This window comes from Hippopotamus amphibius, chromosome 13, assembly GCF_030028045.1.
Source record: "Hippopotamus amphibius kiboko isolate mHipAmp2 chromosome 13, mHipAmp2.hap2, whole genome shotgun sequence".
Lineage (NCBI taxonomy): Eukaryota > Metazoa > Chordata > Mammalia > Artiodactyla > Hippopotamidae > Hippopotamus > Hippopotamus amphibius.
In genome coordinates this window covers 48,104,796-48,393,153 of record NC_080198.1, presented here as the reverse complement: position 1 = coordinate 48,393,153, position 288,358 = coordinate 48,104,796, and the positions used below count along the sequence as shown (strand labels likewise).

Here is a 288,358-nt window from a genome sequence, read left to right as displayed (position 1 = left end):
CTTGGCAGGGAAGGCAGCTCCAGTCCCTGCCACAAGGTGAGGCAGATCCATCACCACCTCCAGAAAAACAGCACCTGCTCACGTGGCGGCCTCCACACAGCACCTTCGTACACTTACCCTTTCCATCTCTGTTGCTTTTAGAGACAGCTCAGGTTGGGTGGGGTCATGGGGGAAAAGAATAGGAATTGTTTGCATTTATGATTTTTAACTCTCAAGTTATAAGTGATGTTAAAAGTAAAATGTATTGAGTAAACTCAGCTTACTCAGCTGACTGTTGATGTGAGTGAAATGCATGTTCATTTGCTTACCAGTGTCTTCCTTCCACGCTGAACACAACATGATTTTCTAATTTGAAATTTGGATAATTACAGCAAATAGACTACTTTCGGAAGGTCACCTTTACAACATACTGCAGACAAAAAACAATGAGGGACTCTTGGTGATGACTGACCTCTGACCAAGCAGCAGAAATGGAGTGACCTGAAGTACCCTGATTTTACTGTACAGGTAAGCTTTTTTGAATCACGCTTCTGGTTTCTCTTTAACATTGTATTCTTTCGTTCCCCAGAGCGTCCTTCCCAGAATGGGATGTATTTGGCCTCCCCCTTCACAAGAATTCAGCTGTTACTAGTTTTCCACTTACACAATCTTTTTTTTTTTTTTTTGGCTGCACCATGAGGCTCGCAGGATCTTAGTTCGCTGACCAGCGACTGAACCCGTGCCCTCCGCAGTGAAAGCACAGCGTCCTAACCACTGAACAGCCAGGGAATGCCCACAAAATCTTTCTTTCAAGAAGTATAGTCTGTTTCACAAATCCACAAGAATAGTGACATTGTTTTTTTATAAGTCTAGGTATAGTAATAATTATAATAGTTAATTAATACTATTATTATACTGATAAGAACTCATAATAATTGTGCACTCTAAAATACAATAGCTATAATCCTTAAGAGATTGCTTTATCTTTACTTATATTACCACTTCATCGCAAAAAGAACATCAATAGTAAATGCGTAATAATATAGCTGTTGACCTAGAAGGCAACTATTGGTGTTTGATAATATAGTGAGAAGAGGATGGATTTTTTTTTTTTAATACAACCTAGGTGGGAACCCTGATTTAGTTCCTTCCTAGCTTGTGGCCTTGGACAAATTACTAGACCTTTCTGAGCCTCAAAGGTAATAACACGCACCTGGAAGAATTACGGAGCGAGTTAAAGGAGATATTTATATAAGAAGGTATCGTGTAGTGACTGGCACACAGGAGGCTCAACAGTATTTACTGTCGCCCCCCCAAGAGTGCTATCATCCTGTTAAGAGGCTATCGCCCCAATGTAACCTGTTGACTAAAAGGATTCTATTCTATTCTATGGTCAATATTTTCGGAATATCTTTGTTCAGTATGTGAACAGTTAATAGTTAATAAACTGGCCTAGTATATACTGATCTCTGATTCTCCACTTGTCTGGACACAGCTATAAACAGAACGTGCTAGGGATTGGCCCACACCCCTGTCGACTGACCGCAGCCTCCTTCAAGAGCTATGGGCAGAATTCTTTATGCTTATATGGTCCCTATGACTGAAACACTCAAAGCATTTTTCTGGAGATTAAATCAGCGCTTTCATAGGACCCTGGTTAATAAATATCAAGTCTCCAGTATGAAACCTCAGGATATCCTTTTTAGGAAGGTGTCTGACAACCTTATCTCCCATACAAATAAACTGAGGTATGGAGGGGATAAATCAGAGGCTTTTTACAGGTTCTTCACTGTTTACTTTCAGTTTATATGTGAAGACCATGCTTCCTGGGAATGCTCAGAGTGTCAGCAGGAACCCCCAGAGAGCATGACTGTGGTTCCTCGGAGCAAGCCCACCATTCTCCTAACCCGATCAGGGGTCTTACGGGACAGGGTGGGGAAGGGGCGGGTGTTGCTGAGGCAGAGGAGGTTCTGACGGGGTACAGAGCCTGGGTTGGTGACGCCACACAAGCAGATGAGCTGGAACCCCAAAGGCTGTGGCACCTGTTGTGCAAAACACAAAGTTCCCACTTTGAGCCGAGTTCCTGTGGTTACAGTCAGCCTCTTCTCAGAAGAGAAGGAGCCCAAGAGGGGTGAAGAAGGAAGGCCTTTGTGCATCAGGATGGGGAGAGTGCTCAGATCTGCTGTGAGAAGACGGAGGTCCAACCTGCCAGCTTGGGACAGTGTCAGCAACTGTGACCCCAAGAAGCAGAAAGATTTCCACCTCCCAGAGCAGCGCCCTCCACCTCAAACGTGCACCTCCAGTGGATCCCTGAGGGCCTCTACCCTTCTTCCTGGCCTTCTCAGACCAAAAACCCTCTGCCTCTCTCCTCTCATAATTCAGCCACACCAAGAGTTGACATTTATTATCATACTCCACAGCAGTCTGTAACACGCGGCGGGGACTCTGCAGGCTTTGCACTATGATCACATACCCAAGCTGGAACTACATCTCCCAGAGTTCCCTTCCCCGAGTGGTTCCAGCTCAGTGTAGGTTATGAGAGTAGTTCTGCATGAGGCTTGAAATGTGGAAGCGAAGCAGCCACCATATTTTTGTATGTCTCGAAGGTCAGCACGAGGCACCGGGCACTGTGGCAGCTGGCTTGCGTGGTCATTGTCAGTTCCTCCAACTCCTGCTCTGCTTCCTCCTGCAGCTTCCCCACGGGCATCCGCGACGTCTTGGTGAAGGGCACCAGCTTCTCCTGCATGTCAGCCACAGCACTGAGTGTGCAGGTGCGGAGAGACAGGCGTGGGTTCCAGTTTATTCTCACGGGTTCCAGTTTGTCTTTGTTCTCAGCCACACCTAGTTTTCCTGCCTTACTGACGACCTGCTTAACCTAAAGCTACTTTAGAAACTCATACAATGTTCTGTGTCAATTGAATCGCAATAAAACTTGGGAAAAAAATAAAGCTACTTTAAGCTTAACATTAGAGGGAGAGACAACAGCCTGGCATAGATTCCTCCACCAGTTTCTACAATTGCAGAGTCCAGTCCTTATAATGATTTTGTTTTCCATGTAACTGACAGCAGTTTGCTTCTCTAATGGAACCCTGAGTGATACACATGTATTGTCTCATTTAATTCTCACTAAAATCCTAGGAGTTAGGCACTATTATTATTATTCCTATTTCACAGCTGAAGAACTTGAGAAACAAAGAGAAGAGGAAGAGACTAAGATGTGGTTAGTCTGGCCTTGTCCTGATCTACAGAGGGGCTTCCTCTTAAAGTAAAGGATCTTATGCTTCCATATTAGCCACTTCCGTAGCTCTTCAGGCCAGGTATCTTCCCTCAGCCCAGGACAATTTTCCAGCTGTGAAACAAAAGCCAGTGTTCAGGGAAGCTGGGAAGTTGGGACACCAGCTCGATACAGGGGATCTAGGAGGGGCACCACAGTCCCTTTGCAGGGCCTCAATTTTGTCCACCAAAACTCTGTAAGCAACAATGCTGGCAAACCTTATTCCAACATCTTCAGACTTCTGTAAGGCCCTTTGGGAATAGTTAGCTCTCCTACGTGGAACTCGCCTCCAAAACCTCAGTTCTGAAGTGCATTCCAAAATAGAAACAACATCAGTAATACAGTAGTATAAATTATTGCTATTAGATCAGTCGGCAGTACACTAGAGGATCACAGTAGGACTTGTCACTGAGCACTGGGGATTATGGAAAGGGAATCCAAGGGAAAATGGGACAGGAGGACAGACCTTGGCAATTCCAAAATGAGTCAGACTGTTAGAAAAATCATGTCTTCTGGATGCAGACAGATCCAGTTACGTTCCAAAGCCTGCAAAGCTTCTGATGCTCTCAGACTCACAGTCTCCCAAATGGTTAAAATGCAATAATCACATGTGCCTTGCATATCTGTTGGAGGGGAAATGTTTCAAAAGGCCCCTAACGCAGTGCTCATTGCGCACATAGCTCAATACACGGTATTTTATCGCAAAGACATATATCTATGCTCCCCACTCTCACTCACTGAACTTCTTCATTCCCTAAATCCAAACAGATGGATTGGATTTAGGGAATGAACCCTAAATCCTGTCAGATTTGCAGAACCCAAATAAAAACCACAAACAGAGAATTCCCTGGTCGTCCAGTGGTTAGGACTTAGCGCTTTTTCTGTCGGGGGCCTGGGTTCGATCCCTGGTGGAAGAACTAAGATCCCGTGAGCCTTGTGGTGTGGGGAAAAAAAAAAAAAAACAACTCAAATACTAACCAAAAAAGCCATGGTCTGGAGCACAGTTAAGAAAGGTAGAGTTGCATTTTTATTGAGCAGTTTTCTCTGTCTGAAACAATATTACAAGACACCGAGCACTGGGGAAAGGGGCAGGAAGACAACCCGTATCCTCTGAGCTGTTTTGTAGATGCTGAACCCCACTCCCGCAGGTGGAAGAAGTTAAGTATTCAATACATGATAACCAGACTATAGCCATGACATAAGATGCCACAGTTCTAAGAACTGGCCTCAAAGAAATGGAAACAAACCGACCCTGGAACTAAAGACTAACTGTAGTTAAAACAATCAAGATGACGGTGGTCAGACCACTGCATGGCCAATTTCAAGGAGACTCTCAGAACTGACTGTGGTTTTCCTGCCTGTAGCCCCCGCCTTTCACCTATAAAAGCTCTTGCCCTACACCTCCCCGCCCCCCCCCCCCCAGTGTCTAGCCTCCAAAACAAAACAAACTTTCCTTTCCACCAACCTTGCCTCTTTATTGGCTTTTGAGCAGCGAGCACCTGGACCCACTTTCGCTAACAGATGTTGGCGCCCACGTGAGGCTGCGCTCTCGCGATACCTGGCTCCGGGGGGTTTTCCCGAGCAGAGCCGCCACCATGAGGACGCACCGGGATGGGTACCAGGAGCCCGCTGCTCGTGGCTCGCTGGCCCTGGGAGGGAACCTGGGGGGACATTCCTAGCAGCTGCCCAAACCATTTGTTTCAGGGCTCCTCCCTGTTTCTCCCCTGCTCAGCACTGGCTGCCAAAGGATGCTTTTCCTTGGTGGAACAGAGAGATGCCTCTGACCAAGCTGACGAGCTCCAAGACCGAGTAAGTCTACCGGTGGGCACCCAGCAAACTTCTCTTTTGATCATGAATTGCTGTTTGGGTATTTTGCCAGTTGGTTCTGACGTGTGTCGGAGGTTGAGGAGCGTTTGTGCTGGGAAGCGTTTGTTTGGGACTTCCTGTCGGTCACCCTCTTGGAGGAATTCTGACAGTTCTGTCTTCTGGTGTGTGAGTATGTATTCCATTTGTGTGATCGGTATTGTTGCCTTTTGCAAAATGGTAAATTCAGGTTCAATTCATTAAGAAAAATTTTAGCTACGAACCTGTGACTAAGAAAAAGGAAGATTTGTTTTAACTGTGTGGTCAACAGTATTCTTCAGACTTCAGAGAAGATTGGTGACAATGTGTATCACTGCTGGCTTTGTTTCCTGCTTGAAGCACGTGTACAATTTTTGTGTGACAACTGGGTATAATTGCTAAAATGTATAGGCTATAACGTATTTCCCTGTCAGCATACCTTTGTACTTGTTTGTTATGTCTGATTAGTTTTGCCCCAACGTGAGTGACTTGGCAAATATATAAAGCAAAAAGTAGGCCTAACACCGAGGGACATGGATGGACCCAGAGAAAGCAGGAATCAGCTCACCTTTGTAACATGAGTGCTGGAGAGTTTTGAGTAAACCAAGATGCTGCTAAGTTGTTGTCCTTTCCACTGTCTTCTGATAAGTATGAACTGCCAGTGGCCAACCCATTACTCCTTGCCATCTAGTGTGAAGTAATCCTGGAGAGTCTCCCCAGCCCCCATCCAAACAGTCCACATGGGCAACCACCATCTGATGACTAGGGTCCCTCATAATTCTTGTCCCCCCCAAGTCCCCAGCATGGACAGGGAGGATGGATACTAGGGACTAGGAAGGCATGAACACACGTCCCCCACATCTTCTGTCTTGCCGGTGCTTGTCCCTTTTGAATTTTACATTTACCCAACAAGACTCCAAGAAGCATCAGATGCTGTTTAAGCCTTCACAAGTCTACCACCCAGTGGGAACTTGGCCAAGGCAGCAATTCTACTCTGCCTGCAGAGTTGTTTGGGAGAAAAGCAGTGGGATGTAATGATTTACATTTGGATTTTTCTTTTATTTGTTTAGAATTTGGTGTCCCCTTCCATTCCTGCTCCCTCTCTTTTCATCCCAGCTCCAATTAGAAAACTCCATTGTACAAAATCCCACTCCACAGGGACTTATATCAAATTTAGGAAGCCATTGGTTTATAAAGAACCCTCATTTCAAGAGGGTAGGACAGAGTGTGCCGTGTAATCAGAGGCAATTAGAGACATTCACGCCGTTGTGAATATACATCCTTTGCATACACAATTATGAAGAATTGTTCAGAGAGCTTACTCACTGGGGTGCTGGATGGTTTCCAGAGGCACTTGAGGCGTAAAGCACTTATTTGGGGCTTGCAAACATGAGTTTTGTTTGTGTTCTTATGCATGTGTGGCAAATACAATGCAGGCTCTGCTTTCAGAACATTTGGCCCTAAATAAAAAGAAATGTGTCAGCAAATCCAACAAGAAGTACACTAAACCCAAAACTTCTGTTGGATCCAGAAAGAGGCTGAGGTAGACTCTGTTTGTTTTCCAGCTAAAGGCAACATCTGGATGCAATCGCCAACAGCTCTGGCTGCTTTGGCCACATCTAGCAGAGATGCAGAAAGCCTTACCAAAAGCCTGGAGCATTCCTTGTGAAGCTGCCCAATGCTCTGAGCACACCTGGAGTCAGTTAGGAAGGCAAAAGGTCCATGGGAGCAGGATGAGCTCACCCTGGGCCGCTCAATGATCCCAAATATTTGCCATCTACCCCAGGACATGCAAAGTACCACCTAGATGCATGTTGGATTTCTTCGGTGGGGTGGGAGAGGGGAGGAGAAGAACATGTTTCTACCATCTTTATTTAGTAAATAAGTAACAAGCCAAGACTACAGTCCATCTACTAGGGTGAAGTACAACTCCACTTACTCTGTAACTAAGCAAATTATGTAACATTGGCCTCACTCTCCTCCTTGGTAAAACAGAAATAATAATAGCACCTGCCTCATGAAGCTGTTGACGACTGATAAGATGACAAATGTAAAATGGCCACACCAAGTAACTGCTCAAAGCATGTAGGCTAAAATATTAAATTATTTTATCATATTCTGTCTTCTCCAACTTCTATGCAGAAAAGTCTCCTCCATTAAAAAACTTAAAACTTGATCTAAGATTCACCCTCACAACTGACCACATCTCCACTTCTTTCTTTATTTTATTTTACTTTTTTTTTTTGGTGTGGACCATTTTTAACATCTTTATTTTTTTTAAGCTCTTTATTGGAGTATAATTGCTTTATACTGTTGTGCCAGTTTCTGCTGTACAACCAAGTGAATCAGCTGTATTTATACATATATCCCCTACTGAATGTGTTACAGTATTGCTTCTGTTTTGTTTTTTGGCTGTGAGGCATGTGGGATCTTAGCTCCCCCACCAGGGATCTAACCCACACCCCCTGCATTGGAAGGCAAAGTCTTAACCACTGGACCGCCAGGGAAGTCCCAACATCTCCACTTCTTTAAACGCCATGTTCCTTGAAAGAGGAGCCTGCACGTGTGGTCCTGTCCTAACTCCCACTCACAGTCACCGCCTGCTCCCTCCCACACAATAAGTGATGAAGATCCTTCATCAACAGCCCTTGCCACCTGACTTTGAGTGTTTCCCAGGCTCCCCCACTGACATACTGGACACAGGACTGGAGTGGGTCACTAGGATGTGGACAAACATGATCTTTGGCACTTGTGAGCAGAAACTTTGAATGTGCTCACTTCCTTTGGCCTCTTGAACTCTTGTCTTCTTTCATGAGAACAGCATGGAAAAGAAAGGCTACTTCTTTAGCCTGAGTCCTGGAATGAGAAGATGCCTTGAGCCCAGAAAAGCCCTCCAGAATCACAGCCAACTCGCAGCCTTCATTTCATTTCAGAAGGCAATAAATGTTTTATTCTGTTGAGAACTGGGTCCTTTGTTACTACCACAAAAGCTGACGAATGCCTCGTATCTGTCCTCCTGCCAACCTAAGCATCCCTGCTATAATGGTCAATAAGGAATGATCTGCCCTTTCTTCATCAGAGTCCCCCACTTCACCCTCCTCTCTGTATACCTGAGTCCCCTGGATTTGTCATGTTTGTAACTGCTGGCTCCCCTGGCCACCAATCATTGGCGCCTAGGTGGGTATCTGATCCAGTCTGCAGTGGGAGAAAAGCACGAAGCGACCACACGCACAGAAGCAGAATGAGAGGGAACCTCCAAGCGGACTTGAGCCAATGGTTAAAGCTGTCATTTCTATTGCTAAATGTCCACATCCAGGAAAGACTTCCTGGCTTAAAGGGCCGAGGCCAGGAGGACCACACACACGGACAGGAAGGAGAAAGGTCCTCTGTTCGCACACGGCGATGTACCAGGAGCCGTCTGGTGGCACGTGGACAGCAGTGTCAAGAGTCAGACAGAACAGGTTGGTGCTGAAGTGGTTCCAAGCCAAGTCTTTCCATTCGGACGTGGTCTTGACCAAAACTTCGAGGAGCCATCCAGATTCCTCCACGTGGTGAAGCTAAATCTAAAGAAGGAGTTCCAGGGCCTGAGTAGAGCAGACGGGGAGGAGGGGCAGCGTGGGGAGGAGGGTGGTCACGCGGGCCTGGGACGTCAGGGGGGGGGATCAGGGCACCGGGTTTCTGACAAGTCATCCCAAGAGTGTGAATAAGAGACTCTTCCACCCCCGACAGCAGCTTCTTAGAGCCAGCCTGTGGCCCAGCCTTCAATTTGTTTCCGGCATAGCAAGTCTAATCACAATCCGATGTGCTGTAACCTCCCACACGCCACTCTGGGAGCTCACAGGAAGAGATTCCAGAACAAACAGGAGGGTTCTGGGCTTTAAGGGTAAAACAGCCCTTCACCCCACACCCCAGCTGTGTTTTAATTGTGGCAAGAAAGATCAGTTTGCACCCATGACGAAAAGGACTCCACAAACACACCAACTTTCTCCTTTTACACAGAGAGAGGTTAAACGGGGCAGGGCCGCCCCCCATACGTACCCTTCCCAGTGTATCACATCCAGAAACCTGTGAGTTATGGGGGTTGAGGACCGGGGTGTTCTCTTATTGGCGCAGTTCCTGCAGACTTATGTGAGGCTACGGGGCACTCACGGCGGTTACAACCCCAGATCCCCTCCTAAGGCTCCTAGAGACCTGGGCTCACTGGGACTTGCAGAGGGCAGGCCGTGCGTGTCATGCTGGGATGACCTGCTGGGATGAGCAGGGTGGGGAACCCTGACCAGCATGTGAGGAGCCAGCGAATGAAGGCAATGGTGACTACAGCTGGGTAGGTTACAAATTGTACAGTATGGCAGTAAAATAATAATAGCCAACAGCACTTGGGTGCTAAGTGCTCGGCAATGATCAAAACATGCACACAGAAGATTTATTTTATCCTCATGCAGAATCAAGATAGCAGAAGAGCAGGACATGGAACTCACCTCTTCCCACAAATACATCAAAAATACATCTACAGGGAATTCCCTGGCGGTCCAGTAGTTAGGACTCAGCGCTTTCACTACCAGGGCCTGGGTTCAATCCTTGGTTGGGAAACTAAGATGCTGTAAGCCACACGGCATGGCAAACAAACAAACAAACAAACAAACAAACACCTGCAAATGAAGCAATTCTCACAAAACACCTACTGAACACCAGCAGAAGACCTCAAACACCTGAAAGGACCATCGAGATCTCCAGGTAACTGGGTAAGATGAAAGAAAAAAAAAAGCAGGATGGGACCTGCACCCCTGGGAGAGAGCTGAAAAAGAGGAAGGTCCCTGCACCTTGGGAAGCGCCCTCACTGACAGGGAGATCAGCAGGGTCTCAGAGGAAAGTGCAACAACTGGTTTGTGGCAGGCAGAACAGAGACCTGCACAGACAGCCGTGCCGCCACCCTGCCCACCCCAGCCTGAGACGCGTGTCTGCTGGCGGTGGGGCGGGGGCTGGGTGCCGGTGTCTCGGGGGCCCTGGGAGCAGATACCAGCAGGTTGCCTACGTACAGAGGTAGGGCTGAAAACACAGCAGAGCCCCAGGGGCCTCACGACTTGGGAAGCAGGGCTGAAATCTCTCCCCACTGCTGCACGCGCCCACAAACTTACACCTCTGCTGCCTTTAGCTTTCAGAATAGACAGTGAGTGCTCCTGAAGCTGGACTGGGTCTGGCCTTAGCAGCTGTGGGCTTTTGTGAGCACGTGCACGCAGGGTTGGTTCAGGCCAGGGTCTGAGCTGCCCTCATCGTCCCCATAGCAGGTCCAGAGGCGAGGTGATCACGGTCATGGGACCTGACTTCAAAGAATCTGTGCTGGTGGCCTTGTAAAAGCAACGCCTGTGGGACACCAGGGCTGATTGCTGGCATTCCCACGGTTGAGGTGGGACCAGGACAGTGCCAACAACACTGCACTTTGTGAGCCAACACAATGGGTGAGAGGTGACACCACAGAGCAGACTCACCAGTGAACAGCTCCAGCGGAGGAACACTCAGTGGCTCCTCTCCCAGTGGGAGCACTCCAGTCCTGCCTGCCTCACACTGCAGACCAGAAACGCAGCTCAGAAACGGATCTAGGGGCTTCTACTCCAACAACTAGGAAGCAGACCCACCCCCAACAGTGCTGTGACAAGCACAGAGCAAAGAGGAGGCCCCACTCAACATCCAGTGCAGGCTCTGGTCACCACAACACCAGTCACACCTCCTGTCCAGGGATGAGGGCCAGCACACACTGAGGAAAGAGGCAGCAGGCATGCATAGTAAAAACAGCCCTCGCACCAAAAATCTTAAACCCACGCAGGCTACACAGGGGCACTCCCACATAACAACAGCCCTCCAAGACCACAGTAGATAATTGTTTCTCCTCAACTCCTAGAGCAAGAGAAATATAAGTAAAAGTGAAGAAGCAGAGGAAGCAGTCCCAGTTAAAAGATCAAGAGAATCCCCCTGAAAGAACAATGAAAAGGACCTCTTCAGTCAAATAGACACTGAGTTCAAAAAGGAGGTAATGAAAATCCTGAAGTAATTAAGAAAGGCTATGAATAGGAATGCAGATTACCATAAAAAGGAACCAGAAACTATAAGAAGGAACCAAGAAAAAATTAGAAAATTCATTTGCAGAGACGAAAGCTGAATTAAAGGCAATGAATAGCAAAATGAATAATGCAGAAGGACGAATAAGTGATCTGGAAGATAGAATAATGGAAATCACCCAGTCAGAACAGCAGACTAGAAAGCCAAATGAAAAAAAAAAAAAAGAGATCAACATCAGAGACCTATGGGATAATATAAAGTGAGCCAACCTACGCATAATGGGGATTCCAGAAGGAGAAGAAAGAGAAAAGGGGATGGAAAATGTACTTGAAGAAATTATGAAAAAAAAAATTATGGCTGAAAATGTCCCAAGCCTAAAGAAGGAAATAGATATCCAGGTACAGGAAGCACAGAGGGTCCCAAACAAGATGAACCCGAACAGACCTACACCAAGACATTATAATAAAAATGGCAAAAGTTAAAGAGAGAATTATATAGGCAACAAGAGAAAAACAAAGAGTTAATTACAAGGGGACCCCCATAACACTATCAGATGATTTCTCTACAGAAACACTGCAGGCCAGAAGGGAGTGGCAAGAGATATTCAAAGTCCTGAGAGGGAAAAACCTGCAGCCTAGGATACCCTACCCAAAACAATCATCACTTAGAATAGGAGAGAGAGAGAATTTCTCAGACAAGCAAAAACTAAATGAATACAGCAATACCAAACCCATCCTAAGGGAAATATTGAAAGGTCTTCTCTAAATAGAAAAGAAGTAAGCATCCATAGGAAAGAGAAAAATCACAATTGGAAAGTAAATCACTTAAATAAGCAAGTATACAGATTTTTTAAAAATCTAAAAATTTCTGTGAATGCAATGATAATCACAACAAAAAGCAAAAGGATGAACATGAAACGTGATGTGAAAGAGGACATCAAGATCGTAAGATGTGGGGGAGGAGAATAAGAAAAATGTAGATTTTCTTTTTCCTAGAATGTGTTTAATCCTATATGACCACCAGTCTAAGGCAAGTAGATATAGGAAGGGGTTAACATACTTGAAAACCAGAGCAACCACAAATCAAAACCTTACAACAGATTCACAAAAACCAAAAAGAAGAGAACATAAGTGATGCAAAAGAAAATCATCAAATCACAAAAGAAAAAACAGAAAGAGAAAGGAACAAAAGGAATATAAAAATGGGAAAACAAGGTTTAAAATGGCAATAAATACATATCTATCAATAATTACCTTAAATGTCAATGGACTAAATGCTCCAATCAAAAGACATGGAGTGGCAGATTGGGAAAAAAACCAGGAGCCTACAATATGCTGCCTACAAGAGACCCACTTTAGGGCAAATGATACATATAGATTGAAAGTGAGGGGATGGAAAAAGATATTTCATGCAAATGGAAATGAAAAGAAAGCAGGGGTTGCAAAATTCATATCAGACAAAATAGACTTTAAAACAATGGCTATAGGACTTTCTAGGTGGTGCAGTGGTTAAGAATCCGCCAGTTAATGCAGGGGACATGGGTTCGAGCCCTGCCCCAGAAAGATACCACATGCCGCAGAGCAACTAAGCCCATGCACCACAACTGTTGAGCCTGTGCTCTACAGCCCATGAGCCACAACTGTTGAGCCTGTGTGCCACAACTGCTGAAGCCCACGTGCCTAGAGCTGGTGCTCCGCAACAAGAGAAGCCACCACAATGAGAAGCCCGCACAACACAATAAAGAGTAGCCCCCACTCGCAGGAACTAGAGAAAGCCCATGTGCAGCAACAAAGACCCAACACAGCCAATAAGTAAATAAATAAATAAATAAATAAATAAATAAAATTTTATAAAATATATTTAAAAATATAAAAAATAAAACAACGGCTATAAAGAAAGATAAAGGACACTATATTTTATTCTCATAACATCCCCATGACATAGATGTTATTAAAATTCCCATTTTACAGATGAGAAAACTGAAGCATGAGACAATTAAATTACCTTCTCTAAGATTAAGGGAGATTTGTTAAGGGAGATTTAAATTAAGGGAGACTTGTAAGGGAGTATGTAAAGATTCAGGTGCAGGAATGTTCTTACAGCACTATTTTTAATAAGGGAAAGGTTTGCATACTAACACTGTAGACAAATTTAAAGGTCCATCAATAAGAAATGGATTGGGACTTCCCTGGTGGTCCGGTGGTTGAGACTCCGCGCTCCCAATGCAGGGGGCCTGGTTTCAATCCCTGGTCAGGGAACTAGATCCCGAATGCCACAACTAAGAGCCTGCATGCTGCAATTAAAAAGATCCCACATGCCACAACAAAGATCCCATGTGCCGCAAATAAGACCCAGTGCAGCCAAATAAATAAATAAATATTTTTAGAAAACAAGGGATAGACTAAATAAATTATAATGTACCCATACTACATTAAAAATGATCCTCTAGGTATATGGTTTGGAAATGCAAATCTGTTTATTGTGTATTATTCATTGAAAAATGAGGGCACAAAATAAATTAAGGCACAATCCTATATTTCAGTAACTATAAATTTATGCATTTTTTTAGGTTCTGAAAGAATATGCACTCAGGTCTTTTTTTTTTTTTTTTTTTTTTTTTGCACTTATGTCTTAACGATCTGCACATTGTAAGGTTGTGGATGCTTTTGTTCACTCCTTCATTTATGTAAATCTTCTAAGGACAATACACTGCTTTTCTCATAAGAGAAAAGTTATATTAATTTTTAAAATAATAAATAAGAAAGGAGGATTATCTGAGCATCGAGATTAGGTCTAGGGAGGGCACTTAATTCCATATACATCAACTGCAAGGCCCCCGGCCCTAATAGAATTAGTATAATCCAGCATTTCCCAAAAGCGCGTTGCTTAAAACAAACAAAAAAAAGAGCTTCATGGTCAAATAAATTAGAAAGCTCTGTCTACCTCTCTCAAAGATTCACAGTGCATAAATTCTGTTAACAAAGAAATGAAAGAAAGAAAAACCTATTTTACTTAGTGTAACCCAACATTTCCCAGTCTTACTTTGTCACAGAGCTCCTTTACACATGATTATTATTTTTGGCTCAGGAAATTCAAAAAAGAGGGGATATATGTATACATATAGCTGATTCACTTTGCTGTACAGCAGAAACTAACACAACATTGTAAAGCAGCTATACCCGAATAAAAGTTAATTAAAAAAAAAAAAAAGAAACGCTCACACATCTTGGAGGTGGTGCTATTATTTCTCCCTCTGCCCAATGCTAATACTCTCCCTTCTTTACAAGTGCTGTACCCAAGAAAATCCCCCAGAAAACCTCCTACTTTGAAATCACCACTTAAGAGTCTGTTCCAGACAATGACATTTGAAAGCATTAAATAAAAAGAAGAAAAGACAGGTATGGAAAGACAGAAAAAATAAGAATCATGCTCATTTACTATCTTCATGTGCTTTAAAACCCAAATTTTTAATTAATTTTTTAGCAAGATAGCTAACTTTTAAAATGCTATGAGAATAAAAAACAGAGACTGGTTATAGAAATAGATCAGAACTTTCTCAATTTTCCCATAACTGAGGCTTTAGGTAACCTTATTGGGATTCACTCTATTTCCTATATTTGTCTTATTTGTGGTTTTCTGGCACCTTTTGAACACCTTTGCAACACTTTTTTGATTTTCCACATTATGAGACCCACTAATGCAAGATGGAAATCAGGGAACTTGCTTTCCTGGCCTTCCTTGCAGTTAGGACACAGGAAGTGAAACAGACAGCCTCGCAGATTTCCATGAAGAAAACAAGATATGGAAGGATGCAGCACAGAGTCCATTTTATCGGAAAGGGAGAGGGAGCTTGGGAGAGAAATAATCTTTCAGAATCTGTAACCTCAGAGGATTTCACAGCAGGGTCTCAGGTAACTCTCCTTTTTTTCTTTTTTTTTAAGGCTAATTTCAATTACTATTTTTTTAATTTTATTGAAGTATAGGTGATTTACAATGTTGGGTTCATTCTGCTGAAAAGCAAAGTGGCTCAGTTATACATATATATGTTATTTTTCATATTCTTTTCCATTCTGGTTTATCACAGGATATTGAATATAGTTCCCTGTGCTATGCAGTAGGACCTTCTTGTTTATCCTATATATACTAGTTTGCATCTGCTAATCCCAAGCTCCCAATTCTTCACTCCCCACCCTCATCATCCTTGGCAACCACGTGTCTGTTCTCTTTGTCTTTGAGTCTGTTTCTGTCTCATAGATATGTTCACTTGCATCATATTTTAGATTTCATATATAAGTGATATCATATGGTATTTGTCTTTCTCTTTCTGACTTTACTTAGTATGATAATCTCTAGGTTCATCCATCTTGCTGCAAATGGCATTATTTCATTCTTTTTTATGGCAGAGTAATATTCCATTGTATATATGTACCACATCTTTATCCATTCATCTGTCGATGGACACTTAGGTTGCTTGCATGTCTTGGCTATTGTAAATAGCGCTGCTATAAACATAGGGGTGCAGATGTCTTTTCAAATTATAGTTTTGTCTGGGTATATGCCCAGGAGTGGAACTGCTGGATCCTTTGGCAACCCTGTTTTTAGTTTTTTAAGGAATTTTCATACTGTTTCCCATAGTGGCTGCGCTAATTTACATTCCCACCAACAATCAGGTCACTGTCCTTGATGAGACGTATGGGGTGAGTGTCCAGTCATCATGGGACTGTACCTGTGAGGAGTCCTGGAGAGTATAATTTTGGCTTTCTTCCTGACTTCAGAGCCTCCACACCTGATTCTCTGAGTATTCAATACCTTCCTTTTCTATTCAAGCTAGCTAGAATGGGTGAGCAATGCATGGTTTCAGAACCAGATGTCCAGGCACACTTTAAGTCTCTAAAACCGTTGTGCTACCCATCCTCGCAGGAGGAACGAAGGATGCTAGAGACTAGGCAGGTTATTTATTTCTGATATTCCTAGTGGTTGTTCACTTTATCCCATCCAGTTCATGTTCAACTTCATATTTGGCTGGGTGAAGTTCACTTTGACTAGCAAGCCTAGATTGTCTAAATGGCTAATTTCATGCAACACCAAAACCAATGAGTGGCCTTAAACACTTTCCTTTCTTGGATTCTGTAACATATCATCTCTTAGTTTTCCTCCTACATAATCGGTTCCTTTTCTGCTTCTTTATGACTCTTCCTCCTCTATCCAAAATCTAAATTTGGCATTCCTCAGGACTGGGTCTTTTCTTCTCTCTTTTTATCTTCATTTGATAAACTCAAGAGTCTTATAGTTTTAAATAAGACCCATACGTAAGTGACAAAACTCCAGTGAGGTGTTTTTTTTTTTTATTTAATTTAATTTAATTTACTTATTTTTGGCTGTGTTGGGGCTTTGTTGCTGTGTGCGGGCTTTCTCTAGTGGTGAATGGGGTCTACTCTTCGTTGCTGTGTGTGGGCTTCTTATCGCGGTGGCTTTTCTTGTTGCAGAGCACAGGCTCTAGGTCCACGGGCTCAGTAGTTGTGACTTGTGAGCTCAGTAGCTGTGGTGCACTGGTTTAGTTGCTTCACGGCATGTGGGATCTTCCCAGACCAGGGATTGAACCCATGTCCCATGCATTGGCAGGCGGAGTCTTAACCACTGCGCCACCAGGGAAGTCCCTCCAGTGAGTTTTAAACTTAATATACCACCAGAGAATTATCTAGGAGATCTCTCAAACTTCACCTATCCAAAATGGAATATCCAAATGGCATGTCATCCACCTGGTTGCTCACACCAAACTCCTGGGAGTCACCTTTCATTCACTTTCCCCCCTACTTCCTACATGATTCAGAGAAACAGCAAACATTGAAAGAAACTGCTATAAGATACAAAAGAAGTTTTTATAACAAATCTAATTTACACTCTCACTAAAATACAAGAACATAACAACTCTCTTTTTTAAATGTAAAATAAACTAGAAAAGTAACAGGCTAAAGTATGGACTCAGGATAGCAACTCACTGGAAAAAAAAGAAGAAATTGAGAAATTGTGACAAGGAACTAAACACACAGAAGTCGGAATTGAATTCTGTTTTGATGCTCATTAAAAAAACAGAATCAAAACTACAGATATGTAATATAAGGAAAAGTATTCAACAGTAATAATAGTCCAGATTCATAATTCCAAATTAAAGTATCAAAGATCAGGAAACCGTATGGTGAGGAGGGAAATATAATCAAATCTTAATCACAAGAATGACATAAGAAGAATTTTTAGTGATTTAATTTAAAAATTGGAGAAAGATTAATGTTTCAGAAAAGTTGAACAATAAGAGCAAAACTAAAGCTTGACATACATTTAACAAGCGACTGAGAAAATAAAAAGGAAAGAAAATATGCAGACAAGTAAGCAGAAAGGTAAGTTGTCAAAAGACTAAATATTTCTATTAGAAAACAAATGACCCCTATTGAAAGGGAAGAATTCTCAGATGCGGTGAAAGAGTAAACCCAACTGTATCCTGCATATACAGACTCCTTACCTAAAATGGGACAGAGTTTAAAAGTTAAACTATGGACAAGAAAAAAGTATTTAACAAAGAAAAAAAACCATGGCGGTAATATAAATATCAAAATAAACAGAATGAAAGGCATGAAAAGACTTCTTTTGTAGGGTACAATCCATAAGGAAACTTTTTTAAATTGTGAAACATTATTTGTTAATAGCCTCAAGATTTACAAAACCAAACTTCTGTGGCCGGTGGTGTGACAATCAGGGTGCTGTATCAGCCACCCACATAACTCTCTCTCACCCTCCTCGGGATCTTTCTTTGTACATCTGATTGTATCCTGCAACCCCAAGAAAACAATCCTGGAAGAATAGAGGGGCACCAGTAATCTGCTGGTCCCCCAAAAGGAAATCCCTGCGTGCTCTAGCAGCAGTAGATGATGGGCACTAGAGAGTGTCGCAAACTCCATTTATTTAAGAAAGAAAAAGGCAGTGGAGGGAATTCCCTGGTGGTCCAGTGGTTAGGACTCTGGCACTTTTACTGCTGAAAACACACATTCAGTCCCTCGTTGGGGAACTAAGACCCCGCAAGCCGCACTGCGTGCCCCCGCCCCCCCAAAAAAGACAGTGGAGACTTAAAAAAAAAAATTCCAACTCTCCTGCCAAGAGACCCAGAATGAACTTGGCCAGGAATTATTCACCACCGCCTCCAAAGGGAATTCAGGCAGAATCAGCATGAATTTAGAGCCAGTCCAAGGGCATCAAGTCCCACCCCTGACGAGTGGTAAAGACCAAATCAGAGACCCCTTATTCTAACAGAAAAAAGTGCACGATTTTTTAAAAAACTGGCATAAGTGAATGCCTACCAAAAAATAAAAACAAAATCCCATGATGTCCCCTGAAAAGGCAAAAGAAAGAAAAGCAGGTGTCTCTGTGTACATGTGTGTGTGTTGTTTATTTATCCTTAAAAAAATTAGGTTCCAACCTCATTCTGCCAACACTGAAGCTTATCCTCTTGGTATTCTTTAGATTCTGTGGGTGGAGCTAAATTAAAAAGACAGCCTGGGAACTGAAACTCTGCTCTCCAGCTGATCAGCAAAGGGCAGTGGGTTTGGTGATTTAAACACCATGATGCGGTCCCCCCGATTTTCCCCTGGAGGGGGTGCCTCTTGGGAGCAGGACGCAGGATTGGAAATGGAAGATGAAAGAGACAGTAAATGAATTAATAAACGAGAGACTTGCAGGGAATCAAGATAATCACGTGCTATAAACTGAGTAGTAGGTATGTTCAGTCCAAGTCTCCACACCAAAGAGGAAAGAAAATGCTTCACGGAAAGCCAGGTTGATGGCTCTTTTCATCTGTACAACACTCTGAAGTACACACACATTATCCTCATTTTACAAGGGGGCAAGACGGTGAACTTAAGCCAGGCACCCAATAGGATCCAAGTTCACTCCATGGACAAGAGGGATTGCAGCCCACCCCTGTTTAGCTCCACAGCTATGTCTCAACCGTGACACAATTTCTGTCTCTGACGTTTATGCTGGAATGTGTTCTGTTGACGTGATCTTGCTTTAGATGTGAAAGACCATGGTTATGCTCTAGTAAAGGGCTTTTCTCACAGGCTGTATACATTCCTGTATCTTAGTTAAATTCCCTTCATTTTAGAAGCAGACTGCATATATGTGTCTTTGGTTGAGACCTTTTTTGGTGGAGTCTGTGTAAACCTGCAGAAAAAAAATATAACTAAGACTCACATCCCTCAACAAGAATATCTAGATAATTTAAGTGACTGTATTAAAACTTTCACCTTCTACTTCACCTTGGTGTATAGAAACGGCTGCAGAAATCCTACATACAAAGTCTTTGTCAAAAATCTTTACCGTGTGTTCTTTCAACTCGCCATGATTCTTCCAAGACATTTGAACAGTCTTTGGGAGAAGCCACAGTGAGCAAACCCCACCTCTCTCATAAATCACACTATTGTTTAGTGATGCACCATCAGGACGGGCCCCATTTATCTCCCCAAAGCAAGCTTGGCAAGAATATGTTCAGAAAATATTGGTCATGTTATCTTTCCAAAAGGTTAAGAGAAGGATTTGCTTATCTGTAATGATTTATGGAACTGACAAGCGGGTGCGCAAATATGGCCAGGAAATGCAAAAGAATAGACAGAAAGGCTTAGAACAAAATTATGGTGTCAGGACATGAAGCTGATAGCTCCATTCTCTAATGGGACAAAAGAACTGTGATTCATAAATCACATTTGTCAGGAATAAATAAAAAGAGAACCAGACGAGGCCAGTGGCCCCTTGCTGTTCCTATCTATCTCCATCATAATTTGTTGGCCTGCCCTGCCCTGCCCTGCCTCTGTCAGAGATAAGGGCCTCTGTTGCTTTCTTGCTATCTCCAGATTAGGCCTAAACACCAATAAATAAGACACACTGGCTTCTGTTGGTGTGCCCCGTTCCTATCTGACTTGCCTGGTGACTGTTAAATGATTTTCTGTGATTCAGTGATTTAAGCAGTGAACGAGAGTACCTGAGCAAGACCCCGTGTCAACCCCATCCAGTGAACAAGCCTGAGTCCCAGCTCCAGCTCTGCCAGTCCCTATCTGGGTGACTGTGGACAAGTTTTCTGCTTTCACTTCATTCATTTGCGACATTATTAAAAAAAATACACTACCTATCAGTTTGAAAAGCTGAGGTAATAATCCAGGCGAACCAAAAGAAATCATATGAAGTCATCCCAGTGCCCCAGATCCCACAAGTATTTCGTTGCCAAGCATGTCGGGGGGTTGGGGGGCAGAAGACAAATGTTTATAAACTTGATTGAAAGACATCTCATATCTCTGAGTGAATAAATGCAATAGAAGTCTACAGGATTTGTCAGTCTTTTTCATTCTGAAATCATATCTTGCGAACTTGTAAAAAGGAATAGCTAACCATCTGCTGATTTAATTGACATTTTAGCACCAACTGAACCATGCTGGAATAAAAATACTTTTTAAGTTCCTAGTTTCTGCAAAACATTCCCTCCTTGTGTTTTATCGTGGCCCTAACTAGAATTCAAAGACAAACAGACTTAAGTACAATCCCCCTCCTGCCTCCAGTAGTTCCTTGTGCTGTTTCAAGCTCTGACTGCACCGTGGGTAGCAGTTGGCATAAGCATCTCGCCAGAAAACCTTTATTTTCATTCCCTAGAGAAGACAGCTAACCCCCAGGTGTTCTGTTCAATGGATAGTGGGGATGCTGGGATTCGTATGCACTTGTTTTTATCCATTTTGAAGCCTGAGTTTGGGACAAATATCATTCTTAGACTGTTTGAAGGATTAAAATACGGAAGGTATTTATTTCTAGACCAAGTTCTTATCCCCTGCTTCCTCTCCCCAACTCTCCTACGTTCTTCGTCTACACCCCAACAAGGAGGCAGCACTGAGTGCCCCACCCCTCACCCTCACACTTCCGTGGGTCCCTGCCCTCAGCCCCGCCCCTGGCTTCACCCCTCACGTCCAGATGTGTACTCGCCTCCTAGGCATTTGCTCTCCGAGATTGGCTTGACAGCACTATTCACAGGAAATACGGTATAGCTAAGTGACTTCTGTGTTTTGTCTTAATAAGACTCACAGACTCATAGTAGAAAAACCAATCCCAGAGAAGTACATCGACAGAAATGGAAGAAGAGAGTTTCAAGCAATTTCTGCAAGCTCAGGACATGCATCCCCAATTCTTCACGTGGCCCTGGCGGGCATGACAGGTTTGCGGCTCACACCCACATGCAACTCATCACGAAGTTCACCACCAGACTGGTCTACATCCCATTCAAAGACGAAGCCGCTGGTCAGCACTTGGACATGGAAGCAATGTCAAACTACCATCAAAACTCTAAACATGTGCTAACTATCTCCATACTCACGTCCTCATGGGCCAGGCACAGATAGTTGTGTGACTGGCGCGGCCCTCAGACCACACGATGAACAGCACTGGCCTGACCGGAAAACCTTGCCTGTTGGTACTCCATTCTGCAAAAACTCAAAGTAAAGCAGCAGAGCCTTGTTTAAACATCAGAGATTCACTCCAAGGCCTGTGAAACATTAGAATGTTGGGGGCAGCACATTTAACTGCCTAATGCCTCCAAAACCATGCAGATGGTAAGAGAGCGGACAGATGTCCTTGTCTTCAGTTTTAAAATTACGTCGTTTCCATACAATATTAACTTTACATTCATTTATAAGGAGTATGTTTTTGTTTGAAATTCTTGTAAATAATAATTGTCATTCTGCATTCATAATGACAGCAGAAAACAGTTTCAATCAGACAAATCCAATTAACATGAACACACTGTGCTTTTACCAACAAAGAAAAGAGAGAGAAACCATAGGAACGAACTCCCATGGCCCAGGGGAAGAACAGAGTGAATTCTAAAGATGCCTCTCAATTCACACCCGAACTACAGAAGCCGGACCCACGGCTAGAAAGCTCCAGCATCGTTGTGATGACCCAGACAATACACGGGTGCGTGGAGTCAGTCCACACGTGGGACACAGCTTCCCACCCCGTAAGGCATCAGAGAAGCAAGACATGGAGGCCTTAACTTGTCCTGGGAATTGTTTGCAGCCACTGACTCCTGTGAAAAAGGCGTTCATGGAAATATTTCGCTCTCGCCCTGCACTGAATGGTGCCCCATATGTCTCTGTCTAGTTCGACTCCCATTTTGGGGCTCTGCACTCTCTCCCCCCATCTTTCTGTGTCTGTGCCTATGGCTCTCAACCCCAGTGCCCCAGAAAAGAGCTGCTGCACAAACAGAGCCCCAGCCACGGGTCATGCATAAGATCTACGCTTCCTTCAACGGGTTCATTCCAAGCCGTCAGCTGGCACTCTGCCGCTGCAAAGCGATGTAGCGGGGAGCGCACTTGCTGGGAATACGAGGTGGGGGCACAGCAAGACGTCAAACAGGACTCCCAGGAAGAACTCGAGAATTGTGCCCCCCGGGGACACTGAGGAGTGTGGTCAGAGCCGTAACTGTCTTGCTCAAACAGAAGCATCATTCTGAGGCCCAAACCGGACACCACTGAGGGGACCGACACTTGGGAAGGCAGCGTGCGCCGTCGTGATAGAGTCACGGGATCACGCTGGGGAGGCTGCTGGCTTGCTGACGGCAGATCGAGTTCTATGACCCCTCCTACTGTGCTGCCCCAAATTCAAAGGGGTGCTGCAAGCGCAGAAAGCTGAGACCCCTGCTCCCTACATCTCTCTTCCCACCTCCCAGAACAGTGTTTCTGAGGGTGGGGACCAGAGGGGAAGGGACTCACGGGGAGGCTTTAAAATGTAGATTCTCAACTCTCACCCTAATCTAAAGGGTCAGAGTCTCCGAGAGAGACTCCCCCTCAAACATGGATGGTCTGGCTGGAATATGGAAGAAATCCCAGGCCTGCGTAAGGCGGGCCACCCCCGCTGGCCTGGACCCTGAAGCCCAGCTTTGCAGAGCTGCTCTGCTGAGCCCCCTGCCATGCAGGGAATGTGTTACCATCCAACACAGAGCTGCTGCAGGGGGTCAGGACCACACTTCATCCTCCCGGCAGCCCTGGAATGCTGGTGTAGTATGACCTGCACTGTCAGGTGAAGACACAGAGACTCTAAAAGGTGCAGTGACTTGTTCAAGATCATGCAGTTAGACCAAGGCCGGTGCAGATACAAACCCAAGTCTATCTGATCCCTGTCCCCGAGCTAATCCCTCTACGCCACTCTTGCCTTCTCCCAGTTATCACCCACGGCATGATCTGCACATCGCTGGCTGTTTGGGCTCATTTTCACACTTAGTTACTTAGTTGATTGTTTTGCCATAATACAGAAATGACTGAGTGCATTCATAACTGCTCCCAGCAGCTCCCCTCCCATGCCCGCAAGGAGCTCAGGCCGGGTTACAGGCAGGGGCACCTCACCCACATTAGAGGGAAAGCATGCAAAGCAGCGTTGCTCAGAAGAAAACAAAGAAAAAGATATTATTTATACCTTTTGCACAGGAAATTATCAATCATGACGTGGGAAATAAATGAATGAATCCCATGTAGCCTTTTAAACCTAAAACAAAATCACATATTTCAAACTGCCATGCAAAGAAGCTACACAAAAAAATTATTTAAACTCTGAAATTTGACCCTTTTTATCGTTCTGAATCAGGACGTTGGCAAACTGTGGAATGTGAGTCAAATCCGGCCCACAGCCTGTTTTCGTACAGCCAGCAAGTTAGGAAACATTTTTATATTTTTCAAGAGTCGTTCAGAAAGAAAGAAGATGTGACAGAGACCAGAGACCATATATAGCCTGCAAAGCCTTAAATGTTTACTATCTAGCTCTTCCTAGGAAAAAATTGCTGTGCCCCACTCTAGATGATATCAATCATTATGCTAAGACCATGCATTCTCAACAGAGGTGATATCACAATAAATTTGATTTGTAGGGGAGTGAAAAAACATTTATTCATTTATGTGTAAACAAAGATATACAAATAGTACATAAACAGAGACATGGCATATCTGTGGTTTGAAATTTCATGGATAGAAGCAATTAGGAATAGATGTCTAAACAGGCTCCTTTTTGCGGTGCATAGGCTCTTTTCTAGTTGTGGCGTTCGGGTTTCTGTTTTTGTGTTTCTTTCTCTCTCTCTAGTTAACGGTACACGGACTCCAGGGCACGTGGGCTCTGTAGATGTCGGCTTGCAGGCTTCTCTAGCTGAGGCTCACCGGCTCAATAGTTGTGGCGTGTGGCCTTAGTTGCCCTTTGGCATGTGGGATCTCAGTTCCCTGACCAGGGATCAAACCTGCATCTCCTGTACTGGAAGGCGGATTCTTTACCACTGGACAACCAGGGAAGTCCCTAAACAGGCTCCTTAAGGGACAGTGATGACGCAGAGTTTGGGAAACAGTGGGCTAAACAATAGCTAAGAGTGTGGAGGGTGTGGCTTCATGTGTGAGATGCACAGTGTTCTCAGCCTTCATCTTCATGGCTCAGTGGAGAGGCTTTCTTCCAAGATCAGACACACCTATTAGCATACATACCTATTCAGAGCTCTAACATCACTGCCCCAACCCTACCAGGCAGCCCATGTGTCTCATACATGGGCCATCTCTGTTATTAAAAATAAAGTCAAGAAATTTGTCTTTTGAACTGAGAAGCTCACATGCATCATCCCCCACCCCCTCCGTTTACAGAGTTGGAAACATCTCATACCAAAGGCAAGCAGCCTCGGGTCCTGTTGTAACAAGTCTAAGGAGATCTAATGCCAAGCCAGAGAAGTGACTAGCAGCCAGGGAGGTAAAGCCTCTGAGTCCCTGTATAGGAGACATTCACGAAAGTTGTTTTTGTTTTCTTTCGCATCGTTCCAATCTACATCCCTCCCGGAAAGCCGCTCTTGCTTTAGGAGAGCTCTATGCTGACAAATCTGGTGGATTTTTTCTTCTCACGTTAATTACTCTGTATTTCATAATCCTTTGACATAGCCTTGCATTCTCATTTAACTCCTTTCTTCTTTCAGTAACTCCAAATTTGTTTTCTTTTAATATTTATTTATTTAGTTGTGCCGAGTCTTAGTTGCAGCAAGAGGGCTCCTTAGTTGTGGCATGCGAACTCCTAGCTGCAGAATGCATGTGGGATCTAGTTCCCTGAACAGGAATCGAACCTGGGCCCCCAGCGTTGGAAGCAAGAGTCTTATCCACGGGGCAGGGTCAGGCGGTTTGAATGAGACGAAGACGGAACCGGAGCCAGGTACGGGCAGCGGACGTGGTCCAGCCGAGAGCCGAAGATGGCAGTGAACGTGTACTCAACGTCGGTCACCAGCGATAACCTCAGTCGACATGACATGCTGGCCTGGATCAATGAGTCTCTGCAGTTGAATCTGACAAAGATTGAACAGTTGTGCTCAGGGGCTGCCTATTGTCAGTTTATGGACATGCTGTTCCCTGGCTCCATTGCCTTGAAGAAAGTGAAATTCCAAGCTAAGCTAGAACATGAGTACATCCAGAACTTCAAAATACTACAAGCAGGTTTTAAGAGGATGGGTGTTGACAAAATAATTCCTGTGGACAAATTAGTAAAAGGAAAGTTTCAGGACAATTTTGAATTCATTCAGTGGTTCAAGAAGTTTTTTGATGCAAACTATGATGGGAAAGACGATGACCCCTGTAGCTGCCAGACAAGGTCAAGAAACTGCGGTGGCCCCCTCCCTTGTTGCTCCAGCTCTGAACAAACCGAAGAAACCTCTCAGCTCTAGCAGTGCAGCTCCACAGAGGCCCATTGCAACACCCAGAACTACTGCAACCCCTGAGGCTGGCCCAGGTGTGGTGCGGAAGAATCCTGGTGTGGGGAACGGGGATGATGAAGCAGCCAAATGGATGCAGCAGGTCAACGTATTGAAACGTACCGTTGAAGACTTGGAGAAAGAGAGAGATTTCTCCTTTGGAAAGCTAAGGAACATTGAATTGATCTGCCAGGAGAACGAGGGGGAAAACAGCCCCGTGTTGCAGAGGATTGTGGACATTCTCTATGCCACAGATGAAGGCTTTGTGACACCTGATGAAGGGGGCCCTCAGGAGGAACAAGAAGAGTATGAACAGCCTGGACCCGCCAAGCACCATCCGAATGCTTCACTCCAAATCATGTGCTTAACTTTAAAATATTCCCTTTTATTATTCTTAGAGGACTCACTGGTTTCTTTTCATAAGCAAAAAGTACCTCTTCTTAAAGTGCCCTTTGCAGAAGTTTCACTCCTTTTCCAATAAGTTTGAGTTAGGAGCTTTTACCTTGTAGCAGAGCAGTATTAACATCTAGTTGGTTCACCCAGGGAACAAAGAGGCTGACCATAGGGCTTACTTTGTGGATGCTGGTAGCACTGATGGCTGGAGAAGGTGGAGACCTCAGTAGAGAGATGTAAAGACGGAATCGAATTTTAAGCTAATGTGAAATCTTGGCAGAAAACGTTTTAATAAAGAAATAAATGCCTTAAGAGTATTTAAAAGATGCTTCATATTTCAAAACGTAAAATGTAACTTGCCAGGAGATTTTGTGTGTTTGACATTGTGTCTGGGAGGGAAGGGTCAGAACCTGGAACCTTTGGGACCTGATGTTCCCAACCCTCATAGGGCTACTTGATCCTCACAGGCCCAGACCTTGGCCCAAAAGGAAAGTTTGAAAAGTTGCTTTGTAAAGCCATTTAGTGTCCTTGACCAATTGCATCCCTGCTGAGAAGCAAGAGGCATTGTTGCCTGGATGAATAGAGGGTGTGTTTTAGCCCTGAGACGTTTTGAGTCAGAGAGCTTGATTTTCATTGAACATTTCTCTGGTGATTTTTCCAGTTATCCCTGATATTTCTGTGTACTGTGGGGTTTTTTTTTTTTTTTTTTTGGAAATGAGGTGTGTCCAGTTTTTAAATCTAACGGCTACTTTTGGGGACTTGCCCACATCTCTGGGATTTGAATGGGAGTTGTGTCCCATTTTACTGTCTTTTAAGTTTACATTTGACATGTTACTCTTCTCTGCTCCCCTTGCCCACTGGGGACTCCTCTTTGGCTCCTTAAAGTTTGCTGCTTAGAGTGGAAGTTCAGCAGGCAGGTGATCATGCTGCGAGTTCTTTCTGGACCTCTGGCAAAGGGAGTGATCATTGAAGGCCACCGCTACCTTGGGATCTGCAAGGCTGGGTGTTTTCGGTACCTGCTGTCCACAGCCCTCCACTGTTATCGGAATACTTTGCCAGTGCACTAATCTCTTTGGAGATAAAAATGTTAGCGTGTTACTAAATGTTAATTTTCTTTTGCAGAAAATACAGTACCATGTCTGAATTAATTATTAATATTTAAAATATTTCATTCCTAACTCCCTCATTTGCCTTGCCCACAGCCTATTCAGTTCCTTTGTTCGGCAGAATTCTGCAAAATGTGTGTCACCCACTACTGAGATTGTTCAGTCCCTGATGTATTTGTATTGATTTGTTTCTGGTGGTAGCTTGTCCTGAAATGTGTGTAGCAAGCAGGTATTTTATGATAAAATTGTTGTGTAGTGCATGCTCTGTGTGAAATTCAGAGGAAAACCCAGATTCAGTGATTAACAATGCCAAAAAATGCAAGTAACTAGCCATTGTTCAAATAACAGTGGTGCTATTTCTCTTTTGTGGCCTTTTAGACTTTTGTTGCCCTAAAATTCCATTTTATTGGGAACCCATTTTCCGCCTGGTCTTTCTTGACAGGGTTTTTTTCTACTTTAAACAGTTTCTAAATAAAATTCTGTATTTCAAGAGAAAAAAAAAAAAAAAGAGTCTTATCCACTGTGCCACCAGGGAAGTCCCCCAAATTTGTTGATTTTCCTCTAGACAAGTTTTTCATATTTTCTTTCTTTCTATTTATTTAACTTTTTGGCCGCAGCGCACAGCATGTGGGATCTTAGTTCACCAACTAGGGATCGAACCTGCATCCCCTGCATTGGAAGCTCGGAGTCTCAACCACTGGGCTGCCAGGAAATTCCCGAGTCTTTCATATTTTCTTTCACAGATCCCTTCTCTTCCATTTGAATTTCGAATGTCAAAATTCCCCAGGGCGGTCCTCGACCCTTCCCCTCTTTCCTGTGTTTTCTCCCTCGGTTACATAATCCATCCCTAGCTTTCAGTGCCATCTCTGTGCTGAAAAGCCCCAAACGGGCACCTCTCCACTTCTCCCCTGGATTCTGGATTCACGGCCAATCTCCTTCTTGACATGCCCACTTTTGTGTGAGTGTGGAGGTTAGCTGCGTTACATTTCTATAGTGTCAAGCTATAAACATGAACGTTTGGTTTGGGTTTTTTGTTTTGTATTGTTTTTGTTTTGTTTTGTTTTGTCGTTATAGTATATTTCTAACTAATATAACCAGTAAGTGGTAAAACAGGAAATGAACCTAAGTTTATCTGATTTCAATACTCATGTTGGCCTTGTATGTCCTGATGTTCCTGGACAGTTTCTGAATAGAACTGCTCAATATTCAACATTATAATATGGCTTCTTCCATCAAGGAGTCTCTCCTTGACATCTCCACTTTGATATCTAAAAGACGCCTCAAATTTCAGGAAACTCTTTATTTTCCCCTCTCTTTCCAACCAGAGCAGTTCTAACCCAGGTGTATCGGTTAGAGTTCAATCAGGAAAACAGAGTCTCTCTAGGTCTTTCCAACGAAGAGAATTGAATACCAGGAGTTGACAACACAAGTGAAGGAGGCAGGAGATGGTGTAGCAGCCATAGATTAGCCACAGTAGGAAATCACCATCACCTGATGAAGGGCTGGAAGGAAGCAGAGGTGGAGGTGTCATCAGAGTCCAGAAGCCAGTGCTGTCCAGGGAGAGATGGGACCATGAAGGCTGACAGAAGCTAGAGCCACAGAAGAGACAAAAGCTCTGCTAGAGATACTTGATGCAGACGGAGAGCGAGTACCCCTGGCTTCTCCCTTCCTCTTGCCAATCAGTCTTCTGCCATTTCCTCCATTGCCCAATCCAAAATCCATCTGACAATGAAACCTGGGCAGTAAGGAGTCTTATGACATAGAGCATAGCATGGGTAGAATGGGGAAAGGATGTGAGGGCAAACAGGAAGTAACCAATCTCACCTTTCTCGGTGAATGGCACAATCTCCACTGAGTTACTGAAGCCAAACTATAGAAGCAAACTACCCAATAAAGAGTTCAAGGTAATGATCACAAAGTTGCTTTGTGTACTTGGAAGAAGAATGGATGAACACAGTGAGAATTTGAACAATGGGCTAGAAAATAGAAAATAGAAACTATTTACAATAGCCGAGACATGGAAGCAACCTAAACGTGCATCAACGAATGGATAAAGAAGATGAGGCACATATATACAATGGGATATTACTCAGCCATAAAAAGGAATGAAATTGAGATATTTGTAGTGAGGTGAATGGACCTAAAGTCTGTCATACAAAGCGAAGTAAGCCAGAAAGAGAAAAACAAATACCGTACGTTAATGCATATACATGGAATCTAAAAAAATGGTACTGATGAACCCAGTGGCAGGGCAAGAATAAAGATACAGATGCAGAGAACAGACTTGAGGACACAGTGGGGGGATTGTCGAAAGGGAAGCTGAGACAAAGTGAGAGAGTAGCATTGACATATATACACTTTACCAAAAGTAAAATAGATAGCTAGTGGGAAGCTGCTGCATAACACAGGGAGATAAACTTGATGATGGGTGATGACTTAGAGGGCTGGAATAGGGAGGGTGGGAGGGAGTCGTGGGAGGGGATATGGGGATATATGTATAAATACAGATGATTCACTTTGTTGTACAGTAGAAACTGGCACAGCAGTATAAAGCAATTATATACCAATAAAGAGCTTAAAAAATATAAAAAGAAAAGAAAAGAAAATAGAGCTGAAGAATACAATAACTGAAATTTAAAAATACACTACAATAAATCAACAAGAGATCAACATATGTTATCAAACTAAAACACCTATTGAGGTCAAGATGTCAATCCTCCCCAAATTAATATATAAACTTAATACGATCAAATTAAAATTGCAACAAAGTATTTTGGAAAAATTAACCAAATAATTCCAAATTAATCTGGAGAATATTCAAGAACTTTTTTAAAAGTAGAATGAGGGATGTTAAAATATATATAAAACTACAAGAGTAGATAGACATAATCGCAACTCACATTTAAATACAGTTTGATGGTTTTCCAAATGCATTTGCATCGATTATCTCATTTGATCCATGTAATATACTTTACAAATCGAACAGGGATTATATAAAGGAAGAAACAGAAGCTCAAAAAGATTAACTTGTGCAAAGTTACTCAGTTTAAACTCATTCCTGGTGTGGCGCTCTGGTCCATCTCATTTTTAGGGATGGCTATAATCATTAATCATCTATACTTTTGAAATCTTGTCACAATTTTATATTTAACAGAACAGGTAAAATGGAGGTTGAAATGTGAGAGATGTCCCTGGTTAATTGAAAGATGGCTTTCCTTTGAGCATAGAAACAGCAAGATGTTGACATAATGACAATACAAGCAACAGTCTCACACAGAGTTCTCCCTTGGATGTCTAAAATTTGATATTAATCAACTACTTAGCACAGGCTTTTAAGAGTTGGTTTTCCCCCAGACAATACCATAATGCTGTAATCTTTCCTGCTTGTCTTAGAATCCCCAGGACTTTTGGTACATCTGTTGCTACTATGATTTTTGTTTGTTTGTTTACAGTGTCAGCTTATGTTTAGAAAGCATGTGAATCAGCTCAAAGCTTATTACCTTGTACCAGTCATGTTCTGCTTGGTGTACTTGCAGACTTGCCTGACTTTCATCTTCCCTGCAGTGATGGCAGCTACTTAAAGCTGACTCCGTGGCTATCCAATACCTAACACAGTACTACATCCATACATAAATATATGAGAAACGAATCTGTCAAGTCTTTAAAATTATGATGAGTGACGATGATGCTGATGAAGCCTCCATCCACAGCATCAGAGTATAGCAAATTATTTTGCCAGCTTCCTACAGAAGGGAAACATGGGAAACTCTATAATATGGACTTTCCTGGACAGTTCAGGAAGTTTGCTTCCTAGTCTCCAAATTTAAGGCAGCCCTGAAGAGCTGAGATGAGATGTCTGTATAGCCAGCAGATACCTCTTACAGAGGCTAGAGTGCTAGCTCTGCTTCAGGACCATCAAATATTTCTGCTCAATAAGACCCATAAAGCTTCCAGTGTTCAGCCTGGAATTAGTTGTTACATTTCCAGTGACTGGAAAATGAGAATTAATAAGAGAATCATTCATTTAGACATTCTCAGTGAGCATCAAGAAGCCTAATTACATACAAATATTTTTCTCATGCTTGTCTCAAAAATATCCCATTTTTAACTAAATGAATCCTGTAAAAGATTTCTGGGTGAAGAATATAGTCCTTTTTACATAGTATTAAACAAGATTCTTGAATGTGTATTTTATACCCCAAGAAAGGTACTTGTATGGTCAGTTTTATTATGTAAAATTGACAGATGCGGCTATGTGACTTCCAAGGAGTTTCACAAAGTCATAAATTCCTCAGCCTGTGCCTACCTATCTCATGCATCCCATTTTAGTTGTCTAACTATGTTTCATTTTTTAAATAATGACAGTGAGAGAAGGGAACCAGGCCTCCTGTATAAAAACAAACCCATATTTCTCTTCTCATAAAAAAATGAGGAATTGTCGATCTCCTTGGGAGACTAAGCCATCATAGTAACTTATGAAGCTCTGAAAAATCCTGGACCCCTTTTCAACCTCAAGCTGATCATCCGTGTGTGACTCATTCACAGTAAATCTATGCCTGAACATTTTTAGTCTTAAACCAAATGTTGCCTCATTATCCCCAAGCTGAAACTACACTGAAAGCTCAGCCAACCTCTCACTTTCCTTTGACAGCCTGCACTGCCAGGAATATAGTCATTTCTGAGTAATCCTTTCATTACTCTTTGGCTAGTGATTACGCTCAAACCCCTCTGCCTCTGAGACTGTGTTCTTTTAACATTTGCTCTCCTGTCCTCTTCTCCCCGTTCCTGCTGGCCCTCATTGGCCCTTGCAGCAGTCTGTTGTCTCAGTCCTAGTGTCATCCTTGATGCCTCCTCCTAAAACCAGACAGGTCCAAGGGCTGCCAATGGAGGTGGGAGACCATCTTTTCCAGCTCTTCGTTGTAAAGCAGGAAGCCCCTGATTTTAAGCAAAGCTGAATGAAATCCCCTCTCCCCTCAGAGGCAGCCTGCTCATCTGCCCCTTCACTCCACCCCCCAAGGGTCTATAAGTGCCTGAGTTTTTTTACCTTATCTAAGTGTCAGACACCGAGAGGGAAATTCTGCTCTGGCCCCAAGTGCCTGAAAGACTGTGCCCTGCTTTCCCATCTCCTCTAAGACAGCCCAGTATCTAGACTGGGTCCTGCTTCTCCTCATTCCAGCTGAGATTACAGCCAGAACAATGCACTGACGATCCTCACATTTTATGTGTGCTACCTCTGCCTCCCTGCCCAGAATCAGACCCTCTTCCTATGCGCATGCCCGGCTGCAAGGACAGTGGCCGTGTTCCTGCCGAGACAAAGCTGCACAGGCTGATCCCCTCCAGGACCAGGGTCATCTCCATGTCCAGGTTGTTGCCGTGCTTCTCCTGAGGGCTTCCCACCACCTGCCCTCTTCATCTGCTCTTGGGGACTCCCCTTTGTCCCTGCCACGCTCCACAGCCAGCGTTACTTCCTCGCCAAGTGTTACGACTGCCGTCAGAGCAGATATTTCTAAGATAGAATGTCAGAGACTATTTCTAATAAAGGCGACATTACACCCAACTTCAGGCTTGAAACTGGGGTAACTGACCCTTGACAGAAGGCCATGGGCTCCTCAAAGCCCAGGATAAACGTGGCACGGCTTCTTGGGGCATCAATTTTACTTAATAGCAATAATGTCCAAGTTCCTAAATATTAATACAAAGTATGGACGATTGTGGAATAAAATGCAGAATGTATGTTAATTTTTAAAGATGAAACCCAAGACTTCTAGGACATTTGGAAATTCAGGTGGAAATATCAGCATGGTTCCCAACCGCTCACACCACCCCCCTCGCCCCCCAGGTGTGGCTGTTCATTCTTGTCACTTGTTACTGAGGACATTGGAGAGACGTGGCTGTGTGATTGTTTCACATTGTTTAAAGTGGTTACTGGCAAGGAAAGGTTTTTATTTATTTTTTATTGAAGTGTAGTTGAATTTTTTTTTTTTGGCCGCATCATGCAGCTTGCGGGATCTTAGTTCCCCAACCAGGGATTGAACCCAGGTCCTCCGCAGTGAAAGCACAGAGTCATAACCACTGGACCGCCAGGGAATTCCCAGGAGTAAATTTTGTATTTTATAAATACGGCCATTTCCCCTCTGGCCCTGCCATTGACCATTTTCCTGAGGCCTTTCTAGATGTTGTGCTTGAGAAGAGTTTGCAGGACTCAAGTGGCTTTAGAGGGTTTTCTTCTCGACTGCCATTTGAAACGGAATTATTTTTTGTGAAGGTTACAAACAAACTAATGTCTCAATAGTTATGGATAATTACAATTTTCTTTTTTTTTTTTGCTGTTATAAACAGAGCTACAATGAACATTCTTATCAACATATTTCTGTGCATATCATTGATTGTTTTTCTGATGATAATGGAGGAGGTGACTCTTTCTAAAAATATAAATTAGCCTAATACTTGTATATTTTTATTTTTATAAACCCCAGGACTAGGTGGTGAATATGAGACAATTCTCTTGTGCCAGAAAGAGGTGTATCTATGAATACCAAAGTCATACCAAGGTTCAGAAATTGTTATCTTCAGGTCACCTGGCCACATCTGACCACAGACTAAATCACTCAAACATCCTAAATATGTGAGAAAAAAAATGTGGGGAGGAGACTGACATAGTAGAAAGCTAGACCTGGATTCCAGTGCCAAGCCACTCCCCATGTGGATTCTGGCTACTCACAGACAGCATTTTTAGCACATATATCTTAGCTCTAATACTAAAACCAAGCAGAATTGTACAGATAAAATGTTACTGCAGAGAGCAATGTACTTGAGAGCCATAAGACTAGCTGAAATTTAACAGGCAAAATTGTACCTTTCTTGTTCCAAATGTGGGCTTTAAAGAATATGGAATAGCAAGAAAAAAGTGTGTATAAAATCCATGCAACAATGCTATGCAGCCAATACTTAGATTCTCTTGATGTTCACCTACAAGCTGACACTCATGGTTTGATCAGCTCTGGGCATCACCCCACCCCCATTAAAGCTAAGACAGCATGTATTTACACCCCAGCACCCTTTCCCTGCCCTAGGAGAACCCTGTTGAATATCTAATACTAGTGGAAACAAGGCACCGAACTTGACACTGAGCGTCAGTGCTTCATACCTGGGACCATTTCATCCTCATGACCTGCGTAAATGTTAATATCATCACCTTCCAGATGAAGAACCAAAGGTCATGGTAGGCCCGGATTTGCTAAATGTGTATTAAGTTTGACCTGCGGTCCCAAACACAACACAGATACATGACTGTGGATGTTGACATATGGGGCCTTTCAAAGGTAGTCATAAAGGAATAAAATAGCTGTTAGCACAGTTAATGACCCATTGAAATATTGATCAGTGCAGCCGGTGTTCAGAGAAGGGTTGCATTGCACTATGGAAAATGATGAGAAACCTGAGGTCCGTAGAAATCTCACAGATGCTATCTGTAGCCTTATCTAGGGCCAAATTATGGCTCTCGATTTATCTGATGAACAGCAGCTCGAGTAATTTTTCAAGGTCAATACAAACAGCGCACTCAATGTCACAGCTCTGTTGCCCCTGAATTGCAGCCGAAAAGAATTGCACCACACCCGTAGCATCTTCGGAAAATAAAAAGTTTATGATCAGCAAAACTGAGAAGAATGTTACCCCCTCTGCTTCCCAAATCCCTCAGAAAATGCTAAGGCTCAGAGGAACACAGCATTGCACAGAACAGCAAAATAACTCAAAAGCTTGATTTTTATATTCAGGTTGATTAAAGACGTCACCCTTCCTCAACAAGCTTCAAGAACTGCCCAGATGGATCCTCTCATGACTCATAAATTACACAGGTTGCTGAATCTGTAATTCACAGAAACATAGCACAGTGTCGGCCTTGTAAATGCCAATGCCAGCCCCTTTCATTATATGCCATGATTATGGATTAAATGATTTCATAAACATATTGGTTGTTTCACATTTGGCATGAGGCTATCTTAGAGCTCCCACATTCTGTCATCGCTGTTAATGAGATATCGACCTCCTTGTAACCCAAGCAAAAAAAAAGTTCCCCTTTGAATGTCAGCCAAGAAGAAAATCCAGTAGAACTTCTGCAAGCTCTGCAAACATCTCCCAAACACTGTATCTGGAATGGCCTCAGGGGCAGGGCCAGCAGCGTGAACAGTTGACAAGGGCCACATCTGTACAATGTGAAACGCAGGAATTAATGATGCCTGGGGTCTTTTTTCTCCCATGGCAACAAGGACCACCAGAAACAGGTGGTCCTTAGAGCAGAAACCTTAGAGCAGGTTTCTCAAACATTCACTGAACCCTCCCTAATAGCAGAAAAATGGTGAACTCTACACCCAGTGGTCCTGGAGGCATAGCTGCTGGCTCCTACCACAATTTCAAACTTTCCTAGAAGTCTTGTGTGAGAGCTTTAAATTTTTATTGTATATCTTGCATCCTATTCCACAGTATGTCCAGGCTTAGTTTAGTATTTAAGTGAAGCTGATATTTCAGGAAGTGGAACCATGTCTCTCCCGGACGTTGAGTAGGCTGTGACCTTCACTCACACAAAAGCCCCAGGAATCCACTTGCCCCACTTAACAATCCTCAGTCTTAGGGAGTTTTCTAAATGGAGCTAGTCTTAGTTAATATTGAAAATGGGGAGATTGATAAGATAGAACACTGTCTGCAGTTACAGAATATTCTAAGTGTCTCTTTTCTTAGGCAGATTAAGCCATTCCTTTCTATTTGTGCCAGATTTCGTAAGAAATGTTGTCTTTGTGTTACTGTTAGTAGTTCATGAGGCAAAGATGTAGATAATTGGAACATACACATACAAGCTGAGTGAGACGTCATGAAGCAAGCCCAGAAAGCAGATCAGATGCACTGACCCTTATATGTAGAACAATGCTTGTACTTCAGACTTCAGGGTCTTCAAAGGTCTTTGTACTAAAGGATCTTCAAGACATCCTCCTGCTCTATCTAGCTATGGTATGGTCTTTAACCTTCTTATTTACATACACCCTAAGAGAAATTTGGAAAACAATGTACATCATCACACATTTTTCTTAGTAAATTTAAAGAATTGCAAAAGATATAGTATTCAGCAGGTAATAAGTATTGATATTTTTGAAATCAGACCATTATATCACTCATTTAAATATTTCTAAAGGAAATTATGTGTCATGTGATTTGATATCAACTATCATCTCTATTTTTTTAAAAATACGTGAACAAGCTCTTCTTGTACTTAGGTCCCTCCTTTTTTCCATAAATTTTTTAACCGAAGTATAGTTGATTTACAATGTTGTATTAATTTCAGATGTACAGCAAAGTGATTCAGTTATACACATACATATATATCTATTCTTTTTCAGATTCTTTTCCCTTATAGGTTATTATAAAATATTGAGTATAGTTTCCTGTGCTGACTGTCCGTGTTGGTTATCTATTTTATGTATAGTAGTATGTATAGATTAATCCCATATTCCTAATTTTTCCCTCCCCCTTTCCCCTTTGGTAACCATAAGTTTGTGTTCTGTGTCTGTGGGTTTATTTCTATTTTGTAAATAAGTTCATTTGTATCATTTTCAGATTCCACATATGAGCAATATCATATATCTGTCTTTGTCTGACTTACTTCATTTAGTATGATCATCTCTAGGTCCATCCATGGTGCTGCAGATGGCATTATTTCATTCTTTTTTATGGCTGAGTAATATTTCATTATATGTGTGTATACATATGTGTGTGTGTGTGTGTGTATACACCACATCTCCTTTATCCATTCCTTTGTCAATGGACATTTAGTTTGCTTCCATGTCTTGGCTATTGTAAATAGTACTGCTGTGAACACTGAGGTGCATGCATCTTTTTGAATTAGAGTTTTCTCCGGATATATGCCCAGGAGTGGGATTGCATGATCATATGGCAACTCTATTTTTAATTTTTTGAGGAACCTCCATACTGTTTTCCATAGTGTCTGTACCAATTTATATTCCACAAACAGTGTAGGAGGGTCCCCTATTCTCCACACCCTCTCCAGCATTTGTTATTTGTAGACTTTTTAATGATGGCCACACTGGTGTGAGGTGGTACCTCATTTTAGGAGCATGAGTCAAAAATTATCTGCACTCTGGCTGTAGAATTTATTTTAATTAACTTTTAGAAAAGACAAAAACATAATTTTTCAACATAATCTCCTTGCTTTTCAATACACTTTGTCCATCTGTCAACAAGCTTTCATATTCCCTCATTAAAAAATGTTTTAGGCTGAGCTGTGAGCCATGAATGCACTGGTGTCTTCACTTCTTCATAGAAGTAAATCTTTGTCCTCATAGGGCTGCTTTCAGGGGACCAGACAGGTGAAAGGAGGATGGAACAAGATCAGAACTGTAGGGAGGATGCTTTAACACTCAAAATGAACTTTTTGCAGAGTGTCGACAGTGTGGGCAGAAGTGTGAGGATGTGCACACCCTCATACCACAAAAAACGAATCACTGCACGCTGCTCGTCTTTTGTGTAAATCACAAATGGGGCATCCATTTTTGCTCCCACCGCAGTTACAAATGAACTGATGTAACATGTTCACATCTGCACAGCAGTGACTGGGGAGACATTAGCCTTGAATGGAAAGCGCTGATAAGACAGTGTGGCCAATAGACGTTTTAATATAACTGGAGTGCGGATAATTTTTGACTCACCCTCATAGTTTTGACTTGCATTTCTCTAATAATTAGTGATGTTGAGCATCTTTTCATGTACTCATTAGCCATCTGTATGTCTTGGTTGGAGAAATGACTATTTAGGTCTTCTGCCCATTTTTCAATTGGGTTGTTTGTTTTTTCTTATTGAGTTATAATGAGCTGTTTGTATATTTTAGAAATTAAGAGGAAAGGGGACATGAGTCAGAAATATTTAGAGATGTTTAGCTTTATTCATTCAATGTGTCACGATACGTTTTTGCTCTTTATGTGAACCAGATTCAAATGTGAAACGTTGTATAAGGACTCAGATCTCTGCTGGTAGTTTATAACTGGGTAGCTCTAGTAGAAGAAAATTAAGACCAATGAAGATTAGAATGAAGGTTTTGGAAGATTCACCAGTTCTGCTGATAAATATCCTCTTCTCCACCTCTTAGGCAGGCACAGCTGCGGTTGCCTACCTGTGAGCCAGCAACATCCTTATTGTTCTGTCTTTTCTGTATCTAGGAAGCTGGTGCAGGGCTCCTTCTTTTTTTAAAATTTATTTTATTGAAGTATAGTTGCTTTACAGTGTTCTCTTAATTTCTGGTGTACAACAGTGATTCAGTTATACATATATACATCTTTTTCGTATTCTTTTCCATTATGGTTTGTTGCGGGATATTGAATACAGTTTCCTGTGCTGTACAGTAGGACCTTGTTGTTTATCCATTCTATATGTAGTAGTTTGCATCCACTAACCACATTACAAGGAAGTACAGTAGTAAACGTAAGACAGAAATTTAATTGGATTAGACATTGAATGCAGATTTTAATAATGTGACATTGTTAACCTTATCTTCAAGGGAACAGGGACACTTACTACTTCTTAACAGACACTCATTTAAACTGCCTTTTGAGAAGTGCTTACTGGCAGAGTTTTGGCACAAGATCTAATTTTGTAAAGTAGCAAGAAAAAAAAAAAGAAAGAAAGAAAAGAAAAAAAGGGAAAAAACAACAAACCTCTTAAACTGCCGCTATTGTCCTAGACAAGTCCTTAAGAGAATAGTCATCCTCTGCATTAGAACTGTGGCAAGATAACACACACATATGTTAACTTGTGTTTGCTTTAGCTGCCGTAGGACACCTGAGGCATCCCGAATGAGGGGGACCAGGAAGCTGCAATACCACAAAGGAAGTGGCTACAAGCGCATCACTGACTAACTGTGCTGGCAAGTGTGAGGTCATCCCTCCCCGCCCCTCACTCCAGACAGGAAAGAGTCCCATGTCCGTTGCCTTCAGCTGCTAATTTTAGCCTCTAGAATCGATCGATAATACGCTTTTGCTCTCATTATTCAAAATCAATAAGAAACTTACCGATGACATCACTGCAAATTATGACTACTTTTAGGGAAATGTGTCCTGTTTAAATGTCACATTAATGCGAACACCATGTAGAAGGGGTCAATGTATAAAAATAACTCTCACTCACCAAGTTCATTTGAACGTTAGCTCATTTGAGTTTTAGCGTCTCTTTTCACCTCGCAGTCCCCTGAAGATGTGAAAATTAAAAGATGGTATCAAACTGCATGGATAATCAAAAAACTAAATCATCACCTTCCAGTAAAAATAGCTTTTCATAAATATATTTTGTATCTATTTCCAATAAATACATATATTTGGAAACAAGAAGTATGGTCCTCCGCTACAACCTTGGGCTCTGACACAGTAAGAGGTGAGACGGGCAGCCCTATATTTCCTTGTAAATAAAAGGAAGCAGTGGACTGGTGGTCTCTCTCCCGAGTAACCATGCAAACATAAAAGCGACATAAAGTAAATGTGTCTTTCTCATCCCAAGTGTGAGGAGGAGAGGGGCACAACCTCAGATCGGGAGACAGAGAAGAAAATGGAAAGGACTGTCACAGTGGTGAGCCCTGCTACAGCTGCCTCTGACAGCGTGCACTCTCAGTACAGGAGACTCCAAGGGCACATTTGCTGTCCATGCTCCATGCAGATCCCCTGGCTGGTTACACGTGCCCCTCCTCCAGCCTCTGCACTCTCCCTCCTAGAGGTTTACACCTGCACATCTCTTCAGAGAGCTTCTCCGGGGCTACTGGAGCAGCATTGCCACACGTAAGTAGACAACCAGAGGCTCCCGGGAGTTTACATCCCCTGTGTGGCCCACGGCCATCACTGATAGGTGCAGGCGTATAAGAGCCTAGTTCCCCGAAACTGGGTCACTTGTAGAGATGTGGTTGGACCTAGAGACGTCATACAGAGTGAAGTAAGTCAAACAGAGAAAAACAAATATTGTGTGTGAGTGCATATACGTGGAATCTAGAAAAATGGTACAGATGACCTTGTTTGTAAGGCAGAAATAGAGACACAGACATAGAGAACAAACATACGGACACCAAGGCGGGGAAGGAGGGATGGGATAAACTGGTCGATTGGGATTGACATATATACACTAATATGTATAAAATAGGTAACTAATGAGAAAACAAACAAAAAAAAAAGCCTAGTTCCCTGCCCTGAGGCTGGACAGTGATTAACACTGCAGAGACCCCCTCATGGTTAAGCTTAGGCAGCAACTTGCTCTGAACTCCCACCTTTGCTTGGCTCCCACACTCCTGCTCCAGCTTCCCCTCCAAGAGCTTCCCTCAAAAATCACTTGCACATGAATCCTTGTCTTGAAGTGTCTGTTTCTGGACATCTAAGACTCCATGCCAAAGTTCTTTGGAGACAGGAATCTAAAGTTAGATGTCATAAACCCACGTAAACCTCAGTGGCATTTCTGATGAAAAGCGGAACGGATTGAATTTTGTATGCGAAATGTAGGGCCTGAGAACCCAGACATAGCCAACAAGCCAGTGTAAATTGTTGAGGGCAAATTTACACTATGTTTTTTTAAAACCACAATAAAAAATTTATTATTTCAGTGGCAATAGGCATGGAGTGGTAAACAGACAGAGCTTCAAGAGTTTTAGATTCATGAATTATTTTTCTATAGATGTTTTAAATGAGTTTTTCTTTATAGTTGTTTTTGACTTTTTTTTAAATTGAAGTATAGTTAATTTTCAATGTTGTGTTAATTTCTGCTGTACAGCAAAGTGACTCAGCTATACACATATATACATTCTTTTTTTATATTCTTTTCTATTATGGTTTATCCCAGGACACTGAATATACTTCCCTGGGCTATACAGTAGGATCTTGTTATTTATTCATTCTGTATACAATAGTTTGCATCTACTAACTCCAGTCCATCCCCCCACACTCCCTCCCCTTTGACAACCATAAGAGTATTCTTTATGTCTGTGAGTCTGTTTCTGTTTCATAGATTCATTTGTGCCCTATTTTAGATTCCACATAGAAGTGATATCATGTGGTACTTGTCTTTCTCTGTCTGACTTACTTCGCTTAGTATGATCATCTCTAGTTTCATCCATATTGCTGCAAATGGCAGTATTTCATTCTTTTTTATGGCTGAGTAGAATTCCATTGTGTATGTCTGTATACATACATGCATATATACATACACACACACCACATCTCCTTTATCCATTCATCTGATGATGGACATTTAGGTGATTTCCACATCTTGGCTATTGTAAACAGTGCTGCTATGAACATAGGGGTGCATGTATCTTTTTGAATTAGAGTTGTGTCTGGATGTATGCCCAGGAGTGAGATTGCTGGATCATATGGCAATTCTATGTTTAGTTTTCTGAGGAACCTCCATACTGTTTTAGTTGCCATTGACTCTTGAACAGCACGGGTTTGCACTGCATGGGTCCACTTGTACGCGGATTCTCTTCAATGAGTATGCACTACAGTACTGCACTATCCATGGCTGGTTGAGGTCAAGGGCGCAGGAACTGCAGACATGGAGGGCTGACTGTAAAGTTGTCCTCGAATTTTTGACTGCATGCGGGTTGGCACTCCCAACTCCTGCTTTGTTCAAGAATCAACTCTCTACCCTGAAGTTGCAAAATCAGACATCGATGAGAACATGTAGGATTTTATTTCATGTGCAACTAATGCCAGTGTTTCCCTTTCACCAGCAGCTCCTCCATGCGCCCTGATCTCCTCACACATCTATCCCTCTTATCATACGAGTGTGCTCGGTATCCCCTACCTGCTGTTCCCCAGCTCTTGTCCACACTTACCCACCTGCCCGAGACCCCAGAAAGCTGCCCTTGGTGGAATGCATCATCCAGGCTCTTTTGGCCTTTGGCTTCTGGTTGGGTTTGGCAAATGGAGGTACCATCATGCAGCTGAAGGGCACGAGAGAAGTGAGGTATGCCTGGTTCCCTCCCTGCTAGACGGCACGTCGACAGCGTCTGCTTTATTCCACCCAAGGCCACAGCTCCTTTCAGACAGCCCCTCTCTGATCCCTATAGCTGCCACCAAGTCCCCACCTCTCGCCCATCGAGGGAGGCAACGGCTTCTCACTCCATCCTTTGTTGTGCTCTTCGCCCTGTCCACATCTTGGCAAACACCTTACTACCTTCTGCGACCCTACATTTGCGTGTGCTGTTTCCTGCATGACCCTGAGCAACCCCCTACTGATAAGCTAAACCAAGCACAGAGTCGCTCCAACCAATGTTTTGAGTTGTGAGCAACCACGTCTTCCTATGTTCATGGAGCCGGCGCCACGTTAGAACCCATATCTGTCTCCTCACTGTAAATCAAGCTTCCTAATTACGCTACGTCATTTCCAATCCACATGATGAAAGTTTGTGCTAGACAGAAATGTCTGTGTTGTGAAATCCTGCCGCAAAGGGCTGAATCTGCATCAGGGAAGAAGCATCCCCACGGCAGAGGAGAACTAGGAGGTGGGGGTACGGGGGCCTGCCGGAGGGAGCCAACCTTCAGCAGCTGGTGTCGGGGGGGGGGGGGTCAGAACCCATCGTGAGGGGTCAGTTTGGGTTGTTCTGCACGGCCGTCCTGAGGAGACAGTTCAGGACAGGTGACGCCCACAAGCCGTGGGGCCACAGGGGATCCTCGTGGTGATTAATGAGAGCCTTGGACTCTGACTTCCTTAAACTCACAGAGAAAATTAAATTTCCCACCGGATCTTTCCCCTGCCTGGGGCCAGAGAAGCGTGATGTTCATCCCCTGAGGATGCAGGCGGGGAAAAGAGGTATCTCAAGGAAATACAATTACCTGTATTCTCAGGGCAGCCTCCCCCTTCCCTCCTGCGGCCAAGGCTCAGCTAACCCACCACAGAGGCACGTGGGAGGGGGACCGCCTCCACGCAGCCCCTGACCATGTGCTGAGCGCTCTGTCCGCTCTGCCTCACTCCCGGTGGCTCTCCGCCTCCCCGCAGGGTGGCTGCAGACGGAGGAGCCCTCTGGCCTTCCGGACGACACAGAAGTCCAAAGGCAAAGCCACTCTAATATTCCAGGGTGGTAGAATAGCATCTTGCCCTTCCTCATCCATGTATCAAAACAGAACAAGGGGGGTTGGGGGAGGGAGGGGGAGGCATAAACAGGTGAAGCAGAGATGTTTAGGCTGGTGAAAACTTTCTGTGTGAAACGTCATGGTAAATGGCTCTATGCATTTGTCAAAACCCATAGAACCATACAGCACAAAGAGGGAAGCTTTGTAAACTATGGGTGTAGGGTAAATGCATTCCGGGGGAGGAAGCAACAGGGAAAAATCCACCTGAGGTGAGACCCACAAGATGGGACAACTCTATGAGAAGGTGGTTTTGCCACTCATAAATCTACATTTCACTACCCATCACCTAATCCGCGCTGAGGGAGCTAAAAGAGGGAGCTCAGTGAGGCTGAGACTCAGGCATTGAAACAGAAGACGAATTCATCTGAGGTACCCAGGGTGGTGCGAGGACTTGAAATGAGCCAGTGACTTGCTCTGTCTCAGCCTCATCCTAACTCCAGTGTGAGAACGGAGAGGAGAGGGGGCCCTGAAGGCTGACTGAGGCAGAAGCTCTGGCTCCCCTGACCCCCCAGCATTTGGAAGACTAACTTTTCTTTGCCTTTTTCATTCCCAGCTCCTGGCCAAAAACAATATATTTACCGAGCACACCTACCGCATCCTGGACACCATGCAGGCTGGGTGATGGGGCTGCAGAGGTGCAATAGATCTGTGCTCCAAGAGCTCTAAGCCCAGATCAGCAGCCAAGAAAGGTGAGCGATAATGTGATTTCAGAGAGGCGGTCTGCCGAGGGTGGAGCTGCTTGGAAGAGGCAGACCCTGAATTCCACTGTGAAACAAGGGTAAGGCTTAGAGGCAAACAAGAACTAGAGAGGGGCTACCCAGGCACTGGTGGACATGTTTAAAACGTGTTTTCTGGGAGGCAGTAGGGGAGGGCTGTAAGAAGTTAGAGAGGATGGCAAAGGAAAGCATCCCTTTAGACTCGAGTGTCAGGCTAAAGGTAACGCAGAGCATCCGTGTTGTCTGAGCATTGCCAAGAAATATCTCGTACACTGTAGTAGGTTACATCAGGGGGCCAACTTTTTACCCCTCACTATATCCACATCCCTTTCCAAATGACTTTACAGTTTTATTGTAAGATGCTTCGGCCAATGGGATCTTAGCAGATGTGACACAAAGCTGGTGTTTGCAGTAGGACCTTCTGTCTTGTACTTCTGCCACTGCCATAATAAAAACATGCCCTGGGTGTGTCGCTGGATGAGACACACTGCCCCAGAGACCCTCAGGCTTGCAAGGAGAAGTGGAGCTTCCCCAACATTGTAGTCAAAGCAGAAGGACTCAGCCACACCCCACTTAGATCAGTCAACCTGCAGCCAACTCAGGATGCATGAACTAGTCCAGCTGAGATTGAGAGGCATGTAGCTAACCTGCAGATGCAGGAGATAAATAAATGCTTTTTGTTGTATGCCACTGAGATGTGTTGTGTGCCTGCTTGTTACACAGTAGCAGCTGACTGATACACTCAGCACACTTCTCTTCCCAAGAAAAATTCAGGGAATTTTGTCAAGGAGACTGCTCAATTCATGGACAATCGTGGACACTGAGGAAACTAAAGTCGGGGAACATTTCTCTCTTCTCATGGAAGGAAGACCAGGACAGTGCTGGGAATAACTGTGGAAAAGTCATAGCTCTGAGTAAGATAATATGCACACATTCCTCCTATGTATTTGACCTGGCCTAACTCTCCCTAACCTTCTAGAAGAAACAATACATTTTCCTGGAAGTTAGCAGCATTCTAGAGGTTCTGAGAGGCTTTCAGCTAATCCTGGGGAGTTGGCAAGCAAACTGCTCTAGAAAAGTACACATTGAAAGAAGTCCTGAAACTTTAGACTCTTATACAAACACAGACACAGACACACACACACACACACACACACACACACACACACACACACCTCTTCCAAACCTAAAGATTTCTCAGGGTTTGCAGTATGCAGGGATAAAAACACATTTTCATTATATAAAGAGAATTTCTTTTATAACAAATTGACTTTCTTCAACATATGAAAAAAATTTCTGAAGCTATAACCAACAGTGTGTCTTGGGCATATTTAACACAGTTTAATTCTCTGATTTTAAAATGTTGGCTGACCTTAGCTCTTTTAGCAGGGTAAAATCGTATGGGCCTCACAACTGTCAGCAGCTCTGTTATTAGAAAAAAAATGTACAATTTGAACATTTCAATCTGAGACCTTATCTCCTTCTCATGACAGCGGGTTCCAGGCAAGCTTGGGCAAAGCTGTTGGAAGCATTTATTGCTTTTCTAAGTCAGGAATTGGGGCTGTGAGCTGTTGAGAAAGAGAGTTAGTTGTCCCCAGGACTGACATTCAAACCCTGACAAACATTCTTTTCCTCATAGACTGAGATTTGGGCAGAAATGAACCCAGACTGCTTTGCACCCTCAAGGGTGGCCACAGGCCCCCAGCTGGCTCCAGGCCCCACCCGCCATCCTTCAGAGATTCCTTTCCCGCAGGTGCCGCTCAGCTCCTGTCCTGGTTTATCCTGGGAGAGATGTTCCCCGAGGCTGAGGACGCCCATCGGAAGAATCAAGACGTCTCAAAGCAGCAATTCGACCAGGTTCTTCTAATTTTTAGGACATTTGTATCCAGTCTTTTATGGCATCTATAACAACATGCACCTGATCAAAGTGTCAAAGCACCTTTTCACACTTTGCAGCTTGTGTGCATAAGCGCCTCCCACAGCCTCGTTCCAGCCTTCAACCCTGCCCCCTGACCGCCCAACAGCCTCGGCTAGTCCCTGTCCCCAGCCCCTGTCCAAGCTCCGGCCCATCCCTGGGCCTGGGCCACCCACACTCCCTCCACCCTGATCTCTAGGACAGGATGAAGCTGAGGCAGGACACCAGGTGAGGACCGGGGGCAGGGATGCACACTTTAGAGCTTATCCATGAAGCTTTTCATTGCCATGAGCAAGAACATCTTGTTACAGTGACACAATTTTTATCTTGTCTGACAGAAATATCCCAATTTGAGAGACTAAACCTAGCAGGGCAGAAAATGAGAACGATACCAAACCCAGATTGCGAAGGAAAGCATTTATCAGAAGTCAATACAACTCTAATCCCTCGGGTACGGGGTCAGGAAGCAGGCGCCAGGCCCAGGCATTGCTGCATCTTGTGAAACTCAGGTCACTCCCTGATCAGAGCCAAGCTGGCTCCCCAGCCCGACCGCAGTGCCCTGGAGACAGGGACCGATTTCCCGATAATCCTGCCTCGCCCTGGAGAGTCTTGAACATGAGGTTGCTGGCAGCGCCACCTGGTGGCTCCTTGGTGATGTGCCAGCCTGCAGAGCCTAAAGACACGAGCAAAATCTCAGCCGGAAGGGTTCAAAAAAGTCAAAGCTTCGCTCTGCCTTTAATTCTTTCTCCCAACTGCTCACTCTTGTTTAATTGTCAAGATCTTTCTGGTCCTGGTAATGAGCATGATATGGAAAAACGCCACCAAACCTCAGTTCAATTTGAAGTAAAGCAATTGGCTCTTTTTGTTTGCTAGGGTGCGTAAAACATCAAATCAGCCAGAACCGGTGCCAGAATGGGCCAGCCCGTCGTGGAAGGCAGCATTGTGTGTGGTCGCCCCCCATCCTTCCTCCCTCCAGGGACTTTGCAAAGGCCAGGAAGTGAGGACGGCGGGGTCTGGGACTCGATGAGGATGTCCTCGATGAGGATGGGGAATGCCCCTGGGACTACAGCGTCACCTTACCCTTCAGATGTGATCTCTCAGGGCTGTCCTCAGCCCAGAACACATGTCTACAACTACCAAATTATTCCAGACACCTCTTCTTGCCTTTTCCAATCCTCTTTCCAGTACATTAGAGGAAACTTCTCCTTATAAACAATGCTCATCTCAGTGTTTAAACACCATAAAGAGACAGTATTCAAGCTCTCCCCAAAAATCTTACTGCAGACATGAGAATAAGTGTGGGTAACTAAGCAATAATGCCTCTGAGGACAGCTGCCCCACATACAATAAATGGTGCTGTGAGAATGTGGTCTTTCTGCCCAAACTGGTATAGGAAGTGGCTATTTCCAGGTAAAAATATTCACGAAGCCCCTGCCATGATCATCCTGATTATGCCAGAGAAATCACAGCATACAAGAGGGACACACAATGTTCTGGAAAGAGAACGAGAGAGAACTCTGAAACATCATAAGCAAAATAGGCCATTAGGGTATTGTAAAAATTGGGCAGAGTACTTTTTTTTTTTTTTTTTTGGAGATATTAACCCATGTTTTACTAGGTGCTGTTTGGGTTCATCTTGGGTTTCAGGCGAGTAGCCTTTGTAATTCTTTGCCTTGGGGTCTTTTCTTCGCAGAGCGGGATGCAGAAGCGACTTGAGATCCGAAGCTTGTCCTTCTCCTGTCCTCTGCAATGGCTCTGTGACGACGAAATACTAGGTGTCCCAGAGGCAGAGTCGAGAGAGGAGCAGCTGTGCTGACAAGGACAGAGTGCAGGACAGAGCTGGGAAGATCTGTGAGTCCATGAGTCTTGGGGACAGCTCTCCAGGGGGCTCACAAGACCCCAAGGGGACACTAGTGTTGGGGGGGGGCTAGACGAATGACCCAAAGCCCCCAGCCTCACCAAAGATTTTGGTGCTCCAAGCTGAACTTGAATAGACCTGATGGGCTGGGACAATGGGTGGTATCAGCATCGGCCAATGTACAGTAGACCCATGGCTCATGACTGGAGGGGCCTCCCCTTTGCTTTATCTCTACAAATGACCCCAGGACCTTTGTATGACCCCAGGGTGGAACAATGCCCACAGCAACACCCAAGGTAAAATTTCCTGTCAGCCCAGCAGAGTGGGGCTCCCGCATCAGAAAATAAAGGCGATCCTCCCTGCCCACCCTCAATAACAGATTCAAATTCACACCACCCCAAACATATTGGCAGAAACAGGCTTTGCAGAAACCTTCCACTAGAAAAAGCGGGAGCCAGGAGGAGACATAAAATGGAGACTGAAGACAAAGACTCAGAAGTAAGGAATTAAAATCCAAGCATTTCAAGTCCAGAGCCACAAGGAGTCCCTGCAGTGGACCTAGACAGGCCTGGTGTTTGCTACATTAGTGAAGGGTGACTCCCAGATCCTTAGTGAGGACCTTCAGAGTACAAATCAGAGCCTGCGACTCACAGCTACAACTCTTAAGTGTGGTCACTTTGTCTTTTGAGATCTCAGTAAAATTGGCCTGAGCATTTTCTCCCATGAGCTAGGGGAGGTCTGGGAGAATTCCCGGAGATATACAGTCAGGGGTCCTGCCTCTCAAGAAGCCCAGGAGAACTGACGGGGCTCTGGGATGTCAGTGTTTCTCCCTTCCCAGGCAGACCTGAAGAGAGCAGTTTTCTCTCTCTCAGATACAAATTGTGCTACTCCATCCTCCTTTAGACTTCAGTTGTGTTCTCAAAAAGCAATTACTCCATTGTCAAAACTCATCAAACTAAATACTTAAGATCAGTGCATTTTATTGCATGTTAAATAGCCCTCGACATAAAAAAAGAAAAAGCAGTACTTGCTATGAATGTACCTAAAATCTGGAAGCATAGATAAATATATGTCATCAAAGACATCTTCAAATTGTAAAATATAAATATACTTTTGGCTATATATACTTCCACACTTTAGGACACCCCACATTTGGGTTAGGTTAACGAAGACTGAATATATATACTATTCACTCTCTAGAGTGTGGCCTCAATTGTTCTTTTCTCTTTCAAATAAATTTATTTTATTGGCCACATTGGGTCTTTGTTGCTGCACACAGGCTTTCTCTAGTTGAGGTGAGCGGGGGCTACTCTTTGTTGTGGTGTGCGGGCTTCTCATTGCAGTGGCTTCTCTTGTTGTGGAGCACAGGCTCTAGGCGTGCGGGCTTCAGTAGTTGCAGCACATGGCCTCAGTAGTTGTAGCTTGCGGGCTCTAGAGCGCAGGTTCAGTAGTTGTGGCGCACGGGCTTAGTTGCTTCGCGGCATGTGGGATCATCCAGGACCAGGGCTCAAACCCGTGTCCCCTGCATTGGCAGGAGGATTCTTAACCACTGTGCCACCAGGAAAGTCCCCTCAATCATTCTTAACAGTAGGAATTACCTGGGCAGCACAGACCCAGGTGAGCAGCACTGACACAGTGCTGGCCCAGTGGCATGCATAGAGTTGGAACAATGTGGGAAAATATCCATTATGGATAGTTTTAAAAACTGTATTGGAAGAGAAAAGATCTGAGCTCTCTACTTACCCACTGTGCTCCCTTGAGCAAGTTTCTTTCTCCTCCCTGGGCATCAAATGTTCAGCTGAACAAGGTAATCACTGAAATTTTATGATTGATTCTGTATGTTGTCTATCCTGAAGAACTCAGAGTGATTTTTCTTATGTAAGTGAGGCATCTTGTAAGTGGCCAATCTTTATGAAGATGCTGCTATTCCAAGTTTCTGAATGAAAAACTAAGGCTTAGAGTGGTTGAGGCCACATACAAAGTTGAAGATAAAATATCTTATGATCTCTACACCATCGATGGGAATGCATGTTGCTAAGGTTTTAATCACCACAGATGCCGTTGTAGAGGCCCCTTAGACTGTTGGGAGGCCAGAGCAGGAAGGACTCACACCCCTGCAGGTGCAGGGCTCTGGAGGAGACCAGCTTGGAGAAGCTGCCTGCCTGTGTCTAAGGAGGATAGGAACTCTCTCAGCAAACCCACGTTGCTAGAAAAAAATACAACGTAGCCCCAAGACCAAATAGCAGCCCAGTCCCCAGCCTGTGGTGCATTGACCTCAACTTGGCTGACTCAGCCCAGTTAAAGTCGTGCAGAGAGGGTGTTTTAGAAAGATTTCAAAACAGCAAACTCATTGCAGCGCAACACCAGCAGAGTGTGTCCAAAGCAGACCAATGCTCCCAAAACTGAGGCCTTCGTGCGGTTCTAAATGTCATGAGCGCCACCTGCTGTCCAGACTATGAAAAGTCTGGTTTGTCTCTTCCTTTCTCTCGAGTAACATCAGCAGAAAGCTTTAATGCAGTGGGTCCCAAACTGGATGAGTAGGCTGAGGATCTGACAGTCTCCTCAAGATTTGTGAACTCTGTTTCTACGATAGCCTTAAAAAGTTAATAAATACATCTGCCGATCATCAGCCTGATAAAGGAAAGGAAAACCATCAAACTAAATTCCAGGCCTTTGTTTTACATTTGTGAGGATATTGGTTGTGTCCAGTACTGCTGTTTTAATTGTTGCCTGTTAGTGAAACAGAAGAGGTGGACTGACTTCTTAAGGAAGCATATATACTAAGAAATAAAAGCCAGAGGACTCAGGTGCAAACTCCATAGCGATTGTAGAAAAGGCCTATGGGAATTGCATCATTGCAAGGCTCTGACACACCTGACCCAGAAGAATCTGAGACAGAACAGCAAGGAGTATAGGTGCAGTGCAAAAACAATGTACTGGAAACATTGTCCCTCCCACTGAGTTGAAGGTTACTGATGTAGCTTTATTTGAAGTTAACTTGTGATTTTGTTTTGCCTTCATGGTTCCTTGTGAATTATAAGAATAAGAAATGTATGCCTAGTATTGTTTGCGATATTTGTTTCATTATATAAAATGATTTAGTTCTTCTAACTGGTCTCCCTGTTTCTATCCCTCCCCCCAATACACACATATATACAATATTATTTGTTGAACAAATTGTCAACACAGAGGGTTTGCTAGAATGTTCTTTCTCTAAAAAGGATCCAGGGACTTCCCTGGTAGCACAGTGGATAAGGCTCTGTGCTCCCAATGCAGGGGGCCCAGGTTTGATCCCTGGTCAGGGAACTAGATCCCACATGCATGCCACAACTGAGTCCACATGCCACAACTAAGGAGCCCCCAAGCTATAAGGAGCCTGCCTCCCGCACTAAGACCTGGTGCAACAAAATAAACAAATAAATAAATATTATTTTAAAAAAGGATCTATATATGACTCAGTATTAGTCAGGTTTTGGCTGCAATAGTGCTGTGCTGTGTAACAAACAACCCCCAGAGTCCAATGGCTTACAATAGTCACTTGCTTTTCTCACCCACCAGTCTGTAGGTCAGTTGAAGCCACTCTGCTGTGGCCTGCAGGCCAGGTTTTGGTCTGTTCCCGGTGTGTCTCATCTTCAAACCAGCTCATGCTCTTTTTGTGGCAGGTGGCAGAAGCATAAGAGGCCAAGCTGAACAGGTAAGCATGTTTAAAGCCTCTGCTCACATCATATTTGCTCACATCCTATTTTCCAAAGCAAATCACATGACCAACATCAATGGGGCAAGGACATACATTCCTCCCTTGGAGGTTGAGAGAAGCCAGGACAAGGACCAGGAGGGAAGGTAGAGTTGTGGACAGATCATGCAATCTGTCACAGACCCACATTTTGGAAATACTGGCTTTAAGGAAAGGGATTATTTTTATTCCCATTACTCCCTTTAAAAAATTATAGAATCTCCCATCCATGGGGTAATTAAGTCTATGCATTTAATTCTCTTCTCCCATTTCTGAAGTCTCCATCAAAGTAACAAAATGAATTTAGGATTAAAACTTCTAAATTGCAACAGGAAACCAGAAGAGGAGCAAACACATGCCTAAAACTTAAAAACTGGATAATTACAGACAAAGGGGACCCTAGAAGTAGTGCCAGCCTTTTCACTGTCTGCTAGAAGGGCTTCTAAGAAGAACCCAGCTGGAGATTAAGTGATGGGATCCCAGGAACCTGGCTTTCACCCCAGCTCTGAGCCAAAGTGGCTAGAGATGGGGAGAGAGGGAGGAATACATTCAGCAAAAGCAAATCCTAGAGGGACGTCCCCTTACCCCACTGCCACGGCCCGACGGAAGGGGGTTCTTGGCAGAGTGGCCTCACTCTCCCCAGAGCTCCCCCACGCACTGAGCCTGCGGGGAGCAAGCTCAGGTGCTCGGGCCCTGCCGAGAATGGCTCCTTTATGGGCCGCGGGGCTGGGTGGTAAGGGGACCCTGATCCTGGCAGCTTTGGTCAGCTGCAGGCACTCCCATGGCAAGGGGCCTCCCTCCGTGGAGAGAGGGACCTCCTCTGACTCTCACGGGACCTGTCCCAGGGCCCCGTCTCCTCTGTGAGGACCAGCAATGAGGATAATCACGGGATGTACAAAGCGACTCCACAGTGTAAAAGCAGCAGCCCACAGCAATTAAAATATGGTGGCTCTGACACGTGGGTTAACAGGTTAATGAGACAGAACACAGATGGTCACTGGCTTACAATGGTTCAACATGACTTTTCAATGTTATGGTGGCAAATAGAGATAGGCATTCAGTAGAAACTTACTGTTTTTACTTCAGATTTTGAATTGTGATCTTTTCCCGGGCTAGCGATATGGGATAGATCCCCTCTCGTGATGCTGGGCAGAGGCGGCTCTCCGTCAGCAACCTGATCGTGAGGGTGGATGCACCCATAACCATTCTGTACCCAGACAAGCATTCCGTGTTTCACTTTCCGTACAGTGTTCCATAAATTACATGGGATATTTGACATTTTATCATAAAATGGGCTTTATGTTGGATGATTTTGCCCAGCTGTAGGCTGAAGTAAGTGTTCTGAGTGCACGTAAGGTAGGCTTGATTAAGCTATGGTGTTCAGCAGGGTAGGTGTATTAAATGCAGTTTTGACTTAAGATACTTTCTCTTTTAAAGATTTCTTTAATTATTTATCTATTTATCTATTTTATTTTATTTTTGGCTGCGTTGGGTCTTCATTGCTGCGCACAGGCTTTCTCTAGTTGTGGTGAGCGGGGGCGACTCTTCGCTGTGGTGCACGAGCTTCTCAGTGCAGTGGCTTCTCTTGTTTTAGAGCATGGGCTCTAGGCGCATGGGCCTCCGTAGTTGTGGCGCACGGGCTTAGTTGCTCTGAGGCACGTGGGATCTTCCCGAACCCGTGTCCCCTGCATTGGCAGGCAGATTCTTAACCACTGCGTCACAAGGGAAGTCCGACAAGATATTTTCAACTTACAAAGGGTTTATTGGGACACAACCCCATCACAAATTGAGGAAGATCTGTATAGTCTAGATGCAGACGTAAACCATATGGAAATTTAGCATGTAACAAATAAGATATTCTTTAAAATGAAAAAAAAATGGATAAGTCAGAAAAGTGTGTCAGGACAGCTGGCTAGCCACCTGGGGGAGAAAATACATCTGAATTTCCTACTTAAATCTTTGCACGAAAATTAATTCTGGATAGATGAAATATTTACTGCTTAAATGTTTAATAAAGGTACACATAGGAAATTTTTTTATTTAATCATGGTATGGGAAAGGTCTCTCTAAGCAATACATCAGCCTCAGAACCCAAAACAGAGGAGACCGGGGAGTCAGACCAGCAGAAAAGGATCGTTTTTCCTTGCAAGGGGAGCTTACCAGGGGTGTTCCCCAGACCTGTGGACAGAAAGCAAGAAGCGGCATTTAGGGGTGGCACCAGAGAAACCCAGTATTTCCTGCCCAGCCCATACCCTCCTCTTCTTAGAAAATCCCACTGTCCTCCAAAAGGGGCAGCCCTGTACCCTGTGACCTTCCACCACCATCAGACGCAGTGGATGGGGCTGGAGGTGAGCCCCTGACCCACACTGAGCCAATCTGAAGTATTTCCCAGGAATGTGGAAAGGGACCCCTGACAGACTGGCCCTGCTGGCTCTGAGGAGACAAGCTACAGGGCAGTGGGGACCCAGGAGCCAGAGAGGGCACCTTGACACCCACGGATGCCAGGGAGGAAGGCCCAGGAAGCTGGGGTGAAGCAAGCTGTGTGCAGGGGAGGGGAGGGGAGGGGACACCCCGTTCAAGGCCACTGGGCCGGGGAGAGACAGCGAGGCGGGAGAGTCAGTGCCGTGACCCTGGACTTTCTCAGGAAAACGCTTTCCGTGAGCGCCCCCCCCCCCATGACCTGGCAGTCCGCCCCCTTCTACCTGCTCATCTTGCTCGCGGCTTCATGACGTCGGGCGAAGGTGCAGCTTCCGCGGATACTGGGTACTCGTGTTCAGAAAAGTGCCTTAAGAAGGAAGGGACGAATTAGAGGCCAGTGTGCAGGAGGAGAAGTCCCCTCAGGCTCGCACCTGTGTGAGAGTGACCTGAAGAAGCAACAGAAACACAACCTGGAAAAATAAAACGTGCAGAAACAGTGTTCAGTCCCTCAGAGCCCACAGGAGGGATGCTGTGCGGGAACGCTTGGCAAAAGAAAACACTTCGAAGCGGCAGCGGTGGGACAGAAGTTCCCTTGGCGCGTCTCTTATTTTCAAGGGAGTTCACAAAGGATAGAAAACAGTGATGTTCAAGCCTTGAAGCATCTTTATGAGGGCTGAACACTCCAAGCCGGGCAGCATGAAAGCGGCTGCCTCCGGGTCACAGAGGCCAGCCTCTCTGATCCCAGGCAGGGCAGCAGCTCTGCAGACTTTTCACAACCTCAGCATTGTTTCCCCGGTGCCAGTCTTCTCCCCTGAGGGCAGGTTTGAAGAAAGGAACACAATAAAAGGAAGCACCCTCAGATCTGAAGACTCAGCTCCCCGCCTTAATGAGAGGGCCCTGTGGGGGCCGCTGGGCAAAAGTTGGGCCTTTTACAAAAATGGAATCAAACTTCACTGATGGCATTTTGGGGAATGGAGACGCTTCAGGAAAATGCAGTTTTGATTTCGTTTTTTAATGAGTGCAAACGTGCAGAGCGGCCCAGGGCCACAACCAGACAGTCAACAGCTGAGCCTCAAAGAAATGAGGAAAGGGAAGCCAGGAGGCATCCGGCAGGTCAGAGACCACTGTCGTGTCTGCCGGGCTATTTCTGGCCAGCGAGGCTTCGTCCATTGGTCAAGAATCTGAGGCAGGGAGGGTGGGGGGGACTCGAGGGGGGGGAGTCAAGGAAGGGAGGGAATACGGGGATATGTGTATAAAAACAGATGATTGAACCTGGTGTACCCCCAAAAAAATAAAATAAATAAATAAATAAAAAATAATTTAACAAAAACAAAAACAAACAAAAAAAAAAAGAATCTGAGCTGAAGAGCAATTTTGATCACTGCTGATGACCGAGGTGGGTGAGGGAACAGGTATCTCCCTTTCTGTCCTTCTGTCTATGAGCCACCAACTGCCATCGCATCCTCTCCTCGGTGTTAGAGGCACCAGGCATGAGAGCTGGAAGGAGCCTTTTTGTTTACATTTCTATTGGATTATAATTGCTTTACAACGTTGGGTTAGTTTCTGCTGTACAATGAAGGGAATCAGCTCTATGTATACATATATCCGCTCCCTCTTGAGTTTCCCTCCCACCCCCCATCCCACCCCCTGGGCCATCACAGAGCGCCGAGCTGATCTCCCTGTGCTGTGCAGCAGCTTCCCACTAGCCATTTATTTCACACGGGGTGGCGTATGTGTGTCAGTGCTACTCTCTCAGCTCCTCCCACCCTCCCCTTCCCTCCCTGTGTCCACAAGGTCCGTTCTCTACATCTGTGTTTGAGACAGAGCCCAGCCCTCTACTTCTGTGTGGCCAGATCATGTCCTGAGATATTAATTCATGATTCATCCTCTCTGCATGTCCCCTCCCCCTTTCCCTGACTTCAAACTGGTTTCAGGGTACACGGCAAGAGAAAAAGAGATGCAAGCCATGGAATCTTCTTCTGCTTTTGTTTCCAAAATCCTGGGCCAGGAGTAAGGTGAGGCAAGGTGAGGCAGTCTCCTCGGCTGCAAAATTTAAGGACTCATCAAAAAACTTAATAATCAAGATAAAATAATATTTTAATGCAATAGTTTTAAAAAATCAAAATAAATACCCCCCAAAACACAATTTTTAAGGTTGTACTCTTAAACTTAATGGCTGAGGAGGACACCTCATTCCCCCCACCCTAATCTCAGCCCTATCTCAGGGAGAATTTACAAGATCGACAGAGGGTTGCAGGGAAGGAGAAAGGAGTTTTCAGAGATGCATGGAGGAAGGAAGGGTCTCCCTCAAGCCATACAAAGAGATTCTTCCTGGCTTGAGGAAATAGAGAATTCTATAGGCCTTGGGAGCCCCAGGCCTCCAAGTGAAGACCTGGTGAAAGATCAGGGCCCCAAAGAAGAATAATCGATTGACCATGGAGATAAGAATGTGGACAGCTATACAAAGGACTCCAGGCCCTAGAGTGGCAAAGGGACAACAGAGAAGTGGGCTGGGTTGGTAGATGTGTCAACAGGGACCCCATGGGACCTGGTCACTAAAGGATACTCCCCAGGACTTGACTTCTAAGACCCCAGAACAGTGGTTCAATGTTGAGTGGATGGCTGAGATCACTGCCCCAGCGAGCAGGGTGGGGGTACACAGTCAAAGCACAATTCAACTGACAGAAAACAAAAATACGCAATAATTGTTACACAACTGTGGTTCAGATGAACATTATTAATACCTGCCAGAGCCAGGTGGGCAATCCAAAGGCAAAAGGTTAATTAAGCAACTTGCATCAAGATTGGATTTTTTTTTTTTTAGAACTACAATCTGTCATACATAGTGAAGTAAGTCAGAAAGAGAAGGACAAATATTGTATGCTAACTCACATATACGGAATCTAAAAATGGTACTGATGAACTCAGTGACAAGAACAAGGAAGCAGATACAGAGAATGGACTGGAGAACTCGAGGTATGGGAGGGGGCGGGGGGTGAAGGGGAAACTGAGACGAAGCGAGAGAGTAACACAGACATATATATACTACCAACTGTAAAAGAGTCAGTGGGAAGTTGTTGTATAACAAAGGGAGTCCAACTCGAGGATGGAAGATGCCTTAGAGGACTGGGGCAGGGAGGGTGGGGGGGACTCGAGGGGGGGGTGTCAAGGAAGGGAGGGAATATGGGGATATGTGTATAAAAACAGTTGATTGAACCTGGTGTACCCCCCCAAAAAAAAATAATAATAATAAAAAAATAAAAATAAAAAAAATAAAAAATAAAAAAAAAAAGATGAGATGATGGGCTTCCTAGGTGGCGCAGTGGTTGAGAATCTGCCTGCCAATGCAAGGGACATGGGTTCGATCCCTGCTCCAGGAAGATCCCACATGCCGCCGAGCAACTAGGCCCGTGCGCCACAACTATTGAGCCTGCGCTTTAGAGCCCTTGAGCCACAACTATTGAGCACGTGTGCTGCAACTACTGAAGCCCACACGCCTAGAGCCCATGCTCCGCAACAAGAGAAGCCACGGCAATGAGGAGCCCAGGCACCACAACGAAGAGTAGCCCCCACTCACCACAACTAAAAAGAAAGACTGCGCACAGCAGAAAAGACCCAACACAGCCAATTAAATAAATAAATAAATAAATAAATAAATTTATTTATTTAAAAAAATTAACTGTACCTGTTTAAATCTTCCGATGAATAACTGAAAAAAACTAAAAAAAAAAAGATGAGATGAATCTACATTTGATGGAGAAACATCAATTTCAACATATCAACTTAAAATGACATCCTTAGTTTTATGAAGAATGTTTATTAAAATCATATTTTCTATTTCCAGTTACCTCCATGATGCTCCTGCATAAATCTTCTCCCACTGTCAAATGCCTGGCAGCCTTTGGTGACGGCTGATGAGAAATCAGAGCAATCTGAGAGCCATCTGTCTTCCCCTCCCCCCACCTCCCACCAAAAGCTTTTGGGAAGTTGGAACCGAGAATTTATACAGCGTGTTTCCTTCTATCAGATCAGGAGAGAGCCCAAGATCTTACAAGTGAAATTTATTTTCAGGTCATGATGAAGTTATTGGCTTTCTGTTGACATAAATTACACGGGTACCACAATAGACAAAGCATCATTTTCTGTGCTGCATGGTTTTTATAATAGCAGCTAGATTTCTCAGTGTAATTTTTCTTAAGGTCAAGTTTTCTCCTCCAAGTATATTCAGTGATATGAAACTTGTCAGAACAAATCTAGATATATTTTTATGTTCTTGTGTTATTCAATTTCCAGATTCTATCAGGAAGATAGACAAGGAGAAAAACAATATACCATTAACAACAAAATAAATATCTGATGCTACTCTGTACAGTATCTGTATAAAACAGAAAGAATACAACCCAAGGGAAAGAGAGAAATTTCCACTATTTATTCCAAGTACCACTGCTTTCTGGAAACCAATACAGAGTTTCCACTGCAGTTTACTTCCAGAGTCTAGGACACGGTTACTGCAAGATACATCCTACATTTGATAAGAGCTTTCAAGGGGAAAAAGAAACTATGTTAAGTACTCATCAATTGTAAAATGCATTCCAATTGGAGAAATGCTAAAATGTGAAAAAGTAGCCATCTTAGAATGAAGGAAAACAGCTAACTCAACCATTAGTATTTGCCCTAGAGGGATGGCCGTGGTGATCCCACATGGGAACCAAAGCCAAGGTCATAAAACTCAGGATCAAGTTACAGAAAAGGGGAGGGATGTGCTTTTCCGGGTTCCCTAGGCAAAGTGAGGTGGAGGGAGGAGCCATGCCTTTGGTAATTATGGGGTCAGATCCCAGCTGTGCCATTCACTACCTGTGTAACATGGGTCCTCGGTCTCCCCATTGCGGGAAATCAGGGACTTCTTCGTTCATGCAACAAATATTTATTATGAGCCTAAAATTTTCCAGGCACTGTTCTAGGCACTGATGATACCTAAAGGAACAAGTCTCTGCCGTCTGGGAACTTAGATTCCAGCAGTGGAAGCAGAACAGGCGGGACACAGAGAAGTAGACAGACAAAATAAGATCACTCCACACAGTGAGACGTGCACAGAAAGAGATTAAACAGGGATGGGACCGCATCTCAGGGCGGCAGCTTCTCTGAGGAGGCAGTGTCTGAGCTGAGACCTGGAAGAGCTGGAGGGAAGTCATTCCAGAGAAAGGAAACAGCCAGTACAGGCCCCTTAGAGGCTCAGCATCTCTCATTATAGAGACATGCAAATCAAAACCACAGTGAGGTATCACCTCACACCTCTCAGAGTGGCTATCATGAAAAAGACCACAAATTACAAATGTTGGTGAAGATGTGGAGAAAAGGGAACCCTCATACACTGTTGGTGAGAATGTTAACTTGGTGCAGCCACTATGGAAAACAGTATGGAAGGTCCTCAAAAAACTGAAAATAGAACTACCATAAGATCCAGCAATCCCACTCTTAGGCATGTATTCAGAAAAGACAAAAACTCAAATTCAAAAAGACACATGCACCCCAGTGTTCATAGCAGCCCTATTCACAATAGCCAAGACACGGAAGCAACCTAGTGTCCATCGACAGACGCATAGATAAAGATGTGGTACATACAGACAATGAAATATTAGCCATAAAAAAGAGAAATATTACCCTGAGCTGCAATATGGATGGACCTAGAGATTATCATACTAAGAGAAGTAAATCAGGCAAAGACAAATATATGATATCATTTAAATGTGGAATCTAAACAATAATACAAATGAAATTACTTATAAAACAGAAACAGACTCACAGGCATAGAAAACAAAGTTATGGTTACCAAAAGGGAAATGGGGGGAAGGATAAATTAGAACTTGGGGATTAACAGATACGTACCACTATAGATAGATAGATAGATAGATAGATAGATAGATAGATAGATAAACAAGGTTGTACATATAGCACAGGGAACTATATTCAATATCTTGTAATAATCTTTAATAGAAAATAATCATATATATAAAAGAATCATATATATATATATATATATATATGAATCACTTTGCTATATGCCTGAAACTAACACTATATTGTAAATCTACTGTAGTTCAATTTGAAAAAAAATAGTCTTGGAGACTTCCCTGGTGGTGCAATGGTTAAGAATCCACCTGCCAATGCAGGGGACATGAGTTCAAGCCCTTGTCCAGGAAGATCCCACATGTCTCGGAGTAACTAAGCCCGAGAGCCACAACTACTGAGCCCACACACCACAACTACTAAAGCCCACATGCTCTAGAGCCTGAGAGCCACAACTACTGAGCCTGCATGCTGCAACTACTGAAGCCCGCACACCTAGAGCCCATGCTCCACAACAAGAGAAGCCACTGCACTGAGAGGTCCGTGTACCACAACAAAGAGTAGCCACCGCTCGCTACAACTGGAGAAAAGCCCACATGCAGCAACAAAGACCCAACACGGCCCCCCAAATTTTTTTAAAAAGTCTTTCCTGTGGCTTCTAGGAAAACAGACTCTGGCTTATCTCTTAACTCTCTGTCCATTCTTCTTCTGGTAGAAACCTCTCCCTGACCCATTCACATTAATGGGCCCAGATGCTTCCGCCCTTGCTCCCGACAGTCTACTCCCAATACAGCGGCCAGAATGACTCTTGTAAAATATGAGTCGAATCATGTCACTCCTTTGCTTGGGACCCTCCGATGGCTTACTATTTCACTCAGGGTTTAAGCTCTTACAGTCACCTGTGAGGCCCTTTGCGATCTGCCTCCCTCATCTCTCTGACCTCAGCTCACCCTGCTGCAGTCACTGTCCTTGCTGTTCCTCACACACATTCGGAATGCTTCTGCCTCAGGGCCTTTGCACTGGCTCTGCTGTCTGCCTGGAATCCTCTTTGTCCTGATATCTTGAGGGTCAGTCTATGAACTTTAAGTCTTTGCTCAAATGTCACCTTTCAGAGAGACCTTCCCTGACCACTCCATTTTAAATTGTAATACTTCCTCCCATCCTGATTTTTTTTTCTTTTTTTTTAGTAGCCCTCACTACCTCTTAATAATACTATATTATCTATTATTTGTTTTTGTTTACTGTTTCTTTCTCCCACCAGAACATAAATTCCATAGATATGGGGCTCCTTCTGCTTTGTTCACTGATATAATCACTGATATAATCTTAGGATGATTCTAGATACATCCTGGGGTTCACCCTAAGGGCTCCCCTCTACCTGAAGGGGACTGTTTCCCAGACCCTAAGTACAGAAGGTCCCTCAGAGCCTGCATAACCTGGAGATGATAAGGCTGTCTGGGATATAACTCTGGATTTGAAGCAGACAAGGCGGATGTGGGGCTGAGTGGCCACTTCCCAGCTCTGTGATCTTGAGCAAGTCACTTCACCTCACTAAGATTCAGTTTCTTCATCTGTAAAATGAGGTTAATACCTGTCCCTCCTGCCACGTGGGAGTGTGGTGGGAAGTGTGACTTTACAGCTTAAATCCTTATGCCTCAGTGACCCAGGGAAATGGCCCACTCGTTAGCAGGTGATGACCCAAGGTCTATATCCATGTTTGCCAACTGAAAGCAGGGTTTGAGACAGTGAATCCCTTCCCAGAAGTCTGCAGAGACCCCCTGGGGACTCCAGGACTTCTAACTCCCAGACCAGCACTTTCTCTGTCACTCCATCTTCTTGAAGGGTGACAAATAGAATTATTTTCATAACACAGTTACATTTTCAGGTGCAGTTCTCAAGCTCACAGAGCACATCACAGATCGCCGTGCTCCTGTTCAAGCAGCATGGGCTGTATCTGTATCTAGTTTCCAAGAATCTTATCAGGACAGGAAGTAATCCCAGGTTATGGGCCCAACTCTTCCAGTCACCTGGGTCCCTGTCCATCCCACAGTTCTGTGTCTCAGACCGCATTTCCCTGTAAGTGGTACAAGTTTACGTCTATTGGATCTTTTATTTTATGATATCTTATTGGCTTTGTCTCGGGTTTATTAGTCTGTAATTTCAGGCTGGGGTATTTCTGAAATACAATTTTGTGTTTTGTGCGTGGGTGGGTGTGCAGGCATGGTCTGTGGCTTTGAATCTGAAGTTTAATTGGTCATAATAATAATTGATAATTGACCATTTGGATTAATAGAATAACATTTTAGTGATAAAAATAATAACACTAATCATCCTTTATTAGGTGCTTGGTTTTTGCCAGCCACTAAGTTAAATTGAGGTAGGGAGCATTTAAGTGTGAGAAACTTGATCACACAAAATCAGTGATAGAGCGTTCAAATGCAGGCAGACTGATTCAGGAGTCCATTCTATTCTTTTTTTTTAACTATTTATTATTTTATTAAAGTACTTGTTAAGATATTATTAAGTTACAAAATCTTCCTTAAAGTAATTGTTACAATTAGATTTACAAATAAAATAATAAATATATGGGGGGGGAAAGAACCTCTTAGGTTTTACATTTATTACTTTTTTTTTCAATTTTTTTTTTCAGATCTTTAGTCCATTCTATTCTTTACAAGCAATCACCGCATTCTAATATTCTCCCCTCCACCACTGCTCTTCCTTCTTTTCAATAACGGTTCCCAACTCTTTGCTGCCTCAGCTCACCTGGTGGATGAGGCTTCCTAGATAACCTGCTTCCTTGGGGCATCCCTGTTTCTAATGCATCCTGCCCCGGTCTCTGCTGCTCACCGATTACAGCTCAGCAGTGTCTCCAACAACATCATGGGAACCTCTGCTCTGGGAGAAAGGCCATCCTCTGCAAACAAGCAAGAAAGGATTCTTCCACTCTAACCCCTTCCCCATATCTTCCCCCACCCCAATTTCTCACACTTCCTCCCTTGAAGTTTCCCCTTGAGTCAGGCTGTGCAGAGCTCTTGAGAGGCTCTGCTGAGAATGTGCTCCTCACCAGGAATGAGCTGCTCTTGCCAGCTCACATCCCACACCCTCAGGAACCCTCTTGTACAAGGGAGGGTTCTCAGGTTACCAGCAACAGAAATGGACCTTAAAAGACCTTATTGGAATGATATGGGAAAGCTCAGAGGATTTACAGAATCTGACATGGTAGACCCCAGAAAGAGGAGGAATTAGGGTACCTGCGGAGTCCAAGAAACAGGAATGAATGGGCAGTTCCTTTAAGGAGCCTCCACCAGGATAGGTTTTCTACCCTTATGTTCCCGGGCTCGAGGTCCAAATTCCTGAGTGGGCTGGTTTGGGTCATTTGGTCACTCATAGTGCTTGGCCATGGCACTTTAACTGACATTCCCTGCAAGATTCTATGCAATGTTGTTTGTTTTTGTTTAATCTGTGGGCAAAGACTTACAGACAGGTGCAAAAATAAATCCTCTTTTGCAACCCACAACTCATTGTTCAGTATGAGTTTTGATACATATAAGAAGGAACATGACACCTAAACAGAATCAAGTTATGGGGGTATATTGATTAAGATTGCTTCTAGGATATAGAGCTGATAAATTCCCTCATATCTTAAGCTTTTAAATTATTAACTGTATTGATTTAGTACTCTTAATTTTAATGTTCACATGAAACAAAGATGGCTTCTTTTTTAGGCTTTTGTCTTGAACACAGTGTCTGGATTTTAAAAAGGAATTGGCCTATCCCAATGATCCGTACTGTTCTAGGGTGTGATGGCTTAGGAGTATGATTTGAACTTAATATAGAGGGTGTCAAATTCAGAACCAGGCAGATCAATCTCCTGACCCTAAACATGGTCCCAAAGTAAATTGCTTGAGAAAATTGGGTCCCAAAGATTAGAGGTGGGGAATTTTGAAGTGTGTTTGTATTTATTCTTTTGGAGATCAGAGAAGGCTAAAAGAATTGTGAGCTGACTCACATGACAGCTGTGGATTGAGCAAAACTTTTTGAAAGGGCTATCTTATCCTGAAGATTATGACTTTGAAGGAACTAAGGTGATTGGCAGTGCAAAGAATCAGAACATATGAAGTTCCTTAAAAATTTATTAACTTAAATAATTTTGCCTATGTTACAGATAATAATAATAAAAAAAAACCCTTTACACTTTGTGCAGAAAGTCAGCATAAAAAAAAAAAAAAGATTCTATGCAATGGATTGGGGCAGTTTGCCGTGGAGAATCAAGGTGCTCCAACCAGAAGGAGGAGGAAGGGTTGCTGAGCAGATGAGACCCTAGACCACAGCCGCCCCCCCCCGCCTCCAACTTAGACCCACGTTGCTCTCTTCCCTCACGATGGCCGCTTACCCATCAGTCTTGCTTAGGGTTGTTATTTACACTGAGTGCAGTGAAATCATGGTCATCACTGGGCCTTCCGCTGTGGCTTTCTCTCTTCTGGAGGGAAATTTCCTCTTAATCCTCCCATTTCTTCCTCAGAGAGCAGAATGTTTGCTTCTAGGGTACCAAACCTAATCTTCCTTAATTGTTTTGGGGTTGGGGTTCACAGATTCAAGCGTACACAGCAAGAAGCCAAGCAGGAAATGTCAATTGTGGCGGACAATAGAGAGTGATGGAGACTGTGATAAACTGGAGTCTGAGCCCTGTGTGGCCAAAATCAGACTTTTAAAAAGTACCATGTGGGCCAATCATCTGTGAGAGCTCAAAGATCCGTGGACCATCGGTTTATGACCTCTGCCAATCGTTAGGAGCAAGCCAGAGGACGTGTCAACTTTTCACCCTTCACCCTGCAGCATGGCTCCCCTGAGACCACAGGATGGTTTGCTTAAGTGGAGGAAGGGTAGAGGAGGAGATGCCCACTGGAAAACAGAATGTAGGTTAACATCTTCAAATATTATCCACCAAAAAGAAAAAATATCCAGCTCTATCCACATTTGGCTCGGGTAGAAACTTGTCTTGGGCTAGGCTATATAAAATTGCAATAGAGGCACAGTCACAGGCTCAAACAAAAGCCGCCTTTGACCATTGAGAGAGGAAAGGCTGGGTCAGAAGGATCAATTTTCTGATGAATCAGTGAACAGTTCTGAGTGGAACTAATCAGGCTTGTGTTGGGCCGCCCTTTCTTTATAACCCGTGGTTGAGTGATCTGAAATCCGACCACCCTCCTGCGATTTCCCCACCTCCTCTTTTTGCTTTCCTAACGTGTATGCAGACAGCCTGCATATGTATGAACACACAGAGCAAAGAAGAGGGTGTAGAAAAGTACATATTAGGGGTAAGAAGGCTCAGAGAGTTGCTAGAGGCTTCCTGGACAGGACTGGAAACAGAGAGAGGCAAGAGGATGACGACCCGTGGAAGGAATGTAGCTCCTGCCTCCAGGGAATCAAGACGTCTCGTCTTGGGGAAACATAGCCCTGGGTAACAAATTAGCTCCTCAGCAAGGCAAATTCCAGGAGGAGTCAAGGATGGGGCGCATTCCTAGCAACACTTATAGTTACTGAAGCCAAGGGAATAGGAACGGTGATCAAATAATTTTCCCTCAGGATGCCAACTGATGTTCTTCCACAAAGGACTGGGTCCTATCTCCAAAGCCATGTTAGGTCACGCCTGGATTACCCATCATACTAGTTAAGGTTCCGTTGGTTTCAGGGAAGAGAAATGGACTTTGACTAACTTGAACAGAAAGGGAGATTGTCAGAAAGCTCCCGGGGGCTTTTATGAAACCAAAGGGAAGCTGAACAACCAGAGCGCAGCAAGGGGAAGACAGTGAGCTCCAGGAGTTCATGGTTGCGTTGACATTGATGGGACTGTCTCAGTGTGCTTAGGCTCTCCGCTCTTTGGGGAAAGAGGAACTTATGGGCCCTATGACTTACCTCGGTTTCCCTAGAAGCAGAGAGATGCTGGTGTAAGTGATTTATTGGGGGAGAACTCTCAGCAGAAACCTGATAGGCAGTGGAGGAAGCAGGATGGAGCAGGAGACAGAGCTGCAAGTCTAGCCTCAGCCTGATGCCACCCTGGAAGCTGGAGAGTGTACAGCACTGCAGTTACCCCATCTCGAAGCATGGAGCCTACTTTTGTACCCCCATATCCATCAGTTTTTGACTGTGGGCTGCCTCCAGGGGGAGGGCATCGTTTCTCAAGCACTTTTGGTTCAAGAGAAGGGGCAGCTGTGAGCTGCTAGCAGACAACATTCACAGCTGCCGGGGAATGGTGCATCACCCAGGCAAGGGGATCCGGGCAGAGCACCAACGGCATCCACGGCACCTGGTGTGGGTCAGGTGTTCACCCACAAGCAGTCAGCCATTGAGAGAGAGAGGTGGAAGCTTGAGGTGTAGATGTGGTCAGGGGCTGTTCTCAGCAGAAAGCAAACAGAAGAGAGAAGGGCAGCTGTGCCAAAAGGTGTCTAGCGTGTCCACTTAAAAAATCACTTCCACTGATGAAACTAGTATATATCTTTTGTTATATTTATTCCTACATATTTAATGTTTTTTTTGATGCCATTGTAAATAGTACCATTTTTTAAGCCCTTTATTGGAATATAATTGCTTTACACTGTTGTGCCAGTTTTTGCTGTACAACAAAGCTGCATCTACACATATATCCCCATATCCCCTCCCTCCCGTGACTCCTTCCCACCCTCCCTATCTCACCTCTTTAGGTCATCACCAGTCACTGAGTTGATCTCCCTGTGTTATGCAGCAGCTTCCCTATTTTACATTTGGTAGTCTATGTTACTCTCTCACTTCGTCCCAGCTTCCCTCCACCCCCGCCCCCACCATCGCTCACTGCATCCTCAAGTCCAGTCTCTATATCAGCATCTTTATTCTTGCCTGACATTGCTCATTAGTACCTTTTTATTAGGTTCCATATATATGAGTTAGCATATGGTATTTGTTTTTCTCTTTCTGGCTTACTTCGCTCTGTATGACAGACTCTAGGTCCATCCACCTCACTACAAATAACTTAATTTCATTCCTTTTTATGGCTGAGTAATATTCCATTGTATATATGTGCCACATCTTTATCCATTCATCTGTTGATGGGCATTTAGGTTGCTTCCATGTGCTGGCTATTGTAAATAGTGCTGCAATGAACATTGTGGTACCTGTTTCTTTGGGGCTTATGGTTTTCTCTGGGTATATGCCCAGGCGTGGGATTGCTAGGTCATATGATAGTTCTATTTCTAGTTTTTTAAGGAAGCTCCAAACTGTTTTCCTTAGTGGCTGTACCATCTTACATTTCCACCAACAGTGCAGGAGGGTTCCCTTTTCTCTGCACCCTCTCCAGCATTTATTGTTTCTAGATGTTTTGATGATGGCCATTCTGACTGGTGTGAGGTGATACCTCATTGTGGCTTTGACTTGTGTTTCTCTAATGATTAGTGATGTTGAGCATCTTTTCATGTGTTTGTTAGCCATCTGCATGTCTTCTTTGGAGACATGTCTATTTAGGTCTTCCGCCAATTTGTGGATTGGGTTATTTGCTTTTTTTGGTATTAAGCTGCATGAGCTGCTTGTATATTTTGGAGATTGATCCTTTGTCAGTTGATTTATTGGCAAGTATTTTCTCCCATTCTGAGGGAAATCTTGTTTATGATTTCTTTTGCTGTGCAAAAGCTTTTGAGTTTCATTAGGTCCCATTTGTTTATTTTTTATTTTATTTCCATTATTCTAGGAGGATCTTGCTTTGATTTATGTCATAGAGTGTTGTTCTGCCTATGTTTTCCTCGAAGAGTTTTATAGTGTCTGGCCTTACATTTAGGTCTTTAATCCATTTTGAGTTTATTTTTGTGTATGGTGTTAGGAAGTGTTCTAATTTCATTCTTTTACATGTAACTATCCAATTTTCCCAGCACCACTTATTGAAGGGGCTGTCTTTTTTCCATTGTATATTCTTGCCTCCTTTATCAAAGATAAGATGCCATATGTGCATGGGTTTATCTCTGGGCTCTCTATTGTTTTCCATTGATCTATATTTCTGTTTTTGTGCCAGTACCATACTGTCTTGATCACTGTAGCCTTGTAGTATAGTGTGAAATCAGGGAGCCTGATTCCACCAGCTCCGTCTTTCCTTCTCAAGATTGCTTTGGCTATTCGGGATCTTTTGCGTTTCCATACAAATTGTAAGATTTCTTGTTCTAGTTCTGTGAAAAATGCCATTGGTAATTTGATAAATTGCATTGGTAATTTGATAAATTGTGTTGATTTGTAAATTGCTTTGGGTAGTATAGTCATTTTCACTATGTTGATTCTTCCAATCTAAGATTATGGTATGTCTCTCCATCTGTTTGTATAGTCTTTGATTGCTTTCATCAGTGTCTTATAGTTTTCTGCATACAGGTCTTTTGCCTCCTTAGACAGGTTTATTCCTAGGTATTTTATTCTTTTTGTTGCAATAGTAAATTGGAGTGTTTCCTTAATTTCTCTTTCTGCTCTTTCATTGGTAGTGTATAGGAATGCAAGAGATTTCTGCACATTCATTTTGTATCCTGCTACTTTACTAAATTCATTGATGAGAGCTAGCAGTTTTCTGGTAGCATCTTTAGGGTTTTCTATGTATGATATCATGTCATCTGCAAAGAGTGACAATTTTACTTCTTCTTTTCCAATTTGGATTCCTTTTATTTCATTTTCTTCTCTGAGTGCTGTGGCTAAAACTTCCAAAACTATGTTGAATAATAGTGGTGAGAGTGGGCACCCTTGTCTTGTTCCTGATCTTAGAGGGAATGCTTTCAGTTTTTCACCACTTAGAATGATGTCGCCTGTTGCTTTGTCATATATGGCTTTTATTATGTTGAGGTAATTTCCTTCTATGCCCATTTTCTGGAGAATTTTTATCATAAATGGATGTTGAATTTTGTCAAAAGCTTTTTCTGCATCTATTGAGATGATCATGTGGTTTTTATCCTTCACTTTGTTGATATGATGTATCACATTGATTGATTTGCGTATATTGAAGAATCCTTGCATTCCAGGGATAAATCCCACTTGATCATGCTGTATGATCTTTTTAATGTGCTGTTGGATTCTGTTAGCTAGTATTTTGTTGAGGATTTTTGCATCTATATTCATCAGTGATATTGGCCTATAATTTTCTTTTTTTGTGACAGCTTTGTCTGGTTTTGGTATCAGGGTGATGGTGGCCTCATAGAATGAGTTTGGGAGTGTTCCTCCTTCTGCAATATTTTGGAAGAGTTTGAGAAGGATAGGTGTTAGCTCTTCTCTAAATGTTTGATAGAATTTGCCTGTGAAGCCATCTGGCCCTGGGCTTTCATTTGTTGGGAGATTTTTATTCACAGTCTCAATTTCATTATTTGTGATTTGTCTGTTCATATTTTCTATTTCTTCCTGGTTCAGTCTTGGAAGATTGTACTTTTCTAAGAATTTATCCATTTCTTCCAGGTTATCCAATTTATTGGCATATAGTTGCTTGTAGTAGTCTCTCATGAGCTTTTGTATTTCTGCGGTGTCTGTTGTTACTTCTCCTATTTCATTTCTAATTCTGTTGATTTGCGTCTTCTCCCTTTTCTCCCTGATGGGTCTGGCTAATGGTTTATCAGTTTTGCTTATCTTCTCAAAGAACCAGCTTTTAGTTTTATTGATCTTTGCTATTGTTTCCTTCATTTCTTTTTTGTTTATTTCTGATCTGATCTTTATGATTTCTTTCCTTTTCCTCACTTTGGGGTGTTTTTGTTCTTCTTTCTCTAATTATTTTGGGTGTAAGGTTAGGTTGTTTATTTCAGATTTTTCTTGTTTCTTGAGGTAGGATTGTATTGGTATAAACTGCCCTCTTAGAACTGCATTTGCTGCATCCCATAGGTTTTGGATCATTATGTTTTCATTGTCATTTGTTTCTAGGTGTTTTTTGATTTCCTCTTTGATTTCTTCAGTGATTTCTTGGTTGTTTAATAGCGTATTATTTAGCCTCCATGTATTTGTATTTTTTACAGTTTTTTTTTCATGTAATTGATATCTAGTCTCATGGCGTTGTGGTCAGAGATGATTCTTTTTTTTTTTTTTTCAATTTATTTATTTATTATTTTTGGGGGGGTATACCAAGTTCAATCATCTGTTTTTATACACATATCCCCATATTCCCTCCCTCCCTCAACTCCCTCCCCACCCTCCCTCGAGTCCCCCCCACCCTCCCCATCCCAGTCCTCTAAGGCCTCTTCCATCCTCGAGTTGAACTCCCTTTGTTATACAACAACTTCCCACTGGCTATCTATTGAAACAGTTGGTACTATATATATGTCTGTGCTACTCTCTTGCTTCATCTCAGCTTCCCCTTCACCCCCTGCCCCCGCCAAACCTCAAGTTCTCCAGTCCATTCTCTGCATCTGCGTCCTTGTTCTTGTCACTGAGTTCATCAGTACCATTTTTAGATTCCGTATATGTGAGTTAGCATACAATATTTGTCTTTCTCTTTCTGACTTACTTCACTCTGTATGACAGACTCTAGGTCTATCCACCTCATGACATATAGCTCCATCTCATCACTTTTTATAGCTGAGTAATATTCCATTGTATATATATGCCACATCTGCTTTATCCATTCATTTGTTGATGGGCATTTAGGTTGCTTCCATGTCCTGGCTATTGTAAATAGTGCTGCAATAAACATTATGGTACATCAGAGATGATTCTTGATACAATTTCAATTTTCTTGAATTTACCAAGGCTTGATTTGTGACCCAAGATGTAATCTATGCTGGAGAATGTTCCATGTGCACTTGAGAAGAAAGTGTGGTTCGTAGTTTTTGGATGGAATGTCCTATAAATATCAATTAAGTTGAGATGGTCTAATGTGTCATTTAAAGCTTGTGTTTCCTTATTTATTTTCGGTTTGGATGATCTGTCCATTGGTGTGAGTGGGGTGTTAAAGTCTCCTACTATTATTGTGTTACTGTCAATGTCCCCTTTTATGGCTGTTAGCATTTGCCTTATGTATTGAGGTGCTCCTATGTCGGGTGCATAGATATTTACAACTGTTATATCTTCTTCTTGGATTGATCCCTTGATCATTATGGCGTGTCCTTCCTTGTATCTTGTCTTTAAGTCTGATTTGTCTGATATGAGTATTGCTACTTTGGCTTTCCTTTGAGTTCCATTTGCATGGAATATCTTTTCCATCCCCTTACTTTCAGTCTGTATGTGTCCCTAGGTCTGAAGTGGGTTTCTTGTAGACAGCATATATAAGGGTCTTGTTTTTGTATCCATTCAGCCAGTCTGCATCTTTTGGGTGGCACATTTAAGCCATTTACATTCAAGGTAATTATTGATATGTATGTTCCTATTACCATTTTCTTAATTGTTTTGGGTTTGTTTTTGTAGGTCTTTTCCTTCTCTTGTGTTTCCTGCCTAGAGAAGTTCCTTCAGCGATTGTTGTAAGGCTGGTTTGGTGTTGCTGAATTCTCTTAACTTTTGCTTGTCTGTAAATATCAAATCTGAATGATATTTTTGCTTGGTAGAGTATTCTTAGCTGTAGGTTTCTCTCTCTCAAGACTTTCAGTATATCCTGCCATTCCCTTCTAGCCTGCAGAGTTTCTGCAGAAAGATCAGCTGTTATCCTTATGGGTTTTCCCTTATATGTTATTTGTTGCTTTTCTCTTGCTGCTTTTAATGTTTTTTCTTTGTGTTTAATTGTCGTTCATTTGATTAATATGTGCCTTGGTGTATTTCTCCTTGGGTTTATTTTGTATGGGACTCTCTGTGCTTCTTGGACTTGATTAATTATTTCCTTTCCCAATGTTGGGGAAGTTTTCCACTATAACCTCTTCAAATATTTTCTCAGACCCTTTCTTTTTTTCTTCTTCTTCTGGGATGCCTATGATTAGATGTTGGTGCCCTTAATGTTGTCACTGAAGTCTCTGAGACTGTCTTTCATTCTTTTCATTCTTTTTTCTTTTTCCTGCTTTGTGGCAGTTATTTCCCCCATTCTGTCTTCCAACTCACTTATTCGTTCTTCTGCCTCAGTTATTCTGCTGTTTATACCATCTAGAGTATTTTTAATTTCAGTTATTGTGTTATTCTTTACTGTTTGTTTGCTCTTTAGTTCTTCCAGGTCCTTATTAACTGTTTCTTGTATTTTCTGTATTTTGTTATTGAGATTTTGTATCATCTTTAATATCATTACTCTGAATTCTTTTTCAGGCAATTTTCCTATTTCCTCTTCATTTATTTGCTCTTGTGGGTTTTTATTTTGTTCCTTTGCCTGCAAGGTGTTTCTTTGTTTTCTCATTTTGCCTAATTTATAGTATTTGCTGTCTCCTTTCCCTATGCTGCCTAGTAGTAATTCCTCTTGTTTCTGCCCTCTGCCCACTATGGTGGGGTTGGTCCAGTGTTTTGAGTAGGCTTCCTCATGTGAGGGTCTGGTGCCTGTTTTCTGGTGTGTGAATCTGAGTCTTTTCCCTCTGATGAGCAGGGCCAGGTCAGGTGGTGTGTTTTAGGGTATCTGTGAGCTTAATATGGCTTTAGGTAGTCTGTGTGCTGATGTGTGGGTTTGTGTTCCTGTCTTGTTTGTAGTTTGGTGTGAGGTGTCCAGCACTGGCAGTTGCAGGCGGCCAGGCGAAGCCAGGTCTTAGACTCTGATAGAGGCCTCCATGAGAATTCTCTGAGGTTAATCTTCCTTGTGGCTGAGGACTCTCTAGTGGTCTAGTGTACTGGACTTGGTGCTCCCTCCCCAGAGCCTCTGACTTGACTTCTGGTCGAGGAATCCAGACCCCAGAGGTTGCTCATCCCAGCAATAAGGGGGATTAAAAAAGACTATCCAAGCCCCACACTAATGGTAAAAAGTTAAGTCAAACAAACAAATACTGAATCAAGGAAACATGTACACACACAAGAAACACAAAAACAGAACCCAATAGAACATAAAGCACTAGAACAACCTGACAGAAGAACCCCAGTACGCAAACAGACCATTAAAGAGAAAACCAACAAAAATTCAAAACAAAACAACAACAACAAAAACTAAAAAAAAAAGCAAAAAACAAACAGGGAAATTGTGAAATAAGGACCAAATATAACAGGGACCAAATAGAAACAGGGAGCAAATATAACAAAGAGCAAGAGAACCACCAAATAGACTGAAGATCCCCAAAATGAAATAAAAAAATTGTAATTAAAAATAAGATCACAAAACCTAATAACAAAAACCAAAACAGTGTATCATCTGAAGAATAAAGCAAGGAAACAGAGCAGACCAAAAATATTGATTAAAAGTATAATAAGATAAAATAAAATAAGAAGGGGGTGGGGGGGACTCGAGGGGGGGGCATCAAGGAAGGGAGGGAATATGGGGATATGTGTATAAAAACAGTTGATTGAACCTGGTGTACCCCCCCAAAAAAAATAATAATAATAAAAATAAATAAATAAATAAAAAATAAAATAAAATAAGAAGGGATAGAACACAGAGCAACAGAAGAGCATAGTATGACTGGAAATATAAAAAGAAAAAGAAAAAAACAAAATAAAATAGAAATGTATTAAAGATAAAGAAGAAAAGAAGATAGGGGAGATAAACTCAGCACTACAAAAAAGCTAGCTAGAAATAGCAATATATAAAAAGGCAAAAAATTTAAAAAAGTTAATAGAATAAAAGATATGTTATAAAACGTGAAGATCCCTTCGGACTAAAATCGTAATAAAACAATTAAACAAACAAACAGAAAAGTAGAACTGACCACAGAATTGATCAGATCAATAGAATTAATAATAATAATTGTGTTTCCTTGGAGTCTCAGCTGAAAGTGTCCTTGTACATGCCTTGAGCCTCAGGCCACCTTCGCCTCCCCGGGAGGCCCTCTTCTGCCTCTGGGTTGGACTCTGCACCAGCTGTGGTTCCTATGGGGTCAACTTAGGCTCTGATCTGGCCCAATTCCTGTGTGTGCTTGCTCCCATAGTCCACAGCTGCCAGAGCTAGACCTTTTCCATTTGTGGGAACATTCATTGTCTACTCAGATATTCCAAAGTGATAGGGTCTGCCTAGCTGATCATGGGGATTTAGTCTGCAGCATGTATATCTGATGGAAAGATTTTAGAACATCTTCCTTAGGTCCCCTGTCCCTGGTGTTCAGCTTTGGTTTTGTCCCTGCTTCTGTGTGTGGTCTAACCACCAGAGTCTGGTCCTGAGGCTGCCTTGGAGCTCTTTGGGTCTGCCTCAGTGAGGGTTTCCTTTATTGTTCATCTGCAGATGGAGGTGTGTGGGGAGAGAGAGGCTTTGATACTGCCTCCTCTCCCTGCATGTGACTCAACAGTAGCATCCTGTTTGGATTGTTGGAACCCTGGGGATGACGCCGAATGTGCAGGGATGCCAGCGGCTGAGGGTATGGGAAATCTGGCCTTAGTGTGGTTTTTTACTGGTGCCTGGCACAAGGCACCTGATGGGCAGCCCTTGGGGGCTTTTTGTATTACTCTGTGACCAGCAGAGCTTCCTTTACTGTTTGTCTGTAGGCGCTGGTGTGTAGGGAGAGAGAGGGTACAATAGTGGCTCCTTCTCCTGTGTGTGAGTCAGCAGTAGGACCCTGCATGGCTCACGGGAGCCCTGGTGGTGGTGGTGCCAATTGTAGAGGGAAGCCAGTGGGCTCGGGTATAAGCAAAATATCTCCAGAGATGTTCTTCTCTGCAGACTTCTTCTGGCTCTCGGCTGCAGGCACACCAGGCCAGCCCCACCAGGGGTCTTTTTCTATCCCTTGTCAACTGCGACAGCCAGGCTCGGAGGGGGCCTCCCTTTGTTCATCACAGGCGCCGAGAGAGGCTACAACCATGGCTCCTCCCCCTTGCTTGTGACTCAGCAGTAGTGCCCCACCACCATGGCCGCCCAGCTTTCCACAGTAGGCATTCTCCACTGTGGATTCTTCCCTCCTGTCCCCTCAGTCTGTCACCCCACAGCCAACAATGTCTCTCACCCTGAACCAGTTCTCCAGTTCCCATGTTCCAGCTCCCAGACCCCCTGTTCAGCTATGAACCCACGTCTCAGTCTGGAACACACTGAGCTGTGGTGCGAAACCTCCATGTGTTTCTCACTCTTTCCCGACTGCCACAGATCGGCCGCTTCCCCCTCTTTGAACAGTCCCAAATGCCTCCCTTCTGACCCAATCAAATTCCCCATTGGAGTGGGGGTTTCCCTCTCAGATAAAGGACATTGCCCTGAATTTGGCAATCTCTCCTCTGTTTCAGCTCCCCCCACCCCAGGGTATGGGACCCATCCTTTTCCTTTCTCCTCCTCCTCTTTCTCCTTTTTTTTTTTTCCCTCTGTCCTACCCAGTTATGTCACTAGCTTTGCAGTCCTTTCTGGTGTCCAAGGTCTTCTGCTAGTGTTCAGGTGGTTTTCTGTGGGAATTATTCCATCTTTTGATGTATTCCTGATGCATCTGTGGAGAGAGATGCACTCCATGTCCTTCTACTTTGCTGCCATCTTTTTTCTCCCAATAGTACCATTTTTAAAATTTCATTTTATTTTTGTTGTTATTGTGTTGCCGATACAGAAATAAGATGAAATTTTGTATATTGACCCTCATTCAGTGACATTGCTGAATTCACTTATTAATTGTAATAGTTAATAGATATTTTGAACATGTATATAATCACACCTTCTATAAAAAATAACTTTTTAATTTCTTTACAACCTTTATGCTTTTTATTTCACTTTCTTGTCTTATTGTGCAATGTTGAATAGAAGTGGTGATAGTGATTACACAATTATCTTTTAATTTGATCGTCTGGAAGATACTGTTCTTTAACTTAAAAAAATTTTGTTCTGAGGGTGAGAATTTTATGTACTGTGGCCAAGGAATAGTTTTATGACAGGTGTGTCTAATTATGCCCCTCCTTTTATACTAACATAAAATGGAAATACCCCTAACTGCCCCCCAATGAGGTGACTTATTTACATTCACCCATTTGGTGCTGAAGTTGGGATTAAAGCCTGTGTTTCCTAAGAAGCTCCCTGTGAGCACTTCTGTAGGTTTTTGTTTGCCTAGCATCCCTTCCTCCTTCTTACCTACTCTTTCTTCCTTCTTCATTCCAACCATGGGATTCCAGTGAGTTCCCTTGCACATTACTCCATCCCCTGGGCCCATCAATTTATTTCTCCCCAGAATTCAAATAGAAGCCTCGCGAAGTCTTGTGGAAAGGCTGAGAGCAGGCCCAGGGGCTCTTGCTGCTGGTGACCTGGAGCTGACCAGTTTGCTGTCCTTCCAGAGGTCATGATCTCTAGCTCTTCCCTCAGTTCTGGAACTGCTCAAGAATCCTCTTTGCAATGAACTTCTCCTTTCCCTTACTAAAGTCAGTTTCTATTGTATGTTAGAGAATAAATATACTACTCCCAATTCTCTTTACTTTGCCACCAACATTGAGCAAAATGAGAACATATTTTTAAGGATTTAATTGTATTCCACTTATTTATATTTTACTTATTATATAATTTTTTTCTTAATTGACTTAAAACTGGTCATTGCATATTAAAACCATAACTATGGATTTCTTTTGTTGCATATACATAATTTGAGTCCATATATCCCAGGTTTATTTATTCTAAGAGAGAGCTAGCATCCCAGAAAAAAATTGTTTTTATTTCTGTCCCTTTGAATCCTCTGCTGGCAATAGGCAAACTTTTCTGTAATGAGCCAGGTAGTAAATATTTTAGGCTTTGTGGACCATATGGTCTCTCTCATAACTGCTCAACTGCTGTTGTAGCCACAGACAGTGCCTAAATGAATGGATGTGGCTGTGTTCCAATAAATGGACACTGAAATTTCAATTTCATGTAATTTTCATGTGTCATAAAACATTCTTGTTTTGAATTTTGTAAAAAGAATTTCAAAATGTCCAAACAGTTCTTAGTTTACAGGCCATACAAAAATAGGTGGTGGACAGATTTATTCCATGGACCATAGTTTGCCAACCCTGCTCTAGTTCCCTGGTTGATTATATACTATTGAATAGAAGAAATATTGATTTATGAAATTGAGATTATAAAATCATAAACATGATTTATGGAATACATAGCAACTTATTTGTCTCCTAAATCGATGGGCATGTATTCAAGGATATAACTATAAAATATTAACTGGGTAAGATTTTCTTATTTCCAGGAATTCCTATGTAACATAGGAGAATGCAGAGAGATCATACTATACACTAAATTTCTCTGCAGTTGTTTCTTGACTAGTTTTATAATGTACTAATTAAATGTTTATTATTGGACTTCCCTGGTAGCACTAGTTTTATAATGTACTAATCAAATGTTTATTATTGGACTTCCCTGGTGGCACAGTGGTTAAGAATCTGCCAATGCAGGGGACACAGTTTCGATCCCTGGTCTGGGAAGATCCCACATGCCGTGGAGCAACTAAGCCCATGTGCCACAACTACTGAAGCCTGTGCTCCACAAGAAGAGAAACCACTGCAATAAGAAGCCCCTGCTCACTGCAACTAGAGAAAGCCCATGTACAGCAACAAAGATCCAATGCAGCCCCCTCAAAAAAAATTATTAGCATAGAATCAAAGAAAATAAGGGGCCTTACGATATAAATCAGCTAGTCACTTAAGGTCATAATGATGTGTTATATTTGAATAGCATGTGATAGTTCACAAAAACTATAGTTCCATATATTATCTCTTAAGATCCTCACAACAACCCTGGAGGTAGAAAGGCAAAGTATTATTACCCTAATTTAAAGAAGGGTGACCAGCCCAAGATTACACAAGAGACAAGGGAATGGGAGGAGTCCTCTGGTCATGCCACCAAATCATGGTCAGAGTCATTTGCATATCATACAATGACAGGATCATGCAGTTCAGGAACTGGGTAATAAGTAAATCCTGCTTTACCACCTGACAAACACTCAGTGTCTCACCGTAGGGGTGTCTCTCGTTTATCAATGCAAGCCCCACACAACTAGATCAGTTGAGAAAGCCCCATCGCCCCTTCTCTCCTCCTGGCTCCCCCTCCTTCCCCTGTATCTAGGAATCACAGCCATCACAACCAGGGCTGATTGCTCAGGAAGTTGTTACCCTAGTGCTGTAGCAGCTGGGAGCCTGGTGTCATTGCTGACTCTGGAACATTCCAAAGCGATGACCTTGGAAAGCAATGGCCTTGTCAACATCCACTGCTGCCCACAGGATTTGAGCACACTGTCCTTATACCTTATACATATGCCCCAGTCTGAGATAATTATACCCCAACTCAGACCCCAGCCCTCCCCCAGCCCAGGGGAGGGCTTCAGCTGTCACTCCTCTGATCACCTGTGGATACAGAGGCCATCAAAAGAAGTGATTTGGGTTGAGCTTCTTGTCCTCACTGTGGCTGTTACTGGTGCTTTTCCCCTCAGGGGTTCCACAAAAAAGAAAGGAAGATGCTCCTTTCCTCAGGATTTCACATTTAGACCAGTGCACCCACACTAACTGGCTCAGGAATCCCAGTGTTTAGTTCTTTGGATTCCTTCACTCAGTCTCTTCCCCAGGTAACAAGTCAGGTGCAGAGATCAGCTGCCCAAAAGCCTGTATGTATGTATGTATGTATGTATTTAAATTGTAACTTTCTATTATGGCAAATTTGAAATACACACATAAAATAGAGAATATAGTATTATATCCCATCTCCAGCACATGCCCATTACTCAGCTTTAACACTTATCGACCCTCACCTAATCTTGTTTCATCTGTCCTGCCGTTTCCCCCACTTCCCTCTGGAGTATCTTAATGGCAGTCCTGGAGATCACAGAATTTCACCTTGAAATTATCCATTACATGTCTATAATAGACAAAAGACTGTCTTCAAAAACATAACCACTGTATGTTTGTGACACAATATCATTACGACACTGACAAAATTATTAACTTTTAAATTAAAAATAATTCTTTAATATTAATAGCATCTAATATCCAGTCTTTGGTCAGATTTCCTCATTGCCTCAAAATGTCTGTTTATAATTGATTGGTCAAATCAGGATCCACCTACTATATTCAGTTGTTAGGTGTCTTAAATCTCTTTTAATTTATTAAGGTAATTTCTTTGTTGAAGAAATCCTGTCATTTATCCTATAGAACCTTCCACATTCTGGGGTTGGTTGATTGCATCTTCTTGGTGCCCTTTGGCACTTTCCTGTATTGTTCATTCTCCCTTCTCTCCATAAATTGATAGTTACATTTATAGGGTTGATTGGATTCAAACTCAAAATATTTGGGGGAGTGGCAAAAATACCTCATAGGTGATTCAGTATATTTTCGACTGCACCACCTTAGGACGTGTATGATATATGGTTGTTCAACTCTTAGTGATGTTACAATTGATCAGTGGGTCCAGGTGTCATGAGCCCAATACATCCATTATAACTCTATCCATCAATCTTTCATTTAATGGTTTTAGCAGCCATTGATGATTGTCATTTAAATCTGATATTTTTTTTGAGTCTCTGAAATGATTTTTTTCATCATTCCTTTTACATTTATTAGTTGGAAATATTTCATACAAAAGGACTTTTCCTTAACTCTTTGGCTGCCCTAAAATACAATTTGTATAAGAAAGGCAGAATAAATGTTTTATTTACCAATTACCGTTAATGTATAATTTAGCAACTCACTGTAGCAACTTATAGGTGACTTGTAAGTTCTTTCTTTTCTTAATATCACTATAAACTTGTGAGTGTTAACATCACTGTGTGATAAATGATTTAGAAAAGTTCTATAGGCAATGGTGAACCACCAAAAGCAGCTCCCAACTTTCAAACATAAAGCACACCTGCAAATGGATCTAACAATCAAACAATAAACTTACTTGTTTAGGAGGAATCCTTTGCTACAGAGCTAATAAGTAAGAGCAAAATCTCTAAACATTCCTTAACTTTTAGCTACAACATTTAACAATGAATATTTCTAGGATTCTGCTTGTTCTCTGATTTTCTTCTCTCCTTCACTCTGTTTAACTGGTCTTCATTTCATGAATGTCTGATTGTCTGGTTGAGTCTAGACATTCACTGCTTCTGGCACACTTAAGGATTTCATCGTTATATCATTCAAATTACACTTTCATCTTTATAAAATAAGAGCAAGTAAACACTTCAATTATTTTTTCTTTTTTTTAAATTGAATTATAGTCGATTTACTATGTTGTGTTAGTTTCAGGTGTACAGCACAGTGATTCATATACATATGTATATATATATATACTTTTCTCCTATAAGTATTACAAAATAGTGAGTATAGTTCCCTGTGCTATACAGCAGGTCCTTGTTGGTTATCTGTTTTATACATGGGAGTCTGTATATGTTAATCCCAAACTCCTAATTTATCCCCCGTTTCCCTTTGGTAACCACAAGTTTGTTTTCTATGTGTGTGAATACTGGAACAATTGTACGCTGCTCTAATAATTGAAAACTACCATGTGGACAGCGATGGGGGTGAGGCAGAGACTGAAGCCTGCACCAGCAGTGAGTGCTACCCTGGGAGAGTTCAACATGCTTGTCAGCTGATGTGCTAAGGCCAGAATTGATTCTGTAAAAGGAGGGTTGAGTATTTTGGTGGGGAATGAATGAAACTGCTATCAAGTGTGACACGCTGGGTTTGCTGGCAGCTTACTGACACTGGACAGTTAGTTAGTTCTAGGAGGGCGGGAGCCATGATTGTATTGTTTATTTACTCCCAAGCATCCAGGACATGTTTTCTGTTTGTTTTTTGTTTTAAATGAAAGAACAAATGATGTATGCCAAGCAAGAGAAAAATCTACAATGGTTTTAAGCAGTGAGAATCATAATTAGATCTATTTTTCAGTTGTATCTGTTGCATACTTTTGACTCTGGGCTATTGGAATTATAAACTGTTTTTTCTTTAAAAATTAATTTACCGGAGACAGATGTAGTACATTTCATCTAGGACTATTTTGAAAAGTAAACAATCAGATCAAATCACTGATAATTCCATTCCTTAAGGTTAACATTTGGGTATCTCTTCCTGTAATTCTCTATGTGTAATATTAACAGTATTGGAATCATCCAGAATGTATTGTTTAGTGACTTACTTTTAACATTTAAATACATGGTTAACACTATCCTATGTTACCTTTTCCTACAATAGAAAATTTAAAAGTAACCAGACCCAAATGCAATTTCCAAACATGAAATTCTGATGAACAGGATCACGGAGCAGTGATTCTGATCAGAACTGTGCTTGTTAATAAAAGCAGGCTATTCCGTGGCACACACAGCTCCAGGATGTGAGATTAACTTCAACAACCATTCATTTAGATTTGGTTTAATTTTCTGCCAGCCCTCTGAACAACCTGAAGCGGGTCCTAGGGCAGAGAATGTTACGTTTGGTGTCTAGGGAAGCAGCAAAGTAGAGGAGCCACCCCAAATTCCAGACTGATAGAGTCAACATTCTCTTTATACCAAAGTTATCCATTTACTGTAGCAAAGTTTAAACTAAAATGTTAAAAATGCCACATAAATTAGGTCAAACATCTTGTGCGGAAAGAAACCTGTGAGTATAGAAAGGAATGGAAATGGTAAACTTGAAAAGAAGCTGAAAAGACATACCTGTAGATACAGTTTGCTTTCAAGATTCTACGCTTTGTAAATGTCCTTCTGGAAGATGAATTTAAGCTGATTCATTGTCACTTGCTTCTGCAGTGGTTTCCCAGGCACCTTAGCTAGCAGCCGCCCTGCCTTCAGGGTGTTGAGGGTAAATAAATATGTTTCAGGTAGACTGACAATAGGAAGGAACTGTAGGACAAGAAACTACCTGCAGTACCTAGGTGGGAGTATCCTGGAAAGTGACGAGCTGAAATACTGACCCTTCCAGCTGGTCGACTTTGAGCTTCACGCATTTACTTCTGGTGAGGTTCACTGAGCAATGACAAGTGAATATATGACAGCCTAATGATTCAGGGGGAAATGCAGTATTGCACACAGAGTCAGAAGAGATTCAACGTTAAGTGCATGGCGTTACTAACGTCTTTCAAAAGCTTAAGGAAGGAACAATGTTTAGGCATTTTGAGTTACTAGGGGTCGTATGCCTTGTTTTTCTTACATCACTATCCATTTCCTTATTTTGGTGACCGTGACCCATTTCTTTTCCCGGGGAATCACTCCTCTTCTATAGTCTGTGCTCTTTGGGTAAGGCAGAGGTGAAGCATATGACTCATGTTTGGCCAATCACAGCACAGAATTTCCCCCGCTCAGTCATTTGTTAAGGGATGAGCTGGTACCAGCTTGGTTCAATTAGTGAATCGAGGATGACCGGGAAGGATCTCTTTCTTGCCAGACTTGGCCTGGGGTGGATGTACCCTTGAAGTTGTTGGGAACTGTCTTGCTATCATGTGAAGTCTGAGTATAGGGCTCATATGGAGGAAAGCTGAGCCTTTATCCCCCCCTAAGAAGTCTCTCTTTTACTCATCCAACCTGATGTGGGCATAAGGGGCAATAGACTGAAAGTTCCAACTCTACCCTTCCCTTATTTTCGTAGGATAGCTACAAGTGTCCAAGTTAAATATTTTTAAGGAAATTGAGGCTTTATGGAAACAATAATAACAAACTCTACATTCCAATAATTTATTATATGAGCATTGTAAAATGTCTTTGCGATATGGCATTGTGGAGTGTGTAAAAGAAAACAGATCTTTTCTCAAGAAATGTATAATCTGTTTAGACAAGACCAACATTAAAAAACAAAACCCTTTAGAATGCAAGTGAATAGCAGATAGTAATGCATATAAATATTCTGAATGGTAATTAAGGAAGAAACAAAACTATCTACAAACAAAACTAGCCTAGAACAAGAGCATGACAGGACTTAGGCTAAACAGTATTTCCATTTAATTCTCAAGGCTTTGATCTTTACACCTTAATCTTTAGGTGGATTCATACTTTATATTTCCTACCTGGATGTTTCCTGTGAATTACTGACTTGTCTATTCAATTGCCTATTTGATATCTCCACTGAGATGTCCAGCAGGATCACTAACTCACCTTGTCCAAAAAGTCTTTTCCTCCAAACCTGTTGGAATAGATTGCCTTCCAGATTTCAGTAGATGGTAACCCCGTCCTTCCAGTGGCTCAGGTCTAAAACCTTAAGTGCTATCTTTTTTCTCACGTCTCACATCCACTCTTTTTGTTTGTTTGTTTGTTTTGGTACTTTTAAATTTAATTTAATTTAATTTTATTTTATTTTATTTATTTTTGGCTGTGTTGGGTCTTCGTTGCTGTGCACGGGTTTTCTCTAGTTGTGGCGAGTGGGGGCTACTCTTCGTTGTGGTACTTCTCATTGCGGTGGCTTCTCTTGTTGTGGAGCACGGGCTCTAGGCACTTGGGCTTCAATGGTTGTGGCTCGCAGGCTCTAGAGTGCAGTCAGTAGTTGTGGTGCACAAGCTTAGTTGCTCCGTGGCATGTGGGATCTTCCTGGACTAGGGATCAAACCCATGTCCCCTGCATTGGCAGGTGAATTCTTAACTACTGCGCCACCAGGGATGTCCTGGAATACTTTCTATAAGCAAAGCTTACTGGCTCTATCTTCAATATTTATTTGGAATCTAACCACTTCTTACTATCTCCACTTCTATTGCAATACTGGTCTTCCTGATCTCACCCTTCCCCTCTAAAGTCTATTTACAATCCAGCAGTTGAAAGTCTTCTCATTTTATTAGGAAAAATTTAAAACATATAGCAAAGTTGAAAGATTTTACAGTGATCCCTCTATATACTCGCTACCTGGAATCTACTAGTAACAGAATAGTCCTTTTCAAGATGACAGATTGTGTAGCTCTTCTGCTCAAAATTCCTCAACAGCTTACCTCATTCAAAGAGGAAAAGCCAATTTCTTACCATGGTCTACAGGACCCAGCATGCTGTGGTCCCTACTACCATTCTTCCATTACTCTTCAGCCATACTGGCCTCCTCTTTGCTCCTCAAACATGGTAAGTACATTCTTGCATTAGGGCCTTTGCACTTGCTGGCCCTTCTTTTGGGATGCTTTCCCCACCATGAATTTGCATGGCTTGCCTCTTTCTTTGGATCACCTCATTAGGTCTTCTCTGACTCTTCCAAATATTAGATTCAACAATATAACTCTTATGTCATTCTACCAGGTTGTACTGCATAAACTTAATATCATCCTGAGGTTAGAAAGAAAAAAGATGTAAAAAGATGCGTGATTTCATATAGCTCACACTAATAAAATAGCAACAGCACCCTATTCTCTAATTCTTACCTGGGTTCCAATATTCTTGATAGCACATCTCACCATCTTATGTACAATTGGGGCATTGTCTGTAAGCTCCTCAAAAACAGCAAGTCTGTGCATTTTGTCCACTCAGGGCGCAGACCAGTACTTGGTCCATAGTGTGCACCCAGGACATATTTATTTAAAGAATGAATTCTTTACCCTGAAGCCAGAGCGATCATTTAAAAACAGAAAGTCTGATCATTCCTACTAAAAACTCTTCAATTTGTTTGCACTGCTTTTAGAACAAAGATAAGAATCCTTAGGAAGCCTGTAAGGCCCTGCATGGTGGGCCTTTAGTTCTCTAGACTCATCTCACAATTTTGCCATTTCTTTTTAGTCCCTGGGACTCTGCTTGTCCCATCATGAGGTCTTTATGTTCTTCCTTTCTCTTCCCCAACTTCTGCAACAAGTTCACTTGGAGGCAGTTCTTTTTTTTTTTTTTCTAAAGCTTTTTATTGGAATATAATTGCTTTACTGTTGTGCCAGTTTTTGAGGTACACCAAAGTGAATCAGCTGTATTTATACGTGTATCCCCATATCCCCTCCCTCCTGCGACTCCCTTGCACCCTCCCTATCCTGGCCCTCTAAGACATCACCCATCATCGAGTTGATCTCCCTGTGTTATGCAGCAACTTCCCACTAGCTATCTGTTTTACATTTGGTAGTGTATATATGCCAATGCTACTCTCTCACTCTGTCCCAGCTTTCCCTTTGCCCCCCACTCCATCTCCTCAAGTCCGTTCTCTACATCTGCATCTTTATTCTTGTCCTGTCACTGGGTTCATCAGTACCATTTTTTTAGGTTCCATATATATGAGTTAGCATATGGTATTTGTTTTTCTCTTTCTGGCTTACTTCACTCTGTATGACAGACTCTAGGTCCATCCACCTCACTACAAATAACTTAATTTCATTCCTTTTTATGGCTGAGTAATATTCCATTGTATATATGTGCCACATCTTCTTTATCCATTCATCTGTTGATGGGCATTTAGGTTGCTTCCATTTGCTGGCTATTGTAAATAGTGCTGCAATGAACATTGTGGTACCTGTTTCTTTTGGGATTATGGTTTTCTCAGGGTATATGCCCAGTAGTGGAATTTCTGGGTCGTATGGTAGTTCTTTGTTTAGTTTTTTAAGGAACCTCCAAACTGTTTTCCATAGTGGCTGTACCAACTTATATTCCCACCAACAGTGCAGGAGGGTTCCCTTTTCTCTGCACCCTCTCCAGCATTTATTGTTTCTAGATGTTTTGATGATGGCCATTCTGACTGGTGTGAGGTGACACCTCAGAGGCAGTTTTAAATCTTGGCTCAGGGCATCTCTTGCTAGAAGTCATTTCTGATACCTCAGATTAGGGTGAGTTCTACTTTAATGCCCTTGATTCTGGCAGTGAAAAGCTGGAAGAAGGACTCTGGTTCTTATTTTCTTTGAAGAAAGAATGTAACAAAGAGACCAAGATTGTAAAAAAGATAAAAGCATTTATTAGAAACAAAGTATGTGTGGAAGATACAAAGTATGTATGAAAAAAACAAACTGTGTACAGCACACAGGCCCGCTCAGAGTGAGTTGCCCCCAATAGGGGCAGCTTAGATTGCTTACATAGGGGCAGTTTTCCAGGTTGTCTCTGGCCAGTCATCTCCATATCTGGTCCTGGTGTAGGCATGCATCTCTCAGCCAAGGTGGATTCCAGTGGATGTCTTCTCCCCCCTTTGGTCCTTCCCCTAGCCTGAGGGCCTTCTCTGCGCATGTGTCGGGCTGGGAAATCCACAAGAATGCACCCCATCAGGGCCCAGTGTTCCTGCTGGTATCCCATCTTGAGGCATCAGCAGGAGACCAGCTGCAGGTGCTCAGCCTAGGGAAACCAGTTACAGCTGCTCAGCCTGAGGCCTATCTGTCTCCTACCTCACCCTCATGTACCACCTACCTACCCTTAGTAATACCTTTTAGGATTATAAAGTTAATTTTGTGTGATTGTTTGTCTCCCTTAGCAGATGGTAAGTTTCATGAGAGAAGGAAAGACAGCTTCCTTTGTACTTCTTATTGAATCCCTAGCATCTAGGAAGTATCTGCCACATAGTGAGAGCTTAATACTCATTTAAAGAATAGATCCTCAGGATGGTTTATTGAAGACACTAGTCTGCCATCTTCTCGGTCTGCTGGCTTTCTGAATAAAGTCGTATTCCTTGCCTCTAAATAAATAAATAAATAAAATAAAAATAAAAAATAGATCCTGTTGTATTCCTATGTTACTAGTGGCTAACTGGGGGGCTGGTACAGTAGATGAATAAGTTTGCTAAATGAGCTGTAATATGAAGAATATTTGATTACTCATTTACAGTGAGTATACAATGCAGAAGAGCCATCACTTGCTTATCTGTGATTAGGCATTTGTACATAACTGATACCTACACGAATTTCCAAATTCTCCCCTGCCATCAACCTTTCCTCATCATTAAGACTGAAGAAAGTAAGTTACACTTCTCTCCATTTGCTCTCTGGTGGAGTAAAGGATGTGATGCTCTGGCTAGGGGAATCCATATGGAGCCAGAATTAGCCATAAGTGAAATCTGGCAACCTCAATTGGATAGTTAGATGTTTACAAACTTTTTTTTTCAGTCAAATAAGGACCTTTGCATTCATTCACTTTAATAGCAATCTCTTTGAAAACATTTCAGTGGTCAGAGGATATCTTAAAACATACACATACGCAGTTTGTATAAATTTATAGGTTTATTAGGGCAGGATGATGTGGAACAAAGTAAGCAGAAAAAGCAAAAATCTTACAAATAGATCACTTTTAAGTGTGTTGACCCACAGAATTTTGTAGTGAACTTGTAATTCCAGATGAGTACTGTGGCAAACTTATTGATATTGTTATTTGCTAATTAAGGAAAGGGAGAAGAGTCAAATATAACAAATGAATTGTTGCAAAATGGTAATTTTTTGATATGATGAAACTAAAAATCTAAAGATAGCAAGATGTTAATTTCTTAGTTTTAATAATGTATTATAGATTATATAAGATGCGGCCAACAGGGGAAACTGGGTAAAGAGTATGCAGGACCTTTCTGTACTATTTTTGTAACTTCCTGTGAGTCTGTAATTATTTCCCTCCCCCCAAAAAAAGAAAAGCAAGAAAAAACAGTAAATCTAGATAAGAAAGTATGTTTGGAAAGAGAATAAAGCAAATATACAAAGCCAAAGACTGTTGCTTTGCTAGGTTTCCATAGGTTTGTAAGGAGTTAACCAAAATTTTAAAAATGCTTCCAAAGTGTGCTACATACATACACTTTACTAATAAAAAGATCAGGCTCTAAAAAGTAGTGTCCTATTTTTAATGTTTGAACTAATGTTTTCCAGAGATGTGTGTAGAGTGAAATATAGTATTATTTGCAAAAGTCAATTTTGTGAAAACCACAAAAATGAGTGTTTGCTCTTGAGAAAGGAAAATTTGTATTTCTTGACATCATCAAAGAAAAATGTGAAGGATCTGATATGAAATGAACAAAAATGTACAAATTCCTGCCACCTCATTGCTGAAAACCCTATAAACAATTTCAAAATTTTCCTTCATCTATTAATGTGTCCCTAGAGCAGCCAGCCCACACAGACTTGGGGGCATTCACATGTCAGAATATTCCATAAAGATCTGGGAACACATATCTTTAGCAGAAAGAATGTGCAAGGAAAGACTGCTTGGGAAACAGTTCAGAGCGATGCATTTAGTCAGGATCCCTTTGCAATGACAAAATGTTAGCAACATACTTTGTAACACTCTTGGAGCCTTCAAAAGGCACATGCCATCATGAAGTCTTAAAACAAGTGGAATAGGGGGACTTCCCTGGTGGCACAGTGGTTAAGAATCTGCCTGCCAATGCAGGGGACACGGGGTTGCTCCTTTGGCCAGGAAGATCCCACATGCTGCAGAGCAAATAAGCCCATGTGCCACAACTACTGAGCCCGCATGCTGCAACTACTGAAGCCCATACGCCTGGAGTCTCTGCTCCACAACAAAAGAAGCCACCGCAATGAGAAGCTCACTCACTGCAACTAGAGAAAGCCTGCATGCAGCAATGAAGACCCAACACAGCCAAATAAATAAATAAATAAATAAATTTATTTAAAACAAACAAAAAAGCGGAATAGTTTTTTGGTAACAGATGGCAAATATCCTACAGTGGGAGAAGTAAAAATACAGTGAAGTTCCAAAATGGCCTCATACCACTCTACCTTAAAGTATAGTCTCATAATAAAATTATAAGAGCCACATAGAAATTTGCTTGGCTGGATGCTTCATTTATATTTCCCTCTTAAAGTACAGCAACATAGCATAAAGCAAAAGGGGAATTAGAGCCAGAAAGACTAGAGTTTCAAATTCTCTCTCAGCTACTAGCTTTGTTACCTTTGGCAAGTCATAATTTCTCTGAATATCAGTCTTTGTTACTAAAATGGGTATAATAATCTCCATACCTCAAAGTTGGTTCTAGAACTGAAAGGAATAATATATTTAACAGCTAGTACAATGCTGTGCAAATAGTAGGTACTCAATAAGTGTGTTTCCTCCCAGTTTTCCCAGAAGACATGGCAAAATCTTTCTTTCTCTGTTAGTCTGGTATGAGCCAAAACAAATAGGTAAGGAGTAAAATTTTATAAAGCAAGAGCATCTAATCCTACTATAATCCAATCTTTCCATTAATTATGCAGTTATATAGCCTAATACTCAATAAACATTATTGGATTTATGTGTATTATTCAGGTACCTGAATAGTTTCTCTCTTGCAAGTCTGCTTTTTATATTTTATTTTTAACTGATTTAGCCAAAATATGTCATTAATCCTTTTATTCAGATCATAACGTAGTATGATCTTTTGGGAAGATTAAGCCCCTCTTGATCCCAGGTGAAAACCATAGTTTCAATGTTTGCTCACGGATCTGAGAAAAATACTGGCATGGAAAGAATGCGAGGTTAGAAGATTTTGTCTTTCAAGGCTGATGGTATGATAATTCTCCTGCGATGAAGCCACCTGTTGATGTCTCACTGCCTAGGGACCAAAGTTCCGTAATTCATGCCTCTCTCGCAGCGCCATAGCCCAGCCCTCATGAACTGTTAAAGGGTGAGCAAGCCTTCTGAAAGCGCAGGGGTGGGCAGCACAGAAGCAGCCCTTAGAAGGCATTAGAGCGAGGTTCAGAACATGGAACTGTGGGCTTATTCAGGGGGTTCTGGAACCTACAGTCCCTGGATGTAAAGTTGTGTCAAAGTGTATTCCGTGCCTTCTTACCAGGAGGCAGCTCAACTGCCACTTCCCTCTAGAGGTCTCCAACGTCCTCCCGAGGACTCGCCCACATAAATCTCTATCACCCTTGCGTATTTCCTGCGGAGCCTCACCACAATCTGTCATTAACCTGTTTGCTTAAATCTGTCTACCCCACTGAGATGAGCTTCCCGAAGAGCAGGAGCCTGGTCCTTCTCCAGGGCCTTGAACCTGGTGGCTGTCGGGAGATACTTCCGGAATGAACGACAGGTCCGCGTCCATCAGATATTTAACGGAATCTATATTCATCCCCCCTCTCTCCCAGCATTCTTCTCCGGAAATCATTTCAAAATCATTCATTTTGGAAAGAGGCTTTCAGCATTTCGACCACACCCACCCACCTTCGTTCCTCCCGTGAGAACTGCCACCCGGCCCACTCACCCAAGCCCACTAGACGGGACAGTTTGGAGGTGACCAGGGCAGGGGCGGCCTCGAACAGGCACGCGCATCGATTCACATCCCCGGCCGCGGTCCTTGGGTGGGCCCCGTGGGCCGGGAGGAGCCACCTCGGGCGGCCACCCAGGCCTCCACCCCGCCCGCGGTCGCCAGCCTTTTTCCCACGGGCGGCGCGCAGCCGGCCGCGAAGGGCACAAGCTCGTCCCGCAGCGCGCGCCGCCGCGACCACAACTGCTTCCGGGTGAGCGGGTCGCCGACCCTGCGGCCCCGCCCCCCTCCGCCTCCGCCTCCGCAGCCCGCCGCTCGGGCTGCGGCTCCTCCCCGGGGCCGGTTCCCGCTGTCTCAGCTGCGGCGCCGAGGGGACACCGGCGTGACTGACGGACCGGCCGCCGGCGCCGGGAGCCGCCGCGTCCAGCCCGGCCCGCCCGGCCGGGGACCCGGGACCGAGTCCGCGCTCCGCGCCCCTCGCCCTTCGCCCCGGCGGGCTCCCGGCCGGCGAGCCTCGCGGCGGCCCTTCCCGGGCGGCGCCGCAGCCACCGCCCGCGCCCGGAGACAGGTAAGGGCCGCTCCTCCCGCCAGCCTCGGGGGAAGCGGGGAGCGGGGAGCGGGGAGCGGGGGCCCCTCCCCGGCCTCGGCCGCCGCGCGAGGGCTGCGCCGCCGTCGACCCCTGCTGGGGGCCGGGCCCCCCGGCGGGCCCCGGGGTGGAGGTCGCCCCCTGCCTGCGGCGTCCGCGGGCGTCCCGCCGGGTCTCGGACGCGCAGCCTCGCTCCGCGAGCGGGGACGGCGCGACTCCCACGGTGGGAGAGAGGAGCTCGCGCCGCTGTCTCGCCGCTTCGAGGGCTCGGGGCTCCTTCTGCTCCCCGGACTAGGCACTCCCTCGGTCGTGTCCCCGGCCGGCCATCCCGGGGAAAGGTTGTCAGGCCGGCGGAGGGCGTAGCGCTTTTGTGCGATTTTTTTTTTTTTCCCCTTCCTTCTTGACCCGAACTGAAGCACGGGCAGAACAGGCGCTTGGTAGGAGTGTCAGGGTTAATGCTTGACTAATGCGGGCAGTTATTCACGCCGAGATTGTTAAGTTATATAGCTCCAGCCAGGCCTGCTTCTCGTACCCGTGCATGTCCGGCAGGAAGCCCGAGGACCTGAGGAAACCCGTGTCTTTTTCTTTCTGCGGGGGGAGGGCGGAAGAGTTCAAGTGTTTGCTCTAATTTTTCCACCGTGGGAGATACAAATATCAGGCTGTGGAGATCTGGCCAGGGAAATATTGCAACCTAACCTTTAACTGTTTGTAGCTCATTTTCTTTGAGTTTCCATTTAATGACTCAGCATTTCTGCCCTGAAAAGAAAAACCGTCGAGTCGGTTCATTGATTAGAAGATATATGTAAGGTTAATAGTGCCCGTTACTTTTTTATGGCATCACAATGGGAAGAGATTGTGGATGTAGTAGTGGGACCAGAGAGATGGAGAGCCGGGTGTGGATGGATCCGTTCGTAATTAGTGTTTAAAATAACATTGTTTCAAAGTAAAATGTTTGGGGGAATGCTTCTGTATGGAGAGGTGCAATTGTTGGAAAAGGCAAAGCGTTGCAAGTTGGCAGGGACTTGAGGTTTGCTGTGGTTTGAAGGTCTTGCAGAATTAACCCTGTTTAACCAACATCGTGCTCTGTTTAACACATGTAGAGATGATGACCCAGTATTATATTCATATAGAATAAGAATTTCAGAAAGTGTGACTCATTTAGGAAGTTAGGTCATTCACTTTGTGAATCATTGATATGAATCTTAAACTTGGAATAGAGGAAAGCTAGAGGTTAGTTACTGCCTGTTTAATTAGATGCCTTCGCTCCTAGGAAGTGTGGTACTGATGCTTCCTTAGGTTTGTTACTGCATATTTATTGTCATGAAGTACGGTGTGGAAATAAAAAGTGAGCTTTTGCAGAAGCTCTGGGTTTAGAATAGTCTGTTAGCTCCTAAGTGGATTGTTGTGATTTTACCCACTTTCCCCCCCAAATGTGGGAGGATAAATGAAGGAAGATAAATGTCTAGAAACAAATGTCAGTGAAAAGAAGAGTTACCATCATTAAGGTAGGAAAAAGTTCACTGAAAGAATCTGCAGTACACAAAACAGTCTTCTGAGTGAAAGGCCTTACCCGTTTGGGGAAATCTGCCCTTAAAAATTTGGGATGAGGCTATACTGAGCTCGTATTTAAGTTCTGCTAGAGAAGAAAGTGCGTATTGAAGTAGTGATTCATTATTGGCGTGAATTCATTTTAAACTAGAAATAACTTTTTATTGCTGAAATGTATTTGGTCATTTTTGGCTTTTAAAGTGTTGCTAAGCAAAATGACTTTGAATCACAGAGTTCTTGATACTTTTAGCCTTGTTTTTTCTTCTTTTTGGAAATCAGCTTATTTTACCTTGATTTATAAAGAACTTATAGTTAGTTATCAGTTATAAAGGAATGGTAAGTTTACCCTGTTGGTCTTGCTTACTAAATTCCTTTAATTCTTTGACTAAATTTTGGCATCTGATTTCCTTGGATATCCATTCTTATATGCAGAGCGTTCCCTAATGTTGCTTTTGATTTTTGTCCAGCTAATAGTGACTGAAGAGTTTCAGTTTCCAGTGAACAGAGATTCCCTTTTGGAAAATCCCTTGTGGAAACCACCTGAACTGACAGTCCTGATAGGTAGATATACAAGAGGATTCTTCTTAGGTCAGGATTGAAGCATCTCCACAATGAAGGGAAAAAGTCATACGGAGAATATATTTGGCAAAACAGATTCTTTTTCTCTCAAAACAAAAACAGATCTTTACTAGAAATGAGAGGGAGCAGTTTCTTGCAGAGCTCTTTGTGAAATGTTTACCCTGCTCCTAGTGTGAAGAGGAACAGAATTGATGGTATATAGAAAAAAAAGAATTCTTCCTGCAGCGTGTTGGGAGTGCTAAGAGGATCATTTTAGAGGAAGTACAGTTCTTCTGTCCTCACCATAGAAGCACTTTTCATTGCACCTACAAAATAGAGGCCATTTCATAGCCTTTTCCTTTTAGGTAGTTCCTTTCTGTCTGGAGAATCTGAATGGAGAGATGGTCCTTTAACAGGAAAATTGTACCACCCTATCCAGTTTGCAAATAAAGACTTTCTGACCATCGTTCAAAACTCAACTTTTAAAACTTCAGAAGGAAGGAATTGAGCAAAATTTACCCTGTGAGTAAAATAACTTTGCCTTTTTTCTCTATTCCTCCCTTTAAGATGATAGATAGAATACCATTAGAAATGATTTTTTTTGTGTTGCACGTTGTACTTTTCACTTTAAAAGCTTTTTGGCCTACAATAAATTAAGCCAGACTTAAAAGGAATCAAATATGGCTAAAAACTGGGTTTACTGTATGCTAATACTTTTTCATTTGTTCTATTGTATCTTTGTTTTGGTTGGTGAATGGAGAGGGAATTCTGTTTCTTGTAGAAGCTCTGAGATTGCTGCATACATATGCTTTTGTTGGGATCTGGTGGCTGGGAGAGCAGTAGTATGATAAGAGTACCGTGGTTAAGAAGAGGGAAGACATGGCATCCATAGGAGGGGAGTACTTACTTCATGGGTTGAGTAGATGTTTGTGGGACTTTTTAAAACTGCTAAACATTTAAAAAGAAAATGTTATAAGGTGAAAAGGAAGTTTATTTTCTGTGATAAACTTCTAGCCTTCTTTCCCCACCCCCCCCCCATGCCGACTCCATAATCCAAGCAACCACTGTTAATGGTTTCCTGTGTATCTCTCTCCAGATTTTCTCTTACGTACCTAATCACCTATGTTTAGGAGAAATGTCCTGTACCTTTCATTCTTACCCTTGATATGTCTTAGAGGTCATTCTATATTAGCACATATGTCCATATAATTTTTTTAAAAGACTGGATGTCCTTCCTAGTGTAGATGACCCAGAACTGGTTCATTTTCCATGATTTGTTTTAACATTCCCTATTAACAGACATTTAGGTTGTTTTTAGCTTTCTGCTAACACTGCTGTAATGAGCAACTCGTATGTAAGTCTTTGCTCTAGTGCATAAGTGTGTATATGGAATTTATTTCTGACACTGAGTACAAGGTTGGGACTTAAATTGTGATATTTAAACATTTATTTCAAGCTTATATTGGGATTTATTTTATAATAGAAGTTACCTTTTTTCTTAACCTTGTAGGAGAAAAGAGCTCTTAATTACTTTGTGTTCTTTATCCTTACAAGTTAAAAATATACTGTAAATGTATTTTATGAGGCAATTTTAAACATTTTAGAGTGACAGCTGGGTAATTTTATTTGTACTGGTAAAGATAAAAGTACTGCACCTTAAAGACTGTGCCATAATAGATGAACTACTTTGTTTATATTTGGTAATACTAGTTAAATGAGTGCCTTGTGTAGTAGCTTGATTGTTTTAGGATTTTATGACCAATAGCAATTAAAAACATTGTATATAGTTTCACTTCTTGCCCTCAGAAGTCTGCTGCCATATTATTAGTCACGTGGGATATAAATGGCTTACCACCTCTCTTCCTTTATCTTCCACGTCTTAGTCTATTAAAATAACCCTCTGTGGGGGTTGGGATGCAGAAATCCTTTTGCAACCCAGAGTACTATTGGTGGATTAATTTCTCAAGGCAGAAGGTAGGTACAGATTTAGTCTTTATTCTGCAAAGTTTTTGTAAGCAGAATAAGGGAGGTTTACATTTTTAATTTCAGTGTTATACAGCTCATTCACGACCAGGAAGAGGTTCAGGAATCTTTGCCCTTTTAAAATGAGAGAGACTAGAGGGGAAAAAAAGTGCTGAGGGACTAACATATGAGGATGAAGTTGGAACTTGTGAGTGGCAGTTTCCCTGGCTGGTGCCCAGGGTCTATTTTGAGGCCTTGTCGAAGCTCGCCTGACAGAACCTACCTCCTAATCACAATCTGCCCTGGCCCCACTGCAAGTCAGGCAGGCCTATGGTTTAGGGAGAGTGGCAGCAACAGAAGTGGGGGCTTAGAAAGGACATTTGCTGTCAGAAGATTAAGGCTAAGTTTTGGGGTGAAAATGTGCTTAGCATGTCTGTCCGGGGCTCCAGTTTTTATTTTTATCTTCCCTTTTTAGGGAATGAACATGATTAAGGGAAGCTAACAAGGCCAGCATTTTGGAAGAATGTGCACAAGGAGTTGCACAGGATTGTACCAGTATTGATGTCATGTCTGGTTCTGAGAGTGTTTGGCAAGGATCGGTCAAATGTTTTACAACAGGGGAAAAACATTACTGTCACCCACACAGGGAGGCCAATACCCCACGTTGAAATGGTAGTCCAATTCAGAGACCTTCACATTTGTCCCTGGGATCAAAAAGACACTGGTAATGACGGGCTGTTTTACAGGATTACTTTGAGTTTATACAGAGAAATCAGCCTCTTCCCAAATTCTCATTCTCTTCTTCGCACAGCACTGTGCAGTAGCATGTGTGGTACCAGGACGCTCTCTCTCCAGGCTCTTGCTTGTTACCAGATCCTGTGTCTCCGCGTAGCTGCCTTTCTGCACCAGGCGCTTTCGCATGAATAAAGTGCTTGGGTTTGAAGTTCTTTAACTGATCTCACTTCTTTGGCTAGAAAGCTGTTAAAGAGCTTGGTGTACACTCTTTTGATCAAGGTTCATGTCACCATATTTATCTGCAGGCTTGGATTAGAGTGGAGATTGTTTGAAGAATTTGGCACACAGACTTAATTCATAGATGCAAAGCCTGCAGATGGTTTCCTTTCTTTTGCTTTCGATTAGGTTGGCACTCCAGGAAACTGAGTTTTTGTGCCCTCAGAAATTTGGATTGTTAGCATTTGATGATGATGGCGTATTTAGTATTCTGTGTGAGGAGAAAAAATAAATTGGAGTATTTTTCTCTTTTCTATTCCTATTATCTGGTTTATTCCTAGTATCTTATTATATCCCTTCCCTGTCTCAGCCTTCCCCTCCTCCTCCAAAAAAGAGTGAGATTAGAACAGAGCAGAGAGGAGAGAGCAGAAAAGAGGTTGGGAAAACCTTGGAGTGCAAGGGCTTATCAGGATGTTTTTATTTTCTCAGAAGTAGATTATTAAAAACCCTTCTATAAAAAGCATAGCCATCTTTTTCCATTGTTTTCAATGTGAACCCTATATATCTCAGTTTTCTTTCATTATGAATACCAAAATTTTAACTAGTTTTGATATAAAATGTCTTTACTGCTTTAGGAAACAAATTTAACTTCTCAGTTGCTTGTTCTGATCAGTTTGTTACTCTTTCTACATCTCCCGCTTTCCTCAATAGAAACATTTTAACAGCTAGGAGCAGTTTTTAGGCTCTCTGATTTCTAAGTTAAATAGAGTATGCTGTGTGCAGAGGATTAGGATGTTAAAATGTTTATTTCTTTGTTAAATGGTTTAATCATTTATGAAAACAAACAATATAATTATTGTATTCGTTGTAATTTATTGTGTTATTCTATAATTACAGTATAATTAGTAAGCATACATGTTCTTGCTATTTTTTTAAAAAAAGTATTCCAGTTAAGTGATCCATGGATTATAGGACTAAAAATAGAAAAAAAATGCATTTTGGGTTTAGATTCGGTGTTTTTCCCTATTATGGATATCACTGTGTCTGAGTGGATAGGCAAGGAAATGAGAGGGTTACCGTCTTCCTCTCTTGCTACGCTCATCCTTTGCTCTCTATCCTAAGTGGTTTTTTCTTGTGGTAAGATACACATAACATAAAACTGACCACTTTCAGCATTTTCAAGTATACAATTCAGCGGCATTGAGTACATGCACATTGTTGTCCACCATCCACCCCCAGAACCTTTTCATCCTCCCACATGGAAACTCTGTACCCATTCAACAGTAATCCTCATTCCCCCCAGCCCCTGGTAACCATTATTCTACCTTCTGTCCCTATGGATTTGACTACTCTAGGTACCTCATATAAGCAGACTCATGTAGTATTTGTCTTTTTAAAACTAGTTTATTTCCCTTAGCATAATGTCCTCAGAGCTTCATCCATGTTGTAGCATGTATGAGAATTTCACTCCTTTTCAAGGCTGAATGATATTTCATCATATAGATATATGGCATATTTTGTTTATCCATTCGTCTGTTGATGGACAGTTGGGTTGCTTCCACCTTTTGGCTGTTACAGAATAATGTTGCTGTGAACACAAGTGTATGTGTGTTTGAGTCCCTGGTTTCATTTCTTTTGGGTGTATACCCATAAGTGAAATTGCTGGGTTATACAGTAGTTCTCTGTTTAATTTTTTGAAGAATTGCCATACCATTTTTCACAGCAACTGCACCATTTTACAGAGTACAAGGGTTCTAATATCTCTCATCCTTGACACACTTATTATCCATCCATCCATCCATCCATCCATCCATCCATCCTTCCTTCCTTCCTTCCTTCCTTTCTTCCTTCCTTTCTCTCTCTCTCTTTCTTTTAAAAATAATAGCCATTCTAATGGGTGTGAGATGCTGTCTCATTGTGGTTTTGACTTGCATTTCCCTAATGATTAGTGATGTTGAGCATCTTTTCATGTGATTTTTGGCCATGTGTATATCTTCTTTGGAGAAATATGTATTCAGGTCCTTTGCCCATCTTTGAACTGGTTGTTTTTGTTGTTGTTGTTGTTGAGTTTTAGGAGTTCTTTATATATTCCGGATATTAATAAGGATATATTATCCCCTATCAGATATATGATTTGCAAATATTTTCTCCCATTCCATGGATTGATTTTTTACTCTGTTGATAGTGTACTTTGATGCACAAAAGTCTTAATTTTGAAGTGCACTTCATCTAACTTTTTCTTTTGTTTCCTGTGCTTTTGGTGTCCTGTCCAAGAAATCTTCACTACATCCAGTGTCATGAAGCTTTTGTGTAGACAGTTTAAGCTCTTACATTTATTTCTTGGACCTGCTAAGGGTTAATTTTTGTATATGGCATACGTGAAGGGTCCAGTTTCATTCTTCTGCAAATGGACCTCCAGTTTTACCAGCACCATTTGTTGAAAAGACTGTCCATGCCCCCTTGACTGATCTTGACACCCTTGTTGAAAAACATGTGACCATATATGCCAAGTTCATTTTTGTGCTATTATATAGTCTGTTGGTCTATATGGCTCTCTTTATGCCAGTAACATATTGTTTGGGTTACTGTGGCTTTCTAGTAAGTTTTGAAATCAGGAAGTGTGATACCTCCAACTTTGTTCTTCTTTTTCAAGATTGTTTTGGCTATTCAGAGTCTCTTGAGATTCCATAGGAGTTTTCATGTTAGGATGGGTTTTTCTAATTCTGCAAAAACTGTCATTGGGACTTAATAGAGATTGCATTGAATCTATAGATTTCTTTGGATAATTTGACATATTAACAATATTAAGTTTTCCAATCCATGAACCTGAGGTGGCTTTCCTTATTTATGTGTCCTTCAGTTTCTTTCAGCAATGATTTGTAGTTTTCAGTGAACAGATCTTTTGCCTTCTTGGTTAGGTTTATTCCTAGTATTTTGTTCTTTTTTATTATTGTAAATGGTATTGTTTTCTTAGAAATTTCCTTTTTGAATTGTTCATTGTTAGTGTATAGAAATGCAGCTGATCTTTTGTGTTGATTTTGTTTTGTTTAATTTGTTGGCTGCATTGGGTCTTCAGTGCTATGTGCAGGCTTTCTCCAGTTGCAGCGAGCAGGGGCTACTCTTCCTTGCAGTGCTTGGGCTTCTCATTGAGGTGGCTTCTCTTGTTGTGGAGCACAGGCTCTAGGTGCACGGGCTTCAGTAGTTGTGGCTTGCAGACACTAGAGTGCAGGCTCAGTAGTTGTGGCGCACAGGCTTAGTTTCTCCACAGCATGTGGGATCTTCTCAGACCAGAGATTGAACCTGTGTCCCCTGCATTGGCAGGTGGATACTTAACCCCTGCGCCACTAGGAAAGTGTCTTGTGTTGATTTTGTATGCCTACAACTTTGCTGAATTCATTCATCCACAGTTTTAAAAGCGGTTGTGTTTTTTTTCTAGGTTGTATAACAAAGTACACAAATTTAGCAACTTAAAACAACACATATTTATTATCTTGTAGTTTCTCTGGGGCAGGAGTCTGAGTGAGGTTGAACTGGGTCCTCTGCTTAGGGTCTCATAAGGCTGCAATCAGGTGGTGACTGGACTGAATTCTCACCTGAAGACTCAACTGGGGGAAAATTTGCTTCTATGTTCACTTAGATTTTTGGCAGAATTAATTTTCTTGTGGTTTTATGACTGCAGCTTCTAGCTTATGAGAAATTATTTGGTCATCTAGAAGCTATCTTCAAGCTCCTAAAGGCTGTTTTCCGATTTTAGGGGCAACCTAAAGTTCTTTTTTTTTTCTTTAATTTTTTTATTCATTTATTTATTGGCTGTGATGGATCTTCGTTGCTGCATGCAGGCTTTCTCTAGTTGCAGCGAGTGGGGGCTACTCTTCAGTTGCGGTGTGCTGGCTTCTCTTGTTGCAGAGCAGAGGCTCCAGGTGCATGGGCTTCAATAGTTGTGGCACGTGGTGGGCTCAGTAGTTGTGCCTCAAGGGATTAGTTGCTCTGCAGCATGTGGAATCTTCCTGGACCAGGGATCGAACCCGTGTCCCCTGCATTGGCAGGCGGATTCTTAACCACTGTGCCACTAGGGAAGTCCCAACCTGAAGTTCTTGACCGTCTGGTGTTTCCTAGTCTAACCACTTCATCAGACCATCAAGGAGAGCCCAGAGCAAGTCTGCAGGCTAAACAGTGTTATGTAATGTGACATAATCATGGGAATGACATCTCATAACCTTTGTCATACTCTGTTGGTAGAAGCAAGTCATAAGTTCTGCCCACATTCTTGGGGGAGGGGTTTACACAAAGATGTGAACAACAAGAGTGGGAGGTCATGGTGGGGTGGCCACCTTAGCATCTGTCTGCCATACCTGGTTACAAAATAGCACATATTTTATAAACTCATTTTTGTGTAAAAAAACATATCAATGTAAGAGTATCTTCAAATGGTGGAAAACTGGTGTTTTTTATCATTATTTTGTAGTATTTCTTCACTGTTTCCTCCTGCCTCCTCTCCCTGCAGCATTCCAGTTTTGCAATTTTAAATCAATAGTTGAGTTTTCATTATAACTAAATAAATGTTGTTTACTACTTCAGCCAAGAATTATATTGTGATTGTTTCCTTTATTGTTTAACTCTTTTTTTTCCCAGGGAGTTAAGGGTTTTTTTGTTTTTTTGTTTTGTTTTGTTTTTGGCTTAGTTTTTTATTCACCTTATTTTCCCAAATGCTCCAACAGATTTTTCAAGTGTCTACTCTTTCTTATTTATTTTGAGCAAAATAATTAGTGGCTTATTTGTGAAATCTGTGGAAAAGTAGAATACAAAAATACAGCCTCAGGAAGAATAATAAAATGAGCACCTGCAGTATTACTACCTAGGCCAAGAAGCTGAACATTACAGTATCCTAGAAGTTTCTTGTAAATATCCTTAAACGGCACCTTTTTCCCCTCCAGATAATCATAATCCCATTTCACATGTTAATCACTCTTTTGGGACCATTCCCTGCCTAGCCCTGCAGTTCCATCTTTCCCTCCAGATCTGTCTTCCTAATTGATACGTGGTTTAATCTTGAGAAACTGAATAGTTTGACCACCTTTTTATGTCTGTTAGTCAAGTTAGGCTAACCTACTGTAGCAAACTACCCCCCAGGTTTCTGTGGTTTAACACCTTAAAGCTTATTTCTCACTCACATCTCTGCTGTGAGTCGGGAAGCACTGGCAAAGGAGTAGCTGGTTCCACAAAGTTAGCCAGGGGCGCGGGCCCCTTTCTTCTTGTGACTCTACCATTCCCTGGGGCTCAGAGACTTTCACACTTTCACTAAGCTCTCTGCCTGTGGCTGGCAGATTCCAGGGCAAAGAGAGGGAGTGTGGTGGATTCCATGGGAAGTTTGATGGGCCTAGACTGATACATATGTCACTTTTGTCTGAATCCCATTGGCCAGAATTCAGTTAAGTGGTTGCACTTAATGCAAGGAAGGTTGTGAAAGGTAGCATAGCTGTGGGCAGAAAAGGGAAATGACTTGGTGAACAATCGGCTAATTTTTACCATAGTATGTATCCCTAAGCAGTATCTTCTTTGGACAGTTTTGAAAACCTGAATAGCGGGTAGAAAGCTAGCTATGAATAAAAAGGTCCATATTGCCAGTATTCAATGAAGGCTCACAGGAGAAGATAAGCTGAACAGTCTTCCTTGAGTCCTTTCTGTTAAGTCCTTGGGAAAGTTTGCTAATGAGTCCTGGGAAACCATAAGACTCATCACAATCAGGGCACCTGGTGGAGCTGAAGTTTTTACAAGGTACTAAATATCTAGAAGAAATACGGTTGGGGAAGCACACTGCTCTTTCTAAGCTCTTCCTGCTCCAGTCGTTAGGAATAGGTAAAAGCAAAATATGTCCATGGTGTGATATAGGACCTCAGCCAATCTAGGCACCTTGGGATGGGACAGTGGGAACTTCATCAGCATGGCATCAAGACAAACTAAATTCAGATTAAAAACCTGGGCCAGCTCAGCTCATATTAAAAAAGAAGTCTGAAGGGCTCTGGGGACTTGGGTGATGACAGCCCTCTGTTATGTCTCTTGAGTCTCATTGCTTCGATCTGTAGCTTTCTTCCTGGGATGTCCCACCCTCTCTGACGATGGATCCCCTGTGCCTCTTCTGCGTTGGGTTTATTTCCTACGTGTTAAATGTCCTCCCTTTTGATTTTCTCTTTTATTAGAAATGTATTGTCTAGTAACTTATTGACAAAGGGTGTAAAAGAGGTCAGTTTTTGAGAACTTGCATGTCTGAAATGTTTTTAATGATCAAGTATGAAAATAGAACAGTGTGACTGGGCATAGGTTGTCTGTAATTTTCTTTCAGGAATTTGAAAGCATCACTCTGTTGTCTTCTTGTTGCCAGAATTACTTTTGTTTCCAGAAGACTGAAACTGTTCTAATTGTTAATCCTTTGTATGTAACCTGATTTTCCACCCCTGGAAGCTTGTAAAACCATCCTTGTCCCCATGTTTGAAATTAACTTTCATAGTTCACTATGATTTACCTGTGGACTCAGGACTTGTGTTGCACCTTCTGTAGGCCCTTTGAATCTGGTGACATGTCTTTAATTTCTGGGAAGTTATTTTATTAATGATTTCTTTCTCTTTGTTTCTGCATGTATGTGTGTATGTGTGTTGGGGGGCTGGGGGTAGTGGGTGAACAGCTGTGGGAGGGTCAGTTTCTCTTTATTTTTATAAAAAGGGGCTACCAACTGTTGGTATTGAGTCTTTTCTGAGCAGAAGTGATGTGTCTAGAGGGGACCTCATTGCCTGTGTCTTTAGATTGGAGTGGCACTTGGATTAGCTACTCTCACAGCTGTTGTGTCAGCTCTGCTCTCTCCTCTAATCATTCCCTCACGAACATTGTACTTATATCACGTTATATCTTGTTGACTTCTTCCTTTTATGAGCCTGCCATTTCAGGTATCATGCCTACCATTTCAGGGCATTATTTTGTCTTTCTGTGTAAGACAGGTTTAAGTTACACAAACCTGACGAACGTGGCTCAAGAGAGGGAAAATGTTGTCATCTTCCTTTCTGCTATAAAATTACGTCATTTAAAAGTACATCATATCATCGCTAATTTTTTTCCCTAGTAGGTGAGCTACATGGTGGAAAGAGTCATACAGGTCTTCAGGGAAACCCAAAAATTTCGAAGAATTTTGCTCTGATAAACAAAACTTGTAGGCTTGAACATTGTTGTTTTCTCCAAGACTTTAGAGGACATTAATGATTGCTTCTTTTTTCTAATTTTGACCTGTTGATTTGAGTCAGAGTTTTAATTTTATTACATTTTTAAGGTTAATCTAATGGCATTTGTTCTTTTTAAAATCATCAGTGTTTTTCATTTACTTAGAATTTGATTATGTCCATAAGAGTGTTGGTTGATGTGAAATCTATTAGAAAATTATGGTTTTTCCGGAGATGACCAACATAAATTTTTATAGTCCTATTTTGCAGTTGCTCTGATGGGCTAAATGAATCTTTCCTCCTCATCAGCTTATTAATATAGTATCAAAGTTGGTTATTCTTACAAGTTTTCATATTATGAAATAGCCCCAGAATTGTCGCTTTTAACTTAAATCATTTTTTTGGTAAGGTGGTTATCAACATTATATAAAGCTTCAGAAAAAAGAAGAGTCTTTTTTTTTTACATTATTGCCTTTGCCATTTATCATTCATCTGTACAAAATTTTATGCATTTTCAGTCATACTTTACATGCCATCTTGTCATCTTTTTGTCATCCCTTATGGGAATGACATCAAACTTGTCCCTATCTTTGCTTGCTTCCGTGAATTTTCTAATGCCACAATTTATTGCACCATGTTGACTGGCCTTGACTTAAAACTGTTGTCAGTTTGGGTCATTTTCAGCTTAGTGTTTTGTTTTTACCATAGATTAAAAAGAAATTAAAATGATTGTCTTTATTTATATAATTTTTTTCTTTTGTTGTATTATGTTCTAAGGTTTATTTTTTTTAACTCTTTATTGGAATATAATTGCTTTACACTCTCGTACCAGCTTTTGAGGTACACCAAAGTGAATCAGCTGTATTTATACATATATCCCCATATCCCCTCCCTCCCACGACTCCCTCCCACCCTCCCTGTCCTGGCCCTCTAAGGCATCACCCATCATCGAGTTGATCTCCCTTTGTTGTACAGCAACTTCCCACTAGCTATCTATATTTTTTTATTGTGCATAGTGTATATATGTCTATGCTACTCTCTCACTTCGTCCCAGCTTCCCCTTCGCCCCCCACCCCCCCAGCCCCATGTCCTCCAGTCCATTCTCTGCGTCTGCATCCTTATTCTTGCCCTGTCACTGGGTTCATCAGTACCTTTTTTTTTTCTTTTTTAGATTCTGTATATATGAGTTAGCATACAGTATTTGTTTTTCTCTTTCTGGCTTACTTCACTCTGTATGACAGACTCTAGGTCTGTCTACCTCATTACATATAGCTCCATCTCATTCCTTTTTATGGCTGAGTAATACTCCATTGTATGTATGTGCCACATCTTCTTTATCCATTCATCTGTTGATGGGCATTTAGGTTGCTTGGATGTCCTGGCTATTGTAAATAGTGCTACAGTGAACATTATGGTACGTTTCTTTTTGGATTATGGTTTTCTCTGGGTATATGCCAGACTAGTGATGATTAGTGATGTTGAGCATCTTTTCATGTGTTTGTTAGCCATCCACATGTCTTCTGTGGAGAAATGTCTATTTAGGTCTTCCGCCCATTTGTGGATTGGGTTATTTGCTTTTTTGGTATTAAGCTGCATGAGCTGCTTGTATATTTTGGAGATTAATCCTTTGTTCGTTGCTTCATTGGCAAGTATTTTCTCCCATTCTGAGGGTTGTCTTCTTGTCTTGTTTATGGTTTCTTTCGCTGTGCAAAAGCTTTTAAGTTTCATGAGGTCCCATTTGTTTATTCTTGATTTTATTTCCGTTATTCTAGGAGGTGGGTCAAAAAGGATCTTGCTTTGAGGTATGCCATAGAATGTTCTGCCTATGGTTTCCTCTAGGAGTTTTATAGTGTCTGGCCTTACCTTTAGGTCTTTAATCCATTTTGAGTTTATTTTTGTGTATGGTGTTAGGAAATGTTCTAATTTCATTCTTTTACATGTAGCTGTCCAATTTTCTCAGCACCACTTATTGAAGAGGCTGTCTTTTTTCCATTGTATATTCTTGCCTCCTTTGTCAAAGATAAGGTGCCCATATGTGCTTGGGTTTACCTCTGGGTTCTCTATTCTGTTCCATTGATCTTCCTTTCTGTTTTTGTGCCAATACCATACTGTCTTGATCACTGTGGCCTTGTAGTATAGTGTGAAGTCAGGAAGCCTAATTCCACCAAGTCCGTCTTTCCTTCTCGAGATTGCTTTGGCTGTTTGGGGTCTTTTGCGTTTCCATACAAATTGAAAAGTTTATTTTTGTTGCTATTGGAATAGAGTTATTATGAGTATCATCAGTAGTATTCATTCCCAGTCAGGAAAGTCTAAGGTCCAAGGCTAATTTCTGCCCCCATGCCCCCCCCCCCCCCCCCGCTTTGGGATTTAATTCTGGTCCCTTCTATTTTTTTATTAGTGGCAGAGGTTACTTACATGCTTCTATTATATTTTGGTTTTCATTTCTTTTCATGGAGGAAGTATTTCAGTAATAATTCCACGTACCTCAGAAAGAAAACACACCCTGATACAGTTCAGTAAGAGGACTTATGGTTCTTTTTAATGTTGCTGCATATCTGGTTAATTGTAAATAGCTAAAAGTGCCTTCCCATGAAATCTGTAGGTCTGGTGTTGGATTAGATTCGTGTTTAAAAATGTAGTTCCCCACCCACCTACCCACCCACCTATGGCTCAACTAAGATTAACTTTAGCCAGGGGATTTACTTCTGAGTTTTGCTTTGTCACCTCTTTTGCTATTGTGATTTCAGGTCTTTTGTGGATTTTATTTTGTTTTGTTGGTATCAGTTATACCTTATATTTCTGACACATTTTACAGTTTATAGAAACTTTTGTATCCATTTGATCTTTAAAATGACCCTTGTGAGAAGAAATTTAATAAGAGAAGTTCAAGACGTTCATTGAAAATCACAAAACATTGTAGAAAGGAATTAAAGAAGATCTAAAATGGCAAGACATGCCATGTTCATGGTTTGAAATCTTAATATTGTTAAGATGGCAGTACTCCCCCAATTGATCTATGATTAAATGTAATCGTTATCAAAATCTCCCCCCCCCACGCCCCAGCTTTTTTTTCCCCTGCACAAATTTTTTGGTGCGGAAATAGTCATGCCCATCTTAAAATTTGTATGCAAAGATAAGAGACCCAGAATAGGAAATACAATCTTAAAGAAGCAGAACAAAGTTGGAGGGCTCATTCTTCCTAATTTTAAAACTTACATTAAAGCTACAGTAATCAAGACAGTGTAATACTGGCGTAAAGATATACATATCAATCAATGGAATGGAATTGACGGTCCAGAAAGAAACCCTTACTTTTATGGTCAGTTGATTTTTAACAAGGATGCCAAGACAATTCAATGAGGGAAAAATTGTCTTTTTAACAAATGGGAAAAGTAGATATCCACATGCAAAAGAATGAAGTTGGGTCCCTGCATCACACCATATAAAAAAATCTAACTCAGAACGGATCATATAGAAGCTAAAACTATGAAACTCTTAGAAGAAAACATAGGAGTAAATCTTTGTCACCTTGGGGTAGGCAGTGCTTTCTTAGCTATGCACCACCAAGGCCTTACATCGAAAAAAAAAAAAAGGTGAATTGACTTCCTCAACATAAAAACTTTTTTGCTTCAGAGAACACTGGTAAGAAAGGATAGGGAGAAATGCATTTCAAAATAAGTAGCAGGTATAAGTACACTTCAACCCTAAATATTTCAGCATGTGAATTGTTGACTAGAGTTCAGTATGCTTAGAGGACTTTTTCTTTTGAGATGGAATTTACATAGAAAGATATGCATAGATCTTAAATGTACCATTTAATGACCTCTATCTTTCTTTCTAAGTCAGTTGTGTTCTAATAAGTTCTCATAAGGAGACTAACATGCATTATAAGGCCATACTCCCCAAACTTGTGTATTCATTTGAATTTTCAAAAAAAGACTTTGAATACCACAAAGTACCTTAAAATTTTTTTTATTTTTGTTTTATTATGTAAATGTGCTACAGTATAATGATTATAAAGACATTTTCATTTTTTCCATATTGTTCCTTACTTCACCAAAAATTCTTAGTGTGGCCAGTGATACCACATGATGCATGCTGTAAGAAATAATTTGAGGATGCTTTTGTTTAGTTTAAAATATGAAATTTTAAAGAAAGGCTGGGCTTACCCTCTTGTCAACTTCATAAGCTAAATATGTAAAAGAGCTAGCCAATTCAAGACACTTTAAACATTGTGGAGTGATTAGTGGTCTGTTAAGTGCTTGCATTTATCTTAACTCACTTGAGCTTCACGTTAGCCACGTTAGATAGTTGGGACTGTGGTTATTTCTGCTCTCTGGATGAAGAAAGCAAGGCGTAGGCACTGGGAAGGGCAAAGCAGCATTTGGTCATGCAACCAACTGAACTCAGATCCTCTCACATTAAATCTTGTCCAATGGCAACAACTACAATCACATTAATTCTTTAGTTTGGGTGCCATTCCGGATCCTGGGATTTGCTTATGAATAACTACCAGCTGTCCTATTGTAGAGGCTAGCGTTAACTGTAACAACAACGCTGACACAGAGACTTATGCCAGTGTTTTGAGTTCTCTGTGGTGAAGTAGTTAGATGTGAGGGCACTGCAGCCGTCAGGATCCAGACAGAGCTATCTAAGTGTGCTATATTTAGAGGATGGCACACTGATACTCTGTTCTCACAAAAGTGAACAGTGTCATGATGGAAATGCCACTTAATATGGCAAAATGCCTATTCTTCAGGAATGTATTACATGAGAATCTTATTGGAGAAGAGAAAGCCTTATTGATATATCTGTTTTGGAAGGTTTATATTCCACAACATCCTTTCTTTCCTTTAGGTAGACAAATACTTAATGACAGAACCCTCTGGAGAAAATCAGCTTGACATTGGGTAAAGAACTTAACAAAAATTCAGTCAGTTTTGTTCTTGTCAGTGGATGTAAAGGTTTAGCTCTGGATTAATTGATAGCAGTAAGGAAAAGCTGGAAGAAATTAACATGGCTCTGGAAGAAAAGTGTTCTTGAGAAAAGAAACTTACTCCTTGGAATAGAAACTTACTGAAAATCCTTTAGAATCAGAAACTGGAAATAATTTATTCAAGATCACCTTTGAGTCTATGTCTTTAATTTTGTGATTTTGTTGAAAAGTAGTTTTCTATTGACTATGCCAGAAATCTTATTTCTTTTAAGGTTTCCCCCATCACCGATGTAGAATGTTCTGGCATTGTTAGAAGATAGTTGCATAGGAGCTGAAAATTGAATTTTTCTAATATTAGTAAGGGAGTCTGCTTACAGAATACAAAGTAATATAATTTTTTTCAAAAGCACTAGGTTGTTTTTTGAAATAGTTAATAGTTGATCTGACTCATGTGCAAATGAAAAAGGTGACAGGACCTGGCCAGTCATGCACGTAAACACCTGGGTACCCTTGTAGATAGGACACGGAGGATAAAGAAGACAGATAGGAAGTTCCCATTTCCTGCTCATTATCCTGTGCCTCCAGTGTCCCTTTCGCTGTCATCTTTCTCTCAGGGTGGATTAGCCTGGAGCTAGTTGAAACTTTTGTTTTTTAGGTATTTTTAAGAAAAGATAATTCTTTATGTAAATCTGTGTGCTGGGAATATCCTGGCAGCTCTAAGGTCTAAGACAGTGTTAGTTGAAAAAGAAGGAAAATGGATTATGAGGAAAGAGGAGAAAGAAATCCTACATTCAAAAGAATGCCACCAGCAGTGGCTTCAGATAGCGTCTCAGCTGTGCAGCATACTGGGCCTAATTTGGGTATGATCCACTTTGGGGCCAGTTTATTTTTTGATATGAATGTTTTTATTTATTTTTAAATACATCTCTTTTCCCCCTTTTCTTTAAAATGCTATTGAGATTTTAGAGAATCAAGAAGGAAAAAATGTGTCCATAATCTCATCCTCCTAACAAAACTACTGTTAAGCTTTTGCTACACTGCCAGCCAGATCTTTTTTTCTTCTGTAATTATTTTTGTGTGTCTGGAATTAGAAAATGCCTATGTTTTTGTATCCTGCTTCTGTGAAATGTCTTTCAGTGAGTCCTTGGAAAGTTGGCTGAAGGACAAATATTGGATAATACCACAGTGCATCAGCTAAATTGTCACTCCAGACTGAAAAGGAACTTTGTGTTGCATGCAGTTTTTTTTCTCAGTGGGTGACTAATATTCATACGGCATTACTATCAAATAAGTGAGTGATCTTTAAAATAATGCTGAGGTTGAGGATGATGGGAGGCTTCTGAAAAAACTCCTCTGTGCTTTCCAGAAATTGTCTTGATTTGTGGGTAGAATTTGTCAGCTGCTGCTTTTATATATACATTCTTTTTTTTCTTCCATTTCCATTTAAATGAATCCTTTTCTTATATGCAGATACATTTTCTATGGCAGAATAATAAACTGTCTTCAGTCTTCATTCTGATTGACAAATATAACAAGCAGTTATGTGGAATAAAAAATGGTGTCAGCTAAGATGGGGAATGGGCTGAATTTTCGTTGGAGAGAACTTTTTTGGAAGAATGGATTGATGAAGTAGTAATGTTTTATTTTTCTTGAATCAAGTTAATTCCAATACATTAAAGTCAGTTGTACTTTTAGGATAGTTCATTCTATTAGGATATAGTTACTTGAGATTTTCTTTGTGACTCACTGTGTAATGAAATTTCACCAGCTTAGTTTGTTAAAGCTAGGGGGAAAAGTTAAGTTAATGGATATTTCACTAAATGAACTGTACTTCTCAGGACTGTGTATCGGAGAGAAGGAGGTCATATAATTGGGGTGAATTCTCGCAGGATTTTCTTGAACTTCACAGACCATGTTTTAGGAAGCTTAATTGCTCTTCATAGATCCTTGTTATTTAATCCTGGAGGATGAATTTTTCTTCTCTCTTTTGTGAAAATATATCTATTTTATAATAATAACAATGATAGTAGACCCGTATATATATATACACTTAGTTGTTGGCCTATGTCATTGCTGTTTTGTTCATCACTGTATCTTTGTCATGTCCCATAGTACCTGCCTGGCAATAACAGGCACTCAGAATTTTTTACCTAGACAGTGTTGGTTATTGATAATTGCAGAATAATAAACCTTCATTTGTTTTTGCTTTTTTTTAAAATGTGGTAATGGTTTAAGTGGAATTGTTTCTTGAATTACGCTAAAAGCCAGCTTACCTTTGTAGATTTAAGGCTCTATATTCAAATTTGAATATGTGCTCTCAAAGTTTTAGGTTGAATGACTTTTCTGAAATGCTTTTCACTCTGGAATGGAAATAGATTTTAGAAATAGCCATAATAACTTTAAACTGTTAAGTAGAATTACTGCTGTTTGCAGTTTTCTTTTTTATTTACTTTATTTATTTATTTATTTATTATTTTTGACTGCGTTGGGTCTTTGTTGCTGCGCACAGGCTTTTCTCTAGCTGTGGTGAGTGGGGGGTTACTCTTCATTGCAGTGCGCAGGTTTCTCACTGTGGTGGCTTCTCTTGTTGCAGAGCACAGGCTCTAGGTGCACAGGCTTTAGTCGTTGTGGCTCGCAGGCTTCAGCAGTTGTGGTGCACGGGCTTAGTTGCTTTGCAGCATGTGGGATCTTCCCAGACCAGGGCTGGAACCCTTGTCCCCTGCATTGGCAGGCAGATTCTTAACTACTGCTCCACCTGGGAAGTCCTGGCTGCAGTTTTCTGAGGCTAATATGATAACACATTCTCATAGGTTGCTGTGGGTAGCATGGTAAAAAGAGTTAGGAGGTTTAGTAATTAGTATATATTTAAATATTCTAAAATTTATTGAAATAAATTGATAGTAGAGGACAAAGTTTTGGTGACTAATTAAATATAATTTCTCCTTGTTAAAAGTATAAATGAGCATTAAAACTGCATAAAGAGAAACATCCTAAATTACTCTGTTTCTTTTTATTTCAGGGCTGAAAACAGTGAAGTCACATTTCACAGTTAAAAGACTATTAAGAAGACAAGATGGGGACTCCTGGTTCTGGAAGGAAAAGGACACCTGTGAAAGACCGATTTTCTGCAGAAGATGAAGCTTTGAGTAGCATTGCCAGAGAGGTATGTCTGGAAAACCCCTTTCAACACTGAGTTGTACAGATGTGAATGTTGTAAAAATGCCGGAGCGGTGGAGATATATATAGACATTCATTCATTGAGCTAGTATCCGAATGTTTACTATAAATAAGGTATTAAATGTGGCCTCTTAAATACTGTATTAGAATCAAATACAGTTACTATCTCTTGGATATTTATTCACCTAATCTAAAATCAATTTTTCATTTTATTTTTGTGGATTAGTTGACTTGCAAGTATTTGTCCTAATGTTTTGAAATTTATAATTAATCTTCAGTATAGAAACAAGGTAATTAGAGTGTTAAAGATATGATAACTATATCATAGAATTGCTCATTGGGCTCTACAGTGGATATATTCCAGGAAGCACTGTGTAAATGTTGACAGAAATAATCCTTACTTGGTGTCTGCTCCGATTCAGTGTCTTAGCTATTTTTGAAATAACTGCAGTGGAATTTTTATGTTTAACTTTTAGCTAGCAATAGAGCTTCTGGAGCATTTTTGTTTTGGTTTGTTGACAACTCAGAAAAAAAGGAAAAAAAGGAAAGGGGTGTCACCTATCGAATCTCTGGCAGCATTTCCTGTTGCATATTGGAAATTTAAGATAACTCCCAGCTGTGATCTCTTAGTGAGGCGCCAACGTTGTTTCATACTCTATCTGCAGCTGCAGACCTTACCATATACTAACCTGGTACAAGAATTGCTTAGCGCATTTTAAAATTGTATACTTTGGGTGAGAATTATCCCCTCGTCACTTCCTCTTTGTTATTCTTAGTAAACACCTCATTTGGGACTGGTGTTGTTTCCTTCTGACATATCACACAGTCTTTTTTTGGATCCAGCTCATTGTACGTTTTTCCTTTTATAAGCTGCTCAGCTTTTGAATTAGAAGCCAAATTTTGTGGGAGGATATTTGAAGCAGAGGAAAGTTATCTGAAGACTGATGACATAACTGTGATAATACTTTAACAAAATTTCTTTTAAAAAATCAGTGAGATATTTTTAGATAAAAAGGTAAAAGATATTTTGAAATGAGGTAGTGGATAACACTTTACGATCTTAAGTATTTACCCAAATGAAGTATTTTGGAAGCCACATAGTTTTAGTTGAAAATTGAAACTACTCAAAATGTTTGCTTCCAAAATTGGAGGGATTTACGTACCTAGATTTCTATAAGGGGAGAAAATGCCAGTATGTTTTAGGCTCTTTTCGTACTGTCACCAGGTATTTGAACTCTTTTTTTGGATGTGATGCTTCATTTACAAAATTGGGTAGCATTCTAGCATCCAGCACTTGAGTGCTTACTGTGTGACAAATACTATTCTAAGCATCTCAAATGAATCAGTTCATTTACTCTCCACAAAATTCTGAAATTGGGTCTATTATATTCTCTGTTTTACAGATGAAGAAATCATTGCATAGAAAAGATAAGTAACTTCTCTAAGGTCACACAGCTAGGAAGTAGCAGAACTTGGATTCAAACATATGAAGTCTGACTCCAGAGTCTCTCTGTGCTACCCTGTTTTCAGTCTCCTCCATCTCCTTCATTAAGTTTGTTTTTCTGTAGCTTTTCATGATTTTAAAAGCACTTTCACATCTTGATTCTCACAGTAACCTTATGAGTTAGATAGGATGGGTATTGTTATTAGCCTCATTTACAGATAAGGAAACAGATGACAGATTAATGTCTGAAAGGTATCAGAACTGGGACTTGAATTCAGCTTTTAAAGCCATTGTTTATTCTTCTGTATCATACTACTTCCAGAAGAGCTGAGCTTTGGAGAGTTAACGTGGTTTTGAATCCTGGCTGCAGTAATTGCTGGTTGAGTAATCTCATTAAGTAACTACTCTGCACTTCAGTTTCCTCATCTGTAAAATGGAAATAATACAGGCCTCCTGTATTATAGGGCTGCTGTGACAATTAAAGTAGATAGTACATGTAAACTTTACCATAGTGTTAGGCTTGCAGTAGGCTATTTTGTTGCTTATTAGTAAATTGAAATAGTAAGAATAGAAGCAAAATATTCTCCTTTTGTTAAAAAACAAATTATTAAGTGTTCTAAAATATGGTTGACATCTGAATCTCCCAGGTTGCTTTTTCAATGTACAGATTCCCAGGCCTTACCCCCTACTTGCTAAATCTGAATCTATGAGGGTTGAACTCATAAATCTATGTTTAAATACACACACATACACACACATACTCCTTCCTAGGGGATTTTTTTAAAATTAATTAATTTATTTATTTTATTGGCTGTGTTGTCTTTTTTTGCTGTGCGCGGGCTTTCTTTCAGTTGCGGTGAGTGGGGGCTACTCTTTGTTGTGGTGCCCGGGCTCCTCATTGCCGTGGCTTCTCTTGTTGCGGAGCACGGGCTCTAGGCACGTGGGCTTCAGTAGTTGTGGCAAATGGGCTCAGTAGTTGTGGCTCATGGGCTCTAGAGCGCAGGCTCAATCGTTGTGGCGCACAGGCTTAGTTGCTCGGCGGCATGTGGGATCTTCCTGGAGCAGGGATCGAACCTGTGTCCCCTGCATTGGCAGGGGGATTCTTAACCACTGCACCACCTAGGAAGCCCCTTCCTAGGGAACCATGAACCAGAGTAAACAGAAGAGCCCATCCTGGATGGTCAGTTTTTTTATACTTACAGGTTGTTTTCTTCCCTGTACATTATTATTTTGCTATGAAATAACTAAGTTTAATCCACTTATTATAATATTTAAAGTTATAATAATTATTTTTATTATTATAAAAGGTTTTAAGAGGCCAATATTTCTAGTTTTTATTTCTATCTTCAGAACTGTGAATATGAATATTCCAACTTTAATAACCTGGTCAAAAGGCTCAGCTTAATCTGAAACATGAAAGGGCTTGTTTTTACTTTTAAAATTCAAGACTTTATTTGCAGGATGAGTGCCTAATATGTGGTACAATAGTTGTAAAACTTTAGAGGAAATTGGTTTAGCAGTCTTAATAATTCTTTCATATATTCCTTGTGATTTTTTTTCTCTTTCAAGTTTTCACAGCCACTTCTTAACTGTCCATTCATACATTAGATGGTTGACATCACAGATAATCCCTAATCCTTATTTTCTCTGATAGGATCATCCCTTTCTCCCTCTCTCTCTCTCTCTCTCTCTCTCACACACACACACACACACACACACACACTTGCCTTAAGTTAGGAATAAAAACTAACAGAACCCCCATAACAAGAAGGACAAATAGCTTAATCTTTTTTTTCTTTTTTCAAGTTAAATCTTGGGTTTAATTTGTCTTTCCTCACTTCAGATTGGTTTTGAGGTAGACAGGGCATACCATAAATAAAGAAGAATAGCCTCCTTATCCTCCTGCTTACTCTCTGCTCAAGTTTCCGTGCTTCTCCACTGGCCTCAAATCAGGCAACTAGAGGGAATGAGGAGCAAAAGAAACAAAAGGCATGAATGTGTCCTGCAGACTGGATAATTTGCGTGCTACAATGTGGAACTGAGTGCATTTAAAAACTTGCAAAATACTCATAACAGAATTTACCCCTTCAACCATTTTTTAAGTGTACAATTCTGTGGCCTTAAGTACAGTCACATTGTTGTGCAACCACCATCACCATCCATCTCCAGAATTCTTTTTATCTCGGAAAACCTGTTTGCATTTTTAAAAGATGTAAAGTTTGAAGATTGCTCCGTGAAGGCAGGAATGTGGATGGATCTAGACGTCCCGCCAAGTCTGTAAGAGGCATGCTGCTGCTTTGCTGGGGAGCGTGTCTGTCACAGCTGTCTGAAGAGCACATGAGAGCAGGTGCTGGAGGAGGTCAGCAGCAGGTTCTCTAGGGTATCAGAAGGCCAGTCTGGATGCTGAACTTTCTTGCTTGTTTGACTTTGACTGTCCCACAGGTTTGGGGGAAGTGCAGTTGGAGAGTTGACTTTCAGTGAAAATTACCCAGGAGCACAGAGTGTATCAAATTGGGGACCCTTAGGCAGCCAGCCTCGCAAAGCAGAAAGATAGGGAAGGATGAAAGCCAGTTGTGCCACCTTAACACAGTCAGTTTAGTGAGTGTTATGGTGAGTGTTCCTAGGAAAAGAAGTAGGAGCCTCTTAAAGGGTTTGCAGGCAGTCTTATTATGGTATCACTGAAGCCTGGAATATCACTCCTTTCCTTGTTGTAGAACTGAAATTATGAAGAAAACATGTTTTCTGCACATCTCTTCAAATGGAAGTCATCACAGTGTTGCATATTTTTGAACCTGATGATCTGAAGTTCCTTCCAGTTCTAAAATTCTGTGATTTCTTTTGAGATTCAGGACCCAAAGAAAATTCATAACTCATAATGCACAATTCTAATGAATCTAAAGAATCAGTGACAGGCATAGAAACTGATCATCTTTTACAGGAGTTAAAATCTAGTGAATGGAATCTTTGGAGACCTTTATGTTGAGCAGAATTTACATGTGTACATATTCTATGTGCCAACCTACTTGTAATGATAAGGAAGAAAGGAAACTACAGCTGTTTAACATTTGTAGCTGTTAGAACTTTTGGATGTTATTTTTTTAAATAGCTTTATTGAGATATAATTCACTCATTTGAAGCATACCATTCAGTGGTTTTTACATGATTAATTTTTAAGTTGTGGTTAAAATATATATAAGAAAGTTTGCCATTTTAACCATTTATAAGTCTACAATCCATTGGCATTAATTACATTAACAATGCTGTGTTACCAGCACCACTGTCTATTTCAAAAGTCTTTCATCACCCCAGACAGAAGTTTGGTAACGGTTAAGCAATAACTCCACTGCCCCCCCTTTTAGCCCTTGGTAACCTCTAATCTACTTTATGTCCCTATGAACTTGTCTAATTCTAGATATTTCATATAACTGGAATTATACAATATTTGTCTTTTTGGTGTCTGGCTTTTTTCACTTAGCATAATGTCTTCAAGATTCATCCATGTTGTAGCTGTGTCGGAACTTCATTCCCTTTTTTTTTTTCCCTTTTAAATAACTTGATTCTTTTATAGCTGAATGACATTCCATTGCATATATATATTACATTTTGTTTATCCATTTATCTGTTGGTGGACACTTGGCTGTATTTTATTATTTTGCTGCTTAAAGAGGTAGGTTCCCGGCATCTAGCAGTGAGAACCAGAAGCTTGTGGCTTTGCTTATGGACTCACAGCCTGAGAAGAAGGATGCAAAGAGAAGAACTACACTTAGTTTAAAAGATACCGTCCAGTGTTACTGTTTTATGGAATAATAATCATAATAACTTGATAGAACTAATGATTTTCTCATAGTTTTTTTGCTATTTTATTTGAGTAATTTATTCATTTTTAGGCCATGTTGAATTAAGGATAAAAAATTAAGGATAAAAACTTTTGGTAAGTTTTTTTTAAATGCAAAGTATTACCATAATCAACAATAATTATGTGTGTTAATACCATCTTCCATTTAGGTATAGTTTTTTTTTTTTTTAACAATTTTGAATGGCGTTTGTGGGAAGACATTCGGGAACCTTTTTGAAACCTTGAAAATGTTGAAGTATGTGGGCTGAGCGATGGGATTCAGAATGTCCTGCTTGAGCAGTGGAGGAGCTGAGGGTGCGGGGTGTGGAGACTAATATCACCCTGTTTGGTCCTGAAGGATGGCTGGTTAGCCAAAGAGGGGTAAGATTCCTCAGAGGAGGAACAACCTAAGACAGGCACAGCCACAGAGGGGCCAACAGGGGTGGTGCATAGAGCCTTCCTTATATCACCGTGTTTGGCCCTGGAGGATGACTGGTTAGCCAGAGACGGGTAAGATTCCTCAAGGGAGGAACAACCTAAGACAGGCACAGTCGCAGAGGGGCCAACACGGGTGGGGCACAGACCCCCAATATCTGAGAGAGGTCTCCTGCCCCCAGGGCTGTTTTGCTCTCCACCACCAGCTCAAATCCACACCTGCTCAACTCAGACCCAGGAAGTAAACAAAGATAATTGCCTCAGTCATGTGAGGCCTTTGATTGTTTATGGGTGTAACCTGAGAATGTTAGCCCACGAACTCAATAAAAGCAACCTGGGATGAGTCAGCAGGGCTCTTGATCCAAGAGGTCTTGAGCCCCCCGGTCCCACTTTTCTCTTCAGTCTGTGTCTGTGTCTTCTTCAAGCTTGCGGCACCCGTCACTCGCCTCGAGTCGCCGAGCTGGTCTCGGCAGGTGTTCATTTAGTAAATGTTTGTTGAGCATTTACTCTGTAGGTGCTGTGTTAGGTAAGGAAGGCATACAAATGGACAGGTCATTTCCCTTTATGGAGCTTAGATTCTAGAGGGGAAGATGACCCTAAAAAATAATTACATAATGGACCTGTTCTTTGATTTTTCAGCTTTTTTTTTCTTCAAATTTAGTGTCTGCATTTAATATTGTGATTTTTTTTCTGTCTCGAAAGCTGTGATTGTCAGTGTATGTCACAACCAGTGGCATTCTTAGAATTGAGCATATGTAATAATATATTTATTCACAACTGTGCTAAGTGCTTTGAGTGAACAGTAAATGATTTTATTAAAGAGTGTGTGACAGGGCTTCCCTGGTGGCGCAGTGGTTAAGAATCCGCCTGCCAAAGCAGCGGACATGGATTCGAGCCCTGGGCCAGGAAGATCCCACATGCCACTGAGCAGCTAAGTCCGTGCTCCATAACTATTGAGCCTGTACTCTAGAGCCTGTGAGCCACAACTGTTGAGCCTGTGTGCCACAACTACTGAAGCCCCCGTGCCTAGAGCCTGTGCTCCGCAACAAGCGAAGCCACAGCAATAAGTCTGAGCACCGCAACAAAGAGCAGCCCCCGCTCGCCGCAACTAGAGAAAGCCTGTGTGCAGCAACGAAGACCCAACGCAGCCAATAAATAAATAAAATAAAGAGTGTGAGACAGGGGAACTTGACATGTTTGAGGGCTTTGGGAAGGCTTCCCTGTGGAAGTGCCCTTTCAGTTGAGTTTTGGAGGAGGAGTGGAATGATTTAGGAGAAGGAGCTGTCAGATCTGGGGAGGAGCTTTACAGTCAGAGGGAGGAATGTGTAACAAGCTTTGAGGCTGAAAGAGTGTGGAGAATTCAAAGAATAACAACAGCAATAGCTCACATTTGCTGAGCTCTTATTATGTACCAGGCACTATTCTAAATTCTTTAAACAGATTTAATCCTCTTGATGACTCTGTGGGTGGTCTACTATTCTCATTTTATCTGATGAATCTAAGGCATGGAGAAGTGAGGTAAATTGCTCAAGGTCACATAGCTAGAAAGGAGTCAGACTGAAATGTGCACTTCAGCTCCTACACTCTTGATATTGTGCCTCCTGTGATACCACTGTTAACTCTGACACAGAAAGCAAGGAGGAGAGTGGCCAGAGAGGTAGGCAGGAGCCAGGTCATACAGGCCAGAGGTTCTCAACTGAGAGTGATTTCGTCCAGCAGGGGACAGGTGGCAATGTATGAAGTTATTTTTGCCTGTCACAACAGGGGGTGGGGTATGCTACTGGCAGGTGTGGGGAGAGGCCAGGGATGTTGCTAAAAATGCTACAGTGCACAGGACAGCCCCCCACAACAAAGAAGTCTCTGATCCAAATGTCAGTAGGGCTTAAGGGTGAGAACCCTGATAAAACATTTTGGTCTGTTTCCTAAGAGCAAAGGAAAAACATTGAAGGGTTTTGTGTAGGGGTATGACGTGATCAGATTTGTGCCTTCAGAGGATGACGTTCCTGTGGGTTGAAGATGATATCACAAAGAGACATTAGTGGATGCAGGGGGATGAGTCATGAGACTTGCAGAGGCAGTGGTGGCCTGGCCTAGAGTGATGACACTGGGGTTGGGGAGAGGTGGTTGGAATGCAGAGGTAGGAGGAGATGCTCAGTGAGTGGCAGTGGTTGGGTCGCAGAGAGGGAAGGTTTGGGGATTGTGCATCCGAGGGGATGGTAGGCAACGTTAGTGCAGAGAGGAGTTTTGGAGAGGGAAGACCATGAATTTATGTTAGGATGTGTGGTATTTAACATGCCTGTGAGGGATCTAAGTGGAGATCTTGAAGAAGCAGTTTGGTGATTTGAATCAAGAGCTCAAAGGAGAAGTCTGGGCTGTACATACACATTTGAGACTTGTGCACGTGTAGAAAGTAATTGAAATCAATAGTTGTGGGTGAGATTGTCTAGGGAGAAAGTGTAGAGTTGAGGATAATCATTCCTCAGGGTGAGCCCTAAAGAACTCCAGGATTTCAAGATCATGTCTTAAGTCTTTCTTAATTTTGACACTTTTTTGATCATCCGTTTGTGTTTGGTTCAGATCGTGCTGTGCAAATTGGATTTGTCTGAAAAGTTAATTCCACAAGAGGTGGAGTTACTCTCATTTAAAATACCTTTAATAAATGCCCATCAACAAACGAATGGATAAAGAAGATGTGGCATATATATACAATGGAATATTACTCAGCTATAAAAAGGGATGAGATGGAGCTATATGTCATGAGGTGGATAGACCTAGAGTCTGTCATACAGAGTGAAGTAAGTCAGAAGGAGAAAGACAAATATTGTATGCTAACTCACATATACGGAATCTAAAAATGGTACTGATGAACTCAGTGACAAGAACAAGGATGCAGGTGCAGAGAATGGACTGGAGAACTCGAGGTTTGGGAGGGGGCGGGGGGTGAAGGGGAAGCTGAGACGAAGTAAGAGAGTAGCACAGACATATATATACTACCAACTGTAAAGCAGATAGCCAGTGGGAAGTTGTATAACAAAGGGAGTTCAACTCAAGGATGGAAGATGCCTTAGAGGACTGGGACGGGGAGGGTGGGGGGGACTTGAGGGAGGGTGGGGGGGAGTCAAGGGAGGGAGGGAATATGGGGATGTGTGTATAAAAACAGATGATTGAACCTGGTGTACCCCCCCCAAAAAAATAAATAAATAAATAAATAAAAAACAGATGATTGAACTTGGTGTACCCCCCCAAAAATAATAAATAAATAAAATTAAAAAAAAAAAACAGATGATTGAATTTGGTGTACCCCCAAAAAATAATAAATAAATAAATAAAATTAAAAAAAAAAAGAGCCAAGAAATAGAAAAAAAATAAAATAAAATACCTTTAAGATGCCTTTAATACACTCAGTGGTGGTACACAAAAATTCATAAAAGATTATGAAATATGAGTTAATTTTTCAGGGTTATGAAAAATGAATTTTTCTTCCCATCTCTACCCAGTTAAAAGTTTTCTTAAAAAATTCTCCCCCATTGAAAGAGCAGAGCTAAGTTGTCATTTTTAGTCATTTAGTAATCTTACCAGTGGCATTAGTGCATGAATGCAGCCGATTCTTGTTGCGTGCAGACCTCTCTGTTTTTTCCCCATTTACCCACTGGAACTAAGGCAAAGGAGGGAGGGGGAAGTGGTTGGAGCACTACCCCCACCCCAGCCCACCCCCATCCAGAACCCTGGCTCTGTGATGGCCAGCCTTACTCTCAATATCTCACTGTTTCTTGGTGTGTCCCTCTAACCAGAATTAAGGGAGGATTATTGAGCCCTAAGACTTAGTTTTGTGTCAGTGTAACTAAAAAATATTTGGTATAAAGTTCATTGTCATAATCGTCACCATTCCCGTGACTTACAGGTATTTGGAGAAAAAATTCAGATAGCACAGTATCATTATCCTAAATGTAAAGACATTACTCGCAACTCCCAACCCCACCCCTCAACACACACACAAAGTATTTCTACTAGAACTATGAATCACATTTTCCCCTTTGGTTAGATATGTCATTGCTGAGCCAAAGTTTAGTTTTCCTGTGCTATCTATTTATTAGGTTGTGTTCAAACCTCAGTAATAAAGTCTGTAATCTTAAATTTCTTCTCTCATTCCAAAAGAATATTTTGCTGTCAGAGGTTTCTAAATAAAAGGAAGATATCGTTGTTTGACATCAGACGAAAATGAGTTAAAATCCCTGGATTTTATCTAATACATTTTGGTAGTTATGCTCAGAAAAACTTATATAGGTGGTTTTCAACTACCAAAAGGTTAAAAAAATGGTTAAACATAATTATATTGTAATATCTGATTAAGAAAAATGGTACCTAAGATTTTCTGCTAAAGGGAAGTTGCTAGGAAATTGAGTAAAGATTTTTATTTGTTAATTTGGAAACCATAGCAACACAGTAAATATTATCTCTTAATTTGTCTTTCAGTGTTCTTTCGGCATGAGTGTCATGGAAGAATAAGCGAAATTAAACAGTAAACTCGGAGTCTTAGCTACCTGAATTAGTCATTTTCCTTGAATGTTTCACTTTCTAGATTATTATATTTCATATTTCTTGAAATTAAAGCATAGTCTGTAAAGGTCCAAATTATACCTTATTTTTCTTTCTCATGTCAGTTGTGTGGATTTTATATTAGGAATGTATGTGCAGGCTGGCAATGCCGCATTTGGCTCAGTTCAGTGCATTTCTGTCAAATCATGAAATTTTAACTTGCCTCCCTTTAAAGCTGTTACATGATCACAGTAGGACAAAACTTTAAAAGCTAGAGGTTTCCCTTCTTTTAAAGTCATTTGAGTGTGTTTTCATGTTCAATTCTTTTTGAAAAATGTTAAATGCAGAAAGGTTTTGATAGTAATGTAAGTACCCATAAGTCTACATTAAATGATGCTAATATAAAAGTATCTTGATTTAGGGCCCTTTATTTCACCCCCAGGCCTATTTCCCCTTCTACTACCCCAACAGGAACCGTTGTAATACAATCATGAGATATCTTTCCTGTTGCTGTTCTGAAATTTCTAATACATATCACTATGAACAGTATTGTTTTATGGGTTTTTGCGTGTTGCTTTCTAAGAGTTCTCAGGCACAGGGATGTGAAACAACTAGAATATGTGGGAAACTGCCGGAATAACAGCGCAGTTTGGCTGGGGGTAGGGAGAAGGGAGATGATGCTAGAGAGAACAGAGGGGTCGATCAGGAAGGGATTTGTGTGCTGAGGAGTTTACATTTGATTTCGGCAGCTGTGGGGGAGCCACTGAAGAGTGAAACCTTTTTAAGATTTAGTCTCATGTGAAGAGTGACTGGTAGGGAGAAAACTAGTTAGGAAGCTTTGTTGTCATCTTGGTGACAGGTGATGAGAGCCTGAATTAAGGCAGTGATAGTGGGAATGGAGAGGGAAGTTTGGATTGAAGAAATAGTAGAGAAAGAGAACCTTGATGGGAGCTAGATAGCTGCGATTTGGTGACTGGGTATGGACGGACGATAAAAACGAGGGAGGAGCCTTACGGTGCTCCTTCATTTCAGTTTTGGGTAATGGGACAGCTGATGGGGATGTAAAGAGGAAGAGGAACTTTAAGGGAAAGATTACAAATTCTGTGTGTGATATATTAAATCTGAAGTTCCAGTGGGACAGCCCCAGTGTTTAATAATAAGTTGGATCAGGACTGTGAGAGAAAAGACTGGGTTGGATGCAAAGATTTGCAGACTCTCAGTATCACCCAGGGAGGGAACGTAGAGTGAAGACGGTGAGATGAAGTCTGGAAGCTTTGGTTATATTAAAGTTTAAGGAGCTAGCAGAGAAAAATGAGCCCATGAACGATTCTGAGGAAGAGAGATCAGGGAGTCAAGAGGAAAACCAGGAGAGACTAGCAATGTCGAAAGCTAAGAGAGGAGAGTTTTCAGCAGGAATTGGATGGCAGCGATATGGGAAGAACAGTGAGATAAGAGAAAAATTCTGTTGGGTTTGGTAGTCAGAGGTCATGAGTGACTTTGGCCTGAGCAATTTCACTGAAATGATTTGGGCAGAAGCCAGAATTCAGTCATTTGTGGGGAGTGGGGAGTGAGAAGGGAAGTGTGAGGAAAGTTGACTGTAAAGACAAGGCAAGGCAGAATTGAACCAGGATGGGACTGTTAGTTTGTTTTTTAAAGATAAGAGAGACTTTGAACCTACTTATGATAAGAACAACAAACAAGGGACTTCCCTGGTGGTGCAGTGGTTAAGAATCCGCCTGCCAATGCAGGGGACACGGGTTCGATCCCTAGGCCGGGAAGATCCCACATGCCGTGGAACAACTAAGCCCGTGCGCCACAACTACTGAGCCCGCACGCCTAGAGCCAGTGCTCCACAACAAGAGAAACCACCACAGTGAGAAGCCTGTGCACCGCAACAAAGAGTAGCCCCCACTCGCCACAACTAGAGAAAGCCCGCACGCAGCAACAAAGACCCAGTGCAGGCATAAATAAATAAATAAAATGAATAAGTAAATAAATTAAAAGAAGAAGAAGAACAACAACAACAAACCAGCAGAGTGAGAGAATGCAGACAGAGGAGAAAGATCAAATAGTTGAGGCAAGGTCCCTAGGGAGAGTGAAGTTTATATTGTAGCGCAGAGGCTGTGTGTGTCTATATATGTAGACACGTCCATATATGTTTTATATGTATATTGTTATGTGACTTTATATGTATATGTGTTTTATATATATGTGCGTAATTTTATATTTATATTATTATATAACTTTATAATGAACTCTCTTGCCATTGACTCTTAGGATGAGGGATTCAAACTATTAAAGTGAATGTAACTTTATTCCGCCCCCCCCCCGCCCACCAGAATAGTTCCAAATGAAACTTGACATGTGGGTTATATTCCAAGAAAACAGAGGGCACTGTCCAGTGGGTGGGATAGATCCAGCTTTACTTGTAGACCCACAGGACAGATAGTTCTAAGAGGATTGGCCTTAGGTGCATTTCTGATTTGGAATGCCACTGGGAGCCACAGTGAGTTTATTTTAGCCTGTTCTGTGTTTATTTGACCTAAGCAGTAACAGAATCCATATTTATAATTCTGAAAGTGTAAGGATGTTTTTGAGTATTGGACATCATAAAGTATTGGGTTGGACAAAAAGTGCCTTCATTTTTTAAGTAAAAATAAAAGACACAGTTTTTCACTTTCACCAAGAACTTTATTGAACAACATATTCACCCTTTTGTTCCACTAGCTTCTGCCATTTTTTCAGGCAACTTCGTAATCCCATCTTCCCAAAACTTATCTTTTTGAGCAAAGAACTGTTCCAGGTGCCTTTTACAGTCTTCCGGGGAATTGAAATTTTTTCCATTGAGAGAACTTTGTAAAGACCAAAATAAATGGAAATCTGAAGGTGCAATGTCTGGTGGATATGGTGGATGAATCAGAACTTCCCAGCCAAGCCGTACCAGTTTTTGCCTGGTCATCAAAGAAACATGTGGTCTTGCGTTACCCTGATGGAAGGTTATGCATTTTCTGTTGACTAATTCTGGATGCTTTTCGTTGAGTGCTGCTTTCAGTTGGTCTAACCAGGAGCAGTACTTGTTGGAATTAATCGTTTGGTTTTCCAGAAGGAGCTCATCACAATAGAGAACTCCCTTCCAATCCCACATCACCTTCTTTGGATGAAGATAGGCCTTTGATGTGGTTAGTGATGGTTCATTTCACTTGCCCCACGATCTCTTCCCTTCCACATTATTGTATAGTATCCATTTTTCATGGCCCTTCATAATCTGTTTTAAACACAGAACGTTTTCATTATGTTTAAGTAGAGAATTGCATGGGGAAATACGGTCAAGGTTTTTTTTGCTTAACTTATGTGGAACCCAAACATCAAAGTGATTCACATAACCAAGCTGGTACAAATGGTTTCCAGTGCTTGTCTGGGGTATTTTGAGAATGTCAGCTATCTCCCGCGTGGTATTATGTTGATTGTTCTCAATTAATGCCTCAATTTGATCACTATCAACTTCAACTGGTCTACCCAACCATGGAGCATCATCCAGCGAGAAATCTCCAGCACGAAACTTCAAAACCACTTTTGATCAGACATAGCACCTTCTCCATACGCTGCACAAATCTTTTTTTTTTGCAGTTTGGTTGCATTTTTACCTTTCTTGAAATAATAAAGCATAATATGCTGAAAGTGTTGCTTTTTTTCTTCCATCTTCAATATTAAAATGGCTCCACAAGAATTCATCAATTTTGATAAGTCTTAAAATGCACACTGATATGACAGCTGTCATATACAGTCTAACAAAATTGTTTCAAGTGAAGTTAAAGACAACTAAATGCTACTAGAGCCATCTTACAAAAAAAGCAAATGAGCCTTTCAGCCAACCCAATATATTATGGCTAATCAACTGCTTGTTCCTTGGTGCAGATTAATTTAACAATGTGGAATGTGGAGCAGCACGGATAGAGGAGAGTTGGAATGGAGAAAGTGAAGTTAGAATTAGGAAGTAAAGTATCCTAGGTGAAAGTGTAAAGGCCTGCTTGGAAGAGAGGGAGTCTGTAGGACTAGAAATTAAAGGTTGGTTTCAGGGGATACTGTCAAGAAGCTTTGGTTAGGAAGTAGGAGTCCCTGCGACTGAGTTTTCAACAAGGATTCCATTTCTGGAGATTGAAAAATAGGGAAGCAAAACATTCACTGGGGGAAGATGAGGTTGCTTTTCTTGACCCTTAGTGTATGACAGAAGATCCACTAGACCAGTGGTCCCCAACCTTTTTGGCAGCAGGGACTGGTTTCATGGAAGACAATTTTTCCACGGACAGGGGTGGGGATGGTTCAGGCGGTAATGTGAGTGATGGGGGGCGGGGGGTGGCGCGGGTTCAGGCCGATATGCCAGTGATGGCTAGTGGAAGATGAAGCTTTGCTTGCTCGCCCACTTCTCACCTCCTGCTCTGCAGCCCGGTTTCCAACAAGCCCATGGACCGGTACTGGTCTGCAGCCCAGCGGGTTGGGGAACCCTGCACTAAACAGAAATGTAGGCTTTGATTTTGGTCAGAGCTTGAGATGCTAGATTTGAATCATTCTCGTTGGCTGATAGTTGAAAATGTGGAATAAACCGATGATAGAAAAGGCTGTGTGTAGCAAAAGGAGAAGATTAACTACATTTGGGGTAAAGTCGTGGTCAAAGAAAAAAGAGAAGCAGAATGGTGCAGTTTCACATAAAAGAGAGAATCTATGCTAAATTGAAAAATCACAGGTTAATTCATCCAAAGTAAACTTGTATTAGTTGCCTAAGGATATGTTCTTATACTTGGGGTAAAAGATGTCAGCTGTGGCGACGTAGTTAAGAACGTTAACTGGAGTCTGGTTCTTAGCATATGGATCTCAGTTCCAATACTTGCTGCCCAGGGGATATTAGGCAAATTACTTAATCTTTCTATACCTCAAATTACCTAATCTTTTGTGGATTAAAGGAAAATAAGCACCTAGCTTTGCTGAGTGCTCAAATGATGGTGGTGATATTAATGTGAGGTCTCATCTTTTCTGTCATCTTTCAAGTTTGAGTTTTGATTCTATGAAGATCATTCGCAAAGCATTGTTTAATTTTATAAATATTAAGAGCAAAGGTAAGGTCCCCCCTTAACAGAATTAGTACAGCTTGAATTAAGTCCTGATAAAGTGCCAGAGCTTAATCATTGTTTCCCAGTGTGTTCCTTGGAGCATGATCTTTGAAGAATTACTTAGGGTTTATTTAGTAATGTGGTTAGGTAAGCCTGAGAAGTGCTTTTTTATTTTATCTTTTTCTTGGAGATTCATAATGTATATTAGACTAAATATCTGATTTTAAAAAACTGAACCTGGCATTTTCCAGACTCACTAGATCATAAGATTCCCTTTCTCCCATTTTATTTTATTTAATTTTATTTTATAAATTAATTCATTTATTTATTGGCTGCATTGGGTCTGTGTTGCTGTGCACAGGCTTTCTCTAGTTGTGGCGAGCGGGGGCTACTCTTTGTTGCAGTGTGTGGGGTTCTCATCGCGGTGGCTTCTCTCGTGGAGCACGGCCTCTAGGCACGTGGGCTCAGTAGCTGTGGCGCACGGGCTTAGTTGCTCCCTGGCACGTAGGATCTTCGCGGACCAGGGCTCAAACCTGTGCCCCCTACATTGGCAGGCGGATTCTTCACCACTGTGCCACCAGGGAAGTCCCTTCTCCCATTTTATATACTGAATTTTATGTGTTGGAGTTTTACATACTTCACTGTTTATTTTAGCATTGTATTTTTATGCACTCAGCCTCATTTATTTAAAAAATTTTTAATTGAGATATAATTCACATACCGTAAAACTCACCACCTTAAACTGTACAGTTTTACAAAGAGAGTATTTACAGAGAGAAGGTCCTAGCATTGCAAGGAGTTCTGGGATTCCATGATTTAACGGTCTGATCCCAGTGCCCAGTAAGCACCACATTCATTCTGGGCAGTATTCAGCACATCCAATAGGGGCATCATGATCAAGATTTTCTTGATCAGTGTTGGAATCATGCATTTTTAGTCGAGGGTTTAGTCCCCAACTCAAGGTATGTGTTGGATCATTGAACACACATTCAAGACAGCACTGGATGCTGGTACTTGAGCCAAATGGCCAGTGCTTTGTGGAGATGCACCCACGCATCTCAGGAGGAGACCAGCAGGAACTGGCGGTGTTGGGGCTGAACTTCACCAAGGAGACACTATCCTCAGTAGGTGGTTCAGCTCGCACTCCTTAGAACTGAATATATTGGGCTCCTCTCACAAGTAACTTTACTGCCACCTCCTCCTCACTTCCCTCAGATGTTACACTGTCTCACCTCTGTATATTTTAGTGTGCTTCTCTGAAAAGTAAACATCTATTTCCACATAATCACAGTAATTTCACACCTAACAAAATTTATAATAATCTCCTAATGTTACATAATACCTAGCCTATATTCAAATTTCCCAGTTATCCTACCCTCCAAAATACCTTTTATAAACTGCCAAAAATTGTTAACCTTGGAATATATAAGGTAGGCATACTCAGAGTTCCTCTTCACCTCCGCTTAGCCATTTTGTTTGCCTCTAAATGCCAACATACCTGGGTACTTCCAGATGGTTAAGAAAAATCAAGTTATGGAATTGACCATATTGATCCCATTCAGCAGCAAGAATTAACTCTAGACTCTTGAAGTCATTAATAAAAATTATCCTCTAGGAAAATTTCAACTTTCAGTATTACTGTAAAATAAGATGTTGTTTATTATGAATTATCCAAAGATTCTATTAATTAAGACCAATATGCGTTGATTTTTAAATACAGGCTCACTGTACCAAAAAACTTATTTATATTTGTAACTTTGAAATAAAGAGAAACGTCTCTATCAAAAAAAAGAAGTGTACAGATTTTAGTGGTGTTTAGTGTATTTAGAAGAATGCGCAAGCACTGCCTCTAATTACAAATTAGAGACATCAGCATGAAAAGAAGCCCCATACCAGTTAGCAGTCACTCTCCATCTCCCCCTTGCTCCAGCCCCTGGCAACCAGTGATCTACATTCTGTCTTTGGATTTGCCTATTCTGGACATTTCATATAAGTGGAGTTATGCGATATGTGGACTTTTGTCTGGCTTCTTTCACTCACATAATGGTTTTAGGGTTCATCCACGTTGTAACCTATATCAGTACTTCATCCCTTTTTATGACTGAATAGTATTCCATTCCATGGATATCACATTTTGTTTATCCATTTGTCAGTTGATGAACATTTGGATTGTTTCCATTTGGGAAGCTATTATGAATAATACTGCTACGAACACAACGTACAAGTTTTTGTGAGAACACGTGTGTTCATTTCCCTTAGGTATATATCTAGAGGTGGATGCTGGGCCTTACGGTCTATGTTTAATGTTTTGAGGAACTGCTAATCCATTTTCAGTAGCAGCTACCCCATTTTACATCTCCACCAACAATGTGTTTTGACTTCTCCGCATCCTTGCCAACACTAGTTATTTTCCATTAAAATTTTTTTTGTTATAGCCATCCTCGTGGGTGTGAAATGGTATCTCAGTGTGGTTTTGATTTGCATTTCCTTAATGACCAATGATGTTGAGCATCCTTTTTTTTGTGTGCTAATTGGCCACTTGTATATCTCCTTTAGAGAAATGTCTATTCAAATCCTTTGCTCATTCTAAAATGGAGTTACAGTTCACCCTTGAACAGTGTGGGGGTTGGGGGTGCTGACCCTCTCTGCAGTCAGAAGCCCCCTGTAACTTACAGTTGGCCCTTCACATCTGGGATTCCTCCGATCTGTGGATAATGTAGTTCTGCAGTATTTACTATTGAAAAAAATCCGTGTATAAATGAACCCACACAGTTCAAACCCATGTTGCTCAAGGGTCAGCTGTATTTGTCTTTTTACTCCATCTCATGTATTTTTTTTTAATTCCAAAACAACATAATACAAAATTCTGATGGTAGAGGAAAATTCCCTAACATAGAAGCACTCAAACCATAGTACATGTTTAGTTCTCATGTTTTCCATTGTACAGTTCCTAGTTATTAGCTGAATGATAAAGTGGACATTCAACGAATTTAGAAGGTTGATGATTTAACGTAATCTAAAATGTTTATTCCAGGGTTGATCAAGGCCTGTGATTTTTGCTGTCATTTTATTTTTCTACTTGTCTCAAACATTTAGTGAGAAATAGATTTAATTCTATCCAACTGTATCTTTTTTTTGTGTTTTCATTTTCACTGCTCTAGGAAGAGTACATTTCTATATCTATCCAGTTACGTATTATTTCCTTTTATCAGCTTTTGTGTGCCTAGTATTTGAGAGCATAATGATGAGAATAATGTTTAAAAACCTGGCCCAGTGCTTCCTAGATTTTACAGGTAATTTGTGAACCTGCATTTCCACTTCCTAATTTTTCCTATTAACTGTATTTAAAAGTTTGGATCATGTCAGCCTAAAGACCATACAAATACTTAAATGATTTAGGCTCTTGAATACTTGTGATTTCATTGATGTCTTACATTAACTCTGAAGTTAACTAACCCTTTTTTGTGTGTGTGGTAAAATAAACATAAAATAAAAGTTATCATTTTAATCATCTTTATACAGTTCGGTGGCATTAAGTACACTTAGATACTGTGCAGTCATCACAGCTATTCATCTTCAGAACCTTTTCATCATCCTTACTGAAGCTCTGTGCCCATTAAATGGTAACTCCCATTCCCTTGTCCTCACAGCCCCTGGAAACCACTGTTCCACTTTCTGTCCCCATGGTATTTGACTATTTTAGATACTTGAGATAAGCAGAATCATTTAATATTTGTCCTTTTGTGTCTGGCTTATTTCATTTAATAATGTCTTCAACAACATTGTAAAGCAATTGTATGCCAATAGAAATTAATTTAAAAAATAACGTCTTCATGTTGTAGCACGTGTCAAAATTGTCTACCTTTTAAAGGCTACGTGATATCGCATTGTATGTACATAACACGTTTTGTTTATCCATGCATCTGCTGATGGACATTTGGGTTGTTTCCACCTTTTGGCTATTGTGAATAATGCTGCTATGAACATTGGTGTACAAATATCTCTTTGGGTCTCTACTTTCAGTTCTTTGTTTTGTGTACCCAGAAGTGGAATTATTGGATCAAGTGGTGATCCTATGTTTAATTTTTTTTTAACCAACTTTGTTTTGAACTTAGTTAAATTCTCATGGTCCTTTATTGTTTTATCTTTTTTATTTTATATCCGTGAGGGTGGTTAAAACGAATCTACAGTAGCTCTTTCACACAGTTGTATTCTGAGGGGAAGATGCTAGTGTTGCTACTTAGAAGCATGCTTTATGTACCTATAATTTGACTATTTCAAATTATGCCACTGTAAGAAGAGAGTACACATCTTGTTTTATCAGATTGGAATTAGCTCCTTGCTACTCCTGCTATCAGGCACCTGGAAGCAATGTATAGAAAAAACAGATAAAGTAGTGTTAAATCCTCTTTATCTTTTTAAAACTAGCCTTATTTAATACCATCTTCAAGGAAGGCAATATCTGAATTTTGCATAAAGTTGACTAAGTAACAAAGAGAAGGATGTTTTCTTGGCTCTGAAGCCCATGTTCCTTCTGTTATACAACAGTTAGTTCCCTTCCCTTTTTAAAAAATTTTTTTTAATTTAATTTTTTATTTTATATTGGAGTATAGTTGATTTACAGTATTGTGTTAATTTCAGGAGTACAGCTAAGTGATTCAGTTATACATATATATATATATATATATATTCTTTTTCAGATTCTTTTCCCATATAGGTTGTTACAGAATATTGAGTAGAGTTCCGTGTGCTATATAGTAGGTCCTTTTGTTGTGCAGGAAGTTGTATTAGAGAATAGATTTTAAATACATATAATTTAGGTTTGATGAGAGAAGTCCCATTTTAGAATAGATTGTGCAGAATTGGACACAGATCTCAGAAGGAGGAAACTGGCATTCTCAATAAATTTCTAAGGGAAGCTGCAAGTGCAAAGCTAATATAAGTGGAAATGAAAATTCCTACACATTGCTATGGCTTTCTTAAATTAAAAAAAAGAGAGAGGTTTGAAAAAATTTCCCAGAAAAATGATACTTTGTAATTTAAAAATGTTTGTTATCTGCTGAAGCATAACTTAGCCTTGAAGTCTTTTTCTATAAATACAAACTCTGGTAAGAAAGTGGTGACCACTCATAGAGGGGAGTAAAGAAGGTGGGGAGTATAGGTTTTTTTAAAGATAGAGGCCAATGTAAAATTCATGTAAGAAGACTAATTGCTCTGGTGATGACAATGTGAGAGCTTGAGGTTGGTGGATTACAGTTAACTTTGCAGGGGTTTTGCTACTTAAAGGTCAGTTAAACAGACTGGGAAATTGCCAAAATTGGGATAGTGGAAGGAGTAGTAACTATTAAACTGTCTCCTCTTAGAACCCTGCTGCGACCTTGTCAGGCAAAACTAATTGCTTCTTCCTGCATGCTTCCTTCCCGTTAACCATTGTCTGTCTCCCTTGGCTAGATTGTGAACCTCTTTAGGGCAGAGATGGCGTGTCTTACTCTGTATTTCCAGTGCCCAGAATAATTGCTTACACATAGTAGACCCTTTTAAACACTGGCTGAGTCTCGTCCTAGTGTGAGACTTGGGCACAAATGTAACAGCATGAGAAGAGCTGCTACTGTCCTTATCAGAGGAGGGGATCTGACTCAGAGTTAGGATGTGGCCAAGAACCGAGGAAACCACCATAAGAGAAACCAAAGAGAAGATTTTTTTAGTTTTATGTGGTACATCAAGCTGTTTCGTTGCTTTATTTCCTTGATACTTTGGCCCATGACCTGAAAATCTTTTGTTTATTTAGCAGGCATTGCAGCATGAAAGTTATGGGGTGACAGAAGTATGTAATTTTAATACCACATAATACCATGTAATGCGTTTAATACAATGTAATAAGCCACAGTAGGTGCATGTGCATAGGGTATTACTCTGTGAAAGAGGGACTGGGGGAGCTTCATAGAAGATAGCACAGTAGCTGAATAAGGGAGAAGGGAGAATAACTCCTGCCAGCAAACAGTCTATGAAGAAAGGCTTAAGCACAGTAGATAGAGTCCAGGAGTGAAGGGAGGTGGATGCAGCTGGTGCAGGGGGGGGACATGTACTGGGAAATAAGGTGGAGAGCTGACTGGGAGAAACCCTATCGCTGTTTTTGCTTTTTGTCTCCTGTCTTCTCTTTGTGCTAGTCTATGAAATTTGGGGGCAGCCACTGGAGTATTTTATACAGCAGAATGATTGACACGATCAGAAATGTGTTTTGAAAGGCAGACTGGTAATCATGTAACCACATAGAGGATGAATAGTAGGGGAGAATCTGGAGTCAGCTAGGTGGATTTGGGGACCGTTGCAGTGTCCAGTCAAGAGATAAAGAGTTCCTATTGTATGATTTAATTTATATGCTGTGTCCAGAAGAGGCAGATTCATAGAGACAGGAAGTAGATTAGTGGTTGCCAGGGGCTGGGGTTGGGTAACTGGGGAGTGATGACTAATGGATACAGGTTTTCCTTTTGGGTGATGAAAGTATCCTGGAATTAGATAGTAGTGATAATTGTGCAACTTTGTGAATATACTTAAAAACCCACTGAATTGTGTGATTTTAAGTGGTGAATTTGTTGGTGTGTGAATTATATCTCAGTGGAGAGAGAGAGAGAGATCCTGAAACAAGCAGGAACAGTGAGCATAAAGAAACCGGAGATGTGTTGGAGAGAAACTCAGTGGTCGGGAATTGACAGGACTTGGAGAGCGAATATTGGCAATGTCCAAAGTGCAGTAGAGGCTGGCCCTGCAGTTTCTAATTTGTATGATTGAATTGATGGGGGAAAAACTCTTGCAAAAGCAGGTTTGGAGAAACATGTAATGAATTGTGTGAAATGTTTTGAATGTGTAATCAAAGCAAGCAGTTGAGGATTTCAGGAGAGACTCTGGGACTAGAAAAAGAAGTGAGTATGGACAGGATATTGATGGAGGAAGTCAGTCAGACTGCCGGTGGACAACATCTTGTCCCCCACCCTCTTTGGGAAGTCATGTCCCATCGGTTCCTTATCCTGCAAGCTGGTCTACAAGGTGGTGATGGTGGTGGTGGTTTTTAAATAAAGATGAATCTTTATGTTACTTTTCAGGCAGAGGCAAGACTGGCAGCAAAACGGGCTGCCCGGGCAGAAGCAAGAGATATCCGCATGAGAGAACTGGAACGGCAGCAGAAAGAGGTAATTTGGGGGAATAACCCTGATTTAGTGTCGGTCTCAAAAAAAAATCAGTACTTGGCTAATTTCCTTCTGAAGTAAATCTGGTTCCTTTTGAAACACTGGGAATAGAACAACCTGATGTATATATTTTAACAAGCCATTCTATGTTAGCAAGTTAAATGCACTATTTGTTTTACATCATAACAGCAAACACATAGGTCTTACTTGTTATACGTTGTTATTGTGCTATCAGTAATTGTAATAGCTAAAGTAGGCTTAGAGATGACAAAGTTATTTACTATAGTCCTAAATGTCCTAGAATTTTGACTAATTATATTATGACATCTACATAGTAAAACTGAGAAATCATACAACCTTATAGTTTGTAAGCATATTTAATAATAGAAGAAAATATTCGCATAAGAAAAATTTTTAAAAAGCACAGCTGTAAGACGGGTGGACTCCAGTTTTGTGATGCAAAAACTAGTATCTGTATATAGGTCAAAAACTACTGGAAAGAAGTGATTACTATCAACACTTTGGTTTATCTATGGTGGAATTATGATTGGTTTTATGTTCTTATGCTTTTCTGTAGTTAATACATTTCAGTATGTTTTAGTTATCAGAAAGAAAAGCAAAAAAATTTTCTTCTAAGTAGGCACGTAGAAATTGGATTGCTTTAAAATGAAACAAATACTCTTTTTTTACTCTTTCCTTCTCACATTGACCTAGCTCTGAAAACTTCTATTAAAAATATTTCTGATGTTGCATTAGTACGAAGAGGGGAGAAACCTGCAGGGCAGCATTAGACATCTTATTTTGAGGTTGGTGGTGAATCTTCTGTTAACAACTTAAAGAGATGTGTGTGGAGTCCATATTGTCACAGCTCAAAAACAAAACCAAAAGCAAGTAATATACTGCTAAATTTTTTAACCGCATAGCTTCAAATATTGGATGCAGTTCTTTGCTTGAAATGAAGATGTTACAATGCATTATCTTTCATACTCCTAAAATTATAGTGAACTATAAGGATACAGTTATTAAGTATAAGTTTTATTTATAGTTCTCTAAACTACAGAGGACCATATATCTCTATTATTGAGCATATCTAGCTTAGTATGTTCTGTATTTTTTAATGTGTAACTTTGAATTAATAATTGTTGCTCTTCAGGGCAAAGGTACGTGATTAATTTTAGACTTTTCATAGAATGTGGTATGCCGAAAGCTTTAGTTTATGAAACTTTTGCATTTGTAGCACTCTCATCATTCCTTTGATCGGAAGTGGGGACAGATTCACAAGTGGCTGGTAGGCCAGGATTGCCTGCCCTGCATGTTGTGATCAGTTGCTGAAATGCGCAGTCTCAGAGTAAAACATTGACTAATCGTTTGTCAAATAGGAGTGTTTGGCATGTTGGAAGCTAAAGGTCAGAGAGTATCTCTCTTGTCTGTAATAAACCAAGTATGTGCTTGGAGTCCAGCCACTTCTGTTGTAGCTGCAGCCTCACACTCGTCTCATGAATGCTCCTGACCAAGAAAGATTGAGTAGTTGAATGTATTTTCTTTCTGTGGGTTTGTCCTGCCCTCAGATTTGTCCCTCTCCCCCTCTCATTCCTCCCACCCCCTCTCCAGCCTACCTTCTCCTTCCCCGTTCCCTTCTTCCTTTCTCTCTTTTTTTAAAAAACTAAGTCAGCAGGGTTTTCATTGAGAGATGACCCAAGTCATTCTTTCATCTCCTCTGAAAATTACTTCTGTTTTTTCAGTTCTCTCAGTTCCTTTTCAAGTTCTACCATAAATCCCCAATTTGTTAGCTACCAGGGCAAATTGCAACCAGTAGAGTGTTAGTTACTGTGAATCACTCCTAAATTTGAACTCTCTTCAGTGTTGCTAGGTTTCCCAGCTGCCTCCTGTTGCGGGGCCCTTAGCTTGGTATGTGAATAGGTGTGGGGGATGGGGCACGAAGCCTTAAAATCTCAAGGTTTTCCATATATGTATGTTTTCATGTGAAATGCCCACAGGCATTTTATCTCAGATTCTCAAAGGAGTCTGTGATCCCTTTGAGGTTAAGAACCACTGTCAAATTGTTGCTAAACAAGCAACTTTCATAAACAGATCCCTTCTAGGATAGCATTTTAAGGTATAACCAGAAATAAAATATTTATGACTGTATTGACCTACACATTTAAAACTTCATCATACTTCTCATTGTGATATTTTAGAAAAGAGAGAAAAAAGATGTTTGGTTGCTTAAAATTAAGCGACTTCTCATGTATGTGTTTGTTATTTTGGAGTGGAACCTGTCCTTTCTTGTTACTAAAGCTAGCTTAATTATTTTTATTTAAAGTGACTTCTGCATGTAACTGGCTTGATATTAGTGGTGCTGTCTTAAGAATGTTTGGTGTGAATATAAGAAATCATTTTTACTTGCAAAAGTGGAAATATTAGTTTAATTTCTTCTTTTAATTATGTATTATAGTTCTCAAATTAAATTGCCTAGGATTTAAATATCTTAGGGCAGACCAAAACATTAAATAAGAAGAAAAGCCTATGTTAAAAGCCTGATATTTGATTCCTGTGTTTAAGTGCCATGAAGATAAACATATTTTTTTATCTCTGTGGAAGGTGTGCCGTCCAGTCAGTGAACATGCTAGATTTTCATGGAAGGGGGAACAACTTGGGTTAGAGGCTTAAAATGCAGGTGGCAACTCACCCAAGCCTTAAATAATAGGTAGGATTTGGACATGCAGGGAAGGTGAGGTTTAGTTTTAAATGGAAATGACACTAACCCCTTCTGACACTTGCTTTTACTCCTTTAAAACGGATTTTTCCTCTCACTTCTTATCCCTGTCTCTCTGGCTGCTTTCTGTCTAGGAGCTTGCAGAAGTTGGCATGTGATAGTCACAATATAAAATATAAATTACTAATAAATTATAATAAGTATTGCACATACAAACAACTGGATTATCAATTATTAGAAGGGAGAGTCTTCCTATATTAAAATTTCTCCTAATCTTATTCCTTTTTTGTCTGGGGTGAGATGTTGGGTTGTGAATAGGGAACCCGAGGCGGGAGGCTCAGGAATGAGGCTAATGCTGAGTGCCTGTCTGTGCGCCCGCACTGTGCTCACGCTTTTCACACGTGTGTTCACTCCGCGTTGTAAGCTAGGTACACTGTCTCCATTTTATAGCTGGGTGGTAAAGGATTGGTGAAGTGAACAGCTTGTTTAGTCGTTGGCAGAGCCAGAGTTCGAAGGGGTGAGAGGGTGCCCCATGTGCTGACAATGGTGTCGGAGGTCAAAGGACCGAGAAGAAGAGGGCCTGTGTCTCTCCCGGCCTCCAGGTAGTCTTAGGTTAGCCAGTGCCTCTGTTTATAAACTGGATGTCCGAAGCAGTGGCATGTTGGTGACCTGAAGAAGTAAATGCAGTTTTTGAAGGTTCCTAATTTAAAGCTGAGGGAATGGCTCCAGCCTTGAATGAAGTATTTGTTGTTAGAGAAAGATGGCCAGGTGTATTCACAGGGCTGTGGGCTTTTTTTTTTCTTTTTTCTTTTTTTAGTAAAACCACTTCATCCTCACTTCAAGTGAACTTTTAAAAACAGAATATGTTTCATTCCCATTAATTTAACTTAAATGTATCAAAACATAATTTTCCAGAAAGCCTTAGCAGATAGACATCCATCTTGTAAGGCATTGTCCTGCTTGTTCAGCTCTGGATCCTTTAACAAGAACTCCCGGGACAATGAAAATGTTTTGTTTTCCTGACTGTGGGAGAGAGGGATACTCTGCCTTGTAATTGGTACCTAAAAACACAGCTTGCTGAAACTTTTTTTGCCCACTGGCTTTCTGGCTCTATTAATTCAAGAAAAGCCAATTGACAGTTTTAATACTTACTCCAGAAATAACTGGGAAATGAAACGTGCATGCGTGTGTCTGTGTATGTGTTCCAGAGGAGGAGAAGGCTCTGCGTAAAAACCAGAATACCTTGCCATTTCCTTCATGTTCTTTCCATGTGATGAGTCTGGATTTAGCTGGTGTAGGATAGCATCTTTATTGGTTCAGTGGTCTGGTGAGTCAGAAGATCTGAATGCTGGTCCCAGCTTTCTGACTTTGTCAATTCCTCATCTTTCTGTGTTGCAGGTTTTCTGTACTGTAAAATGAAGGGATCAGACTAGATGATCTTTAAGAATCCTCTAGCTCTTAAAAATAATTCTAGAATTGGTACTGGGGTCTTTTATATGAGGGTTTCCTTCTGTTTCTTCCTATTTGCCACTGTGCAGAAGTATTCTAGGTGGAGGGAGTAATTAAAGACCACCTAAATACCTCCCTTTCTATAGAAGAGTAGTGCTGCATAGCAGACTCTTAGTAAAATATGTGCTTTGAGTCTATCTTGGTGTAATCATAAAAATTTGCTTGGAGCAGGCCTTACTGTTTGTACGGTTGCCACTAGCTATTTGTGGATAATCAGGTTTGGACTTAAGTTGATTAAAATAAAAAATTTCATTCCTCAGTTGCACTTCTAGGAGTTCCAGTGCTCAGTCGTCACGTGTGGCTAGTGGCTACCATGCTAGACAGCACAAACATAGAACATTTCCATTGTCACAGAAAGTTCTGCTGGATAGTGGTGGTTTAAGGGGTAGTTTATGATCATGGAATAAACTGTATTCTCTCAGTTTAAATTAACTGGCCTGTATGGGCTTACATTTTATTCTGTAGTTTTTCTGAGCTCTTTTTTGGCCATTTTTTCAAATGGGGCTAAAAAGAAAGCTGTGTAAATCTAGAGGTATATCAATACTTAATAAGGCATTGTTATTTAGAATTATTTTTTAATAGGCATCATTAAGAAAAAGTATGAATTCATCTGTCTTTGCTGCATCTTTAATGGGCTGTGCTCTTTATAGGCAGTTTTTTAAAAGTGCTCTTGTGTAGTAGGTGGAATGACAAGAAACGATAGAATAAAGAGAGGATTGAGCATTAAACCATATATGTCACCCTAGTACCCCATATAGTACTGAGACGGAGCATGTAGAATTAACTTGCCTGTGTAGCACAAGGCTCTTTAAACTAACCAAGCTAACTAGCCTAGAACTGGTTACCACTTAATAAGTTGTACCTAGCCTGCTGGGCTGACATGCCCTGCAAACTTCTGTAGTATATCACCTGATCATCAGAGAAAGGGAAGAAACTTGCTTAGTTCCTTACAGATTACATGTGTCTATTACATAGCAAAAGTGTGAATCAGTGATGAATTCCTAAAGATCCAAACACCATATTGGGTGTTGAATCATTGAATCACACTGGTGCTTATATACGACTTCTGAACAGATTTGATCAAATGCATCAGTGTGCACAGCACATGACAACCAAGAGGTTTTTGGACTTGCATTCAAAGACCATGAATAAAAAATAAAACATTAAATTGTGGTTTTTCGGTTGAATTACTGTTTTTGGATTTTATTTGTTCCACCTGCGTAATGATCGTGCTGTGTTGTCATGGGGTATTGAAGTATTGCTGCATTTTGGAAAAAGCGGTGTTGACTAGCTATGAACCCAGTTGGACAGTTGTGTGTAAATTCTTAGTCAATGGAAATTACTTTAACACTTCAGACTTTGAAATTCTGAAAGATCAGAAGTTTCTTACACTTGATTAGGTCCTAGGGACTAGTCTTTTAATTTCACATGACTCAGTACCTAATGCCCCAGTGCTAATAACTGAATATGGAAAAGTTTAGAATTACATTTAATTAGTCAGCTGTTTGGGGGTTCTTTTTTTTTTCCCCATCAATTTTTTTTTTTACAGTCTTCATAAGGCATAACTTTTGAGGTAACTTATCAACTCTGAAATATTTATTCAATTTCTTCTAATTTTAAGTAGTTTTTCATATTAACAACACAATCAGGGGCTATTTCATTTAGTTGTTTTTTCTTTTCCAGTTAGAGTGGTAAAAGAAAAAAGAAATTTTTTTGCAATAAGCACAAAATTATAACCCAAATATTTTTAAAGCAACACACTGTCACCTTAAACTACATCTGTAATAAACGTTTTTTCCTGTCTTGTATAAACTAACATCATAATGAAAAAATAGATCAAAGTCTACTTTTATTTTTTTAATAAATTTATTGATTTGTTTATTTATTGGCCGTGTTGGGTCTTCACTGCTGCACGCGGGCTTTCTCTAGTGGTGGTGAGTGGGGGCTACTCTTTGTTGTGGTGCCCAGGCTTCTCATTGCAGTGGCTTCTCTTGTTGCGGAGCATGGGCTCTAGGTGCACAGGCTTCAGTAGTTGTGGCACGCGGGCTCAATAGTTGTGGCTCACGGACTTGTTCAAATAAAAACATAGTCAAGATTATTTCTACTTTCTTTCCAACTGAGGGACGTGGCTGCCCCAAACTCAGCTTTTGAGGCTGAGTTGTCCGCACCTGCCTGCTGTGGGGAAGGTGCTGCTGTGCTCTTTGCTCAGTTGTTCTGATAGACAACCCTCTGTTGAGTGATTAACTCCCCATGTACTTTCTCCTTTCCCAGGAAGAGTCAGAAAGGGCCAGGTATTCCCACCGGTCCAGTCACCATCGTCCTTCTCTGGTTTGTAATAACCTACAGACTTGCCTCTAATACATTTCCTCATCAATTTACTGTAGTCTCTCACACATGTTTACTATGTTTGTTTTTATTTTTATCAGGGAGTTGAGGATGCATTGTCCATTCGAAGTCTTGGCAGTCACAGGGTTGGTATTTTAAGTTGTTTACACCCCAATAACAAAGCTATCCCTTTGCCTTTTTTCACAAAACAGAAAATATTGGCAAAGTTCTTCCATTGGAAAGTTATGCTTTTCTCTCAAATTATTGCTATAAGTAAATCAGTTCTAAAATCATGAATATTTTCATCTATTAACATATGTATTTACTCTTTTTCTATAAAAGGGCCTTTGATTTTGGAAAATCATTACAAAATAATGAGATTGATTTTATAGAATAACATCTGCATGGTTCTAACTTTCAGATTTTTCCTACTTTCATTTTTTTTAATGACAATTTATTAAATAAAATTTATTATTTTGGGGCTTGGGTGACTTAACTCTACTTTTGTTCAGTGCAAAAACTGAGCTGATTTTAAAAATGTCTGTCTTATATTTATAGAAATTATCATGCTTCAACGTTTTGATTAACATTTTGTAATTTGTCTCAGGTTTTTAGCATACATCATTATAAATCAAGATAAATGAGAAATCGCTCATTAAAGGTTTGCATAGTGTGCCAAGAAACTCTTCTTAAAGAATTGTGCTTTAAACCTTAGAGCAATGCTTTTAATTTGCACATTGATAATATTGTGTGTATACTTACATCTAAATTTTTCGTCAGTAAAATTATCTTTCTTGTTAAGGTCTGTTAATTTGTTAATTCTCCCCAGGTCTAGTTTTCTTCCTATCTTGTATAATGTATAAAAATACACTCTATTAAACTGAGTATGTTCTGGTATACTAATCATTGATGTGTTTGTATTCTTGAATAGTACTTTACTGTGGTTATATTTCTTATTGGTAAATGTAATCTACTGTCTTTTTAGAATAAGTTAGTAAACTAATTCTTGAATCATAAATATTTTGGTTAATTATAAAAGTTTAGATTTATAAGAATATTAAAAAGCTTTTATAGAAATCTAATCAGTAGTTTAAGAATGATTTTGTAGGAGAAAAACTTTGAGATAATAAGTTTGTCATGCTTCTCCCTGGAGATATTTTGTTTTCTTTCTCACAGGGAGTTAGTCAACAGAAGCTTAAAAGTTGAACCTTGAGGGCTTTGAAAATAATCCAATCTTTCCTCTTTTTAAAAAACGCATGACTTTACCCTTTACTTTTCATTGTAATGTTCATAGTGTGAAGTTTCAAGCTGGTTATTTGTAAATTTGTATGGAAAACTTGATTATATATTAGTTTAACCTATGGTAAAACCATCCAAGTTCAACCTAATTTAGGGGCCTTTAAAACATCTACAAACAAACAAAAAAAAAATCTGCAATTACATAAATAAGGCATTGTTTACCCAGAGTGTCTATAAAGTAATGAGATTGATTTTCATTTCATGGAAATTATATCATTAAATAAATTTAAGATATAACTAGAACTCTCACAGTATTTTGTTTCATTATGGTAATCATGAAAATTTACTGTTATGGGAAAAAGAGTAAACCTCCTAAAGTAAAAAAATCAGCATGTGAACTTAAAGATTAATAAAAAATTTTACGCTGTAGAGGAAAGTTGAGTACTTTACTTTGTGTGAGTGTGCATTTAGCACATTTAAAACATTTAGACTTTCCTGGAAATGTCTGATTTGAAATGAAAGCTCACTAATAACATAGTTTAAAAGAAATATAATTGAGGTAAGTTTTTTTTTCTTTTTTTTTAACTAGATAATATTGGGAGTTCTAAGTTTTTGTCAGATTATTTACTTTTTAAAGTAACTTTACCATCTACAGTAAACTGAATATGTAGACAAGTTTTGTTCTCTGTAAAAATAAATGTGATGACTTAAAACACTGACCTAAATTTTATTGGATTTGGCCTTATTATTTGGGAATTTTGCTATTTCTCTGCCAGTTATTTTTTTTTTTAATTTATGTGCTGTATATTTAAAAGTCTAAGACTTTTGGACCTTGTATTTGATATATGAACCTTAGCAGTACCTGGGTATGAGGCAGATATATTTATGGTTTTATGCCACCTTCTTAGTTAGGACTTTGATCTTTCCTTTTGTCCAGTTAACGTTCAGGTACTGCTTTCTTGAAAGGTGCCCTGCCAGTAGGTATTTGGGCTGGAGTTGGTATCAATGTTAAGGACATTCTGTATGAAAATAGAGCAAAGATAGTTCAAGACTGAATGAAAAAAAATAAAATAAAATAAAAATTAAATTAAATTAAATTATTTTAAAAAATGGTACTGATGAGCCCAATGACAAGACAAGAATAAGGATGCAGATGCAGAGAATGGATTGGAGGACACGGGGTTGGGGGAGCGGGGGGCGAAGGGGAAGCTGGGAGGAAGTGAGAGAGTAGCATAGACATATATATACTACCAAATGTAAAATAGATAGCCAGTGGTAAGTTGCTGTATAACAAAGGGAGATCAACTTGATGATGGGTGATGCCTTTGGAGGGCTGGGTTGGGGAGGGTGAGGGGGAGTCATGGGAGGGAGGGGATATGGGGATATGTGTCTAAATACAGCTGCTTGACTTTGGTGTACCGCATAAGCTGGTACAAGAGTGTAAAGCAATTATATTCCAATAAAGAGCTTAAAAAAAAAAAAGACTGAATGGTAGGTTTGGGGAAGGAAGATTAAATCAAAGCCCTGAGTTTAGAATTGAAACAATCTATTTCTTTAAAAAAGTTTGGGACACCCAATTGTACACTCTAAATATATGCTGTTTATTGTCTGTTAACTGTATCTCAATAAAAGTTCTTAAAAAAAATAAAAAATAAAAAAATAAAAAACAATCTACTTAAAAAAAAAACTTAAAAAATGTTTGGTCACTGCTATATATAATGGAATACAAGAAGACTGTAAGGAAGAGATACAAAATTAGAAAATGAGATAATCTTGAATCAGAGTGATAGGGATACATTGCAGTTTTCATTGGTGGAGAGTTTTACTGTTGTTTTTATTAGTTCCTATTTATATATCAGTGGTCTCAGTATAATTTTAATGAAGTTAATTTTATTTATTTTTTATTTTTATTTTTTGAAGTTAATTTTAATATGCTTGCAATTTGTATTTTGTCATTTACTCCTACACTGTTTAATTCCATGGAAGAACCTATTGAAGGACGTAACGGGGACACATTGGAGCAGAGCCAGTACACCCAAAAGGAAAGACATCATGGTGTGTAGCCCAGAGAAATGTGCAGTGTTAGTATTGTGCGTTCACTGTTGACTCACAAGAGTCCTGGAGCCTTGAGTAATAGGTCCATAATAACAGAAACAAACACTTGCTGAACTTTGTTTCTACAGTACAGCCTGCTTTTTGCACTTTTTAAAAATTTTATTTTCAAATGAAAACTTTGAGGTAACTTTTTCTGAGAGTTAAAAAAATTTTTTTTAGATTTTATAGATTATAACAGGAAATTTGGAAACATTTTATTTAGCTAGAGCCCTTAGTATTTTCAGTTCTCCCTCCTTTGATGAATCACTGGTTTTTAAATAACATAAGTACCAACTGGCACATATTGGAGGATTCTTTTTGTTTACTCAGTTGTTCTAGTAGCAATTGGGGTGTCCAATCTATGGATTTTCCTACCAGATTCAGCAGTTTTTAAAACTGAAGAAATTCCCTGGCGGTCCAGTGGTTAGGACTCTGCTCTTCCAATGCAGGGTCTGGGTTCAGTCCCTAGTCAGGGAACTAAGATCCTGCAAGTGGTGCAGCATGGCCAAATAAACAGAATAGAATAGAATAGAATAGAATACAATACAATAGACTACAATAGAATACAATACAATACAATACAATACAATAAAACTATCTGAGCTCTGCATTTTATTTTAGAAAAGGAAAATCAAAATAAGTCAATTTCAGTTCAACTTGTTAAATCTTATGCTTTTGCAAAAGGCGGTGAGTGTTACAGAAAGGATGAGAGAATGTGACTGATCCCTTCAGTGAACTTATCTGGTTGGGAGAACGGAATAGTTTATATGCAAGAACGTGTGGCTTGAGTTAATGCATGTTTTGGTCATGGGGTTTTGGTTTTTTTCTTTAAACAAAAAAGATACTTTGTTAACTGAGAAAAGATGTAAGTGAAACTTCTATAGAGAAATAACTTTATTATCCAGTGAAATGTCATTCACCATAGTGACATTTTACCATTAAACATCATTTACCACCAAATGCATGCTCGTAGGCATTTTAGAAAATTTTGGATAAACAAGATTACTTTACACATATAATAACACTTTATATTCTGTTTTCAGGACAGTACAAGAAAAGCATGCAGATGCAGATATTTTGCTCTAGTACTTTTTAGTATTTATTGCAATATCATTTTCACTGAATTTATACCAGTGGTAAAATTATATCACTTAGCCTTGTACTTATGAAGTATATTTTGGGGGTTTTCTGCAATATCTTTTGTAAATGACCGCCATTGGGCATAAAGTTACTCTTACTGTACATGATACACTCTAGTATTTTCTATTTTATTTTTTTGTATTGCCAGTTGAACCCGTAAATTGATTTATGAACTACTAATGAGTTGCAGTCCACACTTAGGAAAACATTACTTTAGATCAGGTTTTTGAATAGTGTTCCCTAAAATCTTAAATGGATATAAAAGTTGCAAAAGAAAGATATTTTTTACCAAACTACCAGAGAAACTTGTTCCTTGCTTTTGTTTTACATTGTTTTATTGTTTCATACATTGCTTTTCTGGGTAAGATTGCTTATAAAATCTGAGCTAGGAAGCTTAAAATAAAGTTAGGAAACCACAAATCTGAGTAGTTAGTTACTGTTTAATTCAGTTTCTTGGACTTGAAATGTGGTGTTACACATATTATTTTCTTAGAGACCCTACGTGAAATGTGTTTTTTCTGGTCTTGTCATAAATTTTATATATTTTTCTTTGATTTATATTTAATGCCGCTTTTATATGTATACTAAGTATTCCACACTTTGCTCTGGCCAAGTTTCTAGTTTTGTTCGCTGTTCTTCATAGGGGAAGTTCTTGAGGAAGGAAGTTTTTCCAGTGTGTGCACAAGCAGATCCAAGGGAACTCTCCCCATTTTGATGCTGCAATTGTTTTTTCGTTTGTTTGGTTGGTTTCTGTTTTTGTTTTTGTTTTGTAACATTTATTTTACTAGTTACGTGATCCTCCTTCCTTGCCTCTCCATGCCTTGCTTTTGCCATGTTTCAAATGATGGAAAATGATGATGACAGACACAATAAGAAAAAGTAAAACATCTTTTGACTTCAGAATGCTTAATTCCTGCTTTTAAAGTCTTCCTTGGGTGTTGTGTGCTATAGTGTACTGGGATGAATCATCTCAGCATTACTGATTATAAATTCTGTTTTTGAAAGAGAACATGCAGTTTTTCCTGTACACATAGTTTAGCAATAACCTATACTAGGAAAGAGTGAGGGGGAAGAATATTCTTTAATTCAAATGTCACAGCCTTTGTGTTGAATAATTTGGGGCTTTAAAAGTACTGCTGGATTTTTAATAACTGTACAAATGTTACTTTTTCCCCTCTTTATATTTCTGATTTTGGAAATACAACCAACTTTCACCTTTTCCTGAAATCCAGTATGATGCTTTCAAAGATAGATCGTCAAGACTGTCATCATTAGTATGTAGTGCATGACTTTGTGTTTTACTTTATAAACACCTGATGATGCTAATCATAGATTATGACTAACTTTTTCATAGGTTTGTTATGATGTTTGGGGGAAATGTATGACTAACAAAGCAAAATCTAGTGTTGTGCAATTGTGACATAATTTAGCACTTGAATAATTTTGTCTTTTAGAATATCAGGATCAGATAAAAATTATTTGCTTCCCTGTTCAGGACTAAGATTGTTAGTATCTTAAGATGATGAGCCACCCAGCTGACACACACTCACTGCTCTGGAAGACATGTTTCCAGCAGTGTTTTGATATGTAATGAACCATATCAGCACAGGCCCAACTGTGTTTCATGTCCTGTGTCACAAGCCAGCAGGTGTGAACGCATCCAGCAGGGACAGATGACACCTGAAACAGCACTTATGTCCACTCATTTTTTGCTTGATTTGGTTTGTTTTTTATGGTGTGTGATTTTGGCCAGGGGAGTTCAGTTAGTGCATGTTTTTCTTGGGTTAATGTGTCAATGGATTGCCTGAGTTGCTAGACTATATCGACAGCTCTTAAATATTCAGGGTAATCAAAGGAAAGATATGCATATTAGGAAGAGAAAAACAAGTGTGTAATCACTGATTCAGGATCTAGCTGTGCATGTTTCAGAGGATTTGCGTAGAGCAGACTGTTCACAGCTCGGACCCTTCCAGCTGCACCTCCTCATTTCAGGCCAGCGGTGCATACCTAGACTGGACTTCTTGTCTACCAGTTGACCTGTTTAGTAGTGTTGCTGTCCTCTGTCCCCTTACATGCACTTGGCCCTGTGCTTCTAGAAGTTATGTATTGAGACAGGCTATCTTCAAAGCACTTGGATGGCAGATTACCATCTAATGCTGCTGCTGCTACTCGAGACAGTCCATACCGTGTTGGCCGCTTTCCTGTGAGTGGCGCATGCTGTGGGACCCCGACTTTGGTTAAGAGGACTGTCTTGGGCAGTGCAGTGTGTTGTTTTCTGTTCTCAGTCTTGTTTTGTTTGGTGCACAGGATTGCTTTTTGGCCTTTAGCTAAGGAGGACTGTGGAAGGAAGTGGACTCGTCACTTATACCTTTTTAAAGAAGATAGAGGGACTCAAATGAGGTGTGGGGTGAAGGTCCCCGCAAATACCCTGCCTGGCTCTGAGTCCTAATTAAGTTTTTGGTTGGCTAGGCACTGAGCTGGATGGCCCAGGGAAGGTGAAGGGGAATGCACGTGTGTAGAGAGGCTGTGTGTCTTAGCCAGTCAAGGGCAGAGAATCATTTACTAACAGGTGGGAAATAGAGTGCATGTAAACTACGCTGTGTCCCATGTGGGTCTTTCTGTGTATGATTTTAAGATGAATTTTATTAAATTATTTTTAAACTTCACTATATGATCCTTATATTCAATATTTACTTCCAGAATCATTCTTACAGTCCCTCTTATGGAATGAAGAAGAGATCTTCTGCTTCTCATAAAGACCCGCTGGTTAGTTCTGTTGTGTCTCATATCACAGAATTTTGTGAGGCTATAAAATTCACTGATTACTTTTAGGGAACTTAATTATGACTGCATTGGTTTCATTATTGAAACTTGATAATATACTGAAACATGACTTATCAGAACTTATTTAAAAACCGTTTTGTTTTCATTTACAAGATTTAAGATCAGGTTAATATATGCTAACCCTAGTGGCTAGAGTGAGGAGAGTGTCACACAAAGTTCATTCACAGTGTGTTTTCATTTATGAACTGTCCTTTGGAGGACTATACCTTAAGAAGAGGTTTAGTGCGATTCTTATACTTAACTTTAGAAATTTGAATTGATTTAGTTGTGGTGTTATAGGCAGTACCAACGTCACATATAGGTTTCATTCTGAATGGTTGTTTTTGTAGATTTTAGAATTTTGGGAACTTGAAATTAATTTTCTGATAGAAACGATAAAGTGTGTGATGGCAGAGTTCCCATGCTGTCCTGCAGAAAACTCCTCAACCTATAATGTAATTAATTTGTAGGACTAATAGTGCTCTCCATTCCAGCCGACCTTGCTAAACAACATTTCTCTGGAGGAAAAAATGTCTAGAATGCCCATTTGGGGTGCTAGGAACACCTCTTTCTTGTCAGGTTGCTACAGCCCTGGCAGGGGAAATGCATCCCAAGCTCCCTGCTGACTCACGGTTCCCATGGGCAGGGCTCTTACCATGGGTGGGGTGGAGAGAGGGTTGGGAGGCTTTGGCTGAAATGAGGAAGGAGGAGAGGATGAAATGGAGAGGACTTTGGTGAGACGCCCTGGTGGGTGGAGTGCTGGGAGTTCTGGGGAGAGGTGAGTCCTGGTGCCGCAGGGAGGGTGTGGTGCAGGCAGGCAGGGTGGGGAGTGGCAGGGGGTGGGATGGGAGCCGGGCTGTCCCTGGCCGCAGTGTCAGCAGTGGAGGAACAGTCTTTCAGTCAGGGATTGCCTGGGTTTCCTTAACCGTGAGGGAAAAGGGTGGCTGCAATTTTACCGATGATTTTCCCCTCAAGCAATCACAGTAATGTCATTGTTTGGTGTAATGTACTGAAGATGAACGTGCTGTAGATGTTTTAGACCAAACCAGATGAGTGTTCCTACTCTCTCTTTGGTGATTTAATTTGATCAGCTTATTTTGACAAACAATGGAACTAGGAGGAGTTTTGAAAAAAATAACTTTCATGATTTCTGTGGCGTTGCCAGATAGATTATAAATGTAGTAATTATTCATTCAGCCTGGGTTTTTCAAGGACATTCCTAAGTATGACATGAGAATAAATCACTTATTTCCATTCCATTTTGTCTGAGGGTTTACATTCTTACTTTTAAAGTTAAAAAATAAACAGTAATGACTTGGTTTGAAAATAGTTAAATTTTAATATTAATCTTTTTTGAGAGACTTGAAATAGTGGTTATTTTCACTTTTACCTAATATGATTCAGTGCTTTAAAATCATTGTTGTGGAGGAGAAGGGGTTTGGCAACATCCGATTTTGCCTCTGTGTTGTTAGGTTAACATTAGCATTTAACCTTAGAAAAATGTGTTTAATTTTGCTTTTTGCAGAGTGGCCTCTACTTTGACCAGAGAAACTACAGCAGTCTTAGATATAGCAAACCCACCTCTGCCTACTATACTCGGGTTTGTCACAAGTTTTTTTTGGTTTCGTGTGTTTTATCCAACTTTAACACATTTCTAATCCCCTATTTTGCATTTTGACTCGTTAGAACTAATCTGTGAATGGCTGTGTATATACTAGTTTGTGGTAACTGAATTCTCATAGTCTTTGTGAGTGTATCTTTAAATAATAGGAACTATTGAATCAGCATGTTATTATCAATGAGTACCATTTTTTTTCCAGTTTCTTTAATGAAAACTAACATACAAAAAAGTTCAAAGAATTGTATAGTAACCACCTGCGTACCTACCACTCAGATTCTACAATTAATATTTTACTGTATTTCCTCTATCATGTAATTATCTGTCTAGCTGTCCCTCCATCCATCCGTCCATCTTTTCAGGGGGATGCATTTCAAAATAAGTTGTAGGCATCAGTACATATCACGGTGTATGCCCTTGTACTAAAAACATACATATGAAAATTTAAACTGTAAGTGGGATGAGAAGAATGTAATTACTTAATGTTAGATTCACGTTTTTTCGAGGCATTGGCACATCATGCATTTAAAACACGTTAAATATGTGGCACACAGTACATTTGAAATAATTCAGTTGTCAAAACCTGCATGCATAACTTAGATACTCTTATTTTCCATGTCTGATTGGGCTTGGTGAAAAAGAACTGAAAATTATGTCTTGAGATGACATCAGGAGACAGATTTAATGCCTTTTTTAAAAAAATGCTGTGCCTTGCTAGTGTGTGAATTCATTGTGACCAGTACCGTTTATCTAATTAAACTAAGGCACTGTGTCCAATGGCTTGTTGTGAAATATACGTTTTCTTTCTTTCTTTCTTTCTTTTTTTTTTTTTTTTTTGAAATATACGTTTTCTAGTCTATTGGGGTGAGCGTTTATAGCAGTAACTCAGAGCTCATTTACCTGGTTCCCCAATACTCAGGATAAACCCATTAGATGTCACAGGAACTGCTGGGGACTGGGATGTGGCCACAGTTTGCCACACTCCCTGTGCCGTGGCCCTCTTTTCCTGAGTGTTTTCTTAGGTGGCCATCCCATCGCCTAACACTGATGTGCAAAGACCAATAATAGGATTTACACATTTATAGAAAACTATTCCAAGTGTTTTGCCTTCTTATCCCTTAATTTTAAGGTATTCAAAGAGATTTCTAACAAGTTTTTCTCATTTTGTGTGTCACTTAGCTACTTTAAACACTCAGGAATTACTAATGAATTATGGGGAGTAAAATAAACATAAGTCGTCTGCTCTCATGATGGTGAGACCGTTTCTCTCTCTGTTTTTTTTTTTTTTTTTTTTTTTTGCTTGTTTTGTTTTTGTTTCTTAGCAGTCTTCTTCCCTGTACAGCGACCCTCTGGCGACATCTAAGAGCTACAGGGTTAGTACTTCCTGAGGAGTGTGGTGCCTTCAGAGCTACCAGTTGCTTTTCTTTGGGTTAAATCATGCACTTTCTCCGTAGGCCTCCCCTACTGCAAATTCTGGTCTGCTGAGAAGTGCCAGTCTGGTTTGTATTTTCCTCTTCCAACGTGTGTACTCCTAGTGGGGCCATTGTCATGGTGCTGACTCTGGCTTGACATCTTTCCTCCAAAATAGTCAAGGACACATGGCTTTAATGCTATGTGTACTGTAGAATGTGCTGCCCGTGCTTAAAATACAGAACTTTCGGGGAGCCAAAAATGAGCATATCCTCTTCACAGTGGTAGATGTTGCTGGCTGTTGGTAGGCCCTTGCTTAGAATTGGTTTCCTGTAGAGGAGGTAGATTTGCATGGGTTCCACTGTAGTTGCATACTTTTGTGAGATGGCTGCCCGTGCATGGGATGTCATATTTTTGGGGGGAACAGCTGTGGCCTTGGCCATGTTAATACTAGGCTCTAATGGAGCCAGCTGACTAGAAGGACAAAACAATAGCTCTGTGTAATGTGTGAGTGGTGAGTTTGTTGCTTTCAAGCTGTTGTTTGTTGTCTCGTGGCCTGTTCTCGTAGACTGGGAACCTGCGGCTTTGTACTTAACTTTATCGTGACAGTGGGCAAAATGCTTTCAGTGCCTCACTTTCTTCTCTGTTCCATTTCCTCTTTTGAGAGAATAAATTTGTAAATGTTCTCCAAATTTCATAAGATGATGATGAAAGGCAGTGCTGTAACCAGTGGTGCTTTTTAAACGAAGTGCGGGCCTGCAGTTTTCGTGCGGCTGACGCAGGAGTTTATGCACGTGTTAATGAATGTTGGCACCTCGGGAGGCTGTACACTTCAACACCATCCTTCAGAACGTTTTCGGAACTGAATGCTGCGAAGAAGTTATGTCATTTTCAAAATAACCTTGATGCCGAATGCATAAATGGTATTTCCTTTGTTCTTTAGGTGTCACTGTATGATGGTGGATTATATAACCCTTATGGTTCTCGAACTGTAAGTCTAACCAGGGGGAGGTAGTGAGGAGAGTGATGTGTAGGTGGGCACAGTTTATGTACAGAGTCATTTAATTTGACCTATAATTACTCTACAAGCTGTGATCCATCAGCCTGCCAATTGTGACTCTCACCCAAGCTGTGAGAAGGCACCTGCTGGAAACTGTGGCCTGAAGTGTGAAGGCAATACAAGTAGAGAAACCTCTTTTCTAGAGGATGGGGATAGCGCTTTTCAGGGCACCCCCTTCCTTTCTTCTCTCTCCTGCCGTGGGCTGCTGGGTGGCGAGGGTGGGAGTGAGGTAGAGTTCCAGGCCGGGAGGAACAGTTACCTTTACCTGGGAGCCAGGGGTGAGTTCGGTCCTGGGGCACTGATGTATTCCCAGCATGAAAAGGAGCTGACCGTTATTGTAAAACCTTTCTTCTTGGAAACTTTTTAGCCATCTGAGTACAGTTTTCACTCATCAAGAACAAGTTCAGCCCGCAGCAGTCCTGTGGTGAGCTGTCTAGTGTCTTTGCATGCTCTGTAGACACTTCTGATTGTTTCAGTAATCTGTACTCACAGTTCAGAATATCGAGAATGTGGTGTGTTTCACTCTTTTGTGCATAGATTGTTGTTTTTCTTCGGTACACAAACGCAAACACTAATTTGTCCTAATCAGCGGTTTCTGTGCAAATGTGACTTAAGCACGTAATGTCTTAAATGAGTCTGGAACCAGTGCCATTAGAATTTTTTAAGAATTTATATGTAACTGTCATTTGTGTGGAAATTCTTATATTTTCAGTGGGGATGATTCAGGCTATGAGTTGGCTGCCCTAGCCTTTTCCTTTCTCCTTTTTGTCTTTACTTCCTACATTGAATCATTTCACTTGCTTACCAGCCTTTCAGTCGGTGGAACGGGAGGAGAAGTCAAATAAGTCAACTTTTAAAAATTGCTACATAAAACACAAAACTGGGACAATTCTAATCACCCAGTCTTTCTGGACTTTTTTAAAATTTATAAACGTAATATTAGCTTAAGGGAAGAGCAAAGTAGAAGTCCTCTTGACCCTTTCCTCCTACATCCACTCCCCAGATACAACCTCTGCTCTCTTCTATATCCTTTCAGAGGTATTTTACATATATACAAGTGTCCTTTATTTGAACAGTATATAAATGATTCGTATACATACTGCTCTTCAGCCTTTCTTTACTCAAAGTATCTTTTCAAATCAAATTCTTTTTTTGTCAGTATTTTTTTTCTTTTTGATGTTTAAAAGATTTTAAAAAGTAAACCATGTCCCTTACTATTTCCACTGAGTGCCTCTTGGAGATAATTTTATGTCAGCACATTTTTAAAAATAATTTTTATTCATTAATTAATTAATTTGCTGCATTGGGTCTTCGTTGCTGCACAGGCTTTCTCTAGTTGCTGCGAGGGGGCTCACTCTTCGTTGCGGTACACGGGCTTCTCATTGCAGTGGCTTCTCTTGTTGCAGAGCACAGGCTCTAGGTGCGCAGGCTTCAGTAGTTGTGGCACATGGGCTCAATAATTGTGGCTTGCAGGCTCTAGAGCACAGGCTCAGTAGTTGTGGTACACGGGCTTAGTTTGCTCCACAGCATGTGGGATCTTCCTGGACCAGGGCTCGAACCCGTGTTCCCCTGCATTGGCAGGAGAATTCTTAACCACTGCGCCACCTGGGAAGCCCAGTCCTTTTTTTTTTAATGGCAGTGTATCATTCTATTAGTGCCTGGGCTGTACATTTGAAAAATTGCTCCCGTTTTCATGGACATTTAGGTTGTCAGATTTTTGCTATCACAGACACTTGTACAATGAACGTGCTTATACAAGTATATTTTTATGTATTTATATGAGTAGATCTGCATAGTAAATTGCTAATCATGAAATGATGGGAATCAAAGAGTATTTACATTTAAATTATATATGTTGCCATATTACCCACCAAAAAACCTGTGCTAATTAACATTTTCAATAGCAGATGATGACTTTAGGAACTACCTTGTTATTCTTGACAATGTCAAAGTTGGAGAAATTATTAAGCAGTTTCTTAATGGTCCACATAGGTTACTTTGTGGAGTGGAGTAGGTGAGTTATATGGACGTTCTTCTACATATATGTTTGGCTCATTTCTCCTGCTATTTCCAAGTGGCACTTATCAAGAACTCCACTCTTATAGTTAACAAAAAGTTATTACAGGGATGTTTAAGGAGATAAAGGCTTTTTCACATAAGGAGGAAGTTTACTTTTAACCCACCTGGTAATAAAATTCCACTTGACAGTTCTTGGGCCTGGTAGCATTTTTAGTGTGCCAACTGTGATGATCCCTTGCAAACAAAATTACGGTAATATTTTCAGTCAAGTGTAGAATCTTGTCCTTGTGTGCTGGCTAAATGCTATTTCATTTGCAAGTTGGGCTCAAAGTTATTATCCCAGTGATGCCAGAATGGTATCTTAGTGATGTCAGAATGGAGGCAGCCTATACATCCCGAAGGTGTGTCGTCCATTGCTGGTGAAACAGGAAGAAAACTGTGGGGTGATGTTAGAAATATCTCCACCTGCTGCATAGGAATGAGTAAAGGACAATAAGAATCATCATTTCAGTGTCCTTGCCGGTAGGAAATTCTGTCTTTGACTTATATTATTTCACTTAAGACGATTCTTTTATTTTCTCTCCCAAACTAAAACATTGAGTGTATTTATTGACCCCTGATAGGTTCCTAAAGGGCCTACGGGTTTAAAAAGCATGAAGTCCCTAGCAGGTTTTGGCTAGTAGAGTCATGCCCCCCTCCTTTCTTTCATTTAACTTAAAATAAAAGATAAAGTACTATTTTGTTCTTTGTGCTTTTTGGAAATATCTTTTGATTTTTAATGATCGTTCATTATGCCTTGAAACAGCTTTTTGGTTTAATGGTGCACAATAGATGGTGCTAATTATAAGGATCACAGAGAGTGTTTGTGTGCTTCCCAAAGCCTTACTGCATGCGCTTACAGCCACAAGACCTGTAGTGAGATTGCATCTTTTTCATATCTGCTTTTAATATCTATAGTTTATCGACGACGACACTGCGAGCATTGCGTCTTCTGGTCGTTCCGGCCGTGGGCGAAGGGAGAGTGTGGTGAGCGTGGTTTGCATGCAAACACATACTATAAGTTTTCAAATTGCAGCACTGTGTGGCCACATGAAAGCTATTGGAAAATGGAATTTGCACTTGACAAAATGAGCATTTTCTTCAAGTTTAGTTTGTATGAATAATTAGCCTTCAGAAATGTATTCCTGAGAATGCATTTTCTTAGTGGGCTATGTAAACTTTCCTAATGACACCTCTTACGTGCTAGTCATTGTGTACTTGACAGATTTTCACTTCTTATTCTTTGGTGCTATTTTATGCACGTGTATGTATGTGCACAATTCACTAAAACCATAACATTTCTTAAGCAAAATTAATGCCTCCACATTGTTTAAAACTCATTCCTATGGATTAGAACTCATACTGCCATTAATTAGTTGTTTTCTTTGCTGTGTATTTAAATTTAACCGTTGTTTATACATCTTTTAAGGCCCATGAATTTTTTGAGTTGCTGATGGCAAATTTTTAAAATTTTGGTCTTAGAATTCAACTAGAGTTACAGTTGTAGAGTTAACAGCTATATGTTACAATACAAATTACATGATTTCAGGTTATTCTTTTGATGAAGCAAGAAATGTTACAGAGAGCAGATGGCATTTTTGCTGTATTTAAAAATCAATTCAGAAATTACATTGGTGAGGATGGTGTGTCAGCTTAGAGCTAAAAAAAAAAAAAAAAAAGAGCCCAATAGCTAAGAGGCTGTAATTCGTTTAAGAAAATAGAAGGCCATTTAATACAAGCAATGTTTTGTGAAAGATTATAAACCCAAAGTTTTCATAGAAAAGGGGAACAGCATTTGAGAGCTTTGTTGCCAGAAATCCAGTGATCTATTTAAGACAGTTGTGGTCCATTGGCAAGGCAGTTAATGCTCATACTCACAGCTGCAGCAGAAAGAACAGTCCACGACACCTGAAAGCACCCTGGAAAGTGAGGAGTGGAAAGGGCAGGGGCTTTGAAATAATGATGCCTGGGCTTGAACCATTTCTCCAACCTGTTGTGTTAATAGCAATTTCTTTATTTGTACAATGGGCATGTAATGACTACCTTTGTAGGTAGGCTTAATGTATAGATTAAAGGAAATCCTGTATAGAAAATAACTATCAAAATTCTGAGACAGTGGGTCCCATTATTACATGTAAATCTAAGCTGTATCACTGTGAACAAGAGTACTGTTGCTTGATTGTCTCAGCTCTTAGCAAAACTTCATATTTGTAAGCCTTAAGGAAGGCATCTCTGTGGATGGGCTTCCAGATTCCTTTCTAGAAGAGAAGAGTTTTTGAGCAAAATAATCAGACAGTGCTGAGGTCGGGAATAGCTGATGAGCGAGGTAAAAAGTGTTCCTTATTTGTTAATTCAGCAAGTGTTTGTGGAGGGAACGCCTGTTACACGTGAGGCACCATGTTAAGTGCTGGGAATAATGTGGTAAGCTGCACAGAGCGGATTTCTGACGTCATGGAGCTTGTATCCTGGTGAAAGAAATAGAAAATACACTGATAAAGAACAAGAAGGGAGAGTAAACCCTGGGACTGTGAAGAGAAAAAGCAGAACACTGAGTGGTGGTGCGTGTGTGGGGCGGGGTGGGGGGAGAGGTCCTTTGCAAGGGATGATCAGAGAAGACTTCTTCCAGGGAGCTGACCTTTGAGCTGAGAGCTGAACTGCTTGAAGAGCTGGGAAGAGAGCTTCCTAAGCCAGTGCTAGCAGCTAAGGTGGGAAGAGACTGAGTGTGTTTGGGGAACCAGAGAGAGGTCAGTGCAGTTCTTTCGTTATTTTGTTCTACAGTTCTTGGTCCTGAGGCATATGAAAAAGAGGGAACTGTGAAAATTGGTAAAAGGTGCAGTAAATACTCTGCAGATAGTTCTTCACTCAGCATATATGTGCTTAACAGAGTCGATAGCTATAATGCATTATACATGTGTGAAATATAGTAGTGGCTTTAGGTAAATGCTGTCCTAGGATCCCTTGTGGGGATGCTGGCGCTGGTCCTCAGGCAGTACGTGGATGGTCTCTATAGCATAGAGATCTAGCTAAGATGAATAATAGGAGCTTATTTTAGGCAGCTGTGATGTCATTTGGGAACCCTTTTACATTTCTTTCTTCTTGAGTAGGTAAATTGCAGCAGTTTCCTCATTTCATTTCAATTCATGATACTTTATCTCTCTCTCACACACACACACACACACACACACACACACAGTTTCCTCCCTCTATGCCAATGTTTTTATCTTTTTCTTCTCTCTCTTCTTAACTTTTAAAGCATCTCATTTTTTTTCCTACTGAAAGGTTTCTGCTGCTGATTATTTTAGTCGCTCCAATCGAAGGGGGAGCGTGATCTCCGACGTGGATGATGTCAGCATCCCAGATCTGACCAGCGTGAGTGCTGCGCATGGGGGTTTGCTGTCTCAGGCTTGTGACTAACAGCTAACAATGTAGCTATTTTAAAATTAGGAGCTTAATTTACTGCCTAGGAAATCTTTATTTGAACACACTAGCATAAAATACAGTTATTTGTTTTGTTTTGAAATGTATATATTGATATGTACTGATTTTTTGAAGCATTTTTCCCGTGGAAGTTTTCCCCCATAGAACCCATCAGCAGCTCCAACAATTACCAATATTTTGCCAATTTTGTTTCATCTATTTCTTCCCCTTTCCCTCCTTTTTTTTTCTGAGTTACTTTAAAGCAAATCCCATACATCATACCATTTCCCAGTAAGTACTTCAGGATGCATCTTTAGTTGAGGACTTTTTTCTTATTTACGGTGCCATTATCATACCTAATGAAATAAAAAATAACTCCTTAAAGCCATCTAATACCTAGCACATATTTAGATATTTCTGATTGGTCTTAAAATTTTTCTTCCCTTTTCATTTTGGAGAATCTGTAAATTTTTAGGTAAATTTTGAAGGTTGAACAACAAAATATACTATTTAACAAAGAGTCACTAATCTATAGTAACTGGGAAGGATCTGAATAGATTTTGAACATTTGGGTTATGGCATTGTTTTGAAGAAATGCCTATCCATTGCTTTCACATTTATTGGGAACTGAATTTAGGAAAGAGTGTCCAGTAGAAATGCCTTGAGGCATTTGCCTTAATGAAGGAACCCAGATCAGCAGATGTCTACCTGCCTGATATATCTAACAGCCTGATTTTCTGTCCATGACATCTCTCCATTACTGGCATTAGTGTCGTTTTGCCCTTGGACCAATGCTGTCTTAATTATCAAGCGCTTTGAAGCAGATAAGGCTGGGTTTCTTAACAAAAAATTAGACAGTTTTTTAATGAGATAATTATTTATATTTAGCACATCACTGATAATATTTAAATAGCTATTTCTGAATGACTAATCCTAGAAGACAATTTTGAGTGTTGCCCTTAAGTATTCCAGATTGTTAGCTCTCAAAGCTGGCGAAGCAGCAGTCTCATCTTGCCCTTGCTCAGATCACCAATCTCTCTGCACACAAAGTTAGAAGGCTGGCTCCCAAGTCCTTCCCTTGAAATACTGCACATTTTATTAATTTGCTTAGTAACCTGTTTTTTCACAGATATAAACAATTTAATTTATTGTGTTCACCTTTTCTCTTAAAAACTTTGATTTCTTTTAGCATCTAATATGATGTCTGAATTACTGGTTATGTTAAGTCTTCCACTGCCTCTACTAATTAAATAAAACTCTTCTTTTCCCAGGTAGTTATCTTGATTTAGCTACATATTTTAATAAAAAGTATACATATTTAAGGTACAAGGGTGAGTCAAAAATTATCTGCACTCTGGCTGTAGAATTTACAGAAGTTTTAATATAACTGGAGTGCAGATAATTTTTGACTCACCCTTGTGTATAACATAATGCTTTGATATACATGTATGTAGGCTATGCATATGTATATCAAATCATGCTGTATGCCTTATAACATAAGCACAAGATTCTCTAGAGCAGTGGTTGGCAAATATGGCCAGCCTCCTGTTATTTTATACCCTACGAGCAAAAGGTATTTTTTGTTTTTTGTTTTTTAATGGTTATCTAAGTACCTATATAATATCCTTAATTTTGCCTTTCAGCAAAACCTAAAATATATGTTGATCCTCTCTCTAGAACAAAAAATTTTCTCTAATATTATTTCTTTTAAAGGGTGTACTGTAATTCAGCTCACTGTAGACAAATAAAAAGTGGACTTAACGTTGGTAAGATCTCTTCCCCCACCACACACACACTTTATTAAAGATAAGCTGGAAACCTGCGTTGTATGGGAAATAGCCCAATCTTAAAATGCTGGTGGTGAATTCATAGCTTTAAAAAACGCCTTCTGGCTTCACCATTATGGGTCACACATGTGTGCAGTGTGCTAGTTTATAACCTCTGAGCTAGAAGGAGCCGAAGAAGGTGCCAGGCCCTGCTTTGGCAAGATTCTGCTCACTGGCTTGGCAAGACTCTGCTCACAGTAAGGTTGCTCTAGCCTCTTGTCTTCTGCGTTGTTTTCCCTTCTGTCCCGTGGGTCAGGCTAGAGTAAAGGAAAAGAGTGTAAATGTGCTTAACTTTAGTTTTACTGATTATCAATAATGAAACCATTTTTGAATGGATTCCTCAGCCAATTTTGCTTTAGGAAATTACTAAAAGTAAAATTTCCCTTCCCTTCTGTGGTTGGGGAATCAGATCTTCTGTATTCTAGGGTTTTTTCCAAATAGAATTTTTGAATAACATTATCAAGTCAGTATATACATATAAATTAGAAGTTAACAAAGCATTAGAATCCAATGACTGCATTAAGCAAACTATACTGTAAATACTTCACTAGATTATAATTTTATACCTTTTTAAAAAAATAAGTAAAGTTTATTCAAATGCCTTAATATAATACTTTTATCTCCTTGTTCCACATCATATTTATGATATCGTTGACAAACTGGTTGCTATATGCTGAAAGATATGCATAGCTCAGTTATATCAAATCTCTAATATCCTTTTAAGAAAAAATGTAATTTTGAACAAAATACATCTTTATTTCTAAACAGCTCTTTCAAATGATGGAATTAAAGTGTATTCACAACTAAAATTCTCTATTTCCATTCCATTGTATGTTACCATTTTAGTAGGATAAAATTATTTGTCACAGTAGCCATATTACTGAAACGAAGGTCAAAGGGCCTCTTAATCATAGAATAAGAAATATCTTTGTTTTAAGAAGAAATCTTGTCAAATCTTTCAAAGAGTTTGAAAGATTTGACAAGATATATATTCTGAGAAATATTTCTTATGTGCTAATTTCAACAAATAATCAAGGAGTTTAGATTTAGAGAGAAACAACCTTTATAATGTCAAGAGCAAAGCATTTGCAGATTTCCCAGACATAAATAGGGCAAAGGCATTTATCACTGAAATATGGAAAAGGTGATATTTAAGATTTTGTTTACTAGTTGATAATTTGAAATTCTTAAAAGAAGCAGTAAAGTTTGCCATCATGTGCTCTTTGTGCATTAATATGATATGAAATATTATTGATACAAACCTGTTAGCTAACTTTCCATTTCCAACTCTCAGAGAAACCCTTTTCTTGATTAGAAAATTACCTATGTAATTATTGAGGAGTGTAATGGCATCATATTTACGTGAAAGTTTTTGAGAATAGTAGTCCGTACTCACTATTCATGGGCAAAGTCCTAAAGGCTTTACTAAAGAAAAAAACCTTGCTTTCTGTTTTGTTGTTGTTTTATATTTTAGTCTACCATTTTGTTTAGCCACTTTTTTAAAGCAATTTGATGATTTATTTTCAGTATTTTTTTCTATCTCAGTTTAATTTGCTTGTTATACAAAATTGTGACCATATAGCACATATAGCCTTTGTTTTCTGATTTTTCATATTATTGCATATTTATTTTTTCCATGTTATTCATACACAACAATTTAAAAAAATCAGCTATAGTCACCATGTTTTACATTAGATCCTCAGACAGTTAATCTTATAGCTGAAAGTTTGTACCCTTTTACCAGCATTTCCCTCTTTTATACCTTAGTGTATTAAACATGATTACATTTTATTCTACGTAAGAGCCTTTTCAGGATCTGGCAGAGTCTTTTTGGTCATCATTTTGAACACTAGTGCGTGGTTGCAATGCAGCTATCTGTGTAGACCTCCCAGGGCTTTTAGAATACCAGGTTTCAACTAGCTTTTTGTCTAAACAGAAGGCTGCACATAATGTAGCATGAGCCTGAGAAATGAGAACTGAAGTCTCTGGCCAAGTCCCTGCGGCCAAATAATTGGGCTGCAGTGGGGCTGCTCTCGGCATTTTTGCTGCCTCCACAGTCCCTGAAGTTTGGCGCATGATCAGCTTGGGTTGCGGCTGTTGGGATCTGTCAGAAGATAGCGAAAGCAATAGAATCAACCCTGCAGTGATGCAGCCTCTGAAATGTATGATTATTCTCAGGTGACTGTCTATTAAAAAATGGGTGGGTTTGGGGGTCATTTGTATGAGAGTGGGATTAGAGACAGGGTTTCAAATGGACATGGAAGAATGTTTCTGAATGCTGCTTGTTTTTCTCTTTAACTCATTCGTAGAAGAGAGTTGGAAGATACTCTAAGGAAAATATGGCAGTTTATTTAGATATGGTATTTCTTTCGCTCTGAGGAATAGCACATTAAATGTTAGACAACATATTTTACTAGTATAAATGTAAGGAAGGTAATTCCTTTTTATGGCAGTAACTGCCAATAAAAATTATTGTCATTGCCTGTTTGTTTTAAGACATTTCACATGTGGTTTAAAGAAGTCAAAATGAACTAAAATCAATTCCTTTTTAAGAAAAAGTAAGAAGTAGCAAAAAGAATTTGAAGTCTGAGATAGTATTTATATTCTGATTTAGTACTTGCAATAAAAGGTGTTTACTGAGACAGAAAATGAACATGATAATTGTGGGTAATGGGAAAAAAAAACAGAAAAACTTTAAAATATGAGGACGTTAGAGTGAAGTCATCTGAATTGAGCCAGAAATAATGACATTTTGTGTTTTCATAATTGACTAAGCAAAGTTTTCAAATCTCTTCTCTAGATTGGGCTGGGGGTGTTGGTCCAGGAGTTGGAGTCTGGGTATATTTTCATTTAGTTAAATTTCTCTGTGACTTTTTTCCCCCTGATGGTAATTGGGGCATTATATACAGGTAAGTAATAGGAAAAATTCACAAAACTGAGATCTGGATCCAGCTGTGACGTTTAAGTAGTTCATCCTTCAGCAAGATCTTTCACCTCTGAATTTCTTTTTCTTCAGCTATAAAGTCAGGGTTTTAGACTAGACCTTTAAGGTACTTCCCTTCTTGAAACACCAGTTAAAACAACTGTAAGGCCTGTCTGCGGAAGATAGGATAACTCAATTGTGGTATGTCCAGATAATAGGATACTATGCAGCTGTTAAAAATAAGTGAGGTAAGTCTGTAAGTATAGATGGGATATAATTCATTTATTCATTCATCCAACAAATTTTGAGTCCTTCTATATGGCAGGTGCTATTCTTGGTGTTAGGAATACAGAAAAGAACATACAGACATAGAGCTTACATTAAAGAGAGGGATCAGACAATAAATAAATTAATAAATATCATGGGGTCAGGGAGTGATAAATGCCATGAAGAAAAATAAAATACTTTCTCTAATCTCTGAAATATGGTAAGGGGGAAAAGAAGATATGGAATGTATTTAGGACACTACTGTTAGAATTTTTTAAAGACTTGGGAATAGGTTGCCCTTGAAGATCAGGGTATGATGTAGTAGAGAAAGAGACTTACTTTGCATACCCTTTATGCTGTTTTTTTTTCTTTCTTTCTTTCCTTTTTTTTTTTTTTTTTTGCAAACGTGCACTTGTATTACTTAAGAAGCAAAAACAAAAACCAGACAACCAAATCCTTAGTGCTGTGGGGAAATTTTTTTTTGATGATATATTTTACATGCTCTAGTCCAATCTGAACTTTTTTGGCTAAGTGTGCTAGTCTTATCTGTGTGTCCTGTGTCCTAATAATGTTAAGATAATGAAGTTTTTTGGCTTTTGGTTTTATCAGACTTTTTTTTTTTTTTAGTTCTTTATTGGATTATAATTGCTTTACACTGTTGTACCAGTTTTTGCTGTACAACAAAGTGAATCAGCTGTATTAGACTTTTCTTTTTGATGTGTATAAATTTTATGTGTGTGTATGTTAACTTTTGCAATGCTAAAATTTAAGTTTATATATGGTTTTCTTTAATATGTTTCAAATAGCATGAAAAGAAAATCTATATAAAAGTTCTATATTTTTTCATAAGAACAGCTTGCTTACTCCATGTCTTCCTTAGATAAGAACTAAAGTTCTTAACATCTTGTTTTATGTGTCCCAAATTTTATTTCAGTTTCAGTATGTTTACTTTTAGGTTCCAAATATCAGTTGAACTTGGAGAACTCAAATGAGGTCACTTCTTTTTTTTCCCCTAAAAAAAAAAATCAAAATACTAAGTATCTTTCTGGATTTTTATCTCTTTTTTTCTAGTTGGATGAAAAATCTGACAAACAGTATGCTGAAAATTACACGAGGGTGAGTATCTAAATTCCTGAGGAAATTAAGTTCTCAAGGTCAGTAACTTAATTTCTACCATTATTTTATTCTTGATTTTACAACAGTTTACTGATGGAGCTACTTGTCTTCGCTTCATCTACTTCCTGTCCTTGACCCCCAGATTCCTCTGTGGTTGAATCATGTGAAGCACTGGGAAGAGAAAAGACACTGCATTTTATTTCCTTAAATGTCACCTCTTAAACTTTTAGCTGCTCTTTTGATTTTAATTCCTCTGGAATTTAATCCTGAGAAGAAGCCATTAAACACTGAAAATGAAGAAGTATCTTTAGGAATGGTGGTGACAGACTCTGAGGGCTTATTTTTTTCCTATATAGATAAATTATTTCTTTGAAGTACAATAAAATAGCTCCTTTCTAGGAGTTGCTTTGTGTTTAAAAAGTCTCTGATTTTCTTCCGGAAATATTTTTAGCAAGTCATCTTAGGGAAATTATCAGGATTAATTTTGTTCTCTGCCCCCAAAAGGTGTACCAGTTCTATCTAATAGTAACACGGTGCAAGCCACTAAATGTAAGCCACATGTGTAAGTTTACATTTTCTAGCAGCCACACTAAAATAGTAAAAAGAAACAGATTAAATTAATTCGTGTAATATATTTTATTTAACCTAAATGTCCAAAATCTTTAAACAGACTCAATATGAAAACTTGTTAATGAGATATTTTAAGTTCTTTTTGCCACACTAAGCCTTTGAAATCCAGTGAGTATTTTACACATGAAAAAAAAATTCTCATTTTGGACCAACCACATTCCAAGTGTTCAGTCGCTGCATGTGGCTAGTTGGCTGCTGTACTGAGCAGCACAGATCTCTGCCTTCTTTTAATTCAGTAGCATAATCTCGCATTTAAACTCATTGTGGGAAGCGCAGTCTAAATTCATAGTGATACACAGTGTTGCTCCTTTCAGCTGCAGATAGTATCTCCAGCTTTTTCAACAAAGTATTAGGAAAAGAGAAGATGCTAAAGAAGCAGCTTCAGGAGCTAAATAGGCGGACTGCTAATTAGGACCAACTATAACATTCTAAAACTGTTTAAAATCAAGCTGATGTACTCACCCCAGTGCTGTTTACAATACAGCAAAGATAAGCTTAGAAAACAGACGACTCTCACACAGACTATTTCCTTCTTAGTTATTATGAATTCTAGATTCCAGTACAGTGAGCAAACGCAGTTGTGCTTAGTATGCCTGGGCCCGTCTTTGAGTACCCCTTCCCAAAGCCAGTCTAAATTGCCTGCGGATTGCACAGTGTAACTTCTCATCCACACTGTGTTAAATCTCTCCCCACCACCCTGCCCGACTTTTAGTTTCCACAGCAAACATATTTTTAAAGAAACAAGACTTAAAAGTGTCATATTTCTCTTTCTCTAGCCTTCATCTCGAAATTCTGCCTCAGCAACAACCCCTCTAAGTGGAAACTCATCCAGACGAGGAAGCGGGGACACCAGCAGCTTAGTAGATCCAGACACCTCATTAAGTGAATTGCGGGTAAACCGCGATTTTGGGTTTGCTTTTTATAAACAATTTTTTGGCTTCTTTGTAGTGTACTGGAACGAGTTAACATTTAAATTGACTTGGTAGGAAGGAAAGACGTATGAGTTCTTTTAAAAAAAATTGTGAATACAGTTCAAGAGTGTGACTAGGGTTTAAAGGGAAAGAGATTAGTTAATTCTTTTCCTGTTCTCTTCCCTGCACATTTGATGATATTGGAATGAGTTCTGCTAATTTACAAATGCCAAAAAAACTTTCTGATGTATATAAAAGTAGTTCTCTCAAATAATTGGCCATATTTTAAATGGAAAATATGTGGATGTGCAAGGAACCAGACTTTGGGAATTATTAGTCTTTTGAGCCATTATGGCGTTATTTGGCTGCTTGAATACAGTTATCTCTCAGTGTTTCATGATAAGACAAGTATGATAATATTTGGGATGACAGAAATACCTGAGTAACGAAAGCTCGTTTAACCCATTAGTTGAGTCTCCATTCTTATTAATAACCCTTTCAAAATGTATTTGAATGTCTATTTGCTGAAGATGCTGTTTTTGAGGACTGGGGGAAGGGTAGTAATAAAAATTGCATTTATTCATTCATTCAACCTTTACTGAGCACTTGGCCCCACAGATTCAGGCAGTAAAACACACTTTGGACTTAAAGAGTTCACTGTTTCATAGGGAAGACAAATGGATATAAACCAGGAAAACCAGGTAGTGTGATACCGTGGTAGTGGCAAGAATAGGGCTGTTAAGGGAATTCGGAGAAGCATCATCTAAATTAGACTAGAGGAAGAGATAACAAAAGGCTTTTCAGAGGAGAGGAGGGGTGAAGGAAGAACAGAAATTAACCAGGCAAAGAAGCTGAAGGGTGAAGGCTTTCTCAGACAGCTAAATTCAGAGAACCACAAGGTTATCTGTACAGCAGCATTGCCAGAGGGTGGGAGGAGAAGTGAGGCTTTGTGGTGGGTAAGAGGATTTGCACTGGGAAGTAGCGATGGGCCACATCAGGAACACCCGTGTGGCAGGAATCCAGGTTTACCCTGACAGCTATGGGATAGTAAGTAGGGGAGCAGTACTATCTGATTTGCATTCCTAATGGTTGACCACAGATTGGAAGAAGCATTGGAGGCAAGGAGAACAGTTACCCAGGGGTTGAGCAATGGGGATGAGATGAGCAAGTCAAAACTGTGATAGGAGAAAATGTAGGGAACTTGCTCTGAAGGGAATATTAGAGGATGGAAGTTGGTTGCTCAATAGAGAGAGAGAAAGTTAAGAGGTTTTTTATTTCTTTTAAAGGCAGCATTAGTTGTTGTTTTCATTGGTCACGTTGAGCCAGTAGGCAGAGACTATGAAGGCTGAGGAAGGAGAAGGGGTACCTGACTGAGAAATTGCCTGAGTAGGTGAGAGGAATGTCCAGGGATCAGATGGATGGAAGGTGCCTGCCCCTTCCCACTGACACAGAGGAGGGGGGGGGACGGGTGGTGGCTGAGTAAAATTGTGGGCGGGGCAGGAGCAGGAGTCTGGCTTGTGAAATGGGCAGCTTGGAAAAGTGGGCTGAGGGTTAGGAGAGGGTGGGGAGGTTTGAGACAGCAGCGGTGGCACTGCAGAAGGAGGCCCAGGTCAGCCTGGCTCTGGCTGTGAAGGGGTCAGTATTATCGAGCTCTTACTAAGTACCAGGCATAAGCACAGGAGTGCAGAGTTGAATAAGCTCAGTCTTGCCTTTAGGTTCTGTTTTGTGGTGGAACAAAAGACAGGAGGATGAGGGCATTCCAGCCTCAGACTTAGCTTGTGCTCTCTGTGTATTTGTTATTTCTTCTTTGAGAGAACAACCTCCTTTAAGGAAATGAGATTTTTGTATCCTAGCATTTGGCTCCTAATAGGCACTCGATAAATGTCTGTTGAATGAACCAGTGAGTAAAAGACAAGCTTACCAAGGAGGGAATGAAGGGGGCAGGGGAAGTATAACAGAAACTCTGTGTAATGGGCCTTTGATAATTGAGCCTGCCTGTAATCGTACAGTTCAGGGCCCTGGAACAGTTATTTCCCACTGAAATCAACCATCCAGAATACACCTCATGTAGAAGGTCAGGTACAAGGAAAACAATATTTTCCATTTAAAATTTGACCTGTTTCACTTTTCTTATAAAGATTATGGTAACATTTGGAGCAAAAGCTTTTCTCATCATTTAAGTGATGTCCTCAGGGTAGAGACTCTCATTTGACATTGTGTTTAAAATATTTGTATTTAATATCCCTCCCTTTACTTATCTTTCTCCCAAATTAATTGTGGTCAGTAACCAAGTCATTGAAAGACAGCTTTGTTCATATCTAGTTTTACATTTTTAAAAACTTCTGCATGACTCAGTAAAATTTTCAGCTTACAATTAATTTGCTACACATTTTGCTAGTTCTCGGGGAAGTGTTATGCTAAAAATTATTTGAGTGATTTATGCAATTTCTTCAATTGTATGTTGAAAAATGTTAAAACTTATATGGCTTTTGTCCATACACAGCCGCACTGCTGTCTGCTAATGTTTCCACAGGAGTTAATGCCAAGAAAGTATTTGTTATGTTAGGCTGATTACTCCAGACCATCACTGGCCCCACCGTCACCTGGCCTGTTTGTCCCTTTTAGTAGTTTGGGGTGACAATTTACATTTGTGTACTGCGATTTCTCTGCTTTTAGTCTGGAATATACAAAAGTAATTCACCTTTTCATCTGACTCCTTTGAGACTTTGTGTGTGGTTTTATGCAATGGTTCATTCCTATGTCCTGCAGGATATCTATGACCTTAAGGACCAGATACAGGATGTAGAAGGGAGATACATGCAGGGGCTTAAGGAGCTAAAGGTATCAGGGCCCATTCTGCAGCCCAAGCATGCTCTCTGTATGCAGAAGTGTTGGTAGTGGTGGTTTCACAAGTTCTTTTAACTCCACTGCACATAGCTTTACTAACAGTGTTTGTCTTTCGAGCATGTGCTTAACCTGCAATGCATAGGAAAGGCCAGCTTCCAGTCTCTGCTTATGTTTAAATGTGTAGTGTAGTTTTTGGAATATTCAGTAAAAGATATTATGCCTTACAGTTTTTAAACCTTATCAGATGCTTACATATCCCTTGTGTCTTAGCCTTACAAAATTGAGTTGGGCAAAAACCTAAAAATTGTTCTAAAAATTTTTTTTATTGAGAATTGGACCTTAAAATTCTTCCAAGCTAAATGAAAGAGCATTGCCTATTTCTGTCACCCAATTCAGTCAGTATTAGGAATAGAAAGAAGAATCATCTAAGAGAGAGAGCATTATTACACATATTCCCTCTGGAGGAAGGACCCTGAAGGATGAGGGCTGTGTTTTCTTTTTGTTTTGATTTTTTTACATATAGATCAAGAAAGTTTACACAGATTTGGTGCCTTAAAGAGTTTGGAGATAGATTTAAATGGGCTTTATTTTTTCCAAGCAAGGGGGGCTGCCAGTTTTCAGTAGAAGTGTCTGTGAGGCAGACGTTTTAGTTGTAAATGGCACTTGATTATCACGTTCTTCACTGTGTTTTCTTTTGAAGTTATAACTTAGTATTATGAGTTACTGTAAGTTTCTCTGAACACATGTCAGCCCCAGTTTGAAATACAAATACACCCCAGTCCTCTAAAAATGCATACGCAAGGCATTCAGAGAGGTGACTCAGGATATGCTCAAAGGACAAAGTGTGGGCCTGATGGTCAAGGCCTTACTCAGCCACCCAGCACGACTGGACTTAGCCCAGCTACCAGCCGAAAACTTCATGCAGGTGATTGCGGTCCAGAAGGCACGTGGTTAAGAGGCAGGACCAGAAGGGGTGGGGAGGCCTATGGCGCGTGCCTGCAGGAAGCCTGGACGCTGTTGACAGCAGTGTGTGGTCGCCATAAACGTCAGGAGGATCCCAGAGTTAGTGTGTGATGTGCTCAGTCACTCTCGCTGCTCTCATGTTCGGGATTCAATCCCGCTTTTAAGGTTTTAGAGATATGACTTGGAAATATCTTAGATCAAGGGAACAAATCCAGTAAATTCAATAAATACGTTCATTTTAAAGTCTCATACGTAACTTAGTGTATCAGGAAAGCAGGTGATTCAAAGGCATTCTTACTTTATTTTAAACAGTTTCCCCTTGTCTTTTAGAGCTACCATTTATTGCATTCTTTGAAGGATACAAAAAACAGATTACCCTTATTTGAGACTCTAAACAGATAAGATCCCCTTTCTTAATTCATGGTTAGTGTATAATTGAACTTGGCTTCAAATTATGTTTATCCTTGAAATGACTCTTTTAAATGAAAGAAAAAAATCATTTAAAAAATTATGTGGTTGGTGGTCAGAGCACGGTGCTGTGATGTATCCATATCCTATTAAAGGAGGATGCTGGGTCATTGCTTATTACAGTATTCTTAAGTATGTCTGCCTTTGAGGTGCTTTTCCCCACTCTACCCTCCATCCGTAGTCACCTGGGTCTTGTTAAAACACAGATTGCTGGACTCTACGCCCAGCTTTTCTCATTCAGTAGGTCTAGGATGGGGTCATTGCAAATTTGCATTTTTAGCCAGGTCCCTGATTATGCTGTTGCTGCTAGTCCGGAACCTATACTGAAAAGTCACTGCCTTGAACACATTTAGGTAAAACTAATTCCTTGTGGGTATCACTATGTGAGCTAGATTAGAATCATTAAAACTACCTTGAGGGAATTCCCTGGCGGTCCAGTGGTTAGAACTCCGAGCTTTCACTGCCGAGGGTTCAGTCCCTGGTTGGGGAACTAAGATTATGGAAGCCTCGCAGCCCCGCCCCCCCCCCCCCCCCCCAAAAAAAACAACGCACTTTAAATTTTAAATTTAAAATAGTTTTCTGTGGTCTCTTGTTTAAAGGAAAAGTACACTCCATACATTTTATGTCAGTTTTATTATGTTATATATTGTGTCCTTGCAGCTACTGCTTGAACTATGTTAGATTCTGGTGTTCATGCAGTCATGCCCCATTTTTTTTTTTGCTCTTAGCCACTAAGATGGGTCAGAATTATTCTAAATTCTGCGTTGTATTAAGATACTAGTATATTTGAACGATTATACAATTAACTTTGCTTATGTTCTTTATTTTGGGTATATTTATTCTCAGTTGTAATATAAATCTTGCCTGTTAATACAGTCCTGGTTTGTGAAGAATTATTAAGTGTATGCATATGTGTTTGTGTGTGTTTGCATCTTTATTGAGATGTAATTCACATACCATAAAATTTACCCATTTAAAGTGTACAGTTCAGTGGGGTTTTTTGGCATAGTCACAGAATTATGCAACCATCACCAATTTTAGAGCATTTTCATTACTCCAAAAAGAAACCCCACACTAATCAGCAGATGTTCCCCACTCCTCCACTCCCACTCCTGCACCTAACCCTGGGTAACCACTAGTCTGTGTTGTCTTTCATGATTGACTTTTTACTTAACATAATGTTTCAGAGTTCATCTGTGTTGTAACATGCATCTGTTTGTCATATATGAATGTGTGTATGTATATGTATATTTTAAAATGGCTGAGTAATATTCCAGTGTATGGATTTACTACATTTTGTTTATCTGTTTGTGAGTTGATAGGCATTTGGATTGTTTCAAGTTTTGGGCTATTATGAATAATGGTGCTGTAAACATTTGTGTACAGCTTTTTGTGTAGACATATCTTTTCATTTCTCTTGGGTAGATTACCTAGGAATAGAATTGTTGTGTCATACGGTAACTCATTGTTTAACATTTTGAAGTACTGCCAAACTGTTTTCCTAAGCAGCTACACTATTTTACCTTCTTACCAGCAGTGTATAAGGATTCTAGTTTTTCCATATCCTCACCAACACTTATCTTGTTTCTCGTTTTTTAGTTATAGATAATAACCATCCTAGTAGATCTGAAGTAGTATCTCGTTATGTTTTGATGTGCATTTCCTAACACTAATTATATTAAGAATGTTTTTGTATTCTTATCATCCATTTGTACACCATCTTTGGAGGAATATCTGGTCAAATCCTTGCCCATTTTAAAATTGAATTATATGTTTTTTAATTATTGATTTCTAAGTGTTCTTTATATATTCTGGATACAAGTTCCTTATCAGATATAAGATTTACAGATATTTTCTCCCATTCTGTGGGTTGTCTTTTTACTTTCTTGGTGGTATTGTTTGTAGCATAAAAGTTCTTAATTTTGATAAAGTTTATGTTTCTTTCATTGATAGTTTTTGGTATTCTATCTGAGAAACCATTGCCCACTCCAAAGTCATGAAGATTTACTCCTGTGTTTTTTGGGAAGAGTTTTATAGTTTTAGCTGTTAATTTAGGTGTTTGATCCATTTTGAGTTAATTTTTGTGTATGGTGTGAGGTAGGAGTCCAACTTTATTTGCTTGCATGTGGATCTCAGTTGTCCCAACACCATTTATTGAAAAAATTATTCTTTTCCCACTAAGTTGTCTGGGCACCCTTGTCAAATATCAGTTGATCATAAATGTAAGGATTCTGGACTCTCAGTTTTATATCAGTGACCTTTTGTTTGTTAAACATTTGCATTAGTATTTTAAAGATTTATTTCCAGGGAATTCCCTGGTGGTCCAGTAGTTAAAACTCTGTGCTTCCATTGCAGGGGGCACAGGTTCACTCCCTAGAACTAAGAAGATCCCACATGCCGCAGGGCCGAAAGTAAAAAAATTAAAATAAAAATTTATTTCCAGAAGTGATGACTTTTTCTATGTGAAACATTTTTCTGTTTAGCTTTAAAATACTGCTAGATAGTAGTAATCTACCAAAATAGATGTAGTTATTACAAAATAGACAGTAAGCTATTTTTGGCAGAAAACTTTGAAGTATATAAAACTTTAGCATTTAGTGGTAGCTCTTTTTCCTTAAATAATAGTTTCTGTACTGCTTACTTATTTAAAAATGGCTAATATATGAATAGTTGTTAGACAAAATATTTATACATTTATGTTAACGTCATGCAGACCAGGGAAGTACTGAAAACACAGGTCCAGAAAGTGGTGCAATTCAAATAAGTATGAAATTTACTTGAGTAAAGAGAGGCTGTATTCTGTTGTATCTGTATTCTCTTGCATTCAGAATACCAAATAGCTTGTTGTTAAAAACTACAGGAGTAACATTTCTGAAAACATTAATGATTCTTCTTTTATGACTTTTACACTATGACTCTTGTATGTTGTCTGCATACCTTTTCATCTTTCAGAGGCTACATTGCTGCTTGAATTTGTTTTCTTGGACAGCAGAGAGCCCATAAAGTGCTTATAATGGCATTCTTGGCTTATTGTCGTCCTCCTGTTCTATGTGCATGTTACTAAACAGAGAGTTCCCCAAACTGCTTTTATTTTGCAAAAATGCATCTTCATGTGTTTGTGCCAGTGTTATAGTTTGCTGTTATATGGCATATAGGCGATGAATGTACTTTAGATATTAGGCTGATGACTTTGACTTTCATTTAGGAGTCTTTGTCTGAAGTGGAAGAAAAATACAAGAAAGCCATGGTTTCCAATGCACAGTTAGACAATGAGAAGAACAATTTGATATACCAAGTAGATACCCTCAAGGATGTTATTGAAGAGCAGGAGGAACAGATGGCGGAATTTTATAGAGAAAATGAAGAAAAATCAAAGGTAATTGTTCATCTTACATCATGCCTTTCTCTGGGGTCAGAAAATTAAAACCTACCATTTAAAAAGTACTGGGTTTGATGGGAGAGCGCAGCATCCCTGGGAATGATATTTCCATCATAACTGATTGGTGCAAGGAAATTGACAGAACAGAAGATCGCAGGTCCTGAAATATTTTCCTTTTTAAATTTCTATAAGATTTAATTTATTTTCATAAGGGGAAGCTTATGACCTCCTTTAGTTTCTGAAAATAGAATAGAGCTCAAATTTTATCTTTATTTTCTGTCTCTTAATTGGGACAATTACAGTGAATTACTTCTTCCTGTTATAGCTGGCTGGAACGCCACAAAGCTCCAAAGGCCTTCAGTGAAATGGTTTATTTTTTCTCCTTTTCTTTTCTTTTCTTTTCTTTTCTTTTCTTTTCTTTTCTTTTCTTTTCTTTTCTTCCCTTCTCTTCTCTTCTCTTCTCTTCTCTTCTCTTCTCTTCTCTTCTCTTCTCTTCTCTTCTCTTCTCTCATTTTTCAAGAGAACCTGTTTTCTAAATGGTTGGAGAGAAGTCTTTAACCAGCTATTATTTTAAAACAGCAGTGTGGAGACATGGGTCAGAAATGGACAGATGTTTTCTTTAGAGGTTTGTAAGCTATATTGTTAAAATGTGCAGATGGAAGATAAAAGCCACTGCCCAAGGCCCGGATTTGCCTTTTGACAACTCCGGAAAACAAGTAGGGTTCTTTTAAAAGCTTATTGGTTTTTTAAAAGCGTTGAAGTTAGTCCAAGCAGAGGACAAATGGATATTACTATCAAGAAATGAGTTGCCAGTACATTGCAAAAATTAATAATAATTTAGGAAATGTGCTTTGGTGAATTGTTAGCAACAACAGTCTGTATCTGTACATAATAAAGGGAGAAAGCTGTAATATAATTTCTAAGGGACCAGCATTATCACTGTAGACTCTGTAGGGATTTCTTTCCTTGAGGACTGAAAATGCTCATTCCAATCTGTTTTGGACACTTTCAAAGAGTGTTAGGAAGTATTTGCAGTGGGTTTGGGGGAAGAAGGGATGAAGAGGCAGAGTGCAGGATATTTTTTAGGGCAGCAGCACTATGCCGTATCGTAGCATAATGGTAGATACACATTTATCAAAACCTGTAGAATGTATAACACTGAGAGTGAACCCTAATGTAAACTATGGACTTTGGATGACAGTGATGTGTCAGTGTAGGTTCATTGATTTTAGCAAATGTACCCACTCTGATTTGGGATGCTGATGGGTGGGGGAAGGCTCTTCCTGGGGGGGGTGGGGAGTGGGAGTATATGGGAATTCTATACTTCCTGCTCGATTTTGCTGTAAACCTAAAACTCCTCGAAAAAATAGTGTCTATTAACAAAAAAGTTAGTGTAAGAAGACTTGTGTCTAGATAAGGTGACAAAGAGGCTTCTGGGTATTTTCATATTGATGACAGTGGCTCATTGAAGATCTTAGTGACAATAGATGGTTTCTTCTTTGATTCTTCCTGTATCTCATAGGCCAGTTGTGGAGAGTCTGAGCCATCATACTTTTCTTAGTCCTTGGACTCCTTTTTTGCCTTCCCATGCATTTTCATATCTATTTCTGGCTCTTTGCTTCCAACAGATTAGAAGAAAATTTCATGCTAAGTATTTAATGATCAGTACTAAAATGAGTTCTTATCCTTCCATCTTCTCAAATATCCTTGAGCATTTTAAAACTTAAATCCCTATAAGCTATTTTAACCAACTTCTTTTTTCCCTCTTATCATTTTCTAAGATACAGAGATGTCTTAGGATACGTAGAGTTGTGGTTTTTCAGGTTGTTTTTGTTTTTAAATCTTGTGCTTGTGCTTTTTGAATTTGAAAAATCTGCCTGGGAACCTGCTTCAGGTACTGCGATGCAGAAGATTTTGTGGTCCTGTCTCTCTCTGATGTACCTTCACTCTGAGCTCTTGTCTCCTAAACAGATATTGCCTCGTGCAGTAGATGTTCCTGTTCAGAGACATACAGAGAGGTCAGGCACTCTGGTATGTTTCATTATAGCAGCAGATGGTGAGGGTAGAGAAGGACCTTTCAGTTACACAGTGATATTCATACCATTTTTCAAAATGTCTTTAGTGTTTTTTGCTGGGATTATGGTAACGGCATCTTAAATATTGTCTCTATACCTACTTAAGGGACAGAATGCCTGATTAGGAATGTCTCAGGTGTATTTTTCTTTTCTTAATAGCTATTCATTATAGTAGGGAATTTTTTTCCTTTTTTTTTTTTTAACTCATCTGAGATTTAATAAAATCTTTTTTGGTGGATTTTAAACATACCAAAAAAAAAAAAAAAAGAGTATAATGAACTCTCCTGAACCCATTATCTACCCCTAGCAAACCATCAATGTTGGCCAATTTTGCCATGTCCACTTCCCCCATTCACATTATTTGAAGCAAGTCCTAAATACACTATATTTTAATATGAATTTAATATGAATTTAAACATATACTCTTTTTTAAAATATAACCACAAGACCATTTCACATCTGAGAAATTAAGAATAATTCTTTCATACTACATATCCTGTCATTGTTAAAATTCCAGTTATCTCTAATGTCATAAATGATTTTTCTTTTTTGCACTTAAAAAAACAATCAGGATCTAGATAAGTTCCACACTTTGGAATTAGTTGTCGTGTCTTACAAATCTCTTTTTATTTATCAGTTTCCTTTCCTTTTTCTCCCTGCAGTTTATGTGTCGAAGAAACTGGAATTCTTGTCTTTTAACAGTTCCTGACAGTCTTGGGGATTTTGCTGTTTCATTACCATGGTTCTTTACCATGCTGCTTTTTCCTCTGTATTTCCTGTAAATAGTTAGTTAGGTTTAGAGGTTTAGTCTACTTCACAGGTCCTCTTCCTTCAGGAGGCCCAGGTGTGTGGCACCTCTCTCTGTGATGCTGCAGCTGGAGACTTCTATCCATTAGTTGATTAGAGGTGCAAAATGAGATATTCTGATTTTATCATTACTGCTTTCTTTTCTTTTATTGTTTTATTTTTTAAAATATTTATTTATTTATTTATTGGGTCTTCGTTTCTGCACACGGGCTTTCTCTACTTGCGGTGAGTGGGGGCTACTCTTTGTTGTGATTCGCCGGCTTCTCATTGCAGTGGCTTCTCTTGTTGTGGAGCACGGGCTCTAGGCACGCGAGCTTCAGTAGTTGTGGCATGTGGGCCCAGTAGTTGTGGCTCACAGGCTCTAGAGCATAGGCTCAGTAATTGTGGCACACGGGCTTAGTTGCTCCGCAGCATGTGGGATCTTCCCCAGAGCTTGAACCCGTGTGCCCTGCATTAGCAGGCAGATTTGTAACCACTGCACCACCAGGAAAACCCTCTTTTATTGTTTTAAAACAGCTTTATTGAGATATAATTCGCATACCAAAAACTTCATCCATTTTAAGTGTACAATTCTGTGGTTTTTTGTCTTCACAGACAAATGCATCCATTACCACAGTCAATTTTAGAATATTTCATCACATCAGAAAGCAGCCCTGTACCCTTTAGCTGTCTCTCACTCCCCTCAGCCCTAAGGAACCACTATTCTACTTTCTGTCTCTATAGGTTTCCCTTTTCTAGATTTTCATATCAATGGAATCGTATAATATGTAGTCTCTTATGATTGGCTTCTTTCACTTCGGTTAATATTCTCAAGTTCAGCTGTGTGGTACGTGCATCAGTACTTCATTCCTGTTTTTGGCCTGATAACATTCCATTGTATAGGTATACCACGTTTTGTTTATCCATTCGTGTGTTGATGAACATTTGGTATTTTTTCACTTTTTGTGTATGATGAATAGTGCTGCTGTAAACATTTGTGTACAAGTTTTTGTGTGGACATAAGTCTGTCTTTCTCTTAAATATACACCTAGGAGTGGATTTGCTGGGTCATATGGCAGCTCTATTCCATTAGAGGAATGACCAGACCCTTTTCCAAAGCAGCTGCACCATTTTATGTTCCCTCCAGCAGTGTATGCAAGTTCTGATTTTCCACACCCTCACCAACACTTGTATTATCTGTGTTGTTCCCTAGCCATTCTAGCAGGTGTGGTTTTGGTTTGCATTTCCCTGATAACTCATGATATAAGTATATTTTGATATACTTACTATTTGTAAATCTTCTTTGGAGAAATATCTGTTAAGATCCTTTGCCCATTTTTAATTTGGATTATCTCTGTGTTATTGCATTGTTAGAGTTTGTATATTTTTAGATAAAGTTCCTTATCAGGTACATGGTTGGTGAATATTTTCTCCCATTCCGTAGGTTGTCTTTTCACTTTCCTATGCTTTATTTATTAGTGCAAGTCCATCTTTAAGGAGAAATTTCCTCTTATCTCTTATTAGTCAATGAGACAGTTTACATAGAAAAGGCAAGATAAAAACTTGAATCTTTTCCTTTGTTTACAAGTTTTCAGAATAAGGAATTGAGTGTTTGGCATCTTCTCATAGTACCCAGTTATTTTTTAAAAGATCATTATGAAGGCAAGAATTCAAGCATTTGATTATTTCAATCCATTGTAGCTTTTATTCTTATTGATTTTCAAGTTGTTCCACCTTTAACTAATGTGAATGTCTTCTGGTTGATTCCCAAGTAATTTCGACCTGAGTCTTAGCTGGTTGTGATAGCTTCTTTGCTGTCTAGCACAAGAAAGTGTCCTGGACTCATCTGGTACCTTTCCTGCTCCAGACCTGGAATCAGCTTAGTCCAAGGAGCCTTGCTTCTCTTTTAGTGGAGCAGTGTGGGTGGTAGAGGTGCCTTTGCCACTAAGTTGGTAACTATTTACAGACCTTTTTAGTGGTTATATCAGGGAAGTATGTATATGAGGTATTTTTTGTTTTTAAAGTCAAAATATGTTATGCTTATAGTTCTCATTTGTATTCAGGATGTTTTTACTTGACCTCTTCCCTCTTACGTATGTGTATTTCCTTCTTTCCACACTACCACTACCACTCCCAGTTCTCAGAGTCACTAGCGATGGTAGTAATTATGTTATATTCTGTTTTCATTGCTTTATCCCGCAGTACCTAGAATAGCAATACCAACATTACCACCAACAGTATAATTACTGAAAACAGTTAAAAGTTTTTTTGTTTTTTGTTTTTCTGTTTGGTTGTTATTTTGCTGCTAGGCTATGTATAGTACAACCATTGGTTTTAAAAGAGATAGTTTCTTGAGATAGTTTCTCTGTGCTTACACTACTATCTGCATGTATATAGCTAGGTTCACTACATGTTATTTTCAATACTTAGGAATTGCTTTTTAAATTTTTATTATGAAATTATTTTTACTTTTAATTGTGGTTAAAAACATACAACAAAATGTACCATCTTAACCATTTTAAAGTGCACATTTCAGTAATGTTTATTCACATTGTTGTGTAACAGATCTCTAAAACTTTTCATCTTGCAAAACTGAAACTCTGTCTGTACCCATTAAACAACTCCCAATTCCTCCTCCTGTAGCTCCTGGCAACCACCATTCTGCTCTCTGTCTCTGTAAGTTTGACCCTTCTAGGTATCTGATATAAGTGGAATCATGTAATATTTGTCTTTTTATTACTGGTTTATGTCACTTAGCATAATGTCCTCAGGGTTCATTCATGTTGTAGCATGTATCAGAATTTACTTCCTGAAGAATATTCCACTGTATTTATGTACCACATTCTGTTTATCCATTCATCTGTCGATGGAAGCTTGGGTTGCTTCCATAATGAATTGCTTTTAAATTTACTTTTGTTTTACAATTTTGTGACTTATTTACACAGATCTGAATCAAATCAATAAAGAAAATATATTCAAAGTTGTCGGTCTTTTGTCTCTTTCTCTTCATCATGATTTCCTCCTTTGTTAAGGAAATTTTTTTCATTAAATGGTTTATCTTTCCTTTTTTTTAATCTTAAGAGGATTTTTTTTGCCATTCAAAAATATATACGCAAATTTTATATATATGTGTGTGTGTGTGTGTGTGTATGTATCCCTCCTTTCTTAGAAAATGGTAGCATACTATATACTGTTCTGCGTTTCATCACCTGATGACTGTAGTATAGAGAGCTATTCCTTGTTCTTTTTTTTAGATTTATTTTGTTATTTGTTTATTTAGTTGTTTATATTTGGCTGCATTGGGTCTTCGTTGCTGCGCACGGGCTTTCTCTAGCTGTGGCAAGCAGGGGCTACTCTTTGTTGTGGTGCGAGGATCTCTCATTGCGGTGGCTTGTCTTGTGGTGGAGCACGGGCTCTAGGCGTGCGGGCTTCAATAGTTGTGGCACGTGGGCTTAGTTGCTCTGCGGCATGTGGGATGTTCCCATCCCAGGAATCGAACCCGTGTCCCCTGCATTGGCAGGACGATTCTTAACCACTGTGCCACCAGGGAAGCCCTCGTTCTTTTTTAATCACTGTACATGTATTCCATTGTACTACAGTTTATTCCACCAGTTCCCTATTAATGGACATTTGCATCGTTTGCAGCTCCTTGCTGTTAAAAATAGTCCACAAAGATGAGTGTCCTGCATACATCTTTCTGTATTTTTGTTGGTATCTATGGGAGTCAGAAAAGTGAGTTTGCTGGGTCAAAAGGCCTGGTAATCCTGCTAGATATAACCAATTCTCCTTTGTAAGGGTTATACAGTTTTGCATTCCCACAAAATTGTATGAGAGGGCCTGTTTGCTTCTCCATACTACTGTCCTCTGAGTATATTGTCACGTTTTTTGGACTCTTACTGGAGTTTTCGTGAGAAATATAGTTTTAATTTACATCTCTCTTAGTTTGGGCATCTTTTCATATTCAGAGCAGTTTGTTTCTTTTTCTGTCAACTGTCCATTTTTTTAGCCTATTTCTCTACGTAATTATTCCTCTATTTCTAATTTTGGAGGCTCTCTATATGGAAAGATGATAACTTTTTGTCTCTGATATAAATTGTAAAAATTTTTTTTGGTCATCTGTCATTTGTCTTTCTGCTTTGCTTACAGTGTTTTTGCCATTCAAAAGTTTTAATTTTTATGTAGTCTAATTTGTTACCCCATTCCCCTTCTTGCTTGTCGATTTTTGAGTCATTTTTCAGTAATGTTTTACCCACTCCTTGGTGATAGCAATTCACTCATCTTTTCTCTAGTAACTGTATGTCCGTCCTTCCTTCCTTCCTTCCTTCCTTCCTTCCTTCCTTCCTTCCTTCCTTCCTTCTCTCTCTCTTTTCTTTCTGCGCATTTGTTCTGGTGTATGGTATGAAGTTTGGTTCCAATTTTCTTTTTCCATATGTATATCCAGTTATGCCAACATTACTAATTTAAAAGTCTCTTATTGATTTGAGCTGCTTTTATGTTTTGTTTTGTTGTTATTTAATGTATTTGTATGTGTAATTGGTTCTATTTCTGGATTTTCTGTTCTACTCCATTGGTCTGTATTCCTGAGCCATTACAACATTGTTTTAATTATATAAGCCTTATAATACGTTTAAATATCTAGTAAGGTTAGCTTTCTTCTTTTCATTTTGTGTTTTTCTAGCTATCTTTTCTTGTTTTTCTTTTAAATAAACTTTATAATCAACTTGTCTTACTCTGATGAGAAAAAAACCTGATGGTATTTTTATTTGGACTGCATTAAGTGTGTAGGTTAACTTGGAGGGGGGAACTGATATTTTTGTCCAAGAAGATGGTATGCCTTTCCATTTGTTCAGTCCTACTTCTCTGTCTTCCAGGAATGTTTTATATAATTTTCCTCATATATCAGTAGATTTGGGGTATATCTTGCAAGTTTACATGTATTTAGTTTTTTGATATTGTGTTTATTTATATCGTCTCTCTCGGTTTTATTTTGATCTGTGATAGTTATTGAATTTTGCATGTTTATTTTATAACCGATTACTTTACCAAGTCATTTCATTGTGTTCATAGTAATTTTGCCATTGATTAGTTTGAGTTTTCTAGATATGTAATCGTATGAGATGAAAACTGAGAATTTTCTGAGCCTTTCCAAAGAATACAGAGTTTTTCTAAGTTACAGTTGCTTGGGCAGTGCAGGTGTGTTTCTGGAGATCACACGTAGCTGCTTAATGTTGTATCGTAGATGTTCCCGTCTGTCATGTGCCGTGATCTGTGTTAACCGTACCATTTGTTTAATAACAGGAGTTAGAAAGGCAGAAGCATATGTGTAGTGTGCTACAGCACAAGATGGATGAACTTAAAGAAGGCCTCCGACAAAGAGATGAGCTAATTGAGGTATGTACGTGAGCTGTGCAAATACTTAATTTTGAAAAAAAAAAATGCAGTGAATGGGATGAGGGCATGTGTGTTGGGAGGGAAGGGAGTTAAAATACCACAAACAGTTTACTTGTCTCTTCACATTTGGCTGTACCCTAAAGTTTTACAAACGTGAAACATGAAGGCAGGCTTAAAAAATCAATACTGTGAACCCTATAAATATTTCCCCTTTTAATAGCAAGAAGCTTTTGTAATTGTCTTTTATTCCTAAGCACATTCTTTCCTAAAGATGCCTTAGGAAATGGGCAAAAGGAAACATTACAGTGTTCCATGATTCTTTGGAACGTAGTGAATGCTGTATGTAGGGACATGATTCTTGGGGAGTCAGAAGTTTGATCTTCACTCAGGTAGGTGCATTTCTGAGATGGCTGAATGAAAATAAGAAATTGTCGAGACGCCTGGTTGGCCGGGGCTGTGGCTCAGGTTCCTGGGGTGGAGGAGCTCTGAGGGCCACAGCAACGTCCTAGGGGGGAAGCAGTGTGGGCCTCCAGGAAATCTTTGAGAGCATTTAGCATTCTTTTGTGCCTGCTACCTTGCATGCATCTCAGTTTTTCTTTAAATGTGGTTTTCCTCTTGAGGTTGTCGTTTTTTATAAATATGGGGTTAAGTTTGTTGGGATGGGGTCCTGCTCCACTTTCTTGGTGTGGTTATCAAGCACGTCTAATGTTAACTTAGTGTTGATGCCATGGTGGTGTCAGGAAGGCCAGCTCTTGACCCCGGAGATGGCGCATGTATCACGCTCAACTCAGCCACGTCCCTGGTCGTTCAGAACCACCCCGCCTTTTCCCCTCCCTCTTTTTCTCTTCCCCTGTGGGTCTGCCTCAGTTAATCTCTCCCCCTGTAAATGACTTTAAAAACCATTTCATGGAGGAAAAGAAGTGACTCTGGATTTGTGTTACTTTTTTGTCATTCTTGAGAATAATTGAATTGAATGTAGCCTGCTGAAAGCAGATAGAATTTATGAATTCTAAATGCAAGCACAGATAACCCTTTGCAAATATGAGATTACATGCGAAGTTAGTTGTCTTAGTTTTTCCATATATGGTAAGAAGCATATTATCCAAACTCTGTATCCTGCTGGCATTTAAAAATCATGCGAATTCTCCCTTTTTGTCCTCTTTTTCGTGTGTCAGTATGGCAGCCACTTGTTATTTCTTTTTCTAATTAAAATATATACTTTTCCTCATTACAATTTCAAAAGAATAATAAAACTGCTTTGGGAGCTGCTTCTCAAATTCAATAATTGGTTAAGTGTTCTAGTTTTTAATTTGGTGATTGCATTTAAGAGCAATTTTAATGCTTGATTTTTACAATTTTGTCAGTATGGTTTCTAATTTAAAAGCTCAGGGTGCTGCGTATACAAACTTTAAAAACCTTAGTTTTAAGTATTTCTTAGTTAATTTATGCACATTTACTTATAACTGAAGAATCTTGACTATGCCACAATAATGCATTTTGGTCTTTAGAACTGAGAACCACATGGTAAAGTAATGAGAAATGTGTGAGGAGGGCAAGCGGGTGATGGTAACCTACCAATAATGCATAAAAGAAAACCTGCTAAACATGAGAGAGTATAAATTGAGCGTCACCGCTTAGTCAGAAGAGTTAAGAATTGCTAAATGCTGAAAGTCTCGTTTTTCTAAAAACTGATATGAAATTTGTAATTTATGATGTTCTTGCTATCATAGATTCTGCTAACAGGAGTTCAAAATGATTCAGCTAAGATATGCCCCTCTTGTATTTTTTTAGTTCTGCTTAAAAAAATAGAATTCAAAACTACAGCCTGTTGTCTGTGATAAGGATCATTTTGTTCATAAGAAAATCTGAATTTCCCACTCTGGAAGTGTAAGGTGTCCCCTGTTTGAGGGAAAGGCGGTTATGAGAGGGAGAGTACACGTGTGGAGCTGGGTGTACGCAGAAGGCCCGGCTGGCTTGCTGCCACGTAGCTGTGGTTGGAACAGCTGTCCCTAGTCCCCTCGCTTGCTGTCATAGCAACAGGCCAACGAGAGTCACGGCACCAAGACGCTGGATGTCATCTTTCCTTCTAAGAAGCAACCCTTGCTTTTCCTGATCACAGACTTTCTGCTTTTGTTAAGTTTCTTTATCAGCTTTATTTTTTTTCTGTTTTCCTCCCTCTCATCCCACCCTCTTTTTCTTTCTGCTCTTTTATTGCTTCTCTTCCCCTCTTCCTCTGCAGGAGAATCAGCGTGCGCAGCAGAAAATAGACACCATGACAAAAGAGGTGTTTGAACTCCAGGAGACGCTGCTTTGGAAAGATAAAAGCATTAGGGTATGAGATGAAATTGGGCTTTGGCCCGAAGCTCATTGATGAGGAATAGACCAATGTAAATTTAACTAAAGTTCTGTCCTTTGATTATTTTTTGAGCATTTATACAGAGTGAAATATGAATAAGCAGAAGACAGAAACTTCCATGGGAAAACCTGATCCTATGCCTGGAAAGAACTCTTCTCTCCAGCTGACTCTGAGCTTGTAAAACCTACAAATAGGAACTTTCTAAGGAAGTTGTTCTTTATTTCCCCAGGACCTTTATGCAGAAATAGCCACAGGCATTTAATTCAAACTCTGTGGGTAATTTGATAGCCTTACATTGTAAGAATTTGGATAAGAGGCAAGAGGATAGGGGGTGGGGGACAAGTTACTAGCATCCCATAAATCTTTGGTGAATAAAATAGGAAGAGATTAGAATCATTTTAATGATGGAAGTGGATAGGAATGTAAGATTTGCTGGAGCTGCCAAACTGTGATGTCATCTCTAATCATATCCTCATAACTCCCCAAAGCAGGGGCCCAGATAAGGAAAAAGTCTTCAGTGGCTTTTTGCTGAGCCCTTCAGGTATATTCCAAGTATGCTGGAGCTGAAAAAATTCCTGCCAGGTCATCCCTTGTGGCCTTTTGGCTGGCAGCCACCTACACCTCATGGCATATGAGCTCTCTGTTCCACAGAGGCTTACCTTGTCAGGGAAGGGCTACACGGAGGGAAAAGAGAGAAGGAAACACTTGGCCTGAGAACATAGTTAGGAAGTCTAGTCCTGAGGTTAGGTGGGCTAGGGAAAAGCTGGCCCAAATCCCTGAGAGCACCTGTGACGGACAGGCCCTCTGGATCACACCCTCCATGGTTAGAGGCATTCTGCTATCCAGGTCTTTTCACACCTCCAGGGACCCTATCCTGTCAGTAGATACTTGGGAAACAAAATTACTTGTTAAAGTGTGGTAGACCAAAAAGTTTTAAAGAAAGAAAGCTACCTTTTAGAGTTTCTGATGCTAAAATAGCAAGTTTCTAAAATTCCATCTAAAGCTAGAAAAACCTGACGTATTAACAACTCTTTTAAGAGCTTTGAATTTTGACTGAACTACTAATTTTATTTAAGTTTTTACTTGGAGAGTTTAAAATGAGATGTGAAAAACAGCACAAAGCAGGTAATTTGTAAAGTTAAGTTGAAATCTGGTCACTATCTAAAATGGGCTTCTTTTAGGGTTTTACATAATTTTCTTTAGCACAGATCTGCAGGTCCATGATTTCTATTTTGTATAATTATCTTAGCATATTAAACTGATTATTTTAGACTAGCCATAGAAAAACCCCAAATCTCTCAGTCCAATAAAATAACTATTCAAAAGAAAACAAAAATTTTTTTCTACCCAAAAGATGTGCTGATGGTTACAGTATAAATTGACTTTTAAATTTTCTTGGTATTATATTGAATGAATAGTGGGTGTCTTCTTTCTATGTAGTATATAATAACTTTTGGCCTTTTTTTTTAAATGAAACTTTTAAAAAATGTTTGAGGTCATTGTAGATTCACATACAACTGTAAGAAATAATACAAAGATCTTGTATGTCCTTTATCCGGTTTTCCCAAAATGTAACATCTTGTAAAACTATAGTAGAACCAGGGTATTGACCTTGATATAATCAAGGTGCAGAACATTTTCATCCTCATAAGAGGTCCCTCCTGTTGCCCTTTTTTTTTTTAATTTATTTATTATTTTTTTGGGGGTACACCAAGTTCAATCATCTGTTTTTTGTTGTTGTTTTTTGTTTTTTTTTTTGTTTTTATTTTTTATTTTTTTGGGGGTACACCAGGTTCAATCATCTGTTTTTATACACATATCCCCGTATTCCCTCCCTTCCTTGACTCCCCCCCTCCTCGAGTCCCCCCCACCCTCCCCGCCCCAGTCTACTGCGTCCCCTTCACCAGGCGCTGGCAACTGCTAGTCTGTTCTCCATTTCTATAATTTTATCTTAAGAATGTTATATAAATGGGATCATATAGTATACAACCTTTGGAATTGCATTCTTTCACTCAGAATAATTCCCCTTGGGATTCAACCAAGTTGTTTCATTCATCAATAGTTTTTCCTTCCTTTGACTTAAAAAAAATGTGGTACAGTACCAAAAAAAAAAAAACCCATAAAATTGACCATTTAAATCATTTTTAAGAGTACAGTTTGGTGGTATTAAGTCCACTGACATTGTTGTGCTACGTCACCATCACCCATCCACATACCTCTTTGTATCTTGCAGAACTGAAACTGTGCCCATTAAACAACAACTCCCCAGTTCCTCCTCCTCCTCTGGCCCCTGGCAGCCACCATTCTACTTTCTGTTTCTGTGAACGTGACTACTTTGGGTACCTCAGAAAGTGGAGTCATAAAGTATTTGTCTTTTTGTGACTAGCTTATTTCACTTAGCATATATCCTCAGGGTTCAGACATGTTGTAGCATGTGTCAAAAGTCCTTCCTTTTTAAGACTGGATGATATTCCAGTGTATGTTTGTACCACATTTTGTTTATCTGGCCATCTGTTGATGGAGACTAGGTTGCGTCCACCTTTTTGCTATTGAGAGTAATGCTGCTGTGAACATGAGTTTGCAAAACTCTCTTGGTGATTTCTTTTGGGTCTATACCCAGGAGGGGAATTGCTGTGTTAGATGGTAATTCGACATTTAATTTTTTGAGGAGCAGCTGTACTGTGTTCCACAGCAAGCTGTACCATGTTACCTTCCCGCCAGCTCTGTACAAGGGTTCCAGTTTCTCTGCATCCTTGCCAGCACTTGTTTTCTCTCTCTCGCTCGCTCTTTTTTTTTTTTATAGTAGCCATCCTAATGTGTGTGAGGTGGTCCTCCCTTGACTTTTAAAAGACACATTTGAAATATGACCTGTGACTACCTAACACATCACTTATCTCTAGCTTCATTATCAAGATTTAAATTTAGTAACTCCATGAAGGAACATGGCCTTTATTCTCATATTAAAGTTCCATTTTCTTTAGTTCTCTCATTGATCCTGGTGGTCATACCTCTAGCAGCAGTGTAGTTCTAAGCACCCAGTGGTCATGTGTAGAACCAGGGTATCCCCGTAGCCCAGCACAAGGCTCACTCCCATTCTGACTAAAGATACTCGTGTCTGTATGTAATTATAACCTGTTGTCCAAAAGTTCAGCCTTTCCGGCTTCTTGACACTAGAATTTGAGGTTAGGTCAGGGGTAAAGAATTATTTAGCTCTCCACAAGCATGTACTTTTTACCCTAAAAAAAAAATCTGTAGGAACAGTTATGGAATACAAACACAAGGGTAGTGATTATCTGGTCAGCTAATACGGAGGATTTCAGATCCAGTGTGAACACGTTTGGTCCAATTATAAGGTATTTCAGTAGTCTTCAGACTTTGTGGGGAAATGGGAGGGTTTGCAGGATGTATTTTGTTTTCCTGGCCATAATTATGGGAAGATGAGATTTAAAAGTCCAGAAGTAAAGATAAAAGCTGCTATAAGATTGGGAAGAGGAACAAATGGCACGTACTAGCATTTGATAGAATTGAGTTGCAAATTGGTCTGTTCCTAAGGGGTCTTTTTATCTCCAGTGGTGTTTCTATAGGGCATGTTGTGACAGTGGCTGCTGACTCAGTGACACGTGGTGGCGCGTGGCACGACTGTGCACACAGATCCCATAACCTGAAATAGCCAGCCCGGCGGAGATGAGAGTGGCTGTCAGCAGATGGGAGAGCATTGCTTGGGCTTTGTTGTCCTAATGTTACACTTGCTAGTGATGTAATGGAGTGTTAATTTTAGCTTGAAGTGCTAGAGTAACTGCTTTATGGTGCTAGAAAAGCAAATTATTAATTTACAGGCAGACTCTAGGTACATAGTATGAATGTAAGCTGTGGAAAGGAAGTTAGATGTTCATGTTGCAGTTTGGGCAGATAAGGAGTGGGACTTGCCCTGTGAACTACTTTTCCAGGGTATCTGGGATAACAATAAGAGGACATAATCGTGGCCTTCACGGGCGACGATATGTACAGTATGCAAGGGCTGTGGAACCGAAAAGAACTGGATCCATTTTCTGGCTTTGCCAGTTACTGCGACTTTGGGTAAAAAACGTAGGCTCTCTGAATCTCAATTTTCTGATCTGTGAAATGGGGATAAGAAAAGTACAGGGTGTGTAAGGAAGAAATTAAATATAATATATGAGAGAAATTATATGTATATATGACACCTTGGAGCTACTTACTTATTGCTTGGAAATAGGATTATAATTTTAAAAGTTGTTCAGCTATTCAGTAGTCAGTAACTAAGCAGTTAGCCCACTCCTAAACTGTAAACCAAGAGGAAAGTTACCTGTTGTAGTTTAACTTCTTGGATTAATGGGAATGCAGGTAGAAAACATTAAGTATAGGAACAAATGTGCAGAGAAAGGCTTTTTCAAATAGCCCAGCTATCAGATACTTGATAGACTGCTTATCCTGTGTGGGTTTTGAAGTCTGGAGTGTTTCATTACATAGAGTAACAACACGTCCTTGCTGAGCAAACGTGTGTTCCTGCTTCTGCACCGCTGTCCTGAGCTCTGGCAGTGGTGAGGTTTAGGCAATGGTGGGGAAAATGGAACCCAGGCTGGCTTCTCCTGAGCCTTCCCTGTGTCTTACGCACTGGCCACTGAGTACTCCTTTCAGCCTGTGCCCGCAGGATGCTGCTCTTTCTGTCCCTTTTTCCGGTGAGGAAACAACTGAGGCACAGCTCAGTTAACAGGTGCCAGGACTCAACGTCCTGACTCAAAACTCATGGTCTACTACCTGCCGTCGGTGGACTGTATTTAGTTTGTCAGGATTTTATTTTGGTTTTCCACATCTTGAAGGTATATCAGAAAACCAAATAACCTTAGTTGCATTTAATTAAATGAACAAAAACAGATCCTTGAGAATTTTGAGGGGGGAGATTAGCTATTTTTAATTAAGCAGTATCTGAGGAATATTTTACCATACTACTTGGAGAACAATTACTATGGCCAACATTTAATTAAAATACTTTATATATATACTGGTTATTTTCTTCCAGAACCAATTTTTATTTTTTTAAAAATCAAGTACTCACATGTTCTTGAATATAGCTTAACGAGAAATGTGGGGTTTTGGTCTACCAAATAAACACATACTTAGGAGGCTTGTAAGGAAGACTTTCTTTTAGTATTACTACTGTCTTCATCTTCCTTTTCTTGTTTTTTTTTTTCATTGACTGAAAAAGAAAGATTTGTTTTCTCGCCTGATGTGATAAGCGTGTTTTGCCAAATTTATGCACGATTAACCGCTTCCTATTAAAGCTTTCTTCTGGAGATAGATGCCCACATAACTGTGTATTTCCTCCCATATCTAACTGCTTGTTTCCAAAGCTTTTAATGCTTCCTTGTCTTCTATGCCTTTGCCTTTTTTGAATTTGAATTAGGTACTTCTCTGCTACCTTTCACTTGCTCTTTTTCTGTGCCATTCTTTCTCTTGCTACCCTGTCTAAACCAGGCCCTAGAGAAACAGAAAGAATACATTGGCTGCCTTAGGAGTGAGCGGGACTCGCTCAGAGAGGAGCTGGCCGAGCGGAAGGCGGCAGTGGAGACGGGAGAGGTACGTGAGCTCCACCGTGCGCCAGGCCCTCGCTGCTTTGTTCCTCCTTCTGTCCTGTCCTCTTTCCAGCCTGAATACAAGGCACCGTGTTCGCTCTCGAGTCCAGATTTGGTGGGTGTGAGACCTGACTCTGCAGAGCTAGATTCCGTGTAGCTAGTGCTGACCAGGTGTTCCCTGTGGCAGGCATGTGTTACCGCGGGGTCACCTCACTGCTGCGTCCTGCTTCCCTGGGGGGCATCTCTTGTGATGGTGGGTTTCTTCTTCCCTGCAGAAACATGGCTTAGTCATCATCCCCGACGGCACTCCCAACGGCGACATCCACCAGGAGCCAGTGGTCGGAGCCATCACTGTTGTGTCTCAGGAAGCCGCTCAGGTCTTGGAGTCGGCAGGAGAAGGGCCGCTGGGTAAGACACCGGCCGCCGTGTTGATTGGATTAATGCTGTCCTCTTGGACTTCCAGCTTGTTCACGTCCTCTCTTGGAAAACAAAAACACACCAGGGCTGTCTAAGCCTTATCTAGAGCCCTAACAGGAAGAAATCTGGGCACACTGTCTTCAGATGTCCTTGACCTTGGGAAACCAGCATTGGGGTCATTGACAGGCAGTAAGTGTAACTGTAAGGCCCCTGGTTGGAAGCACTGTGGGTGGATACATGTTGCTTTTTCACTTAAATACAACTTTCTCCAAAGAGAGAACCCAGCACATCAGTCCCGAGAACCAGGGGGCTGGTCGGCAGCTTCCCGAGTATGTTGTTAAGTTTCTTCTTCCTCGAGCATCTGGTTTTCTGTTCTGCTACTCACGCCGGGATCCTGTAGCTCTTTGCCACTGCGTTTCTTAAGGCAGTAGGCAGATGAGCAAGAAGATACCAGAGGACATATTTCAGAGCAGAGCTTCTGAGCCTCTTAAGGTCTGAGCCTCTTACATTTGACCCTTTGAGAACCTAATGACACCTCTCTCAGGAAACCACTCAGATGCCCATCTATTGCCTCCACTAAGATTCCTGTTCTAGAAAGAGGAGTGGCACAGGTAGATACTGTATCATCCACTCACTTTTATATTAAAAAGTGATCTTTTCTTCGTCTTATTTTCATATATATGTAGGTTTCCTAGAAGAATGGATATACTATAATATAAAGGGGGGCAGGCAGCCTAGAAGCGTTTTAAGGGCACATTCTCTAACGTGTAGCATTCTGGAAGTGTGACTGTCGAGCACTTTGATAAAGCAGAGGAGGCCGGCGAGGCGAGTGAGAGCTGCCGTGGGAAATGGATTGAGTGTATGTCCATGGGCAGCTCAGAGGGTTTCCTCCGCCTGATTGGGATGTGCTGAAACATTTGGCCGTGACCTTGGTTGATTGTGGGGAGTGCTGGCTGGGTGTCAGCTGCTTTTTTAAAAAAAAGCTCATCTGTAGGTGTCCCCTCAGTCCAAGGGGCTTATTTTAATGCATGTTGGGAAGAAGCAGCCCTCTCCTCAGGCCAGGAGCAAGCCCTAGGGATCCTGCTTCCCCTCCCCCACCCGGCTGTGTGGGCCTCTGCTGCTTCCATCGTTGTGTTCCTCTGTTTTCTTTGCTCTAACACCACTCTCAGTCCCATTCTTAGCCCGTCTTCTCCCCCATCGTTTGTTTTCTCCTGCTAAGGGCTTAAAAGCCTGTGGAAGTATCCTTGGCTTCGAGTTGTCTGTCTACTGGTAAAACTTGGAAATTTTTTTTTATAAGTTTATTTATTTACTGGCTGCGTTGGGTCTTCATTGCTGCGTGTGGGCTTTCTCTAGTTGCGGCAAGTGGGGGCTGCTCTTCGTTGCAGTGCGTGGCCTTCTCATTGCGGTGGCTTCTCTTGTTGTGGAGCATGGGCTTCTAGGCACATGGGCTTCAGTAGTTGTGGCACGTGGGCTCAATAGTTGTGGCTCGTGGGCTTAGTTGCTCCACGACACGTGGGATCCTCCCGGACCAGGGCTCGAACCTGTGTCCCTTGCATTGGCAGGTGGATTCTTAACCACTGCACCACCAGGGAAGTCCCAAACTTGCAAATTTTTGAAATAAGGAAATGACCTTTGTACATCAGTTTGTCTTCAAATGGAAAATCACTGCTCCTGGGAGCAAATGTTGTATTTAGTGCCATGATAAGTATCAGTTTTGTGGAAATATGTGTTGAATGATTAAGTACGTTTCCTTTCACCATTAGAACCTTCATGTCTTTTGATATTCAGAGCTATAAATTGTTTATCAGATGTTTGCTGTTTGTGAATTTGAAAAATTATTTTAAATTGTTTATATACTACATCATTACAAATTTTTCATTTGTTTTAGATGTAAGGCTACGAAAACTTGCTGGAGAAAAGGAAGAGCTACTATCACAGGTAAAGGCATTCTTCTCACTGGAAGGTGATGTTACTTGTAACTGCCTAAATCATATGATAAAATTTTAGCAAACTGAAATGTACACTGGAAAGAAATGTGCTTGTTTCAAGCACCACTACTCAAGTAAGAGCTGAAGGGTAAAAAGATCATTCATATCTCGCCTCTTTGTCGCTTCCTGTTCTTTAAAAAAATTATACGACACAAAGGTTAAGGAAGCAAAATAGTGCTAAAAGCCTGTTCTGAGGACAGAGGTTCCCGGCCTGGCCCGGCCCCCTCCCCTCCCCCCTTACCGTTCCTGTTTGGTTGCTTTAGCGGGTTCTTGTGGCGTGTACCGCCCTGTATGCTTCTACGTAACATGTTTGTGTTGCTTCTTGATTGTTCTGTTTAAGGCTGCTCTGTTGACATCCCTCTGGGGCACGTGAGGATGTAGCTTGCTTTCGTCCCCACTCCCCACCACACCATGTACACTTTCCATCCCCACATCCTCCTAGTAAAGGAGCAGTGCGACTCCTGTGTGTTTACATCATCGGGACTGCACGGCTCACAGTGGAGCCACAGGGCACTGCAGGACCCCTCCCATCTCCCTCACGACGCCTCAGTTCCCCTGGAGTCCATATTGTAGTTCCTCTTGTCGGTTCCTGGTCTCCTTTGTATCTGTTACTAACCTGGCTGCAGGCTCTCCAGCAGGAGTCTCAGCCGCCTCTCGGTGTTTTCCGATGCATCACATATTCCCTCGGTTCCATCTTTTTGGTTCCTGGTGCATGTGACTCGCACCCCTTGTGAACACAGTGTCGCTCCCCAGGAGGGACGTGACCACCGCTCACCGTCCTCTGGCTTCCTTTGCCTCTGCTCCCGCTGGACTCCCTTTCTGCAGCATCTTCTGCCTGCCTCCTTCTGTATCCATTCTCTTATTCTGGTACATACCCCAGTAGCTTCCTGGGAAAAGAGTTTTAGGGGCTGTACATTTTTCTTAACTTTGTAAGACTGAAATGTCTTCATTTTTACCCTCTTGATTTAACAGTTTGATGTGGGTATAGAATACATTGTAATCATTTTCATTCATTTTTTTTTTCTTTCAAATAAATGGCTTCATTGTCTTCTGGGCCTCCTGTGTGGCTGTTGAGAATTTCAAGGACGTTTTGATTTTTGATCTCTTGTCTATGACCCATCTTTCCCCTGTCTGGCAACTTCTGCTGTACTCTCCTCTCTCCCCAGTGTTCTGAAATTTCTCAGTCATGTGGTTCAGAGTTTTGTGTGAATGCATTTCTGTTTCTCCAGGCATGTGCAGCTGCATAGGTATAGGCGTGGAGTGGGGAGAGAGTTAGATTTTACCAGGGGAGCTAACAGGGCAGAGGAGGTGAGGGTGTGTGCGGAAGACTGATGATGATGGACCTGGAGATTAAACTGGGGAAGGAGGCTTAACGGAAATCCAGGAAGACATCAAGGCACAGCAGAGAGAAGATGCATACAGTGGATTATAGGTGCCAGGTGGGGCTGAAGGATTTTTGGAGTTGGGTCCAGAGAGAATAAGCTAGAAAGATCAAGAGTAGTGGTTAGAGAGGACCCATGGAACCGGATCTGGGAGGGACTGCTGTTGTCCAGGGGTGAGATCCAGTGTATGGGTGGAGCGAGTGGCTGAGGATGGACGCCAGGATCCTGCTACCAGAAACGGAGAGATCCCTTGTAGGAGAGATCCTACTTAGAGGCATTTTGACTTTGCCAACAATTAAGGCAGGAGTAACCTGGAGGGCGTGCGAGTTAGAAGCTAAAATGGTGAGGAAAGAGTGGGGAGATGGCTGTGATAGAAGGAGGGGGGCGGTTCGTTCTGATCATCTGAAGAGATGTGATGCGGAGCTGCATTAGGACTTCAGGGAGGCTGGGGGGAGAAGAGTGTAACAGCAAGGAAGGAAGAGGACACCTGATCCACTCTCAGCCGCAGGAGGAGGAGGGCCGAGAGGACAGCTGGGCTGCAGAGGAAGCAGGCCCCTCAGGGGAGAGCAGGTCTCTGTTCGAGCAGGGACAGGGTAACGGGGACGCGCAGAGAGGATGGAGGGGCTGCTGGTGACGGGAGGGTAAGCCAGAGGGTGCGGTGCAAGAGCGTCAGGCTTTGGGAGAGGTTGAGAGGAAGACAGGGAAGGGCTCGTACGGGGCCTTTGGGAAAAAGAGTGCAGCAAAGGGAGGACGAACCTTTTTGAGACGGACACGAACAGGAAGGGTGGTGATGATGAGTCCTGGTTGAACCGAGACAGATAGTCATGGCCCATGGTTGGAAAGGGCAGAGTTGTCTGGGAAGCACGGATTTAGTCGCAGTGCCCAGCTCGCCCTTTCTCCACTGCGGGAGGGGCAGGCCTGGTCCCAGTGCCGAGCCTTCCCTTTGACCCCTGAGGGTGGAGCTGAGGACAGTTGGGGAAGCCACCTGGAACTCTGAGTGCAGAGACTCACCTTTGACCCCTGATGATGAAGGATGCAGGAATCGTGGGGAGGCGTGGTCTTGGTCCAGAGGTGGCCCCTTGTAGCAGAGGGCAGACTTGCTCTGATTTGTGCTGCTTCCTGGATCTCTGATGATAAGAGTTGTAGGCATTTGGGGAAACATGGCTTTGATTTCTGATTTGGGGGGGGGGGGGGGGTTAGACCTCGGGACAGATACTCTTATTGTTTTGCTCCTGTTTTTCCATCCCCTTTCGTCTCATTTGTTCTGCTTTCTAAAAGATATTCTCCAACTTCATCTTCTCATTTCTATTGATTTTCTATTTCTGCAGTCATTCCAAGGATGCAGATATTTTCACTTACCTCAGAGAGTATTACAGGCTGGTTGGTTTGCTTCCTGATTCTTTTTTTTCCTATCTGCATAATTTGTTTTCTTCCAGATGTTCTTTTATGTGTATTTTTTTGGTTTTCAGCTTAAAAGTGCAGGACTGCAAAGATGGTGGGCAGCTCTGAGCTTGTGGGTGGGGTCATCCAAGTTTCTGTGAAGCTTGATATGGCTGGGTGTCTTGTTGGGAACCTTACATGTGGGTGTGCTGGTCTTTTGTTTCGGGCTGGTCAGGAGTCCTAGAGAGAGATCCCCGTCCTCTGCCTGCGCTGCAGGCCTAGCTGTGCGCAGTGTGGGCATGGAGGGTGGACCAGAGGCCTCGGCATGCAGTCCATCTGATCGTAGTTTCCACATGTGGGACTCTCATCTCCAACTGGGCCTTCTTTTTTCCCAACCCAGAGTCCCTCCTAATTTTATTTTTTAGTTTATTTTGTAAATTAAAAAAAAAAAACTTTATTAGGTTATAATTGGCATAAAGTAAGCTGCACATACTTAAAACGTACCGATGTACATACCTGTATTAATTTCGGAGGGCCGCCATAACAAAGCACCACAAACCAGGTGGCGTAGAACAGAATGTATTGTCTCACAGTCTGCAGGTGAGAAGCCTAAGGTCCTGTGTCAGCAGTGTGGGTTCCCTCTGAGGCCTGTGACGGGAAGTTGGTTCCAGGCCTCTCTTCTAGCTTTCTGGGCTTTTGCTGGCCATCTCTGGTGTCCCTTGGCTTGTAGATGGCATTCTCTATGTCTCAGCTCGCCTTCCCTGTGTGCCTGTCTGTCTCTTCACGTGGCATTCTTGTAAGGACACCAGTCATATGGGACTAGGGGCCCACCCTATTCCAGTGTAACTTCATCTCAAGTAAGTGCTTCTGCAGTGACTGTTTCCAAATAAGGTCACGTTCTGAGGTGCTGGGGGGTGAGGACTGCAACATAGGAATCTGGGGGGACAGTTGAATCCATAGCAATACCTGTGAAACCATCACCACAATCAAGATGGTGAAAATACCCATAACTCCTCAAAGTTCCTGTCTCTCTTTGTAAGCCTTCCATCCTCTCCCACCTCCCTCCCCCTCTCCAGGCAACCACTGATCTGCTTTTTGTCCCTCCAGTATGCATTTCCTGGAGTTTTTCTCGCAGCATATACTCAGTTTGAGATTCACCATGTTGCTTCATGTATTCATGTTCCCTTCTTTGGCTGAACAGTAATTCTGCTGTATAGATGGACCACAATTCACTTATCCTTCTGCTGATGGACATTTCGATTGTTTCTTGTTTTGGGCTATTAATGAATAAGCTGCTATGAATGGCCTTTCTTTTGGGTAAAATAAGGTAGATTATGTATCCAAACTCAAAAATATATTTCCAATTATTTCTGTATACAGACAGTTTTCTAAATAAGAGTATTTAACCTAACTCTAAAACTAAACAAAAAACATCTAACTGCCCATGGATTTTCCATTTTAAATGAAAATAGCAAAAAGATACCCCCCCACCGCATGAGCCCTAGAGCCTGCATGCCACAACTACTGAGCCCACACGCCACAACTACTGAAGCCCACACACCTAGAGCCCGTGCTCCCAACAAGAGAAGCTGCCACACTGAGAAGCCCACACACCGCAATGAAGAGTAGCCCACGAAACGAAGACCCGAAGCAACCAAAAGTAAAAAGATGATGTGGCCACTGGGCCAAGCATCTGTTTTGTTTGAGAGACTGGATGTCACTGATGAGCCTTTACTTCCTCTTCAGATTAGAAAACTAAAGCTGCAGTTGGAGGAGGAGCGGCAGAAGTGCCCCAGGAGCGACGGCACAGCCGGCGACCTGGCAGGCCTGCAGAATGGCTCAGACCTGCAGCTCATCGAGATGCAGAGTAAGGCTGGGGCTGGGCTGCTGCTGCCCGCGTGGGACTGTGTCTGGGGCGGGGGTGTGAGCAGGCTGCGAGAGCCTGTGGTGCTGAAGACTGGTTAGTTCTCAACTGGACCAGAAAAGCCACCCTGGTCAGTCATGGAACTGAAGAGGCTTCTGCTAGCCTGTGTGCTTCCTGGGGTGACAAGGCCTGAGAGGTAATGCTCTCTCCTATTTTTATGTTTTTTTTGATGTGGACCATTTTTAAAGTCTTTATTGAATTTGTTACAATACTGCTTCTGTTTTATGTTTTGGGTTTTTGGCCACAAGGCATGTGGGATCTTAGCTCCCCGACCAGGGATCAAACCCGCACCAGGGATCAAACCCCCTGCATTGGAAGGCGAAGTCTTAACCACTGGACCACCAGGGAGGTCCCTCTCCCCCGTTCTTGGCAAAGTGATTTCTAGAACATTTTGCCAGTAGTGACATCATGCCACTGTCCTTTTCCACATCCCTGTGTCATCTGTAAGCACCCTTCCTAATGACATGTTTTTCTGTGGAATTTATCTTAGATAATTGGAGGAATATATTTAGAACTAACTCACACTGATGTGGAATAGTTTCAAAATTTTTCCAGAAGTAGTCTTCACCCAAATTAATGTTTAATGGAGTTTAAAACAAGGCCACAAAGTTATGTAATCAGTTTACCCAAATTATTTCAGTTTTTCTGCCTTTCTCCTTTTGACCCCATAGTACTGTAAGATGCCTGCTGTGTCCGCAGTAACCCCCACAGTGGGGCGATGGCAGCAGCCATTCACATACAGTCAGATAATGTTTAATTCACACACGGGAGACTGTACTTTTCCGATGTGAATAAAGCTTTTCTGATAACTTATTTTAAAATATTGGTTATTCCATGGCCTTTTCATCTAAATATTCTGAGTTAGGCCAAGTAGACAAGCCTTTTTGGAACAAGGCTTATTAAAACTAACTTACTAATATTAACTTTTGAGGTTAGTATCATTTCCTCTATTGGATATCAGTCAGGACCCTTGTGGTTGTTCCTGATAAATATTTTGTTCTAGAAATACCAATTCGGTGTGGACGGTAGATGAAAAGAGGGGCATAACAAGAGGCAGGCTGACCAGTTAGGAGGCTGTGATAGTGGCCGAAACAGCCCAGTGGCCACCGGTAGCCTTAGAGAGGCGGCAGGGCATCGACGTACCAGAGTCTGGCTTAAACTAGCAAATTCAAAAGGAATCACATCGAGGGGGAAAGGGCGCGCACTGATGTGTGAAATCTTCCCAGAGCAGGCAGGCCCGACAGGGCTGGCATCTGTGGCAGGCAGGGCACGTGCCCGGGGAGGGGCTGTGACCCAGGCGAGCAGCGACAGAAGCAGGCAGCTCCCTACACCCGAGGCCTGTCAGGAACCTGGTGGCTCCCAGTTCTAGACGTAAGCTTGGTGTTTGGGAATGGAATTTCAAAACATGCACAAAATAAATGGCTGAGACCAGGGACTCACACGTCTGAAAAGAGGAAGGAATGAGCAGCTTGGTGAGGAGGAAGCAGCACACTCTGATGACAAGTTGCCGGGGTTAAGAATTAAACAACATCCTACAGCTTCAGGTTTAGGCCCAGAAATGGGAGTTGTTCTGTTTTGCTACCAGAAATGGCTTTTGGAGAGACGGTTTTTATAACCACATTACTTTTAGGGTAACAGTAACTATTCGATTAGAAAAACCTCTTGCATTAAAGATTATGTAGGTAGTTGTAAACTTAGTTGTAAGGAAAAGTAGAAAAGTTCTTAAGTAGCTTTATTTCCTGCAAGCCTTATGATTCCTGTTACAGTATAATAATTTCAGAGTCATATTTGTTAAATTTAGAGATTACTGGAAAGAATTTTTCTCCCCCAGCATTTCTAAACTTCTCAATTTAAATGGTTTGCTTCTTAGATCAGATATACAGCTGATTTATAGCTCTATGCGTAACACATTATCACAACATATTACTGAAAAGTATTTATTTCAGTAAATATTAAGCATCCATTATGTGCAAAAAGCACTTGGCTAGAAACAGCGGTAGATTCAAGAAGCTAAAACAGGGCCCTGTCCTTACGTACCTATATAATGTTAGGAAAGCATGATAAATGTCATAAAAGAGAGTCCAGAAAATGCAACAAAGGAACGAGAAGCTATAGTTAACTAAGAGTCACGAAGGAGGTGAAAATTGAGCAGGATCTTAAAGGTTGTTTAGACTTAGATCAGAGGTGGGGAGAATAGGGCACTTGGGGTGTGGGGGAGCCGGATACCCAGGGAGATGGGGAGGTGCAGGGCTGGGGGCAGGAAATCAGAGGGAGGGCCTGGTTCTGTGGGCGCAGAGGCTCCCTGGGCCACGGGGCTGCAGGCGAGGTTGGCAGGGGCCCTGCTGCACTGACAGGGCTCCTTGCTTAAAGCTCTACCTGCATGCATCATGGTGTGAAGAGAGAATTTTCTTCTAAAATGCTGTTGCAACACAAGTGCTAGAGTTCCTCGTAGCATAGACGTGCCAGAACCTGGGCTGCAGGAGATGCGACGGTTGCGTGTGTGCCTTTGTGCCTTGTCTTCTTCCACTGCACGTCCTCTCCTTGGTGCAGGGGGTCTCAGTGCCTCACGGTCACACCTGCACCTCTGCGAGGTGGTTTATTATTCTCTTCTGTTCTAGGAGATGCCAACAGACAAATTAGTGAATACAAGTTTAAGCTTTCAAAAGCAGAACAGGATATAACCACCCTGGAGCAAAGTGTAAGTCCTTCTTGTGTGTGGTACCACGTGATTTAAGTCCCCTTGACAACTCATCTGCTTCCTGCAGTCAGGAGTAACCCCATGAGTGCCTAGGTTTCTCTGAGCTGCCTTTGCAGTTGGGTCTCTGTAAAAGCTCTCTATTAAAGTAGAAAAGCCAGCAGAGAACACCTGACAGGACATTTCAGCCTTCTCTGTGAATGAAGAAGCCTGAAGCTGTAGTTCTGTTTCTTGTAGCTATTTCAAGAGCATTCAAGAAGACTGTAGTTTATCACGTAATCCCTGATTATACATTTCAGAAAGTCAAGCTTTTCCATTTGGGGAATCTCCTCCTGCAATATTCCTGTGGCTCTTAAACAATATGGTTGTCGTAAAACTTAACATGGGAAATTGGCCCTGTCATGACTCTGCAGCTGTCATCCCCTCTAGGGACAGTTCTTGATGTATAAATAGCAGTTGGGTTCTGAGAGGACCTCTGACTCACTCTGAGGGGACTTGTTAGTGTTAGATTACTTGGAATCTGTCATGACATTGTATTTCCATCTTGGTTGCAAAAAAGTGGTGGCTCCTAGTGCCAGCGCCTGTGTTCTCATATTTACAGATCAGCCGCCTGGAGGGGCAGGTGCTGAGATATAAAACCGCTGCTGAGAATGCGGAGAAAGTCGAGGATGAACTGAAAGCAGAAAAGAGAAAGCTACAGCGAGAGGTACTTGCTCGTATTATGCTTCTTGGAGAAAGAAAAATTCCTTTGGAGATAAATTCTTTGCTGCATAAGGGATTTAACCCTGGCTCCAATCATAGAGAAACGGCAGTGGAGTCACTTTTCTGGGTTGGTTTCTGACCTGCATAGTAGCTGCCATTTATGTCTATGTTTTGATCAGTTAGATAATAAGAAAAATAGTTTTTATTTTTGTTTTAGATGAGGTCTGTTTCTCCAGCTGCTCTGTGTTCTTTCTGTGATGAATGCTCAGCACCATTGGTTAACACCCCAGCTGCCTGATCGCGTGCAGTGCTTCCATTTCCCAGAAAGTGGAAAGGAAAGTAGTGCTGGGTTTTGTTTTTGACCATGTGAAGTGACCGAGCTCTTCCTGTCTCCAGTTACGAACGGCACTGGACAAGATCGAGGAGATGGAGATGACCAACAACCACCTGGCCAAGCGACTAGAGAAGATGAAGGCCAATAGGACAGCAATGCTGGCCCAGCAATAGGGAGGCCGCCCTGCCACTCGGGCCCCGCCCGGAGGGACTGACCTTTCGTCCACTGACTCAGACCCCTTTCAGGACTGTTTTGAGCTTTGTCAATAAAATAGCCACCTTTGTATTTTATAATTTATGAGAGAATGAAACAGGTTTGAATCTTCATAAATGAACACTCTGGATTTTGTTGGTAGTGTGATTCTAGACTAAGAACTGGTCCATGCCATTTTTATTTTTTATTTCCATCATTTTAGAATCAAGTTTACTCACCATTTTTCCCCAGCTGCCTCAGTGACTAGGCACTCGGAGGCTGTGGCACAGGTTCTGGAGGACAGCAGTTCAGCGCTGAGATACTGAGATACTTCCTGGAGACCTCAGAAAACACAAGTGCCTTTTCCACGGTGCAATTCAGACTTCAGTGATCTCCAGTGGTCAAAAGACATTTACCCTTAATATCAGGTAGCATTTATATTTTAGTGAAGAAACAAGTTCACAGGTGGGGAATATATGTTTCACTCAAATTTATATGTTTGGAGGAAAAAGCCTTTTTTGTAAAATATTTAAATTTATATAAGAAAATGTTAGAAAAAGACATGGGGAGTGTGTATAAAACTTGCTTTACTGCATGGGGCAGGGGAAGTCCAAGGCCTGTTACTCTTCAAGTAAGAGTAGGGTCCTTAGTCTTCACATCAACTGTGCTGTATCTTGTATTTCATCTGCTGCTTATTTGTGGAATGAAACCTCAGACCAGCCCAGTGGGAGAGGGAGAGCAGGCCAGGCAGGTGGGAAGTCAGCCTGAAGATTCTATTAAACGCCCTTTTGCTGACTACAGTTGGCTAAAGACATATGCATTTTCTCAGAGGAGCCTTTAAAACAAATCATGGCAATCACGCCCCTCCTAGCTCGCCCCGCTTCTTTTCTCTCCTTAAAACAAAATAACCTCCTTAAGGAAAAGTCATCTGGAATATAGAAGTTCTTTTAAAAACTTCAGTTTCATCTTTAAAGGTACCCAGTTCAAGAGGCTTTTATCATCCAGTGTAGCCATGTTACAGTATTTGTGATTCTCTTTTGCTCTCAGAATTGAGGTGGTTTTATGGAAATGATTATTGTATCTTCAATGTGTTTACACGGAAAAAAATGTGGGGGAAAGTCTAATGAATTAAGACCACATAAGGTAAAATTAGACTTGAAACTAGGTAATAAAATTAACTTAAATATGAATAAAATCTCTAATAATTATTCCCTTCTTTAGAATAATTAGCCCTTTGTGTTTAAAATGTGGAAACCAATTTCCTGAATTGAGATGATTTCCTGTAAGTTTTCTTTCTAGTTTTCTTTCAGTTGATGTGTGGGAGTGGGCAGTGGGGAGGCATGTTCTGAAGTGCAGATTTATCCTAGAATCCCATACACACCTGGAACCGAAACACTGTGTGGTCCAGCTCTTGAGGCCTTGGAAATCCCTCTTCCTCTCCAGCCATGGTCACGCAGGCTGTGCTCCTCCCGGAGCTGTTTTGTTGTTCTAGGCTTTTCCAAATGGAATAGCTCCACTTCTTATAGATTCTTCTGTTCTTTTCCACAGAACTTTCTTCATTAAGCCTTGTAATCTGGATTTGACTTTAAAACTACAGACGTTCTTCCTCCCTGTGCTGACTGCACACTTCTGTTAATTAAGGTCGCTTATTTTAATGGCACTTACAGTTTACGTTTGTATTTCTACAAAACCCTTCGAACAAGAACACCTAGAAATTCCTTTATCAGTACTACTTAATGGTAGTAGCGATAGCCATTAACAAGGTGAGCTAACAAAAAGTCACGCCTGGGGGCGTCCCTGGTGGCGCAGTGGTTAAGAACCCGGCTGCCAATGCAGGGGACACAGGTTTGGTCCCTGGTCCAGGAAGATCCCAAATGCCACGGAGCAACTAAGCCCATGCGCCACAACTACTGATCCCTCATGTCACAGCTACTGAAGCCCACATGCCTAGAGCCCATGCTCTGCCACAAAAAAAGCCACCGCAATGAGAAGTCCATGCACCACAAGGAAGGGTAGCCCCCACTCGCCGCAACTAGGAAAAGCCCGCACGCAGTAACGAAGACCCAACGCAGCCAATAAATAAAATAAATTAAAAAAAAAAACACCTCATACCTGTTTTGGACTGGATAAGGACTGTTTTCTTCAAGTTTTTAAATTAAGAATAAATTAATTAGCTTTGGTTATTGAAGGTACTAATTGATTACACAGAAAGCTGAATTGACAATGTCATCAGCACCTCTTACAGGTTCAGGACCTCTTTTAAAAGGTACCTGAACCAACATATTTATCACCTGAGAATAGACGTTCACTAAAATACAGAAAGATTCAAATCAGCACATGATCTGTAAATTCTTCAAGGTCCTCTTAGAATTCTTATCAGATGTCCAGGAGGCTTTCAAACTACTTTTGGGAATCTTCAACACAATCAGGTATACACTAGGTGAAAACAGATCTAGGAAAATGTCAAGTGTAATGAAATAAGAATCATGTTAGGACAAATGTGACTATTTATTTATAGTGAATCCACCACACATGAAGGAGTGCTGCTAGTTAGAAGGCAAACGTGAGAGTTCAACCTACCAACATCAAGATACAGAGGAAGAACGACCCATCCCAGAGTCCATAGGTGACCACAGTTAACACCTCTCAAAGACTTTATATAGATCGGGCAGATTAGCAAGCTGCAGGATGTTTCCATCTTCTGTGAAATGTTTCGGAGGCAGAAGGTGTGAGCGGAAGGCTTTATAGACGACGTGCTCCACAGTCCACTTCCAGGGGTTTGGAGTGGAGCCGGGCACTTCACTCTGGAAGAGACACATTAGATGTTCAGTCCCAGCAGACACAGGTTTCCTGACTGATGCCCACTGGGCTTGGAGTCTTGCTGGCTTATAATGGGCTGTGTGACCTAATGCTTGTGAAGTATCTTTTCTAGGCCAGCCTCTGGGGGATCCTATAGGCCTGAGCACAGAGATGAGATGGAGGAAAAGAATCAGCCATGGGTCTCGTGAAGCTGCCTCCCGTGGAAGCCGTTTCCGTTCAGGGACAGTGTTTACTGTGGCAGGATCTAACATAATGTCTGCTCCTGACTGGTGTTTGGATGGCAGTAGTAGGAAGTACATTCAAAATTACAACTAAATTTGGAGTCTTAATGTAGCTCTAGTTTCCAAAAAGCTCCACAGGTAAGAAATGAAAAAAATAAATGAGGATTATTTTGCTCCATCCTTCCCCTCCTATATCTAAGCCTTAGATGCCTCATGTACAAGAAAATGTTCTTCCTCATCCATTCTTCCTTACCTTGAAGTCAGCGTCTCCAATCAAATGAGGTGCTCTCAGCACAGTTTGTTAAGTGTGCTATCTTGCTGCCTCCGCTGGAATGAGACAGTTACAGGGCCTTTGGCCAGCAGGACCTAGGACTGGATCTCTGCTCCACCACCCACAGGCTCTGGGACCCCCCGAGTGCCCCCTGAAACTATCAGTTTCCTCATCCATGAAGGTGGAGCACAGCACATGATCTCAAAGGAGGACGTGGAGCAATCACCGAGATGCATATTGTGTACAGTGCCTACCCTTCCATTCTTACACTACAGGCAGACCTCATTTTAGTGCACCTTGTGCATTGCTGTGGGGGGGGGTTGTTTCTTTTTAAACACAAGGTTTGTGGCAACCCTGCACTGAGCAAGTCGATTGGTGCCATTTTTCCAACAGCATTTTTTAACTTAGGTATATACATTGGTTTTTTAGATACAATGCTATACTGCACACTTAACGGATTACAATATAGTGCAGAGTGTAAACATAACTTATATGCACTGGGAAACAAATTTGTGTGACTCGCTTTACTGCCGTGGTCTGAAACGGAACCAGCACAATGTCTGAGGTACGCCTGTACTTCATCCCCTCCCCCACCCAAGCAAACCCTCCGAAATAGTTGTGGATTGAAAGGCACTGTCATCTGCCATGAAAACAGGAGGAACCCAGGCTGACCTTCCGTAAGAAGAGCTGGGGACCTGACCCGAGCACAGCTGTGTCCTCCTGGCACAGACGTGGTCAGAGGCAGTGAGGCACAAGCCAATAGGGCCTGGGGAGACTGGCCCAGAACCTGAACGCTGTGGCTACACACTTCCGGGCTCTCGGTGGGAGACACAGACCACCCACCTGCCCCGAAACCTCCCATTTCTCACTGCGATGGCTTGTGTTCGCACATCTGACAGATCACTCTGGAGGTACCGTCTATATTTCAGAAGGAAATAAAACTCGTGAGCAAGAGCTGACCATTGTGTTGAAAGCTATGTGCAGTGGCTGCTAGGAATTCAGAGCCAGGCGAGCCTGTGTGAGGTCCATCCCAATCCCGGGGCGCCAATGCATACCCTCATACCTGCTGGCCGGAGAGGGTCGACTCCTCCGACATGTACTGCTTCCGGATGGAGTAAAACATCGCACATTCTTTACTGAGGCTTTCAAAACATTCCTTTTCTTCATCCCAGTTCACCTGCTCCAAAGAGAACATTCAATACCTCTACGTAGGTATGTGCTCTTAAACACATTTCGTCTCTAAATGGAGATAACAGACGACTCAAAAACTAAATGTGCCGTCTGAGGCATTAAAGCCGTAAACTGGCACTGCTGAGTATTGCTGGCGTGGATGGGGATGAGAGGGGCCTTAGTCATGTTACCCTTCTCCTCTTCATCATTACAGATGATGGCGAGGCTGCATGCCCTCACCCCCCCCACACACGCACCCCCACAGGACTGTCATCAGGACTGGCCCCATCACTTGCCTCAGTGGCCAGTCGGAGAATGAAGATAGGCAGACCCTCCAAGGGGGGCACGTAGTTGTCGATCAGAAGGGGTAATCCAACCAGGTTCCCTTCCTGCTTGTGGAAAAAGGCCAGGACAGGGGACAAGAAATCATGCCGTTACAGTTTAGTTTAAACAAATTCCATCTCCCTGGTGCTTCCTCCGGGTCTTGTCCTCAGACCTGCTGTGCTGGGCGACCATGCTAGGGACTGGGGGCAGCAAAGCTACGCGCTTAGAGCTTCTTGTCCTGACATGTAGCAGAGTCACCTTCTCTTTGAATCTGCTCACCAACCAAAGAACACATCAAGGAAAGCCCCAGAAATCAAGGAGTAAGAGGAAGAAACCAGGAGCACAAGTGGCAAATCACCATGTCCTTCACTGGGGCGTGCAGGGACCGTGGGATGCAGCTCTCCCCCGTGTCTGGGTCCTGCAGCCTGGGGACAGGGATGGGCACGAATGGATGATAGAACAGTTGTGGAACCTAGAAATGCAAATGGGGAGTGAAGATGTCACACAGGTCACAGGCTGCTTCTGAGAGGGGGCCCAGCCTTCTTGTCCTGATCTTGGACCAACTACAGAACTTGACTCTTCTCTGAACAATACAACGGAGGCATAAAAACGACCACCACCCACCTCATCAATCTCCAAAGAAAAGTAGTCTGCAAGCATCTCAGCCTTCTTTTTCAGGAACTCAACAATGTATTCGGCAAGTCCTTCTTTGGGACCATCTTCCTCTGTCCAGCCACTCTCAGGACTATCTAAGGCAAGCATGGCGAGGTCAAAGAGTGGTGCTGGCTCCTAGGAAGGAGCAAGGACATTAGGACATCCAAACACAGCCTGAATTCCCACAAACCATCATTACAGCAGCAGGTGAGAGGCCACAAATCTAACGCTCATTGCCCAGTTCTCCCAAAAAAAACACCTGAAAATCCACAACAGAAGCCCGTCCTCCTCCTCACCAATGGCCGTTTCAACAGAGGTGGTGTGACCCACAAAAAGCCCTGCTGAACAGGTGGGAGAGGCGAGACCGTGAGGAGGCACTTTCCTTCTGTGTAGCTTTAAGGACCCCGCTTTCGTATTTCTAGAAAATCACGAGGCAGACACTGAGCAGATCATTCATTTCTTCCTACTGCCTTACCCATAACTAAAGCAAGCAGGGGAGGGAGAGTAAGTTAAATCAAATGACATTTCAGGTAAATTATCTGATTAGGAAGAAGACTGAAATCTATTGTGAAAAATAAGATGCCTAAATTTCCTTCCATTTCTCTCCTTCAGACATTGTTACTGCTGTCATACATTTTACGTGTTATAAACCCACAGTACATGTTCTTACTTTTCCATAAATAAGAGTCAATTAACAAAAAGACCTAACAATCCTAAATGTTTATGCACTCAATACCAGAGCTTTAAAATATATGAAGGATGATAAGACAGAACTGTGAAGAGAAACAGACACAATTACATGGAGGCCTCAATAATCCTTTTCCCAATAACTGAAAGAACAAGTACACAGAAAATCAGGATATAGAAGATCTGAGCATCACCATCAACTTGATACACCTGCCATTTATAAAACATGACTCAACAAGCCCATTTTCAAGTGCACATGAAATACTTACCAACATAGACTATATTCTGGGCCATAAAACAAGTCTCAGTAAGTGTAAAAGGATTCAAATATGTTCTCTGCACAAACGGAATTAAAGTAGACATCAGTACCAGATCCCTGGAAAATCCCAACGTAATCAGAAACTAAGTAATATACTTCTAAATAATGTGAGGGTCAAAGGAGACATCAAAAGGTAATTTAGAAAGTATTTTGAACTGACTGAAAATGAAAACAACTTATCAAAACCTGTGGGAAGCTGCTAAAGCAGCACCTGAGGGAAATTTACATCACTTAACACCTACACTAGAAAAGAAAGATCTCAAATCAGTGACCTCAGCTTCTGAAACACAACAACAAAGTAAACTTACAGTAAGTAGAGGAAAGGAAATAAAGATCAGAGCAGGTAACAATGAAAAAGAAAATTAACAGAAAAATCAATGCAACCAAAAATCAGTTGAGATCAAACCTTCAGCCAGACTAAGTTAAAAAGAGAAGACATAGGGGCTTCCCCAGTGGTGCAGTGGTTATGAATCTGCCTGCCAATGCAGGGGACACAGGTTTGAGCCCTGGTCTGGGAAGATTCCACATTTTGTGGAGCAACTAAGCCTGTGCACCACAACTATCGAGCCCACATGCCACAACTACTGAAGCCTGTGCATCTAGACCCTGTGCTCTGCAAAATAAGAAGCCACCACAATGAGAAGCCTGTGCACCAAAATGAAGAGTAGCCCCCACTCTCCACACCTAGAGAAAGCCCACGTGCAGCAACAAAGACCCAGTGCAGCCAATAAATAAAAATAAAATAATTTAAAAGCGAGAACACATAAATTACCAATATTAGGAATGAGAGACATTAACATCAGTACAAATCTACAGACATTAAAAGAATAAAAAATATTATGAACCTCATGCCAATAAATTTGAAAACACAGACAAATTCCTTGAAAGAAACCAAATACTAAGGCTCACTCAAGAAAAAAGCTAACATGAATACCTCTCTATTTATGAAAGAAATTGAATTTTTAGTTAAAAACCTTCCTATGAGGAAATCTCCAGGCCCAGATGGCTTCACTGATGAATTCTACCAAACATTTAAGGCATAAACAATTCTACACAAACTCTTTTGGAGGATGGAAAAGGAAAAAATATTTCCCAACTCATTCTATGAGGCCAGCATTACCCTGATACCAAAAGCAGACAAAGACAATACAAAAAAACTACAAACCAATATCATTCACGAATACAGATGTTAAGAGTCGCAACAAGGGAATTCCCTGGTGGTCCAGTGGTTAGGACTCTGTGCTTTCACTGCCAGGGCCCCGGTTCAATCCCTGGTCGGGGAACTAAGATCCCACAAGCCGTGCAGCCCGGCCAAAAAAAAAGTTGTAAATGAAATTTTGACAAATCAACTCCAGTAATACATAAAAAGGAAAATACATCATGCACAAGCAGGGCTCATCCAGGAATGCAAGACTGATTTAAAATATGAAAATCAACCACTGTAATTCACTATATTAACAAACTAAAAAAGGAAAACCAGGACTTCCTAGGTGGTGCAGTGGGTAAGAATCTGCCTGCCAATGCAGGGGACATGGGTTCGATCCCTGCCCCAGGAAGATACCATATACCGCGGAGCAACTAAGCCTGTGCACCACAACTATTGAGCCTGTGCTCTAGAGCCCGTGAGCCACAACTATTGAGCCTGTGTGCCGCAACTACTGAAGCCCACACGCCTAGAGCCCATGCTCTACAACAAGAGAGGCCAATGCAATGAGAAGCCCGCGCACCACAACGAAGAGTACCCCCCCCCACTCGCCACAACTAGAGAAGCCCGTGTGCAGCAACAAAGACCCAACATAGCCAATAAAATAAATAAATAAGTAAATAAATAATTTATTAAAAAAAAAAAGGAAAACCATTCAATTATCTGAACAGATACAGAGGAAGCATCTGAAAAAATTCAGCATCCATTCCTGAATAAAAACTCTCAGCAAACAAAGAATAGAAGGGAACCCCCTCGACCACCTAAGGGACAGCTACAAAAAACCTACTGACAGCAGAAAGCATACTTCATAGTCGACAACTGTATGTTTCTTCGAACCCCAAGATCAGGAATAAGAGAAGGATTTCCATTCTCAACACTACTGTTCAACCTTGTACTAGGCTTCTTGCCAGTGCAATCAAGCAAGAGAAAGAAAAAGCATCCAGATTGGACCGGAAGGAATAAAACTGTCTTTACTCACAGATGCTATGATCACCTACATAAAAAATCTGCTGGAATCAATAAAAAAGCTACTAGAATAAGTGAGTTTAACAAGGTTGCAAGATAAGATTAATGTACCAAAACACTTGTATTTCTATATACTAGCAACAAACTATTGGCAATTTTTTAAATGCCATTTGTAATAGTAGCCAAACAATGTGAAAAATTAAGGGATAAAATTAACAAAGATTTTCTCCCCAAACTGATCTACAGATTCAACACAATCCCAATAAAAATTCTAGAGGGCTTTTTTGTAGAGTATGTCAAGTGTAAAAAGATATGAAACTACAAAGTATGATTTTGCACTCAATTAAAATTAGGCAATGACAAGGTCTTGAAAGAAATGGACTGAAATTGTTAGTTGGGGTTGTGTTTGGGTCATGGGCTTTAAAGAATGTTCATTTCTATTTTTATCTCTTTCCAAGTTTTAAGTAGATATGTATTAATTTCTATAATAATAAACATTTAAGTTGGCTACCAAATGACTGTTCTGCTTTGTATAAAACAAATATAAAGATACCTCCATATGCAAATCAAATCATATAAGAAACTATTCTAAACATATTTAGAAAAATTTAATATACCACAGATAATAAGATGGGGCTATTTTCAGAAATGACCAGTTGTTGAAGTTTCAGAAATGAGAAGCACGAAATAAACTTACCGATAACCTCAGAACACCAAAATTGGCAAAATCATAAATGAGAATCTGGTAGAACAGTTCTTCACTGAAAATAAAAATGAAATGACTTTAAGGAAAAGCTGAATCCATGCTTCAGAGCCAAGCAGTAGGGACAAATGGAAGAGAGAACCCGAGACAGGTGGGACAAAGAGATATGCTGCCTCGCAGTGGCCTTTCTAACAGTCCTGGGATCTCCTGCTCCACAGGGCTTTGGGAGCCGGCCTCCGCACACAGGTCACAGCACTGAGACCATCTGCCTTGCCCTCACCCGTGCTCTGTCCCCACCCTCTGGTGCTGTAAAAGGTTTCAACACCCAGTAGTGATAAAGCTAAGCAGTTTTGTTTGCTTACCTTTTCCCCACTTTCAAAGAATCCTATAAATAACTTCTTTTATAACTCGCCATTTAAAAAATATGGGCTGTACAGGGAGGGCAGGGAGACTTTCTATAGAGTCAGCAGTAGACAGTGAAGGCAGAATCAGACTACACTGTGTATGGTTTAGGCAACTGTAAAATATACAATATACTGAACTATTTGCAAAAACACAGCACTGAAATAAGTATACTCTATAGATCTTAAAGAAATCTCAACCACACAGGCCCTGCTTAAAGACTTCTTCTCATTATCAAAGTAAACAAAGCACCTGCTTTGCCTGCATAGCGGTGGGGACACTGAGGCACCCAGAGAGTAAATGACTTGCCCGGGGTCAGAGTTAGTAAAGTGGGAAGGAAGGAGCTGAGTCTAAATCCTGTGCTCTCGCCCTAATTCATCCTCTTGCTGGGAAACTGTTTGCATTTAATAGTAGCTGGCATTCTGGGACTGGCCTAGATTTGTATCCGTGCAATGAAAGAATCTGGACAACTGTACTTTGGAGCCTTGGAAATCATGCACCTAGATTTCCTGGGAAAGAAAAAGAAGGGGAGCAGAATCCCCAACAATCAGTAAGAGTCAGCTCACTGGGCAAGCCCGCAGGAAAAGACCCTGAGCCAAGCTGCACCAAGAAGGTTTCCCAGACTAGGAGGAAGGAGTCCCAAACATCCAAGGAGGTAGGTGTGCCGTCAGTAAATTTCCGGGCTGGGGCAGGTTCTAGGTTAGGGAGATCACATGGGTTTTTATCTTGTGTGCCAACTCTAAGCAACGTAGTGGCCACCCTGGTCACAGGGCCACGTAGCACTGCAAGGACACAGCAGGGCTTAGCAGGAAAGAGTCTCACCACGGACAAGTGACAACGTCTAGGGGATGCAGGGTGGCAGTACCCTCCCACCTATTCTACCGATTCGAGATCATATTTAATATAGGTTCTAGACTCAACAGAAGCTCATCCACCAAGGCGCCTGGAAACAATCAGAAATGTTGCTGGCTACATGCTGGGCAAGTGGCACTGCTGGGCTTGCCTGTCCTGTGCTCATGGACCTCACTGGCTCTTTGGGGCTAGAATGAGCCTCTGCTCCATCCCAAAGCTAAAAGGAAAGGAGGCATTAGGTCCTCCCAGACTTTCTCCTGCCGCCCTCCCCTGCCCTGGGGGCTGCACTGGCTACGGGCACAGGCCCACCTGATTTCCTTCCTCCTCTCCCTCTATGTGCAATGAAGTGCCCTACAGAGAGGGGTATTTCTCAAAGTCTCCCAGGTACTCACCCCTCTCTACCCCACCCCACTACTTTAATTTAATCAGCTCCTGAGTCATGCGACATGACTCCCAGTTTTGAATCCAATCAGCTGGACTTAAAGGGCTGCGAGTTGGGACGTCCTCCAGAGCATCTCCCACGGCACCCTGCTGTACCCAGCACATGCTGCACTCCTCCACCAGCACTAAGCCCTCAATACCTGCTTCACAGCTGCCAACTTTTATTAAGCGCCGGGCACCAAACCCAGGCATCTCATGTCATTTTACCTTCATAAAACCCTGCAAGTTAAGTAGTAATACCCCAGGGCTTCCTAGGTGGCGCAGTGGTTAAGAATCTGCCTGCCAATGCAGGGGACACAGGCTCGATCCCTGCTCCAGGAAGATCCCACATGCCATGGAGCAACTAAGCGTGTGTGCCAAAAAAAAAAAAAAAAGTAGTAATACCCCAAATTTACAGATGAGAAATCTAAGACGCAGGTTAGGAAAGTAACTTGTCCATGGTCACATAAATGGTATAGTGGAGCCCAGATGTGAAACCACATCTGATTCTAAAGCCAGGGACCTTTCCAACTATGTCATCCTGCTCCCCTGGCTTTTCCTGCCTCTGCCTCCAGGACCACTCTTCTAGCAGCTCTGCTTTTTTCACGTTCACACCGATTTACCTAAGTTTGGTGGTGTTGAGAAGGTATAACTTGGTCTGATGTTGTGCCAAGGCCCACTGAGGATTCACACAGCCCACAAATGAATGGTTATGCAGCATCTCCCGGAGAGCTGGAAAACAAGACACAGGTCAGTAACAGCACCCCAACACCTCTCTGCAGCCCAAAGCACCAAGCACCAGAACTAGAGACGAAAAACAAGCAAAGGTACCCGAATGGAACCTCTTGCTGAAAACACACACAAAAAAGGAATAAGATAGAACTAGTCTTTCAAAATGCAACAAGGAATTGCCAAAAGATTAAGGAATACTCAAAGGCCACAATCCAAGACAAAGCAGGAAGCCAGAGAAGCAACAAGAGCTCTGAAACCAGCTTTATCCAAGGACACTGAAGGCAAACTGCAGGAATCATGAACTTCAGTTTTTGCGGGCTCTCAGGTGTAGAGAAAGAAAAACAGAAGCCTAGGAATGGTGTGAAATGTGGACTGTAACAGGAGGCCATTTCCCTTCTTTTGCAGCCTAGCTTCACACTAAGCAGACTGCCTGACAACCTTAAGTGGAGATTTTAGTTCAAACTGATTCCAGGGCCGACTATTCCTCCAGGTTCCTGATAGAATCAAATGCAAATTCTCTCTGGAGAAATTCATCTTCAATCCAGACTTCAAAAATTCCTCACAGATGAAGTACCAGGACTTAGTGATCAAAAAATTACAAAATACACAAAGAAGGTAGGCACCAAGAATTAGAATCCAGAAGAAATCACAGAATCATATCTGCCAAGTTTGAGAGACTGGAAATATCCGCAAAGATGATAAAATAACAAGCATGTTCAGTATGCTTAAGAGGTATTAAAACATTGAATATCAGCGGCAGGAGACTATCAAAAGCGATCAAGGAAAGACAAATATCATATGATATCACTTATATGTGGAATCTAAAAACTGATACAAATGAACTTATTTACAAAACAGGAACAGACTCACAGACAGAGAAAACAAAGTTATGGGGACTTCCCTGGTGGTCCAGTGGTTAAGACTCAGCTCTTCTAATGCAGGGGATGTGGGTTCCATCCCTGATTGGGGAACTAAGATCCCACACGCTACACGGCACAGCCAAAAAAAAAAATTTTTTTTTAAAGAAAACAAATTTATGGTTACCAAAGGGGAAAGCAGGTGGGGAAGGATTAATTAGGATTATGGGATTAACATTTATACACTACTATATATAAAATAAACAACAAGGACCTACTGCACACCAACTATGCTCAATGTCTTGTAATAACCTAGAATGGAAAAGAAATCTGAAAAATATATATATGTGTGTGCGTGCATGTGTGCAAATGAATCACTTTCCTGTACAACTGAAATTAACTATTGTAAATCAACTACAGTTCAATTTTTAAAAAATAGAAAAAGAAAACAGAAATAACACCAATCTTACATTAACTCTTCCAAAAAATAAAGGAAGAGGGACTTCCTAGGTGGCACAGTGGTTGACAATCCACCTGCCAATGCAGGGGACACGGGTTCGATCCCTGCTCCAGGAAGATCCCACATGCTGTGGAGCAAACTAAGCCCGTGTGCCACAACCACTGAGCCAGCACTCTAGAGCCCGTGACCCACAACTATTGAGCCCATGTGCCACAACCACTGAAGCCTACGCACCTAGAGCCCATGCTCCGCAACAAGAGAGGCCACCACAATGAGGAGCCTGCACACCACAACAAAGAGTAGCCCCCACTCACCACAACTAGAGAAAGCCCGTGTGCAGCAACAAAGACCCAACACAACCAATAAAATAAATAAGTAAATAAATTTTTTAAAAAATTAAAAAATAAAGGAAGAATAGTTCCTACCTCACAAGGTTAGCATAACCCTAATATCAAACCTGAGAAAACATTGAAAAAAATGAAAATTTTAGACCAAAATCCTTCATGGTCATAGATGCAAAAATCCTTAACAAAACATCAGCAAATTAAATCCAGCAATATATTCTAAAAAAAGAATAATCAAGATAATCAAGAAGAGATTAGGCCAGGAATGCAAGATGAATGAGCATTTGGAAAATCTCAGCATATTAACAATAAATGAGAAATACATGATCATTTTAGATACAGAAAGGGTATTTGACAGCATTTACAATGAAAAACTCTCAGCAAACTAGGAATAGAAAATAACTTCCTTAATCTGAAAAGACCACCTCCGAAAAACCTCCAACTAACATCACATTTAATGGTGAAATACTGAATGCGTTCTTTCTGCCAAGGAGAATGAAGAACAAAATAATCAGTGCCCATGCTCACTTATCCTGTTTGACATTGTACTGGGGGTCCTCACCATTGCAGTGAGGCAAGGAAAGGAAACAGTATAAAAATATGAAATGAAGAAAGCAGAACTGTCTCTATCTGCACCTTTGGCAAGGTCACGTGGTACAACATCTTTTGTACTTTAACATGCTAATGGATGGGGGTGAAAACTTCATGGTAAACAATGGGGAAAATGATTTTTTTCTCAATCTTAAACATTAAAACCAAAGTTAATAAAAATAAGTTTATAATAAAAAACTGGAATCAAGGAGATTTCCAAAAGAACCAAATAAAATTTCTAAAAATAAAAAATATAATTGAAATTAAAAATCAAGATAGACTGAACAGAAGGGACAAAGCTGGCAAGGTAATGAATGGGAAGGTAGATCTAAGAAAATTATCCAGAGTGAAGCACAGAGAGACAAGAAAATGGAAAATATGAACGACAGCTTATGCAATATGGAGAAGAATAAATATGTAAGTCAAGTCCCGGAAGGGGTGGGGGACAAGGAGAGAAAGTAACTGGAGACTCTCAAGACCAAATATCAGAGAATATCCCAGAAGTGATGAAAGACACCAAGCCTTAGCTCCAGGAGGCCCAACAAAATCTACACCTGAGATAAGCAGGACACTAAAGAGATCTTAAAAGCACTTAGAAAAGAGAGATTACCCACAAAGTAATAAAATGTAAGGCTGACAACTGAATTTTCATCAGCAGCAACAGAAGCCAACCACTGATAAAATAACACCTTCACTGCACTGAGGGAAAAAAAATTGCCAATCTGGAATTTTAAACACAGCAAAGAAACTAATCAAGATAAAGATGGATCAGACAAAGCAAAACTCAGCTTGCCATCTGAGGCCCCACAGAAGGAGGTGCTTAGGGTAGACCATGAAAGGTCTGAGGAAAAGAATTATGAGCAAAAAATGTTGGCTAAATCCAAACAAACTGACAGTAACAATGTAATATGGAACAATGAGATATGGAAAGTGTGAATATAACATCATACACCACAAATGAATTCCAGGTGGACTAGAGACTTAAGTATAAGCATTTTAGGAGATAATAGAAGAGCACAGATTTAATTATCCCAGAGATAGAAAGAATTTCCTAAGATAAAAAGACCAATGTGTGATAGAGGAGCGATCAAGATGATGGAATACTAGGACATGAAGCTCACCTCCTCCCACAAATACATCAAAAATACATCTACATGTGGAATGTTCTCAGATAATATCTACTCAACACTGGCAGAAGACCTTAGACCTCTCAAAGGGCAAGAAAATCTCCACGTAACCAGGTGGGACCAAAAAAAAAAAAAACAATGAAAGTGAGAAAAGAATCAGGACAGGACTTGCATCCCTGGAACAGAGCTGTGAAAGAGGATAGGTTCCTTCCTGTACCCTGAGAAGTCCCATCACCGGCAAGGCAAGGAGATCAGCCGGGACAGAGGGGGAGCTTCAGAGCCTCAGAGAAGAGCAAACCAACCGGTCTGCAGCAGTCAGAACAGATAAAGACCTGCACAGATGGTCAGTGCCACAGCTCTGCACTCCCAAGTCAGAGACACCCACCCACCAATACAGACAAGGGCTGGGTGTGGAAGCTTGGGCTTCAGAGATCAGACCCAGACAGAGGACTGGGGTGGACTGCACAGAAACAGCCTGAAGGGGCTGGAGTCTGGTGCAACCACACCTGATGGTGCACACAGAGAAAGCCTGGGTTGCCTTAGCAACCAGGTGCCTCTGTGTGGGTAGCGCATGAAGGGAGGGGCGGGGCCCGCCATGACAGCCTTTCTCCCTGCTCTAGCTCTCAGGCAGCAGGACGCTGCCTACACCAGCCCCAGGAGCAGTCACGAGTTGCTGCTGCCCCCCGGGCTGTAGGAGCAGTCTCAAGCTGCCAACTTTGCCCTCCCAGACTCCAGAAGCAGTTGTGAGCCACCTCCACTCCCATCATGTGCTCCAGGGGCACACGTGAGCGGCCACGGCCGCTGAGAACCCCACGACCAGGTACCAGCCACAGCAACTGCACACCCACTATCAAGGGTAACGGCCAGCACACACTGAGGAAAGAGGCAGCAGGCATGCATACTAAAAACAGCCCTCGCACCAAAAACGTGAAAACCACACAGGCTACACAGGGGCACTCCCACATATAAATAGCCCTCCAAGACCACACTAGATAACTGTTTCTCCTAAACTCACAGAGCAAGAAAAATATAAGTAAAATGAAGAAGCAGAGAAACCACTCCCAGCTAAAAGATCAAGAGAATCCCCCTGAAAGAACAATGACATGGACCTCTTCAGTCTAACAGACACTGAATTCAAAAAGGAGACAATGAAAATACTGAAGGCATTTAGAAAGGCTATTGACAGAAATGCAGAGCACTGTCAAGAGGAACTAGAAACTATAAAGAGGAACCAAGAAACATTAGAAAGCTCCTTTGCTGAGATGAAAACTGAACTAAACATAAAGAACAGCAAAATAAATAATGCAGAAGAATGAATAAGTTACCTATAAGATAGAATAATGGAAATCATCCAATCAGGACAGCAGACAGAAAGCCTAATGGGAAAAAAAAAAAAAAAATGAAAGCAACATAAGAGACCTATGGGATAATATAAATTGTGTCAATCTATGCATAATAGGGATTCCAGAAGGGGAAGAAAGAGAAAAGGGGGTCAAAACTGTATTTGAAGAAATTATGGCTGAAAATTTCCCAAACCCAAGGAAGGAAACAGATATCAGTGCAGGGAGCACAGAGGATCCCAAACAAGGTAAACCCAAACAGACCCACACTGAGACATAATAAAAATGGCAAAAGTTAAAGAGAGGATTCTAAAGGCAGCAAGAGAAAAACAAAGGGAGCAAAGGCACCCCTATAAGGCTATCAGCTGATTTCTCTACAAAAACACAGCAGGCCAGAAGAGAGTGGCAAGATATTTCCAAAGTCCTAAAGGGAACAACCTGCAGCCTAGGATACCCTACCCAGCACAATCATCACTTAGGATAGGAGGAGAGAGAGAGCATTTCTCAGACAAGCAAAATCTAAAAGAAAACAGCAATACTAAACCTAAAGGAAATAGTGAAAGGTTTTCGCTAAATAGAAAAGAATCCACAGGAAAGAGAAAATCACAATCAAAAGCAAATTACCCAAATAACACAGTACAGGTTTAAAAAAAAATCAGAAACTTTCTGTGAAAGTGATGACAGCCACAAGGAACAGCGAAAGGATGACCATGAAGGTGCAAATGAGGACGTCAGGACCATAATATGTGGGGAGGAGAGTAAGACAATGTGTATTTTCTTTTTCATTTCCTAGAACGTGTTTCAGCCTATATGACCACCAGTCTAAGACAAGCAGATATAGGATGGGGTTAATATACTTGAAAAACAGGGTAAACACAAATGAAAAACATACAACAGATTCACAAAACCCAAGAAGAGAACATAAGCATAATACAAAAGAAAGTCATCAAACTACAAAAGGAAAAACAAAAAAAGAAAGGGACAAAGAAGAAATATAAAATCAATAGGAAAACAAGGTTTAAAATGGCAATAAATATGTATCTATCAATAATTACTTTAAATGTCAATGGGTTAAACACTCCAATCAAAAGACACAGAGTGGCAAAGTGGATAAAAACACAAGAGCCTACGATATGCTGCCTACAAAAGACCCACTTTAGAGGAAAGGACACACGCAGATTGAAAGTGAGGGGACGGAAATAGATATTTCATGCAAACAAAAATGAAAAGAAAGCAGGTGCCGTAATACTCATATCAGACAAGATAGACTTTAAAACAAAAGCCATAAAGAAAGATAAAGAAGGACACTATGTAATGATAAAAGGATTAATAAAAAAAAGAGGATTTTACACTCATATATGCACCTAATACAGGAGCACCCAAATACATAAGACAAATACTAAAAGACAAAGGGAGAAACTGACAAGAATACAATAATAGTAGGAGACTTTAACACCCCACTCATATCAATGGACAGATATTCTAGACAGAAAATCAATGAGGCAACAGAGATTCCTAAATGATACAACAGAACAGTTAGACTTGACTGATATTTTCAGGATGTTACATCCAAAAAAAAAAAAAAAATTCCAAGTGCACATAGAACATTCTCTGGGATTGACCACACACTAGGACACAAAACAACTCTCGACAAAATTAAGGGTATAGAAATTATCTCAAGCATCTTTTCTAACCACAACAGCATGAAACCAGAAATCAACCAAAGAAAAATAAATGAGAAAGAAATAGTTACATGGAGACTAAACAACATGCTACTAAAAAACCAACAGCTCAACAATGAAGTCAAAGAGGAAATTAAAAAATACCTTGAGACAAATGACAATAAAAACACAACCACACAAGATCTATGGGATGCAGCAAAAGCATTTCTTAGAGGGAAGTTCATAGCCATACAGGCTTTCCTCAGAAAGACAAGAAAAATCTCAAATAAACAACATAACACACCACTTAAAAGAATTAGAAAAAGAAGAACAAACAAAATCTAAAGTCAGCAGAGGGAAGCAAATAAGATCAGACAGGAAATAAATAAAATAGAGATTAAAAAACAGTAGAAGGGACTTCCCTGGTGGCACAGTGGTTAAGAACCCGCCTGCCAATGCAGGGGACACGGGATTGAGCCTTGGTCTGGGAGGATCCCACGTGCCACGAAGCAACTAAGCCCGTGAGCCACAACTACTAAGCCTGCATCTAGAGCCCGTGAGCCACAACTACTGCACCCACGTGCCACAACTACTGGAGCCCGTGCACCTAGAGCCCATGCTCTGCCCAAGAGAAGCCACCACACTGAGAAGCCCGTGCACTGCAATGAAGAGTGGCCCCTGCTCACTGCAACTAGAGAAAGCCCATGCACAGCAATGAAGACCCCAACACAGCCAAAAATAAATTAAATAAATTTTAAAAAGAAAAAAAAGTCAATAAAACCAAGAGCTGGCTCTTTGAAATAGTTAACAATACTGACAAACCTCTGGCCAGGCTCACCAAGAAGAAAAGAGAGAGAACCCAAATAAACAAAATAAGAAATGAAAAAGGAGAAATCTCAACTAATACCACAGAAATACAAAAAACTGTAACAGAATACTATGAACAATTATATGCCAGCAAATTCAACAACCTAGAAGAAATAGACAATTTTCTAGAAACATACAGCCCACCAAAACTGAATCAAGAAGAAAGAGATAATCTGAACAGACCAATCACTACTAACAAAAGTCCATGACCAGATGACTTCACAGGCAAATTCTAGCAAACATACAAAGAACTTATACTGATCCTTCTCAAACTCTTTCAAAAAACTGATGAGAAGGGAACCCTCCTGAAGACATTCTATGAAGCCACCATCACCCTGACATCAAAACCAAACATACCACCAAAGATGAAAATTACAGGCCAATATCACTGATGAATATAGATGTAAAAATTCTCAACAAAATATTAGCAAACCAAATCCAACAACATATAAAAAAGATCATACATCATGACCAAGAGGGATTCATCTGAAGTTCACAAGAATGATTCAACATGCACAAATCAATCAACATGAAACACCACAGAAACAAAAGGAAGGACAAAAACCACATGATGATCTCAATAGATGCAGAAAACCCATTTGACAAAATTCAACATCATGGTTAAAAAACAAAACAAAAACTCTTACCAAAGTGGGTATAGAGGAAACATATCTGAACATAATAAAAGCTATTTCTGACAAACCCACAGCCCATATAATACTCAACAGTGAAAATCTGAAAGCCTTCCCACTAAAATCTGCAGCAAGACAAGGATGCCCACTCTCGCTTCTTCTATTCAACTTACTATTGCAAGTCCTAGCCACTGTGATCAGACAAAAAATAAAATAAAATAAAATGCATCCAAATTGGAAGGGAAGAGGTAAAATTGTCATTATATGCAGATAACATGATTCTATACATAGAAAACCCTAAAGACTCCACACATAAAGACTCCATGCAAAAACTACTAAAACTGATAAATGAATTCAGCAAGGTTGCAGGATACAAGATTAACACACAGAAACTGGTTGCATACTAACAATGAAATATCAGAAAGAGAAAGTAAACAATCCCATTTAAAATTGCATAAAGGGACTTCCTAGGTGGCACAGTGAGTAAGAATCCGCCTGCCAATGCAGGGGACACGGGTTTGGGCCCTGCTCTGGAAAGATCTCACATGCCACAGAGCAGCTAAGCCCATGTGCCACAACTACTGAGCCTGTGCTCTAGAGCCCGTGAGCCACAACTATTGAGCTCATGTGCCACAACTACTGAAGCCCACGCACCTAGGGCCCATGTGCCACAACAAGAGAAGCCACTACAATGAGGAACCTGCACACTACAATGAAGAGTAGCCCCCGCTCGCAGCAACTAGAGAAAGCCCGTGTGCAGCAACGAAGACCCAATGCAGTCAATAAATAAATTTATTTTAAAAAAATAAATAAATAATATAAAACTGCATAAAAAACAGAACCTAGGAATAAATTTAACCAAGGAGTTAAAAGACCTATACACTGAAAACAATAAAACATTATTAAAGGAAACTGAAGATGATTCAAAGAAATGGAAAGGTATCCCATGCTCTTGGATTGGAAGAATTAATATTGTTAAAATAGGCACATTTCCCAAAGCAATCTACAGATTTAATGTGATCCCTATCAAATTACCCATGATATTTTTCACAAAACTAAAAAATAATTGTAAAATTCATATGGAACCATAAAAGACCCAGTATTGCCAAAGTAATCCTGAAGAAAAAGAACAAAGCAGGAGGCATAACCCTCCCAGACTTCAGACATACTACAAAGCGACAGTAATCAAAACAGCGTGGTATAGGACTTCCCTGGTGGTCCAGTGGTTAAGACTCCGAGCTCCCACTGCAGGGGGCCCAGGTTCAATCCCTGGTCAGGGAACTAGATCCCGCATGCCACAATTAAGAGCCCATATGTTGCAATGAAGATCTCACACATGCAACGAAGATCCTGCGTCCCACAACTAAGACCCAGTGCAGCCAAATAAATAAATAAAACAATGTGGTATTGGGACAAAAACAGATATATGGATCAATGGAACAGAAGAGAGCCCAGAAATAAACCCACACACCTACAATCAATTAGTCTGACAAAAGAGGCAAGCACATACTATGGGGAAAAGACCATCTCTTCAGCAAGTGGCACTGGGAAAATTGGACAGCTGCATGTAAACTGATGAAGTTAAAATACACCCTCTCACCATACACAAAAATAAACTCAAAATGGCTTAAAGGCTTAAACATAAGACATGATACCATAAAACTCCTAGAAGAGATCATAGGCAAAACATTCTCTGACATAAATTGTACCAATATTTTCTTAGGTCAGTCTCCCAAGGCAATAGAAATAAAGACAAAAATAAACAAATGGTATCTAATCAAATTTAAAAGCACAGCAAAGGAAACCATAAACAAAAGAAAAACAACCTACGAACAGGGAGAAAATATCTGCAAACAATACAACCAAAAGGGCTTAATTTCCAAAATATACAAACAGCTCACACAGTTCAATAACAAAAAAAACAAACAACCCAAGCAAAAAATGGGCAGAACACCTAAACAGACATTTCTCCAAAGAAGACATATTCAAAACGTATTAAAGATCTAAATGTAAGACCAACTACTATAAAACTCTTAGAGGAAAACATTGGCAGAACACTCTGACATAAAACCCAGCAATATCTTTTTCAACACATCTCCTAGAGTAATGTAAATAAAAACAAAAATAAACAAGTGGGACCTAATTAAATTCAAAAGCTTTTGCACAGCAAAGGAAACCATAAACAAAACGAAAAGACAACACACAGAATGGGAGAAAATATCTGCAAATGATGCAGCCAACAAGGGATTAATCTCCAAAATTTACAAAGAGCTCATGCAGCTCAATATCAAAAAATAAAAACCCAATCAAAAAACGGGCAGGGGGACTTCCCTGGTGGTGCAGCGGTTAAGAATCCGCCTGCCAATGCAGGGAACATGGGTTCAAGCCCGGGCCCAGGAAGATCCCACATGCCAAGGAGCAACTAAGTCCATGAGCCACAACTACTGAGCCTGCACTCTAGAACCAGTGAGCCACAACTGCTGAGTCCACGTGCCACAAACTACCGAAGCCCACACGCCTAGAGCCCATGCTGCTTCACAAGAGAAGCCACCACAATGAGACGCCTGTGCCCCGCAACAAAGAGTAGCCCCCACTCACCTCAACTAGAGAAAGCCCACGTGCAGCATTTAAGACCCAACACAGCCAATAAATAAATAAATACATAAATTATAAAAAAATAAAAATAAAAAAAATAAAGAAATGCAAATCAAAACTACAATGAGGTATCACCTCACACCAGTCAGAATGGCCATCATCAAAAAAAGTTTACAAACAATAAATGCTGGAGAGGGCGTGGAGAAAAGGGAACCCTCCTACACTGTTGGTGGGAATGTAAATTGGTACAACAGTATGGAGGTTCCTTAAGAAACTAAAAACAGATCTACCATACGATTCAGAAATCCCACTCTTGGGCATATATCCAGAGAAAAACATGGTTCAAAAGGATACACGCACCCCAATGTTTATAGCATCACTATGTACCATAGCCAAGACATGGAAGCAACCTAAATGTCCATGAAAAGATGAATGCATAATAGTATACACATACAGTGGAATATCAGCCACTAAAAAGAATGAAACAGGGCTTCCCTGGTGGCACAGTGGTTAAGAATCCGCCTGCCAATGCAGGGGACACAGGTTTGAGCCCTGGTCCAGGAAGATGCCACCTGCCTCGGAGCAACTAAGCCCATGCACCACAACTACTGAGCCTGCGCTCTAGAGCCCATGAGCCACAACTGCTGAGTCCATGTGCCACAACTACTGAGGCCTGCATGCCCAGAGCCTGTGTGCCCAAAGGCTGTGCCCCGCAACAAGAGAAGCCACTGCAATGAGAAGCCTGCACAGCACAATGAAGAGTAGCCCCCACTCTCCACAACTAGAGAAAGTCCAGCAATGAAGACCCAACGCAGCCAAAAATAAATAAATTAAAATAAATTTTTAAAAAATAGATAACTGATAAGAACCTACTGTATAGCACCGGGAACTCTGCTCAATACTCTGTAATAACCTAAATGGGAAAAGAATTTGAAACAGAATAGATACATGTATAACTGAATCACTTTGCTGTATACCTGACACTAACAGAACATTGTTAATCAACTATACTCCAATATAAAATAAAATGTTAAAAAATAATAAAATAAAATAATTTAAAAAAAAATATGTAGGGGGAAAAGAAGCATTCATAAAAAAATACCACATGAGCCCCAAATTGAGGGAAGATATTTTCATGTAACTGATTACTGTCTGGAACAAATACATTAAAAACTTCTAAAATCAGTTAGAAAAGACCAAAAACCCAAGAGAAAAGTGGGCAGAAAGCTAGAACAGGCACTTAAGAGGAGAGGAAATACACTTACTCGACTCTATCCGTGACTAGGGAAACACAAATGGAAACCACCATTAGACACCATTTCACAAACACCAAACTGGTAAAAAGTCTGACAATATCAAACTGGAGAAAAAGTGGAACAAAGCAACTCTCCACACTGCTGGTGGGACCACACACTTAGCAACCCGTTTGGAAGATACGCAGTCACTTTCTGAGCCAGCAGTAACTCTAAGTGTGAGTCTACCCTGCACCAAGCTTCCCAGCCAACGTGCCAAGCTCCTGATCTGCTCAGGTCCAGGGAAGAGGCTGGGGGCTGAGAGGCAGGGGTGAGGCCCCTGGAGTCTCCGCATGTCCCTCCACAGCAGAATGAATGACTAAACATGTGGCAGAGTCAGGAAGTGGAATCTATTACAAACAGAAAAAGTAAACCGGAGCGTAGCAAGATGGATGCATTTTAGGAACATGTGTGTGTGTTTATATACACTGCAGAAAAACACAGCATAATTCCCTTTGTATAAAGTTTAAAATTTGTACACGTGAACAATAAATTTTGTAGGGCTACAAATATGGGTAGTAAAACTATAATAAAAGAAAGGAAATAATAATCACAAACTGTAGGGTCACAGTTACCCTAAGGGAGGAGGGAAGGGGCTGGACAGGGAAACAGCAGGCAGGGTCGCACAGGTGATGGCGCCGTGCTGTTTCTCTCAGTTAGAGTTCATTTGTTTTCTCCTGTAGATCCTACTTATGTTTTATACGTGTGATTGTGCATCTACTAATTCACTCTGTGTATATGTACATACATATATATTTAATGGAAGAAACAAACACACTACCTCAAAGGGGGCCGGGGGAGGGGCTGGAGACAGCAGGGCAAGGGCCCCGGCGATGCCATAAGCCTGTACATCACCTTTTTATTCTACTTTTTTTTAAGCCTGGACACCACACGTGAGTTCTCACATGGTTACATAAGTTCTGCAACACTCTGCTCCCCCCAAAAAAGAGGCTTATTTTCCTCATTTTTGGAATAAGTGTTCTCCCCTGTTCCCACTGGAAACTCAACGTCTCTACAGGATGTTCTGTGTAGGTGGAAAATGATTATTTTAAAAGCTGGAGAACATCAAATAATCTTGAATAATGAGGCACTGGAGGAAAGAGAGGCAGTGTAATCCACTAAAAAAGGGTCAGAGATTTTTCCATACAGATTTGTCATCGAAGCCCTGACGCACCCACAGCTACCAAAGCCCAGCCTGGCCAGGGGGTGAGGAGGGGGGCGTTGGCTCCCCGCACGGGGCTCCATCCAGGCAGGAGGTCAACAAGCAAGACAGGCAGGACTTCTCCCTGGGCCCCGTGAGGCTACCTGCACCCGTCCTGGCCTCCTATCAGGACCTCAAGAACCCATGCTTCACTCCTCCCCTAGCACTGGAGGTCTGCGGGCATTTCCCTGCTATTCTGCCAGCAGCAAAATGGGACCAAATCCTCCGTGCTTCAAAGCCAAACCACACATTCGAGCTCACAGCGGCAGCCAAGGGTCTCAGCATGTTTCTCTGAGCAGCAGCAAGTAAAGCCACCTGAAGGAAGGGTGGGTGGTCCTTGGTACCTAAGGGCCGCGCGCGGAGCAGGAGCTAGCTTCCCGCAGCCCTCGGGAGCCAGGCCTCTGGCTGCTGCCTGCGCGGGTCAAGCAGCCCTCCCAGGCAGGTGTCAGCCTGTCACCCTGGCTGACATGGCCTCTGTCTCTGTTCTAGCATGTCCCTCATCCTACCTTACGTCGACAGTTTACCAAACACCCCGCAACAGCATGGACTCCTCTGAGACAGGGGTGTGAGGGCATTCAGTGCATTTTCTGCCTCAGGAGACATGCGACAAATGTCTGCTGAACTGACTTCTTGAACCAAAAGAAACTGTCACCTGGTGACAAACCATAGAAGAGTGTGTACACTTAAACCCAGGCCTGTCCACCAAAGACCCAGAAAACAACGCTGGGGATAAAATGTAAAGCACATTTTCAGATCCAAGGGGTAGCAAATAACTCGCTGTAGTCTTCACCCTCTTTAATGAACAGGTCAAAATTATGTGACTGGCAACAAGTAAGGTAGTCGTTATTAATCTGGGATAAGCCTAACTCCACAGAACACGTGAATGGATACTGGGCCGGAAATTCACCTCGTTTGTTGCTCCAACGTGTACCCATGAGGAATGGGTAAATCCACAGACTCAAGTGAGTTGTCTGATGGAGATTTCAGCTCTGACATCCCTCAAAAATAGATTCCAGGGACTTCCCTTCCAACACAGGGATGCGGGTTTGATCCCTGGTCGGGGAACTAAGATCCCACATGCCGCGGGACTAAGCCCATGTGCCACAACTACTGAGCTCACGCACCTCAATTAGAGAAGCTATGTGCCACAAACTACAGAGCCCACGTGCTCTGGAACCCGTGGGCTCTGGAGCCTGCGCACCACTACCAGAGAAGAGAAAACCCGTGCGCCACAACTAGAGAGAAGCCTGTGCACTGCAGCGAAAGATCCCATGTGCTACAACTAACACCCGATGCAGCCAATAAATAAATAAATAAATAAAATACTTAATAATTAAAAAAAATATGGATTCCAGGGCTTCCCCTCTAAGGCGGCTCCTCCCAATCCCTCCTTCAGCAAAAATCTCCTGAATCCCCAAGGCAGGCACTCTGCTGGGTACCATGATAAAACAATTACACAAATATGTGCAACTAAGAATGTCGTTGAAGGAAAGCATCTTATTTCTTTCCTGGGCCAGGGTCATAGCTCTGTGGGGGTACAGCCAGTCTCTGGCCTACCTCCCCAAATCTGAGCTGCAGAGAAACTCCTGTAGGCATTTAACTCACAGACAACCAGCTTCCCTGTTTGGGGCTGCATAAACAGATGTGGCAGGCAGCACTCGACACAGAGGGCCCACACCTCCCCCACCTTTGCACACGGTGTCTCAGGTGTTCATCACAACAGCCCAGTAAGGGCTGTAGCAGGAGCACCATTTCACAGAGCAGGGAAAGGATGCCCCACAGAGGTGAACAGATTTCCGACTGGCTATGGAATGGTGTAGCTGGTGGGGAATTCAGCAGAGTTCTCCCGGCTCCAAAGTGCTCACCCCACTCCCCATATCAGGACTGGAACTCCCTCTGTAAGATGCTACCCTGCACGTCTGAAAACAGCTTCAGTCTGAGGGATCAGGGATCACATGGTGTGCTCATCCCATCATGTGATCTAGAGCAGCTGATCTAATTTTGCATCTAAATACTGGGCTAGGGACTTCCCTGGTGGCACAGTGGTTAAGAATCCGCCTGCCAATGCAGGAGACACTGGTTCAATCCCTGGTCTGGGAAGATCCCACATGCAGTGGAGCAACTAAGCCCATGTGCCACAACTACTAAAGTCCATGCACTTAGAGCCCATGCTCCGCAACAAGAGAAGCCACCATAATGAGAAGCCAGTGCACCACAAGGAAGAGTAGCCCCTGCTCGCCACAACTAGACAAAAGCCCACGTGTACCAATGAAGACCCAAGGCAGCCAAATAAATAAATAAATTTTAAAATAAGTAAATAAATACTGGGCTGGCCTCTCTGCTGCAGGCCATACCAGGAACGACGCACCCTCCACAGGGCAGGCACCCGGGCCAGTTTTGCATTGTGGGAATGTCCCAACTAGTCTGTCCTCTCCATCTTCCATTTCCTTATCTTTAAAACAGAGATAACAGCATCTGCTCTGCCTCCCTAACAAGACTATTCTAGAATTAAATGAGGTAACATGCATGAACACAATATTTTAGAACATTTAGATTCATCCTTACTTCAGCAATGGACTCCAAACCTGACCAAACTTGGTGCAGGTTAGCTTTATATTGCACTGAGAATACGTTGCAACTGTTCAGAAATGTATTGAAATTATAACTTTAAATAGCCTGCTTTGCATGAGGAATACAAATCCTTAAAGAAAACCCAGTAAATTCCAAATCTGAGGGAGTCTGTCAATTACAACAACTGTGAGGAAGGCTGCTCAATAAATCGAGTCATGGCCCACCTTCCTTTAATTATTCAAAATGGTCTTAAAAGCTCCCAGCCTGAACGCCAGAGGGAAAGAGCAATGGGAGCAAATCTTCATGGAAACAGAAATCAGAAGCCAACTGGCAGCACCATCTACAACTGGCAAGGCCTCAGGCACAGGAAGAGTGTAGCCTTCCCAAGGGAACAGACCCCCTATGTCTTTCCCCACCTGCAGACGGATGAAGGCCCAGAGTGAGAAGAAAAGAAAGAACAGGCCAGGGAAGGCAAACTGAGGCCTTCCTGAATTCACTCGAACAAGCAGTGACTGAGAGCGAAGTAAGGGGCCTCTGAGCCAGAGCAGCTGCGTAGGAGGCTAAGGGTCGGTGGGAAAGGCAGCAAACTGCTCCACTGCTCCACTCTTTTTTTTTTTTTTTGGCCACGCTGCGCAGCTTTTGGGATCTTAGTTCCCTGACCAGGGATCAAACCTGGGCCCTCAGCAGTGAAAGCACAGAGTCGTCCTAACCACTGGACCACTGGGAGATTCCCCACTCAATTCTTTGAAAAGTCCAGGTTGTCATATTTTAAGATGCATTTTCTAGCAGTGCTGAAATTTAACTTGTTTAATCTAGAAATGAAATGGTATATGAAAAATGGCAAGGCCAGGGCTAATCTGCATAGACGAAAGTGCAGAGCCACCCTGTGGAGCCCGCAACGATGGCGCCACCTACAGCACGACTGTGACTCGCCAAGTGGGGTCAGGACTGCTATTAGGGCCAAGTCACTGTCACACACCCCAGTCCCTGCATCAGTTCATCCTTGGGAGGTGATGAGTCCCCTTTTCATTACTAAAACCATAAAGTTAGTTTGGGAGTAACAAGAACTCAAATAGAGTTCTACACTCAGGTGTTCTGAAAGCTACTTCTGAGGAAGATAATGATTTTTCACTTTATCTTTAGGATATAAAAACCTCTATTGACTCCTTACTCTGTACTAAGTGTTTTACTTACATTTTATCTCTAATCAGCACAATAATCAAGGGTAAAATTAATCCCATTTTACAGATGAGGAAAAACTGAGGCACAGAAAGATTAGGTCATGAGTCTAAGGTCACACAGCAGAAGCAGTAGTGCCCGGATACGAACTGAGGCCCCCCAGAGCCTATGCACTTTAAGCAACAGCACATCCGGGGCAGGCCATGCTGCTTTTAAGACAGAAACAAACTGAAGGTTATTTAAATGACCACTTCACTCTGACTCCTCTAGCTTAATGAGAGTACCAATTCATTCTAATTAAAACCAGAGACTACTTTTTCCCTTCTCTCCCAGTTGAAAATTATCTTTAAGCTGCTGCCACGTGGGTTAGTAAAGGAAGCAAGGTTTGCTCAGCAAACTGCAGAGGCTGTCCCAACACGAATGCTTCCTGCATTTCCCAAACCTTCACATTAGCAGTTCTGGCCCTGGGAGTTGCAGGCAGCCCTTGGCACTTAACGTACTCTCATGTCCCCGCTCGTTGATTTCTTCCTGGAGACTCAGAATGCTGGTGAGGTTAATGATCCTTCTCCGGGGGGTACAAGCTGCTGTCATTTCCTTTCGGGATGTATCTTCCACCATCTCCACATCAGAGCCTTCCCGATGTCTCTTTCTGCAAAGTAAATGAGGAACTAGCATCTCATAACTATCTTAAAACTGTCTCAAACTCGGTCAAACTTTGTGCCTTGCATTTTGGAGAAGGGAGCAGCTTCTCTGTGCTGGCTCTACACATCTGGGGAGGGCTCCCCGTGCTGGTGGCAGGCCCGCCAGATCAGGCTGTTCTCCTGGATGCTGCTTCTCTGACACCCCTCAGGCCCTAGCAGCGGCTGCTGCACGCGGCAGGGCTTTGGAGTCTGGCTCAGCCCGGAGACCTGCAGGGCCTCAAGCAAGTGCACTGACCTCATCACGTCTCTTTCACTCAGCCCTCCATCCATCCGTCCATCAGGCATTATTATAATACCAACCTCACACAGCCATGACAAGGTGCCTGCCCTCACCATGCTAGCTTTCTAGTGGAAGAGTCAAACAGCAACAAGAGAAAGGTCATTTTAAGTAGCTACAAATGCTGTGATGAAAATAAAACAAGGTAACAGAATGAGAGGGAAGCAAGAGAACTTTCGATTAAATGAACAAAGAAGGTCTCTGGTAAGAGGCCACATCTGAGTTGAGACCTGGGTGACAAGAAGCCAGAGCGTTCCTGGGCTGAGGGACCAGTGAGAGCAAAGGAGTGAGAGCTCAGTGAGGTCAGGGCAGCCGCTGGAGCAGTGAAGCCAAAGTGCCACAAAGGGGAGGAGAGTGATGGGCTGGGGGCAGGCAGGCTGGTTTCACCCCAAGCACAGTGGGAAGCACTGGTTTTCAGCAAGGAGTGAGACCCTCTGGTTCCTGGTTTAAAAAGATTTCTTTGCTGTGTGGTAAATAGCTTGTAGCATTAATTCCCCAAGTGACAAACAGAAAGGTCACACTTCCTGGCAGGGCTGTTAAGAGCATCAACTGAGACAATGCATGTAAAGTATCTCACACGTCGTGGATGTTCAATGAATGTTAGCATCCTTTATTATTCTCTGGAAACAAATCCTTAGAAGCCATCTCGCTAGACTGACTTGGAAATGAGCAAACTGGAGTTAAGTAACTCGCCCATGTTCCAATGGGTAATCAGAGCCAGGGTTTCAGTGGTCGGCCACCAGACGGATGTGCAACCTTGGACAAAGGCCTTCACCCTGAGCTCCAGGGTCAGTACCCGCACACAATGGGTAAGGAACACCCACCTTACAAATGCCAATGAGATGTCCTTGAAGCACCCACAGAGTGTACACTGAAGATGCTCAAAATTAACTGACAGTCATTAGTATGGCAGGTCCTGCCCCCTCTCTCTAGCTCTCGTTCACCACTAGCTCATGCGCTTCCAGGAGTTTCATAATTTGAATTAAGAAACCGTTCTTCTTCTGAAAGGAGTGAAAGCAGCTTCGAGTAGGATGGAAGAATCCTCCAAATATTTCAGGACCCCCTTTCCAGCCACCTTTGCTGTTGAGGCTTTATTAAAATTCATTACCAAAATTCAATAAATCTTCTGATTTTTTTCCCTTATGTGTTTTTAAATAATGTTTGGAATCGGAGACACTCAAGATATTTCAAAGGCCACTGCGATGGGTGACTCTCAAGCCATGGTCAAAGGCAGACAGTGGACCAGGCCAAAGCACCAACCCATCAGAGGGAGAGGGCAAATCAGGCAGAGAGAAGATGCTAGGGGTTTGTAACAGTATAAGTTAGAAAACAGTTTCATTAAAGAATGAAGGAGGCAAACGGTGCCTTCCCACAAGGCCATACCTGGGGTTCTCAGGGCTGGAAGGGGGCCCTCTCTTCTCTGACGAGTCTGCAGTCCTCTTTGCTGCATCCTCCTCCAAGCCCTGATTCTTGGCAGCCACTTCAGCAGGAGCTGGGAGCTCAAGCATTTCCTCATCCTGCTGACTGGCCCCACTACTAGAAGCGGCTGTCCTGTCCTCTGGGACAACAGCTTGGGGCTGACTGGACAGGGCCTTGCTCACAGGCTGCAGGAAAGCATCAAGCTTCTGTTCCCGGCAATCTGTGCGGACCATCTGGTGGGCATAGACCCTGTCACCACTTCCAGCAGCAGATGAGAGGGTCACACCCAGTGTGGATTTAACCGCTTCCCCAGATGGGCCAGTAAGACCTGGTAGTAAAGTCTGTGTCAAAAAAGAAGACAGTGGGAAGAGTCAGGGTATGAAGGAGAGAAGCACAGGTCCCAAAATGGAGCAGAAGCTAAAACCAGCTATAATTATCATTACAAAGTTATTATAGAAGCAATTCTGACCAAAATTTGAAGTACGAAATTAAAAGTATACAAATATAAAATTCAAAAATTCAGCAAAATCCTTATAATTTAAAAAGTTTTGATATAAGAATACTAGTGTAAAGCTCTCATATTTTTGTCTTTTTTTTTTTTTTTTTTTTTTTGCTGCCGTAAGAGATTTCCTTTCTTTATTGTGGTGCAGTATAACATCAAATTTATCATTTAACCATTTTCAAGTGCACAGTCCTGTGGCATTAAGTACATTCACACTGTTGTGCAACCATCACCACCATCCATCCTCCCAAACAGAAACTCTACCCATCAAACAGCACTCCCCGCTTTCCCTTCCCATCTAGCTGCTGGCAACCATCTTCCTACTGCTTGTTTTCAAATATACATATTTCCTAGCTCCGTCCACTGGAAAGGCCTGAAAGCAGTGACCAGCCAGCGGCAAGGAGGACACCCCCCATCCCAGATTATAGTGTCTAAATGCCATTCCCCCCTAAAACAAAGCAGAGTTCCTTGGAAAAGCGGCCAATTCCAGGGCCTGGGCTGGGAAAGTACAGAGTCTACAAACATCCTGTCTCACCAGACACAAGGAAACTATCAAAGATTCAGGGAATTGGGTCAAAAGGACAACAGCACCAGCCTGAAGGGGCTTCCACTGGCCAAAGATGGAATAATTTGACCACAACTGATTGAATTATGATGCTGGTTAACAGCTATGACAAAACAGTAAGAGAAAACTGGAGAGGAAGAAGCAAAAGAGGGAGGGAGAGAGAGAGAAAAAGTCATTAAATGTTACTGGACATTGATGAGACACCAACCCATTTCCCTGCAAACTGATCATCGAAGGCATAGAACTCAGCACTTATCCTTATTCTGGTATGAACTGTATTTCAGGATAACCTAACAGTTCTAACAAATGAATGAAAATTATTCTGCACAGAAAACCACAGGTTATTAATAAAGAAGAAATCGTAAAATCAGAAAATCAAAATCCTGCAATCCTAATGAAATAACTGATTCAGGCAATCATCATCAATGAATGGTGAAAGTTTAAGCTAACCACTAATGAACTTTATGGTGAAGGAATCAGGCTGTCACCAGCTGAGCCTACTGGTGAAGCTTAACACCGCGACAAAACAAGCCATCATGCGCCTCCTGCTGGGATTCCATAGAAAGCACATGCCATCATCTATCACAAATTCCTGCAAACATTTCTTTTCAATCTGAGTATAATCATACCTCTAGATCTAATTTTCAGTTTATAGGAAATATGTAGGATATAAACAAGTTAAAGAACACAAAGAAGAAGCAATCGGCCAACCCAAAATGTGCATTTTTCTACAGTACACCTTCAAAATAAACTAGTAAGAACTACAACCAAAAAAGGTAGCGTAATCCTTCTAGTTTCAAAGAGACATAATCGAATATGAGTGGAACTTGACTGGATACAGATTTGAACAAAGCTACTTTATTTTTTTTTTTTGGCCACATCACACGATTTGCAGGATCTTAGTTCCCCAACCAGGGACTGACCCAGGCCCTCAGCAGTAAAAACGCGGAGTCCTAACCACTGGACCACCAGGGAATTCCCTAACAAAGCTTTCATAAAAACATCTTTTTCTGAACAATTAGGGTATCTGAATACAGACTGAATATGAAATGATATTATTACTATTAACTGTATGAGGTATAAAGGAAAAAATGTTTTTAGATGCATAATGCAATACTAGGGGGAAAATAAATGCTTGGAATCTGCTTTAAAATACTCCCCATCCCATACCCTCAAGTGAGAGAGGGAGAGAAAACAAAGATGGCCATGTGTTGACGGTTTTTTGAAACTGGATGATAGGTACACGGAGATTTGCTGTATTATCTGCTTTTGTGTGTTTAGAAAGATTCAATAATAGTTAAATAATAATTAGAAGTTAAAGTAGCAACTCTGCTCAAAAAGGAAAAATCTTTCTTTTCAGACAGTTTAAAACCCTTGCAATGCACTTACTTCATTTGCCTGTGCAATTTCCACAGGTGGTTTTGGGAGGCAGAAATTAACATAAATACTCTGCAGATAGTAATTTTAAAGTCCTGAAAAGTGAAATACCTTGTTCAAAAGGACAGAGTTGGAACAAACTGCAAGAGCCACCAGGGTTCCCAATTTCCATACCCAGTGGCCTGACTGCAAACCCGGGCCCCTGCTGGACTGGCCCCTGGAGTGGAGGGCAAGGCACAAGCTGGGGAGCAGGATGAAGTGACCCACGGCCAAAACGTCAGGAGCCAGGGCAGCCTGCTGTTGGCAGGGCGAGAAGGTGTTCTGATGACCCCACAGGAGCAGCGACAATCTGAGTTTGGAGCCCTCCACCCAGAACAATGCACCAACAGACAGAGGCCGGCCCTCTGATCCAGAAACCCACCTTCCTTCTGAAGACACACTGGTCAGGACCACGCAGAGTTCTTCTGGGAAATAAAATGTCACCTAACTAAACGAATCTGCCTCACACAGGATAAGGCAAGGAATGAAGTTGAGAGGCTCTTCTCCCGGTGGAGTGACAGACTCCCCCTGGATCTCTGGGGAACCCCTTCCTCCAGGCCTTTCCCCCGACTCCCCACCAGCCAACCCGTGTCCAGGTGCTGGCAATTCCAGATTTTCAGCTACTAGTCACGTCCTCGGTTCAGAGCCCCTCTCCACTTCTGCCACGTCGCTGTGGGTTTCCATCCACTGTCCACGCCGCAGCCAGAGAGCACTTCGTAAAATGCAAACCAGATCCCATCAATTCCCATCAAGTCAAAGTCTAAACTCCGTAACTTGCTGATAAAAACCCCTCGATCTGGCCTGAACTCTGCAGTGAGTGCAGGCCTTCAACACGCAGGCCCAGCGCTGCTTAACCCCAGCTGCACACGCCAGCACCAGGCGGAGCTTTTAAAAAGTGATGCCCAGTCCCCACCTGCTGAGATTGAATTATTGGTTTGGGTCGGGCCCAGGTATTTTCTAAACGTTTCCCGGGTGATTCTAAGGCAGCCAGCGTAGAAAGCACTGACTCCACCTGCTGAGCACTCAGACCCTCAGACGCCTGTGCTCTTGCACCCGCGGGGCCTCTCTCCTCGCCCTTTCCTTTGCCAGAAAGCCCTGTGCCTGCCTAATTCCTTCTCAGCCTCGGGGGCCCAGGCTCCACGTCCCTTCTTTCACGCCTGAGGTGCAAGCCTGGGCCAGGAGCCCCTCCACCCTCCTCTGTTTTTCTCTCTTGTGGGATGCAGACTCGAGGAGATCACGGGCGCCTGAGTGAAGGCAGGAACTCGGCTATGCTGCAACCCCAGGCACCCAGCAGCACCCCACTCATCTAGGAGCCTCTGCGCATATTTGGGGAGGGAGCAGGAAAGGATGCTGAGGCTGAGTGAGCAACAATGGATAAAAACCACCTGCCAGGGACTTCCTTGGTGGCACAGTGGTTGAGAGTCCACCTGCCAATGCAGGGGACATGGGTTCAGGCCCTGGTCCAGGAGGATCCCACGTGCCATGGAGCAACTAAGCCCACGTGCCACTACTGAGCATGTACTCTAGAGCCTGCGAGCCACAAATACGGAGCCCACACACCACAACTACTGAAGCCCATGCACCTAGAGCCCGTGCTCTGCAACAAAAGAAGCCACTGCACTGAGAAGCCTATGCACCACAACAAGGAGTAGCCCCTGCTCGCAGCAATGAAAACCCAACGCAGCCAATAAATAAAAATAAATATTAAAAGAAAAATTTAAAAAACCACCTGCCAGTTATGGAGCCCTTCCCTGTATCAGCTCCTGCTCCGAGGGCTCATGTGTACCCCACCCTCGGCCCCAACAATCTCCAGGTGTGCGGGTCCCAGAGCTGGTGGGGCTGCCCCAAGCGCATTCACCTCACTGCTGGTGTCCCAACCAGGCGCTTTCCAGGTGGGTAACCGTGAATGCTCTTATGGGAAGCACTCATCAGCTTGGTCATTTTGAAAGTTTTTTGTTTGAGAAGCAGGGATCACAGAAGCCCGCTTCTTGCTTGCAGGACCTGGTGTAATTTAACAGAAAAAAATGTTTCCATTTCTGTAGTTTCGGGGTCTGCTGTGCTTCTGATGAACCCATCCTCACTATGAATACAGTCTAGGACTGCCCACAATGACATCATCTCAGAACCGAGATGGGACAATGGAGATCAAATTATCAACCCACTTATTTTACAGATGGGAAAACTGAGGCCCCAGAGAGGGGGAGTAGATTATAATCAAAGCACTTAGAACCTGGGTAATTGTAATAAGATGAATGGTGCCAGGTCCTGGATCAGACACTTTCCATTTGCTGTTCACCAACCACTTGTAACTTTCCTCGGATATGGGGGTGACCACTTCCATCTTTACTGGGGGAGACGTGGAGGCCCGGGAAGGTTACTCAAAGGGTGGTAACCCGGGTCTGCCTGACACTAAAGGCCTGGCTCTTTCCACTGCCTCCCCGGGGCCCTGCCCCTGCCCTCTATCCCAGGATGTGGGATCAGCCTCCTCTGAACATCTCCAGTGGAGAACACAGGGGAGGGGCATCCTATTCTGTTTCAGACAACTCGTTTCCCTAGGAAGGCAGTCTAAGACCCCCGAAAGAGGCAGAGAGAACTCAAGGCTTATGACTCCAAGCCCAGGGATAACAACACAAAAGCTTCACAGCTGGGTTCAAAGAAGGACATGCGGCTGAAAGAAAATCCTAAAGCAACAGTCAAAAACCTGGGCTCTCGTGTGACAGGGCACATTTAAGGTGGCAAAGGCACCAGAAAAAGAGCTGGGCGAAGCGCCCCCACCTGGGTGAAGTAGGTCCTGGAGGCATTGGAGCCCAGGAGCCTGCTCTCAATGTGCTGCTGCACACGCTCCAGGATGCTGTCCTCATGCAGGAAGTGAACTTCGTGCTTCGTGGGGTGCACATTGACATCCACATTCTGGGGGCTGATTTCTAAACTGGCAGCAAAAAAGAGAAGAGTTATCTCACACGGTGCAGCATGGGGGCGGGGGGAGTTCACGCATGGTGCATGTGGTAGGCGCAAGACTTGAGGAAGCCAAATGACACGGCGGTTAAGACTTCAAGGTCCAGTCTCAGTGACCTGGGTTCAAGTGTGGACTCTGCCACTTGAGAGCTGAGTAGCTGCGGGTAAGTTACAGCATCTTTCTATGCCTCGGTTTTCTCACTTATGAATTGGACATAATACACGGTGGGGACTGAACTCGTGTAAAGCACTTCACGTGTACCTGGCACGTTTATCATACGTCAGCTGTTATTATCACCGCTCTAGAACTAGTGGAATTTCTCAATGCACAACCCAGGGCCAAGGCACTTAAATTCTCCAGATTGGTTCTCCCACCTGTAACCATGAACCTGTCCCTACTTACTGTTCAGTATTACATGGTGATCAAAACAATATATGTGAGAGAATTTCCTAACATTAAAATGTAATACAAAAGTCAGTTTAGAGGCTGTGCCAGTTATCAACTTATTGCCTCAGGCCAAATCCATCATCTTTCACGGCTGGCTCTGATAAGGGAGCGTTGCAGTGTGAATCTTTGTCGGCAGAGGGCGCTGGATAGACCCTGGAGAAGGAAGGGTTTCTCTGTCAGGTTTGGGCAGAGAAAGGGTTTCTTGCCCCTGGTGCAGGGGCAAGACGTTATTTGCCTGCTTCACCAACACACTGCCTGGCACAAGGGAGTCTCTCAGTGGGATTCTGCAGCAGGAGTGAATAAATAAAGGAAAACTGTGCCCTTTACCTGTGAAAAGGAACAGAACACACTGTGCCATGGGATTCACTCTGAGAGGGCTAATTAGCAAGCCCATGTCTTTCAAAGAGGACAGCTGGACAGAATTACTCTTCCTCGTGCGTTTTCGCTAAGGAGTTCAGAGCTGCATTACCTGAGGTACAGGAACGGGTGTGTGTTTTTGGGCAAGTACGCTGCGTACACCGTCTCTATGGCTTTTCTTAAGGAAGACGACTCTACCAGACGATCTAGAAGATAAAAGTAATTAGCTCAAATCTGCCCTAAGGAGTGAGGGGACAGGTGCACACTGACACCATGCCCTGGCATCAGCTCAGGAAGAACACCACGAGGGTGACATCCACGTCAGCCCCCCATTACTGTTACCACTCCCGGCATCTCTCTGGGCTTGGGGCTCTCCTCCCAGTGAGTAGCAGGAACACGACAGGACAGTCAATTCTGCCTCCCAGCTCCCCTCCCCCCGGCAGGCCACGTGCTCTTAGAATTTCATCATGGGGACCCACCATGTGTGCCACCAGCCGGGAGACAAACGCTGGTGAATAAAACTAATTCCAACTCCCAGTGGTAAGGACCACTACAGAGACAAGTGTGCTGAATGGTGAGGGGCGGGAGCAGCTGCCTCTGCTCAAGGAGCTCCAACAGTGGGGAGCCAGAGTACTTAAGGGTCAGAGTGCATTTTCCAGGTGTTTCAGGTGGTACAGGTATCTGAATGCATGTTGAAGGTAATTTAGGAAATGAGGCACGCTTGAGGGAGTGGAAATCAATAAAAGCTGGGAGAGAGAAGACGAAAATCAGAGGAAGATTTTCATACAACACAGCTCCCCTTTCTCCCCAGACCGATGACCTGCTGATGACCTGCTGTCCTTCACTGGTGGAGCTGAGGATATGTCACGTCCTTTTATTTGCAATGAGAAGAGAAACGGTGATCTTATCAGTGAGGAGACTACTATTCTGAGTGCTCACTACATCACCCACAGCTGCCTCAATAATGTCGCTGTACTGTGTAACCGAACAAGGACAGCTGGGCCCCTCTGCTGAGATTTCTGAACTTGAGATATGTCGAAGGAGTGTTCTTTGTCCCTGCCACCTGAGTGAGCCTGCCTAGTGTGTAGATAAGTGAACAACACATGTAAGAGTCTGACCTAACCTCTAAAACGTCTACAAATAACAAATGCTGGAGACGGTGTGGAGAAAAGGGAGCCCTCCTACACTGTTGGCGGGAATGTAAACTGGTGCAGCCACTATGGAAAATAGTATGGAGGTTCCTTAAGAAACTAAAAACAGAACTACCATATGACCCAGCAATCCCACTCCTGGGCATATATCTGGAAAAGATGAAAAGTCTACTTCAAAAATGTACATGCACCCCAATACTCATAGCAGCACTATTTACAATAGCAAAGACATGGAAGCAACCTAAATGCCCATCAACAGATGAGTGGATAAAGAAAATGTGGTGTAGGAACTTCCCTGGTGGTCCAGTGGCTAAGACTCCATGCTCCCAACGTAGGGGGCCCGGATTCAATCCTCGGTCAGGGAACTAGATCCCACATGCTGCAACTAAGAGTTTGAATGCCACAACTAAAGATCCTGCATGCCACAACTAAGAGCTGGCACAGGCAAATAATAAATAAGTAAGTATTTTTTTAAAAAAAAGAAAATTGTGGTGTATATATGTATATACACAATGGAATATTACTCAATCATAAAAAAGAATGAAATATTGCTATTTGCAGCAACGTAGATGGGCCTAGAGATGATCATACTAAGTGAAGTTAAGTCAGAGAAAAACAAATATTATATGATATCCACTTACATGTGGAATCTAAAAAATAATACAAATGAACTTACAAAACAGAAACAGACTCACAGATGTAGAAAACAAACTTACGGTTACCAGCGTGGGAAAGGGGGGGAGAGGGATAAATAAGGAGCATGGGATTAACCAATACACACCACTACATATAAAATAAACAACAAGGATTTACTGTACAGCACAAGGAACTATATTCAATATCTAGTAATAACCTATAATGAAAAAGAATCTGAAAAAATATATAGACATATAACTGATTCACTTTGCTTTATACCTGAAACTAATCTAATACTGTAAACTAAGTATACTTTTTTTTTTTTGGCCACTACACGCAGCTTGCAGGATCTTAGTTCCCCAACCAGTGACTGAACCCAGGCCATGGCAGTAAAAGCACCAAGTCCTTAACCACTAGACCACCAAGGAACTCCCAATGAACTATACCTCAACTGAAAAAAAAACACTGCTTAGTCCCTCCTATCAGGAAGCACCCACAAGCCTCCTAGATAGCTTCCTCCACAAGAGGGCAGACAGCAGTATCAAGCAGTATCAGCAGTATTTCATCTTGTGGAACTGAAAACCACAGCCACAGAAAGATAGAGAAAATGAAAAAGCAGAGGACTTTGTACCAGATGAAGGGACAGGATAAAACCCCTGAAAAACAACTAAATGAAGAGGAGATAGGCACCCTTCCAGAAAAAGAATTCAGAATAATGATGGTGAAGATGATTCAGAACTTTGAAAAAAGACTGGATGCAAAGATCAAAAAGTTTACCAAAGACCTGGAAGAACTAAAGAGCAAACAAACAGATATGCAACACTAACTGAAATGAAAAATACACTAGAAGGAACCAATAGCAGATTAACTGAGGCAGAAGGGCGAATACGTGACCTGGAAGACAGAATGGTGATAATCACTGATGCAGAAAAGAATAAAGAAAAAAGAATGAAAAGAACTGAAGACCACCTAAGAGACCTCTGGGACAATGTTAAATGCACCAACATTCGCATTATTAGGGGTCCCAGAAGGAAAAGAGAGAGAGAAAGGACCCGAGAAAATATTGGAAGAGATTCTAGTTGAAAACTTCCCTAACATGGGAAAGGAAATAGCTCCCCAAGTCCAGGAAGCACAGAGAGTCCCTGGCAGGAGAAACCCAAGAAGAAACACGCCAAGACATATAGTAGTCAAACTGACAAAAATTAAAGACAGAGAAAAGTTATTAAAAGCAACAAGGGGAAAATGACAAATAACATAGAAGGGAACTCCCATAAGGTTAATAGCTGATTTCTCAGCAGAAACTCTGCAAGCAAGAAGGGAGTGGCATGATATATTTCAAGTGATGAAAGGGAAGAACCTACAACCAAGAATACTCTACCCAGCAAGGATCTCATTCAGATTCGATGGAGAAGTCAAAAGCTTTACTGACAAGCAACAGCTAGGAGAATTCAGCACCACCAAACCAGCCCTACAACAAATGCTAAAGGAACTTCTCTAAGCAGGAAACATAAGAGAAGAAAAGGACCTACAAAAACAAACACAAAACAATCAAGAAAATGGTAATAGGAACATACATATTGATAATTACCTTGAATGTAAATGGACTAAATGCACCAACCAAAAGACACAGCCTGGCTGAACGGATACAAAAACAAGACCCATATATATGCTGTCTACAAGAGACCCACTTCAGACCTAGGGACACATACAGACGGAAAGTGAGGGGATGGAAAAAGATATTCCATGCAAATGGAAATCAAAAGAAAGCTGGCGTAGCAATACTCATATCAGATAAAATAGACTTAAAAATAAAAAATGTTACAAGAGACAAGAAAGGACATTACATAAAGATCAAGGGATCAATCCGAGAAGAGGAGATAACAATTATAAATATGTATGCACCCAATATAGGAGCACCTTCATACATAAGGCAAATGCTAACAACTATGAAAGAGGAAATGTAAGGCAAAAATAGACACAGATGTAGAGAACAAACATATGGACAACAAGTGGGGAAAGCGGGGAGGGTTGGGGGGGGATGAATTGGGAGATTGGGATACCAAATTGTACACTCTAAATATATGCTGTTAATTGTCTGTTAACTGTACCTCAATAAAAAACAAACAAACAAACAAAAAAAACACTGCTTGCACCTGAAGTACCCCCTCCCTGTGTCCTGCCGTGCAATTTCCAATGGTGGGCCTTGATATAAGGAGAGAACAAAGATCTGCGCTGGGCCTGCTGCTACAGGCTCCGATGCCAGCAGGCGAGCAGGCTGAACTGGCTCACAGGGGCCTGGGATGCCATCTCTTGGACGCCCTCTCAGAGGCAAGAACCAGACTCCCCAGCTGTCAGCAAACAATGAGTATGAGTGAGAGAACTGAGCAGAATCAGGGCAGAAATTAAACCACATTTTGGCATGAGGTTTCCCGGGGTGTAATCATACCTGTGGATGAGGAATTTTCCCGTAGCCCCTAAAGTTCCCTGTGGGTAGATTTCCCCATGTGGCTCTTTCTCACTTACGGTTGATGAAGAGTAAGAAGATGCACTTCTTCACTGAGTAGTTTGCATTGGATATGTAGCCGTTCATTTTGAAGGCGAGGGTTTTATCCTCACACTCAACTTCTATCAATTCTCTGATTGGAAAAGAGAAATTTTGAGGCTTTGGAAAAAAATGGAAAATTCAAACATTCTAAAGAATCAGAGTTGGAAAAATCAGGGCTCCTTCCCATAAACTGACTGCCAAATGTGGACCCCACCAACCTGGTTCATTGAGATCCCCCGGGCCCGCCCATCCATCCATCTATCCATCCATCCACCCACCTACCCACCTAGCTAGTGTTTTCAAGCACTTACGTTACATGCCAAGTGTCGCTGTCACTGCTGGGACACGGCAGGTCCAGGCTCTGAGACCTTATTTTGCTGAAACTTTTACGTATCTTAGTAACTAAGTCCCAAAGATGAGATTCCAAAGAACTCATCTCTGCTGAATCCCTTACTCTGCTGATGGGCACAGCAGGGCACCTGTGTGATGCTCCCCAGAGTGTGTTTATGGGGAGGGGAGACTAATAGGTGGAAGGAGGTCCTCCCACGAGCCACATTCTCTGCCTGGAAAGCTCCCTCTGCCGGCTAGTTAATGCTTCCTCATCCCCCGTAACTCAAGGATCACTTCCTCAAAGAGCCTCTGTGACAGTCCCTCTCCCTGACCCCAGGAGACCCCCACAGCTTATACTTGTCCTTTGAAGCACATAGCACAGTCACTAATGAATGGAATAATTAATTCCTGTGTCTTTCCAACTAGAATATGAGTCCTCTGAGGGCAAGAATCCTTTCTGTTTCATTCCCTGCTATATATCTCTACCACATAGCTCAGCACCCAGCAAGGAGCACTTGCTCATTGAGCACTTGCTGGACGGATGGAGGATGCTTTGTAAGCAGTTGGTGTGTGCTCCCAGTCTCAGCAGAGGGCACTGCTCGCCGTGCTTCCCCCACACAGTGAATCAGCAAACCCTCTCTTCCCAAAAAAAGAGGCTGGTGTTCTGGAAAAGTGTTTTGGGAACTGCTGCTCTATGGGATTTCCCATCTCTTCCAGTCCCTAGGAATTTCACAGCAACTAATTCTGAGTCTTAAAATTTGGTCAAGGAGTTCTTAAAAGTTTCACTGTACAATAGAGCTCTCTTTTTGCTCTGGGAGCACAGTTGGAAAAATAATTCCTTAATACTTAATTAGTAAGAAAACAGTAATTAAAAGCAAATTGACTGTTCCCTAGCTAAGAACCTGGCTTTATTCAAAGAGTAATTTGTCCTTCCAAGTAGAAAACTGACTTTCAGGACTACTGCTTCGGCCTTTATGATTATTGGAATAACTGAAGTCAGGGGCTGTCTCGTTCACCTGTATTCCCCTAGCATCTGGTGCATGCCTGACATATAGAAGGCTCTTAGTATTTTTCCCCTCAGATTATGACACAGGCACTTTGGGCTTTTCAAAGTCCTGAGATTTAGCTACAGATCTGTGATGGAAACAGTGGTTTTCACCCGCAGAGGGGAGTGCCGTGAGAAATCTATAATAATACAAGCAATTTTCCCACTTAGGCTTCCTTGACAACGAAGATCTGGTGACAAAGAACTGCCTGCCACCAAACAGGAAAGCCTTTAAGGGCAGAAACATTTTATTTGTCTTTATATCCTTAACTTCGGGCACAAATACTAGAATACAGGAGGCAATTAATAAATGTGGAGTGGTGATAAACGCAGTCCTCAAGTGATGATAAAGAAAATGCAAGGACAAGAGGGAGTGCTGGAGGGTGGCAGAGTTCTCCCGCACTGGAGATATTCTGAAGACAGAGAACTAGAGAGAACACACTGATTCACAGCCAGAGCATCTAGGAGATGACATGCACCCAAGGAGGGTTGATTACATTAAATAATCTGAAGCGTGACAACAAGCCTGAACCATGAAAACAAGCCTGCACATTTGGTTAAAGCAAACTCTTAAGGCAGGTGTTAACAGATTCCAAAATAAGGTGATGGAATGCAGAAGATTTTAAAAAATATAAAGTATCAACATACCGGCTAACAGCATTTCCAAAGATGGAGCGAATGTTGTCCACGGTGGTGGCACTGGGCAGTGTCCTCACGTCAGCCACTGTCTCACCTTGCTGAGAAACAGGACAGGAGCTCTGACTTACTGTCTCACAGGGCTGACTGAAACACCATAACCTCGTCTCCCCAGGCAACTATAAAAAAATCTTTTCTTCTTTTAAGATATACAATCATCCCCTATAAATCAAGAACTTACTTTTTTCACTGAGAAACTAATGCCTGAATTGTGTATTGAATACCTGGCGGAGAAAAAAAACAGTAAGAATGGCCAAATGCACAGTACATGCCAGAGCCCCCTTTCAGTCAGACAAATTGGTGGAGTTGTGACGTAAACAAGATATATACACACAAAAATACCTTTAAATATCGTATTTTACTCACAGGAAAATAAGCCAACAGAGACGGCATGAAAATATCAATGCTAAATGTGGCAGAATCGAACAAAAAACAGGGTTCCACTTTGCTTCCATACGTTGCTGACTAGACTCAATAATATTTCAATACAATCTGCTTCTTACCTACAGTTTTATTTTTACAAACTCAAAAGATCTCGGTTGCCTCCAAGACATCTTGAGAATGTTGCCTGAATACCCCTTGCACTCTGTTGTCTCCCTCAGTTCCCAACACACCCCCTCCTCATGCACTTCTCCCCCAAGGTCCGGTTCTAGTAACTCCCAGCCTTTTCTCGGTTGGCTATCATTTACTACTCCTCCCACCATGGGCCCCAGGACTTGAAGGATTGTGTCTAGCAAAATGCACTTATTCAGCAACAGTTTGTTCACTTACCACACCTAGAACCAAAAGAGCCAACCAAAACTCCTCTATTTCCAGGAGCTAATTAAATATGTATTTCCAGGAGCTAATTAAATTAAATCAGCTAATCTGATACGGATTCATACAATTCCAGGGGAAAAAAAGCAAAAAACCTTGATGCATCAGTCTATCCCACTTTAACAGAGGCAAATGTCTTACTGATTTTAAATTTTGTAGCGATGCTGAGAAATAGTTAACACACCTCTGCTACAATTCAAGGACGCACAGGCTCAGAGCACCATGCTGGGGCCACTGTACTAGCAGGTTAAGTCAATCCCAGACATAATGCTGTTTTCACCTGCCCTGAGTCCCTTCTCACTCTGTTAACAGCCCCCAGTCTTCCTTTGGGACACCACCTCTTCCCCATTCCACGTGATATATCCTTAGTTAGACTGCCAGTCAGGAAATCTTCTCCCCACAAATGTGGGCACAGGATGGGGGGACCCAGGCTATGCCAACCAAATGCACTCTCCCAGGAGACAGGCTCTTGAGCAGAAGCAGGAAAGGAATGAAAATGGGTGGAGCGGGGCCACTATAGTCAATCCCTGAAGCCACCCTGCTTCTTGTCCTCCCCAAGGAGCAGCTGTCCACACTTCTTTCCACTTGCTGAGTCACTCCTCGCCTTTCAATAAATGTCTTCTAGGCTCGAGTTAGCTACAGTCCGTTTGTTTTGCCTGCCACCAAAGAACCCTCACTGATACAGAGACCAATTGCTCTCTCCGGGACATGAGAGAAAACCCAGAACTGGTGACTAAGCCTTGACCAGAGACAATCTGCAGGCTAGTACTGCTGCTTAGCATCTAGCCCAGCAACTGTTCTCAATTTCTAAGCAACAGAACACATTCCTTTGGTGAGAGAGTGATTCTGAGACCCGCGCCCAGATGTTGGACTGTACCTGCCGACAACTTCCAAAATTTTCCCATACTCTTCACTTGGATTTTTTAAAGCTTTCCTCCTCGTGGATATGTTGTAAAAAAGGTCCTCCACCTGAAGAGAAGATTGATAAGTTCACAGAAGCATATGGAAATAAAGCTGGGTCTTAAGGCAGAGAATCCAACTATATGTACCACCAGCGCAGTTCTAAGCATCAGGAGAGAGGGCAAGAGATGCGGCAGCCTTAACAAAAGGAAGAAAGGGTATTTTTCCTGCCTCCCGCTTCACTCACTGACGTCTCAGATAGGTGCTGGGGGCTACCTCCACGTCAGGCTCTTTGCCTTGTGTTGGGAATAAGAAGACAAATAAAGCACAGTACTGCCCAGAATAGCACAAGATTTCGTGGGGCAAAAAAAAACTTATGAACAAATATAGCACCACCTGGCATTCAAACCGATTTTGCAAACTAAGAATAATTATTAGATCTTTGGGCGTTCTTGGAAATCACACTGTGGTCCCAAGTACAGGATTCCTCCTCAACATGCATTGCGAAGTACACGTTCGTTTCTGCCCCACTCCCCCTCCTGCCTCATCAAGCCCAGGGCGTACAGTCTCTGAAGTCATGTGCTCTGGCTAGGGCTACGGGTGGCAGGGTGGGATGTGTAACATGACAGCGGAGTGCTTTATGGGATCTCGGAATGGGACGAGACCAAATGTGGCACGGTAGAAATAAGGCAGTGCAACAGACTTTCTCCTGATTAATGATGTGACCTGTTGCCCAGAGGCCCTGAGAGCGAGCGGCCAGGCACTCTTCATCACACCCTTCCCTGATGGACGAGCAAAGCGAGGCTAGGGGACATGAGACCACTTGCCTCTGGACACGCGACCACTGAGTGGCAAGGCTGCCTCTGACTCGCCTTCCGGAGGCAAGCTTAGGGTTCCTTCAATGCCAGCTACCCTGCCACAGATTTCTGTGGTCGCACAGAAGAACTCCTGGCCTCTTAAAAAAAAGGAATCACTGGGCAGGCTGCCATGCCACAAAAGTCAATAATCATTTCTCTTTCTTACAGGGTGGTATCCTGGGGCGTCTTTTAACTAGTAAATATTAATTTTTTTAATCCTTTGAGAACTCAGAGGCAATTTTGTTTATTTCAATATTTATACAAAGCTCTTTTTCAAAAACATGCCCTCTCGTGTACCATTCTTACCGTGATCTGGGTCCCTTGATTGCCTGCACAAGGTTTAGGAGGTGCTTTCATCTTTCCATCTGAGTAATGTGCTCTGTCAAAAAATAAGAGGTTACTGATAGCTAACAGAAAGAGGACAGACACTTATCCAAAGGGTAAAAAAGTAAATTACACCAACAACAGATTAAAATATAGCCATGTTATATACTGTCTTAGTTATCGGTTTCCTCTATTTTTCCAATTCCATAACCATTCCAACTAGATACCAAAGGAGGGGAGAAACATCCCTGGGTTGTTTTTTTTTTCTTTTTTGGCGAATATTGCTTTTTAGTTCTGGAGTTCTGGGATACAAACAATAGTTTTGCCGTTGCCTAAGATGACAGTTCAATTTTTTCAGTCACTCTGCACCTGTTTATTGAGGGGCTACCATGCATCAGGCCTGTAAACGCCCTGTGATAAAGGCAGGCCTTGGTAGATGTTTGATTTAGAGAGGGGTACACTTTCCCTGAAGTGTAGAACAAGGTAACTGATGCAGAGAAGGAAAACATTTAGCCTGGGGTGCGGGTGGAGCAAAGTGTCAGAGAAAAGATGACAATTCATCTGGGCTCTAGAGTGGTATCATCTCAGGTGGAGACAGCAGGGAAGAACACCCAGGAAGGGAAAAACATAAACAAAAGCATACAAGCTTTAGAATATGTAGCAGCTGAGGATGTGTGGAGGGGAGAGGCTGAGAAGATGGACTGAGCGCACTGGGAGGGCGCTAGTTGCTATGACAATGACTCTGGATTTCATCCTGCCACAGAAGAGCTGCTAGAGGTCCCAAACACGGGTGTAATATCCCAGAGGCGAAGAAATGGAACCTGTGTCCCAGGCTATTTCAGAAGACATTCACTCACAAGGGCTTCCCCAGTTTGTGAGAGGGGATTCTAATCACATCAGCTCAGCCAAGTCCTGGGGCTGTTACCATTTGCATCAAGTCAACCCCCTCTAGCACCGCTGCTGCAGACTCTGAAATGCTCCATCTTCCATTACTGCACACACTCACCTGTTGAAAAGGGCTGAGAAACAGGCAGAACTGCCCTTTGTTGAAGTTATTTTCTACATAAACTAACAATCTGTATGATAAAAAAGAAATTCTCTTTTTTGGCAAGAATTAGAGGCTCATACCCATCTTTCACTAGTGAATGGCCAGTGCTTGTGAAAACAAAGGTATGATTTTGATTCCTTGAACCCCCTTTTTGTTCGGTTCCAAGGTCATTCATCACCCTCTGAAAACTGTGCCAGCATAAGAGACTGCCAGCGGCCGCCTGTGGGAAGACCCACCAGCACAGGCAAGCACCTGCGGCCGGGGGCTCAGAGCAGCTAAGGAACCATGATCCATGATCCTTCAGCACCCCCGGTGCAGCCCTGTAATCAGGCCAAAGCGATATTCTGCTGAAGGGCAAAGGGGCAGAATGACATCACAGCTCCCACCGACTCAGAATTCCTCTGTGTAACAGACAGCTTGCTAGGCACTTGTAATCTGTTACATTGTACCTTTCGTGAGTCCATGAAGCAACACTATTACTTATAATCATCCCTGTGGATTATCAACAAATCCAAAGGAAGGAAAGAAAATTTACCAAAGATTTAGGCCAAAAAAGATAACATCAGTGTTCAGATAGGATTACTTTGAGATGTAGGCAAAAAGCATATTTCAGGATGAATTTATACACATGGCAGAGGATAACAATATACCTGTAAGCACACTTTCCATCAGCTGTTTTGGTTGTAATGGTGACATGAGCCACATGGCTTATGCTGGCCAAAGCCTAAGGAAGAAAAGGAAATGGAATGAAAGAAAAACCCATTGCTGGGTCATGCCATCTTGTCATTAAGGGAGAAGTTACCTCCACTGCCTCTTCTGTATTAACAAATGGCAACAATGAGCACTCTGCTCACTCACTTTGATGACATGTTTAAAAAAAAAGCTACAGAGTTGACTCCATAGCATAATTACTAGAACAAGGGAAACTATACATATAAAAGTCCAAAAGGAAACACACCCAAACATTTTCTTTTTTTTGGCCACACCGTGTGGCTTGTGGGATCTGTTCCCCAAACAAGGATTGAACCTGGGCCCTAGGCAGTGAGAGCGCAGAGTCCTAATCACTGGATCGCCAGGGAATTCCCCACACCCAAGCATTAATGTTAACCTTAATAGCAGGGGACTTCCCTGGTAGTCCAGTGGTTAAGAATCTGCCTTCCAATGCAGGGGATGCAGCTTCGATCCCTGGTTGGGGAACTAAGATCCCATATGCTATGAGGCAACTGAGCACGTGAGCCACAACTAGAGAGCCCTCATGCCACAACTGCAGGGCCCACATGCTCTGGAGCCCAAGCCTGCCCCACAACCAGAGAGAAGCCCAGGCACCGCAACGAAGATCCCACATCCTGCATGCTGCAACTAAGACCTGACAGCCAAAAGTAAATATAAAAAGAAAAAAAAACCTTAATAGCAACTGTGTTCAGGTGTAGTTACAGGCATATTTAATAGTCTCAATGATTTGTCTTCTAATAATTTTAAAGACTGCCTTCAGAAATGGATACTGGAAACACTGCAAATACATACTGTTGTATATTGTTATTCAAAACTTTTCTATAAGCAATTTTATGCTCAGAAATATAAATTTAAAATTATACAGGGACTTCCCTGGTGGTCCAGTGGTTAAGACTCCATGCTTCCAATGCAGGGGGCGCGGGTTTGACCCCGGTCAGGAAACTAGATCCTGCGTGTGGCAACTAAGACCCAGTGCAGCCAAATAAATTAATTTTTTTAAGAAATTATGCAATTAAAAGTAAACAAATTAAAAGAAAAAAATTTTTCCCCTTAAAATCAGGATTGGTTGCTAGCCCTTCAGAATCTGTATCTCCTTTCACAAGGACACCATAGCATAAAAAAATATGCAACTCAGGCACGGCGACGGGGTCTGTGTGACAGCATCTCAGGAGACAGCAAATACAGCTGTGGCAGGTTCAGTTCATTAACAAGGACCATGGCTCACGTTCAGAGATTACCAGATCCTAGATGGATTTCCCTGGTGTATGTAATTGAGCTAATTTTCATCATTAAAAATGTAAATGATTTTGAGACCTGTGGTAAGGAAGGACATGAAATACATCCAAAACTACAAACTACCCAACACCATGAAGAGAGAGGGCCACTGGTAGATGGTTATGCTGCTTCAGGGGCCTTTGTACCGGCACGGGAGCACGAGGATAGGATACAGACTCTGGAGTCAAACTGCCAGGGCTCAGCTCCCCAGTCTGCCGCTTCCTAGCTGTGTGCCCTGGCCATGTTTCTTAAACTCTGTCAGTTTCCTCATATGTAAAACAGGGTAATAGAGTTGTCTCTACAGAGTTGTCAAGAGTAAGAGTTAATACACACAAAGGGCTGAGAACCACGGATGGCACACAGAAATCCCTCAACAAACCTTCCATGTTTAATTACAACCCCAAACATTCCCTACAGCGGGGCTAAGGCTCCAAGAGGCCATGAGCCTAGAAAGTGACTCAGGAAGTTGCAAAGCCAGAATGAAACTGCTCTGTTAGGGCTGACCTGAGGCCTACTTAAAGTCAGGGGGGGCCTCAGGGTACACAGTCCGACACTGCCCTGACCTGGAACAACCCGGGCCTCACTGTGAGCCAGAGGGTGCTTGAGACCACCCAGGTTTGATCTAAATTACATGATTGTGTCATGGCTGCCTTTTAATTTAAAAAAATCAAATAGGGATTTGATTGGCAGTCCAGTGGTTAGGACTTGATGCTTTCACTGCCAGGGTTTGACCGCAGGTTGGGGAACTAAGATCCTGCAAGCCGCACAGTGCAGCCAAAAAAAAAAAAAGAAAGAAAAATAGAATAAGATCAATCAATCAATCAAATAAAAGTAAACTACAGTCACATGACAAAAAATTCAGAAACTACAGAAAGGCCTAAAACAAAAAGTAATTGGCCCCATTCCCCTCCCCCACCATGGCTCTCATTCCCCCCAAATAACTACTCCAAACACCTTCTCTGGTGCCCCACAGCCTCCAGAAAGGAATACAGCCCTGCCAACACATGGATTTTAGCACAGTGAGACCCAGTGACACCCATCTCCCCTGACCTCCAGAACTGTAAGATAACAAATTTGTGTTGTTTTAAACCACTAGGGTTGTGGTCATTACAAACTACTTGAAAAGGATACATATTTTCACTCACTAACGTTATTTCTATAAATTTATCCTAAGGAAATAACTGAACAAAACACACCATATGTACAGGAATATTCATCAAAACGTCAAACACAAAATGGAAAAGAGCTTAAACGTTCAACAGGAAACTATCTAAACAGACTGCAGCACATACAAGTAGCAGAACAGTATGTAGCCATTACAACTTATGTCGCCCTACACGTATTGAGTGAGACCTTCATATCCAGAGTATTGTCATAAAAATATAAGATCCTATTTTAGCCTTAAAACTATTTTTATCCATTTTCCATTTCATATATCCCTTTGATACATCATATAATTTCATTCAGATATTTCAGAATATAAAAGACAAGGACTCAAAAAAAAAAACCCATGAAACTATTTTTATACCAAGAAAATTAACAGTAATTTCTCCTTAATACCATCAAATAACCAATCTGTATTCAAATATCTGTCCCCAAAAAATTTTAGTTTGTGCAAATCAGGATCCAAATAAGATCAATACGTTGGAGTTGGTTCACATGCCTCTTCTAATCTACAATTCTCGCTCCTTTCTTCACTTTTTTTCACCCAATGCAGTTTACTTTACAGGAAACAAGTCTTTTATGTGATTTCCCAGTCTCAGTACCATTTACCATGCTACCTCGCTCCCTGTAATTTCTGCATATTGGTACTTAGATTTAAGTATTAGTAAGATTCACATTTGATTTTGGACAAGAAAACCTGGTAGGTGGTGCTATCTTCTTCCATTAAGAGACTTCCGAGTCTCTGGAGATACAGTTTATGGTATATTAAGTATTTATGAACAATTCTCAGTTTTGGAAAATTGAATTTAAGTTTGTCTAGATTTGCATCTATTTAACAAGTAAAAAGTATCGTCTTACTGACCTGCTGAGAAATATACGCTGACAAATGGCAGAAATGTCATTACAAGAGGATGTTTTACACACCACTTCAATCCCCAGCTTACCTCACCCCGAAAGCCATAGGTAGAAATACGAGCTAAATCCTCAAAGGACTGCAGTTTACTTGTGGTGAACCTCTCACACACAATCTCCAGATCTTCTTTCTAGAAGGTGCAGAAAAATCAGTGAAAAATTATGTTACTCATTTTTCCAAATTCCACATTTTTGAATTTCCCTTTTCTTGATTGAATCCAGGAAGACATTCCTCTTGGTAGAAGAATTCTAAATCAGCAGAAGCCTCCTCTCTGGGCATCCAGAATTCCACTCGGCCCTTTGCTCCCTCCTCCTCACTCACCTCGCTCCTCGGCCTCATTTTCTGCTTCTGTCTCATGTCCCCTGACTGGATATTTCACAGTTCCATCCCTGGACCTCTGCTCTGTCTACACACACTCTCTTGATGAGCTCATCCAGGCTCACAGATTTTACAAAAATCATTACTGTATTAGAAAACTTCTTTATTAAAAATCTATAGGTACATTTAATTGTAGTAAAATATACATGACAAAATTTACCATTTTAACCCTCTTTAAGCGTCCAGTTCTGTGGCATGAAGTACATTCACATGGTTGTGCAACCATCACCAACATCCATGTCCAGAACTCTTTCATCTCCACAAACTGAAACTGCACCCATGAAACAAAAGCCCTCAGGACTTCCATGGTTGTCCAGTGGTTAGGGCTTCGTGCTTGCACTGCAGGGGGCAAAGGTTTGATCCTTGGTCGGGGAGCTAAGATGATCCCACAGGCCATGAGGAGCAGCCCCTCAATCCCCTGGGAACCACCATTCTACTGATTCTATGCATTTAACTACCCTAGGTACCTCATCTAAGTGAAATCATACATCATTTGTCCTTTTGTGACTGGCTAATTTCTCTTAGCAAACTGTCTTCAAGTATGCTTGAGGGAGCATCTGTCAAAATGCCACTCCTCTGTAAGGCTGAATAACATTCCATTGTATGTATCTATCACATTTTGTTTATCGACTCATCTGTTGATACTTGGGTCGCCTCCACCTTTTGGCTATCACGAATATATTACTATGAACATGAGTGTACAAATCTCCTCAAGGCCCTGCTTTCAACTCTTCTGGGGATATACCCAGAAGTAGAATTGCTGGATCATATGGCAATTGCTTAATTTTTTAAGAAATCACCATACCGTTTTCCACAATGGCTGCACTATTTTATATTCCCATCAGCAATGTACAAGAGTTCTAATTTCTCAGTATCCTCGTCAATTTGGTTTTTTTTAAAATTTTTATTAGAGTACAGTTGAAATATTTGTTGTTATTAATTAATTAATTATAACAGTCATCCTAGTGGATGTCAAGTGGTATCTCACTGCAGTTTTTATTTGTATTTCCCTAATGACTAGTCATGTCGAGTGTCTCTTTTATGTGAGTCTCATAGCTTTTAATACTATCAAAATGCAATACATGAAATTTTTTATCTCTAGCCCAAAGCACTCCAGACTCACACATGTACCCAACAGACATGTTAAGTTCAACATACCCCCAAATGAATTTCTGATCTTCCCCTAAACATGCTTCTTCCAAAGCCTTTCCATCAGTAAATGGCAACTCTTTCCTATTTGCACAGGCCAAAACCTTGATGCCATTCTTGGCTCCTCTTCCTCTTACCCCCTCACAAGCAAATCCTGAGAGCTTTGCTCTTCACCATCAACTCAGAACCTCACTGCTTCTTACATCTCTGTCACAACCAAACTGGTCCAAGGCAACACCACCCTCTCCTGGACCACTTCAAAAACCTCCTCACTGCTTCTGTCCTGTGCTGCTTCAGTCTATTTTCTGCATTGCAGACAAAAGAGTTCTTATAAAACCTGTCAAATCATGTCACCTCTTTGCTCAAAACCCTCGAATATCCCACCTCATCCAAAGTAAAAGCCAAAAATTTTATAACAACCCACAAGGTCCTACATGCTCAGCCTGATGATCCTTCAGATCTCATTTCCTGTTACTCTTCCACTCCCCTCACCAGCCCATTCTAGACACACCAACCTCCTTGCTAGTCCTTAAGCATGTCAGGCAAGCTTCTATTTCGTGGTTTTTGTGTATAAGTTCTCTCTGCCCCGAACACTCAACCTTTAAACAGTTTCATGACTCGCTCCTGACCTCCTTATTCTCCTAAATAGTGCCTAGCATGGAATAGGTACTCAATAAATATTTATTTTTCAAACAATCACATCCATAAAAGCCTAGTTTCTAGAACAGGGAAAAGTTCCACCACTTCCTGCAGATGCAGCACACGAACCACACAAACATCCCACGGCTCTGAGGTTTTTCTTACCCTGATCCCGGTGCCATTGTCTTGGATCTGAATCAACTTCAGGCCTCCCTCTTTAACAACCACTTGAATACTTGTGGATTTTGCATCTAAACTGGCAAATCAAACAAAAAATAACTTATTAGTCAGCAACTACTCTAATGCACATATTTTAATACAAGTCAAGGGATAAGAACAAATTCCCGACAAACATAAGACTGATTAATGTGTTTTTCCTGTCTTACAGACTCTGTGACTACATTGTTATCAGTTTACATGTTGTGTGAGAGAGAGGGAAGGAAGCGATGGGTGAAGGGGGGAACCATCATTTCCAACAGGACACTCAAGAACATTTCTGTTCCTCGAGGAAAAAAAGAAACGGAAGTTAGGAGTGGGACCTTTCAGCACATGCCTCTTTCTTACCTACTTTTCAACTAATTTTACCATCTGTTACTCAAACTTTATTCAGCCTCAGGTTCTTAAATGACCCTTATAAAATGTCATTAAAAAAATTCTAAATGCTTTTCTCTACTATTTCTCTTCATGCAAATATATTTATGTTGGGGGAAAGAAAAAAATGGCAGTGCAGAAAGTTCTTTAAGAAGCCAATACAGGCTGGGGTGGGATGAACTGGGAGATTGGGACGGCCATGTATACATTACTAATAAGAAAAAAAAAATCAAATTGTACACTTTAAATATATGCAGTTTACTGTATGTCAATTGTATCTCAATAAAAGTTCAAAAAAAAAAAAAAGAAGCCAATACATCTTTTTATTCCTTCAAAGAGTAGCCTACAAGCATAGAGCACCTACAGAGCTAGAGAAAATAAATCCAGCCTGGGGCTACATGAGAAAGAGAAGTTACTTCCTCCTCACACAGAAAATTCTTTATTCAGAAATAAGATAATAAGTTATCTTATTAAAGACCTTTCTCAGGAGCCCCTGAGTTTAAGTTGTATTTAGCCATCTTACGTATTAAGAAGAGCATAACTGGACTGCATACAAAATCTCTGCTTAGAGAATTACAATCCACTGGCCTAACATGTGCAGTGTTGCTGTAGAGTTTTCTGCACAGTACAATGACACGCCCAAATCGTTCTGTCAGTAACACTGTAAAACAAAAGCCAGCCTTTGTGGACTTGAAGTAAAGTCAAAAGAAGAAACCGTCCCCAGGCTCCCTGCTTCTTCTCTTGTCTACCTTCTTATTATCTTCCTTTCTCCAGGTTCCTTCAGACCCACTGTTCTTTTGTTGCTTGTTTTCACAACAATCCCTTTACAAACCTATCAATCTTCACTGGGACATTTTTTTCCTTTTAACCTATAGATTTAACATCAATGCATTTTAACACAAACGATCTGACATTATGAGCCTCTGTCCTTTTTGAAGTTTACAGTTTACACCCAACTTTCTTTTCAGGTTTTTAACCTCTTCCTTCCACATTGTTTGTGTGACAGTTCTAAACCTCAGAATCCACGGAATACTCCATAAAATCAAATATCTCCGAAGTGACCCCGCAAAAAGTAAAGGGCAGGAAGGCCCTAAGTGGGGTCACTAACTTGGCAATAGGGAAATCACAAGTTGAACCCCAAGTCCACCGTCCTCTCCTAAAATCCAGCAATGTATTTCGAATAAAACTCAAAATGAATTGTACTTCTAAATGTAGATGGGTGACTTCTGGAATAAGCAAGAAACTGATAACACATGGTACCCTCTGAAGGATGAAGGGAGTTTTTTTCCCTTTTTAAATTATAACATTTTCATACATTTAAAAACTTGCACCTTCTGCATATATAATTTTTAAAGGACTTCTCTTAGTTAATGGCAACATTAAAACAATACTGTGTAGCCCTCTCCTGGCTCCCCAACGACCCTAAAGTCTGGCGAGGACGCCGGAGGACCCGGCAGGGGCGAAGGCAGGACCCCCGGCCGCCGCAGCCGCCGCCGCCGCCGCGCGCTGCACACGCCTCGGCTCAAGGCGAGGAGGCGTGTCCGCGCCATCCTGAGCAGCGGCCCGTTAAGTCGCAGCCTCTAAGGAAGGCTCGACTCCCTTTCGTACCAGTTCTCAATCATCTCCTTGATAGCATTAGCCGGCCGCTGGATAACTTCCCCTGCCGCGATGCGGTTCACTACTGTCTCGTCCAGCCGCCGGATAACCCCCGCTACCAACGACATTTTGGCGCCAGATGAGCCCGGGTCCCAGCGAGAAGCGCACTGGAAACACCTTCAGCCAATCCCCTTAGAGCTTCGTGCCCCGGTCCTTCCATCAACTCCGCTGACGCCATCCTGCCCCACCCGCTAGCGGCAGAGCCGCTTCCGGGTCAGGGGGGCTATCGATTGGGCAGCTGGAATGCCAGTCAAGTCCGTAAGTTCCGGTTCTCTTAGTACCGTCCGAAAGAGGCTTCAGGCCAGTGCGCAGCCAGAAGGGTGTGCGCCTGCGCGCTAAAGCTCACTGTCCACGCTGCCTATTGGCTCGCGCCTGGGGCTGGGGAATACGAAAGCTCCAGCCAATAGGAACGGAGGGGCCGGGGCCCCAGGTTGGCGTCCCCCGCTGGGGTGATCTGGCGCAGAGCGGAGGAGGCGCTTGGGGCTCGCTCCTGCTCCTCCCCTCTCCTCGCGGCCTCCCGTGAAATGTGGATGACGCCCAAGAGGAGCAAAATGGAAATCGACGAGTCTCGGGGGTTCCGGGCCGAGTGGACCCAGCGGTACCTAGTGGTGGAGCCTCCGGAGGGCGAGGGCGCCCTGTGCCTGGTGTGTCGCCGCCTGGTCGTAGCCACGGGCGAGCCCGACGTCAGGCACCACTACGAGGCCGAGCACGACTACTACGAGCGGTATGTGGCGGAGGGCGAGCGCGCGGCCCTGGTGGAGCGTCTGCGTCGGGGCGACTCGCCCGAGGCCGCCCCGCTCACTCCGGAGGAGAGGGCCGCTCGCGCAGGCCTCGGGCTCGCCCGCCTCCTGGCCTTGAAGGGTTGCGGCTGGGGTGAGGGGGACTTTGTGCACCGGTGCATGGAGGTGATGCTGCGAGATGTGTTGCCGGATCACGTGAGCGTTCTGGATGGCATTGATTTATCCCCGGAGATCACGCGGCAGAGGGTCCTGGACATTAACCAGAATCTACGCAGTCAGCTTTTTAACCGAGCCAAGGACTTTAAAGCCTATTCCCTTGCCTTGGATGACCAGGCTTTCGTGGCCTATGAGAACTACCTCCTGGTCTTTGTCCGCGGCGTGGGCCACGATCTGGAGGTGCAAGAAGAGCTTCTGACCATAATCAACCTGACGCATCACTTCAGCGTTGGCGCCCTCATGGCGGCAATCCTTGAGGCCCTGCAGACGGCGGGGCTCAGCCTGCAGCGGATGGTTGGCCTGACCACAACCCACACCCTGAGGATGATTGGCGAGAACTCAGGACTGGTGTCGTACATGCGGGAAAAGGCCGTCAGCCCCAACTGTTGGAATGTGATCCATTACTCGGGGTTTCTTCACTTGGAACTGCTGAGCTCCTACGACGTAGATGTTAATCAGATCATAAATGCCGTATCTGAATGGATAGTTTTGATTAAGACCCGAGGCGTCAGGCGGCCAGAATTTCAGGCTTTACTAACTGAATCTGAATCAGAGCACGGTGAAAGGGTCAACGGACGCTGTCTGAACAGTTGGCTTAGAAAAGGGAAGACTTTAAAACTCATATTTTTCTTAAGAAAAGAGATAGAAACGTTCTTGGTTTCGATCGGGGCAACCACGGTCCACTTCACAGACAAGGAATGGCTTTGTGACTTTGGCTTCTTGGTGGATATCATGGACCACCTTCGAGAACTCAGCGAGCTCTTGAGAGCGAGTAAAGTCTTTGCTGCTGCTGCCTTTGACCATATTTGTGCCTTTGAAGTGAAGCTGAATTTACTTCAGAGACACATCGAGGAGAAAAATCTAACACACTTTGCCGCCTTGAGCCAAGTTGTTGATGAGCTTAAAGAGCATCTTCAAGAAGACGAAAAAATACTCGACCCTGGTAGGTATCGAGTGGTGATCTGTCGCCTACAAAAAGAGTTTGAGAGACATTTCAAGGACCTCAAGTTCATTAAAAAGGACTTAGAGCTTTTTGCAAATCCATTTAGCTTTAAACCTGAATATGCACCTATTTCAGTAAGGGTGGAGCTAACAAAACTTCAGGCAAATACCAACCTTTGGAACGAATACCGAACCAAAGACTTAGGGCAGTTCTATGCTGGATTGTCTGCGGAATCTTACCCTATTATCAAAGGGGTTGCCTGTAAGGTGGCATCTTTGTTTGACAGTAGCAAAATCTGTGAAAAGGCTTTTTCGTATTTGACTCGAAACCAACACACTCTGAGCCAGCCGTTGACAGATGAACACCTCCACGCCCTGTTTCGGATTGCCACCACTGAAATAGAGCCGCGTTGGGATGATCTTGTAAGAGGAAGAAACGAGTCGAATCCGTAAATTTTTGTAGTACAGCACTCAACAAGAATGCGATTCTGAAAGCAAACATCTCTTTGGTTTTCAAGTTTACTAATTTGGACTGTGGGAAAGCACCACGTTATTCATCCAAATTGGTCACCATTCAAATTCTTCAGACAGATTTTTTTTTTCCATCCCAAGAGGCAGCATGGGACTGAAACATGCAGACACTTTTTTTTAAAACTTAATGGCAAAGTCATCTTTTGCTTTTATGATGTGATTGTTTTTAAAGACGTTTAGTACTGATAACGTGAGTTGAATTAGAAGTCTGTTTTTAAGATGTTTCGAAAAAACTTTAGCTCTTATTTTAACAATGTTAAAAGTCTGATGCAAATAGTCTGAAATTATCAATTCCTTAAATATGTGTTTGAGCCAGTTTGCAGAAACTCACATAACAAGTGCAGAAGTTTCTGAAAAGGAGGAACGTACATACTAGTGGAGGTATTTTGTCTATCAAAATGTTTGAGGCCATTTTTTTTAGACATTTCTGAGTCTGAAGTAAATACTGACATATTTCCTCCCTCTCACCAGCCCTAGCGATAATGATATTACTAATACAGGAAATAAGTAAAATTTTAGGCAGAGGACCAAGAATTATTTTTGAAGTGCTAGTTTAGGAGGCTTCCTGCAGTTTGGAGATCAGACTAACCAATTTTCGGAGGTTTCCCTTGAATTTTTCACAATTGGGTGCTGTTTTATGAGCTTGCCTAATAAAGGACTACGGTAAGTATAGACTCTTAGGGGTTGCCCACTAGTAATTCTTTTTTCTACTCTAGACAGTTTGGCCCTGTCAAAAAGGATGAGGAAAAATAGATATTTGCATCCCAGGGTCAGGAGTTGTGAGATATTTTAGCTTATTTGTCCTATCTGCATGGGTGTTACAGCTTTATAAAGAAATCCTGCTTAAAGGAAACCCTTTATTTTAAAATGAGGTCATATCAAATGTTGTTTGTTGCTGGAAGTGGATTTATTATACATTTGACACTGTCCCACACATTGTGTATTTAAGACTATGCACAAGTGACAATATTTAACTCTCAAGAAGCAGCTTTATTTACAGATAGTAGCACTTTCATATTTCTAAGTGAGACATCTGCTTTGTGCTAAAATACTTTTTTCAAACTTTATTAACCATGAAAAGGAAATCTTAGAGTAAAGCCAAATATGTGAAATGATTTAAGAACAGGACCCAACTTAGAGACCTTCTCAAGTACAATTTGAAAACTTGTGCTCAAGTCCTGTCTTAACTATTATAATGCATTTTTCTGTGGTCACTAATTCAGCAAATTCAAGGAAACCAGGATGCAAACAAGAATTTAGAAGGAACTGAAGCCTGAGTAATCAAAATAGATGCCACAAAGAGCCCAAGCACCGAAATTGTGCCAGTGGTTCTCAGCCAGAGACAGTATCCCTTCTTTCCAGAGGATGTTGGGAGACATGCAGGGGACTGTTTGAATGGTCACACTGATTGAGGAAAGTTCTGCTGGCATGTAACCACAAATGACACCCCACCCCCTGCAGTGCATAGGACAACAGGGCACAAGATAAAGACTTATTCCTCCCAACGTGCCAATAGACCCCCAGTGTAGATCCTCTTTTTTCGAGGAACATGGCAAATTACCGGTAGAAATAGAATTAGAAGGGCAAGTTGAGCAAACTGATAATAATAATAATAGGGGAAACTAATTCCAACAGTTCAGGTTTGGCTGGTTAAGATGCAGTCAAGGCCTTGATAGGTTCTGGTAGCTCACAATAGCATTTATAAATCAGTAGTTGGTATGGAACCAGGTTAAAGGGTTCTGTTCTATTATACATAATTAGTTTTGGGCAGAAAAGAAAGTGTTATATACAACTAAGAAACCAAGAATGATCAAATTAAGATTTGGGTTAACGGAGTAAACTTAAATATCTGGAAAAACAACATAGTGAAAAACCAAACAACAAAAAAATCTACCAGTAATTTCCCAATAGAGTGGAGTATTCTCTTCCTGGCAGATGCTTTATTGAAAGGATAATTGGAAGACCTGAAAGCTGCTTCTGCTTTATAACCCCAGTTCCTTAAATACTGAGATCTTGTACTTTTTGTCAAGTTCCACTACATATTTTGCTTAAGGTGGCAATAAAATTAGTTATATAGTCACTGAATATGGGGGAGATATAAGCCAAGAATTGAAAATTTACCCTGAACAGTAGAGAGTTTGCTATACACTAGTCTTGTTTGTAAAAAAGGAAAAAAAAAGTGTGTATTTTACTGTTTTCTGTATTAAGTAATTCTGTAACTGCATGGCAGTCTTTAAAAATTTCTTTTTAAATAGTTGTTTAAAAATTTCTTTAAAATAGTTGTTACTGGTCATGTTGTATCAGTGAATATAGTTAAAATAGTACTCTTTTTAAAAAACTCTGTGTGTCCCGATATCTCTCATTCCTACTAGTCTTCTTAGAAGATTTGTCTGTATTTCTGCTCTCCCGTATCGGCGCTCAGGCTGCTCCACCAAGCTCACTAAGCCCTTGTCAATGTTCTTACCCTCTTTACACCACTGGCCATCCTCCTTGAAATACTTGTTTAGTTTGGCTTCAGGGAAATATCTCTAAGTATGCTTTCTCAGTCTTCTTTGCAGGCAGATTTTGAAATTTGGTTTTAAGCTATCTTATTCTATATCATCTGCTTAGCTGATCTCTTCTTTTTTTTTTTCCATGGCTTCAGTTACCAACTGTATGTGAATGACTCCCAAATTCATATCTCCTTTCTAAACCTTTCCTGATTCCTCTATCTAGTTGCTCACTTAAGTCCACTTTGCTGTCTCATAGGCACCACATGTCCTTGACCTTGCCCCCCAGACCTGCTTCTCCTTTCCTGGTCCCTCTCTCAGTAGATGGTACCACCACTGCCAGCCATTCAGTTGCCCTGGCCCAAGCCCCAAACCCAGTTAGCCATGACTTTTCCCTCTTCATCCATCACGTCCACTCACACACACCTTTCTGGTAAGTCTGTTGCCTAGACTTTTCTTGATTCTCCAGTGCTGCTGTCCTGATCAAGGCCATCAACCTACCTTAATTACAGCATTGGCCTCCTCAGTCTCCCTTTCTCTGGTTGTGATCCGTTTCACGCTGCAGCTAGGTTGTTCCAGAAGACATCATAGCACTCCTCTGCTTTCACCACTGCTCTTAGGATAAGGTACAGTTTCTGTTCAGGTTTCAGTTTATATGCCACTTCCTCTAGGAAGCCTTCATCGGTACCCCTAGACTAGGTGCCCCTACTAAGCACTCCCTAAATACCTAGTTCTTCCCCAGCCATATACTTAGCACACTTTGTTGTTCCTTCTTAGTGATCAGTGCTAGATTGTAAGCTTTGCAAGGGCGGGGACCACATATATGCCTGCTCACTGCTGTATCTAGTGCTTAGTACAATGTCTGGCACTTCAGTAAATGTTTGGATGAATAAATATTTGTATAGTGTTTCACGATCTTTGTAGCCCTGTCATAGTCTCCTTTGACCCTTACAGTGGTCCTGTCATAACCTGTTTGCTGGGTAATTGTTATCCACATATTAAATCAAGAAATGCATCTAAGTTCTTTGTGGCTAGGAAATTATATTCCTAGAATTTAGTTCAGTGCTTGGCATGTGGCTCAAATATTTACTCTGTGAGTGTTGTTGAGGAAACAAACTTAGATTGCAATTTGCCCTAATAAACATAAGTAGTAAAGCTGAGTATACTCACATAATCCGCCATGTTAATATTTACCTCCTTGATGTAGAAGTCTAAATTTATTTATTTATTTATTTATTTTTAATTTCTAAAGGCAAGTTTGCAAAGGAACCTGGATGGGAAAGATTGGGCAACTATTTAGTGGACTTAAAACAACACTTGAGTAATTAAAAAGTTGCATTCAGTATCGGAAAAAGATAATGCTACTTAAGAGTTAATATCCATTTTCCTCCTGTAAGCATCAACCCTAGAAGAAAATGGCATCTTATTTACTTGCTCTTTTCCTTTACAGATGATTTCTGGCTCTTCTGGGATTTTAAAGTAAGTAAATTTAACAAACTATTAGAAGAATGACTCGGTCAGCCCTTCTGGTCACTAGACATTCAGTTCACTTGCTTTCCTACCTGCAGAATGTCTTCATCACCTCCCCAAGGAAGGTAACCCAAAAGTGACATCTGGTCAACGTATACTTCTTAGATTTGCTGTATTTCTTTGCTTTCTTGTTTGTGTGCCTCTGAACTTACTTTCTGGGTAACGTGGGCTGTCAGGCTTTGTGGGCGCGCCATACCCTTAGACTCTTTTTCCCTGAGCCACTTTTTTCCAGTTTAAGGGATTAACCAGTGTTACACTCTTAGTTGGACTTCTAGTCTGAGGCTCATTAACTAATTCAGAGGTTTTAACAGCAGGTGTGATAGTCATCTAGTGATTTGATCCTTGCTGCAAAACTGGGTTTTAGTCAACCTTTGGTGTAAAGGATTTCTCGTTTTTATCTCTTTGTATTGAGAAGTAGCCTCTTCCTACCCAATAAGTACTTGAGTTTGTGAACTCTCTTTATTCCCTTGCATTTCTGCTTGCAAACTGATGAATTCTTTGCTGAGTTCATCTCTTTTCTGTCTGTTTTGTCAAATGAAGCCAACCGCAACCATAAAATATTTCGTTTTCTTGTCTTTTTTTTTTCTTGAGTAAAGGATAGATTCTCTGCTTTCCAGATTCTCTCAAGGGACAGTCTCACCACTCCGTTAACATGCATCACCCCTGCATAAGTTATTTCTTCTATCTTCCAATAGAAGCAATTTCCTGAATGCCTGCCAACTAAGCCAATGTTCAATGCGCTAGATTTTTTTAAAACAACCAGTTTCTGTATGAGAATGGGCTAGGTTACTGTGCGGTAACAACCACAAAATTGCAGCTTTTCTCTTGTAGCTTGGCTAGGGGCTTTGCTCTAAGTCAGGGGTTGAAGAACTGTGGCCATGGGCAAAATCTGTCCTGCTGCCTGTTTCTATAAATAAAGTTTTCCTAGAAGACAGCCTTGCCCGTTTGTTTATGCACTGTCTGCTTTTGCTCTACAGTGGCAGAGCTGAGTAGTTGTGGAAGAAAGTGTCTGGCCCACAGAGTCTACAATATTTACCATATGACCCTTTACAGAAAATGTTCATTGATCCCAGCTCTAAGTGGTCCTCATTCTGGGACTCAGGCTGACCAAGCAGATATCATGTAGGGTGTTGCTGCCCATTTGGGGAAATGAAAAAGTATGACAAATCACTTATAGGCCCTTAAAGCACTTTCATTGGCCAAAGCACATCACACGGTCACACCAAAGTTCAAGGAGGAGTGTAATTCTTCCTGCTGCCTTGGAAGAAAACCAGAAATATTTGGAAGACAGTCCTACCAACTAACACATAGTTATATCTCTCTATAAAATTTCTTTGAAAATGTTTTTTCTTTTTCATTGAGGTGAAAGTTTACATTCAGCAAAATGCAAATATTTAGTGTACACCTCAGTGGATGTTTATATACACCCTTGAACCCATCACCCTATCAAGATATTGAACATTTCTGAACAGTCGGTGCCCTGTGCCCCACCCCCACACACAAATAACTGCTATTCTGACCTTTATCACCATGGATCACTTTTGACTGTTTTAAAGCTTCTTGTAAGTGTTATATGTACTGTTTTGTTCAGCATCGTGTCTGTGAGTCATCCATGTTGTTGCGTGTAGCAGCGAGTTGTTTTTTACTTCTGTCATATTCCATTGTATGACATACTGCAATTTATGAATCCATTCTACTGTTGATAGAAATTTTGGTTGTTTCCAGTTTGTGGTTATTATAAATAAAGTTGCTATGAACATTTTTGTGTCTGTCTTTCAGTGAACGTGTGCACCCAATTTTCTTGGTATTCTCCTTGGTATATACCCTGCTTCGCTCATAATTATCTGCACAGCAACTAAACTGATCCTTATGTTAAAATATAAATCAGGGCTTCCTAGGTGGCGCAGTGGTTAAGAATCCGCCTGCCAGTGCAGGGGACATAGGTTCGATCCCTGCTCCAGGAAGATCCCACATGCCACGGAGCAACTAAGCCCGTGTGCCAAAAAAAAAAAACCAAACCAAATCAGAGCATGCCAGCCCTCTGCTCAGAACCCTCCAGTGGCTTTAGTATCACAATGAGAATAAGATCCAAGGTCTCTATCCTGGGCTGCATGATTTGTACCCACCACACCCTCTTTCTTCCTACCCCATCTTATGTCCTATCCTTTATCCCTTCCCCTCCCCCAACTCGCTCTGTGTACTAGACACTGCTGGTAAATTGGGGATTGAAGATAAATGATTTGACCCTGTCCTTAAAGCGGTTGTAGTCTACATAGATAATTTTCACAAGCCATGACACTGGCTTATGGTAAGTCAATTATTAGTTCTGTAGAGAATAAGAGGGAAATATGCTCTATGATAAAAATAATTACTGTAGGGACTTCCCTGGTGGCACAGTGGTTAAGACTCACAGCTCCCAATGCAGGGGGCCCAGGTTCCATCCCTGGTCAGGGAACTAGATCCGCGTGCATGCCACAACTAAGGGGCCCACCTGCTGCAACTGAGACCCAGCACAACCAAATAAATATTTAAATTTTAAAATGCTCAAGGTAAAAGTTTAAAAATATATATAAAAATAAAATAATTGTATAACATAATTTACAATAATGTTTAACTCCTGGAAGGGATTTAGAGAATAAGATTAAAATGTAAAACCTCCTTGGTGAATTCAAGAAATGTGTAAGATCTCTCATTTTAGTTCCACTGATTATGAATTAGACTTCACCAACTTGGTTACCTTATTATAATTTACTGTTACATGTTCACTTCCATGAGGGATAGGTGGGGCTGAGAGCAGTGAACAGGGGTGAGAAGGCACTGGAATAAATAAATAAGTGCTGATACTAAGCACAGTCCAAAACAGCAGTCACAACAAAGCCCCTCCTTAAATTATTTGTATGTTATTGGTTATTATAAAATAAGTGAAAGAATGTGACAAGCACATTTTTTTATAACTTTACTGATGTACCAATACAATGAAGTAACTGTAAACTGCACATATTTAAAGTATGAAATCTGATTTGAGGACTTCCCTGGTGGTGCAGTGGTTAAGAATCCACCTGTCAATGCAGGGGACACGGGTTCGAGCCCTGGTCCAGGAAGATCCCACATGCTGTGGAGCAACTAAGCCCGTGCACCACAACTACTGAGCCTGCGCTCTAGCGCCTGTGAGCCACAACTACGGAGCCCGCACTCCACAACAAGAGAAGCCACTGCACTGAGAAGCCCATGCACTGCAGCAAAGAGTAGCCCCTGCTCACTGCAGCTAGAGAAAGCCTGTGCACAGCAACAAAGACCCAACTCAGCCAATAAATAAATAAATCTAAAAAAAAAAAAATTGACTTGTTTTGACATAAATGTATGAAACTCACCACAATCAAAACATTTCATCATCCCCAAAAGTTTGCCATTTGGTTTTGACTAATGGAAAGCAAACTTTACTCCAGTTTAAGGGGGAGGATGTCTCTCAGAACCACCACTGTCAACTTCCCTCACTGCATCTTTCCCTTTGCCAGCCAGCCTTGTACACCTTCCTGGCTCTGCATCCCTACCCCACTCCAGGGCCACTGACCAACTAACCCAGTCTCCTCTGCCAGTTCCACATTCCTGGGCAGGAACTTGTGGAATTACCCAGGCCAAGCGCACTCTGCTTGCCGCACGGCAGGTCAATGAATTGCAGATGAGGTGTTGAGACTGTTGCAGAAAACCGATCCCACAAGAAACCAAGCACCACACTCAGAGAGTTGGAGAACTCAGGTTTATTATGCCAGCCGGACCCAGATGAGCTAAGGCTCCAAAATTCGGGGCCTCGTTTGGGGCCAGTTCTCTCCTTTTATACATTAAGACATATAGCTACAGTTGGTACTAACTGATTGGTTACACAGTTTCTATAAATCACAGGTGGTTACAGAATGTGGGGGTTGCTAGGGGTTACGGGAGGTGGGAGTTCAGACAAAGGCAAGCAGAGACAGAAACAGTACATTTTATACTTATATCAATCATTCCTATGCAATCATTAACAGGCAGGCAAGGTTCACATAGCGGGCCTTAAACTATAGATTTCAAATTTTCCTTATCAAGACAAGGAATATGACTTTATTTGGAAAGCTGGCAGACCGAGAAGATGGCAGACTAGTGTCTTCAATAAACCATCTTATTGGGGTCTGTATGCCAGTTTGTTTTATAGAATCAGAGAGGGAGAGGCTGTGAGGAAGTAAAGTTAAAGAGACATCAGTCTTGCAAAACATCTCTGGGAATGACCAGCCTCCATGAGGAGATATGTTAATTTCAGCCATTCACACAGGTGGGCAGAGCAGATTGTCCGCCTGTGAGCTGAACAGAGGCACTTTAGCATTCAGGCTGGGGGGCAGTGTTCCCTGAGGCAGGCCATCGTTATATGATTATAATAAAAGCAGCAAAAAGCAAAGGTTAAAGTCAAAGAAACAGATTCAACATGGAGTCCAATTTAGCTCTTCGCGGTAACAGTGGCAGTCCCATCTTTGATGTCTTCCCTGAGGCCGGAGTGATGGTTATGAAGGGAACGGTCCCATAATGTATTTGATAGGGATTTCTGGTTGTGAGAACCCAACAAGCACCAGCTTAAAAGGGAAAGCAGGGAATGCTTAGAGAAATACAGAAATATCTTACGGAAGCCATGTGCAGGAATTGAATTCAGCGGTCATTCAACAATCATTTAATGAAGGCCCGCTAGAGCCAGGTGCTGGTCTGGACACTGGAGATTCAGATTTTGAAGCCAAATAAATTTCCTACCCTCATGGATCTTGTGTGTTCCCTCTGCACATCTGCTTCATTCTCTCTGAACACCAGCCTCCACTGCCCATGTATATATTTTTTAATGGGAGAACGCTGTTATGACTGGAAAGATACTTTTCTTGAGAGGGGTCTATAACATAGAGCTCCAGGTCCCCAGCCCCGTGGTTCAGGTGGGCTGAAGAGGAAGAACACCACAGGAGAATTCAGGCTGGGCAGACACACCAAAAGTTATCTATCACATCTGGTTAGCAACCACTGATACTCAAAACCATTCCGATGGATTTACTGTCTCCTGTTATCAGAGTTCTCACCGATTCTTCTGAGTCAGAATTTATAGAACTGAATGTTAAAGGGTCCATAAAAAGCTCATTTATCCCAACTCCTTTACAGGTACAAAAAATTGGGTCCCAGGCTAGGGGCTAAGGTTATTCTGAATTATGCAGCAGAACCAAGACAAAAGCTATTTCCTGACTCCCGTTCCAGTGCTTTTCCGGCTCTGCCCTTGCTGTCATTACCAGACTGGCCTCATGCTTCCGTTCCTTTTAAGGAACTGCCTGTTTGCCCGGTGGACAACCCCAGAATGCTCACATTCTTGCCCTCTGGTTCTGGCTAACAGTGGCTCGGACAGGGTATCTCACAGTGCTTACACAGAAAGCCTTTAGGAATCTAGGATTCTTTGAGATATTGTTACATTAGATATATGATAAAACCATAAAATTTTCAAATTTTGACATGCATTCTTGATACCAAGCAGGAGCCTCTGAGGTTCCTGGGCACAAAAGCCTTTCTGTGTCCCCCAGTTTCTCGATGACAGGAAACAGGCTTCATTCAGCGTCCATGGCTTTCCGTGAGTTCCAACGGGCAGGTTCAAACAGTTGCTAATTAGGGAAGGGAAGGAATGCAGAGACAAGGCAGGAAGAGTCAAGAAACAGCAACGCAGGCTTGGGGCAGGGTCCTGGTTCCTTCTCAAGGGATACACGTAACAGTATCTTTGAGCTGTTTAGCAGATACTGAAACCCCCATCAGGTGGGAAAAGTAAGCAGTCTGCTGCCCACAAGCAGGTAGACCCAGACTAGCGGGAACCAGAAGGCTGATGATGCTGACTCCACTTACCTCCCCACCCACCCATCAGAAGAATGTCCACAAGCGGATCACGCCCTCTTTGAACCATGACTATTAAAACATCTCCCTACCCCCTCTAGATTGGGACACATGGTTTTGAGGGCATTAGCCCTCTGTGGCCCCCTTTGCCTGGCAAAGCAATAAAGCTATTCTTTTCTACTTCACCCAAAACTCTGTCTCTCAGATTTAATGTAGTGTCGGGGTCCAGAGGCCAAATTTGGTTTCATCCTGAAACAGTTTAAACAGTGTATGTATTACTGGTTTCCAGAGGGCTTTGAGACAGGAGCAGGGGTGGGGGATGGGGGGTTCGGGGGAGCAGGGCACAGCCTTTGAAAGAATGACAGAGCCGTTGAGGATACAACAGAACTGGTTAAAACCAACTAGGTCCAAGATGGCAGAAGATTCGACTTCCGGTGGACCTTGAGACTCATTATGCACTTATGGTAACATATTAGCATATGTTAAATGCCATGCCCACAGGCGCCAAGACAGAGCCTCCCATAAAAGACTCAAAAGGGAGCAGTGGCCTAATTCCTGGAAATCCCTGCTCCTTCCCCAAACTAGTTGGAATAATCGTCCCCCTCATTAGCCTCGGGAATTGCCCAGCCCATAAAAACTAACTACCCCATATTTTGGGGCCTCTCACCTTCAGAGACGGCCCACACTCTATGGAGTGTGTGTCTCTCTCAGTAAACCTGCTTTCACGTTACTGCATGAGAAGCCCCACTTGGCACCCCATCCCAGGAACTCATCCAAGACCGGAATCATGACCATCCTCTCGCACCCCATTTTCCTGCAACCTCTTTACAAAGGGCATTTTTTTTTTGGGGGGGGGTACACCAGGTTCAATCATCTGTTTTTATACACATATCCCCGTATTCACTCCCTTCCTTGACTGCCCCCACAAAGGGCATTTCTTTAATAGATACTTTATTATATACACAGGTGATAAAGTCCCAGACTTACCATTAGGCACATAAATATAGACCCTACTAAATATTTAATATTATCAAGCTTATACAACTTGAGCATGGTTTTGAGGCCAGCAACCTCAGTGTCTATCTAAATGGGGGTCTGGTCTTGCTAAGATGTAAAATTGCTATTTTTTTTTTATTGGAATATAATTGCATTACAATGTTGGGTTAGTTTCTGCTGTAGAACAAAGTGAATTAGCTATATGTGTTAGAGGAAACACAGACTGAAACTGGCCACCCTGGGCAGGCAGACGGTAACAATTAGCATGAGTTATTTTACGACCGGAAATCCTGGTAAGGAACACAGAACTAACAAGCCACCACCAACTGAAAGAATACGGCAAAGGTCAAAAGGAGACGCCAGTCCATATGTCGTACCCACCTCCCAGAATTCTTCTTGCTGGGGTCCATCTTGGCTGAGAGATGTGTGCATCACCAGAAAAGACCCTAAGTCAGAATGATTGGCCAGAGACAACCCAGAAACTGATCCCATCACCATAAAACCTGAGACTGCAAGACACGTGGCAGAGCAGTCCTTCTGGGTTCCTTTACCCTCCTGCTCTCCACCCGGGCGCCCCCTCCTAATAAAGTCTCTTGCTTTGTCTTGCTTTGTCAGCATGTGTGTCTCCTTGGACAATTCATTTCCAAGTGTTAGACAAGAGCCCACTCTCGGGCCCTGGAAGGTGTTCCCCTTCCTGCAACATATGTATACATATATCCCCCCACCTTGAGTCTCCCTCCCATCCCCATATCCTACCCCTCTAGGTCATCACAGAGCACCGAGCCGAGCTCCCTGTACTACACAGCTAGCTATCTATTTTACACACGGTAGTGTATATAGGTCAATGCTACTCTCTCATTTTGTCCCACCCTTCCCTTCCCCCATTGTGTCCACAAGTCCATTCTCTACATCTGCATCTCTTTTCCTGCCCTGTAAATAGGTACATCCATACCATTTTTCTAGATTCTATATATATGTGTTAATATACAATATTTGTTTTTCTCTTTCTTACTTTACTCTGTCTGACTGACTCTAGGTCCATCTACCTCACTACAGATAACTCAGTTTCATTCCTTTTTATGACTAATATTCCAGTGTATATATGTGCCACATCTTCTTTATCCATTCACCTGTTGATGGGCATTTAGGTTGCTTCCATGTCCTGGCTATTGTAAATAGTGCTGCAAAGAACATTCGGGTACTTGCATCTTTTTTTTTAATTTATATTTTTTTGGCTGCCTTGAGTCTTCATTGCTGTGGGGGGGCTTTCTCTAGTTGCAGTGAGTGGGGGTTACTCATTGTAGTGGCTTCTCTTGTTGTGGAGCACAGGCTCTAGGCACTCGGGCTCAGTAGTTGCAGCTCACAGGCTCTAGAGCACAGGTTCAGTAGTTGTGGTGCACAGGCTTACCTGCTCCAAGGCATGTGGGATCTTCCAGGACCAGGGATCAGATCTGTGTCCTTTGCATTGGCAGGTGGATTCTCAACCACTGACCCACTAGGGAAGTCTTTTTGAATTATGTTTTTCTCAGGGTATATGCCCAGTAGTGGGATTGCTGGGTTATATGGTAGTTTTATTTTCAGTTTTTTAAGGAACCTCCATACTGTTCTCCATAGCGGCTGTATCAATTTACATTCCCACCAACAGTGTAAGAGGGATCCCTTTTCTCCACACCCTCTCCAGCATTTACTGCTTGCAGATTTTTTGATGATGGCCATTCTGACCAGCGCGAGGTGATACCTCATTGTGATTTTGATTTCTATTTCTCTAATGATTAGTGATGTTCAGCATCTTTTCATGTGTTTGTTGACCATCTGTATGTTTTCTTTGGAGAAATGTCTACTTAGGTCTTCCACCCATTTTTTGATTGAGTTGCTTGGTGTTTTTGGTTTTTTTTTTTTTTTTTTTTTTTGATATTGAGCTGCATAAGCTGCTTGTCTATTTTGGAGACTAATCCTTTGTTAGTTGCTTCCTTTGCAAATATTTTTTCCCATTCTGAGGGTTGTCTTTTCGTCTTGTTTATGGTTTCCTTTGCTGTGCAAAAGGTTTTAAGTTTAACTAGGTGCCATTTATTATTAATAAATCTACTTCTTACCTACCACTTTGCCTCTCGCTGAATTCCTTCTGCAGCAAGTTACAAAGAACCTGAGCTTCATTAAGTTCTGAGACCAGGTGTGTGTTTTCAGAAGATTGTGGGTTCAAGTCCCATGTGAGATGTGGTTTCAACAAGGCTTACACAGAAAGCCTTTAGAAATCTAGAATTCTTTGAGCTATTGCAACATGAGATATATAATAAAATTATAAAATTTTAATATTTTGATGTGTATTCTGAAATAGTTTAAATACTGTCAATATTACCTGTTTCTGGAGTGTTTGAAAAAAATTATCTGAAAAGAATGAGACTGGAGCCACTGTAAGGAGTTTTTTGACAGTCTTTCAATTTCCTCTTATGTCTCTTGCATATTGAATTGATTCCAATTTTTAGGATTTTCCCAGGAAATTTTCCATTAAATGAAGGTTTTCAAATTTATTGAGTTGTTCATCGCATTTTTATTTCATCTCCTTTGTATCTCTGGTTATACTCTCTCTCTCATTCCTGATGTTTGAGCTTTCTTTTTTCTTAGTTAGCCTCACTACAGAATTTTTTTTGTCCTTTTCTAAGACCATTATTTTCTATTTCATTGATTTCTGCTTTTATTTTCTTTAACTCATTCTTCCTATTTTCTTATTCGTTTTTTCCATTAATTTATTTTTTCCACATCGACATGAATATTTTTACACTTTGTTTACTAACTAACCTATCCTCATTGTACCTCAAACCTACTATCAATATAAAATAAAGTTCTAAGGCCTATTGCCGAGACCAGCTCAGTGACTCGAGGTGAGTGACGGGTGCCGCAAGCTTGAAGAAAACACAGACACAGACTGAAGAGAAAAGTGGGACAGGGGCTCAAGACCTCTCGGATCAAGAGCCCTGCTGACTCATCCCAGGTTGCTTTTATTGAGTTCTTCAGCTAACATTCTCAGGTTACACCAATAAACAATCAAAGGCCTCACATGACTGGGGCAATTATCTTTGTTTGCTTCCTGGGTCAGAGTTGAGCAGGTGTGGATTTGAGCTGGGTGTGGAGAACAAAACAGCCCTGGGGGCAGGAGACCTCTCTCAGATATTAGGGGTCTGTGCCCCACCCCTGTTGGCCCCTCTGCGACTGTGCCTGTCTTAGGTTGTTCCTCCCTTGAGGAATCTTACCCATCTCTGGCTAACCAGTCATCCTCCAGGGCCAAACAGTGTGATATTAGTCTCCACGCCCTGCACCCTCAGCTCCTCCACTGCTCAAGCAGGACATTCTGAATCCCATCGCTCGGCCCACATACTTTAACATTTTCAAGGTTTCAGAAAGGCTCCTGAATGTCTTCCCACAGCCTATATTATGCCTTTCATTGCCCTGAATTATTTGACTGATGTGGATGGTTTGCCACCAAGATAACTCGTTTAGCCCTGAAGTTCTTATTTCATCTCTAAAAACACAAGAACATTTTCGTCTATAATTACAATGCTACTGTCACACCTATTAATAATTCTTCAACAAAAACTAATGCCTAGTCCATATTCACGTGTCCCCAATTGTTTGTAAAAATGACTTTTTATAGTTTGTTTTTTGTAATCAGTATCCAAGCAAGGTCCACACAACGTATTTGTTTCCCACGTCCTTTTTTTTTTTCCTTCATTTTTTCGGCTGTGTCAGGTCTTAGTTGCAGCACACGGGATCTTTCGTTACTGCACGCAGTCTCTTTGTTGTAGTGCTCGGGCGTCTGTCTAGTTGTGGTGTGCGGGGTTTTTTTCTCTCTCTAGTTATGGCGCGTGGGCTCCAGAGCGAGTGGGCTCTGTAGTTTGCAGCACATGGGCAGTCTTATTTAGGCACAAGAGCTCAGTAGTTGCTAGTTCCTCAACCAGGGATCCAACCCGTGTCCCCTGCATTGGCAGGCAGATTCTTTACCACTGGACCACCAGGGAAGTCCCTTGCCATGTGCCTGCTCCTTTTTTTTTTTTTTTAATTAATTTATTTATTTATTTATTGGCTGTGTTGGGTCTTCGTTGCTGTACACGGGCTTTCTCTAGTTGCATCAAGTGGGGGCTACTCTTCATTGCAGTGTGTGGGCCTCATTGTGGTGGCTTCTCTTGTTGGGGAGCACCGGCTCTAGGCGCTCGGGCTTTAGTAGTTGCAACCTGCGGGCTCAGTAATTGTGGCTCTAAGGCACAGGCTCAGTAGTTGTGGCACATGGACTTAGTTGCTCTGAGGCACGTGAGATCTTCCCGGACTGGGGATTGGACCCCTGTCCCCCTGCATTGGCAGGCGGATTCTTAACCATTGCACCACCAGGGAAGTCCCCTGCTCCTCATTTTTTTCAGGCTACTGTCTTGTTGGAGAAATCAGGTCAGTTGTTGGATAGAATGTCCCATGCGCTATATTTATTTGTTTTCTTCCTTGTGTTTAATTTGTTCCTCTATCCTCCATGTTTTGTGTTGTCTTGTAGTTCATTCTACAGGCTTGATAAGACCCAGATTTAACCACTAGAACACTGAACAAGCGATACTTGTATTTCTTAATTGCCTCACATCAGGATCGCAGACTATGTGGTCTTCCCAGGTTTAGCAAAGCCAAGGCTGTTACTGGGCTCAGCTGATCACAGGCTGATCCCGTCACGTCAGGTCCCCTATCAGCCTCTCACCTGGCACTTTTGACCCATTGATCACTGTCACCTGAATCTGTTAGTTCATTAGGACCTGCAATGTAGTTATTTTTCTAACTCTATCATGCATTCTTCTATACTTAGCAGGAATTCTTCCTCTTCTTAATAAGGAAAAATAGAAGTTTTTCTTATTAACTGGGACTAGTGTTAAACAAACATGCTAAGGAGTCACAGAAAAGATTCATGAGCGCAGGAGTTTATTTTGCTTTACTGATGAGTCTCTGGCACTGAGACTGGTGCCTGGTGCTAGTGAGCCTTCGTTAAATAACTGTTGAAGGCAGAATAACTGCTTAATGTGTCCCCTTTAATTACGAATTTTCAGAGTTAATAGTTGGTGTCCCTCTTTAAACTTGTGGACTTTTTAATTTTTCATTGTTTCAGTTGCTTTGCAGTCATTGTTCTTTGTGATGCTCCGGTTGCCTCGCCTTTGACCACTGGGAGCCTCTTTGAGCTGGCCTCTGTTCCCTTTGCCATGATGCCATTAGTCTCTGAAAGCGTCCATGCATTTCTGCATAAGGTGTTCCAGGCTCATCTCTACATTCCTACCCCATACTTAGTTGGGAGTCTCAGTTCCTGAAATAGAGAATTGTAGTTAGAGATTACCATGAGAATGTTGGTGTTGCTTGTTGTTCATTGGCTGTCATTTCTTCTAGGACTTTCCAGTGCATGAAACTAAGAAATATACATTTTAAGGTCATATTGATATTTTCAATTCAAATTTAACATCACAGAGTTTTCATTTAACTTCTTTGATTCCATACTGATATATTTCTTTTGTACTTAAAATATCTGTTCCTAAAATATTAGCATAATAAGTTATGTTTTATCTACAATATACATAAAATACTTCCAAAATAACATTTAAAATAATTTAGTAACATGACAGTAAGATCACCAAATGAATTAGAAATTTCTGTGCTGTGCCAGTTTTCTTTACAATATACTCCACTAAGACTGTACAGTCAAAATACTGTGCACTAAAGTCAATTGAGAAAATCTTTTTTCATTTTTTTAACTGAAGTATAGTTGATGTACAATATTATATGAGTTACAGGTGTACAATATAGTGATACACAATTTTTAAAGGTTATGCTTCATTTATTATTACTGTAAAATACTGGTTATCTTCCCTGAGTGGTACAATACATCCTTGTAGCTTATTTATTTTATATATAATAGCTTGTACCTCTTAATTGTTTGTGTATATTGTTATGTCACTAAGCAGACTTAGGATTGGCTAGTTGGAATAATTTCAGCCGGTTCTGGGTTACTGGGGCTGTCTCTAGTTGTATGGTGCCTGGCTGTGGGATGATTAGGGCAGAGGAATATTGCCTCCTGGTGTGGAAGAGTCAGATAGAGGAAGTGGTTCAGAGTATAGGCTCTGGATTAGTTGGTTTGCATATGAAAGGCATTGCTCAAAGGAGAATGGTCTGCTAGGCCTAGAAATTAGCTAGCCCTGGGAGGGGCACTCTGCCCTGGGCCAGCAAGGCCCCAGGTGCCAGGTCAGCAAGAATACAGAAAGTGGGACTTCCCTTGTGGCGCAGTGGTTAAGAATCCACCTGCCAGTGCAGGGGACATGGGTTTGATCCCTGGTTGGGAAGATCCCACATGCTGCAGAGCAACTAAGCCCCTGTGCCACAACTACTGAGCCTGCAAGCCACAACTACTGAAGCCCATGTGCACAGAGCCCGTTCTCTGCAACAAGAGAAGCCACCACACTGAGAAGCCCACACACCACAAAGAAGAGTAGCCCCCGCTCGCCACAGCTAGAGAAAGCCTGTGCACAGCAACAGACCCAACACACCCAAAAAAATAAACAAAACAAAAAAACCAGAATACAGAAAGAAAGAAAGAAGTAAATAAATATCATTAAAAAAATATGCTCCCCATTCTAAAATCTAAACCACAAAACCCCTCCTTTAAAAAAAAAAAAATAGTACGTGCGGAAAGACGCATGGGCAAACTCAGAGGGAGAGGCGCACCTCTGGGGAAGTTTAAATCCTTTATAAGGGGGCAGTTTTCCAGGTCTTTGTCTCCTTTCTGGCCAATCACCCTGCTTTGTCCCCCTTGGCTAATCTGTCTCAGGACCCTCTGTTTAGGTACACACGCACCTCTCAGTCAAGACGGACCCTGCAGTGAAGGCGTCTGGGAGAAGCAAGAGTCACCAAGGCCTGGAGTCGTTCCCTGACTTTTGACCCCCAAGGAGCCTTTCTGCACATGTGTAGCGTCTCCTTTGCCCCAAGGAGGGGGGAGCGGAGGTCCCTTGATCCTTTACTCGAACAAGGTTTTGTCCCTCTTTGTTCTTGCCTTGGCTGTTATCTTAATGCATTTGCAAGAGACAAAGCCTGGCTATGTACCCTGCCTCTGCCATTGCTTCCTTCTCCGAGAGCAAACAGGAGGCTGATTTTAAATGCCTAACCTGGAGCCCACCTATCTCCTGTCTCAGGAACTGCAAGCAGGAGGCTAGTTGTAAGTGTCCAGCCTGAAGCCCATTTTTTCCTGCCCCATGAAATGTAAACAGATGGTCAGTTGTAAATGCCTAACCTGGAGCCCATCTACCTCCTGCCTCAATATGAAGGGCACAGCCTGAGGGATAAGTGATAGTGAGGGTTCCTTCATGGCCCACTGGTTGTGACCTTCCTCTGCTCCTGCTCCTGTACCAAGTAAGCTTGACTGTTATTCCATACTTTGAACACAGGCCAAAAGACTGGACACCACTTATCTATCCTTACTGGTCAGGCAGCCTGCAAAAACCTGTCCTTAGTTGGCAGTTCCAAATAGATGTTTGTCTCTGCTTTCACAGCTACTGTAAAGAAGGTATGTCCTTCTCTACCTGCTATCAAATGTCAATAATTGTGGGTACCTGGAGGTCCTTCATCTGTTGTGTATGCTTGAAAATTCCATAACAAAAAAGGTTTTTAAAAAATGAATAGGACTTCCCTGGTGGCGCAGTGGTTAAGAATCTGCCTGCCAATGCAGGGAACACGGGTTCGATCCCCGCTCCAGGAAGATCCCACATGCCATGGAGCAACTAAGCCCGTGTGCCACAACTACTGAGCCTGCGCTCTACAGCCCGAGAGCCACAACTACCAAAGCCTGTGTACCTAAAGCCCGTGTTCTACAACAAGAGAAGCCACCGCAATGAGAAGCCCTCGAACAGCAACAAAGAGCAACCCCTGCTCTCTACAACTAGAGAAAGCTGGCGTGCAGCAACAAAGACCCAATGCAGCCTAAATAAATAAATTAATTAAAAAAAAAGAATCAAGTGTACACCCATTAGGATGGCTACTAAAACAACAACAACAACAACAAAAATAGAAAATAAGCGTTGGCAAGAATGCGGAGACATCAGAACCCTTGCATACTTTCGGTGGGCATGTAAAATGGTCACTAAGGAAAACAGTGTGGCAGTGCCTCAAAAAAACAGAGCTACCATGTGATCCAGTAATTCCACTCCTGGATGTATATCCCAAAGAACTGAAAACAGAGACCCGAAGAGATTCGTACACTCAAGTTTGCAGCAGTGTTATTCACCAAAGCCAAAAGTTGGAGGCGATGGATGAATGGATAAACAAAACACGGCGTATACATACAGTGGAACATTATTCAGCTTTAAAAAGGAAGATAATTCTGAAATATGCTCTAACAGGGATGAATCTTGAGGACATTGTGCTAAGTGAAATAAGCCAGTCACAAGAAGACAAATACTGTTTGTCTGATTCCACTAAGTGTCAAATTTGACACCTAATGCGTGAAATTCATAGAGACAGAAAGCAGAAAGGTGGTTGCCTGAGGCTGGGGGAAGGAAGAGGTGGGGTACAGAGTTTCAGGCTGGCAACATGAAAAAGGTTCTGGAGATGGATGGTGGTGATGACTGCACAACAATGTGAATGTACTTAATACCACTGAACTGTACCCTTAAAAATGGTTAATTTTGTACTGTGTGTATTTTACCACAATTTAAAGAGAATCTAATTTGACTGCCCTATAAAGTTAAACATAAGCCCGCCCCGAGTCAGCAATTTCACCCCTAGCTATTTACTCAAGAAATATGAAAACATATGTGCCAAAAAAAGGTTCATCGTTAAAAAGTGCTCACAGCAGCTTTACTCACAACAACCAAAACCTGGCAACAAACCAAATGTCCATCAGTAGGAAACAGAAACACAAAGTGTGCTCTCTTCATACAATGGGATACTAATCTGGAACAAACTGCTGATACACATAGCAATATGAATGAATGCGGGAAAGCAGCAGAAACCAGACCACCAGACACAAAAGGAAACATAGTATTTATATGAAGATCAAGAACAAAAGAATCCAAACTATGGTGTGTGTGCGTGTGTGTGCCCATGCGGACACGGGCATGCACAGGCGTGTTAGGTCCAAGAAGGAACTTTCTGGGTTGATGGAAATATATCTTGTCTGGGGTGTTAGTTCTACAGGTGTAAACATGCATCAAAACACTTAAAACTGTATACTTAAGATCTGTGCATTACTACGTTTATATATTTATATCTCAACATAATTAGTATTTTTTTTAAAAGTCCTCTCTCTCTTCTCTCCCTGGGGTCAATGAAGCAAGTATGGAAAAAGTAATCTGATTTTTAGCCTATTGTCTGTGCTTTGATGAATATCATTTAAAAAACGAGTGCTCCTCAGAGGGGAGTGAGAGATCGCAGGCGTACGCTTCCTGCAGCTGGGCAGCTCACGCAGGGGCCAGAGGTAGTTCAGAAAGGTGGCATGGCTCAAGAGGTGAGCAGCTGGGTGAACAGCTTTTTCTTTGGTATCAGTGAAAAGCTGTTTTCCCTGGCAACCGAGGCCTACTTATTGAACGGTGTTGGGCTCAGGCATGACACATCCACAGCACGTATACACAGAAGAAAAACACCTCCTCACCAAGTACTCCCTTTCAGTCTGCATACTCGGGTCTATGGATTTTTTTCTTTTTCTTTTTCTTTTTTTTGGCCGCACCATGCAGCTTGTGGGATCTTAATTCCCCTATCAGCAGTGAAAGTGCCAAGTCCTAACTGCTGGACTGCCAGGGAATTCCCTATGGATGGTTTTTAAAAATCAGAAAATGCCAAAAGACATAATAGAAAGCTTTGGTGCCCTCACTTCTGACCTCCTTCATGGCTAAGCTGTGCTAATAACCACTTGCAACTTTTTTCTATGTTAGTTCTTCTGGTTTCAGATGTATCTCTATGTATCACTAACGCATTTTATCAGCTCTAGACATTGTTTCTTTATTTCCCACTATGATAAGTAAAGACTTAGCAAATTCATACCAATTCATACCACCCCATTTCTCCCTTCCTCCTTCTTGCCTCACATTTTCACATTTGTGCCATTGGTTTCTGTTTTATTGATTACTTTTGCAGATTTAGATTTTATTCTTTTTTTATATAAATTTATTTTTTTATTGGTTGCGTTATGTCTTTGTTGCTGAGCACGGACTTTCTCTAGTTGCAGCATTGTGGTGCACAGGCTTCTCATTGCGGTGGCTTCTCCTTTTGCGGAGCACAAGCTCTAGGTGCGTGGGCTTCAGTAGTTGCGGCACATGGGCTCAATAGTTGTGGTTCATGGGCTTTAGAGCACCACAAGTTGTGGTGCACTAGCTTAGTTGCTCCGCGGCATGTAGAATCTTCCTGGTCCAGGGATTGAACCTGAGTCCCCTGCATTAACAGGTGGATGCTTAACCACTGTGCCACCAGGGAAATCCTAGATTTCATTCTTAAACTATGTGTTTGTCCTCTGTCAACATTCACTGTTGTCGCTTGGCTCTGCCACTGCCCTTGACTCCGTCTCTCCTCCCGTCTCCACTTCCTAGCACCACTGGCCATCCAGTCTGAGGTTAGAATTGAGGGGAATCCACTCTCATATTTACATTGCCAAGGTTGAAAATTTTTATATTCTGTCCAGAAATCATAACTATCCCCCACCTTTGGTCTCTAAGTTGATGATACAAGTTTAAAATCAATCGTCATATATTATTACATTTTCTCCTATACTTACAATGTCACGACTCTCAACCCCTCAAAGGACAATGTTCCTGGAAAATCATCAAATGGATTCTCTTTTCTGAAACCACCACAGTTGCTCAAATTCTTACCATACCTTAGTTTACTTCAAATTTGGACCATAACTTTCTTGTCTTCTTAGAATTTTTTTACTGTCCTCCCTCACCCGCAACTGGGAGAAGTAAAAGCCTTTTCATTATGGCACTGAGAGTTGCTTTTCTATTCTAAAATATCTCAGGGTCTATTCTAGAATTCTTCATAATGACATCTTTTTGAAGCCCATTGACCTACTGTTTTAATTTGGACAGATTTCTTTCAAAACCTGCTGCAAACTATCATCCTTGGATTTCTTTTCATTAGATTAACAAGGTTAGTTCTATCATTCCTCGTTTTCTACATATGCCTCATGCTTGGTTTCCTGGCCAACATTTTCAGTTATTGCCTTCAAAAAGGATACACAGTAGATAAACTCTCTTAATCTTTATAGGTGTAAAAAATGGCTTTAGTCTGTGCTCAGTCTGGATTGCTAGCTTGGCAAGGCATAGATTTCTAGGTTCAAATTTGTTTTTCCCCAGAACTTTGAAGGTGTGCTCCACTAATTCATTAAAGACTTTAAAATTGTGAAATAGAATACACATACAGAAAGCTGCATAAACACATCATGAATTGTTATAAAGCAAATACCCCTATAACCACCACCTAGGCCATAAAATAAAATTTTGCCAAAACCCTATAAGTCTACACACCAACATTCTCATCCCCCAGCTCGTATGCCCCTTTCCGATCACAATGCTGCCCTTCCCTCCTAGAGAGACCGATAATTCTCTGACTTTTGTGTATATAACTTCCTTTCTTTCAAAAAATAACGTTAGCGGGAATTCCCTGGAAGTTCAGTAGTTAGGACCCAGCAGCTTTCACTGCTGAGGGCCCAGGTTCCATCCCTGGTTGGGGAACTAAGATCCCACAAGCCGCCTGGCAAAAAAAAGAAAAAAAAAAGTTATCGCATAAGTATGCATCCCTAAACACAGTCTAGTTTTGCTTACTTTAAGCTTCACGTAAATAGAAGAATGTACGAAGGTGAGTCAATAATTATCCGCACTCCAGTTATATTAAAACTTCTATAAATTCTGTGCTCGGCGTGCGGATAATTTTTGACTCACCCTCGTAGTATATATCATGTCTGACCTCATTTGCTCAACTTTATATTTTGAAATTCATGTTGTGGCATGAGGCTGCTGCTCATTCATTTTCATTGCTGTGTAGGCTTCTGTCAGATGAATCTAATACAATGTATTTATCTCCTCTACCGCGGATGGATATTTAAGTTATTTCCAGTTTTTGCTACTGTGAGTAACGCTGCTATAAAATATCCTTGTCTTGGAGATTTGTAGGAGAATTTTTTTATGGGTTACTGGTATAACATTGTTAAAATCTCCCACCAGCACTGTGAATTTCTCTTTCAAGAAGAAATCTGACACCTTTTGCTTTACACATATGGAGGTAGTTATTTGGTACATAAACATTTAGAATTGTCCATTCTTCCTGATGACTTGAACCTTTTGTCGCTGGGAAGTGGCTCTCTCTAATGCGTTTTGACCTAAATTTGGCGGTGCTGCGCAGCTTGTGGGATCCTAGTTCTCCAACCAGGGATCAAACCCCAGCCCCTGGCAGTGAAAGCACTCAGTCTCAACACTGGGCTGCCAGGGAATTCCCCTCTTTCATTTTTTCAAGTGTGGTAACATATACATAATGTAAAATTTGCCTTTTAGCCATTTAAAAATGTACAACGCAATGATGTAAAGTACATTCACAATCACCACTATCTCCTTTCAGAACTTTTTCATCATTCCAAACAGAAACTCTATACCCATTAAACAACAACTGCGCCTTCGTCTTTCCCCTCGGCCCCTGGCAACCACTATTCTGCCTTGTCTTTATAAACTTGCGCGTTCTAGGTATCTCACACAAGTGGAATCATACAACCTTTGTCCTTTGGTGCCTGGCTTATTTCACTTGTTTTTGGCACTTTAAATAAACTTGCTATAAGACATCATCTTCATATACATTCACTAAGCAGAGATTTTTTTTTTTTTTTTTTTTTTTTGAAAACCACCTGCAAAGTGTAAGGTCCTGGGGGGAAGCAAAGCTGAATACACTGCTGTGCCTACAGCAGAGGGCATGATGGATTGTGAGGTGCGTGGCGTGTGGTCTTCCTTTTGCTTGATCTCAGCTGCTGTAGAGAGAAACCTGCGTACGCTATTCAGATGCCACTGAAATTGCATCCGTAAACATGCAGGGCCAGGGTGGTTTCCGCTGGATGGAGGCAAATCCCGAGCCCGCCGCCCGGGTGCAGCTGCGCGCTCTGGCCTCACAGTGGCGCATTTCCACACCAGTAACGATGAGTAACGATGCTTCCGCCAGGGGAGGAAACAAAACCCCCCGCACGCGCCTTCTTCCTCCTTTCATGACGCCGCCTCCGCGGTCCCTAAGCAGCCCTCACCCTACAGTCCCCGTTTAAGTCCACCACAGTCACTGCCTCTCACTTGCTGGTCTCAACAGCTCCCCCTGCCATCCTCGCTGTCAGAGCCTGACCGGGGCTGTCCTTTGAGCCTTCAGTTTCACTTCTGGCTTGGTCTTCATTTGCTCCTCCCCCTGCCCCAGGAGAATCGGTTTCCCAGTTCAAATGCAAATTTCCTGGCAAAACCCTGCTGAACTTTTTTGTTTGTTTTTGCGGTTTTTTTTGTTTGTTTTGCCCCACTCCTAAGCTCTTCAGATGATACACTCGTCGCAGATACGAACTGGGACCTACCGGCCGCAGCTTCCGGACCTGGGTCTCGTTGCTGACATGCATTGTTTGCTCCTCGGTCCCCAAGCATTGCGTCAGCTAAGTGCCAGGAAGCTGGGGTCACAGAACCAACAAGATGAAATCCTAGCGTTGGAGGCGGGTGCTGCCTAGGGGTAGATAACAAGGACGCTGTTACAAAGCAGTGCGGTAAGGGCTGTCACAGAGAATGAGGGGCAGCGAGCAGGACGTGCTGAAGACATGGGAGGTGAGGGTGGAGACGCGGCATCCCTCCCGAGGCTTTTGGCGTTTACCAGATAGAAGAGGGCGGCACGGCCACATCAGACTGCAAAAACAGCCCGTGAAAACAAGATTATTTCCTCCTGCTGCCCGGAGTTCAGCGAGGTCACCGCAAACCACCTCTGGGGGAGCTCGCTGCTTGCCTCAGCTCCCCAGCCGGGTGGGGTGTTTAGTTTCATGAGTGACGATAAGCGCGGCTCATCTCTCTGGCCCATGTTGCTGCTCTCTCTCAATATTTTTTTTTTTTAAGCAGGAGGAAAGTTTATTTAGTCAAAGGGACAACTGAAAACAATGAGCTATAAACCCATCGATAGCCATTCCACCCATCTCTCAGTATTTTTCATCTTTCGCTCACTACCAGTTGCCCTGCCATCCACTCTAGCCTCCAGTTCACGTTCCTGAGAAGTGGTCTGGTTCATAAAATTGCTGTGGTCTCTGTTGGAACAGCTTTCTCACCAGCTGGGCTCAGTGGTGGTTGGCCATGGCTGCCGTTGGGACAGGTGCCTGCCCGCCCTGGTCCAAGTAGCTGTGTCCAGGGTTGGGATCTTGTGGTACAAACCATGGCCAGTTGTCACGGAGGAAGCAGCCCCAAGTGGTTTATCAGCAAGTTGCTGAGGGCAGGACAGTTGTCCCCTGCTTCTTCAAAGGCAAGGTTTCCCAGTGCTGGCACTGATGACGTTTTGGGCTGGGTAGCTCTTTGCTGTGGGGGACTGACCTACACATTGTGGGATGTGTAGCACCATCCCTTCCCCCCTCCCACTGAGTTATGATAAGCAAAAATGTCTCCTGGGAGAAAACTCACCCCTAGTCGAGAACCACTGTTCTAAGGGGATGAAAGGCTTCAGGATTGGCCCTTCCAGGTGGATGCAGTCAATGGTCAGGACTGTGAGAATGAAGGCTGCTGAATGGGCCAGCTTAGAGGCTGAGACGGGCAGCTCCTGCTGGGCAGAGGTTTGAATGGAACACTGGTGGGTTCAGACATGAATAGCTGTGCTCAAAGTGGGGAAACCAAGACAGCGTATCGTGTGTGTGTGTGTGTGTGTGTGTGTGTGTGTGTAGCTGCATGGATTTGAATGAACATGTGCTTTGGTTTACTCTTTGTGTACACACTTCTGAGACTGTGCAATTCTCAGTGTGGGTGTAGGTATCTGCGTGAGGACATAGATATCTGTGTGTTTGTTTTGAGGTTGTACTGTACAGTCAACACTGCCCCTCCTCCTGTGTAATCAACATAAATTAGTGTCATATATGACACAATTGGTACTCTCAGAATGCTAAGACTCAGCTCTACTGAAGTTGAAATGAAAAACAAAGTTTGGTTTGGAGTGGTTTTTCTTATTGTGTAGACCTGTCTCTAGGCATATGTAATGTGTAATGAATGGGTGATAACCCCAATGGTTCCCAATGACATCATGCTTCAGCACCAGAATCCAGGGTGGACCGAACTCAGGGTCCAAGAAGCACACCCAAGTCCATTCTGAGCTCAACTGTGTTCTCTAGTCTCAGCCCTTTGACCAACTGGTTGTAAAACAAACCACTTAACCTTTCATTTCTTTCTTTAGTGGTTGTACAACACACCCATTAAACTTTCATTTCATTCCTTTTTGTAAAGTGGAGATAATTAATACCCTTCTTAGGGGAATCTCTTGAGAACAACTTACATTATCATAAAGACTTTAAAAAATAAGGACTTCCCTGGTGGCTCAGTGGTTAAGAATCTGCCTGCCAATGCAGGGGAAACGGGTTCGATACCTGGTCCGGGAAGATCCCACATGCCACGGAGCAACTAAGCCTGTGTGCCACAACTACTGAGCCTGTGCTCTAGGGCCTGAGTGCCACAACTACTGAGCCCACGAGCCACAACTACTAAAGCCCACATGCCTGGAGCCCCTCCTCTGCAACAAGAGAAGCTACCGCACTAAGCCCATGCATCTGCAACAAGGAGTAGCCGCTGCTCACCACAACTAGAGAAAGCCCGTGTGCAGCATCGAAGACCCAGTGCAGCCAATAAATAAATAAATAAATAAATAAATAAATAAATTTATAAAATACATTAAAGAAATGAGTCCTTGGACACTTTCAAGAGAGAAGACCTTGTATTCTTTCAACCAACTAACCAACCAACCAACCAACCAACCACCACATGCAAAAAGCAGAAAGATACATGGGTTAAGCCTCTGGTCCTGATAACACTATAGTAAGAGATAAGGCCCAGACTCAGAGGAGAGACACCCATGGATGCTCTTGCGAGGTGACTTTCTTGCTCTTTCAAATTAATAAAATTGTTTTATTTAAAGTATACGACATGATGATTTAATATACATATACTTTGTGAAATGGTCACCACAAGGAACACATCCATTACCTTATGTAGCTACTCTGTGCGTGCGCGCGCATGTGTGTGTGTGTGTGTGCGTGCACGTGTGCGTGTGCATGTATGGTGAAAATGCTTAAGTTCTATTCTCTTAGCAAATTTCAAGTGATCATCGTGGGGTTCTTTTCTTTTCTTTTGGAGTCTTAGTTCCCCAAACAGGGATTGAACCAGTGCCCTCCACAGCGAAAGCTCGGAGTCCTACCCACTGGACCACCAGGGAATTCCCTCAAGTGTTCAATATAGTACTGTTAGCTATAGTCACCATGCTATACATTATACCTCCAGAATTTATTCATCTTAGAACTGAAGGCTTGTATCCTTTGGCCAGCATCTCACCATTCCCCCCTTCCCCAGCCCTGGTAACCACCATTCTACTTTCTGTTTCTGTGGGTTTTTTTCCTTTTGATTCCACATATAACTAAGATCATACAATATTTGTCTTTTTCTCTGCAGCTTATTTCGCCCAGCATCATGTCCTCTAGGTTCATCCGTGTTTTTGCAAATGGTAAGATTTCCTTCTCTCTCATGGCTGAATAATATTCCATTATACTCTATCTATCTATCCATCACATTTTCTTTATCCATTCCCTATCTGGATATTGTGAATAGTGCTGCGGTGAAAATGAGAGTACAGATACCTCTACAATGTACTGATTTCATAAATATCCAGAAGTGGGATTGGTGGATCATACAGTTCTCTTTTTGAGTTTTTTGAGGAACCTCCATACTGTTCTCCATAGTGGCTGTACCAGTTTACATTCCCACCAGCAGTGTGCCAGGGTTCCTTTTCTCCACACCCTTGTCAATACTTGTTCTCTTGTCTTCCTGATGATAGCTATTCCAGCAGGTGACGGGTGATATCTCATTGTAACTTTGATTTGCATTTCTCTGATGATTATTGATCTTGAGCACCTTTTCCTGTGTCTGTTGGCCATTTGTATGTAGCTTTCTTCGATAGTAAATACTACTACACAATCTACAGTTGGTTGCATATGGACAGGCAAAACGTCAGATACGGAGGAATCTTGTATATGAGGGCCAAAGATAAGTTATACATACATTTTCAACTATGTGGAGGGTCAGCGCCCCTAACACCTGCATTATTCAAGGGCCAACTGTAGTTATTTATTTATTTGACTGTTCCTCATGGCATGCAGGATCTTAGTTCCCTGACCAAGGATGGAACCTGTGCCCCCTGCAGTGGAAGCATGGAGTCTTAACCACTGGACCACCAGGGAAGTCTCCTGTAGTTATTTTTAATACTTTTGTTCTTTAACCTGTATACTAGAATTAAATGGTTAACACACCACTATGTTACAGTATTGAAGTATTCTGAATTTGATTATACACTTACTATTATTTTATATTTTCATATTCCTAAGTAGCATCCTTTCATTTCAGCTTTAGGAATACCTTTCAGAATTTCTTGCAAGGCAGGTCTACTGGCAATGAGCATCGTTGGCTTTTGTGTGCATGGGAAAGGCTTTCTCTCTCCTTTGCTGCTAAAGGACAGACAGCTTTGCTGGGTAAAGTGTTCTTGGTTGGCAGTTTTTTCTTTCAGCACTTTTAATGTATCATCCCACTCTCTCCTGGACTGCAAAATTTCTGCTGATAGCCTGTTGAGGGTTCCTTTATATGTGAGAATTTTTTTTTCTCTTGCTGTTTTAAAAATTCTCTCTTTGTCTTTGGTTTTAGATGGTTTTATTGTTACGAGTCTTGGAGAAGATCTCTGGGCTGAATCTGTTTGGAGACCTATAAGCATCATAAACTTGGATGTCCAAATCTCTCCCTAGATTTGGAAAGTTCTCAGCCATTATTTATTTAAATAAAGTTTCTGCTCCTTCCTCTCTTTCTTCTCCTTTGAGGACTCCAATAACATGTTGTTTTGTCTGATGGTAGCCTATAATTCACACACGCTTTCTTCATTTTCACCCCCTGTGATAGCGTCTTTGCTTTCTGGAACAACAAAATATCCCAGGACCAACTTGTACATTTCTGCCCCCAACATGGAATTAATGATTTTCTTTAAAGAGTCCTGGTTCCTTGTATTGATAGAAAGGAATGGTGTTAAGAGATCACTTCCTGGGTGCCAGGGACGCATGCTATTATTAAACCCAGCAATAACGCATCACATCAAGGATGAATAGACTGTACAGAGCCAGACAATTAACTGCAAGTTCACTGATATTTCCAATTTAGTTTTCAGATGATAGAATTTTCCCTAACTTCTTTGATTTTATATTTGTATTTCTTTTCTCTTACACTGAAAATCTTGATTCTGAATGAATTTATTATAATTGATTATTTGCTTAGTCTAATTTATACACATTACTGAGTAATAAAAATATTTCCAAATAATATCTCTAAATACGTTTTTAAGAATGTTTGTAAAACATACCGATATTACTTAGTAACAATAAAACAATGAAATTCAAGATTTCTCTGTTGGTTCTTTTTTTGCCCTCAGGGTATAGCCGTATAGTAAACAAAATTTTGTTTTAAAGTCACTTGAGAAATTTCCCTGATGGCACAGTGGTTAAGAATCCACCTGCCAATGCAGGGGATATGGGTTTGATCCGGGAAGATCCCACATGCCACAGAGCCTGTGTGCCACAACTACTGAGCCTGCACTCTAAAGCCCGTGAGCCACAACTACTGAGCCCACGTGCCACAACTACTGTAGCCCTCGTGCCTAGAGCCCATGCTCTGCAACAAGAGAAGCCACCACAGTAAAAAGCCTGTGCACTGCAACGAAGAGTAGCCTGTGCTCGCCACAACTATAGAAAGCCTGTGCACAGCAATGAAGACCCAACACAGCCAAAAAAAAAGTCACTGGAAATAATTTTTGTTTGTTTGTGCTACCCACATGATATACTGTTAAGTTCACTTATCTCAGTATGGTTTCAATTTTAGGAACTACTCTTCAGAAATTAGATTTAACTTCTCAATTGTATTAAAGGTTCCCATGGTTTCCAAGTCAAAACTATAAAACAAGGTATATTTAAAGAAGCCTAGCTTCCCTATCTTTCCCCTCTACTCTGTTCCTCCTTGTAAGTAACCATTGGTCTTAGTTTTTGGTTTTCCTTCCATTGTTTCAGATGATATAAGCAAATGCATAAAAATGTCCATCTCTCCTTATTACTCCAAAGGTAGCATGCTATAAACACTGTTTCCCACTTAGTGTTTTCTGCCTACTGGCTCATGGTGTTATATAGTGATCCTCCTCACGGCTCAGTGGATATTCTCTATGGTGTGAGTATATCATGGTTTATTCAATTATTCTCTATTAATGTACATCTGGTTCCCTCATGTTAATCCTAAGTGGATAATCATCTGAGAAAAATCCATAACAAGGAGAACAAAACAAAAAACAGGGACAGAAAAAGGAATCTGGAGAACAGAGCCTATG

General features: G+C 41.6%; 3 protein-coding genes, 1 non-coding gene and 1 pseudogene across 28 annotated transcripts; 4 read left to right on the top strand and 1 right to left on the bottom strand.

Annotated features, from left to right (window-relative positions):
- Positions 1-25,369: 25,369 nt before the first annotated feature.
- On the top strand, positions 25,370-54,541 carry LOC130834451 (microtubule-associated protein RP/EB family member 1-like; annotated as a pseudogene).
- Positions 54,542-63,514: 8,973 nt separating this feature from the next.
- Positions 63,515-63,641, top strand: LOC130835402 (small nucleolar RNA SNORA40). Its single transcript, XR_009048891.1, has one exon. It is a non-coding gene; the product is annotated as a small nucleolar RNA SNORA40 (small nucleolar RNA).
- A 26,688-nt stretch (positions 63,642-90,329) lies between these two features.
- On the top strand, positions 90,330-199,592 carry LRRFIP2 (LRR binding FLII interacting protein 2). 21 transcript variants are annotated; one of them, XM_057705754.1, is made up of 30 exons: positions 90,331-90,612; positions 93,102-93,258; positions 110,810-110,953; positions 133,423-133,509; positions 134,744-134,794; positions 140,003-140,059; positions 140,158-140,202; positions 143,282-143,350; positions 145,762-145,803; positions 147,230-147,295; positions 148,878-148,952; positions 150,293-150,343; positions 150,425-150,469; positions 151,324-151,371; positions 151,808-151,864; positions 154,417-154,485; positions 156,778-156,867; positions 163,003-163,047; positions 164,454-164,570; positions 167,358-167,429; positions 172,072-172,242; positions 180,405-180,497; positions 182,737-182,829; positions 188,347-188,448; positions 188,720-188,852; positions 190,750-190,799; positions 195,358-195,478; positions 198,154-198,233; positions 198,832-198,936; positions 199,329-199,592. In XM_057705754.1, exons 3-30 carry the CDS (start codon positions 110,864-110,866, stop codon positions 199,437-199,439), a joined length of 2,235 nt encoding a protein of 744 aa, XP_057561737.1. In that variant the 5' UTR covers positions 90,331-90,612; positions 93,102-93,258; positions 110,810-110,863; the 3' UTR covers positions 199,440-199,592. The 21 variants fall into 21 exon arrangements, with proteins under 21 accessions (XP_057561741.1, XP_057561737.1, XP_057561736.1 ...); XM_057705753.1 differs by lacking the exon at positions 93,102-93,258; XM_057705755.1 differs by lacking the exon at positions 93,102-93,258 and having other exon boundaries at positions 90,332-90,612; positions 150,296-150,343.
- A 2,355-nt stretch (positions 199,593-201,947) lies between these two features.
- On the bottom strand, positions 201,948-255,585 carry MLH1 (mutL homolog 1). 5 transcript variants are annotated; one of them, XR_009048787.1, is made up of 22 exons: positions 255,358-255,585; positions 253,324-253,414; positions 251,024-251,122; positions 247,559-247,632; positions 245,843-245,915; positions 244,657-244,748; positions 243,145-243,187; positions 242,916-243,004; positions 240,871-240,983; positions 236,673-236,766; positions 235,576-235,729; positions 230,282-230,658; positions 228,421-228,569; positions 211,095-211,203; positions 208,792-208,855; positions 204,889-205,053; positions 204,623-204,736; positions 204,237-204,329; positions 203,826-203,947; positions 203,614-203,688; positions 202,753-202,826; positions 202,199-202,262 (listed from the first exon to the last, which is right to left on the bottom strand). XR_009048787.1 is itself a non-coding variant. In XM_057705752.1 (21 exons), the coding sequence occupies exons 1-20, from the start codon at positions 255,471-255,473 to the stop codon at positions 202,788-202,790; spliced, it is 2,262 nt and encodes a 753-aa protein (XP_057561735.1). In that variant the 5' UTR covers positions 255,474-255,585; the 3' UTR covers positions 202,125-202,262; positions 202,753-202,787. The 5 variants fall into 5 exon arrangements, 3 of the variants coding, with proteins under 3 accessions (XP_057561733.1, XP_057561734.1, XP_057561735.1); XR_009048786.1 differs by having other exon boundaries at positions 203,834-203,947; XM_057705752.1 differs by lacking the exon at positions 203,614-203,688 and having other exon boundaries at positions 202,125-202,262; positions 203,834-203,947.
- Positions 255,586-255,765: 180 nt separating this feature from the next.
- On the top strand, positions 255,766-263,608 carry EPM2AIP1 (EPM2A interacting protein 1). Its single transcript, XM_057706299.1, has 2 exons — positions 255,766-258,024; positions 261,774-263,608. The coding sequence occupies exon 1, from the start codon at positions 255,930-255,932 to the stop codon at positions 257,754-257,756; it is 1,827 nt and encodes a 608-aa protein (XP_057562282.1). The 5' UTR covers positions 255,766-255,929; the 3' UTR covers positions 257,757-258,024; positions 261,774-263,608.
- Positions 263,609-288,358: the final 24,750 nt, after the last annotated feature.

Excerpts from the sequence above, each read along its gene's own strand:
- LRRFIP2 (XM_057705753.1), top strand. The coding sequence starts at position 110,864 with ATGGGGACTCCTGGTTCTGGAAGGAAAAGGACACCTGTGAAAGACCGA. Across the intron at positions 164,571-167,357 it reads CCTCATTAAGTGAATTGCGG|GATATCTATGACCTTAAGGA; the intron begins GTAAACCGCGAT and ends TATGTCCTGCAG. Across the intron at positions 195,479-198,153 it reads GCAGCTCATCGAGATGCAGA|GAGATGCCAACAGACAAATT; the intron begins GTAAGGCTGGGG and ends CTTCTGTTCTAG.
- MLH1 (XM_057705750.1), bottom strand. The coding sequence starts at position 255,473 with ATGTCGTTGGTAGCGGGGGTTATCCGGCGGCTGGACGAGACAGTAGTG. Across the intron at positions 245,916-247,558 it reads GATGGAAAGTGTGCTTACAG|AGCACATTACTCAGATGGAA; the intron begins GTATATTGTTAT and ends ATTTTTTGACAG. Across the intron at positions 203,948-204,236 it reads TTCTCCGACTGGCCACTGAG|GTGAACTGGGATGAAGAAAA; the intron begins GCAAGTGATGGG and ends TCTTTGGAGCAG.
- EPM2AIP1 (XM_057706299.1), top strand. The coding sequence starts at position 255,930 with ATGTGGATGACGCCCAAGAGGAGCAAAATGGAAATCGACGAGTCTCGG.